The sequence below is a fragment of the Lathamus discolor genome, chromosome 5 (assembly GCF_037157495.1).
Source record: "Lathamus discolor isolate bLatDis1 chromosome 5, bLatDis1.hap1, whole genome shotgun sequence".
Lineage (NCBI taxonomy): Eukaryota > Metazoa > Chordata > Aves > Psittaciformes > Psittacidae > Lathamus > Lathamus discolor.
The window spans coordinates 117,033,379-117,315,531 of record NC_088888.1 but is presented as its reverse complement, the minus strand read 5'-3'; the positions used below and the strand labels follow the sequence as shown (position 1 = coordinate 117,315,531).

The 282,153-nt window shown below is 41.4% G+C and overlaps 3 protein-coding genes and 1 long non-coding RNA gene across 10 annotated transcripts; 3 read left to right on the top strand and 1 right to left on the bottom strand.

Moving 5' to 3' along the window:
- Positions 1–43,903: 43,903 nt before the first annotated feature.
- KIF16B (kinesin family member 16B) lies at positions 43,904–191,410 on the bottom strand. 7 transcript variants are annotated; one of them, XM_065682303.1, is made up of 26 exons: positions 191,298–191,410; positions 171,507–171,576; positions 170,391–170,504; positions 166,121–166,237; positions 161,402–161,499; positions 160,706–160,815; positions 159,938–160,080; positions 158,424–158,592; positions 158,109–158,240; positions 155,190–155,365; positions 152,614–152,679; positions 148,265–148,324; positions 119,714–119,833; positions 119,105–119,156; positions 117,723–117,860; positions 112,773–112,855; positions 112,486–112,574; positions 104,644–104,697; positions 101,437–102,792; positions 97,858–98,028; positions 96,923–97,028; positions 96,281–96,331; positions 88,966–89,088; positions 82,316–82,405; positions 61,580–61,663; positions 43,904–45,331 (listed from the first exon to the last, which is right to left on the bottom strand). In XM_065682303.1, exons 1-26 carry the CDS (start codon positions 191,342–191,344, stop codon positions 45,173–45,175), a joined length of 3,978 nt encoding a protein of 1,325 aa, XP_065538375.1. In that variant the 5' UTR covers positions 191,345–191,410; the 3' UTR covers positions 43,904–45,172. The 7 variants fall into 7 exon arrangements, with proteins under 7 accessions (XP_065538375.1, XP_065538376.1, XP_065538377.1 ...); XM_065682304.1 differs by having other exon boundaries at positions 97,858–98,016; XM_065682305.1 differs by lacking the exons at positions 43,904–45,331; positions 61,580–61,663; positions 82,316–82,405 and having other exon boundaries at positions 89,060–89,135.
- LOC136014511 (uncharacterized) lies at positions 187,518–189,014 on the top strand. The gene is made up of 3 exons (XR_010612745.1): positions 187,518–187,601; positions 188,222–188,313; positions 188,798–189,014. It is a non-coding gene; the product is annotated as an uncharacterized LOC136014511 (long non-coding RNA).
- Positions 191,411–220,057: 28,647 nt separating the features above from the next.
- Positions 220,058–229,207, top strand: SNRPB2 (small nuclear ribonucleoprotein polypeptide B2). The gene is made up of 7 exons (XM_065682299.1): positions 220,058–220,163; positions 220,358–220,445; positions 223,106–223,278; positions 225,165–225,305; positions 226,517–226,570; positions 228,200–228,288; positions 228,824–229,207. The coding sequence occupies exons 2-7, from the start codon at positions 220,382–220,384 to the stop codon at positions 228,981–228,983; spliced, it is 681 nt and encodes a 226-aa protein (XP_065538371.1). The 5' UTR covers positions 220,058–220,163; positions 220,358–220,381; the 3' UTR covers positions 228,984–229,207.
- Positions 229,208–231,971: 2,764 nt separating this feature from the next.
- On the top strand, positions 231,972–236,494 carry OTOR (otoraplin). The gene is made up of 4 exons (XM_065679260.1): positions 231,972–232,151; positions 232,633–232,772; positions 233,362–233,472; positions 236,307–236,494. The coding sequence occupies exons 1-4, from the start codon at positions 232,028–232,030 to the stop codon at positions 236,328–236,330; spliced, it is 399 nt and encodes a 132-aa protein (XP_065535332.1). The 5' UTR covers positions 231,972–232,027; the 3' UTR covers positions 236,331–236,494.
- The last annotated feature ends 45,659 nt before the right edge of the window (positions 236,495–282,153 follow it).

Sequence of the window (282,153 nt, the reverse complement as noted above, 5' to 3'; positions counted from 1 at the left end):
TCAACGATGATGCTATGTATCATGGCTTCAGGAAAAGGCATATAGGGACTGTTCAGGAATTTGCATTATGCAGACACAAGACCAGAATGCTATAGCTGAAGGAGGAGACAGCTCTAGCAAACCCTTGCTTTCCTGATGAAACCCTACATGAATGCTGAAGTCTTTAAACAGAAAAAGAGTCCACCAAGCAGCACTATGAGTGGTTTCAGGTGGGCACCAGGAGCTCACTGCAGGCAGGGAAGCTTTCCCTTGCCAAATATGCAACCACAGCAGTACCTTATTTTTGCCTTCTGCTGTGGCCTGGTCACCTGAAGCAGCTTGAAAGTGTTTGGTCTGATATCTCATCAGGACAACAGCCTTACCGCTGTAAGTCCAGTGTCACAGCTGCAACCTCTGGCTTTCTCAAGATGAGCTTGAGCTCATGAACAGATGTCCCAGAAACAGTCAGTACTAAATGCAATGCACCTATAGATCAGGTCTACTATATTATAGTTTCATTACATCAAATCCATATTCGCATATGGGCACAAGCAGAATGATTGTCTTTTAAGAAAGACTTCTTCTCTTGGCCAAAATTACATCTTATCCCCAAGCTCTCAACCAGATCACAATCATGACACCCTGAATCAAACTATGAACCCCTGATCAATACCTCTATGTGCTTTCTAGCCAAGGGTTCACTCTGATTATACACTCTTTCATTCACCAATCATCTCCTTTTGTTAGACTTGTTGCTTTGAGATCCTCTGGGTGAAGACTGGCGGAGTTGAGGTGTTTGCTGTGTTTTGGACATGATCCATACATACCAATTTCCCAGAAGAAGCTTTCACCCATGTCGTGGTTTAAACCCAACCACAAACACAACCACAAAAGCTCGTTCGCTCACCGCCCACCCCCGACCCTCCCCGCTCCCGGAGGGATGGGGAGGAGGATCGAGAGAATGTAACTCCCACGGGTTGAGATAAGAACAGCCCAGTAACTAAGGTATAACACAAACCACTGCTGCTACCACCAATGATAATACTGATAAGAGAAAATAACAAGAGAATACGATACCACCCCCGAACGAGTTTGACCCCCCCGAAGAGAGACCATGCCCTTCCATGTAACTCCCAGTTCCCTCCCTGGGCATGACATGCTGTGGTATGGAATACCTCTTTGCTTAGTTTGGGTCAGGTGTCCTGTCTCTGCTTCCTCCCGGCCTCCTCTCGTCCCCAGCAGAGCATGAGGCTCACAAAGTCCTTGGTCAGAATAAACGTTATTTAACAACAAACCTACCTCCTACCCTACACCTGGGTCGGAGCAATCCCAGGCACAGCTACAGACTGGGCAAAGAAGAGATTCAGAGCAGCCCTGCAGAGAAGGACTTGGGGGTGCTGGTCGATGAGAAAATGAACATGAGCCGGCTTCAGTGTGCGCTCGCAGCCCAGAAAGCCAACCGTATCCTGGGCTGCATCAAAAGCAGCGTGACCAGCAGGTCAAAAGAGGCGATCCTGCCCCTCTGCTCTGCTCTTGTGAGACCTCACCTGGAGCATTGTGTGCAGTTCTGGTGTCCTCAACATAAAAAGGACATGGAACTGCTGGAACAAGTCCAGAGGAGGCCACGAGGATGCTCAGGGGACTGGAGCACCTCCCGTATGAAGACAGGCTGAGGAAGTTGGGGCTGTTCAGCCGTGGAGACCTCATAGCAGCCTTCCAGTACCTGAAGGGGGCCTATAGGGATGCTGGGGAGGGACTCTTCATGAGGGACTGTAGTGACAGGACAAGGGGTAACGGGTTAAAACTTAAACAGGGGAAGTTTAGATTGGATATAAGGAGGAAATTCTTTCCTGTTAGGGTGGTGAGGCACTGGAATGGGTTGCCCAGGGAGGTTGTGAGTGCTCCATCCCTGGCAGTGTTCAAGGCCAGGTTGGATGAAGCCTTGTGTGGGATGGTTTAGTGTGAGGTGTCCCTGCCCATGGCAGGGGGGTTGGAACTGGATGATCTTGAGGTCCTTTCCAACCCTAACTATTCTATGATTCTATGATTCTATAAAACCAATCGGTGTTATCAGCTCTCTGCCCAGGCTGGAAGTCAAAACACAGAGCTTGCACCAGTTACTAAGAAGGACCAAAACGGCTACTGGTAAACCCAGGACAACCCAGCACCGCTGCTACTGCAATTCAACAAGCTATTGCTGTCCCTCCTACCCTGGATTTAGGCCTAGGGAGGGTTAATTCCTCACACATCACGGAAGCCATAATCCACCTTGCTTCACAGATTAAATTCAAGACCCTGCACTGCAGTAGGAGCAGTGAGCATAGGGCCCTCACCTGATTTGTTTTCAGCCCATCTTGGCTCCTTCAGCTGCTCACAGACATGGCATGAAACAAAGCCACAGCAGGCTTTGGGCAGAAGTCTGAGGGCAATGCTGCTGCAAGGGAAATGCAGTAGGGGAGAGCCTGGAGACGTGTCCATACCCAGCGCTTCCTTGAGAGACATGCAGACATGACTGCATTACAGCTGCTCCTGAAGGCATGTAACTATCAGTGAGCAGAAATGAATCCAGTGCCTCTGAGGCTCTGCTTCATTTTGCTGCTGAGAGGGCAGGCGTCCCACCAGATCCCAGCAATCAGATCCTGACTAGCTGCTCCACATGTTTCTTCTCCCTTCTCCCTCAGTTCTGTTAAACTCCAGACAGTCGTTGCTTATCCACGTGTGTCTCGCTGGTGCAGGCTGTGACATCTGTTTAATGTGCTGTTAAGGAAGGACGGGAAGCGAAACAATCCCAGTATATTGGTTATTAGTTTTTGGGGAGCTAAAGGCTCTTTCTGGCATTCGGATGACAGAAGGAGACAGCTCTGTTCTTCTTCAGTGGGACTTATAAATATGGATATGAGGAAAACTTCAGAAACAAGAGGTGGGGAGAAGCAAACAGGCTGGCTTTGACTTCGGGGCAGACACTTGCACACTTTGCTGGGTGTATTAAATCTGTAAATAGATGTACGTAACCAGGGCAAGGCTTTTCCTTCATGTGTTTGCTTTTTAAAACAACGGGTAGACAAACCAAATTATTGTTTGGGTGTTTGTTCGGCCACCTCATGACTCCTTAGAAGGAGATTTGCACATTAAAATCTCTTCTTTCTGTGGGAAAACTTGGCTGTAGCTTCCCCACCAGCACCTCTGGGCAAAGCTGGGTGCAGCCCTCAGGCACCAAGTAACAGATGAAGGTTTGACAATGCCATGTCCATCCACACAGGGATACTGAATGGCTGACAGGACAACAGGAAGCACGGAAACCTCCCATCCCCTGAGGCAAAAGAGCAGACAGGCACGCAGATTAACTTCCAGAAATTAATAGTTAGCTCACTGAAAGACCTAAAGGCAGCGTTTAGTACATGCAGGGAGAAGCTCATGCTGGGGAGCTTTAATTAAACCAAGCAGCTTGCAGAATAACATTGCTAAAAGCTGGATGAAACACCATGCCAAAGAGTTATTACCATAAACCCTCACCTGACATCCCACCAGGGATGCCCTCCTTTCCCCTCTTTGCAGAAGGCCCAGCTCCTAATCCCCCCAAAGAGCTGATTTAGGATGCAAAAGATTCCATGCCAGCTGATGGATGAGGGTTGCCAGAAGGGATCCCTGTTCAGGGCTGGGAGCGGGAGCGCAGCACAGCCAGGCAGCCGGCTTTCCTCTCATTACTCCATCAGCACTGGCTGATGGCCAGGGCTTTCGGCACTGTCTTGCTCCTGGCTGGGAGCAAAGAGCCAGAATCATTCTATCTTGGATTTCTAGACCGTCTCCTCTCAGACAGCACAGCTCAGCTCTCTCCAGACCGTATAATTCTGTCCCCAGGTTTTTCCGGGCAATGTTGTGGCATTTGCTTGGCATCAGCGTTTTTGATGCCCTTGCCTTGCCAGCTCTCTGGAGACGGGTGCTCTTGCTCTGATCCAATCTGGAGCCCCAGTCTGAAAACTTTAAGCTCTGGCTTTGCTGTTATTTCATTAAGTTTTATGGTCTCTGCTAAAAGGAGAGTTTCATTCAGAAGTTGCCTCCTTTTCTTATATAAACAGGGGGAGAAAACCCCACAGTTCTTACAAATAGAACCTCATGGTGTAAAATAAACACATGCATTCACGTGTAGTACACTTGAATGTACTCTCTTTAGTACACGGTATCTATAATTTAGCAGTGAACTTGGTGCTTTATGCTACGGCTCCTGAGTGAGCCTGTGGATTACGTGATTCTTCATAGGTGGGAATGGACACATGAATATTTGACACAAGCCTCTAAACTGATGGATGGATCAATACAAGTGAATATTTCACCTCTGCACAGAAACAAAGTATCATCATCCATCCCAGTCCATGATGCCCTGACCGCCTGGGAGGGGGATCCAGGATACTGGCAGAGATAGCTGGAGTGAGAGCACGTACAGGGTTCAAAATTCATTTCAGGGTTTTCACTGGTATTGATGATCACAGGGGGAGGGGTTCAGACACAGCTGGTTCAGAGTCAGCATGCAAATAGTGCTGCTTCCTGCTCCGCTGTCCTGCAGCAGGGTTGACCAGTTGCCCTTTTCAGGGTTGAATCGCTCCATGGCACCAGCGAGCAGATGGCAAAACTCTGGCAGTTGTGTTCCTGGCCCATGAAAGCACTCATGCAAGAGATGCCAAGCATCAAAACCATCTCTTCCATGAGACCCTGCCACGCTGGATCTGAAGGCAGAGACCATAGAGGATGCAGATCATGCCACTGAAACCCCTTGGTGTTGGGTGTTGTGACGTGTGGGTGACATTTCTTTCAGAAGCATGTGGACCTGTGACATGACAGAATCATAGAATCACAGAATGGTTTGGGTTGGAAAAGACCTTAATATAATCCAGTTCTAGCCCCCTGCTATGGGCAGGGACAGCTTCCACTAGACCAGGTTGCTCAAGGTCCTGTCCAACCTGGCCTTGAACGCTGCTGGAGATGGAACGTTCACAGCCTTTTTGGGCAGCCTGTTCCAGTGCATCAGCACTCTCACAGTAAAGAATTTCTTCCTTATATCTAGCCTAAACCTCTCCTGTTTAAATTCGAACCTATTACCCTTTTCTATTACTCCTTGTCATATCACTACAGTTCCTGATGAAAAGTCCCTCTCCGACTGTGGGCCTCTGATGTGATTGATAGAATGACAGAATGATAGAATGGTTTGGGTTAGAAAGGACCTTCAAAGCTCAACTAGGCCAACCCCACTGCAATGAGCAGGGACATCTTCAGCTAGATCAGGTTGTCCAGAACCACATCCAGCCTGGCCTTGAATGTCTCCAGGGATGGTGCATCCACCTCCTCTCTGGACAACCTGTGCCAGTGTTTCACCATCCTCCCTCATTGTACAGAATTTTCTCCTCACGTCCAACCTGAATTTCCTCTCTTTTAGTTTCAAACCATCACCCCTCCTCCTATCGCAACAGGCCCTGCTAAAGTCTTTCCCCATCTTTCTTGTAGGTCTCTGTGAAGAACTGAAGGGACACGGTAAGTTCTCCCTGGAGTCTCCCCCCAACTCTCTCAGTCTTTCCTTATAAGAGATATATTCCATCACACGCACGATGTACATTAGAGGTTGCTTTGGTTGCAACGGGGCATGTCAGACACAAGGTGACCATGCCAGGCGCCCGCTCCTCTGCTGCTCGCTTCCACATGGTCTGTGCGCCACATGTTGTCAATCCATGGGAAATTTTAAATAATCAGTGTTGGAGAGAGGGATAATTATCAGCTTTTAGCTTGCCCACAGACATCAATGCTACCAGAGAAGCCTAAATGCATGCTCTCTTTTCTGAGGAATTACCACCCTGTTAAGCAATACCTTTGGCTGGTATTGATCCACCCGTGGTGGATTATGCACAGCTGTTGACTGATAAGACTGAAAATATGAAACAGCCCCCTCAAAGTGCTGGTGCCATACAAAGCCCTTATTGAACAGCAATCTAAACATTCAGGCTGCTCTTCTCAGATAACCTAATCTTTTCCTGCGTTAACACCTCCATGCTGAAAGGAATCAATTATGTCTATCGGTCCATATAGATTGGGTGCTGCGTTTTTGGAAGTTTAGTCTTGTTCCTTCATTATTCAGTGATCAATAAACCCTTCCAGTCGGTGCTTTCTATGGTTACGTAATGAAAACCATCATACAAGTCTGGCTTCAGCTGATCCTCTGTGTTGTTCTCTTTTTGAGGGTTGGATTTATTTTTTTTGTTGTTTTGTTTTATGACTATGAATTAATTACACAAAGCAGTCCCGAAACAGACATCCAATCTGTCCTTTCACAAGCTGGGCTTATAAAGGGGAATAAAAAAAAAGAAAACTAGCAATAACAAAACAGAAGTCAGCCATAAATATTTTATGTTTTCATTTTCCCTGAATTAACTGTTACTCTTCCCTTATTAATAAGCTACAGAAGAACTATCATAGCAACAGTGGCAGCTCATGGAAGAAACTACAAGTGAAATGAATACCTGGCTGTACTGAAGCACAGGTGGCTTCAGCAGTGCCCAGTGCAGGTGGGACCAGAGCGATGGTCCAGCTTCTAAGGATGCTCCATGAAAGTCTGTGCACACTGGCAGCTCGAGAAGAAAGGTACAGCAAGCTCATTACACCCGTGTTTGGGGCAGTAGAAGCTGCTTCTTGTTCTCAGGGGGGTTCTTACCTTGCTCCCGTTCTCTTCAGAGAGATATGTCTCTTTCACTGTTTTTTAGTCTACGATTCTATGCCCCTGCAAAACTTCTCCAGCACTTAGCTGCAAAAAAAGGTGAAGACAGTGAATTTGAGTGAGAATCTTCAATAACACATACTCCACTTTAAAAAATCATTGGAAAGTAAGTTTCTAGATTCCCCTGGTAATTTGCCGTATTTCCCCAAGGTCAGCACGAAGCAAGCTGGTTTTTTACCTTTAAATCCAAAATACGCTGCAACATGTCGTGGGTTTATCTGGTTTTCAGAAGGATGTTCTCAGTTTCTGAAGAAACTTTAAGTGATAGAAAATTGTGCCTGGAGTTTGGATTGGAAAATTCAGCATTCAGATTTCATTTGAAAACCAACTACTGGGTGGTTTATGATATGTTTTTTTTCACAAATATTTTCTGCAGCAAAAGAGTCTAACCAGTTCTGTGCTTTTACATTGTGTCCATCGGAGCACTGCCAGTCCCAAACACAGACACAAACCCACGAGTCAGACATTCAAACCATCATAAGACAAGCTAAAAGAGGAAGGGTTTGGGGACTAGGGCTGCCACATGGTTTCTGACTTTCGGGGTTTATTTCAGAGATGCTTCAAAGCTTTTCTATGCAAACATGAAGAGTACAAACCTGAAAGACGCAGATGTGGGCACTTAGATTTTGGCGGCCAGGACCCTCCTTCCTCTTTGAGCTCATCACCTCTGTTAGGAGAAGAGGTGCAAAACCTGGGGTGTTTTCCAGACTGGTTTTTCACATAGATGAGGTGCTCAGTGATGGCAACACCAAATCCACGCCCTCTGCCTTCAGCAAGGCCACCAGCAGCACTGAGGCTGCTCTTGAAATGCTCACTCAAGACAAGCCAGCTCAGGTGCTGCGAAGAGGAACCATTTATTTTTCCAAAGCTTTTCTCAGTTTCAGATAAGCCAAGCGAATATCTGCACACCTGCAGAACGCAGCCTGTGGGAAGCATCCCATCAAGCACACCACTTAGCTGGGTGATCTGTATCCCTGGTCTCCATCACTCGGTTTTCATTTGTGGGCCAGATTCAGTGGAGGCGGAGTACCCTCAACTCCAGTTTCACCCGGTTTGGCTGCTTTAGGTTTACATTTGGTGACATGTAGAAGATGCACCTTGTAAAAGTGTCTGTTGTCTCCTGCAGGACAACTGCTCTGAAGGGTTTCAGCCCAATGCCAGGTCTAGTTGCCTGCACCCCTAAGGGTCATTCACCATGAGACCCAGCACCACGCTGTGCCCAAGCACAGCCTGCTCAGCACCACATTTTCACACACATGCTGGCATCTTGCTAATTGCTTGTTTGCTCCCAGCCTATTCATAAAGCTTTACAGACCATCCTGCCTCCCTTCAGAGGCTGGAAACAGAGGACCCCATTCAGCTTTCCAAGTGTATCTTAAAGTGCTTTCAGGCTTCATGTTCTGAAACAAGCCTGTGAACACCTGGATGTACCAAGCTGTTGTTGCCAGCAACATATCCACTCATAAGATGACGGTGACTGCATGCAGATGAACATTAAGGTGTAGACCAGCCACGTGAAAGGATGAATATCAAATGAACACATGCAGCCATAATAATTACATTGCATTAAAGAAAATGTCAGGAAGACTCAATGAAGTGTTAACAAAAATGGGTTTCCAGGCTTTACTGCACTAAAGCAAAAAAGAGATTGAAAATGTGGCCCAGGAGTCATCAATGCCATAATAATGTTCTAATTCTCTCAGAGATCCTGAGAGAATGGGTCTGGAAAGGACTCTGCATCCCAAAGGTTTTCAATGGGTGGTGGCACAATGCCCTACATTCCCCTAAATGGGAAACCTGAGGCACTCATGAGCCAAGTTAGTAACTGATATTGATATTATACGTACACTATTTGGAAACACCACAATGGAGCCTGAATTGAAAGACAGAGAAAAGGTTGTGTAAATAATGCTCTTCCATAACACCATCCACAGCAGGTCATACACAGTAGCAGGCTGTGCTTGCAGTAACAAACCTGTTGCAAGACATGTTTTTCAGGGAGGGTTAAACTACTGCATGATGCTTTTGGGGCATCTAGCTTCATAATGTGCCATAATGGATGGATTGGATAGGATAGGATACGATACAATATAATATTTCCAATTGAAAATGACCTACAATGATCATCCAGTCCAACTGCCTTACAACTTCAGGACTGAATATAAGCTATAGCATGTTATTGTCCAAAGGTCTCTTAAACAGTGACAGGCCTGGGCATTGATCACCTCCCTAGGGACTCTATTCCAGTGTTTGACCAACCTTTCAGTAAAGAAATGCTTCCTAATCTCCAGCCTAAACCTCTCCAGTTTATGCTTAAGGCTCTACAGCCCTCAGGATTCCCCTTTGGTAATGCAAGGAGTACTCAACGTATGCCCAGAAGTGTCTTCAACATCTTGCAGTTGCCGGTATGCAAAAGACAAGCTTGATGAGGAAAAGAGAACCTGAATCAGGTGACAAAGATGTGTTTGAAACATGGCAACAACCCTGAAGAAGCAACTGAGTTCCAAATACAAATGGAAGTGAGGAGCCGACAGACAGTTTCTGCTTTCTTCTGTTTTCCAATTCTACAATTGGATGCCCAATGCTTTACTTAAAGAAAATAAATGTAACGAACCTACTATAAAAGAGCTGCTTGAAGAGGGATCTGAGACACCCTCTCATCTCTGGGAGCATCTGCTCCCAACCTAGACTGGGACATCCCTGGAGCACTTGGCCAACAGGGATTTGCAGCAGAGCCTGATTTCTTTACTTTTAATGATGGTTTACATATCTTCTGGCCAGCTACAGCACCATGTGGAAGGGCCAGTGACGAGAAACACTACGGCAGAGGAGAAAATTCTCCTTAGGCGTAGAGAAGCAGGACCTCGGGTAATTGACAGAAAGAAATGCAGACCTCAAAGAGACAGACTGTCATCTTTAGGTTAAATGCTTAAACTAGGCTCTCCCTCTACACACTCTCAAAACACCAAGGTGTGTCTCCAACAGGTGCTTCGAATAGCATGTTAGATGCCTCAGATCCAGTTCATAGTATTCCCCAACTCCAGCACATTTATCAATCTCCTCTTTTCTACCGCTCATGATGTAATTCTGGCTAAATAATGAAATACATAGATATGTGATAGGCTAAACATATATAAAACAGAAATATTATATAAAATATAATAAAATACAAATATTACATTATGGAATCACAGTATTATATAGGCAATAACAACATCCTGGACACAAAACAAAGTGACACAGTGGCTTCTCTGAAGTTATGCAAGACATACAGGATCCTACACTGCTTCACTGAACTGCCCTTCAATCCAGAGTGATTTGGTGCTTTTTGCCCCATACTGGGTTACTAGTTTGCTTGTAACAGCTGATTAACTGTGGCATAAAATTCCTACAAACCATTAGCCTTCATAAAGTGCTTGTAAATGCACTCCAGTAATTTGTAGTCACTTCGTTGGAGAAAACCCTACCATGTCTACTAGGAGCATTTCTGGCTCATATTTGAAGTTCATAAATATTTGAGTGCTGAAATGTTCTCTTCCCGAACTCAATTGCTCCAATGCTCATAGTAAGTGAACTCCAAAACACTGGAAGCATTTATTTTCACTTTAGGCAATGAGACAATGTCCAGCTGTGTACACCTAACTCAACCTCTTAAAGACAAAGTCCTTCTTCCCCAGGCTTTGATCACAGTAAGTGTACCCTCCCAGGGGTTTCTGTCAAGGAATGCTAACTTACAAACCCTTGCCTCAGCAGTTCACTCTGAGGCTGGGCATGCATACAATCAGGAAAATGAAGTAATTAATATGAACTTAATGTACGTGATTGTGTTTGCAACGTAGCTTGCAGGTAGGAAATTCATTATAAAAAATAAAATGGAGGAATTGGTTATGCTGCCGCAACATTTGTTCAGAAAGCTTCAATCACAAACAAGCCTGACCCCGTTATAGCCTGAAGGATTTCTCAGTGCACGAGGAAACTCTAGTACTGGCAGAGTGATGGTTATAGCTCTTGCTGCCATTGGTGTATGCTTGTCAAAGAGGAAGGGCTAAATCAAATTATTAAACAAGTCAACAAGCTGAAAATTAACCTTTTCCTCGAATGCTTCTGGCAATGGCTAAATGAACTACTAAATCAAACACATCATAGCAAATTGGCAAAGTATGTTACAGCAGAAATGAAGTTTAATGGCACGCAGCAATTGCCAAGATTTTTAATCAATTCTTTGCAGCCTGGGTCCTTAACTGTTAAACAATGGAGGCACAATATAAAGAAGATTAGCTCTGAAAACAACAGGAAATTCCCCCGTGAAGCTAGCAACATGGAAAGCATTTTTCCCCCCTTCAGGACTGTCGCTGCAATGCTACTCCGTTTTCACACAGATTTCAATGTAAGTTCCAGTACTGCTTAAATTAAGCCACCAAAACAAAATGTAGCTGCAAACGAACATGTTCACACACATCCCCCTACATCTTTAAAGGTATGAAATGAAAGACAAGGAAATTACTAGGAGATAATCAAATTACGGGCTCCCCTTTCACATCAATAAGTGCTCCTCTTTGGAAGAAAAACAACATATTGTGAGGTTCCTAAAATTGCTACAGCTGTTTGCAAATTTTATGTGCTTTTTTATGTCTCTATAGAATATGCAATTTCTTTTAGATGCAGTGTGCTTTCTCTGAAAAATACTGGCTTTCCTGAACCATTGGGGTTCTCCATTAAAACAAAAGGGATTTCTGGTGCCCATTTGTCTCATCTGAAACTATCAAACACCAACGTAGACTTTAGGGGAGCAGGTAAAACACACCACCAGACAACAGTACAGTTTGTAAAAGCTGTGTTCAGTGCACTTCAGGTCCTTGGTCTTATTTTATGCTGCTACAGAGCAAAGGACATTAACAACGCCTCCAGCAATTAATGCGGTTACATTGGAGAGAGCAAAAGGTGGAACCAAACAAGCTGAAGAGAAACAAGAGAAGTACAGGGCTGGGGGCAGAGGTATTTGTGACCAATTGGGCAAAGGAGAGAAATTATAAGACACAAACTTATAGAATCATAGAATAGTTAGGGTTGGAAAGGACCTCAAGATCATCCAGTTCCAACCCCCCTGCCATGGGCAGGGACACCTCACACTAAACTATCTCACCCAAGGCTTCATCCAACCTGGCCTTGAACACCGCCAGGGATGGAGCATTCACAGCCTCCCTGGGCAACCGATTCCAGTGCCTCACCACCCTAACAGGAAAGAATTTCCTCCTTCTATCTAATCTAAACTTCCCCTGTTTAAGTTTTAACCCATTACCCCTTGTCCTGTCACTACAGTCCCTGACAAAGAGTCCCTCCCCAGCATCCCTATAGGCTCCCTTCAGGTACTGGAAGGCTGCTCTGAGGTCCCCACGCAGCCTTCTCTTCTCCAGGCTGAACAGCCCCAACTTCCTCAGCCTGTCTTCATACGGGAGGTGCTCCAGTCCCCTGATCATCCTCGTGGCCTCCTCTGGACTTGTTCCAGCAGTTCCATGTCCTTTTTATGTTGAGGACACCAGAACTGCACACAATGCTCCAGGGGAGGTCTCACAAGAGCCGAGTAGAGGGGCAGGATCACCTCCTTTGACCTGCTGGTCACGCTCCTTTTGATGCAGCCCAGGATATGGTTGGCTTTCTGGGCTGCAAGGATGGAAACACAGAGGTGACTGCCGGTACCACTGCCGAACGTCTAAAGACAAGAGCATTCCTCATAGTGAGACAGGGCTCCAAGCACTGCCCTCCTGCACCTGCTGAACTTTACGATCTGCCTGAAAAGTCAGAATTACTGTAGTGTCCATGTGATCAAAAGCTGCTATCCCAATGTGAATACTGTCAAAACAAAAACATGGGATAAGATTCAGCTGTTAGCTTACATAATGTAGCTCCATTAAGGTCATGATAACATCAACATTTGTCAGTAACATTTGGCACTTGCCTGTTCAGCCTGGGATTCATTTTTGGCAGATCTATGTTTGTTTCCGCACACATGTGGCTCTGTGTTATGACAGAGGTGAGCCAACGACCTGCCTTGTGTCCAGGGAGCAGAGGGTGGGATGTCCAGACAGGCTGATGATTTGCTTTAAGTTCACCCTACAGCCCCAGAGGCAGTGTTGACTCCTCTGCAGATGAGCTTTGCCCATGTGGTGCTCAGCACTGAAGTTTTGCATCTCAGCCACCATGCTGGGCCCTGGAGTGCCCCAGTCTGCTGAGCACCCTGCTTATGAGGACTGTGTTTTCTCATCCTCATGCATGCACCAGCTGGGGTATGAATATTACATTGGGTTCACTGAAGAGTGATTAAATACAGACAGCAACTGTAAGTGTTCTTCTAAAGAGGGGAAATGAGGTTGCCTGACTTCACCCGCTGATGCTTGCAGGGATGCTACCTGGCACTGGGCTGTACTACAAGGCAAGGGAGGAAACCAGCAAGGAGCTACATGACGGGGCTGCCACAGCATGTCCAGAAACACCAGGCAAGGAGAGGAGCAAGAGATCTGAGACATGCACCTGGCACAGCACCGTGTGGTGAGAGACAAGCCCCAGTGCAGTGGGTACAGTGCAGGATGCAGCGGGGCCATGGAGGGGGTCAGAGCTGCTAGGCAGAGGCTACAAACCTTGGCACCCACACTTGCAATAACTGATTTCACATTGCCTTTCTCCACAATGGGACCATGAAACAGCAGGAGCATTTCTCACAGGGATCCTTAATTACTCATTATTTGTTGTATTTGTATTATCTCAGTATCTTGATGCTCTGAGGAATAGGATTCTGTTATATGACACTGTCCTGAATACAAAACAAAGTATTATCCCAGCTGCAAGGAGTTTACAGCCTGTGGGGGAGATGCTGCCCAAATACTTTAACACCTTGGAGCACCTTGCTATCAGGCATGCCTTTCCTAAAGCATGAACCAATGCTTTAATCAGCAAATGCTCAACTGAAATGCAAAGAGAGTATTAAGCTCAGCATCCTCCAAGAGATCCAGAAGGAAAGTGCTGTGCAGTGCAGGCACCAGGTCTACCTGGCTGATGCGTTGTAGTGAACATTACAAAGAAGAAAACATCATACTTTCTCACTTTCTTCTGGAGACATCAACTAGGGGATGTGGCCCTGATGATCCAGCAGATCAGCCCAGCTGAGCCCCACATGAGCCCTGGGGCTCCTAGCCACCAGCAGGCAGCGAGTCTGGGACTGAAGAAGACCAGTGTCTCCACCTTGGAGCTCTACTGTCCTCAGGAAAAAGCCACAAACTGAGATGCAGCCTGCGACAGTGGACCCACTGGGGCTGGCTACACACGTGAGGATGTGCTGGAGCCACCAAAAGACACGTTTGGACATGAAGGCCTTCAGCCACAGAGACATTTACATAAAACTGAGCCAACAGCTCTGGGTTGCTGTGCTGAGCTGCATTTATCTCACCTTAGCTTGTGGGAAAGAGCACTGGGATGACATTTTGTCCATCCTTTGATTCTTCACCATACACTGCAACCCCGCTGGCATCTGAATTCCCAACTAAGGCACTGAAGAAATTGGAAACATCAGGGAAAAGGGGAAACATCAGGGAAAAGGAGAAACATCAAAATCTACATCTTGGTGAAGCCCATCTGATGATACCTCCTCACTTCCCAACTAACCTGCACTCCTGGAATGGCAGCTTCATCTCACCCATCTTTCACTTGCTCATTTTGTCTCCTGTTTTGCTTTTCCCCCATACTCTCCCTCATTTAACCTGTTCACACTGTTTTAAAGCTAGTATCAGAGAACAGAGTTTAAACTAATATTTAAGAAGAAAAAAAAGCCATTTTGAAGCAATTGTTTTAAGTGAAAAAAATCCTTTTCTTCATCCCAAACTACTTTCCAATTGTATTATGAATGTGAATATTTTCTGTGCTCCTGAAAATATTCCAGCTTCTCCATCAAAAATCCCCCTGAGGATAAAAAAACCCAAACCAAACAACAAACAAAACACCAACAACAAAAAAACCATCACAAAACTGTCTGTTTGAATTGCTTATTTTAACATCTCTTTTCCGTTTGTAGCATTACTGACCACAGTGTGCCTGGCACATGGGAGCAGCGCTACACCATCAGGGGCACCTGGGGACGTCCCAGCCATGTACAGACAAAACATAAAGGGCTGGGCTGGTCCAGAGCAGATAAAACCCCAAAAGAAAACCTGCAAACAGCCTATATCTCCCTAGACACAGTTCTCTTCGCCTGCCTCCTCCCAACATATCCACACATGCCTCAAGGCCCTGGGGTGGGCTTTGACGGGAGCTCGGGGCACACTTCAGCACAGGGATGCTCCTTCTTCCTCGTGGAGCTGAAACCTTTTTTGTGTATTCATTTCCCCCACTGCTGATAGCTTCTTTTTATTTAAGCAGCTCCTCAGTTATGCATTCTAACGACGAGCCGTGATTCACGAGCAACAGATGCCGGCGCTGGCGCGAACAGAGTGGCATTACTCGCTGCATAGTTTCAGGTGCCAAAATAACAGCACTTATTAACCATCTCTACCGAGGCCTCAGGAGCTTAGAGGTAGGTTTTATTGCTGGCACACTGAAGGAGAAACAACAACAACAAAAGCAGTGAAGGTATCATTAATAAAACATTTACAAAATGTATGTCAAAGCTTAACTTCCCCTCAACGCACAAAATAACAGGGGAGGGTTGTTTGGGTGGGCTGCTTGGGGTGGGTTTTTTCATGTGGATTTGTTTGGATTTACAGACTTATGATGAGACTGGAGATAGCTTTAATTCACTAAGAAATGCTTTGGTGCTTTTTGTTCATTTATTTTAAGGCAGTTCTAAAGGTATAATGACAGGTTTTAATCTTATTCCGGAGGTGTAATTAAAAAAAATCTCTGCTTCTAAGAAGGTCAATATGGGCTGCTGAACAACATTGATTTTTGGAATATTACTGATGCACATAGTGATTTCTTGTTTTAAGATAACTTCCATCCCTTCAAGAACTGTGTCAGATATAATTTGATTGGTAAATACCTCATCTAAATTAAACTCATGCGGTAATTACAGGTGCCTCATCACAAGTTATTGGAAAATGATCTAAAATGTTGAAGCATATCTGAGGACAACATAACAGATCTTCTTCTCCTTCACGTTTTGAACCATTTCCCTGTCAGGGTTACTGGGCACTTGAGGCCCCTGAAGTGGAAACTTGGTGTTACTGAGTATCAAAGGACTTTGAACATGGATTTGCATGGTACAAGGATTTTAGCTCTGTTTTTTAATTTAGGATCTTTGACCAAACTGGGGCTGACAATACGCTGCCTGTCTCATGTAGCATCACTGCAGTTAATGCTTAGCGAGCACTTTAGAAACTTTAGTTGAAAGGGTTGGGGTGCTTTAATTAATCATCATCGCATTGCCCGCAGAGAATACCAAACGTGGAGGGGGGACCACTGCTATGGATTAGCTGTCTGGTAAATCTGTCCCATTGATTTCAGTTTTCCTTAGCAGGCACAAACTCTAAAGACTTGGGATTAGTGTTCTGCAGGGGTGGATGTGAGGACAAGCTTGCAGCTGGTGTGGAGGGCTCACTCAAAAGGAGCACTTGGGTACCATTCAAACACCTTTAGTTTCAGTCTGTTCCGATATGGGTGGGGATAGAAGGCCTGACATCGACTAAGCCCTGCTTTGCAAACAGAACAAGCAATTATCCAATGGTAAAACAACTCTGCCAACACAGGAGCCTACCAATTGCATCTCCGCCTTAGCCCCTTCATTTTATGGCTTACTTAAACAATTCCATAGGAAACACATTTGTGGCCATACCTTTGAGAGGAAGGAGACATGAAAGCATTGTTCCCACCAAGGTGAGGGATTCCCAGTGGTAGAGCAGCCCTCATGCAATGGGGACACCTTGTTAGCAGCTTTCATTAAAGAATAAAACACAGCTTTGTCTCCCTTCAGTGATGCTGTGCCGATGGATACGGATCTGGAACGTCTTTATTTACTCATGGTAAATAACACATATGGTTGCAATGACCCTACAATAAACATCTGCCCCAAAGGATGTGGCCTTCAAGAATGCTGTCTGAGAGATGAGGCCCAGCTGCTGTACACAAGCATCACCCCCCTGTTTTCAGGGAACAAGTCTGCTTTCAGCTCTCTTTGCATGACCAAGGATTACCAAGGATGCTCCATTAGCTTAAGAAGTAGACACAAAGGGATTCATTCCAGTGCAGCAAATTCGTAACCATAACCTTCACTTTACAAAGGTGTTAACAAGCACTGAATCAGGTTAAGAAGCTACCCTTGTAGCTTTATACAGCAAATGAGGTGCCAATTATTGCTCCAGTTTTCCAGCTGAACACAGCTGCTTTTTCTGGTTTCAGTGAAGCTGGCTTTTCTTTTTACACTGTTTTTTTTTTTCAGCACACAAGTAACAACAGCTCCAAAGACAACTCCCAGCACGCTTGCAAACATTTTTGACCTGCAAACATCTCCTGGTTACCGTGTCCAGTGCAGGGAATAGCTCTTTACCTGAAAAGGCTTGCAGGAGAGAAGGGAGGTCAGGCACAGATATGCACATCAGTCCTCTCTTCTGGGCTCCATGGTGATGTCCCTGGATGGGGACACCTGGAGTTCCTGGAGATGGGGACTCGAGTGGGGCTTTCCCAAAGGAGTATCCAATGGTGGGGTTACTCCTGGGCATCTGCTTACATTCTCATCCCTTGAAACACGCTTTCAAAGGTGCTGAGGCACTGGCACAGGGTGCCCAGAGAACCTGTGGCTGCCCCATCCCTGGCAGCGTTCAAGGCCAGGTTGGACACAGGGGCTTGGAGCAACCTGGTCTAGTGGAAGGTGTCCCTGCTTGTGGCAGGGGGCTGGAACTGGATGAGCTTTAAGGTCCCTTCCAACCTGAACCAGTCTGACTCTATGATTCTATCTTTGCTTAGGAAACCCCCATGCCCAAGGGGCTGCCTGTCCTCTTCATGCTCCCAAAAGCTGCACAGCACCCAGGGTCTCACCTGCAGCCCTCAAGGGACCCCCGTGACAGACCCACCTGCACACGAGCACCAGGAGAGCACTCAACATGGGATGTGTTTGTGGAAGCTGCTATTCCTGCAAGAGACCAGTAACAGCCTTTACTCCAAGAGCAAAATTAAATCATCGCTCGAGACACACAGGAAATGAGGCTGCAGGATCGCCTCCAGGCCAGTGAATCTCCATGGACGTGCAGCTGTGTACCATCCCTCTCCTACCTGCAACCTCAAAGCAAGGCCTGCGGCAGAGTTTGTGTGTGGCATTTCACAATCAAAAATCATCCCCCCTCTCCAGCCATAGGCTGGCAAATATGAGAGAAGCATCAGAGGTGTCGCTTTGCTGCAAATGGAAACCAGTAATAGCTGTGCGCTCTTTGAGGCTCATGAGGGGCAGATGAAGTTCTCCAGAAACAACAACACAAAAGGCAGTCCACATTGGGTAACTCCTGCCATTCCTGCAATAAATTTGGAATCATTCATATTCCACTCATACATGCATAAAGATGTAAAATGTAGCTTGTTATCCGGCATTTCAGCCTGCTGTACAAGCACCTGTCTATTTGAATTGGAGAACCGCCACAAAATGCAAGGCAGGAACCTAGGAGAAAACCCACCAATAGCCGGTTTTAGCTCATGAAGGGGGAAACATATTGTCACTGTTTGTACACTGCTTCTTTCTGCTCATAAGATGTGAATATTTTTGACCACCCTGAATACTAAGTCTCAACCAGAGGGAGTGGTGAGTGTGTGCACACACGTTTGGTCCTGGCGTGCATCCCAGGATAAAAAGGTTATTCCCTCTCACATAGCAAACTGGATTCATCCCTGTTAATAGAAGAAGGATGAATTAACTTCTGATTGGCTTCAAGATTTGAGGCACAGCTTAGGATATGACTGTGAGAAGCAGCACTGCATTAGACAAAAGGTTTCCATGTCACCCTGAGGTACCTGCGACTGTCTTGCACTGCTGCGGATGCTTGAGCTCCCATTTTCCCCAAAGTGCTCAGGTGTCATAAAATCCTGATCGCTCCAGGTAACAGCTATATGGATAACTGAGAAGGACTTCGGGAGCAAAGCCAGGCTCTGTGTTATGTGACAGGGGCAGAATCAGGGTGACCTGAACATGCCCCCTTTTCCCAGGGGGAAAATAGGACCAGCACACGAGTCTGACACAGTGAGGGAAAGCAGTAGTCCTGTAGGGCAAGCCTAGTCCTGGGTTTATCTAGTAATTACACATGTCTTCTATTCTACCTGTTCAGCCTTTCATTCACACTGAGAAAAGAGGTTTCTGTCAAATGGTTTGCAGCACTTTTTTATTCCCTCTTTTTGATAAATGAGTTCAAAGAAAACTTAATCTTTTAAAAGATGGTTAATTCCCTAATTAAGCATTCGTCTCCCTCTCTCATCAGTAACACCGAAAACATACCAAGACAAATTACCCATACGCAGATGCCTGGCAATGGCATCTTTTCTTCCTAAATCCCCTGGACAAACTCAGTTAACTGCAGCACGAAGTATGAGAGAGAACACCTGAGCCCCCTCCTGACTTGCAGCAGGGAGCAGAGATGTCTGTTCTCTTTGCAAAGATTTCCATCTGCTCTCTTTGATCACAGACAGAAGACAGAGAGGGAAATGCGTAGTGCAGATGAACTTACATCCTTGCATGAGGCTCCACTTTCAGACTGGGGGGAAAGGAGAGAAAAGAATAGGACCACACACCAGAAATACAGTTTGGAGTGGTGAGCAGATGCCCCGGTGTCACAAAGGTGCTGGGTGGTTTTGTCCTGGAGGAGGGAAGAGCTTGAGTGGTTTGAGTTTCCCTTGCCTCAGTTTTGCTTTACAGTGGGCAGCGGCTGCTTTTGCCTTATGCATCAGACTGGGACAATAAATGAGGCTGAATCCAGGCATAAGGCATCAGTGGTTTTGCAGATCACAGGCTACCTGAGAAACCCCACCCTTGTTAAATTTTGCTGCATAATTTAGTGAGACATCTCATACAACCATGAACAAGACGTTTGGTTTTGAGACTTCAGGAAACATCATGGAAAATATTCACCAGGACTGGGAGCCTGTTGCCTCCATGCAAAAGCTCCTGTCCAATCCCTCCTGGCTGGCCATTCCCAAGCCATCACTCAAGGAAGGTGAGTGATGGCTTCGGAGAATGGAGATGCTGCTTTCCTAGAATCATAGAATAGTTAGGGTTGGAAAGGACCTTAAGATCATTGAGTTCCAACCCCCCTGCCATGGGCAGGGACACCTCTCACTAAACCATCCCACACAAGGCTTCATCCAACCTGGTCTTGAACACTGCCAGGGATGGAGCACCCACAACCTCCCTGGGCAACCCATTCCAGTACCTCACCACCCTAACAGGAAAGAATTTCCTCCTTATATCCAATCTAAACTTCCCCTGTTTAACTTTTAACCCGTTACCCCTTGTCCTGTCACTGCAGTCCCTGATGAAGAGTCCCTCCCCAGCATCCCTATGGGCTCCCTTCAGATACTGGAAGGCTGCTATGAGGTCTCCACGCAGCCTTCTCTTCTCCAGGCTGAACAGCCCCAACTTCCTCAGCCTGTCTTCATACGGGAGGTGCTCCAGTCCCCTGATCATCCTCGTGGCCTCCTCTGGACTTGTTCCAGCAGTTCCATGTCCTTTCTATGTTGAGGACACCAGAACTGCACACAATGCTCCAGGTGAGGTCTCACAAGAGCAGAGTAGAGGGGCAGGATCACCTCCTTCGACCTGCTGGTCACGCTCCTTTTGATGCAGCCCAGGATACGGTTGGCTTTCTGGGCTGCAAGCACACGCTGCCGGCTCATGTTCATTTTCTCATCGACCAGCACCCCCAAGTCCCTCTCTGCAGGGCCGCTCTGAATCTCTTTGCCCAATCTGTACCTGTGCTGTCCTGTCACTACCAGGGTTTGGGGGGTTTCTCTGATGAGGTACTCAGCCCCTGGAAGATCTTTCTGACCCCTTCACCCTCAAGTGGTCCCAAATACCCCTCACAGTGGCCTGGGAAGGCCACTCTGGGCACTGATGGCATATCCTGATTCTCCAGCCCTGCTCACCGTGTCAGGGCAATGTGCTTGCCGTGCCATCACAAAGCTGAGCATTGTGCACGGGGTCCTGGATTACCAAGGAAACACACTCATCAGCCTGCACATCCTTCCCAGCAACACTTTTATATCCCAAGCCATGCTTTTATTTAGCACCATGAATTAATCCCCTCCCAAACGCCTTTCCCCACTGCAGAAGCCAAAGTTCAGCCAAAGGGCCATAAGATACAGCTACACAACAGAGGAAACACCACAAAGGAGTATGTTTGAGCAACAGGATAGTCAGTGAATACTCTCTAATTATGTCGACAAAGGAGACAAAAAGCACATACCAGCTGACACTTGGCTGCGTCTCCACTGTGCTAACTGGCTGCGATTAATGAGATGGCAGCACTAAAGCTAGACGGAACCCAAGCCAGAAAGAAACCTCACTGATTAATTAAAAATTAAGAGGGACCCATAAGAAAATCTCCCCCTCCACTCCTGCTCGGAAAAGCTTTGAAGCGGAGGGTCAGGAGAAGTCTGAAAGGAAAACAACACCAAAATTCAAAGTGATGCTTCAAAACTGGTCGGAGCACTCACAAGTTGTCCATCAACTTCAGACACATCATAAAACCCAGTGGCAGGTGGCCAGTGATGGTCTGAAAATGAATAGCACATCTGTGCTGTTAACATCGTGGGAGACAACTTGCATAGATTTATGCTCTGCTAATGTGAGTAAGGTGTTGCAAAGCGGTGAGGATAGATAATACCTTTGATGAGCCAAGAGCTGGAGCAGGGTGGGACCAGCCCCAAGAGTAGGAAGGATCCATAAGGGAGAAGCAGCACACAGGCAGCATCACTTCCCGGCTTCAGCAAAACCCTTGTCTTGTGAGATGCAAACCTTTGGCCAGGAGCTGGGATACAGGGGTAGATGAGCAGCCTTTGCTCAACTCTGATCCTTATCTGGTCCTTTACTGAACCAAACCTAAAAAGAACCATAAACCAGAGAGGAATGTAACATAAATGGGATTGAACTGCCACACAAATTGTTTCCAAGAAAATATTAGGGTCTGATCCAAAGCTCAGCAGTCAGTGGTCATCTTTTCACTGTTTCTAATGGCCTTTGGATCTGATCACTGTATAACTTATCTTGTTCATTTCTTGCCAACACAGAAAGCTATAAAAAAGCCAAGAGAAATCCATTAGCTTCAAACAACAATAGGGCAATAATGCTCATTGACTTCACAGCTGTTGTGGAGACTAGCAGTATTTTCAGAGCATTAAAGGACATAAACCCTGTTTTAACCACAAAGTACCATGAGTAAAAGTACTTGGACATGAGAAATAATTTGCATTTGTATGACTCTAACCTGCTTCAACTCTACCATTAAGATCCCAAACTCCTTAGTATGTCAGATTCAGACAGGAGACGTATATGTACGTGCGTGAATACATATGTATAAAAATACACAAATCACAACATACAATAAAATCCTAACTATCCAAAGCTCTTTTGTATAAAGACGATGGTTTGATTTCCTCCTCAGTTTGCACCATTGCAAATGCAGTTACTAATCATTCACACATTGAATGAGTTCTGGTTGCATACTTAGTATGTCTTATTCCCTGTCCTGGGACACCTGTGTCACACAAACGTAGCCATGTGTGTTTGTGAGGGCAGGAAAGCATCCAGATGGAAGCAGAACTAAACAAAGGCTACTACAACCCCTACTTTCAAGAAGGGGAAAACGGAAGACCTGGGGAATTACAGACCAGTCAGTCTCATCTCTGTGCCTGGCAAAATCTTGGAGCACATTCTCCTGGAAGGCATGCTAAGGCACAAGAAAAGCAACAAGGTGCTTGGTGACAGCCAGCATGGCTTCACTAAGGGGAAATCCTGCCTGACCAATTTGGTGGCCTTCTATGATGGGGCTACAGAACTGATGGACAGGGGTAGAACAGCTGACATCATCTACCTGGACTTGTGCAAAGCGTTGGGAGTATTGTGTGCAGTTCTGGTGTCCTCAACATAGAAAGGACATGGAACTGTTGGAACAAGTCCAGAGGAGGCCACGAGGATGATCAGGGGACTGGAGCACCTCCCGTATGAAGACAGGCTGAGGAAGTTGGGGCTGTTCAGCCGTGGAGACCTCATAGCAGCCTTCCAGTACCTGAAGGGGGCCTATAGGGATGCTGGGGAGGGACTCTTCATTAGGGGCTGTAGTGACAGGACAAGGGGTAACGGGTTCAAACTTAAACAGGGGAAGTTTAGATTGGATATAAGGAGGAAATTCTTTCCTGTTAGGGTGGTGAGGCACTGGAATGGGTTGCTCAGGGAGGTTGTGAGTGCTCCATCCCTGGCAGTGTTCAAGGCCAGGTTGGATGAAGCCTTGTGTGGGATGGTTTAGTGTGAGGTGTCCCTGCCCATGGCAGGGGGGTTGGAACTAGATGATCTTGAGGTCCTTTCCAGCCCTAACTATTCTGTGGTATTTCTATGATCTCCTACCTCTTTTGCCTCTTTGGCACCAGCTCACAGCTCTGTGCTCTGTCCTGTATTAGGCTTGGGAAGATGGAGAAGAGCAGTTTGGGTGCAGTGGGAACAGAATTAGGGTAACCACCCATCACTGGGTCACTTCAGCTCATGCAATTGTTGCCACGCGCAAGAAGGCCCTGCAAGGGGAACATATACTGTATGTGTTGGCTGACGTACATCTCAAATACGCAGAACTAAGGGGTCACTCAGGTAAGCACCAATGCACCCATCATTCTCAGTAAGATGCCCTGCAAACCTTTGGCAGTGGGACATCTCCAAGCTGGTGTGGCAGCATATTCTGGCACTACTGACTCACTTGACCTGCAGCCTGCAGTGCAAGAGCACCGGTCACTATGAAAACGATGGACCACGCATACTCAGACTGGAAAAATAAACCAAATTCTGACATTAATGTTAATTTTGTCATAAGTGACTCAAAATTCATCCCCTGTACGGTTCAACTGCGCGGTCCACTTCCCACTTCAGCTTACCCCACCTGCTTCGTTAACAGAATTAGTATAAAGATTTACACAACCTTTAGAAGACTTTCTGCCACCAACTGAATTTGCCTTCTCTGTCACTCATGGGAAATCAGGGACTGAAACAATCAATGAAGTTCACAGGAGCTCCTGAGTCAGAGAAAAAAGTCTTGTGAGAACAGAGCTTCTGTGTCAGGATGCACTTAGGGGCTAATTCAGGCAAATACGTTATTTTCTTCACCCGTGCACGCTCACACATTTGGTGATAATAACCTTCATGTTAGATTGCTTTGACCCATCACCGCTGCTCAGGATTTGGAGAACAATAGATTCCAGCCCTGGCTTTCTGCCACATCAAATAAAATGAAAAAGCAATTTATACAGCCTCTTGAAGGAAAATGACAGTGCTCAAAGGAAAGGTGCTCAAGATATAATTTAATTTCAGTGTGATGAGCTGCACACGTCTCTCCTGGGTAAGTCAGTCAATGAAGTTTCCAACTCATCCATTAGATAGGTTAGACTATTTAAAACTCCTTTTTGTTAAACTCTTACAGAGCAGGCCAAGAGATAAGGTCAAAGATATCAATAAAGATAAGTTACAACAATGTAACACCTAAAAAAATGGAGGTACCATCAGCCTGGGACACATCCAGAGGGAATCTGTACCAGAGATCAACCAAGATATCCATATAGCTGAGAAATGCCATTGAGGCAAGGGAGCTGCATGAGGCCTCCTTCACCACTCCCTGGATCTGCTCCCCCTTTGCTGACTCTACTGGACACCACTTCATGCTCTTGTAGCCTCGGTGCAGCCCTGTCTCATGTAACTGCAGGACACAGAAGCAGATGTGCACAGCTGGCATGAGGGGAACAGGCCTGAGTTGTGTAAGAAAGTACCCGAAGCCAACATGAAACAGTGACTGTGTATTTTGTATACATGATGCAAAGATATTGCTGTCAGCTACAGGCTTTCATATACTGGTCAGCACATGGAGAGCTGAGAACTCTTTCAACAGGCGAAAGGACACAAAATGCATGGGGCAAATAGAATCATAGAAGGGCTGGAAAGGACCTTAAGATCATCCAGTTCTGACCTCCTGCCATAGGCAAAGACATCTTCCACTAGACCAGGTTGCTCAAGGTCCTGTCCAACCTGGCCTTGAACACTGCCAGGGATGGAGTATTTACCACTTCCTTGAGCAACCTGTGCCAGTGCCTCACTACCCTCACAGTAAAGAACTTCTTCCTTATATCCAACCTAAATCTCCCCTGTTTAAGTTTAAACCCATTACCCCTTGTCCTATTGCTACAGTCCCTGATGAAGAGTCCCTCTCCAGCAACCTTGTAGGCCTCCTTCAGATATTGAAGATACCAGCTATATGTACAGCTATATATACAGGTAACATTTTTTTCTTCAGGGTTAGAACACTAGAATATGAATAAAACATATTTCACTTGTATTTACATCCCCACTGCCATTCCTACTTCCTTCTGCTGGCCCCTCCAACAGGAATGCTGCCTTTCCTCAGTGTGAAGTTCAATAAATACCTGAGTCCTTACAGGAGCCAGTGTCTTAACAGGTTGGGGAGAGAACAGAAACATCCCAGCAAAGCCCACTTGTGGTTACTGCTGCCAGAGGAGGCCCATGTAAAATGTTTGCCCAGCTAATTAATCTTTCCTTGCACCAAAATGCCTCAAGAGTTTTGCTGCAGAAGCTAAATAGCCATTTGACCCTGTTGAAATCCTCCATAGCAGCAAGAGACAGTAAAACATGAGGTGCTACCTTGTTCTTCACCTCTCCCTGCCTCCTCCTTCCGAGGGGACTCTGCAGCTTCCCTGCACCTTGGGATGTCGAGCCAAAGATAAGGTCTGCCTTGGAATGATGAATAATTAACAGTAAGTGCTCAGCACAGACATTTTCATGCAGCTCTTACACTGGACATTAATCTGTCAGATCCCTGATCTCTAATTGCCACACTGGCTAGGGTTTTCCCTCTTTGTACAAATGCAAGGCTGACTTCACTCTGTTGTGATTTCACAATTGGAATCGAAAGAAACCCAACCTGCTCAGTGCAAATGAACTTAAGAAGAGATAAGGATGCAGCAAGGTTGGCTGCTGTCAGATTATGTGTGAAGGAGAGAAAGAAGAAGGCTTTCTGTGGAAAAAGAGTGATGTTATCCAAAGAGATTCAGGAAGAAGAGTAACGGAAAGAGCAGGCAAAATGAAAAAGCACTTACTAAAATGGGGGAAAAGTGGTAACATCACCAAGGTACCAGTGCTGAGGAAACAACCTCCCTTACCTAAAAGTGTCATTTTGAGAAAGGCGCCTGGAGAAGCAGAAAACCAGGACGGGTATGGAAAGCCTCTGCTGCAAAAGCATACATGGGAAATTTGGGCATATGCTACCCAGTGATAAACACCCTTCAGCATGCAGCAAATTAACTGAGGAACCCACTGTGCCCAGATGCTTAATTAACCACCCTCTGAACGAGCCACTGAGGGTAGAAAGCAGAGCAGCAACTGACAGAGCATCTTGCTATGGGAGTGGGGTCACCAAACACCATGGGTCGTTGCTGGGCTGGCACTGCAGGCTCCTCGCCATGGGTTGGAAGGCAGCAGGATTGGCAGGCGAGAGGAGGAAGGTGCTTGGGTGGTTTCTACCAGGATGTTGCACTGCCAGAACCCTGAGCTACTTGCATCTGATTTTGAAAGTGAGCAAGCGATAAGGCTTTGGATGCTCTGCATGATCAGAGCCTGAGCTAGAGATTGCAGACTAATATCACTTTGGGATGAGACAGGACAAGAGGCAGAGCTCTGATATCTCTTTCCCACAACTCTGCCAGCAAAACTGGGCTTTTTTCCTCATCCCACTTGGCCTCCAGAAACTTCCAGATCTTCCACTTGTATATTTAAGACAGCCTTTCCCCTGTCAGCCCCTTGCAAGGTTGAGCAGTTCCTTTGGCTGGTCTGTGCCACAATAGGAAACCTAAACATAGTAAAGAAATGACTTAGCTCATAGCAAGCAAAAACTGATGTCCCCTGTTTGAATTTCAGGGCCATTATCTGACTGAATCAAATTACAGTGCAGTTTAAGTAATTAATTTCTTCACATTCATGCACAACAAAAAAGGAAAGGCTACCAATATCCTGGGTTTCAGGAGGCTTGAGGTATTTGCCTGTTCTCCATGCCACTGGTTGGTGTTCAATGCTTCAGCCATAAGCTCAGTTTCTCTGTGCTCTGGGGAAGTATTACATCCTCGCAAACGCATTTTCCTCCTATTTATATTCTTAGGAACAACTTTAAATTGTAAAAAGCTGATTTGCCAAGTGTCCAGAGGGACAACAAGCGCCTGCCTTGAGGTTTGCAGCATTCCTCAAAGACTTTGGTAATTTCCCAGGAGACAGTGACTAAACAAATTCCGCCTTTCATCTGCAGCCTCCAGTTAAATTGCCTTCAACGTGCAAACTTGGGAAAGCAGCCTCTAGTCTTATCTCCCTTGTTTTCCCACTGCAGGCTCAGCTATGCAGCAGAGCAAAGCCCTGTGTAGAGAAGCACCTGTTCTAAACCAAGAACTTGGCTTCAAAGCCTCCCTATTTCTGCAAGAGAGGACATTCTGACCATGTTGGCTGTGGAGTTGGGTCAAGTTCTTGTAAGGTTTGTCTTCAGCTTCCAGGCTTACCTGTACTTAATGCTGCAATTTCTCCAAGGTGTAACAAGGACAAGATTTGGGTCAAACCTTTAAGCTCCTAAATGAAAGTCATTTAGGAGCCCATAATAAACTCCTGGAGAATATCTTTAATTTTTCCAGAATTTTAAAGACAAACCTCACAGGCTAATTAAACCTCCCCTCTTGAGCTCTCTGACTCTGGATTTTTATCAGTCCCCATGCTGGATTCCTTGCTGCGCGCGTTAATGGTCTTCTTGGGAAAGTGTGGTTAATTCTCTTCACGCTAATTCCAAAGCATGATTTTCGAGTTAAATGTACATACTGCAATAATGGGATGAGCTGAGAAATTTAAAATAAAGGAAAAAAGAAAAGCCTAGTTGATACAACGGGACAGAAGGAAGTATCAGTGTCTCAATGATTTCCAGTCCCAGCAGTGTGAATGCCGCTGCAGTGATTTACAGTCCTGCTGCACAGAGCAAGGACACGGTTACATCCCTGGAAGTGAGCAACACAGTGCAGCCGTGAAAAATCTTGGCTCCCATCCACAGGGCGGGGAAGGGATTCAGAGCATCCCAATGAACCTAAATCAGGCTTGCGACCAAATCACTAGGAAATATTAAAGGGAACACATTCACCTTCCTCTGCACCCTCCCAGCACCGAGGTGAGCGTGACAAGGTAGACACCAACTGCAGCCCTTTACTTCTAGCAGGATAGCAAAGCCTTTTACCAGCCTCACAGCTAATAGCACTGATTCGGCATTCTCACCACCTGCACAATCTCATCCCTTCTCCTTTTCTTGCCTCAGAGTCATTTGCACGAGCTTTTCAAGCACCAGCATTGCTTATTTTTCATGCCCTGCTAATTTTGCTGTTAGGTGAAAGGCTTGGCTGTGCTGTCAATCATGCTTCCATTCATACGGCCCCAGTGAGGGAAGCCTGCTGCATTTTAATAGGCTCAGGTAAATCTTCCAAAGTCTGAGGATTTTATCAACTTCTGTGCTTCATCTGCTCACTGATCTCATCCTTTCATCTGGTCCCATTCATTTGCTGGGAGGAGAACTCCAGCCTTCACAACTCTCACACTCCTATCTTTCCCGCAGCTGTGCTGCTCTCTCTGCTGTTTTCTCTAATCTGATTTGGTTAGTGATATTGTTCACCTCAGGTGTGTGGGCAAATCACAGCTTAATCTTGGCAGATAAAGGGAGGTTTGCCCAGCTCCCACCATCTCTGCCTTGTGCTTTTATCAGGAGGAGGCTCAGAAAGGAGCAGAGAGGCAGCAATCGGAGCGCTCTGATGAGTTGATTTTGCAGACTGAAACTGCTTTAATTATGCTCACACATGAATTAAATATCACCCATTCCCCCAAGCACACCCTGGCTCAGTTTGCCAGCTGGGTGTGGGGAGCCATGACTCACATTTAGATGCAAACACCTCACACTCACGTTATTAATGGACTTACATTTCCATGGGGGAGCACATATATGAACCAACTCCTGGGAGCCTAAATAACATATTCATATATGCATCTTGTGCATGTCCTTATAAACCAGGTGGGTTGTTTGGGGTTTATTTATATGCTCTGAGGTGGGTTGATTCAAAGCATAATCCTAAACCTGACAAACACACTTCATACTTCTCTAACACACGCTCAGGGCATCGCTGCATAAATCCCCTGGCAGCATCCCAGTGCAATTTCCTGCACTCCCTCACCAGTGCCTGTATTCGGGACACTTGAGGGACAAGTGGAGGGAATTGGGTTTGCTCAACAGACATAATACCCATAGGGAAGTCAGATACGAACTGCAAATCAGAGGCTTTATCAACACAGAGGTGGGTCATAGCATTAAAGGGGAAGAATGAGAAAACCTGGAGGAGCTGGGAAAACTTGAAGGAGAAAGAAGCTCAATATTGCAAAGAGAGGGTCACACATTTGAGGATTACCAAAATGTTTGCTCAATTAGGGGGTGGTAATGCAAGGCAAAAGACAACAAGACTTTGGCAAGGGAGCTCTGCTGAACCCCCATCAGCTCACAGCTACACAGGAGGGAAATTTCCTCCTAAATACTAGTAGGAAAAATACCTACAGCGGAGCCAGAGATGCCAATGTGAGTGTACAAGCAATTGGTGCTACGTGTACCACACAGCAGTGAGATTTCTGGGGTGTACTGCTTAGCTCTTAGTGCTGCCGTGGTGCCCTATAAATTACCTCTTAGTGTCTGTTATTTCTGAGCAAGTGGGGAAAGGAGACCTACATGATGAGATGCTAAGTGATACTGGCCAGGGGATTAGCTGCGAGGTTGGGTTTGATCCCTTCCAAGGCTTCCTGGGCCAGTTAACTCACAGAGACAACCCCAACCCACCTGGAAGCAGATTGGCATTACTCAAAGCAAAGATCATTCTGAAAGTTAGCAGAAGAAAAGCTCTCTGTTCTGCTCCTAAACTCTATATTCTCAAAGACCTGTGAGCTAATTCAGCTGGGGAATACGTGGAGCTGCTCTGCTTCCTGGGGGATTTCCTTGCTAGGTTTCCTTAATATCACCTCTTGTTTGTCAGTTCTTTTCTGCACACATGCCCTTCTCCAGATTAACCTTGGGGCAGGTGAAGTCCCCAGCCAGATAATTTTGTGGTGAAATCACTGGGTACTGCATGGTTCTATAGATCCCAGCAAGAGCAATGTGTATGCACAGCCCATCACTCATGGGTGAGTGAGAGAGAATTAAGAAAAATCACCATAGAAAAATGAGACCAAATTAGCCAGAATTCACAGCAACAATCTATCACAGGTATATCACAGGGGAGAGAGTTTCACATCTGAAAGGGCTTTTCAATCCACATCTGAAGGGTAGTATATAAATGCTACAGGTTATTTAAGTCGGCCTTTCAAGTAGTATAAATCGGCGAGTCAGCCCCAGTATTAATCACGAGATAAATGTGAACTCGACTTCTTTTTGTTGGGTTTTTGAGCCTGCAGGCTTACATTTGTGACCATTTTTCTTAAGTCATGAGAACTAAATAGAAAACCAAAATGCTTTTTTTAAATGAAAGCTGATATTCACAGAGAAATGGAGAATTCCAACACCACGAGCCACGCAGTAGGAGCTCACAACACCAAAACTGCTACAAGGCTGCTTCTCCACTCACAGGCAGAGCCCTCTCACCTTGGACTAGAAACGCTCTCCTGCAAGATCTCCCACTGTTCCTTTCGAGTGCTCACTGGTCAACGTTAGGTTGTGTGGTAAACCATGATAACCAAATACAGTGATTTTTATTTTCCCCTTCCCAGAAAGCTTTTTAACAAGAGCATAATGAATTATTCACAAGATATAGCAAAGCACATTCAGTCTTAGAGACACATTCCAACATACAGAAAATGAACTCTGAGAGTAGTGAGCGTTAGTATGAATCACCCTCCTCTCCAGCCATTTAATTACTCCAGGATTAGGAATAAATAAACAACAGTTTGTACTTTTATTAATGAAAACATCCAGTATTATTCTTTTATGTGGAGCAGTGGGGCACTTGGAGGCCTTTTGCAGCTGAGCCCTTTATGCTGGCACCCTGGCTTAGTAAAAATACGCCCTCAAACACCTTTGGATTATGACAGATTCAATTGTTAGTGATCCTGGTCCAACCATAAGGCAATTCTGAAATATTATACACTAAAAAAGTTAAGTCAAGTCATGCAAGAAAGAGGCTTTGAGCATATTCAAGTGATAGGGGTGAACACGTCTTGCTGAGAAACAGCACTCTGAAGTTGCTCCCAACTGGATAATGAATGATTAAGAGAACAAATTAGTTAAGCCAAGTAAAATGCAAGGTGTGCCCACAGCACCCTTCATCTCTGGACCACACTGGTTTTGTAAGAGTGTTTCAAAAGGGAGGAAGCATCTCCATGCAAAGGAGTGCTACATACCAGATCCTCACAGACTGCTAACAGTGCTCAAAACAGCCCATGTCAGCTTGAAACCAAAGTGCTGCTCTGCCTGACAAACTCAATGCCAGATGGATGATGTGCATCAGACATGTAGCCCTAGGGCAGGAGAGGCATCGTGTTCAGGTAGGAAAAAGGCACCTGATGACTCATATCAGCCTTGTAGGTACTATGTGGGAAGTATAAAAGCCACTCAGTACACAAGCACTTAATGGAAGAAAGGTTTAGCCCAAGCCCTTCTCCAGTCCCTCAACACCATGACACGCTTTTCCAGGTGGTGCTGAGAGCAACAAACAGGCATGATCCCTGGTTCCTGGTTTAATTCTCATGTCCCCTGCAAGGCTGTCACCAATGCGGTAATTGCTGTTGCACCCTTTTTCCAGGCTGTGCATCATGCATCCAACTCTGCTGTGCGATGGCAGTGCTGGGAAGGCCTCTGGGCATCTCCTTCCACCCATACAGGTAGGGCAAATCCATAGCTCATTCCCCTGGGGGCAATCTGGGAAGGGATTTCTACTTGGGAAAGCCTCCCTAAATTACAGAGCCCCTAATGGAGCAATGTAATCTGAATAGATAATTAATTACACTGGAGAGAAGACAGACACTGCCTAGACATAAGGGTTTTCCTTTTTAAAATCAGGTGATTGCAATGAAAAAAGAAATAATGATAAAAAGAACTGGGGACAGAAATGGTAGATATTGCCTGCTCAGCCCTGCTGAGCTATGTGGATGTATGAGATTCCCAAGTCACCTGCAGAAACGCCACCTGAGAGAAAAGCACATTCAGGAACCAAAAGCAAAGATGTTTAGCCAAAGAGGAATTAGATGCAAGCTACAGGCACTCCAATCTGAAAAACATCCCTTGAGAAAGGATACCAATAGCTAAATCCTCTATTTCAGTCTGACATCCCAGCTTCCACATGAGAGTGTGTCCAGAAAAAGCTTGCACTGATCTTAGCAACGGAGGAGCCGCAGAAGCCCATGACATCCATTTTTTAGCTCTGGACATTACCGTGTGACTGTGAGCAGCAGCAGGGGAGGTATAAGGAGATGGCATAATGCTTGTTTGCAGAACTTTTATTGCTAATTGACATTTCTGCAGGGATCCCCAGACAGCCACACGCAGTGCTGGCTGGCCGGGCCATAGAAAGCAGCCTAACACCACATCCTGCGTGGTACCCAAATGGGGGTTGTATTGCTGACAGAGACTCCAGCAAAGAAGTAATGGATCTAAACACACCTAGATGTGCTAAATCCGAGCAAAGGCGCTTGTAACCAATCTTTCCTCAAACAATATGATTGTCTTACAGATTGCATACTTCCTTTAAATTCCACATTTTACGGAGAGATGAGATAAATCCCTTAGGGACCATCAAAGCATCTCATTCAAGAAATACCAGCATAGACAAAGGGAATCTTCCCTTTCAACCAGCAAGAGCAGCTTCAGAAGGTCTTTTTCCTGTTTTGTTATTCTCCATGTTTAGTGCATCCATCTGAGGAAGCAACAAGATCTGAAGAAACTTTGGATAGCAGTGGAATGTTGTTACTGATTTCCCTTTCAACTGCTTGCTCAGCTTTACCTTTGCTAGGAAGGATTACCTGTTGCTGACAAAAAGCGTCATCTCCTCTCAGATTAACTGCGCTCACATTAATTACCGGCATGGACCAAGGCTGACCATGTGTAACATTATTTCAACACATTACATCTAACAAGCTTTAAGTACAGTTTGCTGTAATAAGACAGTATATGGTTCTTCCAGTTAGATATAGAATTGCTGACCCTGTTACTCACAGCCAAATAATCCCTTTACTGTGACTCGGATCATGATGGTCGGGTTTCCAAGCCTTTTCTCTCTCCTGTTAGTTCCCCCTTTATGTCTGCTTTTCCTTCCTTCCATCATGGTACATTCATGGCATGTTGCCCCGAGCTTTATTAGGTGACTTGTGGCAGCCCATTTCCCAGCTAAGAGCCCTGCAGGAGCAACGCTCTGCTCTGATGAAATTGCCGCCCCTAAAATACGTTACTTTCAGGATTATATTTCCCCACAGCACACAGCGAGTGCCTCAGACTCTATAAAACGTCGTAGCGTCACTGACTGTGACAGAGCCTCAGCAGTAGGCGCGGGCTGAGGGTCTGAGCCAGCCTCAACAGTCCTGTAGAAGATGCAGTGAAGGCAACAAACCCATCCAGCTACTGCATCCAAGCAAATCCATGTATGCTGTGCTGGTTGCAGCCTTCAGCTGACACACACAAGTCTTAAGAAGGATAAGCTGGTGCCATGCCAAGAGGGAGCTGACCACAGTTTGGTCTCCAAGGTTTCCTATTGTTGGAATTGGGGTTAGCACCATCAGCAAATTTTTACTTGGTTCAGCACCTGCTTAATTAGCAGTGGAGATAAGAAAATTAAGAGAACCTGTACCTCAAACACTGGATTCTGTCTGTAGCCAAACTCAATACTGCAGCGATGCTGCAAGAGCTCATTTGCCACCAGCCCGAGGGAGCATGGCAAGCCAAAGCCCTGCAGGAGATACTTCCCTTCCCAGCAAGGCTCAGCCCAGAGATCAGAGGAGCAGAGACAAGGAATCTGCTTTCTTCACCTCCAGCTGCACTCTGCTTTGAGAGGCACAGCACCACGGAGCCTGGCCAAAGCACTTTAGAGGCTAAACCAGCAGTGCTGAGCCTAAGAGCAATGCTCACAGAGGGGTTTAAAGGGGCTTTTTCATCTGAGCTCCGTGCTTGGCAGGACAAAACCAAGAGCTGAGTGTATGGCAGGCAGAGTATCCTGCAAACAGGGAGCTTGTAAACTTAAATGATTTCTCATATAGCCGGAGGGCAAGACACGGGGATTAGACCAAAAAGCTTGGCATTTTTCTCCTCTAGTTTTTCTACCTTATTGACTCATTAACTTGCAGTGCCAAAAGTACATCTGGCCTTTGCCAGACACCTCTGGGGTGTCTGCTGCCTCTGGCCATACCCAGACCAGCCTCACTATCAGGAGCTTAGCATGACACAACTGCTCTACAGAGCCCCAGGCTCCAAACACAACCTCACATGTGGATCTGAGCAAAACCCATCCACACAGAGCTCCTCCTGGGAGCAGTCCTGGTGATTAGTTAATAAATCAAAGAGCCAAGCCTGCCATCTTTATGCAGGTCTTACTAAGGCAAAGCTCTCTTACATACCCTACATGCTGAAAGGCCTGTGGTGTCTTGTAAGTACAACCCACCCCAATGCCCCAGAAGATATCCATGGGGTTGAAGGAAGCTGGCAGGATCTGATCTGCACCCACCATGATCCTATATGGGCCTCTTCCCTTGGGCTGCCACCAGAAGTCCAAAGAAATCCAAATGCCACAACACCCAACTTTGTGGAACTCAGCTGCTTCATGATGTCCATGTAGCTCTGTTACAAAAGGTTTTGTCAATACACTGGTAAGCAGCAAGAAGGTTGAATTAGTTCAGTTCATACATATTTAAGCACCACGACCCGCATTATCAAGCTCAGGCTCAAAATATTTGTAATGGCACAATTAGCCTCAGGCACATTATCTCACTAGTATCAGCAACTGTATGTATTTGTTTACAAATGACACGGGGGGGAATTAAATGCTGCTGTCGCTGTTGTCAGGGAAACAATCTACTTCTAAATTTTTAATATTTTAATTTCAAATGTTGTATTCTAAGCAGGGATAGTCATTAAAATTGTATGAGGAAAAGGGGAGAACAAAACCTGGTGTACCTACCTATGGTGGGATTGATGTACACTGTAATTACAGCAGGTGACAGAGGGAAGAAACGTAGCTTTCATGTGAGACCATGGTTACGACTGCTTCTGCACGTTATTTATGACTACTGTTGCTCAAGAAGGAGAAAATAATTTATTCTGCGTGTGTAAATCCTCAACAAAAATTGCAGGTTGGAATACATAATTTACCTTGCGTACTGCAATTTTTATGTAAATACGAGGATCATCACCATAAAAACGGTTGCTCAGTAGAGAGAGATTTATAATGATATAAATGGTAATTTGTGCAGTTGAATTTAATAACTAATATCCCAATTTACTACTTTCACAGAATTGGTGGTACTGGGAAGATGCTCTCCTTGAACAAATACCTTCTAAAGCCTCTGCAGTAGAGATGGACTATCAGATCTGTTGGGAAAATTGCTGCAATATCTTGTCAAAGCATTCCTGTAGAAGAAAAACCAAGCAACAGTAAGAGGAAAGCAGCGCATTGCGAATAACATAAAGCTATACTGCCAGTCTGCAGCCTTACAGACCACAGGATTACTTGTAATCAGTGTTTCTCCAAGGAAGAAACAATACACGTAAATCTTGAGCCCACTCCTCAAAAAAACCCCTGAATGCCCAAAGTTATACCATCCTCTGCAAATCCAACCTCAGTGCCCCATTTCCCTGCCCATCTCCCTGTGTTTGATCATGTTCGCATTTTGCTTTTTAAGCTAACGTGTGATTTGTGCATCTAGAAAATGATGCTGTATTCCCATTCTGTACCTGAGTAATGTGAGGAACAAGGCAAATTGCTGTTCAGAGCTGGGAGCAGGGCGGGCAGCACTTCTCCTGGCTTTGCTTACACCCTTTGGATCCTCCTCACCATCTGGCCATGGCTCTTGTTCCATTGTGGGGATGGAGCATTTGGTGATGGAGTCCTACAAAAAGCTCGGTGTTTTGCTCCTGGCCTACTTGTGTTACCTGAGCTAATAGCTGGCGAGGAGGGGCTCTCATGGGTACCGCGTGCATCTGCAGAAACCCTGGCTTTGATTTCTCAAACATGCAAACCATCTGTCAACAGCTCCAGCACTGGGAGCAGGGGCAGGGGGGTGCCTCCTGTGGTCTGGTGTGGCCCTTTGGAGCATCCACTGAGAGCATCCACTCATTCCCGTGGTCCCATGTGCACCCAAATCATGCAGCTGGACATGGCTGTTGGGGAGAAACATGCCTGGAGCTGGGAGGTCCGTCAGACACAGCTTAACCAAATCCAACAGCCCTCCCATGGGCAGCCACTCCAGCCCAGCCTGCCCAGTCCCCTCCAGCCCCCATGGTGCCACAGGTACCACATCCCCCATCCCGACAGAGCCGCACTGAGATTAGAAACCTGAAGGAACCTTTTATAATTACCAGTTGTTTTTGCCCCAGGGCTGTTGAGATGGGATGCACCTCATTACTGCTGCTTTCCACTCCCAGGCCCTTTATTTGTTTTCCTTTACAGCTGTGAAGTTGTTTGGTTTTTCTCCCAAGTCTATCCCTAAATAAAAAAAACCTAATAACACCAGCTCCTGGACATTTCTGCGGAGGGGTTAGTAAGTCACAGCGCTAGCTGTGATTCTGTAGATTTAACCCCCTGGTGTCAATAGGTTCCCAGCTTCACTGACTTCTGTTTGATAGAGTTGGAAAATCCTTGACATTTTGCACTAAGGGGTTAATTTGAAAAGGGATGAGAGTTCGGTTTCAGTTACAAGCTTAGGTTTAATAATAAGGGAATGAAAAATTTAGGTTACCTGGAGACTAATCAGAGTGTAAAATTGTCCTTGAAGGTGTACTTCTGTGTGAAGGTGAAAACAGGGGATTTTGAACATCATAAAGCTGGAGGAAACGAGAGGAAATACAAAAACAAATGGGGACTTCAGCTTTCTGTTTTCTCCCCATATTTCTGGCAATATGTAAGAGTACAGCAAACAGATTACACCAAGGCAGTAAAAACGGATCAACACAACATATGCATTTAATCTCCAAAATAACTGAAACTGAAACGTGATTTACCTTAAAACAGCCTTGGGCAAAGGAACCAAAGGAACTGAATGCCATTGGAAACCCACAGAGAAACCACAGGGCAGCTCCTCTGCCATTGGGTGCAATCAGGGATGCTGAGCTTTGTCAGGCAGGTTAACCTGGGGAAAGGGTGTTGCACTTGGCTCTTGAGGGACCTTTCCTGGTCCCCATTTGCCTTTACCCTCCTGCCACCTCTAGTACTCTGCATTCTGAATGGGCACCTACCACAGGCTGTAAAGTCTCCACCTGAGCAGTGAACATTGGCCAAAGTATAGACAAATCACAGGCTCACAAAACAAATTAGTTATTGTAAGTTCAGCATATACGCCTTGGTTTTGGCTAGGATAGAGTTACTCTTCTTCCTAGTAACTGGTATAGTGCTGTGTTTGGATTTAGGATTGAATGTTGATAACACACTGATGTTCCAGTTGTTGCTAAGCGGTGTTTACACTAAGTCAAGGACTTTTCAGCTTCTCACACCATGCCATCAGCAAGGAGGCTGGGGACGCAAGACACTGGGAGGGGACACAGTGAGGACAACTGACCCCAACTGGCCAGAGGGATATTCCAGACCGTATGGCATCATGCTCAGTAGATAAACTGGAGGGAAAGCTGCTTGGGAACTGTCTGGGCAAAGGCCACTGAGTGGTGAGCAACTGCAACATACATCACTTATTTTGTATATTCTAACCCTATTTTATTATTTTTTTTCTCTTCCACTTGTGTCTTTATCTCAACCCACAAATTTCACTTTTTTTCCCCCAAAAATTTTCTCCCCCATCCCACTGGGGGTGTAGAGGGAGTAAGCAAGTGGCTGTTTGGTGTTCAGCTACCTGCCAGGTTAAACCATGACAGTATCTCCAAGGAGAGAGATAGTGACCATTAAATTTCCAGCAGAGCACTCTGTGCAGCCTCAATAACGCCATCCCAGCTCCTCTACCTGGATAATAAATCACTCAACCTAAGAAAGTCCTCTTCTCACTGATTTTCCAGGACATCACTGAGGCAGTCTCATTTAGCAGCCTTGTCAAGTTCTTGCTGGAAAGCTACTACAACGACCTTCATAATGATATAGTGAAAATTATTACATGCCCTTTGTCCTGCAATGTGCAGGATGCCAGATGGGTGTTAATAAAGCAGCCAAAACTCACCCTGTAGAATTTCATCCTGAATTTAAAGGCCAGACTACTCGGTACGACTTTCAAATGCCACCCTTGATTTAATTCACACAGAATGAAATACATGTTGCCAGCACACCCTAACAGAGTCCCAGTTAAGGCTGGCAAGCTCTCAGCATTTCTCACTGACACCCTAAAACCTTGCTCCATCACTACAAGAGAACAGGGGAAGTGAAATCCTCTTGCATATGAGATGAGCTGTGCTGAAGGATGCTCTCATTTGCTGGACTTGTCACAGTTGAGGAATTCTGGTACCATTCAGTAGGTAATGCCATGCAAATGTTATTGTTACCACAGATAAAGAAATTAGTGAGAGATGTTTTTCAGACACACACTTTGTTTTGTTTTGTTTGTTGTTCTTAATTTCTTTGCAATTTTAGGGGTGTATTTCCATTCTTCATTGCCTTTTCTAACAACACCCAGTGCTACTTGTACAACAGATAAAGCCAAAGTCTGGCATGTAATTAAGATGTTAAGAGGTAACTTCATCTGGACACATAAACCTGAGCACCTGCTTATGAAAGCAGGTGCCAGAATCAATAAGCTCAGGCAGCCTGGAAGCTTGTCCAAGACACTGATTTCACACACTATTAAGCAACCTTTCCGTGTTGGAGCACAGAGGGCATCCACTGTAACTTCTGGAAGCTCTTGCTTCCCAGAACTAGCAATTTCTTTTATCCACACTGCACTAATGAATACTCCCAAGCTCAGAACTGGACAGATTTGAATACAGGACAAACTGCGTTCTGCATCTAATTGCTCACACAGTTTTATGCCAACCTTTCAGAGGGTTGCTATTGCCCCTACGTTGTCCAGCAGTCCTCCTGTTGCTCAGCTACTAAAATGATGAGAATTAGAGGTGGTTATGGATGGAAATGTGCCATGGCTTGTTCTTTCAGCAGTAGTGCATTACCTTGTCTGCTGTTAAATTGAATAGGAACAGCAGCTGATTTGATACATAGATGTTTTCAGTTTACACAGAAAATTCTGGAAGCTTTCGCTGCTGGTATGTTCATCTGCACCATGGAAAGGAGCAATTTCTAACCCACGCATCTCTTAGCTATCCACATAAAAGACAATGCAAAAGTGATGCAGAAGTCCTGAAAACACACTGAGATTTCCCAGGTCATATAATAATTCCCCTCCTCACTTTTGAGATTCCGATTTCTGCTGTAATTCACAATACCAAAAAGCAAGAACATTGATTGCAACAGAAACATGACTAGAACGTGACTTCAATGGGTGATCTCTGATCCATATCTTAAGGAAATGGAAAAACGCATTACTAGAGGCATTCCTAGTAATGTTTTAACATTGTCTCAAGGTAATGTCAAACGAAACAGGTTAACATGGAGAAAATACACTGCTGGGCAAGAATGGTGACAAAAGGCTGAGTCCTACAAAGACCTACTGAACCTAAACAAGGAATTCAGCAGACCATTAAGTAGAAGGCTCCCTCTCCTCAAGCACATCATTTGAAGAAAGGCTGATGTCAAATGTTAATTACAACGGAAAAGAATACAGCAATGATCATGAAGAAGGACAATAACATCCTCAAAAGCTGCAGCATGCGAGACCTTTGAAGGCTCAGAAGTTCACAATATGTAAAAAGATCAAAAACTCATGTTCCACTTTGCTAGATCAGAAGATGATGAGATAACTCTCTCTTTTCAGATAATAAAGGGTTTCCTTTTTCTTCAACTCTTCCCAGCATATTCTTCTAAACGATCTGTAAAACAAGCAAACACAAGGGAAATAATCGAAAACTTACAAAGAATAAGAACAAGCCATTCGGACAAAACCGCTCTGAGAAGACAGAAGCTATCAAAAGAAACTGAGAAGGACGCTGAAAAAGTCTGTAGACTATGTTACTTAGACCTGTTTCTTTTTCTGAGACCAATATCTCAGAAAAACCCAACAAAAGTGCTGCTGAAACTCTGTGTGAGCACACAAGCTGTGCTATGGGGAGCTGACACTTCAGCTGTCAGCATGACATTGGAGAGAAGTGGCAGTGTTTATAAAGAAGATAGTTTTATAAAGAAGAAAATACAAACAGGGCTTTCCATGCTGCCACTGGCATTTTTTTGCTCCTAGGGCTTGTTATGCACCAGTCACAAGGCTAAAGCCTCTAGTCCAAAATCGCCTCCATCTTATCAAACATTAATGTGAGCCCTTAATAAGGCTTCCCCCCACACACATTCCTTTTGAAACTGTTTTAAAAGTCAATCTCAAGAACACAAAAGAACAGTATCTTCTGTGATCTGGTATTTTCATCCAGTTGGATGAGCTCTGTTACTGATTTAACCACGGTAGACAGGATGGCATCAGGGAAGTTCACCTATTTCCCACAAAAGCCATTTTCAGGCCACAGTTCATGTTCCCTACCTGTTTCTTTGTCTTTATTTTCCTAAGTAACTTTGTTGTCATTGTGCTGTAATTAGAAAACAAAGCGCATCTCCAACAGCATTCAGGTCTGCAACCCATTATAATAAATTAGTCTCTTAAAATAATGAAACAACAAAAAAAAGGTGGCAGGATCCAGTATATCAAAAAATTCACTTCAGAGGTCTGCCAAGAAAATAAATTTGGATTACATCCATTCCACTGGATCTCAGGGCCTATGCAACTCCATAGATCTTAATTGCTCATGAAGTCTTTCCTATGGAAACATCTTTCATTTTCCTCGATGGGGTTGGAAGCCAAAGTTTTGCTCTCCAGCTTATCAAATGTTTGAGGCTTTTGTTCCCCAGGAAACACAGAGAAAACAAACCCAGTGCAGCCATAAGAATCTTGCTAAGTTAAAAATACTTAATTCCTTCCAATTTTGGGGGTTTAATGAGCTGTTAGCATTTATCACAGTCTAGTACAAATGTATTTCTTATTTTTATATACAGTGTAGGTGGCATGGACAGTAAAGAGGAAATCTGCAATAGTTTTTAAAAGCCTGCTGATGAAACTGGAAAGATTGGGTCTGATTGTTTGGAGCAACACATCTCCAACAGCAGCATCTGAGCATCAGTTTTTGGACTGACTCTGTGGGCTCTTGGGAGTGAGGGACTGCCAGTAGCAGTCCCTTTATCAGCAGCATATTCAGAGGAAAAGCACTTTCAGTTAAAGAAATAGAGGCTCAAGACAAAAAAGAAGGCTTTGCTCAAGTTTTCTGCATCTTGATCAAGTCATCATGGATAGCCCAGAGCCACCTCCAGTATGCTTTTTGGCCTCTTTTGTGTGTCCCTATTGATAAAAAATTGTTGTAGGGTCAGCAAGGATGTGAGCCAAGTGGTTTGGTGACTTAGATGAAGGCATAACTTCAGTTGCATAGGTAACAACAGTGGCCCCAATAGATACACTATCACACCTAAATGAACACTTTGCTTGAAGTATAAACAGTCCTGATACAAGTTAGGGTTTCACTAAGCTACAGAGGCACTTTGGAAAATAACAGAAACCAACCAACCTGTACCAGCCCTGGAGATACTTTCACAATGTTTCTGAAAGTGACAATACTTGGAAAATAAAATCTATGGAGAATTTGAGAGCCTGCGGATATCTTCACAGAAACGCAGTTAGAACGTCTTGAAACTGGCTAATAATTTCTAAATGCATCTCAGCTTCTATTGAAAACTTCTCATGAAGTCTGGGTTTGAAGACCGCAGGTTATAAAGAACCATCGTATTTTTTACTGATGGTATTATTAAAAGATGCCTCTTAGTTTAGCCTGATCTTGCAGTCATTGATTAAACTCTGGATATCATTGAAGGGTAGATAAGAAGGTGGGAAAAGCTGGTAGCCTGGGGTTGTAGTCCTAATTGCATGCTTACACTTGCATTTCTGTAGCTTTTAACTTGATGACATTTTAAATGGAGAGATTAATCGGCCTTTACTTTGTTATTTGCAATGTACACATTCAACACTGCAGGCCAGATAAACCAGGCAACATAAATTAGTCACCTTATTGGCAGGTTTATACCACCAGAGCATCTGGTCCTCCCTGAATTAATTTGTACTGCAGACAGGAGCTGAGTACAAGTGCTCTTTTAAATTCATGTGAAAAGTACAAATATTCATCTTTTTCACTCAACTCTCTGTCTGGTTGAGTTTTTCTCAGACAGGTTCTCCAAATTTAAAGTGACACGAAGCATGGGACTTACCTCTGGGAGTCTTGCACGCTCAACCCTTCTCACAGACTAGCATTTGCTGTGCGGCAATATGGAGTCCTGCTTGTCAGGCACTGCACGCCATGGGAAAGTGCTTGGCACTATCGGTTGTTTTTCAGGTAGGACATCTGTGGAAACTGGGTTTGTGCAGCAGATAAAGCAGCTTGCCATTTCCTGGCCTGCCAGGTCCTTTCATAGAAGTGGCACACAAGAAATAACGCTCTACACTGACGTAAAATTCACATTTTAAAACTCTTGAAGCATTAATTCTTTATCATAGTGAATTATAGTGAGGTAAGAGGGGGAGGCAGGCCAGGGAAGAAGGAGAAATGGGAAAGACTCTCATTTTGAAGTGAGATTTAGGGACAGATATAAAAACTAACAACACAATGCCCAGTTCCGGCCTCTGAAGCACTCATATGGGCAGCAGGGCAATAACAGCCAAGTGAAGTTACTAATCTTCCATTAACATGTGCAGCAACACCAGATTCCAGTTACTCAGCTCACCATAGAAACCCAGCAAGCATCCAACCTTCACTTTCTTATTTGGGAAGCACTAGCAAAGCCAAATGCTGGGGTGAAGAAGGAAGACAGGACACGTCCCCCCTCATCAGGGGCATGATAAGTGCACCGAAAGGCCCTGAGAGATACTGGAAAGGTGAAAAATAGGTACAGGGCATGGTAAGGATCATAGGGTCAGTGATGAAGCGCAGGTGAAGTCAGTTCTCTAGTGCAGAAGTGCATGAGGGAGACTGGAAATGGTCTGGGAATCCACAGGTTTGGATTTCTTCACTATGAGGGTGGTGAGACACTGAAAAAGAGAAACTCTGGATGTCCCATCCCTGGAAACGTTAAAGACCAGGTTAGATGGTGCTTTAAGCAACCTGGTTTAGTGGAAGGTGTCCCTGCCCATGGCAGGGTGGTTGGAACTAAGTGATCTTTAAGGCCCCTTCCAACCCAAACCATTCTAAGGTTCCATGATTGGAATGCTTAGCTTAAAAACCTGGCTCCCAACCGAAGCTATTAAGATGTCTTAGTAATACAGTCAGATACAGTCAGACATATCCAAAGACATTAAAGTCTACCCTGCTGACAATAGGGCTCCGGTGGTTTAGAAATTTTACCCCAACTTTTGCTTTTACTGAAATGAATCAAAAGAATAAAAACACTCTCAAAATCTAAATGATCCAGTCTTTTTTTTTTTCTTTTCTCCCCCCCTCCCTCTCCTCTTTTTCGGTAAGAAATGCTTATAGCAGCAGACTAGACTTAGTAATAGAACCCGGTTATTTTTATACATCGTATTAAATAGGAAACATCACTGGGTTTAAAATTTAGGTTATGAAATAAAAATGTAGCCAATGTTGTTACTTTAGGTTTTAATGATCATTTTATACAACATGAAATAGTTTGATTACCAAGACCTGCCGGCAGTCAATGATGGCAACTCACAAATAATGCTTCACACACCTAACGAACAACACACAAAACTTACCTTTCATTATGTGTTTTAATAACTGGAAGTAGTTTGATTCTGATTTTTACACAACCAATTATATATGAATATGCACACATATTCAGTTCCAGTCACAGTGTGTGTGTATATATATATTTATATTTATATATATATATATTTGGATCTGCAGCAATATAAAATGAGCTTTACCTGTATATACATGTGCAAGTCTGAATGAGTCCTGAGTAATTTTAAAGCACTGTTAGTCAAATCCTGTAAATTTCAAACCGATGCAAATGAAACTCAGGTTTTACAGTGTTATGCTATTGTGAAGATGCTGTTTTTCAGGAAAAGAAAGAAAAAGAAATACAGCACTTTGCATTAGCTTTATGCATAGCTCTGAGCTCTGTACAGTGAGTGCACAGTATCCACTTGCAGTCTGGGTAATTAGAAAATCTGAAAAGATGCTGACCGCATTCTTCGGTAACTATCGCTTCCTCTGCTTCTTAATTAATGGCAAGTGATTCATTCTGCTCCAAAACAACCACGTGTGGAAGACTTTTACAGGGTTTAAATTATATTCTTTCTGCTGCATATATTTTTGTAAACATTCAAGTTACCCAGGCCCTTTAATTATACAATTATACAGTCAAATAGTTAAAATACATGTCTGGGAGGGAAAAAAGAAGTATCAGTGGAGTATGAGCATTACCTCAAACATGACAGTATGCTGTAAGGCAACAGAAGAAGAAGTGTTCTTTAAGAAACAGCTTGGACAGAAACCAAAAGGCTGCTCAGAAACCCTCTGTCAGCATGACACACCACCGTGGTAAACTCGAGATGCTCTCGCACCATCAGAACAAATTGTCTGAGCAAATGGGAAGGAAGCACTCCTTCTAAGGAGCGGTTCCAAACTCAGCAAGAGAATACAGTATTAACAGAGCAACTTACACAAAAAGTCTGTATACCCCATGCCAGGAAAATGCAGGCACTGATATGAGAGCTGGTAAAGGACACAGGCTGGGGTGTAGATGTCTTTACTGGAGTTGTTCTGATGCAACTTTCCAGGTATGGAGGAAGATAACTTTTCTTCTTCCCCTCATTTCTCTTGCATGGCAAAAGTGAAGGCACCACTCCAACTGTGCTCCTCTGGCATAAAGGTCCTGGCACAAAAGTTAGCTGGTCCCATGGCTGCTATAGTCAAAAACGCCTTTCCTGAAGAAGGGTGAGAATTCACAGATGGTGTATTTTGACAGAGTTAGCCCCACTTTATCAATGTGCAGTGGAGATGATGGAGAGTTCAGCATTGCAGAGAAAAAGCTCCTGAGGTATTTCTGTGGAACGAAATGCAAAACGTTATAAGGTTTATTTGCTCAAACTGATCATGACCTCTTTAAAGAACTAAACCAACAGTAGTATAAAAAATAACAGTGGTATAAAAATAAAAGAAGAAACAAGATCTCCATGGACTGTGAAAATTCCTTTTAATAACCATCCGCTTTTAAATCCATCCATAAAACAGGTCTACTGAAATACCTGTATTAAGCTCAAGAAAAGCAGAGAAGTAATATTTTCCACTTTCTTCCTCTGCCAAGCTTAGTAACAGTTTTATTCTGTGCTTGGGTGATGCTTTCTGGTTTATTCTGTAGTCATGTAATGCCTTCTCCTAATCATGACCTGCTAATACTGCCGTCTAGCATTACCAAACACTATGGCAGGTGCAAACCTCAAATCCATTCTGCAGGAATTTCACTACATATGGACAAAAAAGGACTTCAAAAATCTTTCCCTCATCAAGCCTCCATAAGCCTTGCATCGAAAGGGATTTGTTTTGATCAACGCCATCTGCACAAGGATTGTAGGACTTCCATATTATCTCAGAACCTACCAGCATCTTTTTATTGAGTTACCCTCTAAATTTAAGTCTTTTTTTTTTTGAGTCACATAATAAGCATTCTCCTTCCTGAAGTTAATACCCACCAACCGCTCTGCAACGCATATCTATTTGTACCTACAGAACTCTGACAGATGAACATTAACACCCAGCTAGTTTTCATGAACCTGATGAGGTTTCCTTCACACCTGGGTTGAATTATTACTATCATTTAGCATGATTTCCTAAGTCGCATTTATAAATTTTGAATGAAACACAGTAGGTAAAGCGTTGATCAGACAGGTGCTATGAAGCACACAATGTCACCCAAAGGGAGACATTTCATCTGGAGGACAGGGATAAACTCCTTTGCTCTGCTACAGACTGACCACTGGAAAAGGCAACTTGAGAAATTACTCACTAATCTTGGATTTAGTGGAAATATATCCGTAAGACAGAACAGCACAGTCTCCTCTAGAGAACACAAAGTTTGGTTATTTCAATACAGCAGCTTTTGCGTAGTGGAAGCAGCTTGCTCAGGAAGCAATCCTAATTATTCACTCTCGAGGAGAATTCCTCCATGCTCTAACAACCTGTTATCTATTTAAGTACCTTGGAAACCAGCTGTATTAATATTACAGGAAGCAGGATAACAAAAAACAAGGGGAAAAAGAAAGGAAAAGAGCAGCTGGCACATCAGCTTTTCTCTTGGCAGGACTGGTGAATTTTCTTTTTTATTCAGATCTCCCACAGGTTGTATTAATGTTCATGGAAAAAAAAAAATTCATTGTAACAATGCCTTCAAGATGAATTCTAATGGACTAAGAGGTAATTTAAAGTGAGCAACAGATGCCATGTCAACATTTGTCATAATTAGTTCAAAGTAGGGCCCTTTAAAAAAAGTCCCAATCCAGTAATGCCTGAAGGAGGAATATGGGAGAAAATCAAACGTAAAACATGGCATCCCGATAGATTTTAAGCACTGTGCTGAAAAGTTACTGCAGTAGTTCCAGTTTATGGCTACTGAAGGCTCAAAATTACCAAAATACCTCGCCAGAGACATTACAAGACCTATTGCCTTCACCTTGGTATGTATGGCCACATAATTGACTGTCATGCCTTTTCTGTACAGCCATTACTCATTGTTTTGGCATGATAACTCTAATGGCAGAATGAAAAAATCCCTCTGCTATAAGATTATACTTCTCTGACAGGGAAAAACTAGGAACAGCAGGTATACTTATCTTCCCAGATCTCCACACAAGAGTTGCTCAGTGAATATCACAGATTCTTTGAACACGAAAAAGATCCTTGGGAAAATGGCAACAAACAGACCCTACCAGATTATGATGGAATTAATTTTGTATGAAGGTTTCCAGCCATATGGCTTGGCATTATGTGCTCTTCAGCAGCCGCCTCTGAGAAAATTAGCCCTCCTATAAAACCTGTATCTGAATTTGCCCTTGTTTGCAATGCTGATGTGTTAGCCTAACACAAAGCTGATGTGCCCTTGACACAAAGAAGCTGTTGCTTCAATGAAATAAAGGCTGCTCTGCCCAAATATGCTGGCTAGGACTGAAGTCCTGTAGTGAGGGGAGCAATGACTAACAGCAGAAGCGTGTGCTCACACCACAAGCATATGTCTCGATTAAAGAGCTGTGGCTAGGCACTAAGGGGGAAGGTTGCTCTGTCCTGTTGGCTGCAATGTGGATGACAAAGTGGAAGAAAGAGGGAGGAGAAAAGGAAGGGTGGTCCTTATCGGTGCATGGAAAGATGCTTCTCAAATTCAGATGGGATGGGAAGAAAATGAGGGTCACAGCTAGGTGGGAGAAGGGCAGGAGCACATCAACCCCAAGTGCTAGAGACGGTGGAAAGAAAATTTGCTCAGAAATCCAAAAGGGACTCGGCATGGATTTTGTTGCAACCCAGGAGGCCACTGCAAGCTGATGGAGTGGGAGCAATGCCAGATGAAAGGAAGTCCCCTGTCAGGACTCAGTGGGCAGTGGAAGAGTTGTGTTCAAAGCTTTTATATTAAATCCATTTCCAGCAGCAGGTACAATTTTTCTCTATTTACACAACAGTGTTATTGGTGCTGAGTCAAAACTAGGTGGGAAGCACTCTAGTACTGTATCTTTGGATACGTTCCCTTAAAAAAGCAGACTGGTGAGTTCAGGGTGCCTTCATGGAAATGAGCATGTTATACAAATTAGTGCTGTGGCTTCCTACCAGCACTTCACCCATAGCATCTAAATCACTGTCCCTAGTATGCAAAGCGCTATGTTACAGCAGTCCTACTTTTGCTAGGTTTGCATGAATAACTTGGAAAGAAAAAACTAGACAACTGCTGCAACTACTCCAAAAGGCTTGGGTTTATTAGCCATTTCTGTCTGTTAGCCTTTCAAAACTCTAGCCATTTGTTCTGGATTATTTAGCCTGGTAATCAGTGCTCTTCCAAATGCACTTAGGAGTTTCATTTCACTCATAGCGCTCAACCTGCTACGTTGCTGGTTTGCTGGAAAATATCCTAATTATACATGTGTAAACGTCGCAGTGTAAGGGCACAGGCCCCTGGCAACGGGGATGTAAAATGGGTAACAAACACCAATCATGTCGGTTCCTCAGTCTAAACACACAGTCAGGAATAGCACTTTAGAGAATGGAAACACATTTTGCATGTACAAAATGCTTAGAGACAGGAAAAAAGATAGAAAAGATAGAAAAGATAGAAAGCCAGGGTAAAAAAAAAAAAAAAAACAAAACCCCCAACAGTCTGAAACAGGAAAAGCAGTGTTTTTTCTCTTCTCTGCATGCATTAAAACCTTCAGGGCCTGCAACTTAAATTTTATGGCAGCCATACCTGAAAGTTTTAACTTTGCATTTTGCACTTCAAGTGTTTGCAACTGAAACAAGACTGGAGAAGACGCTGCGAGACCCAAAGGTTCTGCTTTACTTACGAGTTTGAGTAGCTTTCCCTCCCTTTTAATTATGTAAACAGCAAAATGCAACCATTTCAAAAGCTTATTAAAAATAACCTGAATAGGGTTCACCTTTTTAGCACTAGGCCAGTGTTCATCTTACGCTCAATCCTTCACCAAAGCAAAGTCATTGTAACGATTTTTGCACTACTTTGTGACGTGGGACCTCATAATTTTACATGTTATTGTTGTGGTTTAAACCAATCCACACAGCTCGTCCACTCACCCCCCCCACCCCGACCCTCCCCACTCCCGGAGGGATGGGGAGGAGAACCGAGAGAATGTAACTCCCACGGGCTGAGATAAGAACAGCCCAGTAACTAAGGTATAACACAAACCACTGCTGCTACCACCAATGATAATATTGATAAGAGAAAATAACAAGAGAATACGAAACCACTGCTGAACGAGTTTGACCCCCCTGAAGAGAGAGACCGTGCCCTTCTGGGTAACTCCCAGTTCCCTCCCTGGGCATGACGTGCTGTGGTATGGAATACCTCTTTGGCTAGTTTGGGTCAGGTGTCCTGTCTCTGCTTCCTCCCGGCCTCCTCTCGTCCCCAGCAGAGCATGAGGCTCTCAGAGTCCTTGGCCAGAATAAACATTACTTAGCAACAATTAAAACCAATCGGTGTTATCAGCTCTCTGCCCAGGCTGGAAGTCAAAACACAGAGCTTGCACCAGTTCCTAAGAAGGAGCAAAACGGCTCCTGGTAAACCCAGGACAGTTATAATAGATATCCATAACTTAATTTAAATTTATTAAAGTTACTACAATTAAAAAGCTTTCTAGAATGCAAAAGTGTTCTTACCACACATAAAAGAGAAACTCAGTTCAACAACATTGTTCTCATAATCCATTACAAACAGCCACAGCCTCAGAGACCAGTAGCAGAGCTTAGCAAGAACTGGATTTTTTCATTAAACTTTGGTGTGCTTAAAAACTCATCAACTCTGGGACTTCCAGAAAGCAAAGAAAACTCTGAGCTTTCTCTCTTCTGCCACTTTTTCTAGCAATTAAATAAAAAAAAGTCACGTGTTTGAAATTCTTCAAATATAACACATTACAATTAGCATTATGAACATCACCTGCTCATATCTGACAGAGCTGAAAGCACCACAAACTTGAATAAGCTAAATCTTACAAGGCTTTGGGGATTCTTGAAACAATAGCTTCTTTTCTTTGAAACAATGCCTCCCTTTCAACATCTACACATCAGTGTGGCAGTCAAAAGCTTTACCACAAGGGCACAGAAGGTCACTGGTGGCAGAGACAGGACTAATTAACTTGCTCATCTAACTTCCAGCACCAGATCCGCTCTCCCTTTAATATAGATGCTAGTTTCTCTCAGCACCAATCATATAATTATCCTGTTGACTGGTGTTAAGTGCTGCAAGCTTTAAATCAAATCTTGATTTGAATTATTCATAGAGGAAAGCATACCCATGTATCAACAGCCGTCTTCTATAGGATAACAATTTGATTACAAAAGAAAAGACAGATTGAAGCATATTCCCTGACTCTGAAACACCACATCATGCTGCTATTAGGTATTTGCAAAGTAAGATCTTCCCAAGGAAGACTCTTAACACAAAACAAGCAGACAGGAACGTGCTTCACTTCCAATCTGTGATCACAAAAATAAGGATCTGCTTAGAAGACAAGGCACGCAAAGGAAGCCCGCTGTAATGCAGAAATGGGAGTGCATCTCCTGCCTTTGTCTCCTAGAAAGAAATTGTTAAGCATATGCAAGGAAAAATGAACATTTGGGGATTCTTTCCCAAATTAACCAACTTTCTCTATTTAGATCACTGGTATCTTAAAGGGAAAAAACAAATTACTTTCAGGGTGGTTCTTCAAATAGGAAACACTGCAGCAATGCCAGCTATCAACAGTAACTACAGTCTAAGGCAAAAAATAAAAGCTCATCTGAAATGGCACTGACAGGCAACGGTGTCCCACATGAGACTTCAGGCTGGCAAAGGGCCCTGTCTGGTGAGATGCTATACATAGAATCTGATGAGAAAAGATCATGCATCTTCCAAAGAAAAACAGGATTCAAACTTCTCATTGTATCTGCTTCTTCTGTGGTTTTGGTTGGCTTTTGTTTTCCTTACTGGCAAAATGTCAGAGGGAATGAACACACTGTACAGGGAGGTAAACTAGGGTTGGAATGCAGAAGACAGGAACTCTTAGGAAAAGGGCTGCAAACCTAAGCCAGCTCTGCTTCATCAAAGACACACACATCTCAAACACCACACAAGACTGGATTACCTGGGTCAGGTGTGGAGGACAAGGAAAGCCATGATATAGGAAGTTTCTTTATGAACTGAATTCCAAGGGAGCAAGCTCTCTCATGCCAAACACCCCAACATTACAAAGCAAGGGGTACTCTAGCTGTCCTCCAAACTAGATGCTTTGTCCAGGCAGGGATCCCAGCAGGCTCCTCCTGCAGCCTGCAAGGGTAGTTTGGTCCTCCAGATCACAACTTGGTTCACCCCAGTTAAGCTTCTGCCCTGTGTCACCCACGGAAACCAATGCCCCTTCCCTTAGGGACCACCTGAAGCTAAACAGGCTAATTAGCAGTGAGTAACTGCTAGCATAATGCTGATAGCTCTCTAAAAGTAGACTTAGGTCCATTTCTGAATTTATTAAATTTGAGCAAGCAGGAAAAGAACTGGCAGACAGCAAGAATATAACATATGAGGTAACACTGCTTTGGAATACAGCAGCGCAAAAGGATGGGAGACCACATACAGACTATGACTATTAACTTCACCTCCAGCAATTCAATATTCAGAACAACTCTCCATTCACCAGATATTAACTAGCTCAGAAACATTTTGGTCTTCTGTGGAGTCGTCTTCTTCTTTTTTCCTTTTAATAAAGAAAACATGATGCTTCAATTCTTTTCCCCAACACTTTGACATATATCACAAGTTATCATAAGGCAGATCTGAGTAAAATATGTGAGCAGGACAACATGTGATATTCAGCATCTCAAGATCTCAAGTGATATTTCAGGCCCTTCAGGGACCTAATGTCACTTCTGGACCCATACACATTTATCTCTTGCACACACCCTTAGGTTATTATGTGCAGCTGTGGTTTCATAGCAATGAGAAAAAGACTTACTGCCTGGGATACTACCTGGTGCCTGAAGGATCTTATTTCTGTGAAAGATTTGGAGAGAAAGCTGCTAAAATTATGACATGATCACCTGGGCCAATATCTCTTACAAAAAGGCCACGATGACTGGGTTCTCCTTACAAAAACCTACAGTATTAGGCCACTGTCAAAGCTGTGCGAAGCTTCCTTGAGGAGTCAGGGGCAACAAATGCCTCCAGAATGTATCTATCCCATAGGAATCCAAGACCTTGCTGTAGTTGCTGATGTGTGTGAGCAGAGAGGTTCTTCGTAAGAATAAAGACAGATTCACATGTTTGCAAATGACAAGTCACCACCACGTTAGTCATAATATTAAAGAAGGGGGTTATATGCTTCAGATTGGCAGACCTTAATTATGCCCAAGTCTGGATTAACTGGCTCCATGTTACACAAGCCAAGAATAAAGCACTGACTTGTTTTAATCAAACCCTTCCTGTTCACTTTGATGAGGCCTAATCAGAAGCGAGGCTGTTTACAGATAACACCTAGGAGTCAATGAAAAAATAGAATTAAAAAATCTAGAACTTCCCAATCAGTATCACCTCACCCTGTGTTTGCAGGCCTTCTATGTATACACACAACTGCACCCCACACCACAACACTTCCCATCCAAAACACATTTAACATATAGCCATGCACAATATACATGACCAGCTTCCCACAGCATGCCTATGTCAAACTTCCCCTGCCTCACCAACAGACTTTGCCTGCATGAATGTCCTCTTATCGAGGGTGGAAAGCAAGCCTGGCACTGTAGTAACCAGTACTGCTGGGGATGCAGCAGCCAGACACAGCTTTGCGGGGAGCAGAGCATTTGCTGTCTGTGCTGTGGTCTGGCTACGTTTCTTGAGAAACCGTGATTTACGGGTTTCCCTTAACAGAAACAATAGAAGCATGGCAATTTATGCTATGTTATTAATTATTAGCAAATACCTTGCCAATTTGATTGTGATACACATATGTAAACTCTTAACTTGTTAGACTGAACTTGTTTGCTAAGGAGCTAGATAGGAGATAAGATTGAAAGCTCCTACCAAACATTTAATGCAACTCTTTTGCTAGTGAACAGATTTAGCTACACAGCTCCAAAATGTTTAACATGGCTGTAAATGCTGGATCTGTAACACCAGAACTTTACTTTGATAACAAAGAATTTAGCCTTTGCTATTGTTAAAGCTACAAAACTATGGACTTAGCGGCACTAACACTGCAGCAGTCTGTGCTGGTGGTGGACTTAACCCAAAGCAGATAGAGAAGCAGCAATACCACACACACCACTCCTCTGGGCATGTTTAGAGGTACTTAAATGACTTTGAAGCTAAGTGGGTAAGAATCAAGCTCTCTAAGCAGCTGAATTCTATTGAAAAACAGGACTTGGATTTTTAGCCCCTTGGGAAACTCTCCCTATGGTTTTTATGTACAGCATAATGCCGGTTCCTTGAATCAGGGTTAGTTTCTGCCACAACTAGGCAGGTGAAAGCAGATTTTACCACTACATCTCCAGAAGTGTTTTGAGTGCCACTAAAATGTTAATTTTACCCAGGGTGGTACTGAAATTTACTTGCATTCAAACACCTTTCTGAATTTTCATAATGTACAAGCATTCTGAGAGATGCCAGTTATGATTCAAGGTGAAATTGCTCTCCTAGGCTTTCAAAATCCAAACTATTCATTATAGCTGTTTAGAGCATTTTTCTGTGCAAGTCTAATGGCATGAGTACATTATGTTGAATTACTATTGTGCTGCATCAAATGAATTAACTTCTGAAGTCGGTCTACGTCCCAAATAACAATATTATTCTGCCTGAAATTAATTTAAAATCTACAGGACTTAATATTTCTCACAACGCCTGCATGCTAAAAGCTCATATTCATTGGCTTTAAGCAGCTTCAATGAAAACTGAATTGTTGGCTGGCAGGAAAAAAAATAACACCAGGCAGCAAGGGCTATGATTTACAGGTGCTCTATCAGTGTGAAGTCTGCTTTTGGAAGTGAACAGCCATATTAAAAAGATCAAAACAGACCTGACTAGTGAAGGAAACCAATCTTTTCTCCGGAGCACAAGTCAAAACAAAGTCCTGTCAAAATCTATTCAGAAAGAACAACAACAGGATTGAATTTACCATGCATCCCTGGGCCAGCAGCGAGAGCGTGGCGTCTGCTGGAGTGGCCTTGGCAAACAGCTACCAAAGCATTTGACATGCATCACCCTCTACTTCCTGTGGTGACATCTGATACTGGAGGATGACTGATATGCTCACTTTGAAAAGGGATAGGACCAAGTTCAACCCAGCGTCCTTGGTCGAGTGCTCCCTTTATTCATCTGCTTCCATCTGAACGTGGAGAGCCATTACTGGAGACTGATACAGGTACACAACTCTGAAGCTTGATTTGTAGAAGAATGTTGGGAAATTTATTCTGAACTGACAGCAAAATACATCCAGATGTGGAGCTAAACTGGAGTTCACACTATATGCTGTCACACATTCTGAACTTAACTAAATCATGATAAACATACCTCCTTATTTTCTGATACTCTGAAATCTCTCAAAGGGAAAGAAAAATAAAAGGACTCTGCATTGCACATCTTCAATTGTAACGGAGTAAGCATTTTATCACAAAAGATCCAATATCTACTGACTGTAATCAATACGTAAAATTCGTTTTATTCATTCACTTTTTGAAGCCAACAGGGCCCCACATGAGCAGCAGCACCACCCAAAAAAGATGAAGTGCTCTGCTGCTCAGAGCTGCCACAGCTCCTCTTCGAGAGTGCCGCTTCAAAAAGAAAAGCCAGGTGCCTTGGGCAGCCCCAGTGATGCTCTGCAGGATGGGAACCTGACGTGTGAAATTGCTCTCAGATGACTAACTGCAGTTTTACTGTCTGCAGGCAAGGCAGACATCAGATGAAAAGCAGTTATTTTTGTTCTTAATTTTTTTAAGCAGTTACTAGAGGTTATAAAAGGCACTTGGTGCAGACTAGCTAAACCTAATCACAGAATCATAGAATCATAGAATAGTTAGGGTTGGAAAGGACCTCAAGATCATCCAGTTCCAACCCCCCTGCCATGGGCAGGGACACCTCACACTAAACCATCCCACCAAAGGCTTCATCCAACCTGGCCTTGAGCACTGCCAGGGATGGAGCATTCACAACCTCCCTGGGCAACCCATTCCAGTGCCTCACCACCCTAACAGGAAAGAATTTCCTCCTTATATCCAGTCTAAACGTTCCCTGTTTAAGATTTAACCCATTACCCCTTGTCCTGTCACTGCAGTCCCTGACGAAGAGTCCCTCCCCAGCATCCCTATAGGCCCCCTTCAGGTACTGGAAGGCTGCTATGAGGCCCCCACGCAGCCTTCTCTTCTCCAGGCTGAACAGCCCCAACTTCCTCAGCCTGTCTTCATACGGGAGGTGCCCCAGTCCCCTGATCATCCTCGTGGCCCTCCTCTGGACTTGTTCCAACAGTTCCATGCCCTTTTTATGTTGAGGACACCAGAACTGCACACAATCCAGAAAACTATTCATGGCATGGATTTCACATACTTGATAAAAAGGCTCAACCACACAAGCTCTTGCCTTTGTGGATGTGTCTATACTTTTTCCTTCTGTGTTCCCATTGCATCCAAATTCCTTTCATGGGAAATTAAAATCATCACTCCAAGACTCTGTAGTTCAGACTATGGGTATGAAACAATCTTCTTTAGGATTATCAAACGCTGACATTTGCAGCGGTTTGCTTTTGCACCAGCAGTCATACCTGGTGCATATTCATATCTGTGACAAAAGGAAAAGCTTCCTTTTATCTTTCAATGATCATCAAGTGTATTCTGAATGCCTTCTGAAGTCTATCTCACTGAGATGCTTCCAAGAACGGTATTTACAACTGCACTGTCACAAGCAAACATTCAATCTGCAAGAGCCAGGCTAGTGAGCAGCTGGCTTTAAAGCTCTTCTTAAAATGCTATGTTATTAGGGATGTTGTTGCAAGTTGAGAGTCTAATAATTCCCTTTTAATAATCACTTTGAACTGACACATAATCAGTAGCTTTCAATCGTCTCTGTGACTGACAGAGCTGGGAAAGATCAACCCCCATTTCACAGGGGTTTTGCAATAGAAACTCCTGTTACTAGCATGTAGCAGGTTGTCTCCATTAAACATATTAAAGGATGAGGCTGTGTAACAAAGGCTCGTGGGATGCACTCATGAAGTTCATACTGAATATTCAGATGATGAATCATCTGCTCGTGGCAGAGTGTTGGAACTAGATGATCGTAAGGTCCTTTCCAACCCAAACCATTCTGTGAGCAATAACGTCATTAAAATGTTTCTGCCCTCCTGACTTCAAGGAAAACCTCAAGCAACGCAGTCTCAAACAGACTCAAACATTCCCTTTGCCCGAATTTGTCAACAAATACTTTGAGATCTTTTTCCCATCAGATGATTCTTTCACTGTTTGCCACCAAGGTGTTAATACTGAAACTAACTACACATTTAGATAGCAAGAATGAATTCAAGGAAAGACGCTATTTTCATTATTTCATGTTTTCCTTAACCAGATTTTTGGAGCCATGCAAAACCAGCAGAATTTCACCAGCTTTAGAACCTTTTACCAAAAAAAAAAAAAAAATTCCCCTAGAAATTACCGCCTCCAAAGGAACTCGAGTGAGAATACAAACTAAACACAAAACAAAGCATTTGGCTACTAAGTTAAAGAACCTTTTTTTGGAAGCTTAACTTTGACGGTAGGTAACAGCAATATTTCAGTCAGTTCAGTGTCTTCGATGCTCTCTCCTGCCAGTTCTACAGATTTGAAAGCGAAATTGAATTATGAAGTTCATACAAGATTTATTTCTGCCTCTTGCATTAACACCTATCATTGAAAACCTCATCAGCAGACATTAGGAAGTGAGGAGGTTAAGGACAATTGTATTATTAATTTTAAATAAATTGAGCGTGTCTACCTTTTAAAGAGGTTCAAAGTACCAAGAGAATAAAAGAAGCGCAGAGACAACGCCAGGAAGATGTATGTGCTCCTACAAAACTTGATGTAAGCTTACCCTACCATACTGTTACGGTTTGACCTTTCATTCTCTGAGCTCTGTAAGTGGCAGCAAAAGGAAACACATGACTCCTACAGACCATTCTGCTCTCTGATCATGCACCCCTGATCAGGGATTTTGTTTGTTCCCCTTTGTTGTCCACAAACAAACGTGAGGAAACGTGGCAGTGGGAATAGGGAACGAGAAACAAGGAACAGAGACAAGGGGACGACAGGCCAAGGCTTGGGGGACTTTTTGCTTTCCTTTCAGCAACAACCTACTGGGATTCTGTCAGCACAACAACTGTTTTTTTTCTAAGCATGCTAGTGAAGAGCAGAAAAGAAAGCCTTGTGGGTCCATGACTGCAAGGCTTCTGACCAAGGAGTCAGGAAACACAACTCAATCTGCTATGTCAGCTTAGACTCCTGCCCACCTTTTCTGGCTGCATAATGGGAAAATGGGGCTAATAATAATCTTCATTCCTACAACAAAGCCTGGGTCTAAGAGAAGAAGAAAAACGATCAGGAGAATGATACGATACAGAGATGCAGTACCTAAAGAAGCTGGTATTTCAGGAAAACTTCTTTTTACTGTCATTCACAGATCTAGCAACTCATCAAGGAAGAAAAGACACTCTGCAGTTAAAATGGGAACAGATACCTCACCGAATCACGGATCTCTTGTGATACGCATTTTCTTCATAAAGTTTTTGCTTAAAAAATAAAAAAAGGCATATACACCATCTGATTTAATTTAAAAAAGAAAAAGGATCTTGTATTCTTATCTACTGATTTCTAATTGCATGAAGGGATAGATACACACTAACTTCTGTTCATTAACTTTAATCAAAAGAACTCTTGGCCGTTTCATTTAAGGCGGATTTAATCAAGCAAGGTTGGCTCTGAAGTGAAATTACAGTCTTTAGACTGTGGAACAATTAATTTAGAGTTTTGCCCTGCAACAGGTCCCTGATGAAATCCTGAATGAGCAGATTGCAATAGGGCATTTTGGATAGGTAATTTTAAACACAATTTAGGTGTTTTCTCTTAAGACGTGTAGGCAAAACATTTGTGAAAACTTGCATGTAATTTTTCCAAACCTCTATGGAATTGTAAGATATTGCTCAAAAGTCTTTATACTACACCAAAAAAAACCACGAAAGTGTTCATATCACACTAGAGATCAAAGACTTCTCCTCAGGTTCACCTCACAGAAAAACAGTACTCATACTGTGCTTTCCTACCAACAAGGACCAGCAAGGATGGGAAAGCTTTTGGTTATTAAGCATTTGTACTAGCTAGGATAAATAAAAGAACTTAATGTTTTACATGAACTTGACATTTACTGTGATTTTAAATCACAATCCTCATAATTTGGGGCTCTCTGGAGTTTTTTACTCCAAGTAATTTGACTTCCATTACAGTGAAATACGTCCACATCCAATCTCAAGCTGAAATAAGGTAACTCTTCATGACAATCTTAAAACACATCCTTCCGCCAGCCCCCCTGACTCCAGTTGCCTTGAAAGGTACCACAAACCTCACTGCTGTCCTCAGCACTTCTACTGTGGGCAAGAATCTGAGTGGTGATGTGTGGGAGAAAAACCAAACTCTTCCTAGAAAACTACCCCGCAAAGAAGGTTTTAGACAAATCATCTTATAATTAGACACAAGGAAGATTTCCCTGACTAAAGCCAAAGCCACTCAAATCAGTAACAGTTTAGATATCTGCACCAGAACCAGATCTCTGATTGTTGTACATTTTGCTAACTGGAAGAGTAGTTTTAACCTACAGTGACTCCCAGGCTATCCGCTTCATTTTCCCAGATCAGACTGGAGAGCTGCAATTTAATTTTGATGCCAAGAAAAGAGCCTGCAAGGCCATTTCAGTAACCGACTGCTAATACCAGCAAATACTCTAGTCAGGCTGTCCGACTGAAAAGACAGCTTAAGCTGTCTTACCCCTCACACAGGCGTACACTGGAGTTTGAATGTTAATTTTTACGTGCATACTTAACAAAGAAAATAGGAAACTAAATAAAGAAACTGCTGTTGCTCAGAGATGTCCTGTGGAAAGCACTGGACTATGCAAAGCTGTACTACCCTGCTTCAGTCCAAAAAGTTCACAGAAAACACAACATGAAGTCACAGCCTATTCAAGATGTATAAATACCTAAAGTAAAAGCTGGAAGAGCAGAGTAATTTCTTTGTCATTCACCATCAGGATGAGACTCTACTAATGATTCTACAATACAGAGTATTTGTTCAGAACACTTACTGGACTGATATTTGTCAGGCTATCATCTATTTTTAGTCAATAAGGTCAGCTCCAGCTCAGACACTGGATAAGAATATACATTTTTGTTGGCCTGGAAGCTGTTGTGATTCTTCTAAAAATGCTGTATTAGCTCATTAGCTCTTTACTAACCATGTGGAACAATAAAATTAGTTTTTATACCATACCATAGCCATTACAACACATCACCTGTGAGGCTTGAAGGAGATTACAAAGGGTTTTCAGCAAATTGAGGTACAGGATCAAGCATGAAAACCAACTGAATACAAGCCATGTTTCTGCTTGTTACGAAGGTCTAATGCCTTCACCTTTTACCTGACTGAATTCCCACGTGAGAAATACGCTATGGTCAAAGGCTAAGAAAACACATCTCTTACAGAGGCAATCCATCCATTTACTGCTTTCTGGTTAGTGCACTGAAGTGGGCTCAAGGTTCATACTGGACTGAAATCCACGAGGCAGTAACAGCCACTGTTTTAAACAGAACTGGTGTCTGGACCCTCTTCCACTATCACAGTATAACTTCCATTTTCACAGTGTTATTGAAGATATGCTTTAAGCCTTCAAAGCATTACATGACTTTGGAAACCATGAATACTTAGGTGGTTTCTCTCACCCTCCACCAAGAAGGCTACAGATATGTCAGCTGAAACTCTCATGCCGCTGGCAAAGCCAGAGCAAACCACTGCAAAATATACAGTGAAAATAAAATACAATGATTAGGGATCCAGACATAATGGAGTACTGATAAGCTTGCTGCGTCAAATTCCTCATGGTAAGGATGGTAACATTTGCTTGGCTCCTTATCCTCTTTATCTAACTTTCCCTTAGGCCACAGGGTATCTTCAGTTTCTCCAATACTGACTGATTCGTCAGGATTACTGAGTGGCATGGCCAACTGCACTATCTGGCATATGGCAAAACATACTCGTGTGAACAGTGGTCATATTATTATGGTTGCAAAATATATAGGTAATGAAGTTTTAATGCCTTAATTTAAACACATACAATTTAATTTTAAGCTAAAAATCTGGCTATATAGCGAGCTATAAGTACCATAATACCATGATTAAAGCATTGTTATACACAGCAGTTTTATCATCTAGAAACACTACAATAAAATCTGTTAGTAAATAAATGAAAGGTCAGAAAGATTAACGGATTAAATTTCTAACTGGTACAAAAATATGCAAACCGAGTACTAGACTGGAACATGGCCATGCCTTTATGCCTTCTACAGAGGACATGAAGCAAAATACCCCAGATTATATTTTGTACGTGTAAGACAGCCTCACATCAAAAGTCAGTGGGAGGATGTTTTGTTGGCAGATCAAAGAAAAGGTGAAGTATGTAGGAAAAAATCAAAACATGCAAGAAAAGATTCCAGTTGGAAGCAATCTACTTTTAGATTAATTTCTTTAAATCTCTACTTAATGCTACTTTAGCTCTACAAAGAATATAATTTGTAATGACCTGCATGATCAGGTAATCCCCCTGTGGCTACAACAGAGTTGCAGGGCGTATGGCTTAGTCTTTGTTCACGCCTCTTCTTTCCCAAAACCCCACCTCCTGCCCCTGGGCTGCAATAACACATTCATTAACATAGAAATTTGAAGACCTAATGTGTGATAGGACTTAAAATTATGTCATTCGCACAGCACTGCAGAACAACCAAAAAACCCCACAAATCCTCATTAACTCAGTAACCTTGTCCACAATAAAATTACTTATTAAAATTAATCAAAAGGGAAAAGATACCCAAAACACTCAGAAAGCTGGGTTACAAAATAAAGCTCAAAGATGCCTAAATATTGCTTTCCTTCTGTCATATTTGGATATAGTAACTATAATAAAATAGTAAATCTTCAGCTAACAAACTGCATTTAAAGTAGCAACGTTTTTTTTAATCTTGTCTTGAACAGAGACCATCTGTCCACAGTGAACATTTACCTCACCCACAACCTTTCCCCCTTAAATAAACATACCTCCTATGAATATCTCTAAAGAGATGGGTTTTTTCATAGACTAGGATTAATTTCTTTTGTTAAGGCATGTTTCATTACTTTGCAATCTACTGCTGCCATCTCCTGTGTTAAACGAGGCAGCAAGTAACTTGATACTTACAAGCAGGCTATTTAGCTTTGACCATATGGAAATGGTTTCTGGTGGTCAAGCAGAGAATTCTCCACCTAAATACCCAGCAGAAGCCTGTTAAAAAGTTGGCGTTACCTCTAAGTGACTCCGTCGTTCTGCAATCACTCGTTCATCCTTGTTTCCAAAGAGCTTCTTTGGGGGGAATTCTAAAGTGGCAAGCTGGAAGACATTAAAGGATGAATCGGTATCAGAAGTGACAGCCTCAAATGAGAAAATTCTCTTTAAACTTCGAAGCAACTGGGAAGAAGAAAATGCCAAATATTCATGAGCTACACTATATGCTATTAGCATATATCACATTACACATTTCTACTGATGTTATTACGATCTGGTCTGTAGTACTGCTAAGTATGTATTTTGTCACCAGTGAGAGGCAGGAAGTGAATTTAGGAATCAGACTGCCACCGTTTGCCCTCATAAAGATTACAAAGGTGCAAATTGAATCTGATGTGACAGCACCCACTAGGAAGTGAGAAAGATCTTAAAAGATCGCTTTCAGCCTCTTAAAAACTGTGGTCTCCAACTGTACTGCTGTGCAATTTGTCTTTTCTTATGTTGCATTGTAAATGTAAGATCATTGGATCTAAGCACTATCACTGAAGTTATGGTGTGGAAGAGGGCATTGCTGGACTCCAGCTGACACCTGAGCCAGACCCAAGCGACCTTTTGTTGTGTCTTGAGCTATAATTTCTTCCTTCACAACAGGGACAGGCTAAAAGCATGCACCTGTGCTGAGACAACAGCGAAGATAATGGGAAGTGGGACTTCTTGAGCTGTAATGCAACTGTAGCTCAATCACATTAAAATGTGTATCCACACTGGAAGTGATAGCTTTGATTTCTGAAGAGAATCCCCATGAGCAGGCAAAATCCCATGTATCTCACTGAAAATGAGGCAGCAGCACAACTAAAACCAGCTATTCAGATCTGTCCTTTTAGGAGTTCTTCCACAAAGGTGTTCAAAGTTATCTTCTCATTTCTTTTTCATCCTGTAAGAACTGTGGCAAGCTATACTGGTAAGAGAGAACACAAAATAACTGCCTTTCTTGTACACCAACAAATAAAATGCTTGAACAAATTCCTGCCAGCTGTATCTGGAAAATACACAAAAAGAGTGAAGACTTGGTAACAATTACCGGTGAACTTGGTTTGCTAAGCCAGTGCTGCTGGGAACAACGCACAAGAAAGCAGTCCTCAGTCCTCTCCACGTAGTTTGTGTTTGCACTTGAAGGCACATCAAAACCTATTTCTTCCTAGCTCTCACTGTATGAGACAGAAATGTGCAGCCTCCCATTGGCATTGCTGGAGTTGTTTTGCAGGCAAAAGCCCTGTGTAGAAATGCCTCCTGCATGAATTCTCCTGGCTATTTGATGATATTGAACTAATAAACAAGATACATCATTTTCTAGTATATCAGCACATACTGGACTGTAGAGAATTTACAGCTGGTTTCAAGGAGCAGCAATATACTGAATTAAATGAGGAGCTCCATTATTAACATTGAATGTAAGCATCTTTAAAATGCAGAGGAATTCTGCAATACAAATAATTTATTCCCATTCTCTGGTTCAAGTCCAACAAGGACAATTTTAAAGAAATGCCTAGACATCTTCAAATAAGTGACATAAAGTGATGTGAAGCACCAGAGGAGACAGAAGAGATGTCTGCTCTGTGTCAGTCTCGCCAGCACACCCCAATTATATTCCTCAAATTTCTCTAACCGTGTCCTTCTCAGTGTGCCTTGCTTCTTCATGTTGGCAGGACAAGCAGTCCACGAGCAAACAGTTTCCTATAATTATGTCCTTGGGACTTATTTTCACTGCATTACTCACTCCTTACCCTATATAGGATTATAAGTGCTAATATCTTCAAGGACTTCAAAACCCCACCCCTGCAGAAATTATATTTCATTAAATAGTACTGCACCATGTCATTACCAGCAACAAGCAGATGAACTGGCTACCACTGCAGTCCCCTCCTGGCTCTGAGGGAATTGTTCTTCCATTTATTTCCTAATAAATACTTTCACTATAAAATTTTAAAATAGGGTCTGTTAAAAAACAATTTGCACAAAGAAAAAAACCTACTGCTACAACGTCCTCAGACATGCTCTGTAAAGGCAAAGCAAGGGATTACAGCTAAAATCAGGACTGAAATCTTTATCTAAATTAAGTTTGATTTTAACAGGCTTATGGGGACTGATTGTACAAAACTTTGGGACAGGCCAGTTGCTTTCTTAATCTGTTAGCTTTCTGCATACATTTTAGGAGAAAAACAGCTGCGTTTTCTAAAGCCAGTAAGTTTTCCTAAACTCATTGAAACCAAAGGAGCTACGCACAGAGTTTTAATATTTCTTCACTCCCAAATCACTGTGACGCACAAATCTTTGAAACCAAGCCAATGAAAGACCATTATTACAGTCATAAATTTAACATACAAGAGAAATGCCTCAGCCAGTAAGCCCAGCTCTGAAATGTTCAAAGTCACAACATGTACCTAAATGAAAATCATAATTTCATTGCTGGTCAAGACCTGGATCTGAACACTATTGACATAGAGAACGATATATAATAAAAACCTCCAACCAGTTCAGAATGCCAATGTGCCAAAGCGTATTTGGCCCACATATGTATGTTACTTATGTTTGTAATACACATGTGCATACAAAATACACCTATACGTACATACGTGCAGCCTGGGAGGATTTTGCATCCTGCAGAGGGTACATTACAAAGGTCTTATCAGCAGCAGCAGTCACCATCTCTACAGAGCTGGATACAGAAGGCGCAGAACCTGTGGCCTGCTGGAACATTTCTCTGTTCCAATCTTTTACCAAGGATCCTCTGGCTGCTCTTTTTCCTAAATAACTGGCAGCTGTTCACCTCACAAATAACAAATGGAGACCATTCCTGTCACAGATGACCACCCAGCTATATGACAGAAAATCTTCCAGCCATAGATTTCATCACTTCAGCAGCTCTTGGAAACCCTGAATTATTCCAATGTGTTCTATTTCACTACATGCCAAGAGTCTAATCCCCACCAAAATGAAAAGAGAGACATTCAAAACTCTCCAGGCTTTAGTTTCAGACTGTCCGAACACTTAATGCAGACATGACAGCAACAGTTTCCACCCAGCTCACAGCTTGAAAATCATCTTTGCAACATGAGAACTAGAACCATTCATGCGGCAATGTGACTTATGCAGTCCTCTATGTGACTGTGTAATTTCACTGTAATAGGAAGCTGATCCATTGTAGTATATTTATATAAAAATACAATATTAGTATATTTAGCAGAGGTAGTGTGCATATACACACACACACACACCCACATTGATCTCTGTCACTCTGATTTATAAAGGTATTCCTTTAGTGTGGGGAAAAATATGCTGGTGTAAGAGGTCTACAAATACACAGAGTGATGATAAAATGTTCTCATCCCATCATAATTCTGGTTTATAAAAAAAGAAAGGAAAGCCCAGCAATATAAATATACTGAAGTAATGATGCTACAACAGTCTATAAAGGCCCTTTGTTCTGATGTATTATTTGACATACAGACTCTGAAAGTAATTATATGACTCAGAAATGCAGCGATTCCCAAGAACGTTGAGGTTTATCTAAAACACTCATTTAAGTCAAATTGCAGCAGCAAATATTTCAATAAATTCAAATTTTGTTATTACTACTGCTACAACACCTTTAAGAAACTGCACAGCAACTTCAGATGAGATTACCACTAATGCACACAGCACAGTATGTGACCGAGCCACATTTGTTCCATCACTTACATATGTGAGAGATCTGCAGGTGTAGATTTTGCATCAAGATGTTTGCCTTGGCTCAAATACTGTAAGAGAATTTCACACTATCCAGATTCAGGACTATAAATTATTCTTTTAGAGTTAAATAGCTGTGTACCCTCCGGCTCAAATTAGTTCTTCAAAGGTCACACCTTGACTATGAGATCAGCATTTTGCAGCAACACAAAGCGTAACAGTGGGACTCTACAGGTAAATTATTCTACTCCCCTGAAAGGCCTGAAGCACGCCCCTCCTCTCCCTGTACCCCTTGCTGCAGTAGCAATGGAAGCATTTGGCAGTCGGTCTTTTTCAGCAGGGATGTTTTGTCGTTTTCTAGGGTTGCTGATGAGGTGATGTGTTTTCTGTCAGGGGAAATTAAGAGGCATATTCCCCAGCCTGGCAGGAAGAGAGAGCCTGAATGATTTCCTGAGAACTGCCTGTATGTAGCATGCAAGATTTCTAATTTTTATTTTGGCTGCAGAAGCATTTCCCTACTACGCTTCATTATAAGCATCGCTGCAATACGTATTCCATTCTGTACATAGGAGCATGCACACGCATACACATACTGTGGCCAAGACTGGGACTACTCTTAGACCCAAAATGAAAAGTCAGATAATATCTCAAAATAGTACAGAAACACCTCAAGACCACACGTCAGCACTCTAATGTCTTTCAGACACTAAACTTTCTACTGTTAATGATGTTTATCCTATCTGGCAATCGTTGCTAGGCAGTAGCAGTCTTAAGGAGAGGCAAACAGTCATTTGCAATTTACTCCCTAATTTCTTTATAATAAATAAAGACTGTGTTTTATTTCTGGGTCTTGTATTACGTGGGGGTATGTTATTTGTCTGTGTCTCAGCAGCCTTATCTGTAAGAAATGAGGCTTACTTACCATAATACAGTATTTGTGAGATTAGTACGATCAAGCTTAGATAGTACTAGCTCCAGTCCGCAAGGGGAAGGTGCTTCAAACCTAGAAAGTGTTATTCTAGTAAATTTTAAACAGCTTAATTGATTCCTGTACACCTCTCACATTTCAGCCAGGGGACTGGTTTTAACACGGTTATCTGCAGGTTTTTAATGCTGGTAAGAACAGATGGCAGAACAGGAAGCGACCCTTTCTTTAGTCCCCTCTTTTATCTTACATGCAACTTTTTGACCTTAGGATTCACCTGCTTCTGGAAACAGCATATACCTCACAATATCTGTATGGAAGCATACCCTTTTACAGTGAAACCATACATCTTCATAGCCCTCAACTATTGATCCTCAGGAAGAGATGCAAATTTGGAGACCGGCCTTTTGGAAACCAATAGTGTGCAAATGAAGGCTCCAATACCGTGAAAGGCTCAGCCTAGGACGGAGTGCACCCTCATTTCAGGACCTTCAGAAAACGAAGTCATCAGTATTTGAGAAGAGTGTGCTTTAGTTTCCATTATATTCAGTTGGAGACTCTTCACTGACATTAACTGAAGTTTGCTAGGGACCTACTGGATTGAATTCAGTTCAGGGGTTTTATGGTACAGCAGAATATAACATGTTAATAAAAAGTCTTGTGCTGTACTTTGCAAAAGATATTTAAATATGTAGTGGACCAAAGTAAAATGCCACATAATATAGTCATATAGGCTTGACACTTCTGAAGCGTGAAATAGTTCCAAGTGTTATGCTCCCTAAACATTAAAAAAGTGTCATTTTCCAACATCAAGCAAAAATCTACAGGATTGAAACATCTCATTATTTCTGATGGGCAAAATCTATGTTTTAGTGCCTATAATATGGTAAAAGATTTTTTTATAAGAAGAAAAACAGGGCAGACATTGATGGAGGCTGAGTCATCTTTAATCTTTCATCCCAAATTCTCTTTGTGCTTCAGTGTTTTGATACATTTAAATGGGGGGAAAGAGGGAAAAAAAGAAAATTAAGGAAATGCTAACTATTAAAAAGTCAGTCTTCTTTAACTCTCATGTTACTTTTACAACCCTGAATTTTCTCATTTTTCAAAAGGCATGTCTGACTTTTGATCCTTTGTACCAGAAATCTCTGTCACAGATGAGAAAAATCAAAGAGAAGAATGTGGCATGGTTTTGCAGACAGTGTGGCTGCACCTGACTTGATTTTGCAGTGAGTAATGAAAGAAAAAACTGTCCTACTTTTAGTTTTTGAAGTTTAAACAAAGTAACTTAAGCCTCAACTTCTCAAGACGTACTAAGACTCCCAGAGTATAAAGAAATTGGACAAAAGCTGTATTCTTAACTAGGAACTTTCACTAAATATTTAGGGATTTGACAAAAAGGTAAAAAAAAAAAAAAAAAAAGCTTAACTTCTGTATTTTACTAAGATTTTGTCTGAAATAAGCCACCTGTTCTACACAATTTCATAAGAGACCTTTAGGCAAAAGGAAAAAAGGTAACGCTTAATGAGCAGATTGAATGTTACTTTATTTATAAAGTAGATAAAAATCAGAGATTAAAGATAAATAATTTGAACACATACTATCCACTAAAAAAGAAACCAATAAAATAACTTAAAAACCACCTAAGTCACATTTTCAGGTAATACAGATCAAACTAAAGTTCAAATGTTGCTTTTCCAAATATGACTGAATGGAGACCTCATAGAAGCCTTCCAATATCTGAAGGGGAGCTATAGGGATGCTGGGGAGGGACTCTTCATTAGGGACTGTAGTGACAGGACAAGGAGTAATGGGTTAAAACTTAAACAGGGGAAGTTTAGATTGGATATAAGGAAGAAGTTCTTTACTGTAAGGGGGGTGAGGCACTGGAATGGGTTGCCCAGGGAAGTTGTGAATGCTCCATCCCTGGCAGTATTCAAGGCCAGGTTGGACAGAGCCTTGGGTGGGATGGTTTCGTGTGAGGTGTCCCTGCCCATGGCCGGGGTGGGGTTTGGAAGTGGATGATCTTGAGGTCCTTTCCAACCCTAACTATTCTATGATTCTATTATTCTAATACTCCAAACCTATTCTCCTTTAAAAATGAGCAACACAGTCCTCCATTATGTAAACCCTCCAGTGCTTCCCCGATGTGCACCCTGTAGGTAAGTGTCCCCCAGAGGACAAAAAGATTAAAGACAATATTTTCCATTATCAACTAATCCAGGTGATTCTTTCATGGATATTCAGTTTGTCATCTACTTTTCCCCTTCTATTTCCTTGGAGAAGACTGAACAGCTTTTAACAGCAATAAAAGCCACAATTTATTATAACAAACAAGGATAATTAACCTCCTAAACCAAAGAAAACCCGAGTGACCAGGAAACAGAACTGGAAAAAGGTTGTACATGACCTTCCTTCTACACACAGTGCCCCTGCAGAAGGTCCCCAGTAACAGGCTACCACAGTCATTTCTTCACTGTCTTTGAGTAGACTCTGCTCCAGCACCTGTTCCCCAGGTCTTTGTAGTGTTTCTGAGACCAGAAAATCTGCTCTAGGCTCATCCCTGGTGTCTCTGTGAATCCATCAGAGCTGCAGGCTTCCAGCTTTCTGTGTTGTCTCTCCTTGCTGCTACAGCCTGCAGTGCCTGGATGTCAGGCAAACACACACAAAGGAATGAGCATCTCCCTCCTTCCTTGAGGGAGTCTACTCTGAAAAATCCTAAATAATCAGCCCGCAAGTATCTCCCTTCGGATAAACACAAGAGAGATCATATTGCAGAGTGATGCACCGGAGTTTTGTTTTGGGGGAATTTGTTTTGTTAGAGGTTTGTGGGGGTTTTTTTGTTTGTCTGTTTGGGGTTTCTTTTCTGGTATCTCCTGAGTACAATTACAGCACAACTTGGCTTCTCATCCCTTTACAGAACAACCTTTTCTCAGACAGGAACCTGGTTTGCCCCATGTACACCAGAATGCTCTTTTCTTCTGACTATCCATCCTTTTTGCTCTATGCCAAAGTTTTACCTGCCCACAGAACTGATGTAACATTTGCATTTCTGGCTGGCAGGAGGAACTCCTGGTTTGCATGTTGCTTTTTGCTGGCCCCTAGTGCAGGCAGCCCGGTGAGCAAAGTCTACTTGATACCCTCTAGAACACATCCCATAGAAGCCAGTGTCCTGGAGACCCTGCTAGGGTTAACCTGCCAGGCGAACAGTGCTGCAGCTTCATACTGTACTCAGACCCAACTACAACTGCTTGCCTTTTTTCTACTTATCATTCTGCAGCATCACCTATACATAAATAGGCACCTCATCTCCATCATTCCCCTGCAATACTGGCATCAAGACACGCAACAAAGCACAAGCACTTCCATCTCCTCCCTTAAGTATATGCAGTTCTATTGTGAGTCCCATTGAAGTCTGGATGCTGCAGCTAAGCCCCAGAGGTCATCTCCTCTATATTCACCAATTCTTCTCATGATGCACAAGGTCTCACAGCTCTCCTGTCTCTAATTCCAGGTAACTCTCTTGGAACTTTTAATATCTTCCTGGCATGCTTGCCAGTCACCTTCCTCAGATAGGCATAACTGTTTCTTCAAAGAACATTTCAACTTTTTCTGTCACTGAAGAGGGATAAGAACACAAAAAAGAAATTCACCTCCTCTTAACTTCACTCTTATGATGCAAAACTGCCAAGTAGCACTGGACACCAAAGATTTCTCTTTTGTATTTCACTAACTGTGCCTCACTGTCTTTGAACTGTGCCCATATGCCTATCGAGCAATCGCTTGTAATTATCAAAAAGGGTTGAGAGTTCTCATCTCCAAGTTTCTCCTTTTAAAAAGCGGGCTGACCTAGACTCGATAAGCATTTTTGTAGCTATGGTGAGACGTGGAGTCCAGACTTTATTGCATTATTTTACCTCTATTTAGTCCACCTCCTGCTATTGAGAAAAATCAAATTAACCACAGCCAAAGGAGTTACCTTGCATTACAGGGGTGTTTTTCTTTTCCTTAAAGTAATTTTGAGACTAGTCGGAATAACAACATCCCAAAATGGAGCCATAAACGACGGTCAATATAATATTTGACAAATTACTTCATAATTCTGCTCATTATAAGCAGAACGATATCATTTAAATACAGAATAACTATAAAAATGAGCAATAGGAGATATCAAATTTATGCAAACCTTTCACAGTTCTATAAAATTATGCAGGCTTGGGAGTTTAATCTCTCTTATGAAAACAGGAAACTAATATAGCCAGGGCATCTTTCTAAATATAAACCACTACCTGCACAGCTCAGGATTATCAACCAAAGAAAGAGCAACAAAAATTGGCCTAGACAGCAAAGCAAATATATTAAGTTCTCTATGCAGGTTGCAGAAAGGCAGAATAAGATGGTGTAGAAACTGCACACACCAAGCCAAAGTGTATAATTATCTCACATATAAGCCAGACAAATCCAAATTAAAATGATTAAATACACTTGGAAAATAAGCATGAAAAAATTGTAACGTATCATGTCCTTGCAGCCATGATTTTGCTCCCTTGTTCATCTACCCCTTGCCCCAGGATAGAAGTCTCCTGGGAAAGAAACCCAGTACTGCATGGCAGACCATGGCCTAGGACAAGGGTGCATGCTGACCTGCAGAGTCTATGGACAAGTGTAACACGTACTCTCTATGCTTTTAGCTAATGATTTTGCAAACTAAACATTACTTCTTTTCACGTAGTTTCGTGTCACAGTGCTTGGTTATTTCTTTAAAGAAATGACAACAACTGCTGGGTTTGCAAGGTCATGTCTTCAAAGCTCAGCACATTAATCAATCTTTATCAATGTGTGGCTCAAATCCCACTTCTCAAAAAGAAGGTGAAAAGGAAATTTTTTGGTGCTCTCTCTAGGGTTTATTTTTCTTTCAAAAATGATTTGGGATTTGATTCATTATCTTCCACTGGGATTTCTAGCAAGGTTATGGAAGTGTCTCTGCAACAGAAAAGGCGGGCCACACAGCAGGCACCACTTGTACTACATTCCTGCTGATGTCACATTTGCTACCACACCACTTTGATTGCACACCAAGAAGTCACAGTACCATTTGATGTAAGTAAGAGAAATAGGTTGAGAGAGGAGAATACACCATAGCAGCTTTCACAGCTCTTCCCAAAAAGATTTGCTTGTTGCATACAAGCTCATCTCAGTGACATCTGGCAGCATTTATGAAACATCCCCATCTCATGAGCCCAACTGATGCCGTAAATTTCAGTCACACTTGCCTTTGAGAAATGCTAATAATGAAAACTCATCAAAGAGCAGCAATAATTTCTACTGCTCACTAGATGGATGCCTTTCTGATTGCTCGAAATTAATGGCAGATCTCAGGGTCTTAAAGAACAGCTGTCAGAGAGAAATACACCTGCAAACAAACATGCAGTTTGCTGCTAGGTTTGATTTGTTATAGATACAAAGCAGCAACTCTCACAACAAACTGGACTGATTACATGGAGAAATTAGCTAGCCTTCTGCGTCATTGAAAACGATAAAACTAGAGAAAATGCAGTCCAAGTACAAAATGGGAAGATTAAAAAGAACTACTTAGTCCCCCTTCCAACAGGAAGAGTGATGGAAAGTCACATAGGTTATATATAAATTTTCACTTCTATCTAGTCTTAGAGACATTGCAGAACCAGTTACTTTATCACAGGATTAAAAAACAGCTGTAAGCCTCATACAAACGTGGGATTTTTCTCCCACTATCACTGTTGTCCCTAAGTAAAGCTTAAAACAACAGATAACTAATTAAATGTAATAAGCTGAAAAGATACATTCTCAGGAGTTTGCTTGGCCAAGGATTTTGAACCTGCAGGACAGAAGCAACTATGGGGACTAGAAATAACCCTGTTATGATCAGTTTCATGAGCAATACCCTGTTTACTGCTCTTGAGATCCTAGAGTCATGGTGGTGGAGAATAGATATTTGCTTCCAAGTATAACAAAATTTCTTGATCAAGCACTTGAAGGTCAATGCTTAGAAAGCAAGATCCAATTATATACTACACATACAAGGAAAACTGGGAGACACACTCAATTAAAACACCATGGTATTGAAGTCAACATCATTATTTTGGTCAAGTGAGAAAACAGGGATGTGCTTAACTACTGCAAGTATTTGAGTTTGGATTACATTTACATGACAATAAATTTCACATTTACTGCCTGCCAGATGCATTCTAGAAGGCTAGAATATTTGTCCCCAGCAAGCACTACATCACTGAGCCTGCGTACAAGTGATGCTGCTCCTACACAAATTTTAGTAACCCAGGAAAGCCAGAAAAGCTCTAGGACCACATGAAATCTTTTTTTACAGCATCCTTAGAATGAGTTATAGCACATAAGAGCCTCCAGGTACAATCAGAATGGAAATTATGCTACTCTACATATGTAAACAAAACCCGGCAACACAGTAGTTTGCAATTACTTCAACAATACTGCTATTACTCAAAAATCGAACTGAGCTTAAAAATAAAGGTATTCTTATTTATTCTCCAATTTAAAAATGAAAATAAAATTGAAGGCAGACTTGAATGTACAGCGAGTGATTTATGGATTTAAAATACCTAATACGCTAAAGCTTTGCTGCTATTTTTTTTTCCAAAAAAGACATGAGAAGACTAGGATATGCAGTGTTAATCATCAGTTCTATCAGTCATACATCTAAATGTATAAGGAAAACATGCAACAGGCAGCACAGTTGAAACAAGACTGGGTTTGCTACTATCTATGCTATTTGTTCAAAATTAACCTCAGTATTTTCACAATAGATTTAGAGCTGGGTCCTTATATCCTAAATCAACTGAAACCTAAAGGGTTCTGCTTAAAAGTCTATTTAAACTAAGTGCGTATCACTGACCAACACAGTGAGAACATGCTGTTCTTCACAAAACCCTCAGAACACAGTGAGACTGTCGATAACAGCTAATGATTAATGAAGCACAAGTCTTCGAGTCCTCCAAAGTAAGGTAACCATGAAAAAAAAGAAGGAAAGAATGAAAACTCCAATCATTCCCTCTGCCTTTCACCAAGCAGGAACAAAATAGAGACACGTAGCTGCAGTCTAAGACATTCCCCCAGCCTATAGACAGAAGCAGCTAAGAAATGGCTCAATCTCAGTAAGCACCTAACCCCAAGTTTCTTTGTCTAGGAATGGCTCTTCTCAGAGACATATCTCTCTCACAGATGGCTGTTACCCATCTGAAACTAGTTTACTGATGAAACAACATTAATATTTTGATATCATGCAAATTCACTGGATTATTGAGCAGAGCCTTGAAAATCAGATTATCAAACCATCAAAGCAATCATTCTGTCAATGGTTTGTGAATTATGAGATGCAGGCCTCACCCTTCTCCAAATGCTTCTTTCAATTTCTATATTACTAACGTGTAAGACTTTTGCACAGCACCATCAATGAAACCTGGCATCTGATGTCTGCCTGAAAGTTAATCTTGTCTCATGATGAATTAACCAGAAGACCTATAAAGCTAATGGTATTTTCCCAGAGAAATGATGGAAACCCACAGGTTTCACTGGGACAGACCAAAAAACCTAAGTCTCATCATTGACCAAAACACTGGAGGGAGGAAGAAGAAGGAGGACAGATAGAGAAAAAAAATGTGTTTCTGCAGACTTGCCTGTACCAAGCCAAGAAGAGTTTGCTGCACAAATCTAGCACCCAAACCAACAATAATCACAAGTTAATCCATAGCCAGCCTTTCATAAGGCTCTTACACATTCATATTCAGTTTTACAAGAAGAAAAATTCACACACTGAATTCATTTTCCCACTAGAAATACATTGGGAATTGCATATTATGCTGGAAATGTATATGCCAGGGGGGTTGCTGTGTCTCAAATGCTTCAGTCCTGGTTAACAACTATGAATTCAGAGGGACCACATGGAATAAATACATTTCCCCATAGTCAGACTTGCACTGAACTACATGATACCATCAGCAGCTGTGTTTTTCATACTTTACTTATGGGAACAAGTTCTCCTGTTCATTTGTAGACTGTAGTGAGCAAAGTCCCAAAATTTCTTTTAAAAACAGCCAGCAGACAAAACTCTTGTGCTGCAGAAAGGCCAGATCAAGCATTTAAGGATTTACCTCTTAAATCATTTCTGCTGCTAGTGGCAAACTAAAGCTGATATGGAAGTACTACCTATATAAACCTGCAGGCTATCAGAATGCTCTGAATTTAATATAATTAGGAATAGGAGCTGGAAATGTGTATGTGACAAAATATGCTTCCTGTGTGTGTACTTCCTGGCTGTCAGAGGTGACAAAAATATGAATGTTAAAATTATATATACCACAATTACTGTAACCTGTACTGAATAAAGGTGAAGGCTGTTAATGCCATGCTTCTATAATACTATTCTAATGTTTACACACAGAAATGTATTCTAAAAACTACTACTTTATTTTTCCTTCAATATTTATGTAAAGGTACATGACTAAGGCTAGCAAAACTCCAGGCCAGAAAGTAAAAACTAGGGTCTGCCATTATTTTAGGATTTATGTTTCAAAACCTATTATCTAAACGCTTTCATACATACTTTTCGTTCTGCCAGAAGTATTATTTTAATACACATCATGGCACACGCTATTTACAAGTACATCAACGTTGCAAACTATTTTCATTTTAATCTGTATCCAAATATAGTTACCTCAAAAAAATAAAAAAAAGAAGCTTTTAGAGTGCTTATGCATTCTTGGTGCTTGCCCTAAGGTTGTCACATTAAATTTGTTACTTCTATTATGTGTTTCCATTGTGTACAAGCAAAACTACAGTACATATTCTTGATTATTAAAAAACAAAGTATCCAAATTTGCTAGTTAATATCCAGAAGCATCCTTCCAATACAGGCTGAACACATCTTCTAGTTCTTCACTGCATCAGATATTCAAGTACAGAAATGCATCTTTAAATATTGCCATGGACTGTGCTCACCAAGGGTCATAATGCTCCTAGAGGCTCAAAGAACCTGAATGAAGTACCCATATACAGACAAACCTAAACTTTCTACAGTAATGAGACAGCAATTGTTGCAAGATTTGTACCATCAGGTTCATTACTATATGCTATACCATTCCCTCCCTAGTACATACAATTTTAAATAGCATCTTGGCCACAAACATCCTAAATATCAATCTCAGCAATCACTGAACCTGTGAACCGGTTGGGACTTTGATCACTGCAGAATAAAAGCATTACAGGTTTCAGAACAAACTCATTGTAAATATCATCTTAGAAGTTTTTGGTTACAGAAATTTACAGTACTTACAACTGGACACTAGAAGCATCCAAATGTACAGAATTTTGCATTCAATGTGAGCATACTACTCAAACACCATATATTAATTAAATGTACAGTTGCTTATGCCAGTAAATGAGAAAATCCAATGGTAAATCCAGCAAAGGTTCAGAACGGCCAGCTCTGATGCAACAAGCTTTCGACTTGTGCTGCCAGAGCAGCTCCTAAGCTCCAGAGCTCACTAGTTACATGGCAACTGGCCTGCCAGCCCTGCAAGCCAAGTACCTCAAAGTTATTGCTTCTTCATCCTTTTCCCTTTCAAAGTAATCCCAGGAGACTAACATGAATTTCCCATTTAATGAAACACTACAGCTGCACAGTTACAAACCAGAATCAGAGCAGCCAGACAGCCAAGATCCCAGACGAAATGCTGCCCTACGGGCTCTGCACAAGTCTGCTGCCTTAGTGCTCTGTTCCTGGTTTAATTTCTCTGTTCCTGAGGAGGGAGAATTCTGCATCTCTGGTAAGACCTTCTAAAATCATTTAAGAATTACATAAATAGACAGAAATTATCCCTGAGGCTAACTGGGAGGGGAAAGGGAGAAGAATAAAAATCCACAAAGCCCCAGCAACCATGTCTTGAAACTTAGTCAACAATTGCATTTCTCTGTCAGTCATCCTGGACACTGACCCTGGAGAGAATCTTTCCCAGAATCCAAGAATGCTCTCCTAAAATTAATGGCTTCACCTCAGACAAATTCCCTCTACACTGTCTGTGCCAATGCTTCACATTGAAGGTTTCTTCTTCTTACTACTCATCAAAAGCACCAGATGTATGGACCACTTAAAAAGGAAATGGAGATCCTTCCCTGCAATCACCCAAAAGAGAAGTACAGAGGCAATAGGAAAGGGCAGCGAGATCAGTTAGTGGTGGTTACTTGAATAGTTCATGACTCTTGATTCATCATTAGAGAGCTGAATTACTCCTAACCAGTAAGTAGTACTAGAAAACTACCAAAAAAAACAACTTAAAGAAAGGTTATAAAAAGAATTTAAGAAAGGATTACAAAACTGGTGTCTCTCCTATTTTGATAGCAAACATATACACAGTATTTTGGGTGGTTGCAGGCAGTATGGATGGATAAAACCGGACCTGGCTTCCCTGAGATATTTCTTGTCCCCCTCTTCCAAGAAGCAAAATACTTCCAGTAAAAAACTGACAGACTACATTTGAGTTTTGAAAAATCTAAAATATTTAAAAATGTTAAATAAGTTTGCAACAAATGTTTTTAAATCAATATATTTTCAAAAATATTCACAGTTTCTGAAAAACAGAAATTTTGTGCTGAGTTTCATGCAATTCTTATAGTATGCAAAGCAAAGAGCAGCCTGTTAACTCCCAGCTGACAAGAGCCTCAAGTTCACCCAAACAGAATGATACTCTGTCAAACAAAGAGATGTCAGATAAGCAGAGGATATTATCTTCAGAAATGAAAAGAAGGAATATAACTCTCATCTCACTGACATTATCAATGAGAGCCTTTCCTCCAAACACTACACTAAAAAAAAGGAAACCAGACAGCATTTTTTCCTAACAGTTATAAAATACAGTTTTTACTGTCCTATACTGTGTGTACTTGAAAAATCTTGTCACCTAAGCAACAGTGCCTAACCCATGATAGTGAATCCATGACATGGATGTTTTACTGCAATACATCGTGCACACTCTTTTCCCTGTTAGGAGTAGCAGACAGAGGTACAGGCAGATGACATGGGAACTTTGTCTTGAAGGTTTATGTAGATGTTCCTGCTGTTTCAGATATGATTATTATATATCCATTCAGTCATGTAAGATGACAAAAACCAAACCAGCAGAAAGGAAGCTGGACCAATTACAGCCTAAAAATCTAGAGAAAATTATAAATCATCCTTTTGTATTTTAGACTGTGAAAGATACAAATATGTGTTTATACACAGACCTCCATACATCAAATACAAACACACAAATTATTACATTCTGTTAAATATGTTAGAATTCAATAGCTTTGGCACTCCTGCAGAAATCTTGCCTACATATGTATGTCCTTATCTCCATGAATGAATCTATAAATGCAAGCATATCTCTTAGCTTCTCTTTGGCAGCTCTCCATGGATTCACTAATATTTTAAGTCAAGAAGCCCTATTAGTAATAGAACTGCCTCAATCGTGTTTCCCTTAATACTATATACATTTTTATGCGCATGGAAAGAGGTTTTAAGAAGACTGATGGGGTCAATAAGCAGAGCCTACAGTGAAAGCCCACAAAACCTGGTTTAGATGCCTGGATGCAAGTGGGAATTAAGGATTGCCACACGAAGGAATGACTTCATAAACACTGGATTTGGGTAGGAAAAGACAGGCAGACAGTTGTTCCTCTGCTGTCCTTTGAAACAGGGAAAAGACAAGAAAACACTAAGAAGAGAGAACTGAACATCACAACCATGAACTGGTAAGAGAAGATTAAGGAGGAGGAAAAAAAGAGAATCTTACTCTCAAAGTTCTCTCTTCTCTATCAAATACACCATTTACTCCTGTTTCTGACTAATAGCAAGCAAAAAGTATATTCCTTTATAAAGACTGAAACTGAAAGCCAAGTATGGTTTTAATTAAAGTTCCAAAAATAGTAAGAGAGTCTCTAACAATCTAGCAGTGTAAGAAAGCTGAGGCTTGGCAAGTGACAATCATACAGGCACAGCTAAACGCTTGGTATTTATTTGCCACCGGCACAATCTTACCCTCCTGCAGCTTCTTCAGTCTTTCAAAGCTCGCATGTGACACATTTCAGTTACATATTCAGTTGTCAGCAGCCACTTAACTACATTAGAAGAAATGTGCAGGTATATAAAATATATGGCATATCGTAAGACTGGAAGACATTAGATAGTTTCTGCTTCTGAAAGAGATACTTTATTTTTGCTAAACCTTCCTAATAAATCAGTTTGCCAATACATTCCTTTGGGAACTCGGTGGCAGCAACACGAAATGCGAGATCAGCAAATTATTAAAATACTGATGTAGTAACTCAGAGCTGAGCAACTAATGAGCTGTAAAGTTCACTTCTAAAAGCAGGACACTCATACATTAAACACGTCCACAGTATTTTCACTGTTCATGATAAATATTAATTTAGAGTTGGATGGTGAACTATATGCAAAATAAAATTCAGCTCTGATAGATTCTGATAGCATTGCTTTTAAGGATCAACTTTCTTTGGAAGAATACACGGTAACTAAGGAGGTAATTTTGCCAAGTTTGGTATTAAAATGCTTTTTAGCATCATGGTGATTCCCAAATTAGGTCAGTGACAGATGAGCAGAAGCAGACAGATGATTTTCAATTTACCAAACAAACTGAACTCATGTTGCAAAACCAATCAAAAAATTACCATATATTAAGGCTACTTTAAATAAAGGTAAAAATACGGGAAGCCATCACTCACATATGTGACACTGATGAGGACATTCCTTCAAAGAAAATAAACACCAAATCTTTACTACAGAACATGATACTTCATCCATCACCATGTGCTCCCCTCTGATAAACAAGGACACAGTCATTTGCAGAAATGCTGGTGAGTAGAAGAAACCAACTGCTTGTTAGGTAGGTTTCTTCTGCTCACAAACCTGCCATTTCCTTGGGGTGTCTGAGTCTCAAATCCATAGACACAACACAATGCCCTGTACTATGTGAAACAGAGAAGACAACATCAGTGCTGCAAGCGTTTCCAGAAGAGGTACTTTAGTGACAGTACCTATATAAAAGCAGCAGATGACATAATCAAATGCTTATCTTACTTCTCTTGAACTTTGGTGTGCTTTGGACCTAGCAAAGATACGCATTCTTGAATCTTGCTAATAATTTATTGACGGTTGTTGTGGAGGTTTGATAAAGGCTGAAGAAGATACTACTAAAGCTACCTATCTGTTGTTTCAGAAAGTAACATGACTAAGCATTTCTTTCAAGCATATTAGAAGCCAAAACACATCAGAATTCTTCTCCAAAGCGCATCGTATTTTAGGGAAAGTTCTATTGACAAACTTCTAAGACTCGGTATTTTCCCTGGACTTAAAAAGTTGTTGAGAAGGGAACAGATAACTTAGTAAAACATACTGTAATGCATTTCCTTTGTGGAAATTAGAGATTTAATTATCTGCATAGTTAAGCAGATAATTCCATTCATGTACTACATGTGAATCTCAATAAGTTTACCTAAGACACATATGGCAACACAGAAGTGTCAACAAGAAACAAATGGGCACATTAAACTAGAGAATACATTGACCTTGCAAAGCATGACCACAGAGAGAAGGTAGTGAAAAGAAAAAAGCAGCAAAAGAAAATTACCTATATAAGCTACCTATGAAGTGAGCGGTGTAGAGAGTGGAAAACATAGATAAAATCCACAAGAAAAATATTAATCTATTAATTACAGTGAAAACAACTTCAGACTCCAAGATGAAGAAAACTATGTACCTTTGCTCTAGGCTGGGATTTTTTCTCAGCTATATGCTCTGTCTGTTAAAGTCTCTCTGGATGACAGACTTTATTTTGACCTAGTAATACCACTCCTATGTTCTTATGATTCTTCAAAACAAACAAGTAATCCCCCCAAAACCCCACTCTCTGCTGTAAGACCGGAAAAGCCTGAATTTGTACTGTGAATCACAAATACTTGATTCAAAGAGGTGACCTTACTATGCTGCAGCACATGGGACATTTTAATAGTGACTTTAAGAACATCAGATTTCTCCTGAATCTGACTACTCCATCCAAGAAAGAAGGTGCTCTCCCTCTGACATAACTAACAACCAAATTCAATTGCTCCTTAATGGGTTGTCAGTACCGATAACAGACTGAAAAAGTCTACTCAAACACATTCTCCTAAGAAGAGAAGATCAGTCTGCAGAGGGATTCAGGCGGTCCTTTTCTATTTCAGCTGGACGACTGCCTAGCTGTTTTTTCAGGAATTAGATGCAATTAGGATATTACTGTTGACAGACTATAACTCTACCGTCAAAGAGGAAATGGCAATTCATTCAAATCAAAAACATGAGACTGATGTTCATTCACAAGTAATATTTTTAAAAGCATTTGTGGAAAGAGAACATTTAATCTTTCCATTCAAAACTCATTTTTACCTTTACAGATTTTCTGGCAATCAGAAATGATGACCTAATTTTCTTTTTCTTTTCTCTTTCTCTCATTTTATTTTCCTTCAAACTTTCCCTCAGATATTTGGGTCATGGTAGTTTCAATCTTTGCTTTTCAATTTGTTTTGGAACGCGAATGATCTTACATACCAAAATCTCCACAAAACACAGATCTACACATTTTACTCTTTAAAATTCAAGGGGTCAATTAGATTTTAGCTCAAAAAAAATACATCAGTGAAGACAAAGCATTTGCAAACTACTGCACCTCTCTCTTTCTTGAACCATGTTAATATTTTTCAATATATTGCCCATGAATATGTGACTCAGGCTTCTTTGCTTCTGCAACTCTTAAATTAGGATCATTTCCATTGTTTGAATGATTTATTTCTTTCAATATCCAAGGCAACAAGTAGAAAGGAAGCAAAATGTTAATGATTAAACGTTAGATGTGAAACCAAGAACTGTAATTCGAAACAAAAGCTCAGTGCAATGAACTAAAGCTCTGTCAGGCACAGCTCCTCAATATCCTCAATACCCAGTGTCTCTGAGGTGGTCAGAAAGATCAATTTTCCATTTTGCAGAAACCTGGAAGCCACTACTACAACAGGGTATCTGTGGAACAATGCTTTTTAAATGAGGAGTTGTCAGGATGACATGATCTGACTGCAAGTATCTTGCAATGAACAAAACAGTAACCTCCAGGGAACACCAGTCAGCAGTAAAGGGAATTAATGGCTAGAAGCAACACATAGAGTCGCAGTTTCACTGCAAAATCCATCCTGTACCTAGCAGCTTCGGAGTTTTAAACTGCTGAAGGGGCTGCCAATCTTAGTAGAAGCACCAAGCTGAGAGGAATCATAGAATGGTTTCAGTTGGAAGGGACCTTTAAAAGTCTAGTACAATCCCCCTGCAATGAGCAGAGACATCTTTAACTACATCAGGTTACTCAGAGACCTGTCCAACCTGATCTTGATCACTTCCAGGGATGGGGCATCCACCACCTCTCTCAGCAACCTGTTCCAGTGTTTCACCACCCTCACTGTAAAAAAATGCTTCCTTCTATCTAGTCTAAATCTCCCCTCTTTCAGTTTAAAACCATTATCCTATGTCTTATCTCAAGAAGCCCTGCTGAAACGTTCGTCCCTATCTTTTTTACAGGCCCTCTTTAGGTACTTGAAGGCTTCTCTAACGTGTCCCTGAAGCCTTCTCTTTCCCACGGTGAACAAGCCCAACTCAATCTGTCTACATAGGAGAGGTGCTCCCACCCTCTAAACACCTTCATGGACTCCTCTGGACTGGCTCCAACAGGTCCACGCTCACCAAACCCATATCTCTCCACCTCAGAGAGAAGGATGCCGTGGGGGACCATGTCAAAGACCTTACAGAAGTCCATACAGACAGCAGCTGTAGCGAAGAGCTTGTCCACTGATACAGTCACTCCATCATAGAAGGCCACTAGTTTGGTCAGACAGGACTTGCCCTTGATGAAGCCATGCTGGCTGTCTCTAATCACCTTCCTTTTTGAGTAAACATTGTCCAAAAAACTTACTTTCAAGTCTCTACCTCCACCCTTTTCTACAAAAGTTTTACCAAAACTTACCTCTGGGTACTTCATCTTTAAAGTTTTATGCATTTCTCGAAAACGGCTGTACCGCCTGAATACCGTCCACGTCTCATCCAGGACTGTTATCTGTATCAGACAGTACAAAAAAAGAAACAGAAGTAAACCCACACAACACAAAAAAACATGCAGTATACAAGCTTATCAGATTAAAAGGGGCAATTCTTAGTTCCCTTAAATCCATTAGGACTTATAAATTCACTTAGATTTTATTCATTACAGTGACAGAACTGTAATTAATAAGGAGCACTGACTGCAAAACAAAAAATACTACATAATGAAAACACATTTCTCGGACAGAGCTCATTGCTAAATACAATGGGATTCCGATTTGTAGGGTAAATAATTATATATGCCAGCTTTCAGTAGAAGATATTCCTTTAAAACACTCCTGGTCTGTGTCATCATTATGTTGATGAACATCCCATTCATACAAGAAGTTTCATTAAAATCAACAGAATTGCTCCTGTGAGTAAAGCACACAGCAACAGGAGTGAAAGGGGACAGCAAGCCAACCTTAGCAAGTTATTCACAAAATCCTCATTCGAACTGAGAAACCAACAAAAATACCAGGGAAAGGAAAATTTTCACTGTCTCAAATAAAATGAGAGAAATATGTAAGTGGGTCATAAAAATGTGTGACTGAAGCCTTTGATTTTACAACAAAGTCCTTCTACAGCTCCAGTGATCCAAGGCTACCAAGAAGCAAAGCTGCAGGGATTTTTCTACACCACCTAGCAGAGCTGGAGAAAGCCAGCCAGCAATGCCTAAACCTAGAAAAAGTGTTGCTTTTTTAGCCTAACAGGCCTAATATGTGATATTACCTCTGCCTACCTATGATTTTATGCATGAAGATCAAAATAAGCATTTTCATAAAACACATTCCATGAAGACACAGGCTTTTTTATCTTACAATGACTCCTAAAATTAACAAGTCGTTCTTCACTATTGAGCCTATCAAAAAGTTATGGAGGTAATGGAAGTTGCAATGGAGCAGGATAACTCAGCAGTAAGTCCAGAGGAAACCAGCATCCATGAACCACTGTTGACAAGTGCTACTCCATGCTCGCAACAAACTCATCTCTGCTCCACCCTTCTCCATCCCCACTGCCTTTGCTGCTGTATACACAACATGGAAATAGGGGAAGTGTTTTGGAAACCAGAAGTTTTTCTGTATCTTATGACATCAGGAACCAGGCCTGGATTTCTTTTTCTCCTATTTTTGCCTCCATTTTTAACTAAAAGATGTGAGTAAATAAAACTGGCTTGCTCAAAACTTTCCACAGACATTAAAACACAGCTTCTTCTAGCACATGTCCACAATGCAAATTCATTATTTCTGATAAAATTCATCTTTCATGCCACCAGCAAGCTCAACCGTGCTAGCACACTTGCATGAAAGACTATACGTTGTTAAGAGTGTCTCAAACTACAAATCAAGTGAATGGATTTAACATGCACAGGCAGGTTTAACGTAAAAAAGTAACTATTCAGGAATATGCATGTTCCACTGATCTCGATCAACTAATTAACCATTTTGTTCTGAATAATTACTGTTATGTAGCTTAGTGATTTCGAATTAAACATTAGAATGCAATGGATAATCATAAATATGTTACTCATTCCTGCTTTCTTTTTTCTTTAATTCTGTATTTTAGTTTTTCTTAGTGGAATTTTAATGCAATAATTTCATTTGTCATGATTTTTATTCAAAAATGACTTCTTTTTTCCCTAGGGTTGTCACGGCAGCATGCTTTTAAGGGAGCAATCTAGCACCAAACATTCAGGACTTTTCCAGCTGCACAGCCTGAGGAAGACATGTGTGCCAGCTTGCCAATGATGTTGTCGGCTGTGCATCTGACAGCTGTCTAGGTGATAGCATGATACCAAACTTACCCAAATCAAGCTGCCTGCAGCCAATTATTTATTAGCTTTCTTCTACAAAGTTTAATAAACAACTTGTTAGAGACAGACAGGAAGGAAAACAGCAAAGCCATGTATCTGTGCTGCCTAAGAACTGAAGGATTTTCTCTGGAGTGTTTTCTGGTGGCTTGGTTTGATCTGATTCAGTCCCTATCATCCTCTTCGTTTTCTTTCCTAATTCTTGTAATGGGAAGTAATGCATTGCAAAATTCTATTGTTCCCACTCATATTATTGGTAAGTGAGTTTCAAAGCTAAACAAAATCTTCACTAGTCCCTGAAGCTCAGCAATAATGTTATTAGGACAGACAGATCAAACTCCACTCACATAATGAGGAGAATTATAGCACACCTGACAGAGCAATAGCATTTCTAGAACAAGGTCTTTTATTCCTGCAGCTGAACCAACCAGTTTGTGCTGGGATTCTTTTCCCCCGTTTAAAAAAAGATGTATGACAGACTATGTGCTGTCTAAGTATGGGATAGGGATATATGCAGATCTATGAATACAGCATCTAAAAAGCTCTAAGTTGCCTAAAAATATCTTGCAACATTTATTACTGAAGATATTAATCTGATAGAGTTGAGGGAAGATGGGGCTTTTTCTTTTTTCTAATTCAGGTACATATAGGGCATGCATTGTTTTCCTTATGAACTACGCATCAATGAGCACTGCTCCTGTTTCACTCCAATTCTGCAATAGTTCACTGAGCTCAGAAAGAAACTTAGACTAGAAACACGGACATTTTGAGCAGACACACCACAGCACTTGGCTGAACAGAGCTGCTACTGGATACGGAGAAAAGCACTGCTTTGGGGTGCATCTGCCCAGATCATCTCCTCTAGAGAACTTGCCAGAGATGACTGAAAGGCTTGAAACAAGAAAAAGCCAGTTTCGAAAGAATATAAAACAGGATAAATAAAGTGAGAGAACTGAGAACAACGAGGGAAAGAGGAATAAAAATGAGATGGCTTATCTACAACTTTCCCTCTTGCCAGAGGATCCCCTGCAGGGCTGTGCTTGATTCCAGCCTTTGTTTCCATCATCTGCTCTCTGGAGACTTTGCATGCCTTTATGTGAGCTGGAGTTCCCCCTTCCCTCCTGCCTTGCTGCTTCTTCTGCTGTTCACAGGTACTGTCTGCAACCCCAGGCACTGCCTGGAACAGATACCAATGGTCTTATCGATACAAAAGCTCTTCCCACATGCTACTGCTAGCACAGCAATATTCTGCATATCACAACAACATGAAAGGAAGGGGAGAATACAAGAATAGTTTTCTGGTATTCTAATTCAGCTCAAACATAAATATGTTTAGACCTGATTAAGTTACTACTGTTCCATCATGTCTTTAAAGACAACAATAAAACTATCATTCAAATGGAAGGGTTTTTGGAAACATAATCTATTCATACTGAATACTTAGCAGCAGACCAGCACAAACAGCTCCATGACATCTTTTGCTCTAAAAGGAGAAGGTGCTATCTTAAGTGTAACACAGCATGCATTTGTTTCCATTTTGAATTCGCTCCAATAGGCTCTCCTGGGACTCACTCAACATCTTAAAGTAGGATCTGTATCCAGTGAAAGAAACCAAGTGGACAGACCATCTTGCTGGCCTGACATCAAATATTATATATGTCTAGATGCTGAAGCTGCACTAAAAGAAAGTATTTTTGGATGGTATGTTAGGGTTGAAAGACTTATGAGCTTTCTGCGATGCTGCCAAGAAAAGTGCAACTCACTCTCTTTTGGCATACAAAGGAAATAGTCTTTACTATTGCATGTCATAAGAAGAAATGTGCATGTTGGTTTTATTTAGAAATTTATTAGATTTGTTCCTCTACACAGCAATATGCCAGGATTTAACTGCAATGACTAGAAACATCTGCTGAAGAAAACACTTCTGAGATGCCTAGGACTCAAAACTTTGGGAACTGTCTTACAATTCTACTCAATCATCCCTTGTCTCTTTGTCAGATTTCCAACTGCTGTTACATGCAAACAGGTCAGCCACTCATTTTCTCCAAGAGCAAGAGCAGCATGGATGTAGAAGGCTTATTTGAGACATAGCAAAGGACATGAGATAAACCATACCTCAGCCCTCCCCTAAGTCTGACGCATTCTGAGGAGATCACCTGAAAATAAACCTGAATAAAGTAATACTGAAACTGGGAATTATTTCAATAACTTGACATTGTATCGTGACCCATAAGGAAGAGATGAAATAGAATCATAGAATAGTTAGGGTTGGAAAGGACCTTAAGATCATCCACTTCCAACCCCCCTGCCATGGGCAGGGACACCTCACACTAAACCATACCACCCAGGGCTTTTTCCAACCTGGCCTTGAACACTGCCAGGGATGGAGCATTCACAACCTCCCTGGGCAGCCCATTCCAGTGCCTCACCACCCTTACAGTAACAAACTTCCTCCTTATATCCAATCTAAACTTCCCCTGTTTAAGTTTTAACCCATTACCCCTTGTCCTGTCATTACAGTCCCTGATGAAGAGTCTCTCCCCAGCATCCCTATAGGCCCCCTTCAGATAAATAGATACAAGTTCTCTCCTTCCTGACATGTCTTCCTATTTTCCTGATGTTTTGGGGGGGAGAGGTGGAGAAAAGACGGGGAGGAAATCACTATTCCATGTATTCTGATTTCTCACAGAATAACCGTAGCAGCAGCTGAAGATTAATACAGATCAAAGCAGAGCTGAGAGCTCTGCAGGGGGAAGGCTTAAAATACAGAAGTTTGTGGAAAGTCTGTGGATTGTAGCTTGGAGCCAAATCCAAAAGCAGCAAAAGCAGCCCACTGTGACACACAGAGACCTGGAGAGAAAGGTAAGACCATAAACAGTTGATTGATTTGTGTAAGGGAATAACGATAAGAAGCAACCCAAACACTGCCAAACTAAGGTCCATAGGAGCTTCAGTAAAATATTTAGTGCTCTAATGAAGTTGAAAGCAGTGAAACATAATTATTAAAGTGATACCCCTTTCCCTACCCCATGCGTCATCCATTTCTTTGCTTTGAACTTCATCAAAGCAGTTATTTAAGCAGCACTTTCTTTATGAGGCAGCCTAGAGATGACACAGGAGAGAGATAAAAGATTGTAGTGGCTAGTATGTTAGAACACCCATTCCATACACGTTGCTCTTAGCTAGAGCATCTGTCCATTCCATGCTGTTACTGAGGCTAGTTAGCAAGTCTTGCTTCTCACAGAAACAAAATACAAGCAACAGAATGCTGGTGCCTAGTTTGATATGTATCTGTATCTCTCCTTATATATATCCTCCTGTTCCTTACCGGTTATGACTCCCACCCCCCCTTTCAACACTTTTCTTGTACTACATTTCCTTCCAGGTCAGTCCAAGTCTTTATGCACGTACTTTTTTAAGTGCTCCTTCATCCTAAGATCTTGCAGATGCTTACATGTGTTTTAGGGATGAGGAGAGAATACTTGAAAGAGAAATCCACCAACTTACTAATAAGAGAAAATATCTTTTTACTTTTTCTACTTTCACTAACCATTACCCAGTTTAGTTAAATCCCATGTGTTGAAAATGGTTGTAAAGTACAACAATCCTTGGGGAAGTTTCATATGCATTTAACTCTTCTCTCAGCACCTCTTTGGCTCTGGGCTTTTGCTGGCCCGAGGAAATTCAGTTCAAGGTTCAAAAGGTAAAGGGAAGTATCCCATCCATAAAGTGTGCAGCACATTTCAAGATGAAAATTGAATTAGCACAGAGCTAAGATCGCCCATCTTAATAAAAGCCTTTGTAAAAGAGAATGTGAGCATAGCTACAAAATGGTCCTTCACACCATGAGGGCAGGTCACTCATCCAACTTTCACCAGCTAATGAAGCATCTGGCAGCACATTCAGTGAAGGTGGCTGCCAACTCTGTCTCTGATGCCATGTACGTCAGTTATCCTACATGTCCACATGCACTGGGAACACATTTCCAATTAGACTTCACATCTTGCTTTGAAAAAACACTGGCTTAGTACCAGAGGAAACAAAATGAATATGCATCTTTTTCAGCATTTCTGCACAGATCAACTGAGGAAGCCACTAGAATGGAGGAGAAACAGTTTGGAAAAGTGAGACCTTGGAAATGCAGCATGGGAGGAATCAGAACAACAAAATGAGCCGGCAAGGAATCAAGTCTATGTTGTGGATATGTGTAAAATACTTTGATTATGCTTTCATTATTATGGGTAACTATTTCAAGTCTAATCATTTGTATACCTGACACTGACATCTCGATAAAGGGCTTCGCTTCAACCAATATGCATTTAATCCTCATTTCTGCAACACTTTCAACTGAATTATTTGACTTCGGATCTGGAACTGCTCACCCCAAGAATCTGACCACCAACCTCCTGTGTACAATCAATCCACTTAGACAACAGAAAGAGAACCAAAAATTGCACTTCGTGAACAAAAAATACAATTCGATGGGGTCCGTAAGGTGATTTCTGGAACCTGCAGATTCTCTGGTATGTTTCCAGCTGCTTTTTCTATCTTCACTAACTGTGATGCTGACAGTGAACACCAACAGTTGGACAGAGCAAACCAGCAATGACTAAACAAAAGGCATTCATCTATTAATACTGTTACTATGATGCTACCATTGTACAAATGCAAGCAATGTGTGTACAGAGACTCCCGACATTAAGGAGAAGCAACTGAAAAGCACTTACCTTTATTTCAAACTCATAGTGTTCATCCTTTCCCTGTCCACACAGGACATAGCGTGGAATACTAATTTTAATAGGGTCCTTTAGGTCATCTGGATTTGCTCCCAGTGAACGACACACCATCCGCTTTCATGTGCATACCAAATAGGAAGAACAAAGGAAAACCAAAATCACTACATAAGGAAAAAGAGAAAAGAACTTCACTGAAAATGAGAAAATTTCTTCTTGGCCAGAAAAGCAGGGAAAGAGAGGATGGAGGAGGCAGAAATAACTTCTAAAATGAAGGAATTATTTGAAAACAAAGTGGTTCTCCTTTTATAAGCCAGCCCCAGCATTTTTTTTTTGCATGAAAAAAGGAAGGTGAAGTGTCCTCAAAAACACTGTTTCTTCTTTGAAAAGGCATTTTCAGCTTAGATATCAAAACCAAGGGAAAGCAGAAGACTTTGTGCTAACCCTCTTAAATATATATATATATTAATCAAGCCTTCACAGTCAGCTATGGTTTTTTATGTCTTTATATAAGAAACGTGTTTATAATATCATGCATAGCTGCAGGGGATCTAAGCAAATCAGAAAGCTCTTAGGTTTTAAAAATCCAAACTCATTTTATAATTAAATAAGGTATAAATAGCATAGCAATCCACTGTCAGAACAGCTTCCTACTATTTTCTTGATATCACATCTAATTAACAGAACACTCAACTATGATAAATTTGTATGGTCTGGACAAAATGATCTAAACAGGTATCTGTAATGAGGGCACATTCCATGGACTAACAGCCAGATGGAATCTGTAACTCTGAGTTATGTCAAAAATAATATATTTTTGCAACTGAAAAGATTAATGCTTTGCAGTGACTGTGTCCAAAAGGAGCATTAAGCATTTACAGTGAAGAAGTACAGAAATTGCCTTGTCGGAAGTCCTCCGCTTTCTCAATTGAACATATTTGGTCTGAAAACTTTAATGAACTTGTACTTAAAAAGTAACAGTACCATGACAAGTGTAAGTTAACAATAACCAAAAAAAGATTGAATACTCTCACTTCAAAGACTTGACCATGTTACATATTTGTATTTAACGAAGCTATCCATCACTTGATCTGTAACTCTATTCTCAACATTCATTTTCAGTCCTTTAGCAGCTACCATAAGGCATGTTGCTTAGTCAAAACTCTTCTGTCTTGACCAACATTATCTCCAAATGTGAATATGGGTCATATTTCTGCTCATCAACACTTGGGTTCTTTGTAGCAATTCCTGGTGATTTCCAGTACACATGATACTGTGTAGGAGCTGGAGAAAAGTCTGAAACTCATTCATAAATGCCTCTCAATGCTGTGTGTTTCAGAGAGCTTTTTGGCATCTTCACCTGGCTCTCAAGAAGGAGAGGCTGTTATTTCATTACCAGTCAATTACAAATGCCAATCTCATTTCCCTTAACATGAGCATTAGTGAAAAAGAAAAGACAAGGCAAGTGAATTTTAGTTTCAATTAACTGACTTTATCTAGAAAATGTTTTCCACAAACTTCCTTTTTTTTTTGTGAAAAAATAAGAAAGTTTGTATTTGAATGGGAAAATATTTTTAGAGACCTCTATTTACACAATAAATACTTTCCCTTCTCCATTTTGCCCTTCTTTCACTTCTCCTCACTTTACTGGCTTTTCAGCAAAAACCCATTTCTGGAGCGTAGAAATGTAAGCAATTCTTTCCTTGGGGGAAAAGAGGAGTTCACTGCCTTGACAACAATGTCATCTGTTTTAAAACAGCAATAAAACCATAAACGCACTCTTAAAGCCACCTCTGTCAACAAGTAATTTATTGGCAGTCATTTGCAGAGAACTTTTACAAACACCTAATAGTCTGAGAGGAAAATAATCTCAAGTGCTGTGAAAAACATGCCCTAATACATTAAATAATGGTTTGATATTCATAAACATTGATTATTACGTTATATGTAATTTACAGTAGAATTAAAGCCATCGCTGTGAAGTTTGGGTTTGTTGTTGGTTTTTTTTTCCCTATAAAAGTGCAGCATATTCATGGATCTAGATTTGAAAGCACACACAAAAGAGGAAAACCATGTTATCAGGAACACAACATTTAACTTTGGAGTATACTCTGAAAAGGAGCAAGTTGCAGTAATCGCCTTCCTTTAACAGTCTTGATTAAGACAGTCTTCCCAGATAGCACCGCTCAATGTTAACTTTCAGCAAGGCTCAGAGGAAATGCCTTTGTGATTTCAATGAAGGAGCCACTCCTGAACTGGACTGACACGATGTTACACTCAAACTCATAACTAGTCTGGCTACCCCATGTTCTGAGAGGTATTTCTGTATACTTATTTTGTTAAAAACTAAAACCATACTTCAAAATAATGTGACACATTTTGCTCATCTTTGGATTCCATTAAGGTAGTAGAAAATATTGTTACAATCAAAAAACCCCTTATAATTCTCTACCCAAACCAACATTCATCCTTCCAGACACAACTTCCTCATCCAATGCAAGTTATTTCTTTTTAAATCCCACGTGAGTTACATTATCATGTCTTAACATATGGTAAGAACAAATGGGAAATGTTCTTAAACTAGTAGAGAGACTGGAGTCTAACTCTGTCTAGTAGAAGATTTCACCTCTACTGGCAATATGCTTACACAATTTAGAATTTCAGATTAGATACCACTGTTTTTTCTGCCAAGGACCATCTTCCTCAAATAAGGCAGATGGCACATTGAAGCAACAGGATTTAAAAGGTATTCAGCTCCCTTTACAAGGGAAGAAGCAAAAGATGGGATACCACAGCTTATTAATTATTTGAACACATGACATTGATGACTGGCAAAGAATAACCTTGTACATAAAGGCATGCCTCAACTAATGGAAATATTTTACTAATGATCGATTGTTTCATTATTTCTTGGAAGGTAATATTAAAGAAACCATCAGATGCAATTTCATGGCACCAACAACCCCATTAGTAAGCAAGCAAAAATAGAGAAAAGTCATGCCAAGCCCATTGTATGGAGAGAACTCTAGAGTTACTTCATCAGGCAGTATCCCCAGTTGCTAACTATCCATTTAACAGCATGAGAAACACATACACATGTGAACTCCAAAGCATTTGTATTACTACAAGTATAGTGACATGACCAACAGTTAAAATGCTATTTAAAGCACAAGTAATGTCTGCTTACACCCTTTAAAGAGTTTCTTTTTCACATCACATTTTCCCAGCATCAAGGGAATATAAAGACTTACTCTATCGTGGATGAGTACAAGTTAACCATTTGGACAAAATAAACAGGAATTACTTAAAGCCATGTATTATTTCCCTTCAAGAAAAGGAGGTGAGGGGGAAATCTAAAAGGAGTATTGGATGTTCTTGGACATTCTCTGCATTTTTTTTTTTTTTGTTCTATTTCACTGATTCCACACAGCCTATGCTCTCTTAGCCTTGGGCAAAGAGGGCAAACCCAGGAGAAAAGAGATATGGTAAATCCATCAATTCCTGGTAACTCAGCCAACAAGCCTTTTGCACTTGTGAGAAATTTTAATGCAAGAGTGAATTAATCCTTAAAAGCAAAACTCTGAAACAGAAAGGAGTTGCCAATGCTATTCTTTCCAAAATTGTAAGTCCAAAAGCTATAAACATCCTCAGTATTAATAGCATACAATGAATGTAAGATAAAAATAGTATTTTGAATGTTTTGAAATACTGAAATCAAGGGTGTGAAGTAAGTGAGAAGCATGAGAAACAAAGATACTCAGAAAGATTAAGGAAAAGGTCATCAAGGAGGAACACAGAAGACATTAATGAAGACAGATAGTACATGGAGGGAGCCAGAAAACAGAGCCAAAATGGAAATCAGGGCACCACTGTAATTATAATTTTGATCCACCTACCACATAAGATAGAAATATTTAGTTTCCTCACTTTCCCAAGGAAATGTATGTACAGTGTATCAAAGACCCACAAAAAGCAAGCAGTCAAGTAGTAATTATTTTTGCTAAGATGTGTGTATCCACCCTACGGTATTCCCTTCCCGGCCCAAAGGACTCTTTTGCCTATTGATTAAAAAAGAAAAATTATCAATATTCATTAGCCTCTTATTCTGAATGTATCTAAACGTATTTGGATTTCAACACCTAGTCAGATGCATAATTAGCCAAATGGCTTCTTCACTTGAACTGAATGTTAATTTCCAGACTTCCGAAGGGATATGCAAACTGCTTTGACGAATTGATGGGATGACTGTCAGTTGAGTATTTACTTCTTTTTCACAGTATTTAGAAAAATCAATTCCTGAATCAGATCCAACCTTGCTCTTTCTAGAAAACACAAGTTCAAGTTTTGTGAAGTTCTCTTTGTCTGGCAAAACTACACATCGGATATCATTCAAGCTGCACAGCTGAAGCCTGTCAAATTGTGATTCCTGGCTTGAAGCATCCAAAATGTTAGGTGCAGGATAAAAGACATCACTTTCCCTTAAGAGACCTATATGAGTAGTTGTAAGAACAAGAGATCTATACACAGGCTGCTTATCACAGTCTACTTTCACAGAGGTATACAGCAGTACATGAATATCACCTAATGAAGGTTTACTATTTCCCATATTTTCATGGAGTAAGTAAACTAGATCAACTAATTCAGTTCTAAATTTACAGGACAATCGTACTCCATTTGAAAAAACTAAGTCATTTACATCTGATGTCCAGTCAAGCGAAATCCGCATCAAATCATCTTTTAGGAGCTGGTGATTTAAATAAACAGCATCATCCATTGCAGAAATTGAAATGCTCATTATGTCATGGCAAATTCTTTGAGTGAAGTGTTTGTTATAGGTAAATATTGTGAGTAAATCATCTTCAGCAGAGCATAGAAGATTAATATTCTGTCCAGCAAAGCCAACTTGAATCTCCTTTACAGTGATGATGGGAACCTCACGGAACATTGCCAAGGAACTGTGGTAAACGTCTTGTTCAACTGATGAAACCACAACATACAGAACAGAGCTAAACAAAAGCAAGCAAGCAGGTTCTGGTTCAGTTTTTTTACAACTGCCAACAGCAAGCCAATATATACCTTTCAGCTCCTCCATTCTAATACAAATTTGAGGTAAGGCACAGGTCAAAAATTCCAGCATTTCTTCCAGAGAACAGACCTGAAGCTTCAAAAAGACATCAGGAAAATGCACAAATTTCTGCCTTAACACAAGACTGTTTTCCAGCTCCTCGTTTTTACAACAGCATACAAGTCCTTCAGAGGGCTTTCTTGCACAGGCGTCAGAGATTTCCGTTCTTGCACACATTGTGATAGCCTCTTGCACGGCGGATTCAGGCTGAGCAACATTTTCAGTATGAGATTTGGCATCATCAGTAGAGGGGGACACATCTTGATTCACATCTGACTTAAAGAATACATTTACTTGCAAGTTTCTTATAAATGGCAGATTTTTCACTAATGATACTGCTTGTGCACATCTCTCACTTCTGTCACACAAACTTCCTAACTCTTTAATTGGTTTAGAAACCACTGTAGTGTTGAGCAGCTGACTACTGGTATCTTTGTAAAGGCAGGAAAGCTTGCTGAAAAGATATCCTAAACTGTAAGTGCGTTCTGGTCTCACATCAAAACAAGAAGCTGTTGACTTAAACGACATCAAATCAGAGGCTTCTTGTGTTGGAAGCTGAGAATTACTATACTGGTCTACAGTTGTCGGGTGCACTGTCTTAAATGGACTGTTTTCTTTACAAGTTATTATTTCTGAATGCACATTAGACTGTGAAGAGAGAAGGCATGATGTGCTGTTAAAGCCAGCCTGCTCATTAGCACCCATTAAGGATCCTACAGGAGACAGCTGTTTCAAGTGGGAACACTCAGATTCAGTTCTTGAGCTGTCACAATCCGGAGAAGTAATTATTTTATCATCAAAATGATGGAAATGTTCAACCTTGCAGAGTGAATAAGCCACATTATTTAAGTCATGACTTTGTAAAGAAGTAGATAAAACATTCTGATAAGGAACATTTTTACTCTTTGAAGCATTAATATTTTTAGAGTGAATTAAACTACTTTCAGTGTCATGATGACAAGCAAAGCTCTCCTGCTCTGAATTACTCCTCTCATTCTCAAATGCCTTCTCTGATGTAAAAGGGGAGGAGATTCTTCCAGAACTGGAAAATAAATCCCACATCTCTGTATATGCCTTCTGTCTTTTATGGTCTCTTACTCCTTTGTTTTCTCCAAAAAAGTTGGAAGCACAAATAGCATCTTTAGACAGAAATGGAAAGCCATAATGTGGCTGCCACTGTTGACTTTTCTGTTAAAAATTTCAAAAGAAGAAAACAGAAACGCTTTTATAAAACCTGATTTGAACATTTCTTAAATCAAGGATTGATTTTGATTAGATTTGTACAATCATTCAAAACTGATACAATCATTGTACAATCTCTCAAAACCGGAGAGAGAAAATTCATCAGAAGTGATTGAGGTCTGATTCAGGAATGCTTGATCTTCCCAGCTCACCACTGCTTTTTCTTTTACAGTATCCATTTCACTTGGTTTATATTTTCTGTACTTGAAAAACACAGGAAAGTCAAAGGGTGACACAGAAATTTAGAAACGCTTTAGTAGTTTCCACACATGCACAAAAAACTAATCCTGTACTATCCACGACAGTGTAAGAAGTCCAACACCGTTCCAAAATAACAGTGTAAAAGCCCAAAAAAGTTCAAATTAGAGGTGTTGCAACCCTGCTACTATTAAGGTTTAAATCCATAAAGGTACTTAGGATTTACACACCAAGACAAGTAATTAACCATGTTTCAAGCAAAAGTTAGGCAACCAAATCTGGTGGGAGGGGTCTAAGCCTTGGTCTAAAAATACACATATGAATCCTCCACGACAAAGGCAAACTTACCCGCCGCTGCTTGCTAATATTACAGACACACTCATAGTTCATTGTGACTCAAAAATGTGAAGTGTTATTCTGAATTCAGACAATCTCTCCTCACTAAATGCTTTTATCCTCTAAAAATCAGGAAAGGGATACTGTTCCAAATTAAGAATTGTGACAAAACAAGGAAGAAAGATCCACAATAACACCACACCTTCCAAATAAAGAAAAAGCTATGCCAAATCTGAAAAAAAAAAACCAAATCAATTCCAGCTGACAAAATGCATTGCTGCCTCTTTAAGCCATTAATCTTGCCTGTGAATTCAAAATTCTAATTATGCAGCTAAACATTAAGAAACTTAATTACAGGGCATGCCATAATTGAAGACAACCATTTCATTCTGACAAATTATGACCTACCTCATACTTCAGCTTGCGTTGAAGAGTGCCATTATTAAGCCTCTCATTATCCTAAGAACAAAAAAAGTACAGGTAATTATTAAAAAGAGTGCCTTTCTTGTGTAAGTTCATTTAAAAGTACTCATAGTAAGAGACATTCTTTTTAATAGCCACAAATAACTATTTTCTTCTTAATATTTATTAAACCACTAGCTTAGAAGTCAATCAACCCAGTCTTTGGATTGATTAGATTACCAGTTCTTAAACAAGCATTTGCTTGCAAGTATACACAATTACTGTTCTTCTCGGATGGAATTTTATCACGGTATTTTACAGACATAAAATAAAGATATTTGTTTTATCTGCAAGCTTTCTATTGCCATTTACACACAGTTTCCTGCAAAAATAAATAAAGAAAAAAATAACAACATAAAACAGCCACTAGGGGAAATAAAGGCTATCAAATCTAAAACTGATGGGACTGGGACCAGATGATCATTAAGGTCCCTTCCAACCCAAACCATTCTATGACTCTATGATCCCTGATTTACTGGCTGGTTGGTAAATCAAATTCAAGTAAGTATAGGCAAAGATGAAAACTACTGAACAACAATATCGAACGAGGTGCATGGAAGACAGGATCTCCTACCCATCTCTGCTCACCTTTAAACTTTCTGTAGACCAGGATAGGCTAACATCATTATCCTCAGCTTTATGATGAATATTCTGGAGCCTTCTCTGCACTTCTTGTTCAATAAAGGCATTTATCCTTCAAGGTATAGCGGGGAGAAGGGGGGGAAGTATATTGTTAGATAAAAATCAAGAAAGGCTAAAGGGCTCTCTGAAATGCTTACGAACCCTATATCCTGCACGAGTCTTAATTAGCAGGCTTAACGTTAGACCAGTTTTATCCCTCCTTATGGAATATGGACTTTTGAGCAAGTGTTCAGTTAACAGGCAAAGGTTAATGACTTGTTATCACAATTTAATGGGCCACAGGTTAAGCCACTACTATGCATACAGCTGTACATACAAGTGGCGTTGAGGGTTAAAGCACAGAAGAAGAATAGAAGACTGAGGTGGCAACTTTAGTCACTTAATGGTTTGCTTTTATCACTTTTATCACGGCAACTTGGACTAACAAAGGTCTGGTCTTCAAACAGAAGAAATGTTCCAAGAGTTGATACTAACAACTTCATGTATAAGCGTAAAAAGAACAGATATTAAATAGATTTTAAGTGATACCAGGCTATTAAAAAAGGCTGAAGGCAATTTAATTTACTTTGTTGCTTTAAGCATATATAGAGCAATACCATATAGGCAGGTAACTAACTGTAAACATGACACAAATCTAAACACATTTTATCCTAAAGTTTTCCAACCCTCTATTCTAAACCAATCGGCACAGGAGCAACAGATCAGGCTGTTGGTTATTTAAAGTAAAATAGAGCAAATGAATTTTATTTCCAGACTAGTTAAGTACAATTACAGTATTTAATTAATAACCAACCCTGGCAGAACAATCTTTCAGGATATTTCTTTTCTAAAGCTATTGTCTGCATTCCTACCAAAGCAGTGCAGAAATGCTGGTTACCTACCTATCATCAACTAGCGGTGCAGGAGGTGGCTGTGGCCTTGTTGGAGTGGTAGGGGAGGTGGTGTGGGAGAGTCTCTCTTCTAATGTGCCATGATTTCCTTTCTGACCACCATCACCCTCATATATTTTTTGCTTCAGCTGCTGGATTTCCTGGTCCAGGCTATAAAGAGATCTTAAAATGTAATTTGCTTTGATTTAGAGTTGATTCCCATAGTTCTTACGCGAAGTACTGTACTTACACTGGGATACAAGTAAGATTGTAGATATTCATATTTATGAACATGTAAAAATCCTAATTTTTCTTCAAGCACATTTAGACAGGAAAATAGACACAGCTCAAAAAACACATTACAGCAGCAGTACTGTTAAATAAAACTTCAATAGCTTCCAATACAAAAGGTATCTAACTCAATACAGTAAATATTACTTAAGACTATTAAGACTTAACCTATCTATTATGATCACTGAATAAACTCTCCTCATTACAGAACTGTCAATGGCCTCAGTTACTAGTTTCCAGTGTGAAGTAAACAAACAAATGGGGGGATAAAATATTAAAAGCTCAAAATACAGCAATAATCTGAAAAGAAAAAAGACAACCTAAAACAAGGATGTGGCAAAACATATTTATAAGAAAATCTTTAAATTGTGTACTACACTTATAAATCTTATTTTCCAGTTCTTCCTTCGGTCTGTATATCTGGTTTTGAAAGTTTACTTACAAAATAAAACACTTAGCATTTATTTTATATATACCTAATAAATCATCTTCTGAAATGAAAACCTCCTCACTTTAACAAACAAATGTCCTACCAGACAGATGTATGCACAGAATAAACCATGTAAAATTGGAGCCTGGATTTTTAAGTGAAAATGCCTGATGCACCTAGTATAAAGCAAGAAGCACTTCTTGCAATATTTAGCACTTAGTCAAATTAAACTGTATTATAACGAAGTAAGCTGCAGAACGCACTCTTCTCTTGTAATGTAGCTAAGGTTAGTTTTGTAACACAGTAATAACCTTCCCCATTCCAATTACAAACTTTGTCTCTAAAGGTAATTATTTTTCTAGAAGTTACTTGAAAATTGAAGAATAAAAGAAAAGAAGTTCCTGCAAAAGCAGGTGAAACTAGGCAAAGCTGGGATTCTACCACTTACCCTACAACTGCATATATCTAAACTGAAGTAAAACGCTACAGTGACTTTATTCCATCCTGGAGGTTCAAACAGAAAATTGAAGTGATAACAATTGCTGAGGCTTAAACTGGAGTAAAGCAGGCTGAATTGTTACTTCATTTTTAGAGTACACTTTGCAGCGCTGCCAGAAGCTGTTTCTTTTGATTAGCAGCAAAACAATCTTGCATCCTGAGGGAAACTGGATGGGAGATGGCTGATGCATATAAGAGAGTGTTTGTATCTATGGAAAATCAATTTAACCACAAAAATCAGAATTACATTAAGGGAAAAAAGCTTATCTCTTGATTTGTATGTAAACATCCTCCTATCAAAAGATATCACTTCCTGTAGTTATAAACTTATCCAGCCATGTGATGCATCCACCAGTAAACACATTAAACTGCACCTTGCCATGTGTAAGTGATACTTCCCGTTGTTTCAAAGACTCTAAAGTTGTTTTATGTTAATTCTATTGCCCCAAACCTCTGTCATTAAAGACAAAACATATATGCGCTATTCCAGTATAAGTTAACTTCAAATTATCATTTTGGGGGTCATCCCTGAAGGTAAAAGAATTTGATCTAACATACTATTTAAACTGTAAAAGAACACCATTTTATCCGGTTATGATGTACTTATACTAATAAAGCATTTCAAATCAATATTGCATTTAAACCTCTTCAGAGAGTTAACACTGTTCTGGACGAGAGCACATCATCCCACAATGGTATCTAGATAAACAATAAGAAACATATAAAATTCATACGCTTACTATAGCATCAAAGACATTGTGTACTGTGAAGTGTAAATTCAAACGGAACAGTGATAAGCAGCCTGAAATGTTTAACATACTATCATGTATCTTAAGATTTTCTTGTGCCTCGACATTCATAAAAACATTCTGAATTGAATTTTTCAGCCCCCTGGGCAATTGACTGAAAGACTTCAAAGTTTTATTCAGTTTGTGCAAGAGGGCTTTCAAGTAAACAAGAAAAAAAAAATCAAAAGGGAAAGAAAAAAAGACCTTTTCACTTCCTCGGTATCTTTTCTAAACCTCAGTCCTCCAGCTGACAATGTATTTTTTTTACTTATCACACAAGCCAGCAATCTTGTGAGGGCTCTTTTTGTGGAAACTCCAGTTGTTTACAGCTGACTTCAGTCAAGTGAGATGCTTAGAGCAGAAAACGAGGTATTTATGTTCAAGGCAATTTTGAAAAATAATGGCAATATCCACAACAAAATGATGAATCACTATTGAAAATGCTTAACTAAAATCCACACAATGTAGCTATGAAAAAGTGACCTCTACACACGGTATAGAAAGGAACTCTTCTGACAGCGGTTTAAAAGGAAGAGGATACAGAAGAGCTCTTCAATTTGGCTATAGGCAAGTTTCTTTTTTTAGGTCGTTTTTCTAATGAAGCATCTGTTTGAAGGGCTTACGAAAGAGAGTCAGATAATTACTGGAATATTAAAAAAGCAAGTGACAAATGTTACCTCAAGAGAAAACACGCCATTGTTTCATCAATAATCACAGGTTTCAAAGCTCTAGTATTAGCAAACCAGATAACACATTAAAAATGGCAATTATGCCCTTTTTCCATACTGCATGGATTAAATGTATTGATCCCAGTGGATTGTTGCTCGGGATAAAATTAAAACAAAAGGTCTCTTCTTCCCCGTAGAATGCTCCTTCCTTACCTGAATCACTTTTCTCTGAGCATTCCATACATAGGCTGAAGGCTATGTTACCAGATATGTGTATAACTGATGATACTGCTTCTGTACTTAAAAGGGTTTGTCATCACATAGGGCTGTATTAAAGGCTCTGTATAATATTCCGATAAGCTTAAAAACCACCATCAAATTTTACATGGATGTAGGATGGTTACTCTATTTATTCAGCCCTGAAACTAATAGCAAAAAATTAAACACCTGTTTACTTTGAATAAGAGAAGTGTTGAGTACATCATCAGCTGAAACAGTTGGCAATCTACTGTAATAACTATCAGTCTGAAAATCTTGAACAAACATCTAGCTTGTCACTGATAAAGAAACAAAATGTAGTACATCAATATTTTAAGAGAAAAACATTCTTAAGGTCAGAACATAAGGTTGGCAGTCCCTTCTCAATAGGCAAAACCATTTTAAGTACTGTGATGGCTAATGCAAATACTATACTGTTGAGGATGGGATAAGTATCTGAACACACCAGAAATTAAAGAGCGCGCAAGAATCCTTTAAGAAGCAATACAGAGCCTCCATTCTGGGTAAAATACTTGAAACTCTTCAAGAAACTCTAATACTGGGACACAGAACAAGTCGCTCTCTCAACATCTAAGGTATAAACTGATTCACTTTTAGTGGATAGGTTCTAACAAACAGAAGCCACCACAACACTCACCGTTCCCGGTCTTGTTCGAGGGCTTTCTGCTCAGCTTCTAGACTAGCCTGCAGACCTGCTTGTTCACTGCAGCTATTGTTCAAGGTGGCAAGCTTCTGTTTCTGCTCTTCGATTTCAAAGTCTATCGTCGAACGACGTTGCAAAGCAGAGTGCCTCCTTTCTAACTTGGCAACAGCTTGCTCCAGTGCCTCTCTCTGCTGCTTTTCCCTTGATTCAAGGATTTCTTTTTCTTTTTTCCGTACCTTTTCTTCCTGACGAGCTATGTTGGCTGTAAATTCAAAGGTTTCTTGAAGCTGCTGCAGTTGATTTGTGCTAGCTCTATACTGGGCAAGCCGCTCTTCTTTTTCTTCTATCTCTTTCTCTATTTGATAGAGAGTATTATCTAACCCTAACAAGCCTCTATCAAGGATTTCAGAAGCTCTTTGTTTTTCTTCCAGCAGAGCTGGCAAATGACTACTCTTCAGGTACCCAAGCTGGCGCAGTTTGGATTGAAGCCTGTATTCTGCTGTCTTTATCTTTTCAACTTCTTCGGCCTTGAGTACAGAATCCACAAAGTTTTCATCATCTCTCATGAGATTTAAATGGTCTTCGTGTGCAAATTTTAAGTGTTCCAGAGCTCTTCTTTCATCTGCTATTTCTTTTTCTAGGTGATCCATTTGCTGAACTAAATCTTTCACCAAAATAGTCAACTGTTCCAATTGTTTCCTTTTAAACTCTACAAAATCATGCTGGGCTTTTTCTAACTCTTCACATTTTTCATCACCTTCAGATCGGGCCTCCTTGACTTTCAAAAGAGATTCTCTAATATCTTCAAGATCTCTTTTCTCTTCTTCAACTCTTTGTACATCCCCTCTTTTCAAGAGCTCTATCATGACCTGCTTTTCTCGAAGCTGTTCTTCTAGATGAGCCACCAGCATCACTTGCTCCCTTTCTTGTTCTTCAAGTCTCTTTTTTTCTGATTCCAGCTTAATATACTGTTCATCTTTTTCCTTTTTAAGTCTTTCTAGTTCACGGAAAATCTGCATTTTCTCTGCTTTTTCATTATGATTAAGTTCTTGTAGTCGCTGCAACTCCTCCTTGACCCGGGCAAAAATTTCTTCCTGCTGCTTTTTCTTTTGAAGCTCTATCTCCTGTTGTTCCCGTAATCTCTCTTCTTCAAATTTTTCTTTTTCAGCCAGCAAATCCTTTAACCTGCTCTCTATGTGAACACTTCTCCGTTTCAGACTCTCTTCCTGCTTTCGAATCTGCAGCTGTACTATTTCTGTCTCTTTGCGTTGTGATTCTACTTCTTGCTGCATTCTTACAAGTTCTGCTTTGTCAGATCTTTGTTTTTCTTCCATCTCTTCTATTTGCTTCCTACAGTAAAACAATTACATGCAATACTTCAAACTTTTTTTTTTCCCCAGAAGATAATACAACTATAAGAAGTTAAAAAGGTTTGGGTAAGGACTTTGCAGTATATATAATGCTTTTTTAATACTTTTCTTTTGCTGCAGGTTAAGATCTTACATTGCCTGGAAGTGACTCAATGCATGACAGAAATGGTAAAGAGACTCAGTGTATTTCAACATTAAATGTTCTGGATATATGAAGTTAAAAGGAGACATGTTATATAGCACTAATGTTAGTAGAAAATAAGACTCTATTAATTCTGTCAAATCCAATAAAAATATTCATAGAACACATAAACACATACAGTGAAGAGGACAAATACATATTTTTATTTATAAATACAGTCTCATATAAACAAACTTGCAAAAAATGACTTGATCAGAAATTTGCCTCACCAAATTCAAGCCAACAGATGAATTAAAACAACATTGTTGCTTTAGATAAACCCAACTGAATTATTGATAAACAGAATTATAAGATTAGGAACAGATGTATTTGAGAGACAAATTACTTTAAGACAAACTATGATACCCTGTGCAATCTCTCTTTTAAAGGTTTTAGTGCATTCTAAATGAGGACAGACTGAGACTCGAAGGTCACTATTATCCCTGTCACAGAATCGCCTGAATACATGTAGAGACAACCTGCAAGCCAGTTGCTTGTTTTGTTTGAAGTTAAAGTCGAATAAAGCACAAGCAAAACAACTTCAGCACAATCTGAATTCAAGTCCTATAAACGTAACAAAGAGGAGAAACATCAGTGATTCTGTTGTACCATTTTCTGAATAGCATCTTCTAATGCTTCAGATTTTCAGGGTTTTTCTGAGTTTACTTAACTTAGTCTAAGTACATAAAAGCTCTTTCAAAATGGAGCAAACAGTCTACAGCGGAGATGGCAGAAAGTGTCTTTTAGGTTATGAATCTAATCAATGCTGCGATCTGCAATAAGGTGAGAGCTATTATTTCTGAAATCTTAGCAGGCATGATGAGCCAGAACAGTCAGATCAGTTTGCCTGCTGACAACAATACCTTCTTTGTACTTCAAACTGATTTCAAAATAACATTCTGATGAGTGAGACTGGTATACCTATACCAGCACCACAATTTTAAGAGAAGCAGAGTTTGTAACATGAACTTTTCCTATCAAGATTCAAACCAAAGGCAACTAAACCATAGAAAAAGATACGAATAAAGAATGTAATTTGCCACCCTGAGATTGACTCTCCAATCAGGGACTGCAGTGATAGGACAAGGGGCAACAGGTTCAAGCTTGAACAGGGGAGATGTAGCTTAGATACAAGGAAGAAATTCTTTACTGTGAGAGTGGTGAGGCTCTAGAATAGGTTGCCCAAAGGGACTGTGAATGTCCCATCCCTGGAAGTGTTCAAGTTGCACAGGGCCTTGAGCAGCCTGTTCATGTGTGAGGTGCTCATGCCCACTGCAGGGGGGTTGGAACTAAATGATATTAAGGTCCTTTCCAACCCAAACCATTCCATTATCCTATCCTTTAACACCACCAAAATTAAGAGCGAGAGTAATATATTACATTTGTATATTGCATCCTCCTCATACCTTTATGTTTGGTATTTTCTTTGCTAAAGGTCACAGTTGGCTATCTTTCACTAATCAGTAAGAATGGACTGTTCAAGAAAATAAAACCAAAATCTTCATAGATGACAAAACAAAACAGAACTATTTATATCAGGATCTTCTGCTTGTTGAGCAACACCATGCTTCCAAATTAATGATTTAAATGAGTTTATAATGTGTATATATCCATATACACACATATAAAGACCACAAAGAATTATGTTACCTTTTACTTTCTAATTTTTCAAGCTCCTCCCGTTGTTGTCTCTCAAATTCCAGCCTGATTTAAAAACAGAGAACACAGTTAAAAGGCTATTATTTCCTGAACATCCCCCAAGATAGGAGGATATGAAGCATTTCAGTGTCTGTTTGTAACAGTGGTACAAATCAAAAGTTATATAAAACTACTTTCCACAAGAACAAAAAATATCTCCTTCATTAGGGTTACAAATTAGGTATCATGCTGACACAAGTAGAAACAAAAAGTAAATGAATTTCTGGGGGGCAGAGGGAAATACTTAAAAAGTTAAACAAGACAGATAAATGATTAGCATAGCCTCTGCAAGTTAACTACATGCAGGCATAGCAATCAATACATAGAAATTGAATTTCTCTACCTTAAACAGATCGGTCCTTTTACAGGGAAAAGACTGCCATTGGAGGCAGGGGGAAACGGAGCGATCAATTAAGAAAGGAATTGATAGAAAGAACATATTAGCAGTACAGAATATTTGAAAGTCAACACCAGTTTGCATTATTAGAGGTTAAATTCGTTAGTTTCATAGAACATTCATCACATTATAACTCACAAGTAAAATTTAAATAATTATTCTTTCTAAACATGTGTTTGAAATGCCAGTAATGGTTAAACTGATGCTCATCATCCTATGGTTTATTAACTTGGCCACTTCTGAGAAGGGAAAGAGGTGTAACACCATGCTAGGGCATGCCTGTAGTTCCTCTTCCTTTTCCTCCCAAGAAAAAGACTCAAACATTACCATGGTGTAATCAGGGCAACCTTCCTACAAAATGCAACATTCAAGCACAGAACATAGTTCATACCATTTATCTAATTGGAGATTTTAATGTATTTAGTTTGATAAGGTTCTGAATAATTATGGGAGAATATTTTATGTAATTTTTAATATCAGCTTATTACAGTTGTACAGAAGTCTCTCTCTTCCTTTAATTTCCTTTGAAATATTCATAGAGTTTTTTTAAGGAAGTTTTTCAAAATACATATTGAAAAAGCATACAGAACCTGTATATGGACTGAAATATTCAATGAAATATATAAGCAACCACTTATTTCAGGCCTCCTACAGCTGAAGGGGTTTGCAGGTTAGTGAGACAGGCCATACCCACACTAAAAAATGCAAGACTGCACCACAAGTTAACTTCAGGTATGATAAACTGCAGCTGAAGTTGTTATGGCCACAATTACTGAGACAGGGTTTTTAAAAATATGGTATTTTTAATATTTCTTTCTAAAATCATTCACATGCATACAACAAAAAGGAACTGCCCTTGGAAACACGCAAAAAATACACCGATCATCTCACACTTCTAAAGTAATTTAAATGAACTTTGGTTCCTACATGCTCAAGAAGCATCTTTATAACCACTGCGATTCTGAAGACTAGTTTAACAGATTACACTTTTGCCTATTTCTCACAAATTCATAAAAAAAAAAAAATGCTTTCTACAATTCCTAAGAGATAAGCAAATGTAGACTTTTTACACACAACTCAAGATACTCAGTTTTCATGTAAATGTTTCACCAAGAGTCCCTTAACATTTGCATTAGGACAATGGCTAGGAAAGGTCCTATCTCAACATTACAGCACAAGAAGACATGGCAACAACTTTGTATTTCTAATATGATCACAATTTCTGCAGCAACAATGCAAAATCCACAGTGTTGAAAGAGAACAAAAAGCTATCTTAAAGGAACTCCAGAAAGCAGAAGCTTAATTCAATGGTTACCAAGAGCTCTGGTTCTCCCCTCACTCCTTTTTTAAGCTATACCTCAAAAGCTCTCTCTTTGGCTGTGGTCTGCCTCTGGAATTCAAAGCTGTTCATTATCACTTCTTACCTAGGGCTTGGCTGACAAATGCCACTATATTCATCATTACTTCTGTCCAAAATAATAGAGACCATGGGGAATATAGCTCTGTTCTGTGGAAATGCCGATGTCCACTGGGCACTGTCAGATGTAGATCATCTTTGCTTACACAGTTGGCAAAGATGATTTACAAGTATTCCCATGGTTCGTTAACCCTTAATGAAGTAAAATGTTTCAGACTGGCTAGCATAATGCACAAAACCCAGAGCAAAACTCTTCTGATACTTAGACTGTCCTATAAAACACCTAATTTGGCAAGCATATTTTATATAAGCATAAAAATGGTAACGAGCTTTTGGCTTGAGATCTGATACAAGAAAAACGAGCCATCACAGCAATCAGTGACACAAAAAACAGGTCACTGGTGAAAACTCTATGTTTTTCTCTTTAAGGAAATGTCTGTAACACCTTAAACAGTGGTATCATGACAATCACGTTCACCTGACACAGAAATTAATCTTGGTGGTGCTCAAAAGGTTGCTCACGAAAGAGGAATAAACTATGAAAGACTGGTCCTTTCTTCAGTGAAAATGGCTGCTTCACAAAGCCAAATATGGATCATCAGCAACAATCCCAGCAACAGCTTCCAAACAGTACTTAGCTATTTTTAAATGCTCATTTAATGCATTTTATACAAGCTAATACTCCTATAAAGAGAAGGGCTAGTGCAGCCATGTGTTTTGCTGTCATGTAGATTCAACGGTGCCTAAGGAGGTCTGAGCTTCACTGAAGGCTCTGCTACCATGAGGATATTCACAGTGTCTCTATTCTCTAAGGCACTCACACTGCTGCCTTTATTTCACCGGGGCTAAGAATAATGCCTGTCATCTTTAGTTGGCTGCCTATTTTCTCAATGTACTTAGGAATTCTCCACTTTTGAGACCAGTACCTCCACAATATCTGCTTCAAATTGGTTATGGGCTCAAGGTCCTTTGACAACAGGAGAGAATTCGGGGTTAAGGAGCCAGGCCAAAAAAAATAAATCTCAGCATCACCAAAGAAATCACCGGCTATAGCAAATCACTGCCAGTTTTACAAAGCACAGATGCAAGATTGATGTTTTCCAGTTTAGTCTATCTGTAATAAAAATCTTTTTCACATAACCTCTACTCCTTTTATTAATGTGAGCACTACTGTGAATAGACAAAAGTATAAGCTTGAAATTAAAAAGAAAGAAACACAAAGATACTAAAGACTAGAATCCACTCTTCTTTTGTAGATCTACCACAAAGGAACTTAATCTGATCAGTGTTGAATTAAACAGACACCATTTTCCTGGAAAACCTGGCATATCTAGTGATAAGAGCAGTGTAGATAAGCTGCAGAGAAAGAAAGTCAGTTCTACTAGCACAGTACTACAGTAGCTTAATTTACACAGCACAAAAGTGCGATCTGGTACTACATCTGTTAGGAAAGACCGAGGACTGGCAGGAATACAAAGATGTTACAATGCCATTCAGTAGCACAATTTATGAGATTAATTAAAAAACAAAACAAAACCCCTATGCTAAATCCATGACAAAACCAAGGTTTCTCATGAGTGGTTTTAGAGTTATAGTATAACGTAGTTTACAAAAGGTCCATAAATTAAATCTTCAGCATAAATCTATGCACAAAATTCTATTTTATCCAAAGCTTATTATCTGAAGCACTGTTGCATGACACCAGCTTAAAGACAAAGACTGGGAACAAGCAAAACAAAGAATTTTGCATGTTAAGCCAGAAATTTATGCAACTATCTCCACATATGGGAAATCAACAGCCAAACAAAAACCACACACACCCACACCACAAAATTCACACACAAAGGCCACCCATCTGAAAACGCAATTAAAGGTTAACACTGACTTCCATATGGGAAAGACAGATATAGTAAGCAAGATCCATCATTCACCTTCTTTCAAAACAACTGAAAGTAATACCCTACAGGCTTTTCTACCATTGACTGCTAAAGACATTAGATCTTTCAAGCTGCTTATTGCAAGCTATAGGAATTGCAAACTCAGCTATGGGTCTTTAGGTTATCAATACTGAAACTGGAAGAAAAGGTGGTCTTGAAAGAGTTAAATCAACAACAGGCAGAAGGATAGTCAGCTGCGGAAGTTGCACAAAAAAACCCCAGAGAGCCAGCAACAGAATCTAAATCTACACTGCTGGTGGGCTGTACAACCTTACGTTATGAGAAACCATGATAGTATAGATACTGCAATCTATAGCAATAAAGGATCATACCAAAGGACCACATCCTGCATTGTTCATGGCTAAAAGAAAAATACAACCAAAATTTACTATAGGATATTCTTTTCCACCTGCACCTCTCCAGGAAGCAAGATGCTCACCCACATCTAACACCTTGGTCACAATTATCCTGCCTTTGATAGCCAGACATCAGATTTACTGAAAGTTCTACCCAGCCTGAACACAATCACCACCCAGAAGAATAACCACTGTAGCACTGGACTTGCTAAGCAGCATTCCTAGCTGGAATTACAGAGCTCAAGCTTTCTGCAAGCCATCTAACTCTTTATGAATACAATGCCATTGGCTTTGAGTTATTACTAAAGCCTATATGCTTGGGGTCTGTCGTATTGAAAACACATTCATTTCTTTAATGTGCACTGACTCCAGCCACTTGCTCTCCTTAAAGTAACACTTTCTGCAGAATTATCCATTTCGGACAAGCTCACCGTATGATCAGAACCCCCCGTGCTGTCACACAGGAGGAGATGGACAGAAAACAGTATTAGCATTAACATAAACATAAAATTGAAAAGCTGCTGCTGCCAAATTGCTAGCCTTAAAGATGCATCAATTATGGAAGATGCTTTCTTCTACTGATTTGTAAGATCTGGGCTCAGCTTAACCGCAGTGCAAACACCAGAGCCTATCTTCTCTTCACAGCAATTGCAAAAGCAGTAAAAAAGACATATCTGGGGTTTGTTGGGGTTTGTTTTGTTTTGTGGTCTTTGGTGTTTGAGGGTTTGTTTGGGTTTGGTTTGGTTTGGCCTGTTTTTTTTGCAAATCATTGATCTAAGGATGACACCTGCCTCTGCACTGCATGGGCGATGTGTATTATTAGGTATGGCAGCTATTGTTTTAAACATAGTTAAAGCCTCTGAAGATAGGGGTAAAGATTTAGATTATGAATATGCAACCATTGGGAATAGTACTGCTTAATATCTTCGTCAATGACACAGAAAATGGAACCAAGTGCACCCTCAGCAAATTTGCAGATGACACCAAGCTGAGTGGTGCAGTTGACATGCCTGCAGGACAGGATGCTAGCCAGAGGGACCTGGACAAGCTTGAGAAATGGGACCATATGAGCCTCATGAGGTTCAAAAAGGCCAAGTGTAAAGTCCTGCACTTGGGTCAGGGCAACACCTTATCATATCAATACAGGCTGGGGGTGAAAGGCTTGACAGCATCCCCTCACCTAGAAGGACTTGGGAGTATTGGTGGATGAAAAGCTGGGGTTATTGGTCGATGAGAAGCTTAACATAACACATCAAAAGAAGAGTGACCAGCAAGCCAAGGAAGCTGATTCTACCCCTCTGCTCTCGTGAGACCCTACCTGCAGTACTGTTTCCAGCAATGGGGCCCCCATCATAAGGACATAGACCTGTCAGAGTAAGACCAGAGAAGAGCTACAAAGATGCTCAGAGAACTGGAGCACCTCTCCTATGAAGACAGGCTGAGAGATTTGGCCTTTTTCAGCCTGGAAAAGAGAAGGCTCCAGGGAGACCTTACAGCAGCCTTCCAATACCTGAAGGGGGACTGTAAGAAAGATGGGGACGAGGCTCTGAGCTATCTGATGTAGTTGCAGATGTCCCTGCTCAGTGCAGGGGGGTTGGACTAGATGACCTTTAAAGGTCCTTTCCAACCCAAAAGAATCTATGCTAGGATCCATGAGCTTCCTCATTTAGGAAAACATATGTAGAGCGATTGGTACAGCATCTATGGATCAACCTCGGATTTATTGATCACAAACAAGTGACAGTCATGCAGACCTACATTCCTGCTTTAATGTGAGCCTTAAGCATAATCCTTTCTTGTGTTTACAAATTATGCAGGACAAAGCATCTATTCCTGCAAGCCAGTTCGCAAAGATTAATTGAATGCAGGCTAGCAGGAAAATATCAATAATTAACGCTCTGCTTGTAGTTTGCAGTCTAACAAAACACAGACATGAAGTGCTCAGGAATATGAAGAGTATTTCTCCTAATCTGATCTTCAATTTTAACAGCAACCATGCTCTCATAATCACACCCAAGAACAGAAAATAAAAGTCACAAGAAGTGTTAGGAAAAATGGCAGCATGTCTAAAAAATGCTGCATACTATGATAATTTCATTTTATTATTCATACTGTTCAATTTCCAGGAAAGCAAGGCAAGATGCTTGAAGAACTGATAAGGGAAAAAGAAGCTACAGTCCACTACACTTATCAGTGAAAAAGTAGAATTTGCTGCACTCTATCCCATCAGAGACAATCAAGCAACTCTCCAGACTCTCTTTTTTTCCCCAGATAAATGTTATGGGAAAAGTCCTTCTCTGTAAGATACAATTTGGCATTATCTGAAGAGTAAGAACTCCTTGGACAGGGAAATCATTCTTAAGCCTACTTTCAACTGGGCCTTGCCCATGCAATTATATTTTGCTGCAATTCTGAAGGACAAGAAGTGAAGCAATGCTGTAACAATCTGTCCTACTCTATGCTGACTGCAAAGTCCAAGTCCATACTGTGCAGTACAACGCAATTATTTATAACAGGATTGTAGCAGAGTAACATTATTAGTCAAGGAAAAGCTCATGGTAGCTGATCAACAACCAGAGGTAACAAACAACAGCAAGGAACCCAGAAAATATAATACTAGAAACTGTCACTACAAGTTTTTAGACAGAACTATTTGAAAAGCTAAAGAAATAGAAAAATACATATGTAATTTTTTGCTCTTCTCTCTCATCTCTCTCTGAAAACAGATGCAATTTATCAGCAACTAGCTCACCATCTTGAGATCCCTGTAGGTAGATCAGTAGCAAAAGAGTAACAGTCACATTTGCAGCAGTGTTATTACACATTCACTGTATTAAAAGCATTGTTAAACTTGAAGTTATTGCTTGTGCAATCTTCCTAAATTCTAATGGATAAAGAGCAACTCCACAATAAAACATGGGAATAAAGCTGCACTATCCAAGGCTGTAATTCAATTTACAGCCAATTTTTCAAAAGTTCATAGGTGGTTAAAGTGCCTCATCTCATACTCAATTGAAAACACAGGCACCAGCTATTGAAAACAAAAATTAGAACAAAGCACCATCAATTCTCTGTAAACCACTTTAAGAACACTGGTAAAAATATTAAAAACAGCCTCTCTCAATAAGCGGAGTCTATGTCGTTGTAACTATAATGAAACTGCTCTCCACACCCTAACATGGCCACATACTAGGAGGTATATAAGTGACAACATAAGACATAAATTTCCCAGCCTTTTTATGCTTGCATTGGGGTTGGAACTACAAGATCTTCAGGTCCTTTCCAACCCTAACTATTTTATGATTCTATGACTACACAAACTAAAAAAAAAAAAAAATCTTAATTTTCAGTTTAAAATGCATTTTTCTAAGGAAAAATAGTTGATTCTGAAGAAAGTGTAAATGTAAAATTCGCCATGGTATTATTGTGCTGATCTGTCTTGTTACAGTGCAAATGCTGTCTCCTGGTCTCCAGCTACTACAGCTGTCTATCAGTGCCCCTTCACCCCATTTTCTAGCACGGACTAGTTCAGATAACATTTCTGAAAAGTTCTGGCTTCATTCAGAAGCCCATTATTTAACAAGCATAACCTGAGAACAAAATATTGTCTATTACTGACATCTGGAACAAAACAATAAAATGAAGAATGGCTGGAATTTTAACAACCACATTTGGGAATATACTCACCCTGGATTATAAAGCATAACTGCTGACAGGTTCTCACAGGATTTTGAAAGATCTGTCATAGACAAGCTGAAGGAAGACAGCAGTCCACTCTAACAACAGACCATAAAATAAATGTATTAGACAAACACTGATGTGCTTACAAACTCTTCCTTTGTCTCTCTTGGTGAAATATTAACTAAAGAATGTGAAGCAAATAATAAAATGTATTCACAATAATCAAGGAGTGTCTGTATGAGCGAGAAAACTGTGAAAAGGTTTAAATTTACCAAACACTGATTTAACCTCACCTTTCTTTTCTCCCTTAGCTTAGCAGCTTCTTTGGGGTGGTTAAAGCGAAACATATTGGTTCTTCCAAGTAATATAACAGCACCTGATACAGAAAAATAAACAGCATTCACTGACAAGATTCTGTACCTGAAAATGCCATGTAATTTTGCAGACAGACTATATAAGCAAAGACCACCATTAAGCAAGAACAAAACGAAAATGCATTTTGACAATTCAAGTGTATGATGATGCATGGCCACAGCTATGCTAACCGAAGTATACAATTTATTCCTTCCTTTTCCTACTTAAAAACAATAAACAAACCACGTATGTTTACACACACAAAGGTATAGCACGTTCATGCAGTTCAGTTAAAGAATAAATATAGGTAGAGGAAGCAGTTGCCCCAGTTTGATCTATACACTCTTCAACGGTGCTACTTTGGAAACCATTGGTAGGTACTGTATGCAACAGGAATGTCCACAAATATGACTAAGAACAAACTTATCCATTCACTACTTATTGCGGTCAAGTCTGAATCCATCTTCACTAAAAGGTCCAGATCTCTGTAATTTGTATGCTCAAATACCTTTTCCTTCTCTATGTGGAACAACACTGAAGTTTATTGTCACTCAAAATGGGATTATTAGACTTTTATACCCAATAGCTATTTTCCGAGAGAAGAACCTTGAATAATTAATACTGCTCAATGCACATGCATTATTGTATTTATCAGTTAAGGTACAGGTCACAGATAATGAGATTCTGGGCAATTCTTATTGTATTTTAAAGACTATGGCACCAAAATTAATACTTTCCTACTAAGAAGTATATTGTCAGTGATGTCTCACTACTGTCACATAGCATGGAATTCTTCCAAGTTAGCAACTACAGAATCAAGTATTTATTTGTCAGTAAGTATGAGGCATTTCTAAGAAGAAAAAGGTCTCCATTACACTCACAGTATGAAAAAACTGCACTTCGGAACACTTGTTCACTATAAACAAATTCTTACCATCTGAGAATGAAATGCTGTCCTTAATAAGGAATGCTCCTCTTTAAAATTAGCTTGATTAGGCATATCAACTTAAATAAGGTCATCCAGTCTTGGCAAATAAACAGCAAAAGCCCTAAAGTTACGACATCACTTCTTGATACACAACTCATCAACTTTGGACCACATGAACAGCCTAATCTTAAAAAGAATAACCTTTCATAAATCTGTATGTAGGTTTGTATTGCAAAGTCATTTTGATATAACCTCTAATTCATGTGATGACCTTTCCTTCAAGTGTGCTAGGTGTATTTTTTATGTGAGCATACTAAAAGGGATCCCTGATGGCCATGACTGCTGTGGCAAAAGGGCTAAAACTGTTTTTAGCCTGCCACTGCTTCATACGCTCACAGTTGTCCCAAACAGTTATCCTTGACGACTGCCAGGAGGGGGATTTTGCGACAGTGAGGATTTCTATGAAATTCCTTCAGTTACTTTCAAATGAAGATTAAAAAAATAATCGTAAACATTTTTGACCACTTCACTAGGTGGAAGGAACTTTAATTAATTACCTAACATTTCAGATTGAATACAGTTACATATGTGTCCCTAACTACATGAATTTAAAAGAAAACAGGAGAGAGAGGCTTAACAGCAAGGCCATGACATTCAAATCCCAGTGACAGATCATACCAACAACTCCTAGGTTTCTCTTTCAGTACTATGAACATTTTGGCATTATTCTATCATTAAAAAAACCTCTCCAACCTTAATTACCACTTAGCAGAGCTTAAATAAGCATCAGCACCAAAGCCTCTTTCGGGAAAAAATCTGGATGAAACCCTGCAGTCAAACATTTCTTAAGAACCAGGTTCAATTGTCCACTGTTGTGCAATACAGCTCTCCATCAGAATGCAAGGGTGTGAAGTGCAGTGTAAATATTGTCATGGAAACATAACTGGATTTGTTATGAGGTTTACTTTTCATTTATTTACTGTAAGCAACAATTCTTATCCCCCTTGAATGTTAAATGGCAAAGAATAAAGGTTTGTCAAATACAGATAGCACCAAGAGCAACAAAAGCTAAGCAAAAAGGACTTTATCCTAGAAAGATTATAGAATAGTCTGGGTTGGAAAGGACCTTAAGATCATCCAGTTCCGAACCCCCTGCCATAGGCAGGGACACCTCACCCTAGATCATGTCGCCCAAGGCTCTGTCCAACCGGGCCTTGAACACTGCCAGGGATGGAACATTCACAACTTCCTTGGGCAACCTATTCCAGTGCCTCACCATCTTCATAGTAAAGAACTTCCTTACATCTAACCTATTAATTTATGGAGCTCTGATTTCACAATGTAACTGGTTGGCTCCAACACATACATGACCAGAGAGCAAAGAGGAAAAAGCACCTCCCGTATGAAGACAGGCTAAGGAAGTTGGGGCTGTTCAGCCTGGAGAAGAGAAGGCTGCGTGGAGTCCTCATAGCAGCCTTCCAGTACCTGAAGGGGGCCTATAGGGATGCTGGGGAGGGACTCTTCATCAGGGACTGTAGTGACAGGACAAGGGGTAACGGGTTAAAAATTAAACAGGGGAAGTTTAGATTGGATATAAGGAGGAAATTCTTTCCTGTTAGGGTGGTGAGGCACTGGAATGGGTTGCCCAGGGGGGTTGTGAATGCTCCATCCCTGGCAGTGTTCAAGGCTAGGTCGGATGAAGCCTTGGGTGGGATGGTTTAGTGTGAGGTGCCCCTGCCTATGGCAGGGGGGTTGGAACTAGATGATCTTGAGGTCCTTTCCAACCCTAACTATTCTATGATTCTATGATTCTATATATACATACATGCATACATACACACATATATATATATGTATATATATATAAACAATGCCTGCTGAATGTTATCAAGCATCTTGCCTACACAGAACAATATTTTGGAACTATGCAAACAACCATAGCTATAAATAAGACCTTACCAACTTCTAAAAGTCACTTCTATATTTTTAAAAGGCTTTTTTGTTTTCTTTTATTAACAAACTATAAAAAACAAGCAATGGGAGATTATATTAAATACCGAAGTGTAGGCATTTTGGCCTAAAAAGCTGAAAACTTGATTTAAAGTGAGGATATACTTAAGATAAGGGACAGATTCTAATTGTGAATGTTAACCCAGTTACCTCTAGAAGTCCTACCACATGTTCTTAAGAATAAGAAAAATACTGTAGTAAGTCACATTTACACAAAAAGGCCACATTAGCCAGTATTCACAAATGCTGGAACAATCTGTAGAAGGAAGTGGTAAATGAATTACTATGCCTCCTTTTTTTTGTAAACTCCATGACAGTCTAAAAACTTCACACATTTTCAAATGAACAGTTATTAATGATGAACGGAAACATTTAAATATATCAGCAGTTAATCAGCATTACCTAAAGCAGACATTCAAGGAGGCTGGCACTTCCTGCTGTGAGACTAAATGCTAGCACAAACTTAGGATACATGGATCGAGCACAGGTCATTAAACTAGTTATTTCATCAGTTTTGCCCTTCTGATGTCAGAGCTGCCACCTTGCTCTCAGTCTCAGTCTGGGCGCACGGTCTACAGGACAGCTCATGCAGCTGTTTTTCACAATATGGTTACTCTGAGCAACCCTTTCCCCTTGAGTCGCAAATCTCTTTGGACAGAAATTCATGAGAAAAAGAAAAAAATCATGTTTCTGCTCTTCACAGTACAAAAATCAAGTTGTTACATATGTCTGCAAGAGGGAAACTTAATCCAAACTCCTACTTTCTTCTGAGGCATATTGAGCTTCTACTGCCTTTGAAATGCAATGAAAGTAAAGATGAGTGATAGCAACTCAGTTTTTATTGTTTACAGTGTTATTTGCTATCAATGTCAATGTTTCTATTGCTAATAACTTATCAGTGGGATTTACTCAAATATAAGACAAAGGGAATGGAGCTTGCTTTCCCCCTCTCTGCCCAGTATCTGCAACTAAAATGAATGCATATGCTTTTTGCTCTCCATGAAGAAATAAGATACTTTACAAAATCAATGTCTCCTCTCTACAACAAAACTTCTTCCCTTCTGAAAGCAGAGTTTTGAAGCACTTCTTTGAGTTCAGAAAAGATGCAAGACTTCTCTTGCTCAACACTGCAGTCTTCCTTCAGTAGAATAAGCTTACCCTGAAAGCTTCTTTTAGGGAACAGAAAGCAAGATTGTTTTCACAGCCTCAGTCCTGAACAGGTCTTCAAGCCCATTGCTAAATGGGAAGATATTCTGTGTGCTCCTGGAAGATGAAATACCCCGGCCCTTTGCTGCAGCACTTACCAGATTACTTGTCAGACAGTCCCTTCCAGACCAACACAATACACCTTTGTTCCCAGCTGCTTTTTCATTTCGAGACTTTAAAGCTTTTATATTAAAATTCTAATTCTCTAAACTTCCTCCATAATGGTTAGCCTTCCCCTTTCTGTCATTTCCCTACAGCTGCAGTGAACAGATACTCCAGCTCAATCTCCTGCTGTACAAAAGGATTTAGCAACAGAGTGCTAAGTATGACAGGTCTGAAGCTCAAGGGAGGGGGCAGGGGTGTCTCTAACATTATTTTAGTCCTATAGAGACTAATATTCTTTTACTTAATATTAAAGCAACCTGAGCAACATGGCATGGAGTTCACCTTACGTATAAACATTGAACGAAATCAAAGGGTAACTATTAAGTCATGCTCATAATCATAACTCATGCTCATAAATCATAATAAAGATTATGAAGTGGCTTAAATTAGTAAAGAATTCTTTTCACCACATGGCAATTCTTTGACAGGTAAAACTCTGTGGCTCTCCTCATGCTTTTGGGCTGTAGTTGAGAAGACATGGAATTAAAATTAAATAAACAATAACCCCTTTATATACACACGGATTTTTTTGTGCTGCTGCCAGAAAGAAAATCAGAAATTACATTATACTAGGTAATACCTTGGTTTAGGTGTGTGGCCTCTGTAATCTGAATACCATTCACAGAACACTGTGCCCCATTCAGTGGTATTAGATTCACGGTACCATCAAGATTTTCAAAGATGCAATGCTCACTTTCCAAATCAAGGCCATGAAGAACTAAACACAAAGAAATACAATAACTTAGTTAGTCCCAGACAAACAACAAGATTACCATGCTGATATTATTAAGGACACATTACACTACAGACTTTTTTTTCTCTTTATCTTGACAATGTTTTCTTCCTTCCTTCATCACACCCTGCACACCTTAAGAGTTGACCCCGTTTATTGTTTTATTGGAGTGGAAATAAGGGTTGGTTTTAGGTTTTTTGATGAAATGTTCTTGCTTCCTAAGTTTGGCACCTGATCAGCAAATGCTTTTTTCCTTCTGACAAAAACCAAAAAAGTAAAATATATGTATTTGTAGAGAGAGGGGTTTTGGACCAGTTTCACTGGGTAATAATAAAAACTTCTTGACCTTAAAGCAACCATGCTTAAATCGGAAAAGACAGGACATAATACGCAATTGCAGACTAGCAAGAATGGCTAAAGTAAGGTTCTCACGTTCTACGGCATTCAGGCCTTTTATCAACCAGTTCTGCTACTTTCTATTTCTTCTTCAAACTAAGGTAAGGCTATCTCTACCTGTATTGTTTAATAACACAGAGCAATGCAAGTTTGCTACTTTAATGGAATCTATATAGAAATTTTTATTCAAGCATCTCTTGACCACAAAAATATACCACACTTTTTTACCAAACAACATTTACCAAACTAAGTTACCTGACTCTCAGTCTGTCACCTGAGAATTAAAAGGATGCAGTTTATTTAAGGAAACTGCCTTCAAGCAACATGTGACAGGGCAGTCCAGGTCTGGCAGTTGGTTGCTTTGATAAGAACTGAATAAGATAATCAGTAGAAGCAGCCTACCTACATTTTACCAACTTCCAGAACTTTCTTCAACTCAGATCTCAAGTCCAAGGACTGCTTTAGGTATAACAATATAACAATCCTGTCATTATACAAAGGTTAAGAGAATGACTATGCAGTACTTGTGACAGGTGCTGCATGAAAAAGGATGCTGTGTTTACAGGATGCTATTTCAAGAGAAGCAAGAAATAAATTAGTAACAAGTTTATGAATATACATAAATTTTAAGCCCACAAGCTGTTAGAGAAATCATGCTCTTTGAAGCAAATCCCACGTAATTCATCTCTCAAATTTTCTAAACGTTAAAATACTCAAGAACACAGAGACAACTGAAAAAGGGAAAAAACATGAAGCTTTGTTCACATATTGGCATGTTAGGAGAAGGGAAAACAACTGAAGAAAAAACATTAAAAAAATGCCAAATTCCATACCAATATCCTGTTCGGTCATAGCATCTTCTCTGCCAACATGTGTTTGGCCCTCCTAATTAAGGGAGAAGCACACATTATTTTCAGTTAAGTCTCCCTTCTGCCCCAAGACAGATATAATTTATCCTTCCTCTTGCTCAGAGTAACCTGAACAAAATATATGTTTACACATACATGAAAAAAAATTGGGTAGCATTTTTAAAAACTTCTCACAGTCATTACTATACAATATTATTATCAGCAAATTCAAGTTTCAACTATCCTGTGTAGAACCACCTTTCTGGTTTTGAGGCAATTAATCTAGATCTGGATTTCAAGTCAAGCTTTATAACAAGATGAATGACAAACCATATACATGTTCACAAATATTAAACATCCACCTCTGGATAACCAGTTGACCCTAAGGATAAACTTAAGTAAATTAACAGATGTTTTAATTTAATCAGTTGCAACCTCGTAAGAGCTTTTCTCGCATAGCAAAGAAACATAAGAAGCTTTTCTAACTGTAGTGGAGAAATGTAAAGAGCACTAGTTTTAGACAGAAAATTAATATTACCATTTGTCCACTGAACAAGGCATATAAAGGCTATTGAAATACAGGTATGTATTTACCTTCAAGTGGTACAAGATGATACCAGTACTGAGAAGATCATCATCAATGCCAATGAGATGAGGCAGCTCAGAATCTAACACAACACCTATCCCTTCCTTCCTCAGAGCCAAGGTTTGTTCCTGTAAAGGACAAAATACTATTTATTAGGATACACAAGAAGTCACAATCTCCCTTCTTTTTCTAGACCACATATAATGTAACTTATTCTCTGAAATATCACCCCCCCAAAAAAAGGGCACAGATTTTTTTTTCTCCTCATTTTAAATGTGACTTTCGTAATTCCATTTAGCATTCCAACCTTGCTGTTCAGGGCATCTGTGAAAGAGTTATTTGTAAGAAACCAGACAAACAGCTGAATTATACCAGATAAGGAAGATCAATCAAGAGCATAACAAAGCAGTGTTGTCTAAAAGCAAGCTACGTACCACCTCGCATAATGGTAAGGAGAATATAAAACTCCTCAGAATTCAGTACAGCTAAGGAATAGAAAACTGAAAACTCTTTGGCAGTCCTTTATGTAAACTGAACCTTGCACAGTAAACCCCCGACATCTGAAAATTTGGTAAGCCTCAGCAATTAAAACATCATCCAATGTAAATGAAGCATTGACAATAGCAAATAAACGTAAGAACTACTTGCAACAAATAATTTAAATTCTACAAAATTCCTTTGGACCACATTGATCATGCAGCAGGACTACAAGTGTGAGATTTCAAACCTGGATAAAACATCATGTGATGAATTAGACATTTTATGTCATAAATAAGAAATCAATTATAGCTTCAAAATTAGTTTTAGTATTTATAAAGTTTATTTTTCAAATTGAAACAAAATCATATGCGCTTCTAGGCCTGGAAAATAACAGCAATAGAGACTGTGAGCGTGTACACACACCACCTTTCAAATTGAATGTGGTTTTTTATATAAAACACCTAAGCCTTTAGGAGTCAAGGAAGACTGACAACCCAGGAAGGAGAGGCAACATCAGGATGTATCACTGCTGTGTATTATAAAGACGTAGACTTTTTTCCTGATACTAATAAGATGGAAAACAAGTTTTTTGACAGCCACACGAACTATTCCTTCTCCAAGTCATCGATATGCCTTCTCCAGAGCCAACCAAGACACTAAACTGTTTGCAAAAAGAATACAACAGATAGATTGTTATATGTATTTTCCCAAGTACAGCAACTTGCAAATGAAGGAAGGACACAGATGTAATCTCATTCCCTACACATCAGAAAACACTGTCAACACTGATCTGAAAAAGTTGTAAGTACAGATACACCTAAGCAAGGGAGATGACACAATGTACACAATGACGACACTCCAAAATGAAAATGGGAAACCCCACTCTGGTCATGGATGAACTAAAAAAGTTCTCCAGCCTTCAGAAAGAAAGAAAGAAGCTGTGATTCACGTTGCCCTGCCGCCCTCTGACATTCAAACTGCACCCAGCTACTCCTTGATATTATAAAACTGTCACCGCATAAAACCAAAAAATACAGCTTAAATCATTGTTCAAGTGATAAAGCAATTTTCATAAAAAATACCTATAATTTTAAATATTTATTGAATATCACTTACTATTATACATAATTTATAATGTTCCCCTATGATGAGGTTGAAGACTTCAAACACTGATGGCCATTTAAAGAACCACTGGCACCTCTGGCCCAATGGAACCAATGAATTATTAAGAGCTGAAGATTTTTTCCCCAGCATAACAAACATTTGCCAGCGTCCCTGGCTGAGGGAAGAACCAACATCTCAGGAGGCAAAGAAATTATCATGAGGTAAGAAAAATCTCTCACAAATTACTGACACTAAAGAAAGAAACTATTTTTTCACTTTCCAGCCTCTTAACATTAACACCATTTTTGCTATATTCAGACATGGACAGTGGGATTGAGTGCGCCCTCAGCAAGTTTGCCGATGACACCAAGCTGTGTGGTCCGGTTGATACGCTGGAGGGAAGGGATGCCATCCAGAGGGACCTTGACACGCTTGTGAGGTGGGCTGATGCCAATCTCATGAAGTTCAACCATGACAAGTGCAAGGTCCTACACCTGGGTCGGAGCAATCCCAGGCACAGCTACAGGTTGGGCAGAGAAGAGATTCAGAGCAGCCCTGCAGAGAAGGACTTGGGGGTGCTGGTCGATGAGAAAATGAACATGAGCCGGCTTCAGTGTGCGCTCGCGGCCCAGAAAGCCAACCGTATCCTGGGCTGCATCAAAAGGAGCGTGACCAGCAGGTCGAAGGAGGTGATCCTGCCCCTCTACTCTGCTCTTGTGAGACCTCACCTGGAGCATTGTGTGCAGTTCTGGTGTCCTCAACATAAAAAGGACATGGAACTGCTGGAACAAGTACAGAGGAGGGCCACGAGGATGATCAGGGGACTGGAGCACCTCCCGTATGAAGACAGGCTGAGGAAGTTGGGGCTGTTCAGCCTGGAGAAGAGAAGGCTGCGTGGGGACCTAATAGCAGCCTTCCAGTGCCTGAAGGGGGCCTATAGGGATGCTGGGGAGGGACTCTTCGTCAGGGACTGTAGTGACAGGACAAGGGGTAATGGGTTCAAACTGAAACAGGGGAAGTTTAGATTGGATATAAGGAGGAAATTCTTTCCTGTTAGGGTGGTGAGGCACTGGAATGGGTTGCCCAGGGAGGCTGTGAGTGCTCCATCCTTGGTGGTGTTCAAGGCCAGGTTGGATGAAGCCTTGTGTGGGATGGTTTAGCGTGATGTGTCCCTGTCCATGGCAGGGGGGTTGGAACTAGATGATCTTGAGGTCCTTTCCAACCCTAACTGTTCTATGATTCTATGATTCTATAACTGTGATTTAAAATAGACGTGTTGCAGATGGAAAATTAAAGAACATAAATTAATGGAGTTTCTAAACTTGTATTTGTAAATGACTACCGTTCACACACAGAATGCATGCTGTTGATGAAAGCATTATAATAAATGCAGCGGACAGTAGCTGCAATTAAGTGTAATATTTTTGTCTTTAATCCTTGCTGTAATTTAGCTTTTATCCTCAGATACAATTCACTAAAAATTTTGAATCTTAATCAAAAGCTCCTGCAAGGATGCCTCCAAATGCCAAAATGTGCCCTTTTGCCCGAAACTGAAATCACACAAACCTCATCAATAACAAATCTTTACTACTCTGTTATCCCACAGTGGAAGAAGAAAAAGGACAGAAATAAGTAGGGAAATTGCCCCTCTTTCTTCCTCAAGAGCATAGGAAGGATGTTTCCAAAGCAGGACGGACCTCTTTTGAAATAAATTGAAGGTTTATTAGCTATTATAAGGCAGCAAAATGATTAGGTTTATTCCATCCTTTGAGTCACTTTCACTTGTGCAACACAATTTTAAGGAGCAGTGAATCCAAAAGTCAAATGACAACAGCAGGAAAGGTCACTGTCCCTATTAAAAAAATATTAATTCAGGAAATTTATGAAATCCTCAAGGTACAGTTGAAGCAAGCTGAATGAACCACACGCATCTTTGCTTGAATTACCCTTGAACAGAAAAGTGTACACTGACTCTCTCAGTATTTAAGATACATTCATAACCTGTGGAAAATAAAGCCAGCCAAGTATTATCCACATGGGAGCACTCTGGTTAATATAAATGGCTACTGCATGAGCAGGACAAAAAGGGTTTCTTCTTAAGGAGTTGCTACATCAAATGGACTCATTTGAAGACTCATTTTCATTGACTCAGAAAATAATTGAGTCAGTACATAAGAAAACACTTCCTTGACTCAAAGTTAAAATAAGGGGATTATATTGTGCATCTAAATGATGGTCTCTTTGAATTTAGCTCTGATTCAGCAGTCAGAAATATGCTGATACAGTAAATTCATCAGCACTTCTGTGACAGATATAAAAGCTATTGTGAAATCTCATCCCTTTGGCACCGATAATAATTTGCTATATTAACTGATCTGACAGTATCTCACAGCTGAGATATGTTCTGGTAGTTTCAGAACAAAATCTTTGTTTAAAGTACTTATTTAGGCTGTAGAGTTAATCATCATATATAAATGCCCTTGATAAAGAACACCTCTAAGATACATGGGTTTTCTTTAACAGTATTTCTCTAAATGCATGCACAAACATGGAACCACATGAGTTTACTTTTTTAGCAAACGGGATATTGAATAAAAAACAAAATATGCCCAAAAGACGTTGCTAATATTCTGTGACCAATCTACAAATAGAGTGACACTTATGCTGTTACTGCTTCAGCAAGTATTAAAGAGTACACGTAATTAGTACACTGGCATTTCAGTAACAGAACCTCTTGTAGCAGTTTCATTTCTATTACACTTTCCAATGCGAAACCTCAATTGTTTTATTTAAATACTGAACAGTTAGCTGCTGGTACACAGTCCTGAGAATACACTGCGCAGAGTCTTTCAGTAAAACATGACAATTTACTTAGCGCAATGTTCAGATGTCTACAGTTAAATTATGCAAATAACATGTAATTAAAGAAATTATGGGTAAAAATGCTCAATGGCAAAAGTCTTTTTTATTACTATTTAACCAGACTATACTAGACCAGATTTCTTACGCTAACAGATAACTTGGGTGCATTTGATTTCATTGGAAATAAGCTATTATATTCTGAGTTCACAAAAATGTCTGAAGATACTCAGTAGCCTGGCATTAACATTAAGCTCTCTATAAAATAAGTAGATGTAAACTGTACACAAGGGAAGTTCCTAATTCTTAATCGGCTCTCCTCCAGTCATGTATTCAGTACACTTTATATTCCCGTTAAATCACTAGAAACAAATATTTTATACCTGCAGAAAAAAATACTCCATACTGCTACTGAATTACAACAAAAAAGATACACCTATACCAGGCAAACCTAGTTCATGCACGTGTGCTCTAAGAGGGCTACACAGCCTGAGCTTCCAGAGTTAACCCTTTCAAAAAAGAGAAGAAGTCATAACTGCATGGCAGGCCCCTGATGAATGCGCACAAAACCTGAAAAGGAGAATTCCAAATATGCAGTGCCTGCTTGCATATTTGCAAGGGAGGAGAAAATGATGCAGCAGGATTTCAAAACCAAAAAGCAACCCTTTGTTAAACTGGAGGACACTGCAGACATCAATAAAACACAGATACAAGAAATGAACTAGAGAAATAGTGAGAAAAGGAAAGGGGGTATTTGGAGACAAAGGCACAGGGCATCTAAGAACCACAGACACAGAAAGCATGGTAAGGTTTCTTGGAAGCATTCCTATCCACTTGCCCTGTTTATGTATTTCAAAATCGAGTACTGTTGAATAAACAATACTTTGCCTAAAGGGCCAGGACAATTTTTCTTTAACAAGGTCACAAAGGACAAGAATGTTTGAAGTTTGATTTAAAACCGCATTTCCTATTGTCTTAATGCATATTATCGGTAAATATACCTTAGACATCAGTGTTATCAATACAAATTCTCATTCTCTTTTGATCCTAATACTCCAAAAATTCTTAAAGCAATGAGTTCATTAGATACTTTGCACAAAAATCAACATAAGAAAACATTTCTTATTCACATTTACTGCTTTTTTGACACAATGAATTGCTTTGACACCCTAACTAAATTATCCAATAATCGGGAACTCAGATCAACAAAATATTATCTTATTATTGTGTGCACCATCTGTGCATTCCACACAAGTCTAATATATCTTTAGAGCTGCAAGATTTTCAAAATACGACATTGGGATATGTGATGCTTTTATTATTCCTGTATCAACCTCTGGTTGGTACATTTATGCGTTTATCTACATTAATCAAATACCCCTGTGAAATATGAAAGCTTTCAGTGCAAATGAGAAAATAGGGGTTCTCATCACTTCCTGCTCTTTCTTTTTGTTTTTTCCACTTAGATGAGGCAGATGATCTTCTACCATGTAATTCCCTTCTTATGGAAGCTTTGAAAATGCTGTTTGCAAAACTATTAAATTCCATATGGCACTGGTAAACAATAACTGTCCTTCATGTAAATGACTCTCTAACTGCAGTCCTGGACTTCAACTCACACACAATTCTGCATGACTCGTGTAATTGCTGAGGCCTCAAGTCTGCTGCAAAACCCTTGAAGTATTTCTATTGCATGTTCTTCAATGTCTGAGCAAATGCCTGCAAAACAGCAACCTGTTACCAAGTCAGAAGTCATATGAGCTCTGACAAAAACCAGTCTTGTAAATGACTATGCAACAAGATGACCACCCTTATACAAAACAGCTGTAGACCATGGCCCAGTTCCATCTCTACATTATTTCTTTTCCCTTCTCCAAACAAATAATTCTATGATTTTCCATTCAAAGCTTATTCCTGCTTTTTGGGTGGTAGAGCCCTAACGTTTGGAGAGGTTTTTAATGGATTAAAAATAGCAGGATTTAAGAGGAATACACTGCAGACAGTCTTCTGTTTCTATTTACAGAAATTATCTGAATAATTCTAGATATAATTCTTCTGAAAGAAAAGTGCTACATAAACAGACGGACTCTCCTCCAAATTTTCAGCTGCATTGCATGTTAATTATTATATTTATAAAGACAACACAGCCAGCTATTGAAGTTGTACTCACAGTATTAAGAGGAGAGCATACTAAAAGTACAGTAAAGTTGCCAGCAAGCTCTACAAAACACTAGAAAGCTTATTTGGTTAGTTCTGCAATTTCAGCAAAATTTCAGGAATTTCACCTCTGCTTAAACACTAGCAATGTTTCTCTTACCTGAGGGGAAAGACCTAAAAGTGACCTCCTATGCTACCAAGTGCAGCCGCCAAATACCATAGGAAGTCACTTTATAGGTAACACTCAGGTTCTCATCCCTTATATAATGTGGGGTTTTTTCAAATATTTGGTCTGAACTTACTAATAGTCAATTCATATTCATGTATTTTGCATCACCATTGACACTCAGCTGAAACAATTGTCCTTCTCCAGCATTTATTCATTGATGCAGTCACCGACAGCAGTCAGACTCTCTTACCACGGTTTCACCAGACCAAACTGCAAGCACTTCCTTTCATATGACCAGGCTTGTCATTCCCTGGTGTTTAATGCATCCTCTCTCCAGGACACTTTCCTTGACCTTGATGAGTTACATACCATGTTTCCAGTGCATATGCAATTTTGCCAGCACCATGTACAATGGCACCCGAATTTTCCACTTAAAGGATGAAGCGTCTGTCTGATCCTTCTGTTCTATTATTCTAAACCTCAGAGTGATCCTGTCCTCTATCAGATGCTCTGCTAGACAAATTATAGCTCCCCGCTTTAATATCAGCAAAGTTCAACATTTACTACACTTGAAGATATCATCCAACATGATCAAGCCCAAAGATAAGCTCGAACAGCATCTCCCAAAAAACCCCCACCATTACTAACATCCCTCCCCTCCCAGTACCATTGCTTCCATCACATCCTCTGAATAAGGAAACAGTTTCCTATGTGTCTAAAGAGTCAAATGCTTCACTAGCATCCACAGAGATGAGAACCAGTCCTACAGCTGTTTCGAGCAGGCATCACTGATGGACAGAACCAGATCCAGCACATACTAAGCAGACAAACCAGGACCAGCTACCTCTAGAAACAACCCCAGACTACAGACATTATAAATATTAATTAAATAGTAAATTACTATTTAAAAAACAACAGATTTGCAGGAAAGAAGGTAGTTATGATTGCTCAAATTTTTTAAAGACATACGGCAGAAATAAATATACCATTTTAAAGAAGCCTTCACAAGAAAAGCACTCCTTAAAATTAAAGTCTCCTCACTAGGCCAGCAAATCTAAGCCATTCATAAGGCATTATTAGTCAAGGTTTTGAGTTCCTCAACAATTTACTTCAGTGTAACAAACATAGGTCAGAGTAGCAGTTCTGAATTTAACATTTGCATTTAGCTTTAAATGTTTAGTTCTGCTAGGCAGTATTGCAGCAGACTATTTGTCTTTCATTACGTTTTGAGAATGGAGTTTGTAATGGCTTTTCTGGTAATTAACGAAAGTATAATCACCTTTTATTTTGCCCCGAAATAACGTGCTAGATTTTACTAGGTCAGTGACAGCAAACATTAGTTGTCACTTACATGAAGTTTCTAATGCAAATTAAAGGACTATTAAAAGGTCAGAAACTGCAAAAAAATATATTCCCTTTGATCTCAAGGCAAACATTTGAGGATGCTACAAAAAGACAGAATAAAGTGCCCTTTAAAACTATCAGTTTGATTTTGTGTACCCAAAGCATAAAATAATTGGTGCTTTAAGCCGGCAGAAATGGCATTTGCATCTGGCTGCACCTCATGAAGTGACTACGGTTGTTGATACTCTTCTTTTGCAAAGCTGGTAAACTCAGTTGAGGAAATTAAACTTTCCTTAGCAACTACACACATCTTCCCTCCATTCAAATTCCAGTGAAAGAAACTCTTATCTAAAACCAAACTCAAATTCGATATTAACAGCGAAAAAGATATGTATATCATAGAATCATAGAATAGTTAGGGTTGGAAAGGACCTCAAGATCATCCAGTTCCAACCCCCCTGCCATGGCCAGGGACACCTCACACTAAACCATCCCACACAAGGCTTCATCCAACCTGGCCTTGAACACTGCCAGGGATGGAGCACTCACAACCTCCCTGGGCAACCGATTCCAGTGCCTCACCACCCTGACAGGAAAGAATTTCCTCCTTATATCCAATTTAAACTTCCCCATTTAAGTTTGAACCCGTTACCCCTTGTCCTATCACTACAGTCCCTAATGAAGAGTCCCTCCCCAGTATCCCTGTAGCCCCCTTCAGATACTGGAAGGCTGCTCTGAGGTCCCCACGCAGCCTTCTCTTCTCCAGGCTGAACAGCCCCAACTTCCTCAGCCTTTCTTCATACAGGAGGTGCTCCAGTCCCCTGATCATCCTCGTGGCCCTCCTCTGGACTTGTTCCAGCAGTTCCATGTCCGTTTTACGTTGAGGACACCAGAACTGCACACAATACGCCAAGTGAGGATACTCCAGAGCATGAGTATGTATCAAGATACGTATACGTATGTATGAACATAAATAAAAACTGTATACATACACATAGTATACTGTCAATTGCCTTGAATTCTGTAAATTCTTGAATTCTCTAAATCACAGCATTTACAGTACAAAGATTGAAAGCCATCAGAAGGTACACAGCAAGTGTCCATGCCCTTTAACTGCACTTAATGACACTACAGTTTATTTCACAATTTTAACAATGAAATAAAAAAGTACAAAATGTAACTAGATGATCTTAAGGTCCTTTCCAACCCTACCTATTCTATGATTCTATGACAGCAATTTAACTGCTTTAAAGAACAGCATAAGGGGACACCAACTGCTTGAACTGTAATTATAATCGAAGGACCTCAATTTTCATTAGAAATAATAACTGCATCACATGTATAGATGCCAAACAAGATCAAACCACCCATTAAAAAAAAAGAGCAGGTCAAAGAGGATAAACACACATAAAATAAGTGGAAATGGCAAGATGACAAGAGTATGAGTCCCAAAATACAGTCACAAGAAAGAGGTACTATTTGTTTCAAAGGCAAGTGTCCTTTTAAAATTGAATAAGACCAACTTATACTGAGAAATCTATAATCTGGCACCAGTCCCTCACACCAAGGCCAGAAAAAATGTCGTATCTAATTAAAATAATAATAGTAATAAAAAAGAATACTTGAATTGTATTTCATAGCCAATACAGACGTTCCAAATATTGACTGAAGGTTAAAGTTCCCAGCACATTTTTTATAAGTTCAACTAAAATTGAATGGAAAAAGAATCAGAAGGGAGGGATCTCTTGCACCATAATCTGGACTGCAGTCTGGTATTATATGATGGCATTCTTGGCAGAGTGCAGTTTTGCCAGACTTGACTATTTTAAAAATTTAGGGCCCATTTAGCCAGTTAGAGTAAACTAGCACAGCTTTGCCAACTACTAATAGCAAATAACACTTCCTTTAAAGATATGAACCTGCTGTATCTATAGGGAGAAAATGCAAAGCAATCTACTCAAACCTCAAGAAGCAATCACTGACCTCTACATTTTGCTGACTGATCTGGACCCTAGCCTGGAGAGCTGTCATCTTTTCTGCATTCTCAGAAAGACCTCCAGGGAACTACTTTTTGCCAGCTAATACAAAACAATAAAAAAGAAAGTCACGTTCAGCAAAGGAGGTATGACATTTGTCATATTCACAAGACTGTAAAAAAATGAGGGAAGTTTCTCTTCTTCAGCTTTGCATTACCTATATAACCTGACTGAGATTTGAGAACATGAGTGCACAAATGCTGCATATCATGGAAGCCTTGCCTCTCATCTCAACCCTCAGCAACTCCATTACCTCAAAATTATAGATTTAGAGGAGGAAATTCATCCCACTATGTAAATGAAATCAAAATAAAAGACTGATGCACTGACATGCAAGCACAATGTAGGACTTTTCAATGATTTGTAATGATTGGCAAGTAAATATCACCAATCAAAAGAGAGGGAGGGCAAATCCACTCTTTCAATCCTAAGCCTTTGAGGCAGCCAAAACACTAACAGTTTCATATTTTCATGAGGTAAATAAGACCTCGTAATGGGCCTAATTTTAACTACTTCAATAAAAAGTAGACTAGGTGTTGGAAACATTCATTTAAATGCTTCATTAACATAAGCTGTCAGAATCACGTTAAAATTATCTTTTAAAAAAGCTGCCAACCAGGGCTATGTGACATTGAAGTCAGCTTGAATTTAACATGTACAATGTCCTTTCTTAATGAAAGTCAGTTGACAAGTAAATTAAGACCAAAAAGATCACTAGTAAACAAAAGCTTATGGCTTCTGAATACTACTTGTTGAGTTCAGGACAAACTTTGATATTGCCCTACCAAAAGCAATTTATGGTATTAAATATTTAAATATGTCATTTTTAAAATAAAGAAAACTAAGATTTCCTATTTAATGCAGCCTATACTTGGACAGACAGAGATTTAAACTTAACTCTCAATATAGGATCACAGAATCACAGAATAGTTTGGATTGGAAGGGACCTAAAAGGTCATCCAGTCCAACCCTCCTGCAATGAGCAGGGGCATCTTCACCTTGATCAAGTTGCCCAGAACCACATCCAGCCTGGCCCTGAATGTCTCCAGGGATGGCCCATCCACCACCTCTCTGGGCAACCTGTGCCAGTGTTTCACCACTCTCATTGCAAAGAATTTTTTCCTCATGTCCAGCCTGTATCTCCCCTCTTTTAGTTGAAAACCACCACCCTCATCCTATTGCAACAGGCCCTGCTAAAAAGTCTTTCCCTATCTTTCTTATAGGCCCCTTTGAAGAACTGAAAGGCCACAAAATAAGGTCTCCCCAGAGCCTCCTGTTCTCCAGGCTGAACCAAATTCTCTCTCAGGCATATTTCAATTAAGTGTATTAATGAGAGTCTTAAATTCAGCTAATCATTTTAGGTCTTAAGAGAGGGGCAACTTTAAAGGAAAATGACCAAAAGAAAATTCCTCAGGAAAAAACCCTCTTAGATTTCCCTGAGTTAGGGATACACAGAGATACAATTTCCCTAGGCAAAAAGAACCTTTAACCTTATAATCCTCCTGCTTTCTGCTATGCTCACTACATATGACCCTGAAACTCATCAAGATCCATCAGGCCATAGCCTCTGTCCTCCACATCTCAGAAATCTGTGTTGGATTTTGAAGCCATATCTCCAAAGGCTGAAACCAGAAAAAAAATAATGAGAGACCATGAGCTGATCACATAATTAAAGACTGTGTAAACAGAGGTAAATGGCAGGGGGATTGCCGTAATTCAGCTGGGCATTTTCAACATCTACATTTCAGCTGCCCAAAAGTGTGACTTTGTATGTGCCGCATTATCTGCTTCATTTCTCAATGGAAAAAGCTTTCCTTACAAACATTAAGTTGGTATACGTAACCAAAAAAGACAAATGGATGCGTGCTTTCCTATGGGGCCAATTAACAACTCAAACACCAGAAAACTATACACTCCTCTTCTTTAACACAGATAATTCTTGCTTATGTGATAGTCACTCTGCCTAAGATTTATTTAAAAATAAAATAAAACTTAAAGAAATTCAGAGTATGCCTGTGTAATCAGTAAATAAATGAATCTTGCAATGCAATTGCCACATCGATATTCCAAACTCTGGTTTTCCCTGAGTTCCCATTAAAATGCTGTTGCCACAGAAGCTACAGAAGCACAAATGACAGGTAGATCCCACTGGGGAATGAAAAAAAGAAGTTAAATAAGGCCATGCCATTCCTTCATGTGAAATATAATCCCCAATTAGGTATCCTGATTTTTTTAAAAAGGCTTTTGAACAGCTTATCTTGTTCTTAGAGCAACAAAGCTTCTCATGATGACTAGGGCATGGATTTCAAATGGCTTCCTTTGACTAGGAATTATTCTTCACAGAAAAACAACCCCATGTTCAACTGAAAAAGCAGGAGACACCAGTCATTGCTTTTCCAAAGACCCACCATCACCTTAGACTTTTGCGCTGAGCACGCCACTACCCAGTTGAAATTAGAAGTGCAATACTGTAGCCTGAGCTCAGGAATGGAAATGAAGGAGGACAGTAAGAAGCTTGTAAGTGCAGGTAATAAACCAGTTTCACTCTTTATAGCATCAGGCTGCTTCTTCACACAATTAAGGTCTGAGCACATTTGGAATGCTACAAAATGTAACAAGTCGAAACACTGTTCTTTCTGTTTTCAAATGTAGGCTATCTCTGGATTTGCTTCCTTACGCTGTGTGAAAACAGCCATGAAATAAGAACACAAGGGGAAATGAAAAACAGTTGAAAACAAAAATGAACTTCCAACCTTTAACAATTGAAGATTTGCGGAAGTGCTCATGCAGGAAGGTACCTTTTAATAGAAAGGTGCTACCCAGAAAATCCAAGAATTTAATGAAACACATTCAGAACAAATCCTTCAGCAACAGTTTCTCCAGATACTGCAGCTCAGGCTTTTAAAGACATTAAATCTAAATATTTAACAAAAAGCTCTACAGAAGTTGACATCTTGAAGATGAGCAAGTCCTTAACTGGTCTGTTGCGGATTAGTTGGTCTTAATTATGTCTCCCAGATTTACCTAAGGGTAAAAACTCCAGACATAGAAACGGCAATATTCATGGATCAACTATTACTAGGTCAGAAGCTGCCTGAAATCACAAGTCTTTTTCTGAAAAAGTTCCTGCAAAACAATCAGACTTCTTCCACATAAAAGGAAGTTGAGCTGGGGAAAAGAAAAAGAATCAAATGCCCCATAGCATTTTGTCTAAATCCTGTGTTTATAAGGCATTCATACCGACAACTCCAACTGAAAGCAAACGGGAATTAGGTGCCTAAAATACCTTCAAGGACTAACTGATGTTTCAGTGCCTAAAATAGGGATAAGCTGAAACACAAGCACATTACCCTGCAACAAATAAAACTGAACCTGCACTCTCTTTAACAAGACTATTGGATGAGTCAGTCACTGCTGACAAGATTTTATTTCCTTCTGGGAAGACTCGAGTGGAAAGAGAAGGATATTAAGTCACATCAGATTGTTAAGGCTCACACTGTTATAGTACCCATGCTGTAAACATTCTCTTACTCTCTCACTAACATCCTCATACTCGGAGGGAAAAGCACAGAAGTTTATCAGAAAAAAATATTCTGCATAATCAAGCAATTTTGCTGTGGACTAATTGGAAAAACCTACGATGGTGTCAGAAAAATGATTTGGAAACAACATAGGTACATTCACAGAGCTTTTTGCCATCGCATTGATGGGCTAAACTATCCAGACTACACACTGAAGAGACGAACAGACCCACTCCTTATTTCTGAATGGTGCATTGCTTCCTGGAAGACAGGCTGACATTTCATCAACAGTTTTCCAGACAACTAGCATACACGTAGTCATTCTGCCAGTATTAGGAAATATTGGAAATGCATGCCAGGAAACATCAGAAATGCCAGCATTAGGAAAATTACCAATACAATTGTTTAAAACATAGGAAGATTTCTCAAAGAGTAGTATTACTCAAAGAACTAAGAGGAACAAGGATCTTCCACTGCAAAGCATGAGGAAACATTTACTGTATGGATGAGATGAACAAGAAGTAGATGAGGAAAAAAAAAGCCTTCAACTGATTGTGAAATCTGGCTTGGACCCAGTAGTAGTAATTCCTTAAAAGATGAAGGCAGCAGCAGAGCTGAGTATTTATCTTGCAACATTTTGTACAGAAACTGGTTACACGAACATCCACCTTGCTCTGCAGGCTGGCTCCCTTACAAAATACTTATCACAAAGAGATCAGCCAAATCAAAACACTGAGCAGGAGTTGAATAAACTTCAATTGTGTCTAATTGTGATTGACAAGACAATCCCAGGGTAAAAAAAAAACCCAAAACAACCTGTTCCAAGAAAACAACGTTGAAATATTAGAGATTATTTGAGATTCCCATTAAACTGACAGCCTACACATTAACTAGGAAAAGCTGTTTTGCTCTGTATTGTATCGGTGAGCTACTCCTCCTACTCTGTTAAACAAGCTTTTTTTGGCATTCTATAAAGCTGCATATACAATATCGAATTTCTGTCCTATGTTTTACTATGTTCAGCATGACACATCTATAGTTTCTGAAATAACAAAATGAATTTTGGATCACCAGCCACAAAAGCAGTAGGTGCTATTGGGAGGCAAAGAGAAAAGAGGAGGAAATAGAGAACACACCACCACTGAGGAGGTTTATGCTTCAGAATGTGTGGACATGCCAAAGCTACATTTTGTAACATCCTACAAATTTAATAAAATCCTTTTGAAAACTAAAATTACACTCTTCTTTTATAAGCAAGAAATTCATTATTTATATAATCATCAATTATGAAAAGGGATATTGATTCCCTCATGCATACATATGTTAGATAAGGCACAAATTCCTCTTACTACTTCTCCTTCTAGTCACTGGGGCAAAGAAAAAACACCATCCTTCTGGCTGCCAGAATCACTTTCAGTACAGTCAAAACAAAAAGTTTAGCACGATTAAGACACTTTAGCCTTCCAAAAGGAAGAAACTTCTACTATCCAAAGCCACAAAGAAAACCACACCTGGGAAGAGTCTTCCAGATCAGATTTTTCCCCATTTCCTAGAGCATTACACCACCCCACCCTCATCAGTCAAGAGAAGCTACTCGCGTCTGCAACAACCAAGATCAGAATCACAGAATGGTTTGGGCTGGAAGAGACCTTAAAAAGTGGTTCCAATCCCCTTGCCCCACAGTTGCTCGAAGCCTTATCCAACCTGGCCTTGAACACTGCCAGCGATGGGGCAGCCACAGCTTCTTTGGGCAGCCTGTGCCAGTTTTCCACCACCCTCACAGTGAAGAATTTCTTCCTTATACCTAATATAATCTACCCTCGTTCAGAAAACTGTAGCTTTGCTGCGAACAGCTTACTGTGAAAGTTCAGGTGCTCCAGCACCAGCCCACACAGGGCTCAATAATAGCTCTCTGAAATGAATGTCAAATAAAAAGACAGATGCAGAACTGCTTAAATGAGCAACTGCTATGATAGCAAAGCTAAAATGATGGAAAATTAATGATGCTATTCCTTTAAAGAATAAGAGAATTATAGGAGCAGTCCTTAACCTCATACGGTCATCTTATCTCTTCCGTTTTTTACTGTTTCTCTTTCCCCCTCAGACTGCCAACTAATACACAAAAACCCTTTTACAGTAGTGCCACCCCATAGCACCACTATTCTTAACATGCTGCAAGGAGTTCCATCAGAAGCCTTGGCAGATTCAAAGTAATTTTTCCAGTAATTTGGCCCTCATTCCTGGATTTACAAGGAGAAACTTAACAAGTTGAGATACCTCCTCCTTCATACTTCAGACCTCGTACAGACAGAACTGTGAAGGATTTGGTTAACTGTAAGTAGAGGTGCCTGTTTGGCTGCTCAAGCTTCCTAGACACTAGCTTGTAAAATCCTGCTTTCCAGTGGCTTATTAAAAAAACCATCAAAACTGCCATTTTCCATGCTGGAGCATCTGCTGCAGGCTGGTTTCTGCTGCTAGCTTGGGCTTAAGTGAAAACTATTCTATTAAAAACAAAAAAAAAGGGCACAGAGCATTTTGCTATGTCTCAAGTGGAGCAGGCTTCACCTCTTCACAGCTTCCTGCATGTGACCACACTGAGCATACATTAGTCTCAAGGGAAAAATTAAGTTTACACATAGTGTTGACATTTGAGGCAGAGAACAAGACTTCTCTTGCCATTAGTGATCCTTCCTAGTAGGAAGTACTAAACCTTCCAGCCAAGAAACAGAAACTCTGCCCTCAATATTCTTCCTGCTGGTATCTAAGAGGAGGAAAGGGCCTGGCTGGAAGAGAAAGAAATAGGCTATCTTAATTCATCCTCTTCCCCCATATGCATTGCAATACAGTCTTTAATTACATGACCATATATTTTCTAGAGGACCTGTGAATAATTCATTCCCTAGACTGGACTCTGGGAATGAATCAGAAGACTGCAGTGAACTAGACTATTATTTACAGGACTCCTACCTCATCTGCTGTTAAAGCTGGATGACAAATCAGTCATGGACTCATAGAGGGGTAAAAACCTACTAGTCTCATAGTTAATATATTTATTAGTTTTAAAAGCTGGTCTGATTTTTTGTGTATTTCTTGGAAGATGGGAGAATTAAAAAGTGTTTCACTCATCTACAGTTCTGGTTTATTATTTACCTAGAAATTCACCTCTACTTCTGTAGAGATGAAACTAAAGTAATAGATTAAACCTATTAGTCCCTTCTTTAGGGCCAACATGTAACCCTTGCTATTGAAAGAAACTGAAGAAAGAAATAGGACTATGCTACTAGTAAGCAACAACTACCAAGGAGAAAAAAGAAACTTCAGGACTAGCAACACAACAGCAAAGTATTCTGCAGGAGAAGATATACAGGCTTGGTTGCCAGCACGTTCTTATCCCTCACAGCCCAGCTACTGAAGTACAGAGTGAATGAACCTGAAGAGACACATAGCAGTCAGAAACTGGACATGGCCTGTCCTTTGTTCAGCCTGACTCCAACAGTGGCAGATTTGTGCTGCTATCTGCATTTCAGACATCTCTTAGTGGATTCCATTAAAAATATCATCTCTGTAGTTGGGTAGAAAAAACAACAAGCGCATCAGTCCAGTGGCACGTCTATCACAGTATGGCTTTATGAATCAAAGCTATACTCATTTGACAATTAAAATATTAAGTCAGGTGCACAGCATTACCATGTACTCAAGGACTATCAGAAACATGGTAATAAACCCCTAAATATGCTGGTATAAACACCAGCAGAATAGAGCAGTTCTAGTATTTGATATCCAATACATATTGCCATTAGAAACAGTTCCTTTGTGAGACTCAAGAAATTTCTGGGTTTTGTTTAAAATGTTGGAATGCTTCTTTACCCTCCCATAACTAAGTCCAATGACAAATTTACATTCTGTCCTTTCTCCTTCTCACTTCTCAGCTGATCCTTTACAAGAAACAGCTTTCGGGGTATATTTCTTCTATTTTCTGCAGACTAAAACAGGAGCTTCCACTGCTTTCAATTTAGTTCCCTTTCCTGCCACAAGAAAATTAATAGAAAAGCAGACCAAATGCCCAGGAGGAATTGTTGAACAAGTGGCATCTGAGCTGTAGAAAGGATTTCAAAAGCAACTCACTCTGTCTGACTCCCTCTTATTTGAAAACCGCCTACGAGCCTTAGGGATGGATTAAAGCTAAGCATGGCCTGGATAATCTACAAATGCGGGGCCCCAGTTGTAAGGAGGATGGCAGTGAAACACTTGGGGAGTACGGTTATTCCTAGAAACCAGAGGGCTTCTTATGGAATGCACAGCCCAGATCAACAAAACTATTCAACCCTGCCTTAATCTGTGGTTGGTGAGCTCAGAAGCAGCAGCCCCCAACTGTGCTTCTCTGATGGTTCAGGTGGTTTCAAGTTGGAAAAATGGTTTAAAACTGAAATAAAAAACAATCAGTAGCCTTGGGCATCTTCTGATTGCAACCTTCTAGCAGAAACTGAAAGTTAAAAGTGGTCAGTCCACCGCAGAGGCATCACAAGCAGCTAAAGAGGCAGCAAGAGAAAGGAGGCTTCTTAACAAGGTGAACACAGGTGGCAGACAGACCTGAAATCAGACAACCATCCCTTTTGAAATCTACTTTTGACTGCTGCACTCAGGGTTCCCCAGGTGGCTCGGACCCTTTCAATAGTGCTTCCTATTAGGAAGAAAGCTACAGTAGATCAGTAGCACCACTTCCCAATTAAGTTTTTTTTTCTTTCTCTGACAACAGCAAGCCAATGCTGAGAGTGGACAAAGCACTGAAAAACATCACTGGTGAGTGAAGAGCAATGAGAGCTGCTCTCCTGAAGAAAAAGCAATTTGTTCCTTGGGATAACCATATAACCCCTTCAAAGTCTGTGTTTGTTTGCTTTTGCAGCAAATTCTCTCCACTGTATTTACTTTCTTCTCAGTTTGCATTCACCTAGGCATACTTACCAACTGAAGGAAGAAGGATGATGAGGTATAGTAATAATCATCATTTAGTAACAGTGTCTGTTCAGTAATAGAGTATGAAAAAACAATGGCTATTTAAGGTAAAACAAACCATGTTTGGACAATCTCTGACCAAACTCAAATTCCAAAGCAGAAATCTGTGTGTTGGCCAATAGCACACAGATCCTGGGATATATTCATTTTTTACCTTAATAACAAAAAAAAAAAAACAAAAACAAAAACAAAGTGGAGAGGGAGATACAGTATTATGGTTTCATGTTCCTGATTCTGAACCAACCCCCAAAAGAAGAAAATGTCCATCTGTAAAGGCTCTGGAAGAGGGAAGCTATGTGGTATTTAGTAATGACAATTTCATAGAATCCTAGAATAGTTAGGGTTGGAAAGGACCTCAAGATCATCCAGTTCCAACCCCCCTGCCATGGCCAGGGACACCTCACACTAAACCATCCCACACAAGGCTTTATCCAGCCTGGCCTTGAACACTGCCAGGGATGGAGCACTCACAACCTCCCTGGGCAACCCATTCCAGTGCCTCACCACCCTCACAGGAAAGAATTTCCTCCTTATGTCCAATCTAAACTTCCCCTGTTTAAGTTTTAACCCATTACCCCTTGTCCTGTCACTACAGTCCCTGAGGAAGAGTCCCTCCCCAGCATCCCTATAGGCCCCCTTCAGGTACTGGAAGGCTGCTATGAGGTCCCCACGCAGCCTTCTCTTCTCCAGGCTGAACTTTAAATCTTGTGACCAGAATAGGTGATTTAACAGACCACATCCACTGCCACGAACTGCTACACTTGGGAAATAAATAAATAAATAATGCATAAAGCCAGGTACAAGAAAACAAACCCTGATAAAACTGACAGTTAAACTAGATATTACTTGCCATCGCTGAGGAAGCAGGATTAAAAACTGTACAAAGACTGAGAACAGTAAACATTCCCTTGTTGACAGACAATTTCTCAAAGAAAAGATGGAAAAAACCCAACAAACTTATTACATTTTAATGTACTGAAATTCAATTATAAATCTACAGAAGTGATTAATGAAGAGAAAAATGTTAAACAGTTATAAATAGCAGCTGCATATCATTGCCACGGGCTTTTCAACTGCAAGATCCATTAAAAGAGAAGGCAAATAGCAGAAGTGGGCTGGTGAAAGATCTGTATGTCCAAAAGCCTGTTTGCTTTCTCAACTGTTACCTCGTCAAACAGAAGGTACTCCCTCTCCTGGAAACTGTTCTTTTATAGCCATAAAACATCAGAGCTACAAAGTTAAGAAAATAAATATGTTTTAAAGGCTATAGCTAAAATAATTAAATAATTTGACAAACATTATAGATACACAGTCATTTGAAAAAGAGCACTGAAAAATGTACTGCCAAATAATTGTAATAATTCTGCATGTACATAATGACTTTACACTGCAGTCCACCTGTGAATTGCTGTTCAGAAGCATTTCTGTCAGAACAGTTGCTCAGGTTCTGCGGGACCTGCTCCTAAACCAATGTTTTGGCATTCTCATAAACTTATTTCAGTAGATCCGCTCAGCAATGAAAGTCAAGATACTGCAAATCATTTTGCCTTAAAATATCTGAATTAAATCTGAATTAAGCATGCAGAAGAACACGATTTTTGTATGTGCAGTGACATCTAGTGGAAGAAACCAAACCCACATATAAAACGGACTTCTAGAGAAAGAGAAGCTATTATCATGTCTTGCGTGATTTCTGGCTGAGATAAAGAATTATTAACACCAGCCCTTTCAAATCTGTCTTAGTATCTTGCCTTCTGCACAACACTCACAAGCCCGCTGAAGGGAATCCTATTAAGCATAACATGTTAATAAGACTATTTAATGCAAATATACATTTTTCCTTCCCATACAAATTCCATTTGATAAATGTACATATCTTACACAATTGTTGGAGGGCAAATGATTGTTGAGAAAGCAAACATTCCCAGGAAGACAGCTGTTATTCTATTTATTCCATCCACTTTTCTAAAAGAAAAGAAATTCAGCAGTAACATCTAACTTAAATTCTTTCATCCAGCTCCATAGATATGCAATCCAATTTTAATTTTGCAGTGATTCTTAAACCTTTCCCTTAAAAATTCAAGCAGAAGACACAGCTTGTAGAAAGGAAACAAAAATTGGAAGTATGCAATGAGTGTTGTCTAATACAGGTGACAAATGGAGGAAGTTACAAAATGACAAGTAAAAGTTGTTCATATGAAAGTACAGATTTAAGTCTCCCGTTAAAAGCAGTCATGCTTCAGACACAGCCAACAACAGACATTCTAACCAAAATGCAACACCAACATGTCTAACTAGCAACAATTTTACTAAAACGATTCACTTACTGAAAAGTGAAAAAAACCTTAGAAACAAGTGTTATTCCTGCCAAACATACAAATAAACACATATGCCAAAGCTGAAAATGAACAGTTTAAATACAGTATCATGAGTACATCGCTTTGTATATAAATGCACACCACTGCTGTAACTTCCTCTATTCACCTGACCTGTAAATACAACCATTTTAGAACCTGTGTCAAAAGCCACACGTACCTTTTAAGGGCAGGATTAAAGCCTGTACTGGCATCTTTTGCAAAAAATTCATAACAGGCAATTTTCCAATATTGGTAACCAAAACGGTAAAGTTATGAGGTTGATACAAATAATTACAAATATCAAGATGTATTTTGTGTTCATCAGATAATTTTATATGATTTACATATTTATAAATTTAAAATTTAAAAAAAGCAGCCATTCACTAGTGATGCATTAGGTTCCTAATGTTCTAGTAGTCTTACTATGGAAAAGTAACAAACTCCACAAGATTCTGTTGACTGCTAATGGCATTAAATGGGTAAGTGTCACAAGTACTGGTTTTTGCACATGATGCACATGTATCAGTAATAATGCTAGTAGTCCATTAACTGTGACAATAAGTACTTTTTAAAAGTTCTAAGGTTTGCTCTTCAGAAGCCCAAGAGCTTGCACAACTTCTCTACCCTACAGCCATCAAAAAGTGGATTTCATAAACACAATAATTCAATGTGTGAGTAGCAGGTGTTAATTAAGAGCACTTCTCACCTGAGGACCGAGGTTGCTAAAACAAAGACAGACATGAAAAAAACATGAAAGAATGAAAGAAAAAAACAAATGCTCCTTAAGAGCAAGGTACTGGGGTAGAACACAAAATAAGTGAGAAGAGGAAAAGGAGACAAACCAGTCGAGGTTAATAAGAAGTAACAAAAATGCATAAAACAGGATAACAGTGATGTATGCCCAGCCTTCAGGCAGAAGAACTGAGATAATGGTGTTTAAACACCATTCAGCAACCGTGGTTTCAAAATTACCTGGAAATGCAAATAAATGTAGACTAATGCAGCATTTATACAGAACACAACAAACTGTTCTTGACAGAGTTCACTACGGTATTCAAGGCAGCACGGAAAGGAAATGATTAAAATCAAAATCTATTAGCTTCTGCCACCCTAATCAGAACCTCACAAAGAGCAATACAATTACTTTGAGTTTGTCTCCTAGTGTTTTTGCTGGGTATACCCAAGATTTCTAAAGAAAGAAAATTCCCCTGTTTAGAGAAGTATGTCTACCAAAATAACTGCTTGGTATTGGTCTGTATTTATTCATCATGGCAAGTTAAGAGCATTTCTCCCCCCCCCCCAAAAAGGCATCATATTAAAAAAAACTATAAATGTTAATGCTTGAAGATAGACATAGTTTTCTTTCCCAGGTAGGAACAACCAATGTTATGGCATAAAAATGTACTATTAACCAGTACTTGACCAAAGGGCACAAAGCTCAGAAAGATCAAACAATAAACAAAGTTCAGTAAAATATTTACACAACATGTGGTAGAATGCTGCAGCAGAATTAGTATTATTGATGAAAGCGAGGCTATGTCACTAAATCCAACAGGACAAAGCCAGTTGAAGCAGCTACTAGTTAAACTATTGATCATGAGAATTAGACACACAGAGAGAGAAAAGATCCTGTCCTTTTAATAGACTCTGTGAAGCCAGATCTCTGCATCCTTTGACATCAGTTGAGCTCTGCCACACAAAGCTAATGACATGATTAGAATCAAAATACAGGATAACAAAATAAAGGGTAACTCTAAATCTACTTCAAACTAAAAAATAAAACAGATCATCTAAATACCTTAACACTGGGCACAAATGAGATACATCAAAAAGGCAAAAGCTAAAAGTCAAACCAATTTCTACACAAGCAGTAAAGGGGAGAAGAAACATAAAAGAAAGTTGGGAAGAAAATACAGCAGAGAATTATATAAAGAAGTACACATTTTAGAAAGATTAATATAAAAGCTGCTAAAGGTTAGGGAAAGAAATTGGAACATGAACAAAAGATGACAAAAGTAAGATGCCAGTAAAAGAAAAAAGATCTCTAGCAGAATGACAACACATGCAGTCAAATATAGCAGCCACATCAAAAGAAGTTTTGTACCAATTAAAGCCTCAAAGGAAGAGAAAAATCGAAAGTTGGATAGGTTACCCTAACATCTTAGAAAGCATCCAGAGAAATTACAGACCCCAGGATTGATCTTTAACAGAACAATACAAAAAGGACTAAACTAAGGAAAAGAGCAAACAGTTTTTCTTCCCTCCTCTTCTTTTTGGGCTTGTGTATGGAAGAACATTAACAGAAATAAAAAAAAAAATCCACAGAAAGATTCAATAAGAATGAGATGAAAGGAAAATCCTAGAGCTAACCAAGTGCCGACGTTGCAAGACACCTCAAGATAGAGAAGTAATGTAAAATGGTGCTGTTTCGTGAAGTGCAATTCTTTTGACAGCTGGGGACACTTGAGGAAATAACCCAAAGCCTATGGGCTTCAAATCAACCATATCACTTTGTTTTTCAATGCAGCATCATTCCACATATTTATTAGATTTATTAAGTATGATAATGTCCTCCCTCTGATTAAAAAGAGGGACATGGGAGAGACTGTCATAGTAGGTTAGTAAGGTTAGAATGTCGTGTTGTATCATAGTGAGGAGGTCAAGGATGAAAATAAACATCACCACTGGAAACAATGCTTGTCACTTCAGACCACCAAGAAGCTGCCATGCTATGAGATAAAGAATACTTCATATAGAGTCAGCACAATTTCAAAACCCCAATGCCCTAATCTTTGTATAATGAAAACAGGAGGATTTGGGCTTTAGGTGTGAGTTGTCAGGAATTCATATTTCAGAAGAACCCAGACAGCTGCTCTGCAAAAGGGCTTCTTCCAAACGTGACAAAGAAAGAGAGCACACTATCAATACTACCACCAGTCCAAGATATGTCCAATCTGACAACAGCATCCATGAAGGGTTTTACAAGATGTTCACAGCTGATAATGGCATTCAGCCATACAGGCTCTGCACCAAATCCGGAAGTGATAACATGTATAGATGGCATAGCTCAACATAGTTTGAAACACTGATGGAAAACCACAACTTCAGATGGACTACACAGACACAAACATCAAAGCGGATAAAGCTACAAGCAGAAATAAGGAAGAACATAGGGATGTTCATGTCAGCTGCATACATGGCACTTTACCATCTGAAATAACTGAATTTTAAGCTGCCAAATCAAAAACTTGCCTTCACACGGTATTCTCTTCCTTAGTATTTTCTAGCTGTATAGTAGTGGATAGTATTTTCTATTCTCTATGAATTCTTTTCAAGGTAGCATTTAGATGTTGCTGGTCTAATTTAAAACAAGGCTCAAAATAACTGGCAAGGGTGAACAAGTTTGAGGAATATCTTCCCTGCAAAACAGTATGCACCCTACTTTGTCAGGCCTGATGAAAGCACTGCATTCAGTAAAAACCAGGTAACTTTCCAGCAATATCTGTTTATCTAGCAGAAGACACCAATGTGCCCTACGTACCTGGCTTCCTGTATTATAGAAGGCTTATTCAAAATCCTTTCAATTATTTTGGATTTAAACATTAACAGATTTCCCATCAGCCTGTGAGAACAATTCAAAACCATATGACCTCTGATATTTATAGTCTGAAAAAGCATAACTACATATAATAGAGTGTGAAATCCCAGTCAGCTACTAGCAAGCGCACTCGCATCTGGCAGGCATATATGAATAGGTAATAGGCAGCTGTTTATATGAATTTTCAAAATCAACTGCCTAAAAGATTTGATGCAAAAGGTGCTACAGACCTAAAAGCAAAAGGTTTTGAATTCTCCAAGCCTGCTGTATGGCAGGAACTGAAAGGCAGCAACTATCTCAGGACTGCAAGCCCGGGGGGAGGCAAGAAGGAAGCAGGTTTTCAACATAAATACAAACATGAGGTTCTAAGTACCTGAAGGAAGAACGTCCTGAAAGCTACTGAACTTCTACCACGGCATGGAAAAAGTTGCAGCTGTGACTGCAGTGACATTCATGAGAACAGTCTCATTTCTCAAAGGGTGCAGAGACATTCTAGTTCCACAAATGAACAATGTGTACGGCCTCTGTGTGCAAGGGGGGTACACCAATAACGAAACAAAAAAGCCAGTGAACTTCTAGGGAGTCCATTACAAGAAACGCCACTGCTGTCTGTAATTTAAAACCTGCTTTCCAGCAACTCAGCCTGACAAACCTCCAGGTTTTTCCACTCTAATGCTGGCAGAGATTTCAGGAATTGTTAAACAAGAAGTGAATAAAAATATGGATCGCTTCAGTAAAACATTGTAAAATAAAACAGTACAACCATGAAATCTCTTGCAGATTTTCAGTTTTTCAGGGCCAAGAAAGGTTTATCACAGAATCACACACAGAATCACAGAATCCCAAGGGTTGGAAGGGACCTCAAAAGATCATCTAGTCCAACCCCCCTGCAAGAGCAGGGTAACCTACAGTACATCACACAGGAACTTGTCCAGGCGGGCCTTGAATATCTCCAGTGTAGGAGACTCCACAACCCCCCTGGGCAACCTGTTCCAGTGCTCTGTCACTCTTACAGTAAAGAAGTTCTTCCTGATGTTAACGTGGAACTTCCTATGTTCCAGTTTACACCCATTGCCCCTTGTCCTATCACTGGATATCACTGAAAAAAGCCTAGCTCCATCATCCTGACACCTACCCTTTACATATTTGTAAACATTGATGAGGTCACCCCTCAGTCTCCTCTTCTCCAAGCTAAAGAGACCCAGCTCCCTCAGCCTCTCCTCATAAGGGAGATGTTCCACTCCCCTAATCATCTTTGTGGCTCTGCGCTGGACTCCTTCAAGCAATTCCCTGTCCTTCTTGAACAGAGGGGCCCAGAACTGGACGCAATATTCCAGATGCGGCCTCACCAAGGCTGAGTAGAGGGGGAGGAGAACCTCTCTTGACCTACTAACCACTCCCTTTCTAATGCACCCTAAGATGCCATTTGCCTTCTTGGCCACAAGAGCACATTGCTGGCTCATGGTCATCCTCCTATCCACCAGGACCCCCAGGTCCCTTTCCCCTTCACTACTTTCCAGTAACCCAAAAGTGAAATATAAGCTATGTTCATGTACTCACGTATCAGCATACAGAAGTGCAAAATACAGAAGCTGTATGAATTAAATTAACAAAAGCTCAGTACTAGAAGTGTAGAATTACGACTTCCGTGTTTAAGCCCTTTATATTCAGCTATTAACAAATGCAGCCTTCCCTTGTTTATATGAACTGTTCAGTTAACACCTCCTGCAATTATGTAATTTCTGTGCAAGAATCAGTGCATTTCCAACATAGAGCTTTAAAAACTTCCCATATGCTACATCATGTTCACTTGCAGAACTGACCAAAATTCAAATTCTCCATGTGACAATGAAGGCCCCGATCCAGACCTGAGTGAAGAGATGTACGTGTAGATGCTTCAAAATAACAAAATAACACAGAAATTATATAACGCAAATTATATTATATTGGACCCAAAACATCTCTGAGGAATATGCAAACGCTAATTCCCAGTTCAGTATCTAGACAGACATTAAACAGTCCATTCTGTCAAGCCATCTGCTCAGCAGTTACCATCCCTGCTCTGTCTCCATGTTGTTTGTGCTTTATTCTTACTTTTAAGCACGAAGCCATTCAACTCATTTGGAAGTCAGATAAAAGACACAACGGTGAACTTAAAAAAAATTAAAGTAATCAAAAAGTGATACACATGAAAAAAATAACTACACACATAAAGTTTCAGGCCATTGACAAGGAGAATTAAAAGATTACTTCAAAGAGCTTGGTGGAATTGCACTCCAAACATGTTTTTGCTCAGCATATACAGCAAGCAATGAAAGCTTAAACTTCATTTTCACAATTTTTATTTAACAGAATAGTTAAAAACATTTGGAAAAAAAAAATCCATCAGGAAAAGAAATTGTGGGAATTAGTCCTCCGTCTGTGTGTGTGTATATGCACATATATGTGCTTGTATGCATGCATGGAATCATAAAGGGGCCCATTAAAGTACTACCTCAGACTATGACCTGTATCACAAGCCAAATGACAATGTAAAATCTTAAGAGTACAACTGGACAGCAGGAAAGCAAAGATACGTGCAGAGAACACAAAAGTTTTACTCTGCTCTTGTGAGACCTAACCTGGAGTATTGTGTGCAGTTCTGGTGTCCTCAACATATAAAGGACATGGAATTCCTGGAACATGTCCAGAGGAGGGCCACGAGGATGATCAGGGGACTGGAGCACCTCCCGTATGAAGACAGGCTGAGGAAGTTGGGGCTGTTCAGCCTGGAGAAGAGAAGGCTGCGTGGAGACTTCAGAGCAGCCTTCCAGTACCTGAAGGGGGCCTATAGGGATGCTGGGGAGGGACTCTTCGTCAGGGACTGTAGTGACAGGACAAGGGGTAACGGGTTCAAACTTCAACAGGGGAAGTTTAAATTGGATATAAGGAGGAAATTCTTTCCTGTCAGGGTGGTGAGGCACTGGAATCGGTTGCCCAAGGAAGTTGTGAATGCTCCGTCTCTAGCGGTGTTCAAGGCCAGGATGGATAGAGCCTTGTGTGGGATGGTTTAGTGTGAGGTGTCCCTGCCCATGGCAGGGGGGTTGGAACTGGATGATCGTAAGGTCCTTTCCAACCCTAACTATTCTATGATTCTATAAGTCTCAGTCTACATCATGCAGAAAACACAGTATGGAAATCTCCAAGTTGCCCTCTTGGATCTGTACTAAATCTACAAAACATGAGAGAGCACTGGTGGATATAACTGCTGTACAAGTAGTCTGGAGTCATCCAAAGGACACAACACAGGCCAGCTTACATGCATCAGTTGCAAAAAACCCTGTGCTTGGGACTCCAGAGCATGCTTTGGTCAGACGCATCTGTTTGGTTTGATGAAGACCTACTAGAGGAGATTCCATTGAAATCCCATTGAAAGTTGTTCAAGTTCACAAGCCATTTCTGACCAAAATACAAATCTGAAGGTTAATGCAAAAATCTGTATCCACTCTGTACCACATTCACTTAGATACCAAGTGTAAGTTAAAAGGTGATTATTCACAGGGCTTGTTGATACAATACAAATACCAAGGACATGAAGGATCCCCTTGCCCTTGCCCCAGGTAATCTTCATTTGCAACTCAATGAAAACATTCAGTTATTTAAAGATTAACTGTGAGGTCACTATGGTGAAGAAAAGAAAGAGTTGTGCTAACTCTGATTAATATTATTTTAAAACTTCTTCAAAAATACCACTGTGCCTGAGTATTTACCCTAAAAAGCCCTCAAAAACTAATTCCTTGGAATAATCTAAAACAACACCCAGAAAATTTCGTGTTATTAAATAAAAAGCCAAAGAGGGTGAGTTAGAACATGAACTTTTTTTAAGTAAGACCACTAAGGCTAGTTCAAATGCCAAGTTGAAAATTTATTTATTTGCCTTACTTTCAGAATATCTTGAGTTTCATTCCACTTGTTTGTCCACTCTTTGGTCAGTTCTTGTACCTAGAAAAGAAAACAAACATCAGAAATAATCACATCTCTTCCAAAGTCCTTGAGAACACATTCTCAGAGAGGACTAAACGTTCATGCAGTTCTTCATGGAGTTTAATACTTAAACATTTAGATTACACATATTGCTCCTACAATAAGCAGCCATTCCTACAACAGCCCACAAAATTCTTATCTATAGTATAAAATGAAACAAAGGACAAGGAGAGCCACTTCAAATAACAGCAGGCATTTTCAAAGAAATTTAACAATTCTATGAAGTGCTTCATCAGTCTTAAGAAGTCTACTGCCATGGATTGATCCCTTAGCTGTAACAAGCTCCTTTCCTATGGTTCCTGAATATGCAGGCAGGCATGTTCAGGCTAAAATGCCCTCCAGAGGATGGCATGCAGAGGAAGAAGCCCACAGGCAGCCTTCAGGAGAGAATCAGAGCAAAGCTTGCTGCAACTCAGAAATCACACACCTGGGGGAAATGAGCACAGAACTGAGAAGCTGCTTGCCAAGGCCCTACGGACTGGGAGAGGGAGAGCACTGGGTGTAGTATCACAGATTCATTTAGGTTGCAAAAGATATCTAACCCCAGGACTGCCAAGTCCACCTATAAACCATGTCTGGAAGCACCACATCTATGCATCTTTTAAATGCCACCAGGGATGGTGACACAGCCACTTCCCTCAAAAGCCTGTTCCAACGCTTGACAACCCTTTTGGTGAAGAAATTTTTCCTAATATCCAATCTGAAACTCCCTGGCATAACTTAAGGCCATTTCCTCTTGACCCTGAGAGAAGGGACGGACCCCTACCTCGCTCCATCCTCCTTTCAGGTCACTTTAGGGACCTATAAGGTAGGGATAAGGTCTCCCTCCTTTTCTCCAGACTAAAAGGCTCCAGTTCCCACAGCCACTCCTCACAGGACTTGTGCTCCAGACTCTTCACCAGCTTTGTTGCCCTTCTCTGGACCACACTCCAGCATTTCAGTGTCTGTAAGGGGCCCAGAACTGAACTTTGCCTTGTTGAACCTCACACCATCGGCCACAGCCCATCAACCCAGCCTGTCCAGATGCCTCTGCAGAGCCTCCCTATCATTCAGCTGACCAACACTCCCCACGAACATGGTGTCATCCACAAATCTACTGAGGGTGCACTCGATCCTCTCATCCAGGGCATTGACAAAGATGTCAAGAACTGGTCCCAGTACTGATCCTTGGGGAACACCACTTGTGACCAGCCACCAACAGGATTTAACTCCATTCACCACAACTCTTTGGGCTCTGCCATCCAGCCAGTTCTCAACCAAGTGAAGAATACACCTATCCAGGCCGTTTCTCCAAGAGAATGCTGTGTGAGACAGTGTCAGATGCTTTACTGAAGTCTAAATACACAATGTCCACAGCCTTTCCCTCATCAGCCACGTGGGTCACCTTGTCATAGAATGAGTTCAGGCTGGTCAAGAAGGACCTGCCTTTTATAAACCCACGCTGACTGGACTTGATCACCTGGTTGTCCTGCATGTGCCACATGATGGCACTCAGGATGATCTGCTCCATAACCTTCCCCAGCTCCAAGGTCAGACTGACAGAATGATTAGGATTTGCCCTGCCCTTCCAACTCACCCAGTTGCCCATCTCATAAGTTAACTTTATAGCCTCCATACTGGCAAAGGTTCTTCTCATTTCAAAACCCTTCAGAAATATTGAAAGCCATGCATAGAGGGTGCTTCAGGCAGATCCACCTCAAAGCTCTGGCAGACTTGGAAACATAATCACATTAAATCAAAATATACAGGTATATATACACTCACACACTCTTTCATTGTCTAAATCACCAGATTTCTGTGCAGGAATTAAATATATAAACTTCTAAAAGCATACACAAACTTCTATTATTTGAATTCACTTTCTCCGGAAAAAATGGGAAAATAACCCAAACAACCCCAACAGCCACATCCCTTTATTACTTTACATACAAAACCACTGTAGAACAAGCAATTCAAGGTGTTCAATGCAGTTCCGCCAAACACCTCCACATTTGCCACTTGCAGTCTACCTTCCTAGTTGTCTTTTGCAGATCAGCTGCAAATCAATCAATGAGAACTAAAGAAACCTCTCTCATCTCTCCCTGTATCTCAAGACTTCAACAAAGGAAGCACACCTCCCAAGGCATCATTATCTTTCCTAGTGCTGCTAATGCGAATGGTAAAACAAAAAACATTAATGAAGAGATTAAAGAAAAACGTGAAGAAGGTCTACCCTAAGTGTATTCACCATCCCAGAACAACTTTTATTCCTCAGAAACAATTTAGAAGTTGCTCTTATATAAGGATAAATCAACACATTAAAGAAAGCCACCATATATTTGTTAGATAATTTAAATATAGTGATAAAAGTCTTTAGATCTGCATCAACAAATTAATTACTGCACTCATTTGATTATAAAAAAAGCTATAACAACTGCAGGATTTACTAAGAATTTTCAGTAATTATGTCTATTGTAATTATCATGACTAGTAATCACACAACCTCCTAATGAAGCTGACAAGAGATAATAAAATATGCTCAATATACTCCCCTCGCAGAGGGGCCAACACTTGTGTGCAGGGCAAGCAGTGATTACTGTCAGAGCACAAGTAACACACTCTAATTAGCATATAAGCAGCAAAGTATATTACTCAGCTACTCTTAGATAAAAGCCTTTCATTTGTGCATGAAAAAAAAAGGAACATGTACCAACAATATGATGATTCATCTCTGATTCAGCTAAAAAGTTTTAAAAACCTAGTATGACTATGAAAAAATCAACTTACAACTGAAAGTTCATACTGAGCTTATGCATGCCCAACCTTTGTTATGCAATACAACAAAGGAAGGATTCCTGCGTGTACTAGAGTTGTAAAATGCATTCCTAGCAGAAACTTGGCTTATGAAGATGCCCAGAGTCCACTTTGCAGCTATAGTTCAGACTAATACACATATTTTGTCCATTTTTGCCATGAAGTTAATTTTTTTTATGTATCATTTCACTGAAAAGCATTTTAACATGCCTTACAAATTGGTATTACCAGTGGGAATCCTGAAGAGCATAGACAAGTATTATGCCAATTACTTAGGTCAAAACAGGATTCTCAAAGAAATGCATTCATTCCCTAACTGTAAAGGCGTAAGCAGCACCAGTGTAAACGTTCCAATTTAAACCAGCCAAGAAGTCCCTGTTTTTTAAAGATGTCATATCTACATTTGATTGGCAGCTTGTTGACAGTATTCAGAACTAAGCATTTGCTGCCATGTAGCTGAATGATTCCAAATACTTTGCTTTCTTCTTCCAAAGTCTGGGTAATACTATGTTTTTAAAACAGTTTGCAGTAGCTTTAAAAATAAGCAAGTATATAGAAAGAATTAACACAGAATGATAGAATAAAGAATGAAAGAGTAGAAATCAGACAGAGTACCATTACATCTATAGTCTTTTGGACCCTACATCAAAACTGTCTGTGAATTCTTCTCAGACTACACTGAGCTGGGTGATTAGAACTTGGGATGAGGTACACTACACTAGATCTTAGACCCAGAAAAGACAGCTAATTAGGCACTGAACATATTTGTACAGATCATATTTAAAGACTGAAATTTTCTGAAAACCTACCCCCACAACACAAGTTATTGATTACTTGAAAACATAAAAGAGTTGACCATTTTCCCTGTAAATCTTCTGCTCCATTTTCTGCACAAGGAATGCACTGTTACTGTGATTACTGGGTAATGATTACCCTGATTCAGTGGCTTTTTCCTCACTATTTACAAACATATATTTTAGTAAGGCAAGCTGGTCTGAGAACAAATATTTTCATTAAATAGAACTGGCATGAAAAGTATCAAAGATATAGTTTGTTCTCACTTAGAATCATAGAATGGTTTGGGTTGGAAAGGACCCTAAGATCATCTAGTTCCAACCCCCCTGCTACGGGCAGGGACACCTTCCACTAGACGAGGCTGCTCCAAGCCCCATCCAACCTGGCCTGGAACCCTGCAAGGGGTGTTAATAACGCTATCATATGTTAATTGTATAACAAAATTACAAGTTCACACAGTTTGTTGTTTTGTTTTGTTGATTTTGTGGGGGTTTTTTAAAAGTACCAAACAATGCTATTTGATGGAAGAAAATTAATGTATAAAAAAAAATATACTGAAAATTATCAGGTCTTGCACTGAGACTCCCCCCTTTTTTCTTTTTTTTTTTTTTTGTTTCTTTGGTTTTTATTTAAAAACTACGTATGAAATTATTACTCACCCTTGCTTCATTCTGCTGAAGCTTTTCTTCCATACTTAAAGCTGTTGGAGAATCCAAGAGTGCAATCTAAAATTGTAAAAATTAAACATCATCAAGTTAAAAAACAAGAAAGTAAAAAGTAACAATTTCCGGCAGAATCAAATGAAAGAAATGCAACTGTTCAAATACTTCGATTATTTAGGATTAAGTATTTTAAACTCCAGTATACGTCATTTTACCTTGAAATACTGTAAATGCAGTAATCAGAATCTTATTAAAGCAGATATTACAAATATAAATGATAAGTCGAAGAGCACTGTTTTCATTCCCCATGTACACACATGGTCATACAGTTGCAATGACTGAAACATGGCATAAGTTTATAATGAGTAATTCCTCATACATCTATCTTTATATTTCTGCTAAACATGAAAGTTTATTATGCATCAATAGTTTACCATTTTGCCATGATACATATGTATCTTATCTTTAATAAATGTATATGAAGGTGACTGGCCTTAAAAGAGGAAAACTGAAATACAACACGTACACATAGCCAACACTCATTATTATGTGACCTACACTGAACCCAGCACTGTATTTTGGTAACCAGTATCTTCAGTGATCTACAGAAGCATTTGTAATACCGTATTCTGGGAATATAAAGGAAAACTACAAAAGAAATTATACAGAGATTTATATTCTACTGTGCATACATAAAACCACCTGCTGTTTTATCAACCATCACAAATTCAATTAACTTAAGCAAGTTCTCTATTGCCTCCCACATAGCCATGTATCACACTGTACAACTGAACCAGATTTATTTTGTGATATCCACTCTTTTACAGCTTGGAACTAGGTCAAAGCATTAGATCTTCAAAGGGGTCCAAGTTACATCTACTTTGCTAACTCTAAATCAAATCACACTTTGACAATAAATTGCATTTTTCCCCTCCTAAAGAATATGAGAGAAACACCAGTATAATAGAGTAATTCAACCACATAAAGCTTTCTAATTGTTTGTAAGAAAGCAGAGCTCTCCAATCACCTGCAATACCTATTGCTGCTTCCAACTGTGGTCCCATCTTGTTTTTCAGCAAATGTTTTATAGCACAGAATTTAGCTGAAGTACTACCCTCTATTTAAAAAATTCTATGCTGAACTGACATTTCACATTGTGCAGCCCATCTAAAATAAAAACAGATAGTTCTAGAAATAAATCTGAAGTATCATTTCAGATTCGTATTTGCTTAAGTATGAAATACAGCAGTCCTGAGTGGCATTATACAGAAGTGATGACTGGCCTGAGCCAATTGCATGTTCCTTATTATTTGGTTGGCTTCACCATCCTGGAAAAAGAGATACAAAGCCTAACAGAGCTTGTGCAGCAGATGGTTATAGCTGCTAATACCAAGAGAAGAATAGAAGTGAATTATAGTGCGATATTTTCTTACACCACCTCTGAAAATACGTTTACATAGTTAGCATGTTACACGCTTTATAACGGACAGTGCAGCCAAACATAAACAAAATGCATTGTTCAAACATGTGCATACTCCTACATTTTACATTTGCCCATCTCAAATATTTTATACCTTTTTACTTCTTTTAAGATACTGCGCTCGCAGCCCAGAAAGCTAACCGTATCCTGGGCTGCATCAAAAGGAGCGTGACCAGCAGGTCGAAGGAGGTGATCCTGCCCCTCTACTCTGCTCTTGTGAGACCTCACCTGGAGTATTGTGTGCAGTTCTGGTGTCCTCAACATAAAAGGGACATGGAACTGCTGGAACAAGTCCAGAGGAGGGCCACGAGGATGATCAGGGGACTGGAGCACCTCCCGTATGAAGACAGGCTGAGGAAGTTGGGGCTGTTCAGCCTGGAGAAGAGAAGGCTGCGTGGGGACCTCATAGCAGCCTTCCAGTACCTGAAGGGGGCCTATAGGGATGCTGGGGAGGGACTCTTTGTCAGGGACTGTAATGACAGGACAAGGGGTAATGGGTTAAAACTTAAACAGGGGAAGTTTAAATTGGATATAAGGAGGAAATTCTTTCCTGTTAGGGTGGTGAGGCACTGGAATGGGTTGCCCAGGGAGGTTGTGAGCGCTCCATCCCTGGCAGTGTTCAAGGCCAGGTTGGATGAAGCCTTGTGTGGGATGGTTTAGTGAGAGGTGTCCCTGTCCATGGCAGGGGGTTGGAACTAGATGATCTTGAGGTCCTTTCCAACCCTAACTATTCTATGATTCTATGATTCTAGTTGAAGTACTTCTTCATCCACCAGCTAGACCTAGGAAATATGTTACTGCTCAGCTGCCTTATGCTGTGGTGACTACCTGTTCCACAGCACACTGCAATCAAGCTCTGATTATATTAAGAGAAAGCTCGGAGCTTTGGGATGACAATTTTTCCCCTTATGCAAAAAGAGGTAGTCTACTGGCCATATGGAAACTGATTCAATCAAGAAAATAATATTCATTCATAGCCTCATAGAGCTTGTTTACTCAAATCAATATAATGAAAGATAATTATCTCATTACATTCTAGAAATAGATGTTATAACTCAAGGAAAATTACACATAAATTTCAAGTAAAGCTAACCTGATTCCCTTGAGCAAGCAGGGCTTTTAATCGGGCTATTTCAGCTCTCAGCTCACGGATCAGTTTGACGTTAGGATCCTCATTAATAGTAGGCTTGTTGATGATGTTTTTGGCTCTATTTGCATAGCGAAGTGTACTTAAAGTTTCTCCATAATTGACATCAGCAGGTGAAATAGCTAAGGAGATGAAATCAGAAACAGTTCATCCAGCACCGTATGTTTCATTTAGTAAAAGTTAGTTTATATTTTAAAAGTCAGATAAACTTAATGCAGATGAAGAGACAGAAATACATGATCAACCAGTATGGCTACAATTTGCACCAGTGCTTCACCTAGTTCCATTGCTTTCATGCTATTGTAACTCTGCTTAAATGAACACTCTATTAGAAGAGTGTATTAAACAGCTCCAGCAATCAAGTATGGTAAAGTAATCTTGCTGCCAATCTACTTAACATTTACATTTCTCTGCTAAGCATCAATGTCCTATATGACACTTTACAGGCTTTCTTGCTGGTTTTATTTTACAAGTACAGTGGATAAAAATTGAGTATGTAATCATGAAATGGTAAAACCACAGCAGGCTCAATCCAAGTTTTGAAGGGAAATTACACAGCATTCAAACAAAGAGCAGACACAAGAACCAAAACAAGAGAAGAGCTTCTGCAATTTACAAACCTCGCTGTTCCACTGAGCTGCAGGCATCTGGCAGCACACAGAGCTTACCTGATGCCTCAAGAAAAAACAGTATTCTTTTCTCAGGCAACTTAACCAGGAAAAACAATAGAGTTTAAAAAGATAAGTGCTGCATCCACAGAGATAAGCAAAAAACACAGAAGAGAACACCACGCAGAAATTATGCGGGACCAGAAATCTTAATAATCAAACTGAACAAGAGATCCAGAGAATCGGATTATGAAAACACCTGAAAAAATAATCAGGTAACCAAAATATTCTGCCCTTCCTCATTCTCTCAACAGTAATAAATACTCTTTTTGTGGTAGAGACTCACTGAATAAGGGGAGATGCACTTGGCAATAGACTATAATTCCCTTAGGCTCACACTATTACTGCCCTACTTCATCTACTATCTCCACTCCACTACTCAATTATTCTCTTTCTGGAAAGAAGTTACAATACATTATAGACATATAAAAAGACATTCAATTCTGTTTTGTTATAAAAGCCTTTCCTACAGTTTGAGATGATCTTCCTGCTTTTGTTGAGTTTAGTTAAAGAAAAGGGAGGCCAAACGTGTCCAGACAGCTTGTCAGGCTCTGTTAGGCAATTCAGCCACATTACCAGTAGAGTTACTCTTGGAGAAAAGATCAACCATCAGGGCTCTACCTAGGAGAAGCATCCTTAATAGATGAGGAAGTAGCTGAAAAAGCGGCTGGGTTTTGTAATCATTAGTATAGGCACCGAAAGCTCATGGTGTTTCTAAAACCTCTCTTCCCAATCCCTCTGTCAAAAAAGGCAAGTTACTTAACCATTAACTGAAAAAAAAAGCATCAAGAAGAAAGACACCAGTGCAGTGTTACTTAAACAGCCAGAAAAATGAAGGAGAGTTTGGTCCAAGATCCTCTTTTGGTACTACTATGATCAGCCTGAGGAAAAAAGTGGCATGGTTTCCAAAAACACCCCCAAAATCATGTAACAAGGGAACTGCTATCCAGAGCATTTGACTGTAAGAAAACAACTGAAGAACCAGAATTTGATCCAATGTATTTTACTCCCTTAATTCTGCTCTCCCACCTTTTCAAGAGAGGACTGTTTCAGCTGAACTGCATTTCATTTGACGGGAAAGAGTGAGAAATTTCAGAGCTGCTCTTCTCTTCACTCCTTACATCTCCAACATCCAAAATCCTTAAACATCCCCAGCTTCACTTTTGGGGGGAACAGAATTCCCATTCCAATTCATTGAAAAATCTGAACTACATATGCCATAAGTAGGTTTTTAAACGAAGTAATCCTTTCAGAGCTTCCTCCAGGTAAGAAGGAAACTGCAAGTTTGCCTGACCATAAAATCATAAAAAGAAAAGATGACTGATCATAAATGAATTTAGGCAAAAAGTTAAAATGCTGTGTGCATTCAAAAAGTAGGCTAAATAAAAATGACAGTCCTATATAATGAATGTCAAAAGAAACAGGTTGTTTCTGCTACTAATGCAACAAAAACAAACACAGTTTTGGAAAAACAAACTGATTCACACATTGTTATTGACTAGATATACCAGGCTGGAATGCTTTTTCTACTGGAGGTCAATGTCTTCAGCCTGGTGAGGAGAAGTATAAGGGAACAGATGTACCTGACTTTATCTAGGTCCAGGTTTGAACATCTACAATGAGTAACAGCTGTCTGAAAAGCAAATGAACCTCAACAGTAAGCAGGAGCTATTGAAATTTAACTGGTCGAATTAGCTAATCATTACACTGTGCATGAGTCAAAGGAGCACAGCAGTGAGGCAGAGGTCAGAGCAAATGCAAGAAATTAGGCACACACATTTGAATGATCCTTACTTACGCAACCAAATGTCTGGCACTGTACATACACAAGCTGGGTGCCTTGCTACATTTGTGACCAAATAACCAGTGATATATGCACCCAAACAGACAACCTGCAGATGAAAAATGAAGCTCTCAAATTCAGAAGGCATACCTGCTGTTGTTCATGACATCACTAAACATCTAGTCTGTCTCCATATATGTAATGAGACCCTATATATAGTTCTACTGGTGGAAGAGGTATGCTGCAGAGTGCAAAAGCAGAGTGTTACTAGAAAACTTAGAAAGAAAAAAACCCATTAATATGTGTAACCAATGTTCTGCCTTAACAAAGCATCTGGAATCTAAATATTTCCAGCCACTCCTATTCAGCATGAACTGCTCAAGATGCAAAGAAAAGTAATTTAAAAACACTTACTGGCAATCATTATTGTTTTAGAGTTTCCTCCTAGGCTATCTTTTAACAACCAAGTCAACACAGAGTCCCTGTAAGGCACAAATACTTGCTTCTTCTTTGAAAGAGGATTTGTTGCATCCTGAGATAAATCAGCTGTGATAGGGAGGGAGGAAAAAGAAGCAGCAATTAGGTATATTCATTCATTTTCAAAACCAGGATGTATTAGGCCATTATTTGTAGAAGTAAAAACAAACAGAAGTATAAATAAATAAACAGAAAGGTATTTAGTGACTAAAACAAACCCAAAACAGACAAGCCTGAAAAACTGAGACTTACCTAAGGCAGAAATTACATTTCCCAGAGTAACTAGGGATTTGTTAATATTCCCTCCTTCCTTTAATCTAACCCCTGTGGCACCAGTGGCATCTGCTCTCTCGCTTCCAGCAAGATCTACCAAATGAATCTTGCTAACAGTTTCACAAGGCATTTCAGAATCAAATTTAGCCTAAAGAAAAAAAAAAATACAAAGAAAATCATGTTAAGCGATGAAATTCTGCAATTCTGCTGAAGCCAACCTAGTGGCCTTTTTCATGTCATGACTGAATTTAACTTTTTTTACAATACCAGAACTTCAGAAAACAGGTGTATTAGTAGTGCCACACAGAAAGGCATTTATCATGAATTGCTGCATGACCCCCAAACAAGTAGTTATGTCTATAAATTGTCATATTTGCAACTTTCTAGCCTCTTATGGACATACACCAACTGTGAATTGGTACTTACATGGTGCACAGTGAACATGTGCTGCATTCATTTCATTAAGCTTTCAACATTGTATTTATATTTAGCTTTCAACAAGCCGTAACATACACAGATGCATTTACACTCACTTTCTTCCCTGTGTCCGAGTTCTAGTAAGTAGCAATTGCAACTTTATTCTACAATTTTAACTAAGGCTTCTGCCTAATATCTATCTTAATTCATATAAATCAACTCATATTACCCTATTCCAAACTTTCATCTACTTTTACAATACAGCAGTGGAACAAAACCTTTTGCTGCCTGCCACTCATCCTCTTCAGAAAGCCCTGCAATGAGCAACTCATCATTAGCAAACAGCACAGCATTTTGTGTTTCTATAATTCTGGTAGGGGGGAGACATGAAAAGTTCCATCAGAAGAGTGAACCACCTCAACATGACCTTCCTTTCATCTAGCAGGTTATCCATGGACTGTCCAAAAGCCCTCCCTCAAAACAACAATGAAGAGCAGGAATCATTAGAAAATGAGTTTACTCAATACAGATCACCGTTCTCTGAGAAAATGTGGTAAATCTCTCCATTATTCCATCAGCATAAAACAAGGAATATAAATAGGTTTCCAACAATAACAGATGAAGACTCAGCAAGAAAACACTCAGAAAACATTTCTATGCTTTACAATTTGGGCCATGGAGACAAATTTTTCCATAAAGCTTGGAGAACACCAGAGCATAAAAGATAGCCCATGCTCAGCTCTGGCTGGTCTCACGCAACAGGCTCCTCACCCACTCCTGTCACAACAGTATCATGAAGCATGCCAGCGTTGGTCACTGTTATACAGCCTAAAGTCCCAATAGTTATCTCCTCAAAATCTATTAAATATTTTAAGTAATCACATTACACTATAAATTTTAAATATTATAATCACTGATAAACGTATTTATAACTCTCAAAACAGTATTTTTTACACTTTCAATTTTCTCGATTACAACATAGTCATTATCTACCCATACTTGCTTACTTGACCTTATTTTTTGTCATATGAATTATTGAATTTAAACACATAAGACAGAGGCTTTAGTTTTGTTACCTGAGTGAAGTTGATTGTGAAAATGGCATGCGACCTGCTACTGACATCATTCATTCCAGTTGCAGCCGTCGTTCTATTTATATTTCCTGCATCCATAAGCTCCTCTACATCACCATAGTTTTGCACTAAATGTTTAGACAAATCTAAAGGAAAGCAGAGCGTTACAGCACGCTCGTATGTGCGCTTGACTGTCTTTAGAAAAAAAAGATCCCAATCACCCTCACTACTGCAAAGTATTGCTGCAATTAGGGTTTATTGTCATACTTCATTATCACTTACAGAAAGGAATAAGGCCTCATGTGAACAATGGACCACTTACACGTTTACAGTAAATTAATAAAAAACCATGCAATCTTACTAAAGTATTTAGTGCAATAACATAAGCATAATCCCTCAAGAGACAAACCTTCCCTGGTAGAGGACAGATTAAGACAATTAGATCTTAATAGGCTCTTTCCATGCAAACATTAAAGATTTATAAATTATAGTCAACAAATTCTTGAAACCAATTGCATCTCTTAACATTATTTAAAAATGTGTTAGAAATTTACAAGTAAAAACTGTACATGTATTATAACCTTAGAATTGGCAAAGTGAGTGTGGGTACAAAATAAAGGCTATTCTCCTTTAGTGCTTTTATATCAAAGCACTGTATTCATCATCATTTATATTTTAAAATATAAAAATACCCTCTGCAATTAGACACCACATTTTAGAACATATAAAGGTAATAAAATACCCAGAGCTAAACACTAAAAGTGTTTTTACCCTCAACATAGGGCCCTTCTTTTGGATGTTCTCGTATTCGTAGATTATTAGTTTTTGATGACTTCCGTCTCAGAAGATCTCTCACACGTTCATTATAAATTTCCAGATAACTGAAAGAAAAAGCATTAGAAAATTGCTGACTGATTCAAGAGTCTCTCAAAAAAGGAAATCCATGTTAATGCTGTGTTTGAAAGCAAGATGCCTGGAGAAGCAAAGAAATGTCCCTGCCCATGGCAGGGGGGTTGGAACTGGATGATCTTAAGGTCCTTTCCAACCCTAACTATTCTATGATTCTATGATAATAGATCCAAAGACAGTAATGACTCCAGCGCACTGGTATAAGGGAAAAGGCAAAAAAATCAAGAAGCAAGTACAAAAGAAGAAGCCATTAGCAAGATCAGGATCACCTAATGTCAGCCTGAAATAAAGGATAACAATAAGGAAGATGCTGACCAGTAGCAAACGCACCTTCACTATCATTTAAATAAAGCAAAATGCACAGCTACTGGATTGGATTTAGAACTATTGCGTATTTTTACTATGACTGCCAACAAAAAAAAAAGTCAATTATAGGACTGAGGCCAAGCATAGGAAGTTAGTTGGAAAACACAAGTTTCTCTCAGAGATAAAGTGAACAAAGTGGCTGTAACTGAAACTAACTGATAACCAGCAAATTATCAACATGTCAAGACCTACCTGACTTCTGTTCGAAAGGATGCCTCATTCCGCTTTGTTTTCTCACTTATTTTGCTGAATAATCCTTCACAGATTCGAGGTATTAAACCAGCATCACCCTGGAATAACAACAGTTCTTATTTCCAAGGGTATATATGCACACACATATATTTTAAAAAAGTAAAACCCAAGATCACTAGTTGAGAGTTTCAATATCCAGAAAAAGGGGGAGAAATCAAAACCTTTCAGCAAATCCTCTCTTGCCCTTTATTTAACTGCAGTCACCTTGCCCCTGTAATCCTTCTGTGTGTGCTGGAATGTATATTCTAGCTCAAGTTCTTTGCTATTGGGATATATTTTGCCCCTGTCTTGTAGTCCAAATAATCCCAACTGCTGAAGGCAGAAACTGGCTCCTCAGAGCAACATATGCACTGCCTTATCTTAACGTTATCTTTTCTATCTCATTTCACTATGGACTTGGCAACATCTGCAGAAAATGGGACAAGAGCCAAACACATGCACCCTTAAGCCATTCTTATTCAAAGCCCTAATCCCCAGCTCACAGTTCTTCCTGTCTTGAAAGTTGCAGCAGGTCCAACGGATAAATGAGTATGCAATAACAAAATTAAAACTCCACATTCACTGTATCCCACAACGCAGCCAAATTAAATTGGATATTTAACTTCCAAATGCTCAACGCTGAAGTTAAAGAGGTTTTATGCATTAAGTGCTCAGTTGGTTTAATAAAGCAAACTGAAAAAACATATTCCTTCCCAGACATCCCTATGGACTATGTGGTTTACTAGCAGTGCTGTGACTATCCATTACAGGGTTCTTGCCACTTCAGCTAACACAGCAGCCAGCAGCAGCAGGATGTCATCTTCTGGGTTAAGCTGGCACTTGAAAATTCTTGAGAATTGAGCCTCATCCCAGTGAAGCTGCTGCTCCACCACTGATGTCAAACACATCAGGCTGTGAGGCAACAGATAACACAGATACCCAGAGACTTAGCATGCAGCTCTCCTCTTCCTTTCCGGCCAAGCAGCAAGGTGGTAAATCAAAGCCAGGCTTTTCCCTAGCAGCAGAGAGAAGCAGAAGAGTGCCATGCAGCTGTGGCCTTGGCTGACAAGGGGCTGCTTGCTCCCAGCTGCCCCATTCCCATAGAGTCTGAGTAGGTATATGACCAATTACCTGCTGAGCACAGCAAACAAAGCTCGAGAGCTGAAATGAGTGAACATGGCTCCCAGGAATGAAGAGAAAGAACATACACATATACAGATGAGCTTTGGGCTCAGAGCTGCAAACTCAGAAGTAGCTGACAAAACAGTCTGTCAGCTGTGATTTGCCTCTAGACCAAAACCACATAAGATTTGATGCGACAGACTAATTCTATGCACTGCTGAGGCAAGAAGTGTTCTTGCTGAGAGTTAAGGCCCTTGTAATTAAGCAGGAGGCAAATTAGGACAAACCAGACCAAACACCCAATATAAGCATAGCCCAAGACTCAAGGCACCCAAGAATTTCCTGGTGGGATTTTACAGACACCAGGCAGCAAAAAAAAACACGAAGACAATGGACTGCCCTGCAGCACACTCCTCTGGCAAACATTTCTCCTCTCCTCTGAACCCCACATAAAATCTGACCCTTTTCGCCCAAGCTCATTCCATTCTGCTCCCATGCTGGTCCCCTCATGTCCCCGTTCTTCAGTTTCCCCTGCATTCTCTGTCCCAGCAATCTTCTTCCAGGTGTCATTTCTGAGCTCCTCTTCCTCTTTCCTTTGTCCAGATATAATTTCTGATTCATCGTGCAGTCTCTTATTTTTTTCATCATACTCTACCTCTCCACTTTGCCCTTTTCCGGCTTCTTCCTCCTCTTAATCAGAACTCTCTCCAACCAGGGTTGGTTTGCAGTAATAACCTATTCTCTCCTCCTATCACACCTAGCCCTTCACCTGAGCATACCTTGGTTTAAAAAGAATAACTCCTAGATTAAGGGAGAAACTTGCAGTTAATGACACTTTTTCTCAGATGGTTGCCTTTAGTAACAGAGGAGCTGCCTTTCCCAATATGTATCAACCTCTACCTCAAGGTAAAGTTTCAGGGTTCAATGTTGGAAATTCCCACACACATTTTATTTCATTAAGTTTTTTTTTAAACAGGGGAAAAGGAAAAAGACTTTTCTTTCATCTCATGCTTGGAAGCACCTGAATAGTTTTAATTAAAGCTTAAGGAAAAACCATGAAAGATCCATCACAAAGTTTTAGGCAAGTCATTAGTGTCTGACATAATCTAGCAACTGCAAAGAGAGTCTTAAAACAGGAAATACTAGCTTTAATTGAGTAACTTCAACCATAGCAATACAGTGATGAGAAAGGAAGAACACACTGTTCCAAGCATATTTTATCAGTAAAATGTACACCTTACAGAATGTACATTCTCTATTAGAAACTATATTTAAACATTTTCACCCTTTTCACCCCTACAGCTCCAGGGCAGGATCAACTACATCTTTGATGGCTTTTTCTGGTTTCCAGTCATGGAAATCTATAGAACTAAAATAAGTAGTTCACTGCAGAGCTGAATTTCCTCATGAAACGCCTATGTTACTTCTGTGCTAACCAGAAATTGATATGTATTTCATATTTACACGAAATTTTATTGCAATTTATATGTACTGTTGCTTATCCATCTGCCTTGGACACAGGAAACAAATTATTCCCTTTCCTTTCTACAGCAGCCTTTCACATCTTGGAAGACTTTTGTTCCTCCACAGTCTTCCTTTCTCTGCATACACAAGTCTGATTTTCCTTATAGACCATATTTTATAGATCTCTGATCATTTCAGTATCTCTGCTCAAGACTTACTCTAACCGGTCCACATATATCTTGGAATTATTGCTGCCCACAGTACTGAAGAATGAAGAAGCCTTCAGAGCCAAGAACAGCAGATATCGAAATCAAAATGAAAACAGAATTAATACTTTTTAAGGAGAAGTAGGGAAAAAAGAAAATGCGTTTCAAATTCAAGTTTTCTTACAGCACTGTAGTCTCTCTGACAGGGCCATCAATTTTCAAGCATTTAACTTGGTGGCTGAGTATATTTTATACACGTTCTGTACAAAGCCAGATTAAAGTATTTATGTCTCATGGCAAGAAGATTAGACCTTTATTATTGAATAGTGTCAAACAAACTTCAGCACCTATTCATTTGCAAAATGCCTTGATGATTACAGTCATTATACATAGTGAGGCAGCCTCATAAAAATGTCACTTTTATAAATTTCTGAAACAGAAATCCACAGCTAGGTCATAAGATCTTTTCTGGTTACAAAAGTCTATTTTGTTAAGTATAAAGCTACTTATTCTGCGACAACGGAAAAGGAAAGGTTTGAAGTTAATTTACTCTCCTAAAGTCAAGGAGGTGCAAAGTGGCCAATCTTACAACATTTCAAAAGTGACCTATCTAAGGATAGACAAGTGGCAATATCCCCCTTTTCAATTCTGCTGGAAGAACACATGATGCATTTTTTCCCCATGATCAGAGAGTGAAACCTATAGAGGCTGCCTGGCAAACAGGCGTCATCAGCCAGCCTTTTTTCAACTGCTCTTCTCCCAAGAGTTTAGTGCGTTCTTTCTGTCCTTGGACAGTCATGGAGATAACTGCAAGAAACTACTCCCATCCTTTACTCACAAAATGTCAAATACTCCTCCTATCACATCTTTCTCTTCCAGGGTCTATACTGAAGCACTCAACAAGACTTAATCCTGAAAACTGAACTTACGGCATCATCTCACCATGGTTTGCTGAAACTTACATTTAGCTGCTCTCACCCTTTTTGTACTCCTCACTTTCACTAAAAGGGGTTAAGGACCTATTTTAATCTTCTGACCCTTCAAAAGAGATCTATAGAACAGATCTCTTCAGAAAGGGTTGATCATTTGAGTTCTCAAAATCAGTATCTTCATTGCTTGCAAGTTGAGCATAGAAAATCAGTAATTACATTTGAAATTCTGGGGTTTGTTTCTGAAAAAAATTACTGCTCTGTGTCTAACACAGCAGAGCATCACTTAAACACACTTTTCCACCTAAGTACCTACCTATAAAAGAAACCTCTCCTAAAACCTACTAGAAGGTTTTAGGATTACTACTAGAAGGTATGATACATGATGGGTCAGTAGTACATGGACAGGATCAGTAATTATTCCATAAGAACATGCTCTTCTAATAGCATAAATTCAATTCATTGGTGCAGAAGAAAAAAAAAAACCACCTACTCAGTTGATGTGGGGTGAGCAGCAGACACTGTATTTCTCTAAAGCTTTTGATTCTGTTTCCCACAACCTCCTCCTAGAGGAACTGATATGTTATGGTCTTAGAAAAGTGGTCCATGTGGTGGGTGGGAACTGGCAACAGGCTGCACCCAGAGGCTGCTGGTAAATAGCTCCTTTCCCAACTGATTGCCCAGAGAGATGGTGGATGCACCATCCCTGAAGACATTCAAGACCAGGCTGGAAGTGGTTCTGGGCAACCTTATCTATCTGAAGATGTCCCTGTCCATTGGACTAGATGGCCCTTGTACATCCCTTCCAACCCAAACTATTCTGCAATTCTAAGTTTCGGCTGGACAGAATGCTGGGCCATCTTGTCTAAACCATGCTTTTGCCAAGAAAGGTTGCACCAGATGATCCTTGAAGTCCTTCCAACCTGATAGTCCCATGATTCTATGACAATACAACATACCGCATTTCCCATCATGGTGTAGGACTTCCCAGATCCAGTCTGGCCATATGCAAAAACACAAGCATTATAACCTTCAAAAGCAGATTTAAGCACATCTGTACCCAGATTTTTGAAAACCTGAAAACAAAGAAAGTTTTTTAAGACAACAGAAGCTTGGGGAAAAAAGTTGTCATCAGTCCAGCATGGTAAATATTAAACAATAAACTACTGCAATATAAGCTATTGACATCAACCAGTGACATTTACTAGAGGACAGGAAATTAGTACTTCAAATAAAATGCTAAATTTTACTACCATACTTAGTTTACAGCACTGCAACAATAGATTTTTCTACTTCTCTTTCTGTTAGAGAGCTACTTGACACAGAATGAAAAAATGTTACCTTCTTTTTATAGCTCCAGCTTCTTTCAGCAATCTCAAATACTTCATTCACTTTTCCTTACTGTTAATACCTCCTCACTTTTTGTATCTTTGCCAGCTTTCCATGTTCTGCAAACACCCAGCCCCTTCTCAAAGGAAATGTTTCGGTGATCCTGTCAGTTCTCTGGTTTGTGTTTTTGGAGGGTTTTGGTTGGTTGGGTTTTTTTTTTTTTTGCTTTAACCAAGTGTAAGAAAATTACTCATTTTCTCCATATTTCCTCCCTAACTGGCTTTTACATTTGAATACTTCTTAGGCTGGCAAACATGTTTTCCATATGGTAAGTGACCCTCCTTCATCAGCTAGCCCCTTCCCTTTTGCACTCAACATTTACAAATGGGTAACGATCCCTCCTCCACATCCCATAATATGGGAGTCTGTTCTCACCTAATAACTTCAGCTCTCACCAGATGCTTTCATAACTTTCCCCTGTAATCCAGTATCCCTCCCAGATTCCTGACCTTTCATTATCATTACCCCTCATTTCCAGTCATACCCCCACTGGCCCACTGGGCAAGGAGTAACACATTTCTCTCAATGAAAATATTAACCTGGGTCTGCAAACCCAGAAATGACTTTCAAAAATCTCATAGATGTTTCACATAATTTGGCTACTACTCTGCAGTATATGTGGTTTAAATTAACCAGGGTCTACAAGTCATTATTAGTAGTGAATGGCACATACAGTATAATCGTACCACTCCTCCCTTGAAGGACTGCTGGGCAATCGCTTTAATCATTAATGCTCAGTTGCAAGCACGTCTTTAGAATACTTAACTTGACCTTCCCTTGAGCAAAGGAGTTACAATGCTGCAATCAGTCATACTTCTCAAAAAGGAAGAGTATAAAGATCAACTAAAGCCCAATTTCCCTTTCACTTGTCATTTGAAAAGTGGCATCTTAGTTGAATTCTCCCCACTAAGTAACTACTCATGTATTTCCCCCCTGCCCTTTTCCCTTTCTCTATGACCCTGTTTTTATCTCACCAAATCTTTATACACTACTGTTATGACTGCATTTTCCCTTTAAAAGATTTGTCTATACATTGCAAAGTGATGCAAAGTAGTAGATAGAACAGCTACAGTCAGTGTTTTCTGAACACGGAGGCTTAACACACAAGGTTGGAAGAAAAGACATTGTTAGGATGGGACTTTGACAGAACCAAATGGCTGGGACACTGGTCTGTCACAAAAGGGCAGCAAATATCAAAATTCTATTAGTTTCTCTTCCAAGAATACAAAGTAAGTAGCTTGATTGTAAATTGCCACTCCCACTCTAATTTTTGAACACTAAACCACATCTTGCATCTAAAAGGCATATTAATGGGACACGTAGTATTAGACAGACTTCCGTCTATTTTTTTTTTTGCCTTTCAAATGGAAAGCTATAACAATCATGCACAAAGCACATTAGGCAACCACATTAACAACAATCAAGATCAATTTTATTCCATGGCAAGATGAGTATGAATGAAAGACTCCCTTCTTCTATGCCACTGGTGCAGTGAACTGGAAATTCTGCAGCAACTTGATAAGAGCTTAACTACAGTCTTCCAATTAAATACGAAATGAATAACACCAGCAAAACAATACCTTGTGCAGCATTTGTTTAAAAACTGCACTCCCACGGTTTGAAAACTCCTTTTGTTTTCAATGTGCTTCACCCACTGTAATTAAAGCAAGACTTGACCCAGGAGCACCAATGTTTTTGTGGCTGAGCAAGCCCCCAGGAAGGATGAAGGAAGCAGCCTGGGGTTGTGAGACACGCTGTAGTAACAGAATATTGAACGTGGACATCTACACCACGTTTAGGATTTATTGTTACCATCTTCTTACTACAAACCATAAAGCTCACAGCTTAAAAAAACCAAACATTACTCAAGGCTGCTGCAGCAATCTCTTTATGGGCATTTTAGTTTTATTTTTTCTCTATAAGCTCTTGACATGGGCAAGTGATGTTGCTTCAATCCGACCCACCCTGAAACAGGCGAAAGGGCACCAATATGGAAAAACTTAAAATAAGAAAAAAAATTATCACTTTTATATGCAAATCAGACATATCCAATACACCTTGGATATCCATTTATACTAATTCAAGTTTCTTTCATTCTTCCAGTGAGGTCTTGTCTAACATAGCTTTCTAGAAGCATCTGAAATCAGGTAAAAAGAAACTGCTGTCTAAAAGATCCAAGAATTACATATTCATAAACCTAAGTCACAATTGGTACCTAAGAAGAATTTCTGTAACTACTTTATAGTACATTTTGAAGGCTTCTCCAAACATGCATTGATACATCATTAGTACTGCTTTATGGAATTGTACTCATCTCTATCAGAAAGACCTCCGAATACAGTAATCAGTTATCACAGAACTGTATGCATTTTCATGAAACTAAGTAATATTAAACTGAGATCGTAATCAACTTGTGTGAGAAAACTTTAGGCAATCTTCTGTTGCATCTGCAGAACCACAACCAAACTCCCAAGCTTCAGTTAGAAACAGAGCTGAAAAATACATGATCAAAACTGCTTTAATTAAAATAAATAACTCAATCGCTGTCTGGTCAGCTTCAAGCATTTTCTAACGTTGTAGCAAAGCCACATGGCCTGAACTGCCTGCTTAAAAACACCCACTAGAAACAAGAGTTCCAATCATTGCACTCAGATACTCCTTGAATTATGATATTTCTACATCAGTGCCCCAATAAATGCATAATTCTTGATGTTTCAGACAATACAGCAAAACCAGTGTTACTTGTAAGAACATCATCAAGAATTAACAATCCAGAAAGTTTACGAATATACATGATCAAATCTTTGGATTCAATGCTAACTAATAACTCAGTGAAATAAAGAAGCCACTTTCAGGAAAAAAAGAGAACCTAACGCTTACACTGATGGTTAAATAGAAATTTCAAGTATAAATTCCCTATCAAACAATTATAGCCATTATATATAATGGCAAAGCTTGTCCTTCTCAGAAATATTTTAAAATGGCTTTAATTTATTGCTTATTATTGTTAGTTTTAAATCTGAGTTTTTTAGGATTAGTGATACCACTCTCCCTGATTTGGGAGCTTACAGAGCACATCCAGTATATATCCAACTGCCTTACAGCATATTCGAACCCTTGCATTATTTTAAGGGGAAAAAAATATTCTCACGTGAAGCTTGAAGCATCCCAAGTTCCACAAAAACAACAAACAAGGTAACAATCACGAAACACTTGAATTTTACTCAATAAACTTATTTGGAAATGTGAAGTAGCAAAAAAAGGTTCAATGTTCACATGAAATGCAAGGTCAGGGAGGGTCTGTCTGTTCACCTGAATAATGCCTATAGCTCTGAGTTTGATTTTCTGTTCTAAGTGTGCAGGAAGAAAAGCAGTTTTGCCCTTTCCTAAACTGAATACTCAAAGGAGGAGACTGAACAATCTTCAATGTACACCAAGACTTTTGGACAAAAAAATCCCCACTCCTACTAGACAATAAAAATGTTTCGAAGTGAATTAAAGATATATCCTCGTTTCTCAAAAGTGACTTTTTTCAAAAAAGCTTTTCAAAAGCAAATTTAGTGCTCAGAGAATTCTTCTAACTTGACCTTACAAGCCAAATCAGAAAAGAGAACTAGAAAGAAAGCATTTAACCTGCTGTACTAGAAAACACAGCACTTAATGTTAGATAAGCTCGAAAGAAAAGAAAACAAAGCAGAATTCAAACTCTCAGGTACCTAGGGAATTTCTAAATTATACAAGAAGCACTTTCAAGGGACGGACGTTTCAAAGAATTCTTTCAAGCCAAAGAAAAAGAAAAGGAGGGGAAAAAAATCAATTATAAACATTCAGAAATCCTACCATTTCTTGACAAACAAAGCTTGGACTTTTACTGTCTGCTGAGAAATAGGAAAAATCATAGGTAAAAGTCTTAGTTCTTTCTCGTCCTGTATCTCCAGTACCACCCTCTGGTACCTATTTAAAAAATAAAGAAAAAGAGCTGGTACAGTACATCCAAATGAAGTAATTAGAAACATGTTACAACAGATAATCAGAAAGCAAATTTAACAGAAGGCTATACACACTTAGAAACCTGTATAATGACAGGTTAGCCTATTATTCCAACAGTGAAAAAATTAACAACTGGTACACTTCAGCATAAAGGATAGTCATGTCACAGGACAGCACAGCAGGAATTAGTTGGATTTAAGCTTACTGTACCTAACACCACAGTACATTTTTGTCACCATACTTATGTCCAGTTAAATCAGTCTTGTATATGCAATTCAGATTATAACAAAGGATTACTCTATGCATATAATTAATAGGAGCCAGAAAGACCTTTGCGCTGTAAACAGGATTTCATTGTGGAGCCATAATTAAAATGGTGTTACTTACATGCTGCTTAAGGCTATTTTCATGCTCAAGACATGACAGCTAGCACTACATTTCAGTAATATGCACTGCAATCTGAATCAATCTAAACAAACTACACACTGAAACCCCTCTTCATATATTTGTCATTGGAAACTATCCTGCAAAAATCTATTTGCTGTGCATGATTTCCCTTGCTGACAGAAATGTTAAAATATACCATCAAAATATGATAGCAAGTGATGGGTACTTTGGGTTTAGTTCGTTATCATGGGAATTCAAGAATTCTACACATAAAGCAAAGGTTTAATAGCTACCAGGCGTGTACCTGTCTTCTATTGTTGGCTTTCATCTTCCAGCTAAGTAATGACCAGAGTGATAAACCTTAGAAAAACCTCTGAGAGACAGCCCACAGAGTGGTTTTCAGAAAACTGCAGTACAGCAAGTTAACACTTTCACCTGCTTCCCCAAAGAATTACTTCAGCGTTGTATTTTAAGAGCTAAGGGCTGCTCTCCATAGTACAGTGAGGACCACTCTTTAGTCCAGTTGTATTCTGGCAGCTATTCAGTTTGGACTTCCTTCTATAAATTGTGTTTACTCACCTTTAAGTTTGTGATTGTCGTTTTGTTTTTTTCCATTGAAATAATAAACTTTGCATTAAGGTCTTTCTCCCTAAACAAAACAAAAAAATTAGAGACTTGAGTATGTTAAAACAAATATCACAATCATCCACAGCCGTATTTCCACTTGACAGGTTGCTTGATACAGTCAACTATCGAGTGAATTCATTTCTATTTCATTTTTCTGATTGTCATGACCAATGTTTATGTATTGCTATGGGATATAATTGAAGTACTTGGGCTTGTCTCCAAATCCCTTCATGTAGAAACAGAGCAGCAGCTTGGGGAAACCTGCTTCAGAAGTTTGATTCTGCAAGTCAATTACGTGGTTTGTTCTTAATTTGACGTACTCTGATCCAAAGCCCAGTGAAGTCAATTATGCGGCTCTAAGGAACTGAGAAAGAGAATGTTACAAGATACACCCCAACCTCTTACCACCAGCCTTGCAGCGGGAGTTCCCATTTACCCATATAGGCTAGGTAACAGGGACTAAATATTTAAACCACAAAAGAGTATTTTAAAACTCTCTTAGAAATGAGTCACCAAACATATTTTTTGAGCAGTGCTGCATCACAGCAGTGCAGGAGAGGGCTCTGCTACCAAGGGAGTGCTACACAGGTTTGTTGCTTCCCAGAACACAGCGATTCCAGGAAGAAGTCCAGTTGTGCAGCAGTGTTTTCACACACCCAAATCTATTTTCCATCAGTTGCGTCTATTTTTCGAAACTCTCATAAAAAAAGCTTAGTGTCTAAAATGAGTACACATCAACTTGCTTGCTAGAGATGGGATTTCATTATAGTCAGCCACAAGAGTAATACCTTCAGCATAACATCTCCTGTGGTATGAAAAAAATGCAGACGAAAAAAAGAGCCAGAAGAGGAGGACTACTACACACGTCACACAAAACCTCGCTCCCCAAATGCTAACACACATGCCTGTTCAAAAACCATCTGCTAAGTCACCCAACAAACTGGTGTGCCTGGCTGGTGTGAAGGAAAGGAGAGGGCTTTAAAGCGGTAAAGTGCTGCTCTACCATATTGCACAGTATCTCGGTGATTACTGGATATCTGCTCGCACCAACCAAAAATGAAAAAGAGAAACTTCCTTGTAACGCACATTCAGGATTTCAATGTGACATTTTCTTCCTTGTGGTGCACCAGATCACCCAGCTCTATACTGTGACTGTAGAGCTATCCTCTATTCACATTGTTTTCCAGTAGAAATGCTAAAGAAAAGCAAACTCCATTTTAAAATCTACATTAATGAATAAAGATTAGGCAAATAAAAGTGCTTATTTAAATATCACAGAATTATAGCATGGTTTGGGTTGGAAGAGACCTTAAAGACCACCTAGCTCTAACTCCCCTGCCAAAGGCAGGGACACCTTCCACCAGAACAGGTTGCTCCAAGCCCCATCCAATTTGGCCTTGAACACTGCCAGGGATGGGGCAGACAAAGCTCCTCTGGGCAACCTGTGCTCATGTCTCACCACCCTCACAGTGAGAAATTTCTTCCTATCAAATATCAATACATTATTTTTTAAGCTAATAAAACAGTTAATTGTAATGATTTGAGCATTAATTCTATGACTGAATTTAGATTTACCATAGAAAAATATCAGAGTCACGCCTTAAGAGATGCCTCTTAGTCATTTCCGTGTCACCCTTATTAGCTTTTACTAGGTTTTACACTTAAGAGACTGAAATCCTAAAATACAGCTATGGGTAATAGATACGGTAATGGAGAAGAAGTTTTCAATGATATTTTTAAGTAGGAAACGGATTGTGGCATCGCAGTAACACAGCCTGTAGATGGCTACTATTCATCCTGCTTCCTCAATAGTGTCTATCTGCCTGTAACTATTCGCTCAGCAAAAGTGTAACAGGTAATGTGGCCCAATTAAATGGTCTATCTTAATATGAAATGTGTTTCAAATGTTAATTTGCAACCTGCTTCCTCTAGAAAGTTTGGAAGGACTCTCGGCAGGATGAAGTTTGAGCCAGAACTACTGCTTTTTCTGCCTTGATTTTTTCATGCTTGAGGGGTATGAGGGGAAATAATAACATATGTCAGTGTTTTCTTCCCCAGAGGTAGCCAGCTCTCCATGTTAAAAAACCTAAAGCTACTAAATAATTGAAAATTGATACAAAACGTTCTAAGTCTAACGCCCATATAGGAACTGAGATGCCTACAGTCCTTAACTTGGGAGATAGCACTGATAATACTGTAATATTGTAACCTCATACTTGTGAGGTGGGCTGATGCCAACCTTATGAAGTTCAACCATGACAACTGCAAGGTCCTACACCTGGATCAGAGCAATCCCAGGCACAGCTACAGGTTGGGCAGAGAAGAGATTCAGAGCAACCCTGCAGAGAAGGACTTGGGGGTGCTGGTCGATGAGAAAATGAACATGAGCCGGCTGCAGTGTGCACTCGCAGCCCAGAAAGCCAACCGTATCCTGGGCTGCATCAAAAGGAGCGTGACCAGCAGGTCGAAGGAGGTGATCCTGCCCCTCTACTCTGCTCTTGTGAGACCTCACCTGGAGCATTGTGTGCAGTTCTGGTGTCCTCAACATAAAAAGGACATGGACCTGTTGGAACAAGTCCAGAGGAGGGCCACGAGGATGATCAGGGGACTGGAGCACCTCCCGTATGAAGACAGGCTGAGGAAGTTGGGGCTGTTCAGCCTGGAGAAGAGAAGGCTGCGTGGAGACCTCATAGCAGCCTTCCAGTACCTGAAGGGGGCCTATAGGGATGCTGGGGAGGGACTCTTCGTCAGGGACTGTAGTGACAGGACAAGGGGTAATGGGTTAAAACTTAAACAGGGGAAGTTTAGATTAGATATAAGGAGGAAATTCTTTCCTGTTAGGGTGGTGAGGCACTGGAATGGGTTGCCCAGGGGGGTTGAGAGTGCTCCATCCCTGGCAGTGTTCAAGGCCAGGTTGGACAAAGCCTTGGGTGGGATGGTTTAGAGTGAGGTGTCCCTGCCTGTGGCAGGGGGGCTGGAACTAGATGATCTTGAGGTCCTTTCCAACCCTAACTATTCTATGATTCTATGATTCTAATATTACTAAACATTATTAAATAAGGATTTTAAAGTAAAAAATAAAACAAAAGGGGGGGGGGAGGAGGAAGAAAGGCCTTGTGAGGCACTAGCCAATAAAAAAACCTTATAAATAGAATTTTGTTTTTTGGTAGGGAGAGGACAATCTGAAACTGGAATAAAATGATCAGAATGAATAAGCCAACCTGAGAAAAGTGGAAAGAATTAACAGTACTCAAGTGCTAAAGCTTCATTTTAATGAGACAGTTAAGTATAATGTACACATAAAGGGTTTAAGAGGATCCCATAAAAAAGTAGTTGCCTGCATGATGCCAGTTATTTCCAGGCACTCACTCAATGCAGTTCAGCAAGGGCTGAATCCCTTTCAAGTTCCACCTTAAGCAAAGATTCAGGCTGTAAAGAGCTCTATTACAGCACTGGGTACCCTCCTGAGGCCTTTCAGAGCTAGGAGAACCCTACTGCAACAAACTGCTCCTCCAGCATCCATAGGAACCACTAAGCCCCACCTCAGCCCAGAGCCAAGCCCCACTTGCCCCTGCAAGTTCCTGCCCCCCACCCCCATCACAAAGCAACGTAAAGGGGCCGGCTGCCAAAACAAGTTCACGATTAATGTTTCCATGATTTAAGAAACATTGCTTCCCTCCCAGGCCCAATCTGCTCGCACAGCAGTGTTCAGGGACAGCCTCCAGGCTGTTCTCGCTGCTGTTCCATATACCACGTGGAGTTCCAAGATCACAAGGGAAGGAAACTCATAACCCGTGATCCTGTGGCCTCTAACCAAGCCACAAAGTGATCAAACAGGCAAGTTTCTTGGCACAGACACCAGGAAACACATGAGCCCAGTGCTGTTGTTAACTCTCTACTATTGCTAAATTCACACAGCAATTAATTTCAAGAAGGAGAGGGGAAAGAAGAAAACAAAACAAAAAGGGGAAAAAATTTGAAAACCTACTTTGGATAATCCCAACCCTTTATTTTAATATAAATAACATCAACATTAGTACCAAGATATGCTTAAAAGAACTAGTACATTTGTCTTGTAATGGGACAACTTGAAAATGGCTTACTTAGGCAAAGTTACAATTACTTATCTTCATCACAATAGGCATGTGGGTCCCCCAGACTGAAGAGGATTCTGCAGTTATATCAACACACAGCAGCTTCATGGAAGAAGCTCCAACACAGGTATCTCGAGTTTCTTTCTCTCCTTCCCTTATATTCCTTATTTTCAGGGCAAAGATCAGGGCAGTTTTTGCACCTCCATGGGCATCTAGTCAAAATCATACCAATGGCAGCCAAATTTTGGTAGCATCTCCAGATTTCAATGAGCCCTGTTATTTATGTCACTTATCCAGTCCTCCACAAGACCTTGTGAAGATCCTCCCACAGAGAGAAAGGGAGAAGAGCACAGAAAAGCTCAAATATAAATTAATAAGGGAAGCTTTAAGAAAATCCCTATTAAGATGTGTTTGGTCTTTTGCCACGTTCATCTTTAATTCCTTCCTTTAAGGTCCTCCAATGGAAGGTTCAGTTATTTAACGAGTGTTTTTTTATTGATCCACTTTGAATTGTCCCGACACTACAGCATTCATTATAGCTTATCACATTAGAAAATCATGATATATGATTTCACGACATATGTTTTCCATTAATTTGGTACTATGGGAATCAGTTGTGATTATCATAATGCCTGTCAGACATGACTAAGAATAGAACACAAAGAATGAGGCATATTTCATCTGGGGGATAGGAGGGAGAAACCAAGAAGGACAGGACAGAAAGTGCAATCAGTTTTCACAAACAGTGTTTCAAAAGACCACTTCAGCAAACCTCCCAGGATGCACAGACAAGGACACAGGCACTACCTGAACTGCCTGCAGAGCACCTCTGCGTCAAAGCAGAAAATGGGTCTGTAAAATATACTCTTGGAAATTCACTTCTCTGTATACATCTAATGGAACTTCTATTGGAAAAGGATTATACTGAAGAGCAGATGTGTGATTTTGCTTTTCAGCTACTCAAAAACATAGCTTGAGCACTTGTAAAAGCAACTCAACCATGCTCAATGGCTTTTCTTTTCAGCAAAGTGCCTGTTACTTCTTTTGTTCACATTTTAAGCACAATGTTACAGATTTCCTGTTTTATCACTCTGCTTGTTCACTACCCAGGTGTATTTCTGGGGTCACAAAATGAAAGCATGAGGGTTGCTTAATGACCAGGAGAATTCAAGGTAGATTTAACTGAAAAATAAGCACAGAGTGTGTCACAGAAGGAACTTGGTGTTTTCTTGTAGCGTTGTAACATACTAACTGTACCTTTGCCCTGATGTCCCACTGACCAGGGACACCTCCTTTGTCCGAGTAACTCTTGAAAGGAGAACACTCAGTTCAAACATCTGCTTTAAGAAGTCAAAGAAAAACTCTCCTACACAAGAAATTCTTTGTCACTTGCTGTAACAACAGGAAAAGTAAAGTTGGCACAATGTGGAATATCACACAGATTCTCTTTCCTATCCAAAGGTTTTTCTCCAGTTTTGTGCTTTGCGGTTTGTTTTTTAACTTCTTCAGTGCTTATCAATTCATTTCGTATAAAGTACACTGTTTTTAAATGTGATTCCATATCTAGCTGCAGTTAAAAACATAAATCTGGTGATATGTATGGAAGACATATTCATTACCCTTTGGGTTAAAGTAATGTCTTCCATAAACACCAATAACAAGTAGTTTCAATATAACATTGGCTGAGACCTAAAACAAGAACAAGTCAAACAATCCAATTTTAACACAAGATTCTGCGAATCCACTGTGGTTTGAGTCACTTGTACTACATGATCACACTGTATAAAAATCACAGTTGTCTGCACAGCAGGGCGATTACCCAGTATATCCTGAGCTCAGAGTGCCTGTTGCTGTTGACTGATACAGCTACAAGCCCATAAATAAATGACTGAAGCCATGTTTACACTAATTAGTCTAAAAGTTACAACTACACATTGGAAATCAAGCAGCACAACTGCAATCAGATGTCCTTCAGTCTCGGTTTGAGGGAAGGTTCCTGCGTGGATCCTCTGATAGCTGGTAAGGGCTGCAGCCTCCCCCTCTCTCAGGGGAGCTCTGCAGGCTCTTTTACAGCCACCCATTTCTCTGAACAACATCTTCATTATCATTGAGGCTCCTACAAGCTGTCAAACCTGGCTGACATCGGCCAACAGATTCAAAGCTGCCAGATGAGACTGGGCCGGCTGACAGACGGGCTATGCCATCTCTCAAGTTTCACCTCAAGAAGACAGACAAGAAATCAGCAGAAAAACAATCCTAGGGACTGAAGAGAAAAGAAACAGCTTTCTATGGATACGACTGCAGTTGTGTCTAAGGAAGAGAAAGAAACTGTGCACATAATTGGTACTTTAACAGAGAGTTGTGCTGTAAAGCACATTTTTGTGTAGGAATAAGGTTTTCTGTGATAAACGTAATCTTAATAATTTGCTAATGCAGACTTATAATGATACCCACACTGCCTTTTGTCATACCAGCAAAATATGCAAATGGTTAAATGGGAGATTCTGCTACTCCCAGAGCTTTCTTCGTAGTGCAGCTGAAACCAGAATAATAAATCCGGTGACAGAGAATGCAGAAACAGGGGAAATCTTGTACATCTCATCAGAAATATTCCCTAAATTTATATACTAGCACACACATCTCAGTTTTTGTATGAAGGACAACCTAGATTAAATGCCTTTACCTACAATACTGAAAGGCAGGAGTTTAATCTACAGCAGTAAGGCTCTGCTGGAAAATAAACACGGGTGTCCTTGTACTACCTTCTGTCAAATAACATCTAGCTTTTGCGGGGGGGGGGGAAACTGTGCACACCCATAGCAACACATACAGACTGGTCACTACATTAAATCATGTACTTGACCTGCTTTTTAAATTTGCATCTTTAACCATGTTATAGGTAGACTTCACCTCCCAACACCTCAGATCAGGCCTGGTGGGCAGCCACCTAAGACAATTTTTAACTCCTCAGCAACAGCTAACTTTGGAAAGCTATTATATCATCCATGCACAATAACCTGAAAAATATTTACTCTTCAATGAGCAGAACATCTCAACAGAGACTTTTCTGCTTCCCCTGCACAGATGGAGCATCGAACCAGACCCAGTAATGGCCTTACCAATAGGAGCTTGTCCTGCATAGCTAAATTCTAAGATACTTATGTGATCCCCCTTCTTACACATTTCTGATACCGGCTTTTAAGACAATGTAGCACATGCCCATCTTTGGCAGAAGCAACAGAAAATACAGCTTCAGATATGACCAAGTTGATCTGAATTACAGCCTGGAACGTTGTAACTATCATGACACTATAAAGCTTCTCTAAGACTCCTGGATTTTACTTCACATGTATTTCAACATCTTGTTTCTTCTGATCTGTTCTTTTACTCCCGCTATCACAAGTCATAAAGATAGCATTGACTTACCATCCTGTGTACAGCAAAGTACAGTTCAAAGAAATCACACTGTTTACCTGCAGTTCCCTTGTCTTTTGGGGCACGACGTACTCAAAATTAGAAATGCAGGGAAAAAAAATTGTGCCTGACCTCACAGGTCTTTCAGCCCCTCATAAGGCTGCTGTTCTGTCATCCTTTTCCTCTATTTAAAACACATAGAAGCCATCTCGACTGAGCAACAAAATACCTCAGTTACCTAAGTACAAATATCTTTCAAATGTGTTAAGTATACAGAAAAAATGATGGGTATACTCCAAGTTTCTTTATCTCTCTATTGCTTTTTATTCACAATATAAACTCTTTGAAGAAGAGTCTTCATAAAGGCACTATTTGAAGTGTCTGAGTCTTCAACAATAAGAGCTTCTGCCCATCAGCAATTAAGATGCTGAGTGCCATGTACGCCCTTTTTCTGTTAGATAACTCTGAAAAACCCTCTCTCAATAAATAACCCTGGCTTTGTATTCATAGCTACTGCAAAACAGAGGACTTTGCTCTTCAACTCAGTCAGCTGTTCTTACCAACAATACCTGCTTTCAGATACTCAGACTTTCAGGAGTCTTCAAGTCCAAGAGCTCAGTTAGGTTAAAACAGCTGAGTGCTAATCCCATTTATTTCAAAACCAGTCTTAATTTCAAATAAACAAAGCCTGAGAAACCAACAGACTCACCTTCCTCTCACTTCATTTCAGCAGGAAAGCTACTATACAAAGAAACTCATTACTTTTTTCTCTGCTGGTTTCTGGGAGCTCTCAACAAAAAGCTGAGGTTGAAAGTATTTTATCGTTCATCTTTTTTGTGATATAACATGCCGAGGTAACCTGGCAATGTATTTGATAATACTGAAATAAAAGAACTAGGAAACACTATTAAAACCCAGGTTTTTAAGTCTAAATGCTTAAGACTGTAAAGTTTGGGGGATTAGAAACTGTAAATGAGGCCAGTTTAATTGCGTTGCCTCACACATACCCACACTGCCACTGTGCTCTGGCCCCACTGGCACTGGAAGGTCTTTGTTCTTCAATGCTAGGGAGGGGGACAGACAAAACAAGGTAGTGATTGTGACAGATCCCACAGGCCTGAAAAACTTTTGAAGCATTTGCACAAAAGCACTAAAAAGGACAGAAAAATAAGCACATGTAAACTGAAGCTATATGTGGGCTTCCTGATCTCTGCCAGTCTGACCCATTAACTCTCCAGTTAAACCAGTACTTTGAAGAAACTCCTTAGAGCTCCTTCTGCAGCAAAGTCTGCTCCAAGATTTGCTGCTCATCAAGACAAGGATAAAGCTGTTGGGACCCTCCCTCCCTGTTACACCTTGCTTGGTACATGAAAATGGCAAGATCCTGTTGCATACCCTGTTTATTCTCTTTCCTGTGTATAAAGCTGTGCAAAAACCACAACAGAGGAAGTCGGAGCTAGAACCGCAAGTGCAGGAGCTACTTAAAACTCACCCAGACCTGGTCTCACCTTCCCACTCAAGCCAGACTGTTTCCTGTAATGAGTTTCTTCTTCAAGCGCATTAGCTCTTCCCAACTGCCTGGGTTTTCACTTCCCTGGGGAAGACTTTTCCACAACCTGCACTATCTCATTTCTAGTAATTCCTTAGATACTGTTTAAGCTGATTCATTATAAGCTTCATCCCATTACTTCCAAGATACTTTGAAGGAGCAATAACTAAATATTTAATTCCTCTTTTCAGCATTTAAGCCCTACAAATATTTCAACATTTGCATCTTCTAACCTATTCCAGTAGTTGCAACACAGAGTGCACAAGTATTTTTTTAATCAATGATTCCCGTAATTTTTCTTGATCTTTCCCAACACAATTCAGATAACGAGGTTCCAGAAACAGAAATTTACAAGATATTGACCAAGGGGCTTGATGGAGGAAACACAAGCCACAGCTTCAGTGTTCAGCTCAACAATGTATTTGTGAACAGGAATGGCACTGTGACTGTAGCACACTTTTAAGTTCAAATTCATCACTCTTAAGCAGAAAAACTGCAAAGATTAACCACAGAGGAAAAGGGCATAACAAGAGGAGAAAAACAAGCCATTGATGTCCAAAGACCACATAGAATCATGGAACAGAATCATAGAATAGTTAGGGTTAGAAAGGACCTCAAGATCATCTAGTTCCAACCCCCATGCCACGGACAGGGACACCTCACACCAAAAATACTTTACATACTTTAGCACAGGTGTGAAACACAGGAGAAACAAGCCACTTGAGAGTGCTGACATTCTCTAGTGCTTGTACCCCGAAGTTTCAGTTTGCTTCAGCACTACTGACATTTGCTATTGTGGAAAAGGCTAAGGAGAATCCAACAAGTTTTTCTGGAACATCCTGACCTGTGGCATCCAAACTGCCAGCTAACCATCATCCTTGGTGCTGGCTTCTCTATTTGGCTTTAACTTCTCATTTAGCAAAGGCCATACTCGCATTAGATGCCACTCCTTGACACAGCTGCATTTTACAGCCAATACTGCATTCTACCACCCCTTAAGAAACACACAGCTAGACCATCTGCAACTTAAACTCTTCACAAGAGCAACTGTTCTGCTTTACATTTGCGATGTTCTTCTTAAACTACTGAGTAAAATAACTTTGGCATTTTTCCACCCCCACCTCATGGCTGTCGCTGCTTCCACATAACCGTCTTCTACGTAACCAGGCCAGGACTATTTATCTACCACTCATTACCCTTATGCCAAAAAAAACCTAAAACCCAGGCTTCTCCCATGCTACTATACTGATTATAAGACTTACATCCCCTCTTACTTATTCTTGCCACTGACAACCAAGACTTTTCTGTAAGGCCACAAGGCTGTTCTCTGTTTTATTTCCCTTCTTCCTTTCCTATTCGTTACAAGTTTGAGTCAATGTTCTGCTGTGAGCAAGCTGTCACTTCTACTTCATTTGATCCAGGAGCAGGCTCTCCAGCCTTTTCTTAATTTTTAAATGGTCTACTTGCAGCCTTATAACATAGCTTACTACATCCCTTTCTTAAATATATGATCCATGTAGATATCATTTAGAGGAGCCTCACAATATATAGTACCTGTGCTCCCTAGCAAATACTGCTAGCTCAATTGCATCCTTACTTCAGAACTACAACATCAGCCATATCTACCACCACTGAGATGTTTGAGGGTATTTTTCCATACTTACAAACGTTTATGTCACAATTTATAGTTGGAACCTGTGCTCACAGAACACACATTCTTGCTATGCTGAACAAGCAGATCCCTCCTTCATGCTGGTCAAGAACAGCTCCTTTAGAACAGGCACACACATGCGGCCCATCCACCTCTCCTGTCTTCTCTCTCAAAGTCCTACACCTTAAACACGTAGCCATACAACAACTGCCTCCATACAAATGCCCGTAGCATGGGGAACAAACAAGAGGAATTAGAGATGTGTGCATGTCTACGGAGGTATGATATAATAGGCATCACAGAAACATGGTGGGATGGCTCCTATGACTGGAGTGTTGGAATGGAGGGTTACAGGCTCTTTAGAAAAGACAGGCCCGGCAGGTGGGGAGGGGGAGTTGTCCTTTATGTTAGGGATAGGCTGGAGAGTATGGAACTCTGTCTGGGGACAGGTGAGCAGTTTACAGAGAGTTTGTGGGTCAGGGTTAAAGTGAAAACAGCCATGGGAGACATTACTGTGGGGATCTGTTACAGGCTGCCTGATCAAGAAGAACCTGCGGATGAAGCACTCAACAGACAGATAGGTAAAGCCTCACACTCGCAGGCCCTTGTTCTCATGGGGGATTTCAACCACCCTGACATCTGTTGGAACGATGGCACTGCACGGCACAAGCAATCCAGGAGGTTCCTCAATTGTGTGGAAGACAACTTCCTTCTGCAAGTAATAGAGGAGCCGACAAGGAGAGGTGCCATGCTTGACCTTGTGCTCACCAACAGGGAAGGGCTTGTTGAGAATGTGGTGCTCCAGGGCAGCCTTGGATGCAGCGATCACGAGATGGTCGAATTTGAGATCCCCAGGAGAGTGAGAAGAGCGTGTAGCAAGCTCACTGCCCTGGACTTCAAAAGAGCAGACTTTGGCCTCTTCAGGAGCCTGCTTAGTAAGGTTCCGTGGGATATAGCCCTGGAGGGCAGGGGGGCCCAAGACTGTTGGTTGATATTCAAGGATCACCTGCTGCAAGCTCAGGAGTGCTGCATCCCAACTAGGAGGAAGTGCAGCAGGAGGGCCAGGAGACCTCCTTGGATGGATAAGGAGCTGCTGAGGAAACTTCAAAAGAAAAAAGAGGCTTATAAAAAATGGAAGCAAGGACAGGCGGCCTGGGTAGCATACAGGGATGTTGTCCGGGAAGCTAGGGACCAGGTTAGGAAGGCTAAGGCCCAGTTAGAATTAAACTTAGCCAGGGATGTTAAGGATAATAGGAAGGGATCCTACAGGTACGTAGCAAACAAAAAACAGACTAGGGACAATGTAGGCCCCCTGAGGAAGCTTTCGGGAGAACTGGCTACACAGGATTTGGAGAAGGCTGAGGTTCTGAATGACTTCTTCGCCTCGGTCTTCACTGGCAAAGGCTCTGACTGCACCACCCAGGTCTTAGAAGGCAGACGCAGGGACTGTGAGAATGAAGACCTTGGGCCCACTGTGGGAGAAGATCTGGTTCGAGACCATCTTAAAAATCTGAACGCACACAAGTCCATGGGACCTGATGGAATTCATCCACGGGTCCTGAAGGAGCTGGCGAATGAAGTTGCTAAGCCACTGGCCATCGTATTTGAAAAACCATGGCAGTCAGGTGAAGTTCCCGACAACTGGAAAAAGGGAAATATAACCCCCATTTTCAAGAAGGGGAAAATGGAAGACCTGGGGAATTACAGCCCAGTCAGTCTCATCTCTGTGCCTGGCAAAATCTTGGAGCACATTCTCCTGGACAACATGCTAAGGCACATGAAAAACCACAAGGTGCTTGGTGACAGCCAGCATGGCTTCACTAAGGGGAAATCCTGCCTGACCAATTTGCTGGCCTTCTATGATGTGGCTACAGAACTGATGGACAAGGGTAAGGCAGTTGATGTCATCTACCTGGACTTGTGCAAAGCATTTGAGACTGTCCCACACCACATCCTTCTCTCTAAATTGGAGAGATATCAATGTGATGGATGGACCACTCAGTGGATAAAGAACTGGCTGGATGGCCGCATGCAAAGAGTTGTGGTCAATGGCTCAATGTCCAGCTGGAGACCAGTAACGAGTGGTGTCCCTCAGGGATCTGTGTTGGGACCGGTCTTGTTTAACATCTTTGTCGCTGACATGGACAGTGGGATTGAGTGCGCCCTCAGCAAGCTTACCGATGACACCAAGCTGTGTGGTACTGTTGATATGCTGGAGGGAAGGGATGCCATCCAGAGGGACCTTGACACGCTTGTGAGGTGGGCTGATGCCAACCTCATGAAGTTCAACCATGACAAGTGCAAGGTCCTACACCTGGGTCGGAGCAATCCCAGGCACAGCTACAGATTGAGCAAAGAAGAGATTCAGAGCGGCCCTGCAGAGAAGGGCTTGGGGGTGCTGGTCGATGAGAAAATGAACATGAACCGGCCTCAGTGTGCACTCGCAGCCCAGAAAGCCAACCGTATCCTGGGCTGCATCAAAAGGAGTGTGACCAGCAGGTCGAAGGAGGTGATCCTGCCCCTCTACTCTGCTCTTGTGAGACCTCACCTGGAGCATTGTGTGCAGTTCTGGTGTCCTCAACATAAAAAGGACATGGAACTGCTGGAACAAGTACAGAGGAGGCCACGAGGATGATCAGGGGCTGGAGCACCTCCCGTATGAAGACAGGCTGAGGAAGTTGGGGCTGTTCAGCCTGGAGAAGAGAAGGCTGCGTGGAGACCTCAGAGCAGCCTTCCAGTACCTGTAGGGGGCCTATAGGGATGCTGGGGAGGGACTCTTTATCAGGGACTGTAGTGACAGGACAAGGGGTAATGGGTTCAAACTTAAACAGGGGAAGTTTAGATTGGATATAAGGAGGAAATTCTTTCCTGTTAGGGTGGTGAGGCACTGGAATGGGTTGCCCAGGGAGGTTGTGAGTGCTCCATCCCTGGCAGTGTTCAAGGCCAGGTTGGATGAAGCCTTTGGTGGGATGGTTTAGTGTGAGGTGTCCCTGCATGTGGCAGGGGGGTTGGAACTAGATGATCTTGAGGTCCTTTCCAACCCTAACTATTCTAGGATTCTATGATTCTAACTTTGTTTTACCTATAGGGAAACACAGATCAGATTCTACAGTTCTTTCTCACAACAGAACAAGCGAGCATGCTCTCTCACGTCTGGCAGCCTCACTGTGCAGGCACAGCCAAATGAGTGAACCAGCCCATGTAAGAACCTGGCCATACCCACTGGGTATCACCAAGCCACTGCCAACTATAATCCATCTGTTAAAGCACATCCTCACTCAGGTCAGGTAAAAGGCAGTGATTATTAAGGAGAGGCAGTGTGTGCATCCTCATGCTGATGCTCACTTCTCTGGTCCTGCCTATACTAAAGGGCCTGTCCTGAGAAGGTGTGCATGACCATATTGTAGAATAAAAACTCTTTCTACTGTTTGCTCCTTTTGAAGAGTTGTGAGAGATAGAAAATAAAACCATTTCTTCGTGCACCTTACACAACTAGAAACACTTTCAACGTCTGACTTCAAGTTCTCTTAGTATCAACTTTATACAATCCAAGAATTCAGATCAGAGCCTGCGCCTTCATGGTCTGATCCAATGCTAACACACTGATGAACGTATGAAGGCTCTTATAAATACACATATGTATAGCTTGCTTCCAGGGAGAGAGGTGTACCTGCTCTAAACACTTCTCCAAAGGGAAATGACCTCCAAAGGGAGGTCATTATATGGGTTCAAGGTTCTGGACACAAAATATGGCAAGGTGCAAGTCACATTCAGAACAGTTAGCTTATCTTGCCAACCCAGCATCAAAGTAGGTTTTTATTGGATTCAGACTTACCCACAGGAAAAGGCAGAGACAAGAGAGAGGTACGCTCACCCCTGGCACACCAGAGCCTCACCTATCCTTGCAGGTCTTTCAACCTCTTCTCATAAGGAAATTGTATCGATTTATAAAGCAAATAACAAGTACCATTATGAAAATAGGAGGTTCAAACAGTTAACATAAGAAACAGCAAACTCAGCTTGCTAATAAATGGCTAATCCTCATTGGTACTGTAGTTCAGAAAGTGACAGTATTGCAACACTTGGCCATATTTAAGCTCTGAGTTATCTTTCTGCTATCACCCTGGATGCTGCTTGAAAGCAGCAACCAGAGCCCAGAAACAGATGCCACAAAAATTTCATCATGCACTTCAGAGACAAATATGAGATTTAACTACGGATGTCCTTGGTTGTAATCACTGCATCTTTTCTTACTCTACCTGTGTTGCCCTGATGTTATACACATTCTGTGAAAATATTCTATAAATTCATGAAAATGAAAAATATACACAGTAATCTATATTTTGGACACAGCAATTCATCATGAGCCAGCAATTCATTCCCTCTTCCCTGCATCAGAAATTCCATAATATAATCTCCACATATGTCTTTTGCTTCTCCTGTCAATTCAAAAAAGCATGGATAGTTAATTATAATTTTTATACTCCCAGTAAGCCCCTACCTAAATCACTTGTAAACATCCTGAATGGAAATGAAGACTCCAGCTGGCTCTTTACTGTTTACTTGTTTATCTCTTTCTGCTGCTACAAAAACAAACCAGACACATGTTCCTTGTAAAATGAAACAGCTTATTTTATATCCCTGTCCTTTGCATCACCGTATTAATTGGAGCTGTTGAAAACTCTGCTATTGATACTGAGGCCTGGATTGTGCAAGCAGTTATTTTTGAAAATCATGTAATGCTGGTCCTAAATTTCCCTAAGGTACTCTGACACCAGCTCTGCACGCAGAGCTGTTACTCAGACTTACAAGCATAACTGAGAGGTGTATTAATGTAAAACCAAGAGGGCTAGCCTTACATCTAATGAATAATCACACAGAATGTATTTGTGGATTAAAGCATTGGCATGGCTTTTAATCCAAACAAATCCCAGAGTCACACAAAAGCCTTGTCTAAGCAATAAAACGTATTTTCCTCTATCTCCCCACTATCAAACATAAAAGCTGTTAATCTTTATGTGGTAACTGTGAATAACTGTGTAACCACACAGAGCACTACAGCCACAGACACAAGTTTCTGCCAGCCCCATCAGTCACTTCTGTTTGGAGAGTGAATCTAAGGAGTGTATGCACACAGGGTTAAAAATTGATCACTTAAAACTTAAACCAAACTGGAATTCCTGTTTCATTTTAGTGGAAATAAGAACAGAGCTGTGGGAAAGTCTACACAGCTCATTTAAATAAACACTTACAACCAGAGAGAGCACTGGATAAGCACAGGGAATGAGAATTTACTGCAGTGCAAACCCACATTCTGATGCCAGCTGCATCCTCTGCAGGTGAGGACAGCATAGCATTTGTTCAACCAGTTAAATACAATAATTAGCTTATGCAAACACAAGAAACAAATTTAAAAGGTTAAAAAAAAATCAGAAAAAAAGCTTGTTTTCCTTTATTACTTCATGAATTAAAAGCCAAGTAGAACAGAGCAATCAGGTGTAAGAAATGGAGGGGCACAAGAATTAGTGATAGTATCTGAAAGAATCAAGTAAATGTTTCCTTTATTAAATATCAAAACATCTTTTCTTATTTAGCATACATTAGACGCTTTTATCTAACTGACAAAACAAGTATAAAAATGCTTTTCCTGAACACTAATTGAATTCTAGTTTTCATGCAGAGAAAACATGACATAAAATAGAAGAAAAAATTACTCCCTCGTTCTTCTTAAGACTCTGAACAGATGAACATAAACCAACGTATTTATTTGAATGGTGCAGATGCAGTGCAAAAACCAGAGAGCCAGAACTGGGTTAGGCTTAACAGGATCCCAAATATCTCATGCTATACAGAAGACAGTGACTAGTAACCAGTAACCTGAAGTCATCTATTCAGTAAGTGATCAGGAAAGTGCCTCAAAGCTGATTACACTTCTCTATAATCCCATAATTTTGCCCAGGAAATGACCATGCTGAGGAATGACGGGATCTTGATGAGAAACTGCATTTTGTGGGATCAGATATAGGATTCTCCAGCCAAGTCCCCCAAATGGTAAGACAACAAATGAAAGCTTCCAGTGACTGTTTTAGAAAATGAACCTTAGAAATAAGGGTGACCAAAACCATTAACTTGCCCAAGCAAAATACATCAACCACCCAACCTCACCTCTCTGCAGACCAATACTCAATGAAGAAAACCCAGTCTTCTGCCAGCTGGCAGGTTTTTAGCCACTTTATAGAAACATTAAACCATAAACACGTACTGAAAGGCTGTCATTGTAATTCAGCATTGAATGAGGGAAACCAAAGGATAGATGGAGACTCGCCAAGTAACTGAATTTTCTGAGTTCATGCTCATGACTGGTTTCAAAGCGTAACTGTAAAGCCCATCAGCCATAATTTCTATTACGTTATCCAGAGATATAGTCAAACACCTCTAGTGTAACCTCTGTGTAACACAATTTGGGATGTTAACTACTTTAAGAAGAATAGTCAAGGGCTTTGACAACAGCACCAAAATGAAAAATTCCTTCCAGGTCAAGTCAGAGAACAAGAAGACTAAAAATAAATCACAGCAGGAAAAAAAAGACTAAAGTTTGTCACCTAAGCAATGGAACAGCAAGTAATCCTTAAACAACAACCCCCTCCCTATCACATGATTCATTCCAAGATGCATGTTCATGACTTATTACACAATTAGCAGGGCTATGACACCACACAGTGCAACTGCTCTATAATGCAGGAGTCTTACCAATAACCATTCATTAACTCTGTCTTCTCTAATTAAAAATGACTCATGGAATAAGCTGCATTATATGATTAAGCTTTGAACAAACCAAAGCTAATTTAGAGAGACACACAAAATTAAGTTTAATTCTATACAGGATCACGTTAAGGATTTTGAAAACAAGTGCTGCAGAACAAACGCCTAAATCGGAAAATTCCTTGGAAAGGGAGACCTTTCCTCTGTAAAACGCTGCAGTGACCCAGGAAGAGGAAGGAAGCATGGCTGAGAGAAGATAGAGAATCAGAATGGTTAGGGTTGGAAAGGACCATAAGATCATCTAGTTTCAATCCCCTGCCAGGGGCAGGAATGCCTCACACTACACTATGTACAAGCGAAACCGATACAGTCAAAATATGATTATTGCTCCTGGCCTTTGGTTCACCATACCTTCACTACCGCAATACAAAAAAGGTCTTGAATCCTCTAAAGCTTAGGATCTTTAAGATGAAGACATTAAGATGTTTTACACTACGCAGCACATGAGTGCAGCACTGACTGAAGGTGAGGAGCACCACTGATCCCAGCACTGCTCCCAGACTGCAGTACCCATACCACACCAAACAGCAACCATACCTCTGAAAAAGATCGAGACTTAGAAGCAACTTCCCGTAACACTGAATCCAGCTTCCTGATATTTTACAAACATCAAGCAGCATTCCATAAACTGCAAGGTTTTAAGCAAATTGTGTAGAGCCTCCAGTTGTTATTTCCACAGTCAGAAGATTACCAGCTTTCAGAGTAGGTTTATGCACAGTTACTCGCTGTTAAAGACCATTTCTTTACACTGTGACCACACCAGGCCTCCGCCTGCCCTGGTCTTTGGCTCCCTCTTTCCCATCACATCACAATTTCCATAGTTTTCTAGATATGCTCTGATCCAGCTCCATCCAAGTTATCCTCCCATGTGCAATACAGGCTCAAGGTATAGAGTCCTTGTCTGTGACGTATTTTTACCATGACATTCGCACACTTTACCTCACACTTTATCAGTTGGTGTTTCCACTGTCTATCACAATCACCAGCCCTTTTCTCTCCTGCCATCTGCTTTCCATTTCCCTCCCTCTTCTGTCCCAGCAGATCGCAGTTCTAATCCACAAACAAAACTTCTCCACACTACCGAAACACTACAAATACCAAGTCTTACCAACACTTGGAAGACCTGCTGTCAGAGAAGGAAAAACCAAGTGTTTATAAGGAATAAGTTTAAAAACGTATAAGAACTATGTGGTTAAACCCAGCGGCAGGAACATGAGGAAGCAGGAAGGTGTGATGAGGTTATTCACCAACCCTTATCTCCAACCACTCAACTCCATCAAAACTGCATGAACCACTTGAAACCAGCCTGCAAGCTTTTCCCCTTCCTACCTTCATCAGCTTTATATTCGTAAGGTTTGTTTCCCCATACGCACTGAAAACAAGGCATCGACTGATTTCAGAACCTGGCTAATTATTATTAATATACCTGCATCAGACCAAGCGAAAGGAACAGTGGGAGCCTGACTGGTTGTCAATGCTTTTAGAACACTTTTCTTTTTAACTGGCTATGTCATTCCGGAACAAGAGAAGTCAGATCACTGCCAGGAGAATCTGATCGTTTCCTAGCATATGGTTCTTAAACGGTATCATCAAAAATTAACTCTATCGTGCATATTATGCACTTCTTTCACCAAAGAAAACCGTGTTTAATTGCCGGACCCAGCTCAGGAGGTGGGTGATAAACTCCTGTCACTGTAGTAAATGAGGCAGACTGCTTCTTTTATACTTCGAGGTTGCCTACTAATAACCTTTATCATAATGCCCCCTCCACAAACGCTGGTATTGCAAACGAACTCGGTAACAGCCTCTCTGCTCCCAGCAGGCAGAAGGGGTTGCAGTTCCTAGATGAAGCAGTTTGCTTCCACATTCAGAAGCCGGCTGTACACCCGTGCCAGGCCCCTGCCCCTCAGCAGCCTCCCACCTTCGCCAAAACAACCCTTCCGTCACCATGAAGCGCTCAGCCAAACCCATGCCCCGGACCACAGCACACCGACCGCCCCAGGCGGGCCCCGCACCTCACAGTACAGGGGGGGCTGCTGCTCCCTAGCCCGCCGGGAGCAGCGGCGGTGCCGGTGAGCTCCCCCGCGCACGGCCGCCCACCGGACGCCGAGACGCTCCTGAGGTCCAGGCGGAGCTCCCCGTGCGCCGGCCCCGCTGCCAGCGCTGCCACCGCCGGCGCGGGCAGGACACGAAGCGGCCCGGGCCGCACTCACCTGCGGTTCATGGGCCGCACTCGCACGGCCACCTTCACCGAAGCCATGGCTCATCCCCGCCGGGCCGCGCGGGCCCGCACCTGCTCCAGCCGCCGCCGCCGGTCCGGCCTCGCCTCGCCTCGCCTCGCCCCGCCCCGGCCCGCCCGGCCCGCCCGGCCCGGCCTGGCCCTCGCCGCCGACCCGCGCCCCGCCCGCCGGGGCCGAGCGCAGGCCGCCCCCACCTCGGCCTAGGCCATGTCGCTACGGCAACCGCCGCCCCCCGCAGCCCGGCGAGCGGCTATGGGGGCAGCGCAGGGACAAACAAGGTCGCAAGGCGTTGCTCCTCCTGGCCGTGACACTCGCCCTCGGCCGCGCCGGGTGGCGCGGAGGAGGAGGAGGAGGAGGAAGGCCGGGAGCGAGGGGCCTTCGGGAGGAGGGGTGCGGTGGTACCGACATTACTAGGGCTGGGAGGGGGCTCCTCCACAGGGCCGTCCCCCGCAGTGTACAGTTAGTTATTTACCGATTTATTCATTCATTTATTTATGGGGAGGGGGGGTGTATATGCATATATACACATATATGTTCAGGCACTCCCCTATAAATATGTATCTACCCATTATAATTAGAAGATATATATAGGGATGTAGATAGAAGTGTCCACATATATACACATATATGTATATACCCCTATATACACCCTGTATATAGCTCTCCCTTTACATATATACCACACCCCTGTATATATGCATACCCCTATACATAGACACCTGTATTACCCATATATGGGGGAGAGAGCTGTCTATATAGATATATGTGCAGATAATGTCCATATACATGTATCTACATATATAATCATATATATGATATATAGTGTCTTTTTTCTTCTTGGTTATATAGAGGGCCTATGAGGATGCTGGGGAGGGACTCTTTATCAGGGACTGTAGTGACAGGACAAGGGGTAATGGGTTCAAACTTAAACAGGGGAAGTTTAGATTGGATATAAGGAGGAAATTCTTTCCTGTTAGGGTGGTGAGGCACTGGAATGGGTTGCCCAGGGAGGTTGTGAGTGCTCCATCCCTGGCAGTGTTCAAGGCCAGGTTGGATGAAGCCTTGGGTGGGATGGTTTAGTGTGAGGTGTCCCTGCCCATGGCAGGGGGGTTGGAACTGGATGATCTTAAGGTCCTTTCCAACCCTAACTATTCTAGGAGTCTATGATTCTATGATTCTCTACATACATATGTACATACATACACAGATGTTGAAGAGGTGTGTGTGCAATCCATGTACACTCTGCCAGAGTGCCACCAGTGAGATACCACCAAGGCTGGGCAGCCACCACGCTGGTACCATCGGGCTGGGACAGGGCCTGGATCCGACACCCCACCGTGTCACCCTGCTCGGAGGGATGCGCTCAGCAAAGCACAGATGGAGATGGCAGTGCCTCAGCAAAGAGAGAGAATGTTTCCAGCAGAGAGAAATGGTGAAACAGTGGGCATCACAGACAAATAATAATGAGTATTTCTATATGTAGGCACATAACATCATAAATCTTGGTTATTATTTTTTTACTGCTTATAACAGGGCACACAACAGCTCTCCCAGTAGGTACCAGAGCTGACTCCATCCTTTCCTTATAGCAAGAAAAAGGTGATTATGGTCATCTTGGAGAAAAAGGGAGTTAAACAATGTAAATTCAAATGTAGGCTAAGGTGCGGTGTATGATGGAGAGCCATGCCCTCATCTGCGTGTGCAGAAACACAGCCTGGGCATCCAGCCTGGCACATCCTCCCTTAGGGAACAGCCAGCCACAGCAAGACACCTGGCTCATAAGGGGTAACTGTAAAAGACAACATAAAAAAGCAGGATAAGTAATATTGTCACAAATAATAAATATTTTGTTTGTTTGGAGTTGTCAGTGCCTGGAAACTACACCCAGGATGGAAACATCATTTAAAATGCTGTAGAAACATAGTTGAATTAAAGTCATGAAGGTGTTACTGGCTTGACAAGCCAAAAGTGGCCAATACGCAGAAGAGGGTCTCAGACCCAAATTCCTCATCTTTAAGGGTGACTCCTACTAACAACTTACAGTCTCCAAAAAGGAAAAGGAGTGAGGAAGGGCAGATGACAGGAAAACGTCAGCTGATGAGCAGTTAGCACTGGTGGTAACAGGGGTAACAGATGGATGAGGTGCAAAAAGGATCAGAGCAGGGCAAAGAAAGAGACAGAAGAGCCCCATGTTTACACTGCAAAGGTGTAGGGGAAGCACTAGGAGGTGGATCAGCGGAACAGAGCCAGAACAGAAGAGATTTGGAAGATGAGTGCTGGAAGTGGTCAAAGGACATAGGGTGGAAGCCCATCAGATGTGAAAACAGCTGAAAACAAGAGCTCCATGGGGTGGAGAAAGGAGGGGATAAAGAAGGAAGCCAGAAAAGTGATGTCCCCAGCAGTGCATCAGATCAAATGAGATGAGGTGATGTCTGAAGAGAGAGGTCAGGTGCAAGAGGTGGTTTTATAGCAAAAGAGAAACCATTATGTGTTCAAATTGCTCAAGAAAGAGAATAGGAGGGATGAGAACAAGAGCAGTCTGGGGCAAGGGGTTAGAAAATCACTGATGCAGCAGCTTAAAAGAGAAGAATGGAGGAAGAAATAGAGGGCCAGTAATAGGAAAGAAGGAGGAAGGAACAAGATTTGGAAAAAGAAGAGCACAATTTTGGAGACCCAGGAAGCTTTCAACAGCCAGACAGGACCTCTGGCCTAAGAGTCAGACATTAAGACAGTTCTGACGGTTTGGAGATGGCAAAGAAGGTAGTGAACTTATAATGTGGATTTTTCCTGAGGTTTTCAGTGATGTGAGAGGACAAGCAAGGGAAAGATGCAAGGAGGGAGCCGGAGTTTGTGATGCCGCGACAAACTACAAGGGGAAAGTCAGGAGAAGTTTTGGCACCATTGTCAAGAGTATTGCAAACTGGAGGTCACAGGAGCACTAAAAAATGAAGGAAAGGATCAACTGTGCTGAGCCATAGAGGTGCTACAGTGGGAGAGAAAGAGCTGGGGGCACTGGGAAATCATAGAAGGATCAGTAGTTGCTTAAAGATCAGCAAAGGACCATGCTGGTGAGCACAGGCACTGACACACTGCAGCAGCCAAATGTGCAGGCGGGGGACCCCTGCCAAAGCATTGGGTAAATTGACTAAAGCCTATTGAAAGCTTTAAAGAGGATCCAAGAGATGTGCGATGAGCTGACAAGGAATAGCACAAACACATAAGAAAGGTAAGAATAAGCTCAAAAGTGTGTATAAGAAAAAAGCAGACATGCACACACATGCATAATAGGATAAAAGAATAAAAGCCAGTGGTCAAGAAACAGAATAAAATGTAATGATTTTCAGCACCCATTAGGGGTCCTAGAAAAGCCAACCAATATGTAGCCTAATTTGTACAGCATCTACTAACTCCTCTGGGACAGTCAGCCTTCATCTCTGATTAGCAAAGCTATTGGAGAAACATATCGGGTTCAGTAAGTACATCTCCTCATGCTGTGCCTTGTGATACCTGCCATTAGTGGTACAATGAGCTTCTCAAACCACACAGATCCTCCTGTGAAATGGAAAACACTTCCCCACTTACATAGTGAGTGCCCATTGCAGATGGGAGCTGGACCAGCTAATGCACCTGTAACGCACCCAGCATGAAGCAGCAGAACATCCCAGGCTCCCCCATCCTCCTGCAGTTGTCAGTGACTTGCTATTTCACAACTTACTTTCCTTTCCTGGGCCAGGACACAAATGCTGCAGGCAGTCAATGGAGAGTGAAGCCAGACCTGGTTTTGTTAAGCAGCATTGACAAACCCTTGTCTGTTGGCTGTAACTATAGCATTGAGTGCTTGGGTGATTGCAGTGCAGCCTAGCAGCAGGGGCAGAAGGGCTGGCTCCCCTTGGGTTGTCATTCATACAATGCAAATTCTAGCCAGGAAAGTAGGATCATAGAATCCCAGGCTGGTTTGGGTTGGAAGGGACCTTAAAGCTCATCCAGTTCCAACCCCCTGCCACAGGCAGGGACACCTTCCATTAGAGCAGGTTGCTCCAAGCCCTGTCCAACCTGGCCTTGAGCACCGCCAGGGATGGGGCAGCCACAGGTTCTCTGGACAGCCTCCCTCATAGCAAGTAAGTTTGTCCTAATGTCTATTCTCAATCTCCCCCTCTCTCAGTTTAAAGCCATTCTCCTGGTCCTGTCACCACATGCCCTTGTAAAAAAGCCCCTCTCTAGATTTCTTGTCAGCCCCTTTAGGCACTGGAAGCTGCTCTAAGGGCTCCCCAGAGCCTTCTCTTGTCCAGGCTGAACAAGCCCAGCTCTCCCAGCCTGTCAAAATTCAGCTAATAGATTAATCTGTTCAGTAAAACTAAGTAGAACTCAGCTCCATATTGCTCAAGTTAGACACATTCAGCATCCCCACTATTTGCTCGGCTTTAACGTACACCAACAGGCAGCACAGGTTTGCTCCTTTGACCAGTTTCTGTGTCAGCATACCTCTCTCTTCTGCCCGTGGTTCAGCAGTGAGTTAATACTCTCACCTGTTCAGTCTGCCCCACTGAATTATTACACACCGTGTGTAACATCTCCTGCAGTTTCAGTAGGGAGCAAGTTTTACAAGAGCAGGATCCAGGAGGAAGGCTGCTTCCTCAGGGCTGCGTCCTGTAGTTAAGCTGCTTGGTGGATGTTTGAAGGGTTGAGGCTGTAGGAAAGTCACTCTGTTCTCAGCCTGGCTTCTGCAAAACTTGCCAGGAAAAAGATATTTTTGAGACCTTTATACATAGGTCAGTTTGTAGCTATCGACTCCCAAACCAACCTGTAAGCATACCACCAAAAGCCTTAACCCCCTGGTGGAAAACACAGCTGTCAGTCTCTAAATGCGAAATATTACACTCAGAAACACCTGGCAAAGTTTGCACACCCAAATAAAAGCCAAGCTCACAGCACATGCGTTCCCAATTACTCCTCTGCTCCTTTGGTATAAGTGTCTGTAACAAACACTTGGCTCAGAGATGGTTAATGAAGGATTTCCAAGGTTTTTCCATGCGCTATCACAAAGACCCACTCTGCTCCCTTCACTCGAAGCTGGGAAAGCCAGTTCCACCTGTGGTAGAAATGATCTTTGGGCTCAGAGGTGGGATCTCTGGCACTGCTGTAAGTCTCCAGGCTGCTGGCAAGGAGACAAGTGGGGCTGTACCTGACTGATGCCTGACCACCACCTTCTGCGCTTCCTTCTTGCTCCGCATTGACCTCTTGCAATGGACCTGCTCATTCAGAAACACCTTCAGGTACACGCCATTGTTTCGTGGGGTTGCAAACAGGTCCCAAGCCCAGGAGATGACAGGCTGGACCTCACTAATAACAAGTCTTTCCTTCAGTCCCTTCCCAGGCACGCTTCCCAGTGACAATGACCCATTGCCATTCCTTGTGTTTACATGTAAATAGCCTGGAAGGGTGGGAATTAACGACTTAACCAATGGTTATGTATCACCTGCTATAATGCTCTTGTCCCATCGCAGTCTGAAATATGTTTTTAGGAAGGAGACATCAACCAGGATCTCTACCTGAGTGTTCTGAGACACTCTTCTAGTGTCACAGATGATCTTAAGGTCCTTTTAGATGACGAACTAGATGATCTTAAGGTCCTTTCCAACCCTAACTATTCTATGATTCTAAGAGTCTTCTAGTTGGCAGACAATGGAGGGCACAGATGGACGGGCATCCCTCCCCGCTTGCCATCAGGCTGGAGCTTGTCACCAGTATTCACCAATTTGATGCAGAAAGCTCAGTGCTTGCTGCTAAAGAGATTAAAAGGGTCAATATTTGGGAGAAGGTATTATCTTGTCACAGATGGATCCTTCTCTCCACTTCTGGAGAATCCCTTGGAGAAAACCCTTGGCCACCATTGTCCTCCTTCTTCAGGGCTTTTCACATCCGATGTGCCACGCAGAGACAGATTGTTTCTGCTGCCCCACCAAGATGTGTTGTGCCTCAGCCAGGGGAATCTTCCACCTCCTCTCGGTGCTCTGATTTTCCAGTCTGTCAAAATCATGAGGAGTAAGCAGCCCAGCAGCACACAAACACAGCCCCTTTAATCCATACACACAGCATGCTTTCCTGAGCTCAGTCCCAGGCAAAGCGTCCGGTCTGTGTTCATACCCACTTTGCACAAAACGCACCTGCGCGTCTCCAGTTTGAACTCACACTTGTGTGCGGATGGAGGAGCTTGCTGTGGATAACTTCTCATGGGGATGAGTGGCCCCCTGATGAGTCCCAGAGCTTCACTACAGCTTCCCAATGGAACCAATGGCTTCCAAATGGAGCCGCCTGATGGCTGAGAAAGAAAGGATGTCACTGTATAAAGAATTAAACCAAGTGCTGTGAGAATCCACACTAAGCAAGGAGAATTATCCACTTTCCATCAGGCCTCAACATGCAGTTTCAAGTAAATAAGCACCAAGCTGTCAGCTTGAAATTCTCCTTGGGAGCTGTGCAGTGTTAATGAGCTACCACCGGTGCTGGTTCGTACCCCCCTTTGCTCTTTGTGCAGTCGCCTTACTCTCTTCAATGAAATGCCGTGGACATCAAGCCAGTGCTGCCGAGTGGGGGTAATGAATCTGGGGCAGCCCAGGAGGGTTGCCTGGAGCTGGCACTACCAGCACCATCCATGGCAGTGGCGCAGAGAAAGCAGCAGCAACAATTGCAGAGGATATGGCAGGACCTGGTGCCTTTGGCAGCAGTGGCAGTGACCGCTGCTGTGCCACGCTGTGTGCCAGTGCTCTGCTTGCCACAGTTTGGGAAATTAAACATAATGGTAGTGGGTCCATTTTGCTCGCATCTTTATCATCTGCATCCAGTTTGTCACCTGCATCCAGCCTTCTTGTTGACCTTCACTGTTCTAATAGCAATAATCCTAGAATCATAGAATCACAGAATGGTTCGGGTTGGAAAGGACCTTAAGATCATCCAGTTCCAACCCCCGTTAGAAATAATACAAACCAGAACATGACCATTCCTCCCTCGCTTGGCAAACGGACCATCAACAGCTCGCCTGGCAGCTGGATGTCACAGTCTGAATGCTGCCCATCCTTCCAGGTGTATCCCTTCCTGGTGTTTGACATTTTCCTATGCCCAGCACACATGTTTGGAGACTGCATCATGAGAGGTTGGTGCAGGCGGTAGCGACCTGTTTCCAGTGGAGACAGTACATGTGCATGGACCCTCCATATTCCTGGCTGGAAAACATAGGGAGATGGCTAGCTGGGTTGAAGCGTGTCCTTACTGGCAACCCCTTACACAGATCTTCCTTTGAACCATAAGGAAGGGTACAAAGGGTACTGGCTCTTGAACTGGGATAACTGGAACACAGCTCCTTGCCCCACCATGGCAGGACCTAGGAAGCCACCACAATGCAGCTGTGGCAGGATGGGGAAACATCAGAGTCCGCATTAAACGTTTCCTGTGGTCTGCTGGACCCCACAAAAGACGTTTGTAAATAGCCTTTGCGTTTGATCATCTGGGGGAATTAATCAAGCAGAGATTCAAACCGCTGGGTACACATCATCATTCCCAAGTGGTTGTGTTAGGCTTGATCCAGAACTGAACCACAACGGCTTCAGCCAAAGCTTAGTTAGAACTGAACCACAGAGTCACTGGGTTGCCTCTGCTGCTTTTGATCTACTGCTAATTGCTTAATTAATTCTTCTGTGAGCTGGTTTTCCTTTTGCCGTGCTTTCCACCTCTAGTTTCAGAGCATTTTAAACATACTTCATGTGGGAATAAGCAAATAAGGTGTAGAACAACAGCAAAACAACTGTACTGCTTATATTTGTGTATACATTGCATAGAAGACGACTTTCTCCTTTGACATACAATTGTCACCTTGAACTCTCAGTGTAAAAACACAGCCTCTTAATCTCTATCTTCAAATATTACTGGGAGACGGCTTTGCACAACAGAAGTTTGCCCTAACACAGAAACTTTTTCTCATTACATAAAGCACCCACGAGGTTCACAGGGTACGCTCTAGCATTTTAATTGTGTTGTTAGCTTCTTAGAAATGAGGTTGGTTTTGTCCCCTTTCCTGCTTCACTTTCAACTAAGGAGCCTGACAAGAAAAAGTGTGGTACGGAGAAGTGGAAATGAAAAATAAGTGGTTGTAGTTGACAGTTAATTTCTGCACAGTTGGAAAGAGAAATGAGATTGTCTATTGTTCAGCTCATTATTTTCCCCAACCACCCCAGAACGCAGCAATTTCTTGTTTCTTTATTAAATACAATAGGGAGATGTTCTGATAATTCTTTCCTTATTGAGTTCTGATGACTTACAATTCAGGGACAGTGGCTGAGCTCCCTCGTCTGCTCTGTTTTCTGGTGTATCATTCAATTAACACAGAGGCAATCTGTTTTGTCCAAAAGGTAATACAACCAGGCTTGGTAGGCAAGCAAGCTGCAGAAAGACCTAATAACGTTTAATGAATTATCACAGTGTTTGGAGATGTTCTGTCGGCAGCACCCTGGGATTTACACAACACTTCGACATGTCACAACTTGGGATCAGAATAGCCATATATTGTTAGGCTGTGCCAGGGCGCAGCTCATGGGGATGCCAGTGTAGTTTCATCCACGAAGCCAAGGAAATGCCTTACATACAGCACTGCTGTTTACCCCCGGCTTGTTAACACACAGGCAGTGCTTTCCCCTTGCTCCTCACTCCAGGACCCCCTTTATCACCCTTATTGGCATTAAATTGGAGGGGGTTTGGGGCTGCAAAGTCTGTTCCAGAGAAGTCTCTTCCAGACATTCGGTGAGACAGGAGATTGAGCACCTACCTGTTGGCATCTTGCATCCCAAGCCATGCTGCACCTCAACAAGCCACAGTGCTGGAGGGACCACACTTGTTCACTCTGGATCCAGAGGAGCAAGACAGATGATGCTGATGCTGACATCCTCATCGAGCAAGAGATGAAGGCTCTGAAGGACATCTGCCTGGCGTGTTAAACCCAGGAGATCAGCTGTGGTTGCTGTCAGGGTATCTAGGTTTAAGGCAGGAAAGTGTCCTTCAGGTATCCACTTGGGAGGACGTTAGGCTGCAGGGCGAGGCCATGAGCTACATGAAAGGTATTAAAACACATGAGAAGCTTTCCTTTAGGCCAGAGAAGGTTTGGTTGATGGCACACATGAAAGAAATAACAATTAACCTTTCTGTATTTCCAATGTCATTTCTGTTCATTCTAATGGCAGAAAATCCCTTTTCCTTTGTCGATAGAGGTTCAGGGTGGGAATTAGTGAGCAATTTATACTGTGGGTTTTGGGTACCTGATAACGCATGGCTGCTTGAGTCTGGACACTGGAAGGTCGTGGGCACCGAAAGTATCACTGCATGCATTTTACACTGTCTGTTCCCTGATTTTTAGCAATTACTGTATTTCCAATGTAAATGAAGGGTAGTGTTGTAGCCAAGCTCAGACTAAAATAAGAACCTGGGAAAATATAAACTGATGCAAAGCCAAAGGTAAAACATTGAAAGTCATTGAGAAATCTTGTACTGACTTCAGTGCAATTTGATCAATATCCACAGGGAAAAGCAGACAAATATATTCTTGGAATAATGTTCCCTGAGAAAACATTTTAGAGGATTTGGCTAAGCCAAATTTGGAGAGAAATAAAGAGATTACTGTGAGTTAGGATAGAGCACATTTATGTCCTAATACACTGCTTCTACGTGAAATCTTGTTGTATTTAATGTTAAGATTAGGATCAGTGGAAAAACAGACTGGAGTATGGGTCAGCCTTCTTAATAAGATAAGGCTTTATCTGTAATCCCTAGGGAAAGAGACCGTGTAGGCCTGAGCTGCTGAATATGGTAATATCCATAAGAAAACCATTTTAGGAGGTACTTGAAAGGCGGCGCACACATCTTCAAAGGATCTACAGATTCCTCTCAACTGGAATGAAATATTTAGGCAGTCTGGAAAGCCGTTTTCCTGATACTCACTCATGAAAATAAACACAACCTTCTCTCTAATGGGGCTGGTAAGCCAAGACCACCACCCAGCATGCTGGCTCGCGAGTCCCGCTGTGAATTTCAAGGGGCAAAAGAGACATTGGGAAAAGAAATAGCAAATAGAGGCAAGGAAGGGCTCAGTAAGAGATTGATGTCCAGGGTTGGGGAGGGCAGGCAGGCTCCTGCCAAAGGAAGGAGCATATAGGATGCATTGATGCAAAGAGAATGACTGACTGATGAATACAAGATGTGTTTCTGCATGGGATGGACAAGGGAGGGTTCAGCCCATCAGGGGAATCATAGAATCGTTTGGGTTGGAAGGGACATTAAAGATTATCTATTTCCAACCCCCCTGCTGTGTCAGGGACACCATATCATAAGAAGCCCACTGCTTACATCCATCCCTGTAGGTCCTGCCTATCCCCTGGAGACCTATCGAACTGACTCTAGTCAGTTCAATAAAATAAGCTTCATCATTGGCTTATCAAGGCTAGTTTTGCCTGAATAAAGAGTAAGAATGGCAGGACTGAGCATCTTTAGAAAGGCAGCTGGATGGGTGCAGTTGGTGTGCTCTCCAAAATCCCTGTCCATGTTGCTCCAGCTGCAGAGCAGCTTCCGTAAGGAAAGCATCCCTTCACAGCATGCCTGGGGAGCAAACCAATGAAACACACTCCTGGACATGGTCCCTGGCAGATGGCTTTAATCTCTTCATTCGGTGATGCAAAATACACTGTGCATGAGCAGGAAAGGGATGTTCAGACAAGGTCACTGAACCTTGAAATTGAAGATTTGGGAAGTGGTGTATATTTTTTTAAGTGTTTTGGGGAGAACTTAGCACAAAACAAAACCCCATCAGAAAGATTCTTCTCTTCCAAGTCGCTGCTGTTACCTGCTTCCAGTTCCTTTCAGAAACAGCCCTTCCTAATAAGAAATGACTCATTTATGATTAAGTAATCTTTAACTTGCAACGTTATTTTTTAATACTATCCAGGGCATTAGGCAATGCTCACTGCAACTCACACTCAAATCAAACCAAGCGAAGTATTTTAACAGAACTACAGCTTGTCATTCTTACTTCATTGTGTTTCTGCGGTGAGATAAAATCAGATTAGAATCACACAAAGCGGAACAAGAAAAACAGGTTTTATGTGTCAGTAACTGCATATAGAAGATGTATTTAACATGAATAAAAAGTATGTACGTCCCAAGCAAATGCAAACCCTATTCTCCCTCTAGTGGCCACTGATTCTCCGTAGAAAGAAAAGAGGTGGATGGAGATAAACCATCCCATGCTGGAAAAGAGAAAAGAGTGAAGACCTGAAACAGCTTTTCATTTCATGTGGCCACTTTTCTGCTCAGCAATGTCTCACTAACAGATCTAATGGTGCTGGTTGAAGGCAGCACACTGAGGTCTTGTATATCCTCCTGCATGAGCTACAGGGAGAATTGTCTGGTTTAAATCCATGGTTGAAATGATTTTGTTGGAGCAGGGCCAGCTGGCTTTCAATTGTTGAATTACTGATCCAGCAAAAAAAGTACAAACCCCATTTTTAATCCACCCTATAACATAACATTACATTAAAAAAATCACCGCTTATTACTAGAGCTTCAAAATAGAAGAAACACTAAGACACAAATGTGGTTTGGCCAAGTATTTCTATTGATACAATTTTCTATATGTGATATAGGGACTGTAGTGATAGGACAAGGGGTAACGGGTTAAAACTTAAACAGGGGAAGTTTAGACTGGGTATAAGGAAGAAGTTCTTTACTGTAGGATGGTGAGTCACTGGAATGGGTTGCCCAGGGAGGTTGTGAATGCTCCATCCCTGGCGGTGTTCAAGGCCAGGTTGGACAGAGCCTTGTGTGGGATGGTTTAGTGTGAGGTGTCCCTGCCCATGGCAGGGGGGTTAGAACTGGGTGATCCTAAGGTCCTTGCCAACCCTGACTATTCTGTGATTCTATGATTGTATGGTTCTATGATATGAGGTATAACCAGTATTATAATTATTTAAAGCAATATCACTTTCTTATTGGCAAAAAGCTGTGCATATAAACATGTAAATCACTAATACAGTATTTCACCAATACCTGCCTGCATAAAAGCCCGGCTAGCATTTATGTTGGCTGTGAGCAGCATCATTGCTACTGTAATGATGATGGCATATTTAGAAATTTCACATGGGATATTGTTGTACACACACTTGCAGATGATAAGCATTGCCAGTCAGAATTTGTGTTCCCCCTCCTTGACTTGGAATAAATAGGGTGATATTATTATTGGCAATAACAATTTATATTGCTATATAAAATGTCTGGAGCATCCACTCAGTCATGCCAGAAAGCCTATGGTAGCAGACATGCTGAAGCATAGCTCCTCCAGTACCAGGGATCTGCAGCCTGAACAGGGAAGATAGGGAGGAAGGAAGGGAAAAGAGATGCACGGAGTCACACAAGAAGTCAGTGAGCACCTAAGAACAGGCAGTTTATGAGCAGAGGTTTTATGAACCATATGCTCACAGCCCAACACCTGGATGCCACAGACTTGATGGAAAGGGCACAGGCAGAGCTCAGTGAACAGTGTGTTAGAAAACCAAGAAACAGCCCCTGCATCCCTCCATCTAATCCTTCCACTGCTTAAAAAGAAGCAAAAGACTAACAATATAATGCCATGCATGCGGTTTTTATCTCGTCTACCTGCCCAGTCTGGCATGCCGCAGAGAAATGGGCCCTGCCTCTAAACAAAAGCCAGCCTGCTCATGTATGAAATTGAGTCTAGTAAATCAATACAGTCCTGAAATGTAAGTCAGTGCAATTTTAAGGTGTATTTACCATTCAGAGGCTGAAATGAAACACCTCATAACAGTGTTTAGTCAGAAGACACGTTGCTAATCCTACATGGAAAAGCAGCAGTAATCAGTATGTTCCTGCATGCTGATAGCAAAGGGGAAGCAGCCCTGGATGGTGAAGGCTCTTGCAGGATAAACACAGACCGCAGTTCTCAGGTATTATGTTTCTAATGCGGCCTTAAATCATCTTCCAGTTAACAGAGACTCAAAAGATGTCCCTTTGACTAGGGGCAGCTTGCATGGTCCCTCCGTCATAGACATCTTCCAGGTGTCCACCCACCGCCAAGCCAGTGCAAAGCCAGCATTCATCTCATTGAGGAAAGGTACCTTCCTGAAGGCAGGGCAGTGGGCGCCTGCCATTGGAGAGAAGCAGCCGTATCCATCACGCCTGTTTCACAGGGATAAAGGGCTTGCAGGAAACCATCTCACTTCTCGCTTTCTCCCTGAATCCCTTTAGAAGAAGCCACTAACACAGAGTGCTTGGGTCTCTGTTTTGTTCTGCTTTGTCCCCTCTCAGAAGCTCCCCTTTGTGAACAAGCTCTGCCTCTTTAATCGCCCCATTTTCATATCCCATCATCTGGAAGGGTCAAAACAACAGGAGCACTTACCAAGGCTCCCCCCTTCAGAAGCCAGGCAATACCTTTCACAAGATTGTTTTTGCTTCTCTCAAGGGATATTTACCAGAGGTTAGTGCACTTTTTTCCTTTGGAGATGACTGCTATCAGCCCTGGAAGTGCTTCCCAAGATTGCAGAAAGGAAATGCCTTATCACAGTATCTAATTTTCAAGGCAATGGTACAGAACAGCCTTTCTACATGGAACCCCAGAGCAGCACTCAGGAGTTCGGCATCATTTTGCATTGTGGGAAGTTTTTTGTATTATTATGAATTTAAACATTTCTCAGAAGTACTATTTGAATAATTAAGAACAAAATACAAGAGAAGGCTCCAGTGAGACCTTAGAGGAGCCTTCCAGTACCTAAAGTGGGCCTGCAAGAGATCTGGAGAGGGACTTTTTATAAGGCATATAGTGACAGGACAAGGGACAGAGGGCAGCTAGAGTAGGTATTAGGAAGAAATTCTTTACCATAAGGGATTGAGGCACTGGCACAGGGTGCCCAGAGAAGCTGTGGCTGCCCCATCCCTGGCAGTGTTCAAGGCCAGGCTGGATGGGCAACCACAGCTTATCTGGGCACCCTGTTCCAGTGCCTCACAACCCTCACAGTGAAGAACTTCTTCCTTATATCCCATCTAAACTCCCCCTGTTTAAGTTTTAACCCGTTACCCCTTGTCCCATCACAACAGTCCCTAACGAAGAGTCCCTCCCCAGCATCCTTATAGGCTCCCTTCAGATACTGGGAGGCTGCTTTGAGGTCTCCACGCAGCCTTCTCATCTCCAGGCTGAACAGCCCCAACTTCCTCAGCCTGTCTTCATACAGGAGGTGCTCCAGTCCCCTGATCATCCTCGTGGCCTCCTCTGGACTTGTTCCAGCAGTTCCATGTCCTTTTTATGTTGAGGACACCAGAACTGCACACAATGCTCCAGGTGAGGTCTCACAAGAGCAGAGTAGAGGGGCAGGATCACCTCCTTCGCCCTGCTGGTCACGCTCCTTTTGATGCAGCCCAGGATACGGTTGGCTTTCTGGGCTGTGTGAGCGCACACTGCCGGCTCATGTTCATTTTCTCATCGACCAGCACCCCCAAGTCCTTCTCTGCAGGGCCGCTCTGAATCTCTTCTCTGCCCAACCTGTAGCTGTTTGCAATTGCAATTGAAGACACAGTAATGGCAGTCCAGCTAAGGGAGGATGAGCAAGCTTTCCAAGGTGATGGGCACTGTTAATGGCAAGGGGATGTGCAGCTGTTGCTGATGTTGTTACAGCTGAGCTATACTTTCCACTGCGCATTTATAAAACACACATGGAGTTATTTTAGAAGAGCCATATAGGAAAAGATTGGTTTTGTTGAAGATTAAAGGACAGAAGGACTAAAAGCAGGCTTGAACTTTCTTTATAATCAGCCCCCTGACTTGCACAGTCTCTTGTATTAAGAGTCCAGCAGAGCTCAGGGCTACTGTGCTTTTCCCAGTACTTCGTGGGGCTTTTTCCCACCTTGGAAGTTTCAACCTAATTACAAACAGTCAGAGTGAAAAATAGCTGTTGCTTTAAAAAACACCCTAAATTGTCAGTTTCTCTGAAGTCTTTGCTATAGTTCACTATGCTCAATATGTGTATTGGAACTAATTATGAAAGAGTGGTAGAAAACAAAGAAGCAGAATCGTAAAACTTCACAGGATTTTATTACCCTCACTAAGGACTGATGCTAATCCCTTGAAAGTCAGCAGGACAACATAAAGTGCTCTCTATGGGACAAAACATTAGAAAACCCAGCATTTTATGAGTGCACAAATATGAACCTGATGTGTTTCCCATGGAGGGAAGATATTGCATGCAAAAAACAAAACTATAAGGCTTCAAATTTAGATAAAATGCTGACCACTGCATCCCCACCCTCAGGACTTACCAAAGGTTTTGCATTAATTCTGCTCACAGGCAGGTCTATCTAGAAAAGCTCCATCTTAATTTACCAGATTCTGTCTTTGCCATTGCAGTAAAAATACAAGCATCCCTCTGCTTATTAACTAAGGTCAATATTTGATGGTCCCTGACCCTCACAAAGGCAAATCATCTTAGTTATGCTCCTCTCTACCTAAAAAACAAATACATTACACATGAGTATAATCATAGAATCACAGAATGGTTTGGGTTGGAGGGACCTTAAAGCTCATCCACTTCCAACCCCCTGCCATGGGCAGGGACACCTTCCACTAGAGCAGGTTGCTCCAAACCCTGTCTGACCTGGCCTTGAGCACTGCCAGGGATGGGGCAGGCACAGCTTCTCTGGGCAGCCTGTGCCAGCGCCTCAGCACCCTCACAGGGAAGAATTTCTTCCTTATATCTAATCTAAATCTACCCATGATATCCCACAAAACTGTATTCTATGGGGTAGAGGAAGCTTTTCAGAGCTCTAACATGATGCTGTTGTTGGCTTAAGCTTTTCTAACACTCCACATTTCCACAGAACCATTAGCCAAACGACCTTCCCAAATTTCTGACAGCCTGTGCCTGCGTTCCTGTTTGCAAATGATAGAGATCTCGTGTCTGCAAAGCACAGGATTAATGCCGCCGCCCTGCATCCCTATCATCAAGCTGGCATCCCTACACTTTCATTACCGTTTCCTGGCAACAAAGCACAGAGGCACTTCCATGAATGCTAACAATCCATAGTCATCCTGCTTGGAGACCTTTCCGGAGAGCCCTGCCGAAATGAATGAGTGCATCAGTGGTATCTGCTCCTGCAGTATCAGACTCAAACACAGAATCATTTTTCCCGCATGGGGAAAGCATTCTTAACATGGTTTTGTATTTAAAAATCACTTCTATCTTTCTTTCTAGGCATTTATTTTTTGAGTCATACCACATTATTTCACCCCAAAGTATAATAAGCCCATTTCTATTCACATTGCATAAACAAACCTTATTTATCAGTTTGTTAGCAGTCAGCTGGGCAGTTTGATGGTTGGGTGGGTTTTTTCCCTGTTTACAGGATCAAGGTGTGGTAATGTGACAAATCTAATACTGGGCATATATATGTATGTACTTTCAAGTAGTAAATGATGAGTGTTTCCATTTTTAAGCAGAGAGATTGTTTCATGGGTACAAAGACTAAAAGACAAAGAGCCACGTTCTGGGATGCTGTCTGTGCTTTTCTGATCTGAGTGATATGACTGAGCCTTCTTAGCACTAAGCTAGGCAGAAGTAAATAACAGTAGAAAAGCAGGAAAAGGAGATGCAGTTCGTAACTTACACTGCTGTGAATGCACAAGGAGAGAGGACTGCTCCCTCCAACAGTAAGTCCTTCTTCATGTTCAAGCAGGCAAGAGGTGAGAAAGGCAATGCAGGAAGAGAGACTTGCACAAGTGTTTTCAAATTATAAATGTATTTGCCCTTCTTTTCCCTGCCCCTCCATAGTTACCATATGTTCTGGAGGCTCTGAACTGAACCAACACGGGAAGGAAAGGGGAAGGGGAAAGGAAAAGGCAAAAGGAAAGGGAAAGGGAAAAGGAAAGGGAAAAGAAAAAGGAAATGGAGAAGGAGAGTGAGAAAGAAAGGGAAAGCAAGTATTCTGAAACCAGGAAGCTTCTCATTTTCCTTTCCATTATGTTGGGTATATTAGATTATGCAGGGTATCTGCAGTCCTCTGATGAATATCTCATTTGGCTCTCACTCCTTACAACCTCCCTCCCCAGCCCTGGTGAGGCTTTAGTTAATGTTGCAGTGTTTAACTAATGAACGGACCCTTATGCACTGCGTCTGCCTTCCCCCAGGGCTTGCTCATGCCGAAATGCTGCCAGCTTCACAGCATGTGGATACAGAGAAGATATATTGCATGGTCTTATCAAGAAAAAACACTGCATTGACAAAGAATCAATACTCAGGTTTGCACTGATGCTGTCAATATTGTTAATGCTTTAATGTCCTAAGGCAAAATTTGACTTGAAAAAGATCTGAGTGTGCCCTGGAACACTTTATTTTCTGTGCTTTTCCCTCTGGCAGCTGGCTCTTGTTTGAAGTCAGGGCAAAGAATCCCTTTGGATCATTAACATTGCTCAGTGATTGTCTGCATAGCAAGTTTTCCACCCCCAACAATTGTTTTCTTGGATAAAACTGTCCAGGTAGTGAGAAAGTGAGTAATGGGTTTCAATCACACTTGGCAGATCTAAAGGGTTAGCTGCCCCTTGCTGTAATATACGGTTCTGGCTATGTTAGCCTAAAATGAGTTTAAGATGGATTCCCTGAAGAAATGGTTCATGGCATATAATCTGGCTGCCGAGCAGTATTTCTTCGGGCGACAGCATCCCCAACTGACTTGCTCAGAGGCTGTGGCTGTTGAACAAAGTCAGCTCGGGGACGTTTCCTGTGTATAAGCAGATATCCCACAAATACATTCTTGAAAGACTCACCGAAGAAGGGAAATACAACCCCTGACATAGGAGCTGGGATGCAATCCATGGCTGAGGTCATTTATGCACATGTGTGGTCTCAGTACACAGGGGCAAGAAGTGACACCATTATAGCCACGATGGACTGGGGAAAATCACACAGGGTGCAAAGCACTGAGGAACAATATTCCTCCTCACTGCCTGACTCATTTTAGGGTGAAGGACAGGCTACTCCCTCCCCAGGGTAGGGATGTCTGCCTCTGAAATTGAGAGTGCAAAGGGGAAATGACAGTCCTACACCTTGTTTGCCACTTAGCTATAAGGAGCAGGTATGGATGCAGCATGATGAAGTCCAAGGGCAACTGATAGTTGACTCTCCCTCATACATGTTCTGGATGGCAGCTCATACCTACAGTTCCTGTTTTCAGGAAGTTAGAGGCTGCTATACCATAGCTGAGAAGCTAGACACTGTCCCTTGCAGGGCTGTCTGCAGATCAGCAGCCGGTGCCTGGATGGAGGCTGAGGCAGAGGGAGCCTCTACTGGGAACACCCAAATCCAGTAGAGGAGAATGGGATCAGCAGTGGATTTGTGCCTTTATTTAATATTATAACATTGCATAGGGACATTTCTTCTCTTTCACAGAAAATGCATTTTCAAGCATCAAATTTCTACTTGTCATTACTTGTGAAAGGTTAACACTGCTTTATTCCTAGCACAGTGCTAGGAAGGACTAAATATTGAGAGTGAGCAATGGACTAGCTAAAAGCTTGACAAAACCAAAACCAAACCAAACCAGACCAAACCAAAACCAAACAAACCTAAAATATTTTGCAATCAGCAAACAGAAAGGGGCAACCCCTTCTCTATATTGTTTAGCTGAGATTTTATATAAAGTAGAAAAGGTAGTAGTATATTTGTAACACTTTACTGCATGTTTGGGCGAAGGAAGTGTAGAAGGTGCTACGCAATAGGTACCTCTTCAATGCCAAACTCATATGAGATCACTCTGCCCTGCCAGTCCTGCCTCATGCTCTTGGATGGAGGAGAGGTGGGGAGATCACTTCTCTCATCTGCTTCCTGGGTGCACTTCTCCAGGCACTTAGATAGCTTCAATACCCACCTATATCAAGCAGGGGAGGGAAGAGTAGTGAAATGCATCCATGTACCTGACACAGAATCATAGAACCAGAGAATAGTTAGGGCTGGAAAGGACCTTAAGATCACCCAGTTCCAACCCCCCTGCCATGGGCAGGGACACCTCACACCAAACCATGTCACCCAAGGCTCTGTCCAACCTGGCCTTGAACACCGTCAGGGATGGAGCATTCACAGCTTCCTTGGTCAACCCATTCCAGTGCCTCACCACCCTAACAGGAAAGAATTTCCTCCTTCTATCCAATCTAAACTTCCCCTGTTTAAGTTTTAACCCGTTACCCCTTGTCCTATCACTGCAGCCCCTAAAGACATCACGAGTGGTAGCACAGGAGTTGGCCTCCTGTGCTTCTGTCACCTTGATGTTACTGCTTCATGAGCCAGCTAAATTACTGTTAGAGCAGCAGGGTCTCCCTGTGCTGGAAATCACACCTTTGGCAGCAACACAGATGTACCTTCGGATAGCAACCACGAGATCACATTTTCACATTGAGCTGAAAAACGACTAACCTCAAAGTAAAGAAGTTGTGTCGGCTGAATGGGATTCTCCGGGATAAACTATCACTTCACACAGAATTAAGGAGGCAGCAGGAGGTGTATGGGAAGAGTTCGTAGTTCTTCTGTCTCGCAAGAAAAAAACAACCCCCCTTCTGTAATAGTGCTTTTTCAGTGCTTGAAAATGTTCAAGTGTTTCATCCATTTTACGAAGAACAAAAACCTTTTCTAAAAACTGAATATAATTTATAAAAATACCCTTAAACAAAAGGGGGTTTTGTCACTACCAGGTCTCTCCTGCAAAATTATGACCAGCTCTATGGGAAATAATTGCCTTTGGGGCTGAAAACAGGACATTTTTATTTGATTTAGGATGTTGACTGCTTAATATTGTACAGCCTTACTTTGTAACCAGAAGTGCAGCGGGAAGGATTGTCTTAATCCACCTGCGCACTTCATTTTAAGCCAGCAGATTCATGTGTTCATATATTCAAGCACCTGTTCTCATTTCAGTCTTTGGAGGTGGGAAATTTATTCATTCAGAGGCAAGATCTCATCTCAGAGAGCTGAGATTTATTTTTACATTACTGAAGGCAGGATGGTGTAAATCATACTTGGAACGGAGTCTTTAAGAAAGCCAACGAGTGCAGAGCTGCTCCATGTGGAATTCTGATGGAGAGGAGATTGACGCTGCATTTGATGTTGTTCTTGACCTACAGCATTTGGTGATGTAGGGTGTTTATTTTAAAGGGATGGCACAGGAGAACCCTAATACTTGGAAAGGGCTCTACCACACTGAAGCTAAATGAGAAATAGGCACTGAAGGGCTCTCCGACTCCCAGCACAGCTGCAGACATAAGGCAGCACAACACAGGCAGTCATTTCCACAGCCAGCCAAGCTTTAGGAGCACCGAAAGAATTTATAGCCAGCTCAAGCCTACCAGATATGGCAGATTTACAGCCAATTCAAGTACCAGAGATGGTGTGATTTACCAGCACCCCAGTGCCTGTTGTGACTGAGAACTAAATGATTTAAATCAATAAATGTTTAAAGGAATGAGACAATCAAAATAACTCATGAGCTTTATTAGTATCCATACGGGGAACTGGCAGAGTTCAACACAAGCTCAGGCAGAACTTGTTAGAGGAGCTTACTACTGCTGTTTGCCCAAACTACAGTAATTATTAACCATAAGACTAGTAATAAACAAGCTTATTTATGGCTTCATAGCTTGATGCTGGCATGGGTGTTAGCGATTTCAAGGCTGAGCTGGCTTGAGAAAGAAGCATTTGGAAATCAAAATGCTTTTTTATGGGATCCTGTTGTTCATAGAGCCCTACACTTGATGCTGATGGTGAGCTGCCAGTAAGCACTGTGGATACCCTAAGCTGGGCAGACCTCACTCCTCAGATAGGACTGTTGTAACCAAATCTCTGCTCGAGATCCTCCCTCTAGGCAAATCTGTTACCCTGTCAAGCCATGTTTCCAGGGGCAGGTTTGCTCTTCCATCCAGGACACGCTGTATTCCCTCCCCATCTGGGGAGACCACCATGCCCACCCACTGGGCCTTCCAGCCCATGAATGCTGCTTAAAGCAAGTTAAGCTTCCTCCTCACCTCTTTGCCACAGTTTCTCTGGGCTGCTGCAGACATTACCTCCAACCTCCTATTTCCCAGCTGCTCCAAGCTCAGCGACACAGGTAACATTCCCAGTACCCATCCTCACCTCACTGGTCCCTCAGATGTCTGCAATTTGCATCAGGACACATCCCTCCAAGGTGCTTGGCTGCTTAAGCTCAAGACCAGCACTGACCTGGGGTGGCTTGACTGGCTCAGGCTGCTGTGACATAAGGGCTGTGAGGAGCTTTGCCAGGGCTCCTCTTTGCTTAGGAGCTGTGTTTAGGCCCAGTCTGTGACCTCTGTCCTTACCTGAGCTGCACAGCAACCATGCCTGGCCACGTACCTCACAAAGCCCAAGCTATACACTTGATCTCTGACCTTTCTTGTTGCTTCTGATTTGTCTGGTGGTCAGGAAGCAGCGGCTGAGCTGACGGATTTAGATCTGCTCTTCTTGATCAGGTGCTGTGAGGCTGTGCTATACTGGTGCAGTCTGTCTAACATGCTGGGCTCCTGGCTTGCCCTCCTTTATGGAACCACTTGCCCTTGCTGCTCCCTGACAGCATGATGTTACACCAAGTGCTGTTGGCTTCATGGATGACCCAGGCTGGTTTCTCTGGTCATGCTCTACAGCCAGTTCCTAGTTTTCTAGCTCTGCCCTGGACAGGGCTTCCTGCCCCCATGAGAGCCCATCCCTCCTGCACCCAGTGCCTGTTGTGAGAGTGTTGTACAGAGCACTGCTGCTCCCCTTTTACCCAGCGTTGCAGCCAGGATACCACTGGCGGGCTGAGAACTCAGGCACCAGGGAAACTCTGCAAGAGAAGCAGATAAAACTGGTTTGTATTGATGTGGGTGAAGATGTTCACACTGGGGGACTGGTGGTTTGCGAAATTCAAGAAAACAAGCGATGGAAACAACCAGGAAATTTTATACAACTCAGCAGGTAAGTCTTGATTTCATTATACTACAATGTATTAGGATCCAAAAGTATTGAATTTCAAACGCTCACTGTAAGTCACATCGCTTGCACTACATTATAATGCTGATACCAGTAAAACTAATAAAGTTAACGCACACTGAAAGAAAAAGGGAAGGAATGTGGCTATTCTTGCACAATCATAAATCAAACCAGTGCATTGCTATTCTCCCCAGCGAACAGCTACAGCATGGACAGATGGCACTGCCACCAATTAGTACTAATAAAAGGACAACCCCCAGCACCCTGAACTAATTTGGAACCATCTGTATGGAATTAAAAGCACTACCCGCATTTTATCTTTTTCAGTATATTAACACACCAAAAACTAACTGGGAACTACCATGATGATAAACATAGCAAATAGGAGGAGTTTGCCATCAAGCGCAGTGCTCAGCATACTTGTGATTTCAGAGAAGCTTTTTCCCCAAGGACTGAAGTATAAGAGATGCAAAGCCCTGAAAGTGTCATCTGCTAAAGGTCTGGCATGTTCTCCAGGGTGCAGAGCTTTTCTTTCTGGGGTTGGGCTTTTTTCTGGGGAAGGGGAAAAGGAGGTGGTCTGTCACTGATGTTAATTGCAGGGTTTTTGTATTAATAGAGCAGTGATAGTTGCTGCCACCTGGTGAGCACTAAAATAAAAGAAACAGAGCTGAGATGGGAAAGTGAGTAATTCACTGGTGAACTCAGCTGGCTTCTGTTGAACAAGCTCCTTGTGTGACCTGTGGAGTCATCTTCTAAGTTCTGCTGATTATTTTATTCTTATTTTTCTTCCTTAGCATGCTTGATAAAGCACAAAGATGAAATACACTCATTTCACAGTTTATCATGCAATCACAGAATGGTTTGGGCTGGAAGGGACCTTAAAGCTCATCTAGTTCAAACCCCCCTGCCATGGGCAGGGACACCTTCACTAGACCAGGTTGCTTCAAGCCCTGTCCAACCTGGCCTTGAACACTGCCAGGGATGGGGCAGCCACAGTTCCTCTGGGCAACCTGTGCTCATGTCTCACCACCCTCACAGGGAACAACTTCCTAATATCTACCTTACTTACCCTCTGTCAGTTTAAAGCCATTCCCCCTTGTCCTGTCACTATATGTCTTACAAAAAGTCCCTCTCCAGATTTCTTGTAGGGCTACTTTAGGTACTGGAAGGCTGCTGTAAGGTATACCTGGAGCTCGAGGCTGAACAATGCTGGATATATATGCTGGATAAATTTTTCTGGATATAAAAATTAAATATGAATGTCAAGTATCTAAAATTCAGTGCTGGTTCACTTAACAATGGTAATTTTGATTTATTTCTTTTTTAAGCAACGCAACTATTGTCTGTTGCCATAAACTAGAAGTCTATCCAGAGAAACAAAGTGCTGTGTTGTTTGTTCCTGTGGAGTTGGGAGAATGGTGACTTGGTCAATAGAACAAGCAAACAGTTCTATTAATCATGATAGACTGATTTTGCTCTGAAACACCAGTAATAAATATGTGGTCGTGACGGTGTACTCTTCCCTTGACTGGTGAAGGTCCCTTGAGTAAATTACATTGCCTACCTGACAGATCTGTCAGGCAGAGTATTTAATAATTACAAGTATAAACTGCCAATAATAAACGCCCGATGAATGTGTGGAGGTTCTTCTAGATCAAGCAGTACTACAATCATCTTAGTGATGGAGAAGACTACAGTCATCTTAGCCTGGAGAACAGAAGGCTGCAGCGAGACCTCATAGCAGCCTTCCAGTATCTGAAGAAGGCCTATAGGAATGCTGGGGAGGGACTCTTCATGAGGGACTGTAGTGACAGGACAAGGGGTAACGGGTTAAAACTTACACAGGGGAAGTTTAGATTGGATATAAGGAGGAAGTTCTTTACTGTGAGGGTGGTGAGGCACTGGAATGGGTTGCCCAGGGAGGTTGTGAGTGCTCCATCCCTGGCAGTGTTCAAGGCCAGGTTGGATGAAGCCTTGGGTGGGATGGTTTAGTGTGAGGTGTCCCTGCCTGTGGCAGGGGGGTTGGAACCGGATGATACTGAGGTCCTTTCGAACCCTAACTATTCTATGATTCTATGATTATGGAACAGCTTTATTAAAAGAATCACAGTACATTTTTCCCTTTCCATATGGTGTTTTTGGTTGCCTCTCTCCCTACCACTGGGTACTTTATTGTCCCCCAACAGGGGTCAGCTGGGTCCTCTTCCTGAGCGGTTACAGTTAATTCATGTGGTTCAAATGATGCTTTTCCAAGTGCTTCACCACACATTTGTCAATACTAAATTTCTCCTGCCATCGTGTTGTCTATTCACTTTGCTTTGTTAGTTTGCAAAGGTCGTGTATCCTGAGCCTGCGAACAATGATCTGTAAATCACTGCAGGCTCCTCAGATCCTTCTGGCAATTTACACTGGTGGAAGGCAGTCAGGACAACTGCCCAGTAACTGCTGAATTATAGGACCCAATTCCTTTTCTTTTGCACCTTCTAATTGAATAAGGATCCCAAAATTTTTCACCCTTCAAAGAACCTTTTCTGTCTTAAACATGAGGTTTCACATATACTGACTTTGCCAGTGCTCACAGTATCGCTTTTGTGCTTCCTAGGGAATTTCCTTCTTTCCTGCCATTTTGTTCACCGTCTTTGTCCATGTTCCAATGTTTAGGGAGGTATTATCGTGCTCTTTGAGACAGCAGAACACAGCAGTCAAACACTGAAGATCAACCCAGCCATATCACAAAGCATTCACAGAATCATAGAATAGTTAGGGTTAGAAAGGACCTCAAGATCATCTAGTTCCAACCCCCCTGCCACGGGCAGGGACACCTCACACTAAACCAGCCCACCCAAGGCTCTGTCCAACCTGGCCTTGAATATGGCCAGGGATGGAGCATTCACAGCTTCCCAGGGCAACCCATTCCACCCTCACAGTAAAGAACTTCCTCCTTATACCCAATCTAAACTTCCCCTGTTTAAGTTTTAACCCGTTACCCCTTGTCCCATCACGACAGTCCCTGATGAAGAGTCCCTCTCCAGCATCCTTGTAGGATCCCTTCAGATACTGGAAGGCTGCTCTGAGGTCCCCACGCAGCCTTCTCTTCTCCAGGCTGAAAAGCCCCAACTTCCTCAGCCTGTCTTCATACGGGAGGTGCTCCAGTCCCCTGATCATCCTTGTGGCCTCCTCCGGACTTGTTCCAACAGTTCCATGTCCTTTTTATGTTGAGGACACCAGAACTGCACACAATGCTCCAGGTGAGGTCTCATGAGAGCAGAGTAGAGGGGCAGGATCACCTCCTTCGACCTGCTGGTCACGCTCCTTTTGATGCAGCCCAGGACACGGTTGGCTTTCTGGGCTGCGAGTGCACACTGAGGCCGGCTCATGTTCATTTTCTCATCGACCAGCACCCCCAAGTCCTTCTCTGCAGGGCTGCTCTGAATCTCTTCTTTGCCCAGTCTGTAGCCGTGCCTGGGATTGCTCTGACCCAGGTGTAGGACCTTGCACTTGTCATGGTTGAACTTCATAAGATTGGCATCAGCCCACCTCACAAGCGTGTCGAGGTCCCTCTGGATGGCATCCCTTCCCTGCAGTGTATCAACCAAACCACACAGCTTGGTGCCATCGGCAAACTTGCTGAGGGCGCACTCAATCCCACTGTCCATGTCAGCGATGAAGATGTTAAACAAGACCGGTCCCAACACAGATCCCTGAAGGACAGCACTCGTTACCGGTCTCCAGCCGGACATCGAGCCATTGACCACAACTCTTTGTGTGCAGCCATCCAGCCAGTTCTTTATCCACCGAGTGGTCCATCCATCAAATTGATATCTCTCCAATTTAGAGAGATGGATGTGGTGTGGGACAGCGTCAAATGCTTTGCACAAGTCCAGGTAGATGACATCAACTGCTTTACCCTTGTCCATCAGTTCTGTAGCCCCAGAAGGTATATAGGAAGATACCAACTGTGAAAAGCGTGAGGCATCATGTGTATGTGGACCAAATCAATGATGTGAGGACTGCAGAGGGGTGTAAAGCTTCCACTACAGGCAGCTCTTGCATGTGCTCCTGTTTTAGTTTGGCGAATTGTATTGGATGTAGAAAAGGAAGGCAAAGGAAAACCCTTCAATGTTTATTACAAGTTTCATAACAACAGCAACAATAATGAAATGCTAGGTTTCCTTGGCCTGAGCAAATGGCAGGAAGATGGAGGAGCAATTGCTAGAAAGGTATTTTCAAGAACCCTGTGCCCTTTGTTTTGTTTCTGCAGTGCTGTTTGACAACCTGTGATGAAGGAGCTACCTGTTCAAGCTGGAAGCATGTTCCCAGCCTGTTATATTGGTGATAAATTATAACTGCTTCCTAAGTTGCTATGGGCACTCTTGATAAGAAACTTGAAGTAATTTTTGCAATACTTCAAGCTTTCAGACTTTAACAAATGACTGTTTGAGTGAATATGAGAGCACTGCACCTCTCTGTTAGGGGATTAAGAAAACAAAAGTAATCCAAATAAACCTTGGGGAGAAGGGGGTAGCCAAGCTGAAGAATGAATGTCACTTCTATCGAACTGGCAGGCAGACTGTGAAATCCCACCTGAGGAGCAGGAAAGACACAGCTTTTCTGCTTTACTGCATTCAAATCCTGCAAGAATAAATCAGCTGTGCTTAAAGTGACACAGAGCAAGTATGAGTGTGGCATGCTGTGCTGGATCGATTACTGAAGCCATGAATTCCTCCTCACTTTGTGTCAGGGTGAGGTTTTCAGTGCGTTTGTTTTTTCTAACATGTCTTCTCTGTGAACAGCTGAAGGGCTTTATTTTGAAAATCATTTACAGCATGTCAGTATTTTTGATTCTGTGAGAAAAACTCCCTTAGCTACGCTGACTCAGTAACAAGTAAGTAGTTTTTGAACACTGTTACTAAATTGTGAACTTACATGGACTACACTGATCAATGCATAATATAGCACAGTCAGTGTTTCTGAAAAACGGTGGTTTAATGCATTGCTTGTGCTTGGATTTCAAAGTTACACTTTATCATAATGACTACTTCTACAACAGTAAACCAAAGAAAATAATTAGGCCCCTAAAACTTGCCTGGAACTGCTGCCTATCCCGTTTTAAATCTGGGGCATGTATGCATTGCATATGGCTTCACACTGGCACATCATTCCCATTCCATGCAATGCTACAAACAGCTGAGGAGCTCGTTGTTCTCCTCCACCAGTAAATAACATCGCAATGAACAGCTTCTTATCCATTTATTTATATTCAACTCACTTTAATCCATGCTGTTCTTTTTAGGCTATCTAAATACAAGATTTTCTTTTTACTCAAGCAAGCCCTAGAATCTGGAAGTAATGGTTTTCTCCTTGAAATGTAACTGAACTGAGAACTCTCTAACATTCCTGCTTTTACAAAGCAAGATCTTACTGATTATATTTTGGTATGTTACCAGGTTAAACCTTCACAGCTCCGAACTGGTTCCAAAAAAGCCTCATAATTATTCATAGACTCATAGAACAGTTAGGGTTGGAAAGGACCTCAACATCATCTAGTTTCAACCCCCCTGCCATGGGCAGGGACACCTCACACTAAACCATCCCACACAAGGCTTCATCCAACCTGGCCTTGAACACTGCCAGGGATGGAGCACTCACAACCTCCCTGGGCAACCCATTCCAGTGTCTCACCACCCTAACAGGAAAGAATTTCCTCCTTATATCCAATCCAAACTTCCCCTGTTGAAGTTTGAACCCGTTACCCCTTGTCCTGTCACTGCAGTCCCTGACGAAGAGTCCCTCCCCAGCATCCCTATGGGCCCCCTACAGGTACTGGAAGGCTGCTGTGAGGTCTCTAAGCAGCCTTCTCTTCTCCAGGCTGAACAGCCCCAACTTCCTCAGCCTGTCTTCATACGGGAGGTGCTCCAGTCCCCTGATCATCCCCGTGGCCTCCTCTGGACTTGTTCCAGCAGCTCCATGTCCTTTTTATGTTGAGGACACCAGAACTGCACACAATGCTCCAGGTGAGGTCTCACAAGAGCAGAGTAGAGGGGCAGGATCACGCTCCTTCGACCTGCTGGTCACGCTCCTTTTGATGCAGCCCAGGATACGGTTGGCTTTCTGGACTGCGAGCACACACTTCATAGAAAAGAAGGTATGCAGCCTGTAAAATTACTCCAAAAATTCAAGGGCCACAGGCTCAGTCTCTGCTGTTCATTTACCCTGAGCTGCCACTACCACAGGGATCCTCAGAGTACCTCCAAGAAATTACATATGCTCAGATACTCAGTATCATAAGCAAAAGCAAATCCTAGCTAATGTATGTCTATGGGCAGTTTTAAGTTACTGCTTCCCTTCACTCTCCACAAGTTGCTGTCAGTTGTGGTGACAAAAATGAAGCTAACTGCTTACCGCTCCACTGGCACCGGGCACAGCTGAAGCCTGGCTCAGGAAACCCCCGTCTCGGGCGGTTCCAAGCCCCGCTGTAACTCCCGAAAAGCCCCGACTACGACCCCCCTCCCCGCGGGGATGATGCAGAGGGAAACGGATCTCCCCGAAGCGCTTCACCGGCCTCCACAAACCGGCGGGGAGCGCTGAGGCAGCGAACAAAGGCAGCTCCGGGGCTTCGGTCAGCCAGGGCGCAGAACGGCAACAGAGCGCCTGGCACTGCGCAGGCGCTGCCGCGCATCGGCGCTCGGCACATCGATTGCTGCGGGAGCGGCTTTGGCGCCTGCGTCGCCGTTACGCGGGGCGGGATAGGAGAGGCTGGCCGCCATCGCGGCGGTTGGAGGTAAGGGTGGCGGGCGGCAGGAAGGGGGATGTGGGGCATGGCGGCATGCCGCGGGGCTGCCCTCAGCAGCGCCCGGCCCGTGCGGGGGTGGGTGGGGGGCTGGGTATGGAGCGTGCGGCCCAAGGGAGAGGAGCCCCGCGGCCCGGCCCCCCCTCGGCTGCCGGTAACGGGCCCCACGTGTGCTCTGCCCGCAGGCAGGTGTGCAGCCGCCGCCGAGGATGGACATCAGGCCGAACCACACCATCTACATCAACAACATCAACGATAAGATCAAGAAAGAAGGTACGGGGCCCGAGACTCGCCTCTGGGAAGCGGTCGCTGGCACCGGCGGGGCCGGCGCCCCCTCCCGCAGCACTAGGCGCTCCGGCCAGTGAGGCGCCGGCAGGCGGTGGGTGTGAACCGAGCTCTCGGCAGACGGCTGGTTGCATCGAAGCTGCGGCTGAAGTCAGCAAATGCAGCACAGCGTTTAGCTTCCTTTTTGTAAAGCAGGGACCTTGTTTCTAAGGCAGCTTCTCGTTGCCCCCCTGCTGCATTTGTGTAGCTGACTGCACAGGCCAGGTCTGCTTTTCGGTGAATGACCAATGAGAATATCCGATGGATGGTAATAGGGGTGTTTTGGTGGCCTTTGCAGTCCCCTCTTGCTGTGGTGTGGGGACATCTGTGAGCTCCTCATTTGGTCAGTCTTATGCAGAAGGGGTGGACATGGCATGAGCAAGCCTGCTTTGTGTTGTTGCATTGGAGGCACTGCCTTGCAGTTGGTGCAGTGCACTCTAGAGATGGCTTCGTGCTGAGGAACTTCACCTCCTCACAGTGTGCTGGAAATAAAAGTCTTGCCCTTACCTGGCTGTGTATTCAGCGTGTAGAACCACCCACTTTATGCTTAGCTTACAATCTGAGGTGATTGTGGTACGATCACAGTGGTTTATTTGTTACTGTTTGTGAGCAGAGTGCTGGAATCAAATTAGCACTACTTAAACGTTTCCTCAGGGTGCTTCAGAAAGCTCTGAAAGTGCAAACAGCTTTACTGGGAAGTTATTTAACTTGGCAAGATGGTTTTACTGAATGAATTTAACTTGGGGCTTTGTTGTTTGTAGCATGTTAAAATGTAAACAGGGGAAGTTTAGATTCGATATAAGGAGGAAACCCTTTCCTGTTAGGGTGATGAGGCACTGGAATGGGTTGCCCAGGGAGGTTGTGAGTGCTCCATCCCTGGCAGTGTTCAAGGCCAGGTTGGATGAAGCCTTGTGTGGGATGGTTTAGTATGAGGTGTCCCTGCCTATGGCAGGGGGGTTGGAACTAGATGATGTTGAGGTCCTTTCCAACCCTAACTATTCTATGATTCTATTCTATGATTCTATGTTAAGTGTCCTATAAACTAGAAAGTCTCCTTTATGACACTGTGTGCTTATACTTTTTAAATGGAGGGTTTCCAATTACCTATTGTCCTGGGTTGAGCAGCAGCAGTCATTTTTCTCCTTCTTAGGAGCTAGTACAGTGCTGTGTTTTGATCTTTTGGCCTGGGAACAGTGCTGATAACACCGATGTTTTCAGTTGCTGCTCAAATGTTTGGTCTGGCCAAGGACTTTTTGAGCCTCATGCTCTGCCAGGGAGGAGGGGAGGCCAGGAGGAAGCAGAGACAGGACACCTGACCCAAACTAGCCAAAGAGGTATTCCATACCACAGCACGTCATGCCCAGGATGTAACGGAGAGTTACCCGGAAGGGCTGGGACTGCAGGGTTGGAGAAGGTATCGGTCGGTGCTCGGCTGGGGGGAGTGGGGCGAGTTATTGGTCGGCTGGCATTGAGGTGTTGTATTCTTTCCTCTTGTTATTTCCTTTATCATTATTATTATTGGTGGTAGCAGCAGTGATTTGTGTTATACCTTAGTTACTAAACTGTTCTTATCTCAACCCGTGGGAGTTGCATTCTTTTAGAGTCTCCTCTCTGTCCCTCCAGAAGCAGGGGGAGGGCAAGAAGGGGGGGGAGTGAGTGGACGAGGTTTGTGGTTGGGTTTAAACCGCGACACCTATGCAGCTTACAGATTTCGTTTTTTAAATACAGGTTTAGAAGTTATTTTTAAGTAAAGTGTTTCAATAAAAAAGCTTAAAAATGGAGCAGTTTGGTTGGTCAGGAGCAGCTGGATGAAGTGACAGTGGGCTGGTATTGCCAGCTAATTATCACAAGTTACTATTGGTAATACGGGTTATGACCTGTAAATAAGAGAGAGTGTTCGTATGTTGCTGAAGTATTTCAAATGCTAAGATTTGTGAGGTAGAATGATTACACAATACAGATTATTTATTTATGATTTATGATTTAGTTTGATTGGGTAAGATTAAGGTTTTATTTGGTGTGTAGTCAGCTGCAGTCCATTGCAGCTGTATGGTACGGTGGGATCATATAAAAACGCACTCGGATACAGACTGAAAAAAGCATTTCATGTGGGTAAGAGAACTGGTTAAGCAGTTACAAACAAAATTTCCAAGTTGAATTAGCCTTTAAGTAGTTGTTATTTTGCTGTGGTCTTGTTTTTAAGTCATACCTTGTTAGTACTGCGTGTTATGGTATTGATTTTCTGATCAGCCTTTCATGGCTGTCATACATCGTACTTGAATATGTGAGTGTGTGTGTACATATATGCACATGAAAAAATATACATATACCCTCGTGTAATTGTTACTCTCTTAGAATGTAGAATGGATGGCAGTACAGCTTTTTTACTGCATTAATATTTGAGGTGTGAAACCAAGTGTTATACGCTAACTTACAAAAGCTGGGCAAATAAACATGGGCTCGTGCAACAGTTTAGGCAAAACTCGCATAATGTATTGCTGTGTGAGCTAAAGCTGCCAAAAAATATTGTCGCTGAAGGACGGCAAACTGTGGAGGTGGACACTTGCATGTAACCTGTTATAATCTATTTCTTTTCATATGTTCAACAGAACTGAAGAGGTCTCTGTATGCGCTATTCTCACAGTTCGGCCATGTGGTCGACATTGTGGCTTTAAAGACTATGAAGATGAGAGGACAGGCTTTTGTTATATTTAAAGAACTTGGATCGTCTACCAATGCTTTGAGACAACTACAAGGCTTTCCATTTTATGGGAAGCCAATGGTAAGTTATTTTATCAGCTTTTTGAAGAAAAAAGAAATGCTGTGGTATGATACCAGGGTGGTGAGACACTGGAATAGTGTAAAACAACTTATCAAAGAAGTGATAAATGCTCCATCCCTGGCAGCGTTCAAGGCCAGGTTGGACAGAGCCTTGGACGACATGGTCTAGGGTGAGGTGTCCCTGTCCACAGCAGGGAGGTTGGAACTAGATGATGTTAAGGCCCTTTGCAACCCAAACCATTCTGTGATTGTATGATAAAGTGGTTTGGCACTTGCAACTTGTGAATTAACCATTGTGTGTAAGCTAGAGGGATGCTGGAGAGGCTGTAGTTAAAACACAGGGGTTAAACTTTGCATTTAGGTTTCCTAAATGATGGCAGTATGTTTTTCTTTGCTGGATTAAAACTGTGAACATCTTAAATACTTCCATTTTATTAATCATTATAATGATCATGATAAAACATTTATTTTGTTGAACCAATTAAATTAATTCAGTAATATTGTTAAAATAATGTAACTGTAAGCATCTAATCTACAGTAAGCTTGGTTACTATTTCATTTGTAATAAATAGATAGAACATAATGTTTCCTTTTTGAGGTGACAGTGAGTAGGGTGAAAGAAGTTTTACTTTCCAGATGTGACCAGTGATTTATTTTTGTGAATCAATGGCTAGTTCTGTTTGTGCATGCATCACATCACCAAACCATGTAACTGAATTTCAGTATAACTTGTGTGAAGCAAATTCACTGGTGGTTGATAGAATGTGATTTAATAATGTACTTGGTAACGTATAGAATAGCACAAGGACTGACACATCGTTGTTGCCTGCTTGGATAATTAGGCATCTCTTAATTCTGCAACTATTTGTGAGGCATAATGATACATGCAAGTGTATCGTTTTGGATGGGTGGATGTATTACTGCTGGCTTTCAGATCATGGCTTTGAGCATTTAGGAGAGCACAGACAGTTTGTGTTGCTGAACCACAAGTTTTTTTCGTTACCACTTTCAGATTCCCCACTAAAATCCTTGATAAGGAATTCTGCAAGCTCATTTCTGTCATTTACCCTTATGGAGGTTTGAGCTCAGTAAAATGGAATAGGAAATAAAAAGATTAAGGCTTTATAAGCTTTCAGGTGTACGTCCCTCTGAATATTGCCTGCAGCATGCATGCTTTGTCTAAGCAGAAAACATTTTAAAAAATACCTTCAACTGCTGTGTAATTTTGTATTGAGTCTCATAGTCTCTGACAGTAAAAGTAATAGGATTGTGTGTGTATGTAATACTGCACATGAGTATACTCATAGCTGCGTCTGCATTCCCTGACTACTGCATTGGGCAGCCGCTGTCAGAAAACCAGCACCAATGCGCTGTTGACACGATCTATGCAACTGGTTTGGACTAAGGCATGTGCTTGCCTTTCTACTTAAGAAGTCTGAGTTTTGCTGAACTCTGAGATCTGAGAAATCACTGTAAAATTTTAATTCCCTTTAAAATGGTGTTAAAAAAAAATCCTCCTAGGGTTTTTAATAGAAGATAGTTCAAATTTTGTCATGTCCTTATATCACTTTGTACATCTCTTACCTTGACAGGTGCTAAAAAGACGCTGTTAGATGAATAGAGTTCTGATTTCAATGAGTTAAAATTAGTAATTTCCATCTTAAGGGTTTTTTCGAGTTCCATAGTTATGTTCAGAACTGATCATGAGGATTAGATACTCTAAGCATAGCTACAGTTTATAACAATATTTTTAATAATATAAGAAATATGGGGGGAAAAATGTAAATGCACAGAATGCAATTAATGAAAATGTTGCAAAATAATCAGTATCATTAACTGTGTATGTCTTGTTCCGTTTTGTTTGTGTTTTTTTTCCTTTTTAAAAAGCGGATTCAGTATGCAAAAACAGACTCTGATATCATCTCTAAAATGCGTGGTACTTTTGCTGATAAGGAAAAAAGGAAGGAAAAGAAGAAGGCCAAATCTCTGGAGCAGTCAGCAAATGCACCAAATAAAAAGGTTATCCAGGTAAGCTGCTTCTCTGGTTAAAAAAGAAAAAACACATGGGGTAATTATTTTATTTTATTTTATTTTATTTTTTAGGACTAATTATTGTCTTTTGGTACATCTCAATTCCCTAAATTGTGGTCTATTGATATCTAGTACTCTTGTGCACTCACTAAAAGTTAAGGAGAGGCAGCTGATGATACAGTCTTTCCTGCTGTTTTTTTTCCCCTCTCCTATTACTAGATGAAAATAAAGATGTAGGGCAAAGGTACAGTAAACGAAAAGAGGAGCTAACCTCTCCATAGAAGAGGTAATAAAGGAGGCCTGTGTACTTCTTTAAGACCAGCTTCGAGTACTCAGACAGCTTTTCCCTTCAGTGTTTTAGTGCCCTGTTTGTTCTATAAGCACTGAATGGTAAGTGGGAACAAAATAACTATCATAGAATCATAGAAAGGTCAGAGTTGGAAAGGACCTTATGGTCATCTAGGTCCAACTTCCCTGCCATGGACAGTTGGATGAAGAGGGGTTGGCTTGAAATGTATCTCCACTAAGGGTTGGCCTGGCCTAAACTAATAGCATTTTGTAATTTATGTGCTGAAGTATAGCGGAAAATAGTCAGGCATAGAGTTTGAATATTGTGTTACTTAACTGCATTTCCTGCTAAGTCACAAATTGATATCAAGGAGAGATAAGAGTATTCATAGAAAGCAACATTTTCTAGGCAGAATTTTTCAGGATTTATTAAAAAGTCAAATCATAATATAGAAATCTCTTAAGAAGAAATAACTGCTAGTAGCTATGCTCGTAGCTACAATAGTAATGATTTCAGTTATCCTTGCTAAAGCAGAGTCCTTGGTGGAAACACCTATTTTTCTCTTGTTAGGTATGTCCTGTCTAGGCCTTCATTTCCAAAACTACTTACTTCCTGTCTATTAAAAATATAATGTGGAGAAATAGTGATTTTTTTCTATATCTGCTGACTTGGCCATTAGTTACATCAGCTACTACTGATGGTTTGGGTTTTTTTTATTTTGATTACCTGGCTTTAGAGTCCAGCAAAATTCATGAGCTTTGTTTACTGTCAGGAATCTTATAAACAGCAAACATTCCTTGGATTGTAGCTTAAAAACACCTTAAACATACTTCTTGAGTTGTGCAGGAACATGGTGTTACGTGCTTACATTATTTCTAACTGAACACCTTTGTAAAACTGTTTTGTACTTATTCACTAGGGGGCAACACAAAATTCAGCCAGTGCCCCAGGGACTGCAGCACAGAATCAGCAGGTAATGCTTTCTGTGTGTGTGTGTGTGTGTGTGTGTGTGTGAATAAAAGCACTAATGTGTAAAATTATTTTCTTCTAAATCAATAATAGTTTTACACAAACTCAGGAATCTATTTTACAGCTTCCTTTTTGTTCTGAGGCATTTGCCTACCAGCCAAATCACAGCAAATAAGCAAAAGTAATTCCACTTTTACTGCATCTGGCTGACATAAATAAGAATCTGCAGTTTCTAATTATTATGCAGAAAACTGCATTATTAACAAATCCTACTTAATTCTTAAAATTTGGACTGTCCTTAGTATCAGTTGAAGGATACTTAGGTTTGGGGTTTTCTTAATTGTTAATAAATTCCCTTGAAATTATTTTGTTCTAGTAGTACAAAAGAAGGAAAACTGCACAGAGTGCCAGAATATCTGTGTAAAAGCTTCCTTTCAGGAGTTTGAGGGTCCTCTGCTCACTTGTTTCTTACAAGTGTCTTGTTTTCCAAAGGATTGAGTAGAGATGTAGCAACAACTCCCTCCGCTTCGCTCATCTTGTCTCTTGAGTGACCTTCTAAATGACTGATGTGTGTTGGAAGTAGAGGTAGTAAAGAGGAAAGATGTGCAGTAGAGCAAGTATTATGGAAGAGTATCATTGTCTGCTCTGCATCTCTTTCTTGAATACTATTGTTGAGAAGTGCATGCATAATCCACAGGGGAAATGTCTTGCTTCCAGTCTGGGTTTTCTTTTGGATATTATTTGTACCAAGGCACAATATGTGTATGTCAGTTTGCATCAAAGCACAACCCTGAGTAGGTTATTTGTTTGAAGTTCAGAAGTTTATTTTCTAATGGTACTGCCTGGAACACTTCCATCAGCTGAAGGAAATTATTGTGCTGAAGCATTAACTTCTTTGGCACCGTTATCAGAACGTTTGAAGTAGTGGTGTCCTGTTTCTTCTTATTTTTGTAATCTCCTCAATGACTTGGGGAGATTCTAGTCTTTCAGTTCAGTGTCAGCAAACTGACTACTTAGCCTTGTGTCTGGTGGGCTGCTACATATTCATATTAGCAGGCAAATCTCTCAAAGACTCTAGGACTTTAAATCTAATGGGGTTTCTAATTAATAAATTCAAATAGAGGACTGTAGTAAAACCGTATGGGTTTGTGGGCTTCAGTTGCCAAAAAATATTCAGTATTTCAGTACTACTGCAGGTGAGCAAGGTATTTATCGTGGTATTTATCCCACTGCCCTTTTGGAAGGATGTGAGTCTTTCAGGGGTTCTTCCACTGCCATGCAGGTGTCTTGGACAGCACTACAGCCAGAACTTGGGCACCTGGGTCCCACCCTTGACAGTGCTGAGAGTACTGCGGTATCAGCTGTTGACAGTCAGAGTCTAAATGTGACATCTAAGACACCGTGTTACTATGATTTTTGTGGAAATAAGAGCCTCTGCAAATGAGTATATCCTTGTAACAGAACCAAGGGGCTCTGTCTGCATATGGCATGAAGGTATACTGAAGTCCAGCAAGCAGTGTTATGAGCAATACTTAAGGATATGAGAGCCTTGGTTCAAATAATCATGGAGACAGATGCAGAGGAACAGATAGTTGTGTGTAATCTTCTGAGCTTTGATCTTCTGTTGTTGCAGGTGCCTGACAACCCACCCAACTATATCCTTTTCCTTAATAACTTGCCTGAGGAAACAAATGAGATGATGCTGTCCATGTTATTCAATCAGTAAGTTTTGAATAGAAGGACTTCTTTGAATTTTTACTTCTATGCTTTTTCTTAGTTGACAAGCTGACTTTTTAGAAATAGAGTTTCTTCTAAAGGTATTTTGGTTCTTTGTCTTACTGCCAGGAATACAGATGTCAGTTCTGATGACTTTGTTCAGAAAGCAAATCCGATTTTTGGTTTTTTGGTTTTTTTTTTTTTGTAGCTGGTTTTGATTGTGTAAGTTATCTGCCATCAGTCTGCACTGGATTTAATCTGGCGACTGTAATATTAAAGACTTTACAACAGCAGGAGCAGTTTTAAAACTAGCTTTAGTTGTCTCTGTATGTGCACAAGACTGATTAAATTGCTTCCAGATAATGATCCTTAATTGAGGCATGGTTCTAAGACTGGACATGTAAAACCCTTCAATTAAAATCTTTCACTAATAGTTAACTAGTATACTAGTAGATGCTTATGATAAGGTCTTACAGTTACTGATAAGAGGTGTATTATCAAACTAGGAAATATTATCTGACTCTTTGACCTTATTTTAAAGGTTTCCTGGATTCAAAGAGGTTCGCTTAGTGCCTGGGCGCCACGACATTGCATTTGTGGAGTTTGAAAATGAGAATCAAGCAGGAGCTGCTCGAGATGCTCTCCAAGGATTCAAGATTACTCCATCTCATGCCATGAAAATCACTTATGCAAAGAAATAACCGGATGCTCCTGTAAAGGAATTGTGTAGATATTTGGTTTTTTTTAATGCAGTGATACTTTACTCTGCTAGCATGTTTGTTGTTCTCTGCAAAAACTTAAGACTTGTGTACAATTGCCACAACAGCCGGGAGAGATGTTGGATTTCCACAGGTCTACTGGATAGTAAATTTTTGTGTTGAAATACTGATTTTTATAAAATAAATGAAGTTTATGCTGTTCTCAAGCCATGTTATTTCTCAGATCTGTCTTACTATTGATCTGTTAGGCTTGCAGGGCTTACTCAGTATATAGGCTTAACTACTTTTAAGGTGACACACATTTCTCAGAAGTAAGCGCTGGAAAAATAGCTGTCTCTGCAGAGCAAAATGCGTGAGTAGGAATGCTAAATGCCACCATATTGAGAATAAACGCAACACTCAATCTTCAGCCTCATTACCAAGGGGGCAGCTGCTTTTCAGCAACAATAATTTTGCCACTTAAGAAAAACAGCTTATCATTAGTGGACTCTTTTCTAGGCATGGGTAGAAATTGATTACAGCACTGCTTGACAGCAGTGTTTTTTGACTTGGTTTTGTCTTTATAATGTTGGCTGGTAGTAGAAACCAACAAAGAAAAAGTTCATCCGTTTTTTTCCCTTCTGCTCTTTCCAGCTCTGATTTTAAAGTTTTAGGATGAGCTCTCTGGCTCTTTACAAAGACAAAACAGATGAGCCTGACGGTCTGTTTCTAGGCAGGTTTTTCCAAAATACATATCCTAATGCTTCTGGATTTGTTGAAGGCTTTTTTGGTTTGGGTTGGTTTTTTTTTTTTTTTTTAATTGCTTGGTTGGTTTGGGGTGTTTTGGGTTTTTTTTTTTTTTTTTTTTGTCTCTATATGTCAAAAACCTTTACAGGCCTTGTGTGACATGAAATACACTGACCAAGAAGGCAAATGGTGTCCTGAGCTGCACTGGGAAGAGCATAGCCAGCAGGTTAAAGGAGGTGATCTTCCCCCTCTAATCTGCCTGAGGCCTCACCTGGAGTATTGTGTACAGGTCTGGGCTCCCTGGTAAAAGGGAGACGTGGAGTTCCTGGAGCAAGTCCAGTGTATGGCTACTAGAATTACTAAGGATCTGGATCATCTCTCATACGAGGAAAGGCTGAGGGAGCTGGGCTTGTCCAGAGTAGAGAAGGCTCAGGGGGGATTTGATTAGTATGTATAAATAGCTGAAGGGAGGGTGTCAACTGGATGGGACCAGATTCTTCTGGGTGGTGTCAGGCAATAGGATGAGAGGCAATGGGCATCAACTGATAAAAACTTCAAGAAAGCACGATAGCTTTTATATAAAATCTTGGTGTACTTTGTAGTTCTGGCACAGTCATTTCATTTCTTAGCAAGTGCTATATGATCTTTATACATAAAACTAGCTCCATAAACCACCTTTTTTGCACAAGACCTGAAAAATCAAAATCTCTTCTTCTGCTCCTAGAGTACGTTGCAGGATGCTGCCCCTTCCACAGTTATCTCAATTACTGTCCTATTTCCATATGCATATTTTTCCATTCTTTTTTAGAGGTTTTTTTTGGGGGGCGGGGTTGTTTGTTGGATTTTTTTTGGGGGGGGGGATTTCACAAGTATTCTAATAATAAGTGAGAATGGTTTCCATGTTCTTGTAAGGGAGCAAAAGTGACTGTTATTCCATCATGAACCTTAATGTTTTTTCTTTTACAGTCATACTTTCGTAGGTATTATGCTGTTCTTGCATCCCATTAGTCTGTGTACGTGAGATTGCCATTGCATACCACTGCTCTTCACCTGTACACACTTGGAAGAAGGGTTTGTGTGGAGCTGTCTGCAAAGGAGGTTAGACAATGCATGCGGGATGTTGGAGGAAGGAATAATGGGCTGCAAGATCAGAGAAGATTGCGGTGAAGTCAGCTGTAATAGAAAGGTGATGCTAGGAATTGCAAGATGCTCTTTCTTTTAAAGAGTGGGGCATTTCTCATGGCAGTTGACAGCTTCCTCTGTTCTGCTGAGGACTGAAAGCTGGTACAGCCAGCAGCTTTTTGGGCTGCCTTGTGAATCAGAATGGAAGCACTGGTACTCTGGAGTGCCATTTGGGGAATCTCCAAGTGTGCTTTGGTCACTTTTAAGGATTGATTCAGACCAACCTTCTGTAACTCAACAGCAGTGATGTGCATTGCTTACAGTGCAGTAACTCTAGTGGTGGTTCCTTGTGTGCACGTGTGCGTTTTTTTCCTAATTAAAATACTCCCTACAAGTTTTACCTCACATAAGTTAGGACAAGGTTTTGGGAAGTTAGGTGTATTCTAGATATCCTCTCCAAGGTGTAAAGAGGGCCTTTTAAGTCAGCCTGTGGCACTGTATGTTGTCCAGCATGCATCTGCAAACTCTCCACTGAGTTCAGTGAAATGTCTGCTGTCCTGGCTTGACCTGTGTGTTTTGCTATCATGTCTCCCCGTGGAAGGGATCTTGCCTAGACAAGTATGTAGTGCTTGGCCTCCTACATTTCAAATTTAAATTGCTGACCTGCAAAGCCTTTTTACTGGGTTTCAACTCCCTAATGCTCTGCTTACATTTGCAATTGGTTTGTTTGCATCCATGCGGAGAAGGAAATCTCTGCCACAGGGTTAACAGTCCAGTGAAGATTACACCTGTCAGTAAGCATTTGTGAAAATGAGTGTCTTGAGGATTTGGAAGGATGTAATTTCCTTTGCTGCTTACCAGGGTCTGACTTAATTTTAATTCTCAAACTTGGCTTGAGGTAAGATTAAGACTATGGACAACTAAAGGAAGGCTTAAAACATCTAAGTAATACAGTTGCTGATTGAAATGTTAATGCAGAATGGCTCTGGGAGGGGATTCAGTTTTGTGATTGGACCCTGAGGACTTCCTCCTGTCTGCAGCTCCTCTGGTGGGGCGGAATGTCACCACAGCCCCTTCCCATTGGCCTGGTGTGTTTGTCCAGATGTCTGCCTCTTCCATAAAAGACTGAGGTTGCTGGATCCGGCCTGCATTCGGCAATCACTGCAGCAAAAAAAAAAATGACACAAAGTGTCTATTTGGTTGCTTTACTTTTGTGTCTTGGATTAATGTATCCTCTTGTAACTGGGATTTTTATGGACAAGCTTGCCAACCAGAAGCTGTGTGCTGATGATGACTGTGTCTGTAAGTAATTTTGCTTTACTTTTGAGGATAAAGTAGTCTCAAAAATGACCGTGGAGGTTGGATGCAGTAGTGCGAGGGAAAACTATGGTTAATAGTTATTTAACTATGTTATGTTTGCATTGTTTTGTATACTTTAAAAGCAGAGTGGGAGGGCTTATTAAATGCAGTTTTGCTGCAAAAAGGGTTCTGTAAAGGGCACTTTTCACTTAGGTGTAAGGTAAGTGTAAAGAGAAGGATTTTAACTTCCACTGTCATAAAATGGCACATTCTTAAGCCGCTAGTTTGCTTACTGGAGAACAGAAAAATGAACAGAAAAGTATTGTGAAGACTTTTATTAATTTCAGGAAAACCTACTTTTACCTGTAGAAATAGCTTTACATGTGCACACAAGAACACACGCATACTTACAGTTCTCTCTCTAAAAGTATATGCTTTTAAATTCAACCACCTCATCTTTTTTTTATGATTTTTTTTTTCCTAGACACCATTTCCCTTGCCAGAGCAGAAGAGGATTATAATGCTCCAGACTGCAGATTCATTAATATCAAAAAAGGGCAGTTGATCTATGTTTACTCAAAACTAGTAAAAGAAAAAGACTCCAGAGAATTCTGGGCTGGAAGTGTAAGAGGAGATTCTTGTGTATATGAGCAAACCAGAAGTAGATTAACATGTATTTCTGTCAAGAAATGGATTCTAATGCTGAACTATTGCGGGTTTTAAAGCAACAACTTAGTTTTCAAAGGGAATGTTTAAACTCAAAGTGATTGAGGAGTCTTGAGGGATTTGGGGGGGATGTTTGTTTTTTAATGAAATATCTTCAATAGCTATATGGTAATTATGAGCTGAACCTTAACCAGAAGGGCTCCACAGTTCCTTTCTGTAGCAGCTGAAACTATGGAGGAAAAAGCTTTTATCACAGTTGGTCATGAAACTTTTCAATTTAAGGGAAGCAAAGATAAATATTAGCTGTACTGATTAAAAAAAAAAATACAGATAAACTATAGATGGCATTAATTTCCTTCAAAAAATGTATGCCTGGATCAGAACTTTTGTTAATGGTTCCTTTAATGTGCCAGCTAATTGGAACCTAGAAAATCTAAAACCAGAGTAAGAAACACTATTAGTAACTGCCTTTGACTAAATTATGAACTAGCTCAAACCAGATGAGGACTGTTTTAAGGTACCTAATTATACCTCTCCTTGCTTGAAGGTTTATGGAGAACAGTATGAAGACCATATGGGGACGGTTGGTTATTTCCCTAGCAGTTTAGTCTCGGAGCAACATGTCTATCAAGAAGCAAATAAGACTCTTCCTACAACGGTAAGGAATTAGCAAAAGCCCAGCTGGCTACATAATTATACTTGGCTATATAATGCTAATTCGCTGTAAAAACAAATCATAATGGTGGCAGATGATTGTAGCGCATCACAGATGCTTGGGGATCCACTCTTTGGGCCTTTATACAGGCAAATAGCCTCGGTAAAATCCCTAACATAAGCTCTGACATTGCAGATGTTACAAATGCTGCATTAAGGCCTTGATCCTATTAGAGTTGCTATTGACTGGAATAGTATTCGTTCAAGGGCACATAAGTTTTACCCAAAACTTTCTTTTTTAGAATCTGGATATTGTGCTGCATACTTCAGTAACATATACAACTGCTCTATTAATTCTATATATAGATGGACACTTATATAGAACTTCTGGTTTACTGAAAGCACGCTTATTTTCTCCTAACACAGTTACTGGTGTGTCAGAAAGCTGAATTAAAAGACTTTTGGAAACACATTAGTGTTCTGTAAGTAGATGGCATTTCTGAAGGGATGATTGCCCCTCATTATGTCCAGTAGTGTCTTGTACACCAGACAATTTGTAATCTGAAACACTTCACAGAGGAGTGGAAGAGGAGGGTCTTTTCTCAGAGGTTGGTATGGTTTGGCTTACAATCAATGCTTACTGGTAGCTTATTTCTATGCTTCAAAAGAAATTGAGTGGTAGGTTTACAGCAATTACCTTCATCAATATTGAATATTTACCCATTTTGAAGCATACGGCAAAATATGATTAGTGTGTCAATCTTAAAATTGTATCCAGAGTCTTTAATCTTAAGATTAAAGATTATGAGATGGGTTTCATTAATACAGAGGAAGTAAGTGAAAGGAAGAATTTTGTTTTCATGTTAATAGTCACTAGGATTTGTGTTATAATGTATCAGGGAAGCTTTGTTTGAGGAAATGCAAATCTCGGATAAGTGATTGCTTTTCTTGACATGACATTAGGTTATTCTGAATTTGACCCAGAAGCATTGCAGCTATTAATCACTGAACATGAAAGAATGACTAAAATATGTTTCTAAGCTCTTTTCTGTACGATACGACAGCCAGCTACCTCATGACAAGCTGGACTGGAAGCAGAAGTAGGTTAAAGCGATAGCTTAGCCTGCAGGCTGAATTGGGGTCCAGAATGGGCTGCTGTCAGGCTGCAATGCAGGACTTTAACTGGAAAGTCATTTTCTTTCACCAGACTCATGACAGACTTTCACAGTTGTTTTGCCCTTCACATTCTCACTATGTGGGAACTTTGCAATGGAAACAAAGGGTAATTCACGTACAGCCTTTTTTTGTTCTACTGCTCTCAGCTTTATGTTGCAAGTGTGACCCTAAGGATCTCACATTTAAAACAGTCTACAGCATATCTTGACCAGTCTGTGTATGGGCATGCTGCCTGCTCCAGAAATATCCCTTAGATGTGCTGTTTTATGCAGAGCTGCTGTTGCATACACCACCACAGATGCCTCTAATACCACCACCCTTCCATCTGCAAATCAGAAGCCAGTTTCTTCCTTGCAGCTCTGTAACCTTCCCCCAGGCCACCAGCAGTCATTTTCCTCTGCTTTCCTGGCCTTGCACCAGAAACGCTCAACACTGGTGTTATGTTAGGTTCTCTTGGGAAGGGGCTGCCATTTACATGAGGGGATCTGATGATGGCCAAAGCTTAATGACTGATCAGCATGCAGCACCTGTCCTTGGTTGAAGAGCACTGTGTGGCAGACGAAGAGCATTGGAAGAATGACCATTAGGGCCTTGGATGGGGAAAGTATTAGGAAGAGCACCTGCTGCACTGAAAGAGGACATAAGCTTGGGGGTCTCCAAGTGTCTCTGGCCTTTCTTCTGTTTTTCTCCCGAAAGTCACTTTCACTATTGAAGTCACTGTACACCATTAGCTACAGAACCTGCAAGTAAACACTTCTGTCTGTGACCTTCTCTCAGCATCCTTTTGTGAAGCATGGATAACCCATACCAGTTAGTTGCTGTTTGAGCAATAATCTTAGGACATTTCTTTTTCCCCCCTCTGTGCTGCTGCTTCTGAACCACTGAATCACACTGAATACAATAGACCCAACACAATAGACTGTATGTATTACAGAGCGGTGTTGGATTGCCTGCCTTCTCTCAATTGCTTAGAATTGGCTGTTTGCTGGCTTAGATGAGTACTTTCATTACCAGTAAGCATCTGTTCTGGAACAGCTCCCTGTCTTTGCTTCCAGTGGACAGCTATACGCAGTGGTCTGATGTAAATGTACAGCTCGAGCACCACCATGTAATAATTCCCTGCAACAGAATCGAGACCTACATAGCCATGTAAGATAATAGCAGAAAGTCAGGTCAGAGCAATATGCTGTGGAAGTCTATGCCATGCTGGAAGTTTTCAAGCAGAATACTGGCATTTATTTTCTAGTCACATTTCTCTGTAGCAAGTGGATTGCATAGTCTCAGTCTGTTTAAGGCATCCTTTCATGTGTGATTAGAAGCTGTTTAAGGATAAAGAGTTACACATGACTAATAAATCCAGGCATGGATGTGGAAATACAAAACAAAAGTTAGACAGAGGAATCATTTAAAATAAGAGAGAAGTTGGTATTGCCTAATTCACTTTAAAAATCTATGGCAGAAACAAATCAACCCAGCTACGCAAAAGGAATCAAAAGACAAAAACCTTTTTCTTTTCCACAATACTGTGCGATTATTATGGTGTACTTTGAGTGTATTATACTGTATTCTGTGTTTGCATCTACTGTACCTTTGGGGGGTGAAAAGGGAACGCTGATCCTTCAGTAATCTCAACACATCTTTCCTTTTACCTCTCTTTTTCAGGACATTGATTTCTTCTGTGAATAGCACTGACAGTAGTTGGGTAATCTGTCAGCTGCTGCCAGGGAGAAACCTGGACACCCTCCCTGAACACAGAGCCCATCGTGAGATAGATGTTTGTGAAGCAAGTAATCTTTCTTCAAAGCAAGGAAGTTTTCATTTAAAGGGAGTGATTTAGGATGGGGAAATAGTCCTACATGGGGTTTGTTCTTTAGAGATTTTTTACCTGTGCATGCTTTGTTGCTAATAAAGCTAATAGCCTTTGAGTTGCTGTCTGTGTGGTATAAATATGCTGTGTGTGGGATCCTGACCTGCATGTTCCTGCCATAACTTTACACTATGCTTTAGATCTTACTGATACCTTCCTTGGGTGACCCATCTGTGACTCGCTGGAATAAATCATCTTTGTTGCAAGAGCTATCCAACAACCGAGAATCACCCGTAACTAAGTGTGGCCTTTAACAGTGTGTCAGAAAGAGCATCTCGCCCATCTTGTGTGCTGCTGCAAGGGCAGGTTCAAGCAGGCACCATGGCTCAGAGGGATGGGCTGAAGCGGAGGCTGGAGTAAGGCTGGGGGTGGCACCCACCCAGAGCCCACTCCAGGCTGAAGGCAGTTCTACGCCCACTTGCTCCCCTAAGTGCCGGTACAATTGTTCACCCTCTGCTATCTGTTCAAAGTAAGAGAGGCAGTATCCTGCTGCTCCCTCTCTGGCTCCAACAGTCACAGCCAGCACTGGGATGCCTGGAGGGCCTCACTGGTGGAATGGGGTGCATTAGCAGATGTCATTTCTTTACGGACAAGCACGTTTCTGCAGCCACAGAGCAGCGGGGTCACCCTGCCTCGGAAACAAGCCCAGCGTGACTGCCAGTGCACCCTCATAGCTGCCGGCCATCAGCCCGCCACCCGTGCCTCAGCCAGCGGAGAACCTTCCAGAAGGGCGGGACCGAGCGCCTGCCAGCCAATCAGGATCGGGCATTCTCTGCCCCAAGGACCACCTGAGGCAGGATGGCGGCAGGGGTGGTGCTCACGGGTGGTCATGGCCGATCGTGAGGGGGCTTTGCCCCCGGCTGTCTCTGCTTGGATGGGGTGGGGTGTGTGTGTCGGCCACTGGGCTGAGCCTCCCTCCCCCTGGAGCGGGAGGTTGTGTCACTCAGCGTTAAATGTGCCCAAGGGTGAAAGCTGGTGGTGGTGAGGACAGCGCTGAGCCCCCGTGCCACTGCCACCTCAGAAAGTGAGTTCTGGTAAAACTTAATGATTTTGGGGAGGTTGAAGGACAGAATGTTGCAGGACTAGTTAAAGATCTCTGGTAGGGTGGTCTATGAGCAAACAGTTACTTTTTAACCCCAAAAGTGTGATTTGTTTGTTCCTGTTTCCCCGTGGCACAGCTTTCCCATATGAGGCGTTTGCAATTGTGCACATTCATTTTAGGTGGGCCTGCTGCTTGATGGAGATGCACCGGACACCTGGGCATACGTTAGGAGCTGAGAGAACCAGGGCAGTATGTGCAACAGTAGGTATTTGAAGACAACACAACAAAAAACATTAAATTGCCTTGTGAGTATGAATACAAACTGTGAAGAGAGGTTTAGCATTTGCTATTGAAAATTAGTGAGTTTTTTCTCAAACCATAATCTGATATAGTTGCTTACAGTTATTTAAGTACTCAGTTCTACATAGATGTATAAGAGTCAGATGTAAAAAGCTGTATATACATTTCTTCACAAAGTTGCCATCCTTCTCATTAACACTGCAAGAATTCAGGTCAGAACTGGACCTTCTGAGGTATAGAGACCGGTGTTTGTTAATCCTTAACTCATGTCCTCATAAAGAAAACTTTGCCGATGTAACTGGTTTCAGTTCCTGTTTGCTCTTTTACCAGCTTCTTTGAGCTATGGATGCTTAAGGACAGCAAAACAACTAAGACGACTTCCTGTGCAGGATGCATATAACATGGAGTAGGTATATATAGCTTGCATAAACAGCAGTGTTTGGAGTATCAGTGAAAAACAGCCTATTATGACTTCTTTGGCAGTTACAGTAAGTCTGGGGCCATCGTGGCAGAACATGGGCAGCGTATATTTATTTCTCTTTGCTTTTTCTTTAGCTGCCATCAGAGACCCTGTTCTGCAGTGATCTCTTCTGTGCAGTAAAATAACACAGCAGGCTTTCAAGGGGCATCAAAGTCTGTCTTTGCTACTTGAAAATCTAATTCTGAGGGAAGTAAGATAAGGGTTCACTGTGTGGTATTCATCAAGCATCTGGCTGCGAAGCAGCATTGTACTGGCAGAGATACTTTTCTACTGAATTCAGTCTCTAATGTGCAATTTTTGGATGGTTTCCAATCAAATGAAACTTTGCAGCACTTTTGGTCTGTACAATGTTGTAGGTACTTGCTTTTGTACATTGACATTGTAAAACGTGTAAAACTGTCATTTCACAAGCACAGGTGACCTGTGCTACAATCTGAACTCTGGTATGATAAAAGTCACTGGGGATGGTGTGATTAAGGGCTCCTGAGAAGCGGCATGAACCCCTTTGGTATGGCACAATGAAGGGTTTCTGCAGAGCGGCATGATGAAGGGTTTCTCTGGCATGGCATGATGGTCTTCTCCAAAGCACCATGATGAAGGGCTGCTGCGGAGCAGCACAGTGAAGAGCTCCTCTGTTGCAGCATGATGACGGGCTCCTTGGTTGTGGTGCAATCAGGAGCTCCTCCAGGACAGCATGATGAAGAACTCCAGAGTGGTGAAGAACTCCTCAGGTGTGGCACAATGAAGAGCTCCTCAGGAGCAGCGCAATGAAGAGCTTTTCTGGCAAGCTGTGATGAAGAGCTCTGAGGTGGCATGATGATGTGCTCCTTCAGGGTGAAGCAATGAGGAGATCCTCGGGCACAGCACAACAAGGGGCTGGAAGAAGTGCCAGGCTGCATGATGAAGAGCTCCTCCAGGACACCACAACAATGGTCTCCTCCATCACTGTGTGATAAAGGGCTCCTCCAAGGCAGCAGGGAAGGATGGGCTGTCTGTAGGAAACTTTTGAGTGCTTGCAGTTTGCAGCCCTATTAATGTGAAGTTGACAGTTAAAGATCAATAGTTTTAACACTGAACACAGATCTGTTTTCTGCATTTCACATTCTTAGGTGAAGCTCGTTTCAGAACACAGCTTGCCATTCAGACCCCTAAGTGTTCATGCTGTAGCAAACCTGGCTGAAATAAACAGGAACTGACTTTCAGGAGAAGGAGAGGAGAATCAATATTATGATAGCAGGCAGTGGAGGATGCTTTTGATTTTCTGGTTTATTTCTTTTTCCCCTGCAGTGGTTATTGTCATTGCATATTCTTTATAGAAATCATAGTAGTTTCACAGTTACTGTTTCAGTAGGATGTACACAATCTTACATGCAGCGTGTGCTATTTATAAGACAAGACCTTATAGTCTGTTCATTTTATCTCAGCATAGGGAAAATACACAGCTTGATGTGTGTTTGTTTTGTGCTTAAATAAGGTTGTGTATGACTCTTGATGTGGCCTTGAACTGCACTCTTAGCTTGCGATCTTGGCATCTATTTGGCTGAAGTTAGCATTAAGTTTTCGGCCTTAGGTGGGGATTCAGAAGCTTTTAAACTCCACCGTTGTGTATTTTTCAGCAGGGTTGGCTTTGAAGAAGTGTAACACTCGTAAGTCATTACCTGAAGTAAAAAGTTTGTAATTAAGAAAGCCTTCTCGCTGCAATGGGATTTGATCCTGTTTGCCTGTGGGGGAACCGCATTGTTCGGTGAGCGCAGGGTGACATCCAGCGGCTGGCTTCTGCCTGGCTGTGAGAAGGAGGCAGCTGGTTAGTAGCATCACAGGGACACTCTAGCTGGGAGGGCCTCAACGGGTCTCCTGCCCAAAGCAAGTCAACATCAGAGTGCTCATGGATTCGCCCAGTATTGAAAACCTCTAAGGACTCTGGGTAACTTCATCCTTACACTATTCTCATAGGGAAAATGAGTTTCTTTGTCTAAACCCTTTTCTCATTTATGTCTGTTGTCCCTTTTCCTCCACAGAGCATCTCAATAAAGAGCCCTGGTCCATCTTCTCAGTAAAACCCTTGTTGTTTTGGGGGGGCTGCTTTTGTGTCCCCCTGAAACTGTTTCTTCCCCAGGCTCAAGAAGTCCAGCTTGTACAGCCCCTCCTGTCAGGGTTGGTGACCCCGACCCATAACAGTGTCTCTCCACAGAACATGCTCAAACTGCACAGCAGCAGGCTGGGTTTCTGATTTGTTCCTAGCAGAAGGTATGACCGAGTTCATGAATGATTCACACATGCTTATTTAATTCTTTCTTGTGATCGCACTAACCTTTTACAGCATATTTTTTTTCTCTGATTACATACGTTGCTGTAAAAATCTTGTTAGCTATTCTACTAACAATAAACATGCCCCAGGGCTTATAAAAGATCATAGAATCGTTTAGGTTGGAAAAGACCTCTAAGATCATCAAGGCCTAGCACTGCCAAGTCCATGCCAAGATGACAAGGTATTCACTCCGGGCTTTCCTGCAATGTGTTTCTTCCGCAGAAAACATGTTCTTGCTATCACAGCTTTGCTGTGTTTGTGCACTCTTGACAACAAGGGTGCTGTGTGTTCCTGAAGTGTGCTGGCCCTGTGGTGAAGAAGCAGTGCATGGTGTGCCTGTACCCACAGTGGGGTGGTGTTACCACTTTGTCAGCCAGCTACATACCACAAGCTTCGGAGACAGAAAACACCAGGAAGCTGGTAAGTGCTGGGCTCCTTTTCACACACAGTTTGCAGCATTGTTATTCCAGAAGTGGGATCATTTACCCATCATGCAAAATACCAATATACACACAGCATCAAGGTATTTTATTTATCTGCTATTTTGTGTGAGATGGGGTGTTAGGTGGCAGCTCCACAAAGCTAGCACCTTAGTTCTGCATACATCAGATAATGTATGTTCTTTGGAACAAAGAAATTACTTTTCATTGGTCAGAAGTTACTAAATGTATTATTGGTTAGTACTCTTATCTTCTACTGGTTAGATTGCCCTCCCTTGCTGTGTAAAGTAGTGCACATACTCTTGGGGGGTGGGAAGGATCAAGCTTTTTCTGTCCTGAATTGAGACAGTGGTCATGAACTCCCCATGCCACTTTTACCTTTCACCCAGTTACTGCTGTTTCAGTTGACTTTCTGTTTTTCTAGTAATTGTCTAGTCATCTTGTCTAGTCCTCGTGTCTTCTTGGGCTGGACATTCCCCTTTTATCAGTCCTGTAGTTTTTCTTTCAAGGTTAAGGTGGTTACTAGGGAATGCATTGCTTATACAAAATCCTGTTTTGTTAAGTGATGTTAACACTACTTTGTGAGCCAGGCACTATGATCACTATGGCAAATTCCAGTTTCACTGTACATCAGCATGAAGGCTTTGGAGGAGGGAAAATGACATTGCCAGCTGCCCTGGTGCAGGGCTAATGAGGGGCTAATTGCAGCCCTGACTGTGATCAAGGGCTGGGGAGGGAGGGGATAAGCAACAGCTGCTATAAAAAATCACTAGCTTGGCATGGTAAGGGAAAAGTGGGGGATTGTAAAAGTCAGACTGAGGGTGGTGTGTATGGCAGATGCAGGAGAGTGCAAGATGAGGTGAACTGTCATCTTAAATGTTGTGGCCTGTGTTCTGCTATTCTCTGTCACCCAGAGTACTTTGTTTGAGCTGGCTGTTGCAAGAAGGTATGCTTCTGATACGAATCTGAAACTGCTCATGATCCTTGAGATTTTAGGATAAACCCTTGGTATGGAGGAGCCAAGGTAAGAAAAAGAATAACTGGAGAATACTACTGCTAACTTTGAGGCCTGGGTCATTATTAAAACAGTGCTTGCTATTAAACTATTCCTGATCTATGTTTATTTATGGGAAACACCTGGTTGGAGCTGAAAGATGGCTTATCTTTATTTCTTCTTCCCTGTCAAAGGAGAGGTGCTTTGTCTTCCATTAGCTGACACTGACTTGTTTGCAGTGGGCTTTTTTTTTTTCTCCTTACACTCTCCACCCCTGCTTGATTTTCTTGAACCACCATTGTATGGCTGTCACCAGCCCTCAGAGGTTACTGATGGGTTTGTAAAAGAAAATGGCTTTCAGGTTTAGAAATAGCTGTTTTTTTCAGGGGTGGGTAAGAAAAAAATTGCTTTCGGATGGATGAATAGTGTTATGTCAATACAAATCACAAGCAACTGGTGTGAGGCTGATTGTTCTGGCTCAGACTGAAATTACACTGCCAGCCCATGGCAAAAAAAAAAAAAAAAGCAGGATCTCAAAATATATGGTATTAGGTAAAACTGCATAAGGATTTAGTACATAGCATGGAATATTTGTATGTGTAATACTTGGGTTTCTCAGCATTGCTCAAACAAAGCTGTGAATGTCTCTGAAGAGCGTAAAAAGGAAAAGAACACTTGGTCTTGAACAATTACACAAACTGTAAAGCTTGTCTTACATGATAGTGTGGTGAGAATGCAGCTTAAAGACAGCTCTCCTGTCTGTATGGTAATGCTTGTTTTCATAAAGGCTATAGCAGAGCACTACCCATAGTCAGGTCCTTAAACCGTGGAAGTGATGTTAAGACTTGTTAGAGAGTTTCAGATGGGGGAAATTCCCATAAAAGGAGATAGGGCTCCACTGCTGTATTTTTAATTGATTAAAATCAATTGGTGGACTACTTTTGGGTGTGTAGTACCTCTACTCAGATTTTATTTCTTTTTCCTCCTCCCATATGGTGTACCCTTTTAACAGCAGTGTGGAAGAGAATAGCTGCTAGTCCATCTGCTAGTGGCTGTGTTGGAGTACAGCCCACACCAGTCAGTGTTCTGTTAGGAATCAACCAGTTTAAGTGACATTTTGTTGGCTGAAGGTTGCTCAAGGCACAGGCAGACTTTCTCGAAGTCAGAGGTGGAGAATTCCCTCTGCATGCAGTTGGATTGGATTTACTCAGGGGGCTGGACTCTCAGCTGTGACACAGGAAAATCCTGTTTCTGATTTCTGGTGTTTGAAACTCTGAGTAACTGCATCCTACTTGTCCTCATTTCTGAAGGTTACTGGGGAAGTTATTGGTGACAGAAAGGGATGGTTCCCAGTTCTGGTGCAAAATAGAGAAATTGTTCAGTAAGAAAGCTTCACAGAAGAAAAGCTTCTACTTTTTTTCTGAGTTCTAATGGATTTTGTAAGTCTTTGGAATGAGTTGTTAGCTGTTCCAATGAATGGCTTCTTGGAAACAATGTTAACTACCAATGCATTCTTTCTTACTCTTCTCTTTGGAAGCAATGACACAGCTTTATGTGAACTAAATACAGCTACCTTGATAGATGGGTTCTTTTTTTAGGCGCTCTGCAGTACTTTGAGCTACAAAGGGTAAAATTGCTAGCACTGGTCTGATTTTGGGCTAATTTGATATACTGTATAGCATGTATTGATCATGATGTTAGCCAAAGCATTAAACTTCCTTGTATCTTCTTTGATACGCAAATAGTGCTCTGCAGTGTTCCACATGCTGTGTCTTGAAAACTCTGGAAGATGTAATAGAGAAATGATGAGCTGTCTGCTTAAAGTATATCTGTAAATATCCTCATCATTTTATGTTGCCCCTTAAAAATAATAATTGGCAGTGATTCAAAAGGCAAGGAAGTTCTGAGGGACAAGATAATAATTCTTGGAGGAAGCTGAGAATAAAGGACTGCAGCAGTATGGAAAATAATAGGAAAAGAGGAAGACACAAAGTCACTGTGAGGTCTTTAATACATCATCCCACTGCACTGTATAATGGGGAACTGTAGAGAGCTGGCAAAACTTTTTAATTTAGGCTCCTTCTCAAGACTGTAATTAAAGAGCCTAAGCAATGCATGGAGAAGTAAACCCTACCCAAGTAGCTGATACGTTTGTTTTCCAGTTCTGCTATAGACCTGTTTTCCTCATGTCTTTTGCTGCACAGTAGATATGGCCTCTTACTGTCATGTTGCTCTTTCCCCTTGGAATATGACTTATTTTGCTGAAGCTGATATTTTTGCCTGGGTTTTGTGAGAGGAGATGGTGAATGTTAGAACCCGAAGTTGGTTTTCAGGGGGCATGGGACATTTGGTTGCAAAGATAAGATAGTAAATGTTCAAAGTAATTCAAGCTGATGAGGAGTACTCTATCCATCATGGTCACAGTCTGAGAAAAGCTCTCTCTGAGATCACTGCTGTAACTCAAAGAACAGCATTGTAAACGTGGGAGTGTACTAATGGGTGAAGTCTCCTGCCTCAGATAATACCAATGGGGGTGAAAGAACTGTGGACTGAAAGCAAGCATTGGGAGTTTGGGTACAGAACTGGAACAGAGAAAGTCATGAAACCTCAGAGGAGCTGAGAGAGGTAAACCTGGCATGGGAGATGTTTTACACAAAGGGAACAAGGCACAGATGCTGCAGCTTGGGCATTCAAGAATGCAACCACCCTGTGTTTAATGACCAATTCATCCTTGAAGTCCCTGGACCAGAGGGTGTTGTCTTTGCATTTAGTAACTCTGATAGAGTGTGTCTTCTTTCACAAGTTTGCTTCGTTGCTTTGTGAAGCTCATCCCAGTCACTGTTGCTTCATCTGCTTAGTGTATCTGCCTAGTTCCATCTTCTGTGTTGCAAGGATACTCAATGTGCACCAGACTTAGTTACATCTACATGGTGCAAAATCATATTCTAAGCTATGGATGTGGCTCCTGAAAGCTTCTTGGCCATGTGAAAATGACATTGTAGCTGGTGTAAATTTGCCCTGTCTTTGAACTCGGCAAGCAACTTTTGAAGCACACAAATGCTGTAACTAATTCTGGCAGCTTGGTTTTAGCTAGCTCAAGGCTTTCCTCCTTCTGCTGCTTTTTGCAGTGTAGACAGACTTGTGGATCTTGCTGTTAACTTGGAAGAAAAGGTCAGAGTGTTGTGGCCTGAGTGCCATGCTTTTCAACAGGAAAAGCTGCATATAAAGCAACTTATGTCATTAAACCAAATCAATAGAGGGAAGACAACAAAATCACTGTCCCTAAGGCATTATCACCATCTCCTTTACTGGAGGAGACATGTTTTTTTTTTTGCCAGGACAAGTTCAGTATGCTTTTACTAGCTTGTGGTTTGTTTATACTGTAGAGTTGTAAGCAGATGCTACTTGTTCTTAAGGGTTTGAACTGCCACCTTTTGTTACAAATAGAGTTCTGTTTAAAACACTGCTTTTTCTTTTTTTTTTTTTTTCTTCCTTTTTTAAGGATGGAAGTACAGAGGGAAGTAGCTATTCAAGGATATTCAGAACAGGCACGGCAGAAAACTAGTAATTCTGTGGCTCAGGCTGTTAAGCTAGGTCACCCTGTGTTGTTTGCAGCATATGTGTAAAGTCATAATGTACTGCTGAGCAAATTCTTCTGTTTAGCTTGTGTTTTCATTTGTGTGCATTAGACACAATGGGGAAAATAGAAAAATATTGAGTGGATTGGAAGCTCATACAGTATCTGAGTAAATGTTAGTGTGTGGTGACACTTTCTGGAGTTGCTTCAAATTCCCTGCGTATGACCAGTGAATATAGAGAGTCTTGCAAGCCAGCTCTGGAGCTTTCTCTGGAAAAGTGGTGTAGCACTAATATCTAGCTAGTAGAGTTTATGGAGAGGAAAAAGTGTACTAGTAAAATGCTTATTTTGACTCTTTCTGCAAACATAGATACTGATTACTTCCCACCTGTCAACTAAGTTTCATTCTGTTTGTTGCACAATGAGTGACGGATACACTTCTTTAAGAATTCCTCATATGGCCTGTTCTGCAGTTCTGCTTTGCTCTACCCTGAGCTGATTGTGGCACTTCAGCTCTAGCTGTGCTGAAACTTAAACCTGGCAGTAGCAAGGCCCCTACCAGCAGCGTGCAGCCAGTGGCTTTCTCATTCTGTTCAAATTCATAACTGCTGATGGCTGGCTGTATGTGAAGAGCAGTGATTGGGAAGATTGGCAGCTTCTAAAGCATTTCTTCTTGTGGGAGGCACAGTGCGGCATGAATTGGATATCTCCATGATGCAATGGAGCTCATTGCTCTGGTTTCCAGTTGGTGTTGTGATATAACTTAAAGCAGAGTTTAAGTTGGTGAATCTACTACTGTACTAGTATTTAAGAAGATTTTGCATGCTCTTGAGATAATACAGGCAAGTAAAGGCTGTTGGCCTCTTGTCATATCCCACAAAAGCTTCTTCACTGAAGCACTGCTGGTATTCACAGAACCATCCCCAGCTCCTTAGCATGCGAATAACAGGTTTTCTTCAAGGCATATAGCTTGTTTCACGCATACCATGAACACTTTTCCTACCTTTTTTTTGTCAGCATGGGTGCCACTGGCATCCCATGGGAGTACAGATTGCAGAACCTAGAGAAATACAATGAGCCCCATTTTCTAACCTCAGATGTCTCCTTGAATAGATTTGTGGAAAAAGCTAAGCCAGCTGGCACTCTCTCCAAACTCACAGTGCCCAGATGGACATGTACACAAGCTGACCTCTTCCACTTTTCTCATAAACCACTGCAGGGAAGAGACTCTAAGTGAATCAAACAGAAAACTAAATGCCTTTGCAGAGCTGGCCGCAAGCCCAAATGTTAGCAAGCTTTGATAGGTAGCAAGCTTTGATAGGTAGTGTCAGCCACCACCTCTAATTTTTTAGGAGAATACTTTTTGTTTTAATCCTGGCAGGCATCTCTTCTTTTCTTTTTTTTTTTTTTTTTTTTTTAAAGTAATGGCTTTTTCTCTTGTTTCTGATCTTAACTGATGAAGGAAGAAGAACTGTTTGAAGGTAAAAGCTATTAATCTTTCAAGAGGTAAAAAAACTCTGCTTCATCCAGTTTTAAATGGCTCTGTTTTCTATATATCAGCCAGCAAGCTGACCCATAGGAGCTAGAAAACCAACTCTGAAAAGTGTGAATAGGTTGCTCAGGGAGGCTGTGAATGCTTCATCCCTGGCAATGGTCAAGGTCAGGTTGGATGAAGCCTTGGGTGGGATGATTTAGTGTGAGGTGTCCCTGCCCATGGCAGGGGTGTTGGAACTAGACGATCTTGAGGTCCTTTCCAACCCTAACTATTCTATGGTTCTAAGTGTGGAATAGGTTGTTCTCATGTGTAGAGGTATGGTTTACTTGTGATTCTGTTAGTGAGACTGCACTGTGAACTGCAAATCCAGTCCTTCAGAGGTGTGGCCTTAGTCTCTACGTGTAGAGTACAGGATATGCCTCATGGACAGCTATTCCTCACCTCCTTTGAGGAGAATAGGAGAGCCCTGTCCTGCACAAACCTCCTGCTTGACTTCTCAGTTATGACAAAAGGTTGTGAGTAATACACAATTATGAGAAGATTTTTGGTTGCTGGTGAGTAAAATAGGTTGTTTTGGAGTTCTTGGTTTTGAGGGACACTCAATTGAAGTATATATCTTTTAAAAAGTCTTGTGATCTGTTCTGTGACACATGCTGCCACCACTATTTGTGAACTACCTGGAGGACTTCTTCAAGACAGAATGAGGCTGTTAGATCAGCTGTTAAGTTCTATTTTCACATCTAGTGTTATTGTCCTCCTTGTGTTGGAGAGTCACCAAATTTATTAAGCAGGCTGTTTATTTCTCTGACTAGTATATGGTGAGTGTAGTGTCTTAAAGATACTTTCTTGTGGGTTGGTGGTTTTTTTTTTTCTATGGCTTTTAATGTGGCAGTTGATGAATTTCTGCCTCACAGGTGTAGGTGGCTGTGGAGGCTGTTCAAGTAAAACTTGCGTAAGCCCACTTTACTTTGAGTACTAGAGCAGAGGAACATTCTGGGTTTCCTAGTGTCACAAGGTACCTAGCTACATAGATAATGCTTCATTTCAATTATCATTCAGATAAATGTAGGATCTCAATCATGCTGCACTCTACAGAGTAGTAGTGTGTAACAACTTTAGAAGTCACATTTGTATATCAGATCAGCTCTAAGGAGAGTAGCTGGGTTTAGAACTTGCCTTGCACTGTAAGTGTCCTTGCTTTCAAACTTCAAGGCTTAAGTAGCCTCCTTCACGCAAATGAAAATGAGAGCCTTGTAGGCTTACTGCAAGGCAGAAACTGTCATCTTAGTTTGAGCAACTGACTCATATGCTTTTGGAAAATGCTGCCAGTACACTGGCTCTGGTTTGTAAATTCAAGTGATGTTTTATTGACTGTGTTGCATAGTTGGGGCACTCCCACTTTAAATTCTTAGAGAGACAGAATTGATTGTGAACTTCTGAAACTGACTTGAATTTGTGTAAGAAATGCCTAAGCATGGGAAAAGTGTTTGTGCCACTCCCTGGGGTTCACTTGGATTTTTGACTCATGGATTACTGATGGCAAAGACTGGGACATATACAGGCCAGCTGATCACATTTGGTCTTTCTGTGACTTAGACAAAGCCAGACCCACCCCACTTAAGTGTTATCTGTTTTTCTCATTCTTGCCATTGGTATGACATTAGAGTTTCAAAGATCTGTCAGGGGCTGGCAGTGTTAAGGCTAACTGCAGGAGACGTACTGGCAAGATCTGTGGTAGAAAGGCCTGCAGCAGCATCGCAGAGTTGTGTTGGTGATCTGAGTCTCACAGTGGTTTGTTGATGTGTGCAGCTTAAAATCTCTTCCTGGATGTTTGTCCATAACTTGCTTCCCATTAGACTTACATAGTTCCCAGGTTCAGTAGAATTTCATGGAGCTGAAGAGACAACTTTCTCTGAGAAAATGGAAATGGCTGCTGCTGAAGCCCTTGGGACAATGGAAAATGTTTCTGTATGAACTGGTATGAGAGCAGATCTCTTGGGACACAACACTGTACTATCAAAGTGAGTTTGTTTGGGGTTTTTTAACCCTTTTAGCAGACAGGTTGCTGAAGATCCATAGTTTCTTTGCTTTAACCTGTGGGTGCTCAATAAAGGTGCTTTGCAGGCTATTGTAGAATTAATGGATCTGTAAGTATTTGCATCTGATGCACTAGTTTACTGCTTGCAAGGCTGAAGTCTATTTCATTCATGTGCAGGTCATAGAATCATAGAATCCTAAATAGTTAGGGATGGAAAGGACCTCACGATCATTGAGTTCCAACCCCCCTGCTGTGGCCAGGGACACCTCACACTAAACCATCCCACCCAAGGCTTTGTCCAACCTGGTCTTGAACACTGACAGGGATGGAGCACTCACAACTTCCCTGGGCAACCCACTCCAGTGCCTCACCACCCTAACAAGAAAGAACTTCCTCCTTCTATCCAATCTAAACTTCCCCTGTTTAAGTTTGAACCCATTACCCCTTGTCCTGTCACTACAGTCCTGTGGGAAGGTCTGTCTCCTCCAGCATGGTGGCAGGGTGGTAGTGCCTGGACGCCTTCAGTTTAAGGGGATTAGGCCTGTGGTATCTGCAACTTTCTCTTATGTTCTGGCTGTACTTGTGTGAACTTTTCTGTTTTCAGCCTATACTTCCCTTTCAGCCTGTATTCATAATGTCATAGCATTAGTCTCAGCTGCAGTATTGATTTAATTCAAGGAGATTAATCTGTGCTCTGCAGTGTTATCAGCTGATAAGCTTCTCATAGATGAAAAGAGCTCTTAACAATCTTTCCATCAAATACCTGATAAAAAGGGAAAGTCTATTGGGTGATACAGTGAAATAATAGCTGCATCAGTCTGGGCATCCTTTTGTAAAACAGTGAACTTGTACATAACCAGCTCTGTGCAGAACCTTTCCTGGCTCACCTGGGGGGAGTGGGACTGACAGGGGTTAGACCTCTGGGAGCTGAGGCTCCTTTGGAATAAGGGAAGTAGCTGTTTAGATGTAAACCAGGTACAACTGGATATTGGCCTCACTGCTCAGATTTGTTTTGCTCTCCGTGCTGGAACAACAGTTAAAGTCCTGGCTAAACTGCTCCATAGATTGGTCAGAACAGCTGGGGATGCTGCTGGGCAGGATGTAGGAGACTGATAAATTCTGGTGAAGAGCTCTGGTAATTGTCTGGTAAGGCTTGAGTGAAGCCTTAGATATCTGCTTTGGTTTTATTATCCTCAATGCATGGAATTTTTTCACTTGTGTTTAGCGAGTCCAGACTCTCCTCTCTGCATATATAACTAATTGAGATTAAATAAGTTATTTGTTAAGGGCTATTTGCATTTCATTTAGCAAAACAATAAATTATTAGCGGATGAAAAGCCAGCTGCTTTTTTTGATAATATGCATCATCTTGTTAAATCTTTCTTTACAATGATCGGCATTTGTTGTGTCGTATGCTTATGCAGTACTTTTGATGAGGTTTCTATCTTGTGAGTTGGTAGTCATATATCAAAATCCTGTTCTATTTCTTTTGTAGTTGCTTGAGATTCTGCATACACAAGCAATGTTATTTCTGTTGCTGTTGATGTATGTCATTTAAATTGAAACTGTTTTCTCAAATGGACAGTCTGTAGCTGATGAGGAGCTAAGGGGAATAAGGAAAAATCACAAAGTCACTCAACAAATTGCTCCCATCCTGTTTTTAGAAGGCTCCAATTTAAAATTCAGTAAGGGATAGTTTATACGTACAGATCTTTGTGTATACACCTAATCTAGGTTAGGTTGTATTCAGATTTAAAAAAATAATTCAGCATTTTAATACATTTTTGTATACCAGCTACAGTGATTAAATGCTGTGTCTTCACCTGCCCTTCCTGGTTAAAATGAACCAGGGCGATAGCAGATTAAAACTGATCATTTAGTACTTGTAGGAAAAAAGACTAACTGCAAGGAAGATGGCAATTATTAAGCCTGTCTCAGGGGAAGATGCAGTGAAAGGGAAACACAGGAGCAAGTTTGTAGGGCCAGAGAAACAAACCTGAAGATGCTAAAAGAAGACTGACAAAGGCAAAAGGAATAGCTGCTTCTGAATTAGCAGGTACCATGGAGAAAAAATGTGTTGCAAAAAAAAAAAATGTGTTTGCTTTTATTATTTGTTAGTAATTGTTTTGCTGTTCCTAAGGCAGGATCCTGAAATTCTCAGCCAGCCTTTAAAGTTGTGCTTTTCAAAGCACAGAGCATTTGCATCCGTAGGAGTAACACTGGGCTATGGTTCTGTAGAATAACAGATTCATCCTGGCGTTTTGTTGCAGTCCTATAATGTAGGCTGGGAAGACTTCTTTCTTTCACAGCAGTTCTAGGGCTGGTTTGTTTGTGATCTAAGGTATAATTTGGATTATCAAGAGGGTTGGCTTTTTTATTTTACTTAGTACAAAATATTTACAGTTAAATGACAGGAAATAATACTAAGATTTTAGTTGATGTGATAGGGTTGGTTTTTTTTGCTTTCCTGAGAACATAACTGGCCTGATCATTGCAGCATACTCACAAGCAGCTGGGAAGCTGGACAGCGTGAGCTGCTTCAACAGCTGAGGTGGGCCCTCTAGTGCCTGGCTGTGGCGGGGCGAGGGTGTCCTGGGCTTGCAAAGTCACTGCTGGCACGATAGAGCAGTTCAAGTCCCAGGTGCCACTGTGTGAATTTACGCTGGTCTCAAGCAGTGTAAGACTTGAAGGCGTCTCTTGCCACACTAGGAGTGCCACAAAACGCCATCTTCAAAGTAACGATGAGCAAAAAGTCCTGCGTGTCCTTGGCTTCATTAAAACTCTAGTTCTTCAGGTATTTTTTAACTGTATGTAGCAGTATCCCCAAGCAGCATTACTCCCTCTTAAATGGAGGCTTAATAGCACTATGATTTCCAGAAAGAACACCAATTCTGTTAGAAGGCCTTATAGAAGACTAATCCTATGATTATAGGAGTGAAAGCAGTAATTTTTTTGGGGGGGGTTGTGACACTGGAGGAACTAAAGTATGCTTGGTTGCAGTGTGCTGAAGTCTGCTTAATTTTAAAAGTACTTACCAGCAGGTTTAACAATACATGCCCTAGTGTGTTTTACTTGTTTTGCCTTTTAATCTAAAGCTAGATTTTAGATTTGTTTCGCCTGACATCTATTCTTGAAGCTTAGCAGCTGCTATAGGCAATGTTTGTCATGTAGGAACTGTGCGCTTATACTAAAAGTTGTGGGTTTCAGTGGGCAGCCCATGTGCTACCTGAAAGATCTGTACATAACAGACTACAGCGAAAGGATGACTATGTTGCAAGGCTTTCCAGTGTCTCTCGTCCTTATTTTTATCAACTTCAGAGCCAGAGATATGGCTAATCTTAATGTAGCTTTGTTATTATTGTTTGACTTTCTTTATGGATTCCTTTGGGAGAAATTCTGCTTGATTTATTTGCAAAACAAAGTATCACTGTGAATGTGTGAGCATGCAGTTTGTGTTCACTACTTAAGGGTGCCTCTTGTTTTTCTGCTCTGTGCTTTTAAAAAGCTTTCTTGGTGAAATTATTGGTTTCCATTTTCTTCCATGAGTGGACTACAGGCCTTCCTTTAAAGAAATCTTACTTAACCAAAGAAAATCCTAAGAATTAATCCAAAATGTGGGGGATGCAGCTGGACTGTCTAGCAGTACTGAATAGAAAGGCTCTAATATTCTGGAGTGCCTCTTGGTAACCTCTATTTCTCCTTTCTCCCTTTGAAGATGTTTGTTTTCACCTTCTGTCTTTCTTCCCCTTCTCCAAACCAATTTCTTGAGGTTAGCAGCACCAAGGAGTAGCAGCAAAAAGGGGGAAGGTAAAAGGACAGGAATTTGGGATGTTTCTGGCTCTGACTTCAGCACCTGGGATGGGGAAGAAAGAGGTTGGGCTCTGTCCCCGTCTTCTGTGTAGGAGTATGCAGTGTTGTATGAGAGAGGGTTCCTGGGGCTGTGAGCTGGGTGTGCACTTTGCTACTGACTGCTCCCATGGTGGTGACTGAATAAGGTTCTGCTGTCTGATGACTCTGACACAATTAATTACTGTGGTTCTAGAATGCTGGACTCATTTTCAGAGAAAAGCTTGTTTTGCTCACCCTAATTCATTATTTATCAGTAGTGCACTAGATAGAAGAAACCTTATAATAAACTCATGTTCATCTCTACAGTGACTCAGCTGAAATAATTACTTATTTCTGGGGGAAGAACTTTCTTTTGCAGCTGTGGATTATCTACTGCGGTATTGGAAAAACTTCTTTATCTTGTATCTCCGCAGATATTTTTCCATGTAATACGGCAAGCTGCTGCCCTTCAGTAGGGCTGAAACACTTCAGTCGTGCCCAGACTTTGCTGAAAGGGAGTGATTTATCTGGGACTCAATGTTCTACCAATCATATAGGTTTAAAAACAAGCAATGTCAACAGCTGTGAAGAAAACGCCACAGATTTCCGAAGGCAGAGGCAGTGTTGGGCTGTCTCATTTTCTATGCAAACAGTTAAAATGGTCCTCATGAACAGAAACATGAAAGTGAAGAGATGAGTGAAACTTGCTGCTGCTTATTTTTGAGACTTTTTCCTGAGCTACCTTTTGCATTTAGGGGGGGAAAAAAAGGCTCCTGCCTCTATGGCTGTCACGGATTGTTAGATGAGGTAATGCGTCAGCAGTGTGGAGCTTGAGTGGGTGGCTAGCTGCTTTCCATCCAGTGCTGATGGGCCTTGACAGCTTGTATAGTCTTGTGTAAACAAACCTGTCAATTAAAACGTGCTCATTGATCTGGTTGAAAGAAATGCAGTGTAGCTTTTCTGAAGTCTGGAACAACAGTTCCCTGCGTGAATCTTTTTCCTGGAAATGCGTCTGTGTTCCCCTCTTTCTAAACAAGAGAGACTAAAGCAGTAATTATGAGCAGAGAATTTACTTGCCTGACAACCTGGGTAATGGGCCACTTCTTTTTACTTCAGGATTGATTTTATTTTTCTTCTCTCCTTAGTATGCACTCATTTCTAAGGTGTGGGTGTAGGTACAGATCCGAACTGTGCAGCATTGTCTCAACTGTTCAACCAGTTGGGAAGGAAGGAGAGAGTTTGTGAACGGTACCTAAAATTAAGCATAATGTACAGTTTTCAGTTGACCAGAACATTATGAGATCATGCTATAGATTATCAGCAGCCTTCGGGGAGATTAAATATTTTGTTATACCTACTTGTTTCTGTACTTGCTTTACAGCTGAAAATCAATAAGGCAAAGCAAGGCAGTAGGTACCAATGAAGTAGTTTGTGAACAGGGCTGAATACAGAGACTGGTGGACTTAGTAACTGAAACATCTCATGCAAATGGTTTTCTGGGGCTTCAACAGATGATTTTTCAAGTATGTACTGTAGCTATATATGTAGCCATGTATTTTTCAGGTATGTACTGATGAATTGCAGTCAGTAAAAATACCTGTTTTCTACTAACTTGGCCCTCCAAAGAACAAAAACCACAATCTCAAAGTAGATTTCCACTTAGGTCTTCTCAGTGGACATTGGATATTAACCAAAAAAAACAAACACAGTATATAGAATCATAGAATAGTTAGGGTTGGAAAGGACCTTAAGATCATCCAGTTCCAACCCCCTGCCATGGGCAGGGACACCTCACACTAAACCATCTCACACAAGGCTCTGCCCAACCTGGCCTTGAACACCACCAGGGAGGGAGCATTCACAGCTTCCCTGGGCAACCCATTTCAGTGCCTCACCACCCTAACAGGAAAGAATTTCCTCCTTATATCCAATCTAAACTTCCCCTGTTTAAGTTTTAACCCGTTACCCCTTGTCCTGTCACTACAGTCCCTAATGAAGAGTCCCTCCCCAGCATCCCTGTAGCCTCCCTTCAGATACTGGAAGGCTGCTCTGAGGTCTCCACGCAGCCTTCTCTTCTCCAGGCTGAACAGCCTCAACTTTCTCAGCTCGTCTTCATACGGGAGGTGCTCCAGTCCCCTGATCATCCTTGTGGCCCTCCTCTAGACTTGTTCCAGCAGTTCCATGTCCTTTTTATGTTGAGGACACCAGAACTGCACACAATGCTCCAGGTGAGGTCTCACGAGAGCAGAGTAGAGGGGCAGGATTACCTCCTTCGACCTGCTGGTCACGCTCCTTTTGATGCAGCCCAGGATACGGTTGTCTTTCTGGGCTGCGAGCACACACTGCCGGCTCATGTTCATTTTCTCATCGACCAGCACCCCCAAGTCCTTCTCTGCAGGGCCGCTCTGAATCTCTTCTTTGCCCAATCTGTAGCTGTGCCTGGGATTGCTCCGACCCAGGTGTAGGACCTTGCACTTGGCATGGTTAAACTTCATCAGGTTGGCATCAGCCCACCTTACAAGCGTGTCAAGGTCCCTCTGGATGGCATCCCTTCCCTCCAGCATATCAACCGGACCACACAGCTTGGTGTCATCAGCGAACTTGCTGAGGGCGCACTCAATCCCACTGTCCATGTCAGCGATGAAGATGTTAAACAAGACTGGTCCCAACATCGATCCCTGAGGGACACCACTCGTTACCGGTCTCCAGCTGGACATTGAGCCATTGACCACAACTCTTTGTGTGCGGCCATCCAGCCATCTCTTTATCCACTGATTCACCTTATCAAAGGTGGGAAGTAGGAATCTGAAAATGGGGGAAGGAAGCTAGTGGAAGGAATTCCAAGATCGATGTAACTAGAAGTAAAAAATTTGCTATGGGGCTGGGGGTTTTTTTGTTACTTGTGGTAGGAAATGTTTATTTGGAAGCCGAGTGGAGATCCATCTGGATTTGGATTCTGCAATGGGGATGGAAAGGTGAAAGGCAGAATGAAACGCAAGGGATGAGGAGAATTCAGAAACAACGGTGTGTTGTATTTGGGTTTATCATGAAGAGGGAATAGATGTGTTAGCAGGTGAGGCAAGGTAATAGTTTTGGCCATACTGAGTGCGAGGCTGTGCAGTGAATAAATGCTGAAAACAGGTGGTCACATTAGGATGAAATTGGGGGAAACTGTTTCAACAACTATTTGTATAGAATTTATCCACTGCAGTCTCTATAGGAACTACTTTCAGTGTGTTACAGATGTTGTACTGTGTGGCCTCAATAAGTGGGTTTAATTTCTTTTTCTACCTTGGACAGATACATATGAAGCCCTTGCAGAATTTGAAAGCATAAACATATAGGAGAATTGCCTTTGCTAGTCTGTGAAGATCCTTGCTGTGTGTCATTGGCATGGCCTGAAGAAGATGGGGAGACAGCTACTGAGCCCTGGCACAACCTGGGAAGCAGGAGGTTGTTGATGTAAGCTATATCAGAAAGGGATTTCTGTCTCCATTCATTGGGAAGGTGAATGCTAATCAAGGATGACATAAAGGTATGTTTGCTTGCCATGAGAAGGTGACCACATCAGAGAATAGGGCCTATTGCAAAAATGCTTCTGTTAGAGATTAATCTCTGTTTTCAGTTCAGTGGCCATGAAAATCTTCATGGAAACAAAAAATATTCTCACTGTTAGAGAATTTGTGAGCTGTTTGATTTGATTTGGTTAGATTTTGAACAAATAACTTAGCTTCACTACATTTGTATCAATGTATACAGCAAGGTTAGGCACTGTCCCAGTGGCAGAAGCAGTTAAGATATCTTTATTTCACAATATTGATCTTATTTTGGTGCACGTTTGCCTTCTGAAATGCAGAGCACCTATGTCCATTATCGCTAAATGCATTGTCTTCATACAATTCCTTATGCATCCTGGGTTTACATCACAAATACTAGTTTGCTGGTGCTTGGATTGTTACTTTATTACAACAGCACCCCCAAAACTGTGTGTCTCTAGCATATTCTTGGCCTTTAGCATTCTTGCTCTTGAAGCCAAGCTCTCTATTTAGTGCTGGTATCTTACACCTTCTGAAAGCAGCTAAAATTAGGCAGGGGAGATGCTTAGAAAATGTGGAAAAAGAAATTGTTCTTTTTGAATAGCTATTGTTCTGTGTCCATGGGGATGGGAACATCCCCACAATTCTTTGTATAAAATCGAGCAATTGAAATCACACTGAATTTAGACTATTTTCAAGTATCTGTACAGATAAACTTGCCTGCTAAACATGGCTACATGAATTGTAGCCTGGACATGAACACCTGGAGACCATGGTGTCAGAGGGGTTGATACACAGTGCAAAGTAGCTGTAATATATGTAAGTTTCTTCCGTTGGAACCTGGCTTGTTTCTCAGCTGATAAATCCTAATTTGTGTAGATCTGAAGTATGTATCTGCTTTGAGAACAGAGGCTTTAAAAGCCACTCAAAATTACAGAGCACCTTATGTGGTTTTTTATATATATATTTGGTGAGCTGGTTTAGAAAACAGACTTTGCAGTAGAAAGGCAGCTGCTTATATATATAGCTACAAAATTCACTATTATGCAGTGAACCCTCTTTCTAACTTGGGAGTTCATGCATATGTATTAGACGGTGGCAGATGACTTCATGTGCCAGCTCTTCTGTGCCTCATTATTTGGGAGTTGCAGCAGCTCACGTCACTTGCGGATCCAAAAGTCAGGGTAGCTTTTGCTCAACAGAATTGCTGGAGCCTTATTTCTCTCCCACCTGAAACTTAATGAATAGCAAAGAGACAGATTGATTTTTTTTTTTTTTTTCATCTATGAAGCAGTAATTCAATTTTCAGTACTACATATGTACTATCTTTCTGGCAATTTGCAGCATGCTAATTGAGAATAGAGTCTTTTTCCCACATTTCCATTTTCAAGGACCCTAGAGTCCACAGTCTATTAAACTGTGGTTGTATCTGTATGAATGCAGCTACTTCATTAGCAAAAAGTGTTTAGAATACTGCGTGAAAGGTCAAGTATTACAAGGCTTTCCTGATAGCATTTCAGGAAGGATGAGTTTTATTTGGAGAGGGGGAGAGAGAGAAAGGGATTGAACTTAAAGTGAGTCTTCAAATGATGAGTTTACATCCCCAGCTGTGGAACATTCATGTAGAACATGTTGGATAAGTAGGCTGCTCTTATAATACATCCTGTACAAGCAGGTGCTGCAGCGCATTAAAAATATAGGCCAGATCACTGTTCTCGGTCAGAAGGCATGCTGACCAAACAAGCTACGTAAGTGAATGTCCTCCATACAGATAGTCCTAACAATTGGTTATTTAGAGCTGCAGGTTTTCCACTTCCAAATGCACTTCCCTGACATAAGAAGCATTATCTGTTGTGACCTGAGAGAGGTCAAAGGATCAAAAACCTGTCCAAATTAAATTAAAATCAATATGCTGCATAGAGCCTTATTTAAGATGGTCGGAGTGCAGTGTAAGTTTAGGTGCTGCTTCAAGTACTGGTTGGGAATTTTCTGGTATGGAAGAACAGCAACAATTTTCCTTCACATTCTTTGTAACTCTAAAATCTGACTTAAGTCACTTGTAGGTGCAGGTAACACCTAATTCTTTTGAAAAGCGCAACAACTCTCCAGTGTGGCAAGAGTCCCAAGCTACAGAGTATCTTGAACGCTTGGGTTTGGCATTTTGTTTAGGTCCTTGGCTTTGGTTGGTTCAGCATAAAAACACATGGTGGGCAAACAGTCTTGGTGGTTGTGCTGAAGGCTATTTTTGTTTCTTCAGACTTTAAACTAGAATTTCCATCTTGATTCTGAGACAAGTTTTCACAGGAACTTGACAGTTTTTGAGGAAAGCTTTGTTTTGGGTGAAAGAGCATCAGAAAACGACCCAGAATGCCTTTTGGCTTAATTTCAAGTGTGTAGAAAATACCAGGTTTTGGCTTTCTGCTGTTACTATACCCTGTGTTGACCCTTGCGTCTAAGCAAAAATAGGTTTACCCTGAAGAGCTGAAGGGGAAACTACTGACAGGCTGCAGAACAGGCAGGAAACCACTGGGTGGCATCTGAGATTAAGCAACAGCTCAGCAAGTGGCATTGCTTAGTCGTGGTTACAAGTACAGGGGAAGAGATCAGACAAAATGCACACAAGCTCCTTGCCGATATCTTCTAGTGGATTTGTGAGGAAGTGAAAAAGCAGAGGGGAGGGAAAGGATTACTGTAGACCCAAGTATTCCGTGGCCCAGCTTGAAATGCTACTTTAGGATTGCATTGAGTGGCAGCATAAACTAATGTATAGTTATGGGATGTTTTTGGAATAACATCTGTGTCCAAAAGCAGCATACGCTTTTAACTATTGTCCTCATCTTCTATTTGCTTCTTAACAAAAAGGTAAACTATTGGCTACTTTAAAGAAGGTGAAATAGGAGAAAGATCTCTATTTATTTTCTCTTCTTTGGTGTACTGAAAACTTAAATACTGGCCTTCTTCTTCAAGAACATTGTAGTGTATTCACATTTTCCTGGTGTGTGTGTGTGTGTGTGTGTGTGTGTGTGTGTGTGTGTGTGTGTGTGTGTCTCATGCTCTGTGATGAGGTTATGTTGGTACGTCAGGATTATAGCTTTAGCAAAAAAAAAAAAGGTGAAAAATTCTGTAAGTTGCAGTGGGGTTTTCTCTGATGGAATAGCTCTGCATTCACCTCATGCTTAGTTTGCTAGGTTGGTTTCAATTAGGCTTTCCTTAATTTATATCAGTAATATTTGTGTGGCAGTTGACTGCAGCTCATTATTTGAGGTCTCTGCATAGGCATAGTGCCAGCAAATTCCCAGCTCAGTTGCCCACCATGACTCAGGGAGTTGAGGTGTGTGGCTGCAGCACTGGGGGGAGACCCAAATGAGAGCCACATGTTGATGTTGTCCCCTCTCTTGCTCTCTGTGCCATGGGGTGGACTGGAGCACCTAGCATGACTCTTGAGTTTTGTTAAAGCTGCCACTTTAATGTATAATGAACTTCTTCAGCATGTCATCTTGGCAACATCTACTTTTTTAGTGAATCAAACCAAGCCAACCCCAGAGCAGCATCTGGGAGGTGAGCAGCAGACAGCTTGTTATAATGTCAGTAATAAAGCCAGTTATTCTCTTCCTAATATCAATGAATAATCTAATTTCATGCTATATTGAGGAATATTGTGAATTGGCTGAAACTGAAGAGTGGGGACTATGTGGCTGGTTAACAACAGCTGCCTGGAGACTTGAGGTTTGGCAGGAATAATGCCTTTTTAAGACCACCCAGATTCCTAGATGACAGCAATCAGAAATCAAACAGTGCTAGACACTGAAAAAGGGTGGTGTTACGAAAAAATTGTTTGCTTTGTATTTCGAAACTGTTTATGGTGTAAACTTACTTTCTAAAACAGGCAAGTGGGGACAGTGTCAATGAGCTTATGTTCTCCTGTGCAGATAGAGCATGGGATGTGTGTACATTCTTCTTGTTCTGGAAATGTAACTTATTGCTGAGGCCGTTCTCTTGATTCAAAAAGAGCATGGAAATCATTCACCTAGGGCCTGATGCTTTGCCGTGTGATTGCTTTCATGGTCAGAATAAAGCTTATCTGCCATGTGCTAACCCTTCTTCTCTCCATGCTGCAAATTAAAGTAATTAGCAAACAAAAGCCAGCTTGTAGACTTTCCATTGAAGCTGCAAAAGTACAAACAGAGAAAGAAGCATCAAGGCACTTTTTCTTTCTTGTTTAAACATTAAAAATGTCATTGATCATTTTACAGAGTTAATCTTGGAAGGTTTAAAAAAAATGATAGCAGAAAGTGTGAAAGGGTAGGCAGTGAAAAACCATTAGGGTGAATGTTAATGCAAGTGCTCTGGTTGTCACTGGTAGGGATTCAAGCAAACAAGACACTTTGCTGTAGCTTGGTTGAAGAATATTACTATAATACAGAGAAATGAAGTGTGCATCATAGTAAATGAACTCTGAAGAGCCATTTTCTGGAAGCCATTTTGTTTGTATCACAGTCCATTGTTAAACAAAGCTTGGCTGTGTCTTCCTGTGTTTTTGTGCTAGGACTTTGCCTTCTTTGCTGTGAGCTACAGTAATGTGTGGTTCTTGTTGATAGAAGAAACTTTCTAGGAAGGTATAGGTGCTAAAGAAAGCAAGTTGCTTCTTTGCCTAAGCAGACTTTTGCTTGAAATAGCAGCCCAGAAAGTAGGTTGTGATTGCTCCTCTAGTAATGACTTGGGTTCAAATTTGTATGGGAGAAAAATGGTTTTATTTTCTCCCTTCCTCCCTTCTGTCCCCCATTAGGAGTTGAGAGCTTCGTGAATATTTTTTTGTGGTATATCAAAATGAAACAGGGTGTTTAAAGGGTACTTGTCCTTCACAGTGACTTCTTTTGCTTTCTCTACTTCATTATGGGCATCTGTACTGCTGGCCTTCATTTTATATAATTTTTTTACTTACAATCTTTTAGTGTCTCTTATTCCTTTATTGAAAAGGTTTACAGGCAAATCCATGCTGAGCTCCTGCACCATGTTGCAAAGAGGAGATCCTGCAAAACTTACGGCCTCCCTTTCTACTGAGAGCTGGCTAGATGCTCAAGTGCCTGAAATTAGGTAGAGCTGCACTATCTATGTGTTGCTCACAGCAGGTTGTAGGAAACAATCTAAGGGAACAGGGTGTGCTGACTCCATGTGCTTTCACACTCCCTTTTGGGTTCTGTGTTGTGCTGTAGAGAAGGCCCATTTATTTGGCTCATGACAGACTGACTCATGAGCCCCACAAGCCAGGATAAATGGCAAGATTCACAAATGTAAATCAATCATCAGTGGGCCTAAAGATGGAGTTTCTCTCAAGATAGTGCACGTTGCTATTTCCTTCAGAGCACACAGTGCTGATGAAGCTCTGAAAAACTGAGTGTGGAGAGAGCACAGTGCTGGTACTTTCTCCATGAATAAAACATGTTTTTATGCAATGACTGTTTTTATGCCTCAACTGGGGTTGAACTTGTTTTTACAGGTCAGACTCTTACAAATGTCATAAACATGGAAATTTGTGCACAATTTCTGTGTAACTACATAAATAACCTAATTACCAGTCCAGATTTTCCCCACTTTCTTTTGGCATTAAAGGCTGCTATGAAATACAGCAATTTTTCAGTGAATAAAATTTCTTATTATATTTGTACTTGATGTTAAATGAGTCATGCAGTCAAGCAGTGGATAAGTTTGGGAGAACGCAAAACTATTTCTCTATGGTGTCATCCCTGTCTTCATTGTATGAGTCATGACACAAAAAAACCCCATGAAACTAACTCCAGCTCTGCAGCAGGGATCCTTCATTGGGAATAGAAATGTAGAAAACAATCCTACCCCACTGAGTTACAATCTAAATATTGCTGTGAGTGTAAACATCTTAAAATCATCCTTTCCTGAGCTGCAGCTCAAACAATCTCTGCTCTAGAAATGGTTTGTTTTTTTTTTCCCTGCTCATATCTGCTGATGAAATTTTCAGGATTTTGGATCTATCCAACCTCTTGTTCAATGATGTTTTGTTTTGATGAGGGTTTTTTTTTTTTGTTTTTTTTTTTTTTTTGTTTATTACTGTTTGGTGGGAGATACTGAGAATAAAGCATTGAGATTAAAACCGAGTGCAAGCCAAAATATTCTTCAGGTAGTTTAAACTGCCTCACCTCCCTCTCTTAAAGATTGCTTCAGAAACAGTATACTTTCCTACTCTCATCCTTACAGCTGATCAGCAAAGGCTGCAGTGATTCACAGGGCAGGATGCATCAGGACAGCAAGATTTGTGGAGATTAAGAAGAGTTAGAATGATAACCTTAGCAGTGAAGAAAAGGGAAACAAGTAACTGTCACAGGCAAAATGGGAATAAAACTACAATAATGTTACAGTTTGGGGAGGGCAGTGGAAATGGTAACAAAAGTCTGGTTTGAAATGCTCAAGGTACTTCATTTGGCAGGGAAGCTTCCTTAAGAACTGTACGTGAGGTGTCTCAGTGGTAGCCAGTCTGATCTGCAGCGAGTCTGTTAAGATTAGCCTCTGACCCTACAGTCCATTTTCCCATCAGTTTTCCTGAGGCTATTTGCAGGGAGATGGTGGCTTCCTGTGCATCTTCCCCTCTTCCCTATGTATATCTGAATACCCTTGACAGTGTATTGGAGAGTGTTTCAGGAATGGCTCTGCTTTGTTGTAGCCCTGGAAGCGGAATGCCATTCTTGCCACCTGGTCCCAGCTTACCCTTCGTCCTAAAGAGAAGTGCAAGGGAGCTCTGAGGTTTGTATTAAGGAGATGTGAGGACATCCTCAAACAAAAAAATTCACACTAGGTGAAGTGTTGACAGAAGAGCAGTCCTGTTTTGGGATGTGCATTTCCTGACATACTCAGATGTTCTCTGAAATCCTTGTGCAGCTTCAAATCTCTTTCTTGCTGGCTTTTTTGTGACCCCAAGTTTAATTAGGATGTTTGTTTTAGCATCTAAATTTTTAGCAATGTTAATTTCCCTTGGGCACGGTTTGTTGAAGCCATCTCCTGTCTAGATGGTAAACAGAAGCGTTAATGAAGTGTTAATGATTGCTCTAGTATTTAACTTGGCAATAAACAAATAGCTTATTTTGACATGATGCTGCTATTCCTTGGAGCAGCGTGTTGGGGGGGAGAGGGGGGTGCTTGGGAAGGGGCTAAAAGGATGATGTGCAGCCCTTGCTCTATAGTTTTTAATTTTACAGGACAGCTTTTTATATACTTACCATGCTTGATGCTGCATGTTGCAGATACATGTAGCCTGCATACGCATATGAGTATTGTCAGTAACTCATGACTAGGAAATGCTGTCACAGTGAGAGCCAAAAATGGGAAATAGGGGTAAAACTGGTCTGAATTACCGAAATGAGGTTGTTCCAGAAAACACTGCCACCACTTTTATGTTTGAATTAAAATCACATTTGTCTGGATGTCACTTAGACTTGTACAGTGCTAAAAGAGACATGGACTACAGGGAGTTATTACAGGAAGTCTTGGGCCAGGAGGGAGGCAGAACAAGGAAAGAGCCAGTCTGAAATTTCTACTATCAATTGTTAGTTTTAAGGCATGTATTTCTGTAAGAGAAATACTACAAAAAGATGGACTGTACAGGTAAAATCTGCTGGTGACCAAGTTAAATAAAAAACAGCGTCATTGCAGAGAAGTACAGAGAAGTCACACAAGGGGTCTCTGCTCTGAAGCCTGGAAAACAAACCTTCACTTAGTCAAGGGCCATGAACTTTGTGATGAATAATAGGAGCTCCTACTTGGAGCAAATACTGTCATTTTTCAGAACTGGGTATGGTTAAAGAGAAGTGAAAGCAGCTTTAATGCCTTTGTAAACAGTGATTAAAGCTGGTCCTCAATACAAACAGCAATCAGTTCAGAGGATACTTGTAGGAATGGAGGAGGTTGTCTAATTTGGGCTCTGAATTATGGGGAAGTGAAGCAACTTGGCTGCTACTGCTTCTTTCAGAAAAAGGATAACCTTTTCCATAAACATAATATCGAGTATTGGGGCTCAGGGACCCTGTAGGTCAATGGCACGATTTTATTCTATCACTTTTTGTTACATGGTGCCCTCTTTGGAACAAAATCTGTGCGTGAGCTGCTTATTGTGCCTAGTAGACTTGAATATGAATCTTGTAATATTGTCAAAAGCACCACTGAATTGTAGACCATGAGTGAGTCTCACATAGACTGTAAGTGGCTCACCCTAAAAAAGCTCTGAGCTAGTGTACAGCCAAGTTAATCAAATACTGTGGTGGTAAATCCATAAACATTTACAGGTTGGGGAGAAAAAAGTGGCAAATGCATATTGGCACAAAGCTTTGAAGGGGTGATGAGTGGTGTGTTTCTAACAAGGTATGCTAAAAGGATGGCACATGGGATGATTTAAGCTCTCGTTGATTTTTCTCCTACAAGCATTTCCCCTGAAATGCATTGCTCTGAGTGCATGGATGTGTTGGGTGGTTTGCAGGTGTGGTGGCCTGTGTCTGAGGTCTAAAATCAGAATCTTTTGAAAGGGTTGTCTTTCTTTGCAGTGTGGCCAAAGTGTAATGATGTGAATGGTCTTTCTGCATTGTTTCTTAAAGTATGTCTGCCTGACCAAAAATACTTTAAATAACACAAAATGTCTCTTGCTTTAATATTATAGGACCACAGAATGGTTTGGGATGGAAGGGATATTTAACTCCAACCCCCTGCCACAGGCAGGGACTCTTTCCACTAGACCAGGTTGCTCAAAGCCTAGTCCGACCTGGCCTTGAAAATATGCAGCTCTTCAAAAAGCTGCTGATTTCTAAAGATAATGTCTCCAAAACTCCAGCAGAGTTTCTTTCTTGACACGTACGGAGATTATGCAACATCATAATTAAAACAAGTTGAAGATTTCCAGGTATATACTTGCAAGCTGGTGAGCAACAATTTGCGTAGAGGTGCTGGCTTTCCATTGGAGAGCAATAAAGCAGAAATACAGAATGGGTAAATGTTTGCAGGAGGAAGGTAAACTTGTTTGTGATGAGTGCTTATGAGTTGGGCGGTGAGGACAGCTAGCATATGTCATAGAATCATAGAATCAACTAGGTTGGAAAAGACCTTTTAAGATCATCAAGTCCAGCCATTACAGAAAATATTATTTCTGTTCTCTCTGCAGTTTATGTAATGCGTTAGCTAAGTGCGTCAGAGCCTTAATTCAGATACAGTAACTCTGCCTCACATTGCTTCATGCTGGAAAAGTAGACCTTTACCAGTGAACTAGAATGAACAGATGCAGTTGTAAATAGCTAGCAGATGTTAGAAGCAAGGGAGCAGGAATCAGCTTGAGGAGCCTGTCTGAGGGGAGTCATCTCTCCCTGGAGTCAGGAGATGGGGAAGAAGCTGAGGAAGTTTTCCCTGAAGAGATGGCACACAATGCTGAAATGACATTTTTAGCTTAACTGAATGAGGTCCCACTAAATTTCAGAAATATCTTCTATTGCCTGCACATCCCCCCCCCCCCCCTTTTTTTTTTTTTTTTTAATTTAGCAAAAAAAGGAGAGTGGAAGTGTCTTCTGCTGGTTGTTTGGCAGTCCAGGTGAGGCTGCTAGCTTGGATATACATTTAAGGCATAAGAATGGCCAATAATTATTATTCTTGATTTCCAGGAGCTGTCTAATAATTGAAAAGAGTGTGGTGGCTTTTCTGTTACATCTTTGCAGAACTGGAGTGAATGGGAGATGATAAATAGGAAAAGGGCCATGTGTGAAGGCAGTGGCAAGAAAAACATAATTAGTCCCAACTTCTTTCTCTGGAGCTCTGAAAGAGGTGATTGTTCCCACCCATCAGTTCTGTAGAAGTTTAAACAATCTCTACAAGCGGGTGGGCTACTGAATTAAAAGCTCAAAATTAGTGTTGTGGGCAAGGTGCTTCCAGTGATGCAGGTTACCCGCCTTGTTGTTTTATATAAGGTTTTACCCATAAAGAAACTTGGCAATTTACTGAAGTCTATCCTTCAGTCTACTTGTGAGGTCATGCTGTGCTGCTGTGCTGCAAAACACAGACCCCCAACATTAATTAAGAAACTCTTACTGTGGAAAGTCAAAGTGCAGAATGGACTTTAAAGCAGGTAGTTTGCCTCTGTGCTATTAAATACAGATGAATTGTGGAGTGGGTGGAAAAGGCATTGTCACTGAGCCTGGGAGCCAAAGCTCCCAGTGTTGTTACAAGAGGAGGTGATTTGGAACAAGGGAGTTGCACCTCCCTTCAGATGACAGCAGGAATCCTAGAACAGCTGAGGTTGAAAGGCACCTCTGGAGATCATCTGATGTAAGGCCCAACCTCTGAGAAAAGTCAGAGTTTTTTTCGGGGCTGTGTCCATTTGGGTATTGTCTGTCTCTAAGGATAGAGATTCCACAGCCTCACTGGGCAGCCTATTCCAGTGTTCTCTCACCCTTAGGTTTTGGGGGGGTTTTGTTTTGTTTCTTGTTCAGTACAGAATTTCTTGTATTTCAGTTCATGACCGTCTTGTCCTCTCACTGGACACCACTGAGAAGAGTCTGTCTCCCTCTTTACTAACAGTGTTGTTGGCCCTTCTACCCTGTGTTCATATACACATTGATCCTCACAAGCTGTCTTTTCTCCAGGCTGAACAAGCCCAGCTTTCTCAGCCTCTCCTCTTTTGTCTGAGGCTCCAAGACCCCCATATTTGTAGCAATATGCAGGCCTCACTCCAGTATGTGAGTATGAACTAGACCTGGCACTGAAGATGTTTCACCCGTGCTGAACAGAGGGGAAGAATCACCTCTTTTGACCTCCTGGTGAGTCTAAAGAGGAATACATGCAGTGATACAGGGTAGGTCTCTTCATGCCACCAGATTCCTGCCCCAACTTGGAGGAGTGTGGTGCCTGAATTCTTCTTGGAAGTCTCTGCAAATATAGATGCTGGTGACGTGGATCTGTCTTTGCAGGTCCCCAGAAAGTGCATTATCTCCACAAAGAGATATTGTTTAGTTTACTACAGTCTGTGCTGACCTCCTGAGTGTGCTGGCTCTTGTGAAGCACCTTGCCTTCCATGGACCTTGTATAGGAAGGGAACCTAACTGGGGGTGGGCTGAGTGCCCCTATTTTGGGGCCTGGCCCTACCTTGGAGGTCAGGTTTCCCACATTTAAGGAAGTGCCAAAGGCCTTCTATATATCACAACATTATTTTGAAGGTGTATTATCTAAATGAACTCAGAGGAGAGAATAATGTCCACCGTGTAAGTATATACTGGAGAGGATAAAGGTGCAAAGAATATTGAACAAGGTCAGCCAGACATCCACCGAAGCCCTTGCTGGGGCTGATAATCTTCTACTGAGTGAACACTCTTATAGTGTGGTAGAATCATAGAATAGTTAGGGTTGGAAAGGACCTTAAGATTAATCCCAGCCCCCCTGCCATGGGCAGGGACCTGTCACACTAAACCATGTCACCCAAGGCTCTGTCCAACCTGGCCTTGAACACCTCCAGGGATGGAGCATTCACAACTTCCTTGGGCAAAAGGTATTTGACTGGAGGTTAGTTATTGTAAATAGAGAGGGAAAGAGAGGCTGATGATCAATATTATGCTTGCCATCAGTTAAAACCAGTAAATAGAAATAGAGGAGAGCACTATTTAATGTCAGCCTTACTTTATTGTTAAAATAGAAGTGTTAAGTCTAGAGAATATACTGACAGTGTCATAGTTTTATTAATGAGAAGGCAGGAAAATTATTCTTGCAGCAGGATCTAACACGAGCCTAGTTTCAGCAGTGGTATTTCATTTGCAGCCAAAAAACCATTGTATATCTCCTAAATAATTGAAGTGGCACTACCGGTCCTTACTTCATGGAAAGAAAATCCTGTGCAAATCTCTGGGGGAGAACATATTAAAGGTTTGGCATTAAATCTATACTGAGTCTAGCCCAGCTGCCCTGCTTTGACTTGTAGGTGTGGCTGGTGTTAAGCTGTTTAGCACAGTTTTACTGTCACTTTGTTGTAGTTGATGTTACAGATTCCTGATCCCATGCTATTTAATGCTGTCTGTAACTGTAGCTTGATCCAGTGCAATCTGCGAAGTCCAGGTGATTTTCGTGAGATTGTCAGTACTCTTAAAGCAGAGAGTAGTTTCCAGAGCATAGTTAAATACAACTAGATCTCAGCATAAGATAAATATAATAAATATGTTTCTCAGCATGACTGGTTACCTGTAGGCTGGGACTTCACAAGCTCTCAGGAATGTAGGGGTTGGGTGTTCCATACTGTATAAACCCCACTGTATGTACTGTCCCTTGTGGGGTGGTAAGGAGGGTCATGGGTGTGGGAGATGCTACCACTTCCTTGGAGTCACTGTTGAAAGGCCCGTGCAGCCTGACAGAGCAATTTCCTTCCTTTAGGAGCAGACCTCTTTTCCATTTCCCAGCACCAGTCTAGCACAGAAAACATCCTTGTTATAACTGGTAATACAGCATTTTTTATTTTTATTTTTTATTTTTGAGTGGAGCTTTCCTATGGCATTTACAGTTCAAGCACAAAATAGGTTTCTTCCAGAGCTTTTACTTTCTGTAACTACCTTTGCAGGGTTGGTGAAGTGGTGTTTTGTAAAAGGTGTTTTGTAACATCTTTCTCTTTGGGGGATGATAGCAGTTTTGTGCACTCAGCTTTGCAACAACAGAGAGGAATTTGTCTCTAGTACATGAGTAGCGGCAAAGCAAATGGTACACAAAAATAGCTAATCCTGTTCAGGCTGTCCTGCACCTTCTTTTCCCTTTCAGTAAAGTTCAGTTGAAATATCTAACTCCTAAAGGTAGAAATTATAGAATACATTGTCTTTATCTGTGATGGAATAAAACCCCATTTGTTAATCCAAGTGAAAGACTGTAGGCTGGCATATTGATAGTTTCAGTATGTAACTTGATTTCCAAGTGTATGAGCAGAAACTTGTAACTAAATGTTTTCCAGAGTCCTGCGCTGTGTGTTCAGCTAAAACTTGCATACAGGCTCTGTGCTATATTGGTTACCTCAAGCTGTGGAAAGAGAATGATAGCAAATAAAACTAACACAAGAGGCAATATAGGCCCACTGCTGAACGAAGTGGGTGCCCTGGAGACAGAGGATATAAAGAAGGCAGAGGTGCTGAATGCCTTCTTTGCCTCTGTCTTTACTCCTGCAGACTCTCCCCGAGGGCCCCGGATTTCTATAGCCCCAGAAGGAGTCAGGACAAAGGAGGAGTTTGCTTTGGTAGATGAGGATTGGGTTAGGGATCAGCTATGCAATCTGGACATCTGTAAATCGATGGGTCCGGATGGAATGCACCCACGGGTGCTGAGGGAGCTGGCGGAGGTCATTGCTAGGCCACTTTCCATCATCTTTGGTAAGTCGTGGGAAACGGGCGAGGTGCCTGAGGATTGGCGGATGGCAAAGGTCACACCAATCTATAAGAAGGGCAAGAAGGAGGACCCGGGTAATTATAGACCGGTCAGCCTTACCTCCATCCCTGGAAAGGTGATGGAACAACTTATTCTTGACTCCATCACTAGGCATATCAAGGATGAGGGGGTCATTAAGAACAGCCAACATGGTTTTATGAGGGGGAAGTCATGTATGACCAACCTTATAGCCTTCTATGAGGAAGTGACTAGGTGGAGGGATGATGGTAGAGCGGTAGATGTAGTTTTTCTTGATTTCAGTAAGGCATTTGATACTGTCTCCCACAGCATCCTCATAGATAAGCTAAGGAAGTGTGGGCTTGACGATCAAGTAGTGAGGTGGATCGAGAACTGGTTGAAAGGAAGAAGGCAGAGAGTTGTGGTCAATGGCGCAGAATCTAGCTGGAGGTCTGTGACTAGTGGAGTTCCTCAGGGGTCGGTGCTGGGACCGGTGCTGTTTAATATTTTCATCAATGACCTGGATGAGGGAACTGAGCGCACCCTCAGCAAGTTTGCTGATGACACAAAACTGGGAGGAGTGGCTGACACACCAGAGGACTGTGCTGCCATTCAGCGAGACCTGGACAGGCTGGAGAGTTGGGCGGGGAGAAACTTGATGAAATTTAACAAGGGCAAGTGTAGAGTCTTGCATCTGGGGAAGAACAACCCCATGTACCAGTACAGGTTGGGGGTTGACCTGCTGGAAAGTAGTGAAGGGGAAAGGGACCTGGGGGTCCTGGTGGATAGGAGGATGACCATGAGCCAGCAATGTGCTCTTGTGGCCAAGAAGGCAAATGGCATCTTAGGGTGCATTAGAAAGGGAGTGGTTAGTAGGTCAAGAGAGGTTCTCCTCCCCCTCTACTCAGCCTTGGTGAGGCCGCATCTGGAATATTGTGTCCAGTTCTGGGCCCCTCAATTCAAGAAGGACAGGGAATTGCTTGAAGGAGTCCAGCGCAGAGCCACAAAGATGATTAAGGGAGTGGAACATCTCCCTTATGAGGAGAGGCTGAGGGAGCTGGGTCTCTTTAGCTTGGAGAAGAGGAGACTGAGGGGTGACCTCATCAATGTTTACAAATATGTAAAGGGTAGGTGTCAGGATGATGGAGCTAGGCTTTTTTCAGTGATATCCAGTGACAGGACAAGGGGCAATGGGTGTAAACTGGAGCATAGGAAGTTCCACGTTAACATCAGGAAGAACTTCTTTACTGTAAGAGTGACAGAGCACTGGAACAGGTTGCCCAGGGGGGTTGTGGAGTCTCCTACACTGGAGATATTCAAGGCCCGCCTGGACAAGTTCCTGTGTGATGTACTGTAGGTTACCCTGCTCTTGCAGGGGGGTTGGACTAGATGATCTTTTTAGGTCCCTTCCAACCCTTGGGATTCTGTGATTCTGTGATTCTGTGATTCGATCACTGATTGCATATAGTAATATATGAGGTAATCCTGATAGCTTGGTTTTGTCTTGTGTAAAACTGGCAGCAATTTTTGCTGTCAGCTTCTGTACTTCTGGACTTTGACAGACCACTTTAAGGGGTCACAAACAACAAAACTAAAATCCATAGAAAATCTAAGGTTTATGTTCCTGAGACCTTAACCATGTTATTGCAAAGGTTGGACCAGATGATTCCTGAGGTACCTTCCAACCTGGTATTCTGTGAAGACTGAACACGTGTTCAATGTATCTATGTGTAATTCTTGTCTCCAGTTGTTAAGATATACCTTTGGGGAAAACCAGATATCCAAAACACTTTTCTCACATTTCCGTTTTATCTCATATCTATTGGTGACTCTTATTAGCGTGTAAAATGTGACAGTGCTGTCATCAGTGTCGTGAGCAAAGACAAGCTATTACTGCAGCAGCACCCCATGTGTGACTGTGTGATAAAGTTTGTGCTTATTAATTGAGCAGAGACTGGAGCTGAGGATAAAGCCCACTGTGTTTATATAGAATTGCTTTGTCTGTAACAGATCTGAGTAATGCCAGTCACTCATTCTGTCCTCACAAAGGTTACCATTTCCTTGGTTACACTGATTCACATGTGAACCCTTCCTGAAACATCATCTGTGAAATTCAATCAGGCTTAAAAAAAAAAAAAAGTAAAAATCAAACCAAGCAAATATTCTTTCTCTTATTCCAAAGGAAAGCTATTCAATATTGTTTTGTTATTTATCCACATATAAACAAGAAGAGGTAGAGAGGTAGGTATGGTTTAAAAGCTAAATATTTCTGATGGTAGATCTGCCAATGTGGTAACTCCTGGTAGGGCACAAGGATGGTGCTGGGAAAAGTACTGTTAGCTGACATTGGTGACAATTTACAGCAGTCTCCCTGTTGATAAAACAGTTCATGTAACCTATGCCTTTGGTATCAATAAGGCTGCGTTTAAAAGAAAAAGAATATATTAACACCCATCACCCCCCCCCCCCCCGAAAAAAAAGGAAAAAAACCCAGCATTCCCACCCCCAAAAAAACCACTCTAGGCCAGCTGAAAATTTCCTTTCAGATAGTGAGGTATTTTGGCTGTTTGGTATCCCCAGGATCTTCAGGTGAATGAAGTCTTCCCATGTAGGAAAGAAAGGATTAAGGGTCATGGTAGTTGGTTAAATATAGAACAGGAGATGGGGTTCTCTAAACTTGCACTGGGACTAAAGTAGCTTTTCACAATTTTAGGTGTCAGGAAAGTATAGAAGTTCTTGCCTTTCTCTTTTGGTCTCACCCTGAGGAGTTTAGGCTGAAAGACTGAGTACCAGGGACAAAAACTTCTAATACAGGATGTGTTATTAGGGTTGGATTTTGTTTCATACAGATGTAGTAGCTTTGATTTTGGAGAGCACAGGCTAATGTAGAAATAAAAGAGGAAACAGTGAAGATGTCTGCATATATAATCAGGCTTCAGGTTCATCCTTTAGGAAATGCTAGTGCAAATCTGAAGTTCCCTTGGAGCGGAGAGAATAAAAAACACCAGAGGTAGCCATAGCTCTTCCTTCTGACTTTTTTGTTCAGTTTTGTTTCATTTCACAGTATACTAATACCAGGTTGCATGTCATTTCTAGAAAAACTGAAGCTTTTTAGTGTGTCCTTTTTACATCTCTGTATTTGCTGTCATTTTGGAAATGGAAGGAAAATCAAAGTCCAAAGGAAATGGATTTTCTGCTTCTGTCTGGTAATTTTCTGGCCCTTATTTAATTTTAAATTACATACTATAGATAAAATAAATTGTGATTTGTTGCTTCTTTATAAGAACAAAAATTTGATGATAGTATTTAAGCTGTAGCTGTGTTCTGTGATTAAAGATTAACTGTCATTCTGCAATTAGGAAAGGTACCAAACACAATCTGCATTCAGAGAAATGAAGGAAAATATTAGTGAAAGCTGCAGGTATTTCAGAAATGGGTGTATTGATGCATTATGAAACAAAGGCACTTTCTGGTGAATGGAAGGGTCAGGAAACTGGAGAGTAAATCAGTCTTTTCAGTAGACTTCCAAAGAGACTTGACAGTTTATTTTATTTTTGCCTTTCTAAGGCTAACACCAGTGGCCAAGAAGAAGCAGGTTAAGAAGATTAAATCTTGGCTTAATCTTTCTAGTAGACTTTACCAGTGGCTGCAGTGGAGTCAAGATTGTAACTCTGTTCTTACAGAGCTTTTCCTAAAATGAGTTAAAATATAGGGAGTATGGATTATCTGTACAATAATCCACTATCAAGTCATTCTGGGTTGCCTAGTTACTGGTAAGCATTTCTCTAAACAGTTTTTCAGCATTCTTAAGATTTGTAAAGCTATTAGAAGTAACCCATATAACATATACCTGTTGGACCTTTAAAAACAACAGTGTCTAGTGTCCTAAAGCTTTCTGGCTTGGCTGTTCCAGCATGCTCTGCATACAGTTGAGCAAGTGTAGTAGCAGCAGAGGGTATCGACCTGCTTAAGTTTGGAACTCCACAAGAAACCCATCCATTTATTTTGGCCAAAATGCCACCTGATGCTTTCAGAGTGCTAAATAAGGGCAATCTGGCCAGATAAAGAATTGGATTGATGCTCCTGAGGAGTCTCAGTGCCAAAGTAAACTGCCAGCGTTTCTCAAGACCAGGAAGCTGATGTATTATAATTACAGAGTTAGTCTTATTTTGGATTCTTAATGCTGTTAATACTGTGTAGCTGTGGCCAAGGGAAAAAGCAATTTGGTGTGCTGCTGTAGGCTTCTTTTACTGAGTATATTCTCACTTTTGCAAAAGCTGCCTCCTCCTTAATATTTTTTCTTGTGCTTTCCTTTTTCCTTGAGGCTTCATTGAGACAAATGGGCACAATACAAAAATACCCTTTGGATGTTATCAAACCATTTTTTGGTGGGGATAAGTCTAAATCAGTAACGCTGCAATTGTGTAGATGTAGCCTTGCCCTCCTGAGCTTCAAGGAGTGCTGAAATTCAATAGCTTATTAAGAGTGCTTTGATCTTGTCTTACTGAATCTGTGGCAGTGTGTGAGCCTTTAAAATGAGCTAGAATGACTTGTCTTTGCTCCTTTGTGGGAGGTGTCATCATTACTCAAAGCAAAGAGTCTGCTTTTGAGTTGAACTTTCAGCATTCATCCCATTAAAGAATTCCCCCAACACAGTAGTTTCAGTGATATCCAGTGATAGGACAAGGGGCAATGGGTGTAAACTGGAGCATAGGAAGTTCCACGTTAACATCAGGAAGAACTTCTTTACTGTAAGAGTGACAGAGCACTGGAACAGGTTGCCCAGGGGGGTTGTGGAGTCTCCTACACTGGAGATATTCAAGGCCCGCCTGGACAAGTTCCTGTGTGATGTACTGTAGGTTACCCTGCTCTTGCAGGGGGGTTGGACTAGATGATCTTTTTAGGTCCCTTCCAACCCTTGGGATTCTGTGATTCTGTGATTCTGTAAAAGTAGCTACCCAGAAGGCTGGATTTTTTTCCAGATGCAGCATATTTTGTGCACAGTAGTAAACTATAGAAACAGTAATATAATTTATTCATCATTACAGGGACACTTAAAGTTACGATGACATCCTGCCTGGAAAATCTGATCTGAAGTTTCAGTACCAGCAATTTCTACCCTGGTGTCATGAGCAGCAGGCTCTGATAAGAATACAAACGACCTGTAAGGAGCAGTTCTTTGTTTTCTTGGCAACCAGTTTAAGACTCCTATGGGTTTTTAAAGAGATTTGTGGGATACAGCTTTTAGGCAAACTGGAAATGGATGCTATCCTAGTTGTCATCTTAGCTGAGGACTACATATTTATATCACATGCTGGGTCAAAATTTGATTATAGTCACACAAAAGATAGCTGAAAATAAAACCAATGAATTAACTCTGTTTCTATAAATGGTCACTTGTAAAAGGGCCCTGATGCAGAAAATATGGGTCTAATTGCATTAGATGTAGTTTCCTGGAAAATTGTGGAGGCATGTGGGTCAATGTAGTGATAAAGAAACAGTGGACCACTTCCTAGGAGCTCTTCTTTGTTTAGATGCATTTTTAGTAGATTAAAGTGTTTCTGACTTTGCTCCCATATGCTGCGTAACTCAATGCTGTGTTTTGATTTTATGATACTTATAAAATCTTTCTCTTGTGTACCTTTGCTTTTACATCTTCTCTTTTACCCAGTGTGTATGATCTGAGCTGGATATTACTCATTTGGGATCGCTGGTGTACCTGGAGTTCAGCTAATGCTCACTTGACACCCTGACTGCTCTGAGTAGGGAGGCACTCTTACAGGGGATTGGAAATCTCTGCTAAGAGTTGGGGGGGTTTCTGTAAATGTAAAGCACTCATCTGCACCACTTTGCTAATTGTAGATTGTGCTGTGACTAAAAGGATGGAGAAGGAGAAATTGGAAAGGAAATGAGGCTTAAAACAAAACAACAACAAAAAGCCTGGAGAGTTCCCTAGCAACAGGGATTTATAGAGTGTTTTTCTCATGTGTGACTGCTTTTTGAGAATTTGCCCAAAAAGCAGAATCTGTTCTCTGCTTTCCACTTGGGGGCATAGGAAAGATAAGTAAATGCTTTTGCAAGTCCTGGGTGCGATGAGGAATGGAAGGCTGAGAAGAGAGTCTCTCTAGGGGTTGCATATGTTAGACTTCTGATAATATACTTTTGATTCTTCAAATGACCATCTGGAAATGTGTTCACCTCTTAATTATGTTCTATTATATATTGTCTTGTTTATTCTCTGTCTTATTTCCCTTCTCAGTTTTGTTCTAAAACCTTACACTGCGGTCAGGCTAACCAACCTGTTGTGCTGGGATCATCCTCTCCTTCTGCCAACTCCTCAGAAACAGGTCCAAATGTGATGTTTTTCACCCAGTAGCACAACCTTTTGCATTGTGGGCATAATGTGAAATCTTTCCTACCATTTCTAGGAATTAATTTTTTCGTGCTGAAAATCAGAAGAAAATACTTAAGTTGTATAATTTTGTGTAGTAATTTCAATTTCCCAATCTTACTAGCTGCTCAGTCCTTGTAAATGTGTTCCACTTTTTCCTTTTTCATGGCTAAGAGTTCATGTTTTGCAGCTGTCCTTTGAGTAACTTTTCCCCAGTTGTCCTTCAATGGTGCAGTGAACCAACTAGAAACAAGTAGTGAGCAACTGGAAATACAGTACTGAGCTCAAGGAAATGCCTTCTCACTTATTGTTGCTAATTGCTGGTGCCGAGACTATATTGTGCCACAGCTCCTGTCATGTCAGTCTTGAAAGAGCTTAGAATCATAGAATCAACCAAGTTAGAAAAGACCTTTAAGACTGTCATGTCCAGCTGTTAACCTAGCACTGCTAAGTCTACCACTAAACCATGTCACTAAGGGCTTTAACACTTCCAGGAATGGTGATTCCACCAGTTCCTTGGGAATCCCATTCCAATGCCTGACCATCCTTTCAGTGAAGAAATTTTTCCTAATATCCAGTATAAACCTTCCCTGGCGCAGCTTGAGGCCGTTTCCTCCTGTACTATCGCTTACTTGGGAGCAGAGACCAGCCACCTCAGGGTTCCATGCTCCTCTCAGGTAGTTGTAGAGAGCAGTAACGTCCCTCCTGAGCCTTCTTTTCTCCAGACTAAACCCCCCCAGTTCCTCATCACACTTCTGCTGGAGGCCCTTCACCATCTTCATTGCCCTTTGCTGGACCCACTCCAGCAACTCACTCTCTCTTTTGTGTTCAGTTCTGGGCCCCTCACTACATGACAGCTCATGTTATCTCCTATAAGTGCCAGACAAAAAAAGTTCCCTAATATTTGCAGGATTTGGATTTCCAGTTCCAGTGTTTGATTTATACTAAGATTAATTTTTACAGTGCAGGATATGAGCTTGGTTGGATCTCTAGGATAAAACTTGCCTGCCTCCCTCAAGCAGTGGAGTAAGGCAGCTGAGATCTCAGAAGTATATTTTAAGGCTTTGCTCATGGCCTTTTATTTAGGTGCCCCAGGAGGATGTGTGCTCTTCCAGTTGTACCTATGTAGAAGTCCTTGGCATCCCTGTGCGGCTCATACACAAATCCTTTTATTACAAATAGCAGTGTGATTACAATTGTTAAGGAAAAAAGTAATCAGAAGTTTGAGAGGTATAACTAATGTGTTTTCCAACCCTTTGGCATTGCAAAAACACATCCTTGTATAAATTGCCTTGGTACACACTGTGCACATCTCCTTGTGCTCTATATACAAGAGGCAGCCTGTGACTGCACTTTGTTAGCCGCCAGCACTGAATTCTGACCTAAATTAAAACTTCATATGCATAGGGACAGTGCCACATTTGGCTTTTTTTTCATGTGACTATGTAGAATAATGGGTTGCTATGGTAAAAATTGCAGTGATGACAAGCTGTGTGATGTCAAGCTAATATAAGATGGTTTTAGCAAAATGAAGAAAATGCATCGAGAGAAATATTAGGCAGATATTTTGGATGAATAATGCTCTTTATACTTAATGAAAGGAAATACTATTCTACTTGCATTACTTCTCTTTGGTCAGTGAATCTAAACCAGATGGGGCTCATGTAAACATCTGGCCATTTGTTCTGATCAGTGTGCTCAGAAAAATGGGATCTAATTGATAGAGAAGCACTGTCATTTCACTTCATACAGGCAATTTATGAATTTCCTAAGATTAAGCTGAATCACAGATGCTCCTGTGAGTGGAAGAACAGTGTGTTTAGAGGGAAAACAAGTATGAACAGGGAGATCTGCTGGTCTTCAGCTTTTGTTATCCAACTTTCCTTAATCTCATATTGCTACTCTTTTGAGAAGTACGAAGTAGAATGTCTGTAGGTTTTCAGGATTTGTAGAAGTTCAATGAAGTCCAGTGAATTCACACTAGTGTTTATTAGGCATGAAGCTGTAAAGAAGGGGCATACAGGTCCCATTTCTGTTTTTCAAGTGAGCCAAGATAAGCCTTCATTTTTGTTGTGAGGTCTTTCAGTGCCTGATTGTTCAAATAGTAGCAATTCTAAAGAAGTCTTTACTGTAGATAGGTACACTTCTCACTGCTCATTTCATGCTGTTTACAGACTAAAGTTCTATGAACAATTTTTGCTAACTCATCTCTTTCAATAGAGTTGTAAGTAAATGTGAGAGATGCAGTAAATGAAAAAAAACTTACTATTTTTAGTTCTGATGAATGAAGATGTTGGGAGATGTTACCAAATAATCGAGTCACAACATAAAATTGCTTGGAAATACACTAAGGAACTGGTAAAGTACCAGCTGTTGAGAAGGCACCATGACACTTATATGAGTTTTTATGTTCGAATTTAACTTGAAGTTTTCCCTTGCAGTTTTCTATAGAGAGGATGCTAAAATGTTCTTCATGCCCTGGCAATGATAACTTTTATAAAGTAATAAATTAACAGCCATAAAGTGTGTAGGCTGCAGAGTGGTAAATCTACAAGTTGTCTAAGTGCTCAGCAGAAAATGGGTATGAAACTTGCTTGAGTCTGTAAGAACAGAGAAGTTTATGGGCATGGATAAAACGGAGAAAGCGGTATAGTGTTTAAAGAATATTTATGATTGTCATTCACCTGCTAATCCTTTTTCCTAAAGAAGAGCTACCCATAACATCAAAGTATGATTTCCCTTTTTTAAGTTTTCTTTCTAAAAGGATGAAAAGCCCTCACACTTGACTGTTTACAGTCTGAGCTGATTTCCTGTCTTGGTAACTTTTAGATTACTGTGCTGAGAGAAATGGCTGCAGGTTTCATTTAACACTTAACCTTATGACCTTGCATTCATCACATCTTATTGTTGGTGTCATTTTCATCCAGAAGTTATTTTCAAAGCTTCCTTTCAGCTTTTCTTCCTCTACTTTCTTTTTTTTTTGTTTTCCGTATGAAGATAGGCTGAGGAAGTTGGGGCTGTTCAGCCTGGAGAAGAGAAGGCTGCGTTCAGACCTCATAGCAGCCTTCCAGTACCTGAAGGGGGCCTATAGGGATGCTGGGGAGGGACTCTTCGTCAGGGACTGTAGTGACAGGACAAGGGGTAATGGGTTAAAACTTAAACAGGGGAAGTTTAGATTGGATATAAGGAAGAAATTCTTTCCTGTTAGGGTGATGAGGCACTGGAATGGGTTGCCCAGGGAGGTTGTGAGTGCTCCATCCCTGGCAGTGTTCAAGTCCAGGTTGGATGAAGCCTTGGGTGGGATGGTTTAGTGTGAGGTGTCCTTGCCTATGGCAGGGGGGTTGGAACTAGATGATCTTGAGGTCCTTTCCAACCCTGACTATTCTATGATTCTATTCCCAAATGGATTTTTCTCAACTCTGCTGCATGTTGGTTGAGGGAATGAATCATTTAAATCCCTTACGTATAGATGGCTGCTGTGTTGTGTCTTAAAGCAATATGGAAGGACAAGAACACTGGTGGTGGTGTGGTTTAACAACTGCTAGGAACATCTCACTGATACTTCCTAATGTCTGCCCCCTTTTTGATGTTATGCTTGCCCTTCCATAGTCTCTCTGGCTCCTAAGGTGGGCTCAGGCTAGGGTGAAGGGCTTTCAGTGAGTTATAACTGCCCCAAATCATTGCTACTGGGAATGAAATGGCTTTTAAAAATGCTAGCAAGCTTTTGTACTTTTTTTTTCTTGACTGTCTTACAACTTCACATTTCATTTGTTGGATAACTGTTTTCTGTTCCCCTAAAATGATGTTTACACAGCTCCTGGCTCTGCATTTATTTTTCTGCCCTTTGCAGAGTGCTATGTAATCTTGGGATCTTCACTATCAGCAACATTACCCCATGCCTGTATGCCTTCTTGTGCTTGGTCTTCCCAGCCCTGACTGTAGATGTTCCAAGTGGTCTGGAACCCCTTCTGAGTCACTCCATGCGGAAGAGACTCTGTATCCTTTGGGGAAATCCTGTGGCAGTTACCACCCCAAATGGGAATAGCCCAGTACCATTGAGAGGGGTCATAGTTTGAAAGTCTCTGGATGATTATGTAAAAAACCTTATGGGTTGTAATGAGCAAGAGGGCTGCAGTTTTAGTTCCTCTCGTCTAAGACAGTAAGAAATCTGAGCAGCTTACAAAAAACCTGTAGACTAATACAGGGTAAGACAGAATCTACTTTGCTACACATGTTGCTATGATGGCAGCTGTGGGTTTTTTTTTTTGTTTGGTTTTTTTTTTATTTAATTTTTTTTAGGAAAAAGAAAGAGCTGTATCTATATTCTTCCCATGTCAAAACAAACCTATCCTTTCTCCCTCCATCTGCAACACCAAAAATACCTTCAGTAGAATTTTAACACAGAATTTAACAGGATTGAATTAAGGGAGAATTAGGCTATCAAGCAAACTGACAGATGGCTTTTCTTCTACAAAGCAAGCAGTTAAGTACAGAAAATTGTGCCAGCCTCTAACTATTGAAATATCATTGATTGGATTTCCCTCCCTTTCCTTTTATCTTTCTATTCCCTTTTTCTCTTATCTTCCCACCCATGCTGCCAGGTTAATTCCCTGGATTCACACATCCTGGGCAGCTGCCTTCAGAGTTGAAGAAGCTGGTTGGTGCCAGCTGGGTTCAGTGCCCAGATGTGTAGGAACAAGTATGACTTTTTGGTTCATGATCTGGTAGAGATTTCATAAGTGCTGCAGTACTCTGGTCTATGGGAGGGTGTCTCTCCACCAGCTTGCCCTGACAGAGCCAGCAGCCTGTCCTTCATAAACACTTTCTTATTTTCAGCCTATTCTGATGAAATGAATAACAAGAACAAATTGAGAAGAGATGGTTATGAAGACTTAACAACGTTTTCTTGATCAGGATTTAGACGTGTCACAAAATAGAAGAACAGTTGGACTATGTATTCTTTCCATACAACCTTGTCTCCATTGTGTTTAGATGAGTCAGTGGACTTATCAAGCTCTTTCTATCCTCTGAAAACACCCAATAAAGGACAGTTTCTTCAGGAAGCTTGGAAGTAAAAGTGCTTTTTGGTTTATTTGTTTCTCACCTTCCACAAGCATATGTGGAGCAGAGGTGCAGGCTTCTGCAGGGGTGGATGCTTTAACAAATAAGAATACTACAATCCAATCTCCTGTTGATGAGCAAAATAAATGGATTTTTCTGTTCAGCTAACATCATGTTACATTTTGAAGACTTGGTAAACAGCATTGTCTGCCAAGACTCATGTCTTAAAATTGTTGGAAACTAGAATATCACTCTTAGAAGTCAGAGTGAAATACATGGTTTAGATTCGTGTGTCATCCAAGTGTTTCATGGGCAGCTGAATTCATTCTTGTTTGTAGACTGCAATGTTTTAAACTTGGTTGAGTTTTATTTGGAAGTTATTTCAGGTCAAGTACAAAACTATTTTCTATCACTGCTGTGCTTCATGTAAGCCTCCAGGAGAGAATACTTCCTCAGCTTTTTAGCTCTTCTGATCAGAAATGCGACCTGCTGGTTCATGTTCTCCAAGATGTAACCCCCTAGTTTTTAGCACCTTTCCTGTGAACCTATTCAATGGGCTTCTTTGGCAGTGGTTTGAGGAAATGGACAGTTCCAGGTAAGTTGGTGTCATGGCAAGTATTAGCTCATGTCTCTTTGCTATCAAAAGAAAACAAAGGACAGAAAATAAGAGCTGCTAAGGCTTGACCTTGTGTTGAGGGACCCCTAGTGAATGACAGTAATTGAGATGAATGTCCCAGCCAATCCGTTCTG

Excerpts from the sequence above, each read along its gene's own strand:
- KIF16B (XM_065682300.1), bottom strand. The coding sequence starts at position 191,344 with ATGGCTTCGGTGAAGGTGGCCGTGCGAGTGCGGCCCATGAACCGCAG. Across the intron at positions 155,366-158,108 it reads TAAAACAATAATGATTGCCA|CTATTTCACCTGCTGATGTC; the intron begins GTAAGTGTTTTT and ends TCATCTCCTTAG. Across the intron at positions 148,325-152,613 it reads TTCAGCAGAATGAAGCAAGG|GTACAAGAACTGACCAAAGA; the intron begins GTGAGTAATAAT and ends TTTCTTTTCTAG.
- SNRPB2 (XM_065682299.1), top strand. The coding sequence starts at position 220,382 with ATGGACATCAGGCCGAACCACACCATCTACATCAACAACATCAACGAT. Across the intron at positions 226,571-228,199 it reads CTGCAGCACAGAATCAGCAG|GTGCCTGACAACCCACCCAA; the intron begins GTAATGCTTTCT and ends CTGTTGTTGCAG. Across the intron at positions 228,289-228,823 it reads CTGTCCATGTTATTCAATCA|GTTTCCTGGATTCAAAGAGG; the intron begins GTAAGTTTTGAA and ends CTTATTTTAAAG.
- OTOR (XM_065679260.1), top strand. The coding sequence starts at position 232,028 with ATGACACAAAGTGTCTATTTGGTTGCTTTACTTTTGTGTCTTGGATTA. Across the intron at positions 232,152-232,632 it reads TGCTGATGATGACTGTGTCT|ACACCATTTCCCTTGCCAGA; the intron begins GTAAGTAATTTT and ends TTTTTTTCCTAG. Across the intron at positions 233,473-236,306 it reads ATAAGACTCTTCCTACAACG|GACATTGATTTCTTCTGTGA; the intron begins GTAAGGAATTAG and ends TCTCTTTTTCAG.